Below are 228,817 nucleotides of genomic sequence, written 5' to 3' on the forward strand. Positions count from 1 at the left end.
GGAGAAGCTCTGTATAGTCAGTAAAAAGAAGACCTAGAGTTGACTGTGGCTCAGATCATGAGCTCCTTATTGCAAAATTCAGACGTAAATTGAAAAAATGCAAGGAAAACCACTAGGCCATTCATGTACGACTTAAATCAAGTTGCTTATGATTATACATTGGAGGTAATGAATAGATTCAAAGGATTAGATCTGGTAGACAGAGTGCTTGAAGAACTATGGACAAGGTTTATAACATTGTATAGGAGGTGGTGACCAAAATCCTCCCAAAGAAAAACAAATGAAAGAAGGCAAAGTGGTTGTCTCAGGAGGCTTTAGAGAACAGCAGAGAAAAGCCGTGAAAGGGAAGGGACAAAGGAAAAGATGTACCCAACTGAAAACAGAGTTCCAGAGAATAGCAAGGGAAAATAAGAAGGGCTTCTTAAAATGAGCAATGCAAGAAATAGAGGAAAACAACAGAAAGGGAATAGAGGAAAACAACAGAAAGGGAAAGACTAGCGATCTCTTTGAGAAAACTGGAGATACCAGGGCAACATTTCATGCAAGGATGGGCATGATAAAAGACAGAAACAGTAAGGACCTAACAGAAGCATAAGAGATTAAGAAGGGTGGAAGAATACACAGAACTATACAAAAAAAGGTTTTAATTACCTGGATAACCATGATGATGTGATCACTCACCTAGAGCTGGTCATCCCAGAGTGCGAAGTCAAGTGGGCCTTGGGAAGCAATACTATGAACAAAGCTAGTGGAGGTGAGCTATTTCAAATCCTAAAAGATGATGCTGTGAAAGTGCTGCACTCAATATGTCAGAAAATTCCCAAAACTCAGCAGTGGCCACAGGACTGGAAAAGGTCAGTTTTCATTCCAATCCCAAAGAAGGGGAATGCCAAAGAATGCTCAAACTATTGTACAATTGTGTTCTTTTTACATGTGAGAAAGGTAATGCTCAAAATCCTCCTAGCTAGGTTTCAGCAGCACGTGAACTGAGAACTTAGAGATGTACAAACTGGGTTTAGTAAAGGCAGAGGAACCAGAGATCAAATTGCCAGCATTCACTGGATCGTGGAGAAAGCAAGGGAGTTCCAAACAACATCTACCTCCACTTCATTTACAATGCTAAAGCCTTTGACTGTGTGGATCAAAACAAACTGGAAAATTCCTAAAGATATGATTGTAACACCACCTTACTTTTCTCCTGAGAAACATATGCAGGTCAAGAAGCTATAGTTAGAACTGGACATAGAACAACTGACTGGTTCAAAACTGAGAAAAGAATATGACAAGGCTGTATACTCTCACCCTTCTTATTTAACTTACATTCAGAGTGCATCATGTGAAATGCCAGGCTGGATAAATCACAAGCTGGAATCAAGATTGCTGGGAAAAATATCAACAACTTCAGATATGCAGATGATACCACTCTAACGACAGAAAGTGTAGAACTAAAGAGCCTCTTGATGAAAGTGAAAGAGGAGAGTGAGAAAGCTGGCTTGAAACTTAACATTAAAACAACTAAGATCATGGCATCCAGTCCCATCACTTCATGGCAAATAGATAGGGAATCAATGGAAATGGTGACAGATTTTACTTTCTTAGGCTCCAAAATGATTGTGGATGGTGACTTCAGCCACTAAACTAAAAGACACTTGCTCCTTGGAAGAAAAGCTATGACATACCCTAGACAGCATATTAAAAAGCAGAAGCATCACTTTGCTGACAAATGCCTGTCTAGTCAAAGCTATGGTTATTCCAGTAGTCATGTAAGGATGTGAGAGTTGGACCATAAAGTAGGCTGAGTGCCAAAGAATTGATGCTTTTGAACTGTGGTGCTGGAGAAGACTCTTGAGAGTCCCTTGGACAGCAAGGAGATCAACCTAGTCAATCCCAAAGGAAATCAACCCTGAATGTTCATTGGAAGGACTGATGCTGAAGCTGAAGCTCCAATATTTTGGCCACCTGATGTGAAGAGCCAACTCACTGGAAAATATTCTGATGCTGGAAAGATTGAAAGCAGGAAGAAAAGGGGGTGACAGAGGATGAGATGATGGATGATATCATCGACTCAGTGGACTTGAGTTTGAGAAATCTCTGGGAGATGGTGAAGGACAGGAAAGCCTGGCGTGCTGCAGTCCACGGGGTTGCAGAGTGGGACCCGACTGAGTGAGTGGACAACAACAGTCCATGGGAAGAACTGCTGCTGAAGTTGAAGTTCTGATACTCTGGCCACCTGATGTGAAGAGCTGACTCACTAGGAAAGACCCTGAGGTCAGAAAAGGCTGAAGCTCAAAGGAGAATGGGGTGGCAGAGCATGAGAATGATTAAATAGCATCACCAGCTCAATGGACATGAGTCTGAGCAAACTCCAGGAGTAGTGGAGAGCAGAGGAGTCTTGTGTGCTACAGTCCCCGGTGTCACCAAGAGTCGGACTCAACTGAATGACTGAGCACGCATACACTGCCGAGACACTCCGGAGAGCTTTAGGTAACAAGTTCTACGATCATCATTACCTGTTGCGGTATGTTTCTCCATCAGAATATAAACTCCCTGGGGAAGCAACTGTCTTGGTCTCATTGATCACAGTGTTTCCATGTCATAGTACCAGCTTGAAATACAACTGTTGAATTAATGCACTGTTCAGTAAAACATCGAGAATCTACCGAAAATCTATTTAAAATACTAACACAAAATTCAGTATTTCTACTTAATAGTAAAGCAAACTTGCTACAAAGCAAGTTGCAAAGTAATTACATATAGCCCTCTTAAATATCAGTATTGACTAGTTTGAAAAATATTGAAATCAAAATTTCCATTCACATTGCCATCAACTACAAGAGTCCAGGAACAAAATTAAGAAGAGATGTGCACACATTATAAAAAGAAAACTAAAGACATGTGTTTTAAGGACACAGAATATTTGTATCAATGAGGAGATACATACATTCTGAAAGTGGAAGGCTGTATCTTGAAGAGAGGTCAGTGTGCTAAAAAGTTAATCCACTGATTTACATTCAAGTAAAGGAAAGGAGAGAGAATGCAAAGCCTTAGGAGCTGAAATGATAACAGCATAAGATTTGGTATATGAATAAATGAAAAAAAGAGAAAGCTCTGTGTCTGTTTTGGGTTGGAGAAAACGTTCGTTTAGATTTTTCATACAGTGTTACAGAAAAACTGGAATGAATTTTTTGGCCAACCCAAAATATGCTGAGAGCAGTGACAGTGAGAGGAGATACTTCTACACACCTACTATGTGCCAGACACTGCTCTACATGTTTTGTTTTTATCCTTAAAACAACACTGACAGGTAAGGTTATTAACATATTACCATTTTTACAGATGGAAAACCAGAAGCCCAGAAAATGGAATGGAGCGGGGGTCAGGGTTAGTCTGCAGACTTGCACATAAGCTCTGTTTTACACCTACGCTCAGCCCTCTCCGGTCAACATCCCGAGGTCTGCAGCCCCTTAGAGATCACAGGAGGCCTCCTGGGCAGTGGAGGTCATCAGGAGGCCTGCCTTCTTGTGCAGATGTCTGTGCAATCCTGCTCTCAGTCTTCTCACTCTTCTAAGACACGTGATACCTCCAATTCCTAAGCCCTTCAAGGTTTTTACAACTTACTGGCCTCCTCCTCTTCAGGCACCTTGGGTTTCAGTATTCTTCTCTTTGATTAATCTGTGAACGTTCATCTTACTATTTTTCTATCTTCTAAATTTTTTATAATGATCTCATCCATGGCTCTCTCTAGAACTAAGTTTGTCGATTTTGACTGTTGATTTCTTCAAATCAAAACTGAGTTTAAGAGGTAGCCCAAGAAAACTTACTTTCAATGCATCATGTTCAACCAGAAGTCCACATATTAATTTACCCTAAAGAAATTATCAATGAAGAACACCAAGATTTATGTCAAGGAATATTTATTGCTTCTTAATGTATAATGACAAAAAATGATAATGGTTAAAATAGCTAAAAATAAAGGGTTAATTAAAGAATTTAGGGTATGCCTGTGGTGACCAGGAAGCAGTGCCATTCAGATCTCCTTCAACAGAATCTTCCACGAGGGACTGTTGACCGGAGGCTTTCTGCTGCCACCCCTTTGGCTCCACACTGTGTTCATGTCGAGGTCATTCCTTCTCCCTGCTGCCCGCCCCACCACTGACAGATGGAGGCGTTAGTCGGGCCATTCTTCCCCAACATGAGAACTGTGTGAAGGGCACCCTCTTCCAGGGGCTGACCCTCACCAGCCTGCACAAGCCTTTCCAGGACCATGATTCTCCCCCTGGCCAACCCCTCCTCCTCGTCTCCTCTCGCCACCCCACCTGCCCATTCCTGCTCCCTCTCCCTTTGTCCTTCACAGAGATTTCTCCCTACATCTTCCTTGTGCAGTTAATCTTCTCCTGGCATCGTGGAGGACCTGAACCGACAGAACACCTACACCAAATATTAAGGCAGTTTTCAAATATTATATTTTTAAAAAAAAATGATAACAAAATAGGATATAATGCTATCAAAAATGCCAGTATTCTCAATGTATATGCAAACAATCCTAGTTTTGTTTTTTTAAAAGCCACATATAGTAAAAGGTGTGTGTGTATACACAAAATCCTTCACACATACACATCACAACCTTAAGAGTGGTTATTTCTGGGTGAATGGATTATGAGTTGCTGCTGCTTTATCTTTTTATTTTGCAATGTTTCAACAAAGAACATTGTTACATTTAGAATCAGAAGCACAGATAAAGTGCATGCACACACACACAAGACACTCGTAAGGACCCTCAGTCCCCCTGAGGCAGGACGCTGTCTGAAGGAGCCTGTCACTGGCCTCATCTTTGGAGGATGACACACTCCAGGCAGGCAAGCTGAGCAGCAAGAAATACGATTACAATGTCAGCACTCAACAGCTTCAGAAATGTGCTTGGCTGATTCCAGATGTTTTCAAAATCCAAACTGTGTTTAGGAATCTTGTTGGGGCATCAGAAGAGAACAAAACAGATGGAGTACCAATCCTACCAAGTCAGTATTTACCCAAACTACTTTATTTTTCATTTTATTACTTAACTGGTATGCAAGCACGGTCTCTTCTCCCCTTTGAAGAACAGGCGACTTTCCTCCCAAGTTTGCAAAAGTGAGTTCACGAGAACACCAAAGCTGGCAAAGGACCACACACACCGTCCTTCATCCTGGTCACCCTCAAACTCACCTGTGTCCCTCCTGCATGGAGGCAGCTCCATGTCTGCTGTTCTTGAGGAACCCTTGTGAACCAACACATCAGAACATCGTGACACTAGCACCGAAACAACAGTAAGAGCTAATACTCATCCAAGGACTGATTTGCGCAGGTAATGTTCTGAACCCTTTTCACGTACTGAATAGTTCATTTAATCTTTACAGGAATCCTACTGGGGAAATAATAACAGCACCCCCCTTTAACAGATGGGGACACAGAGGTGCAGAGAGGTAAAGCAATGCTGCAGGACCACAGAGCCAGGGCGCGGTGGAGCTGGAGTCTGAACGCAGGATATCACAAAGGAGAAATAAGATGGAGAATGCTAGCAGGCAGCTAGGGGCTGAATTTGACAGAAATGAAAGTTGGACAATGCTAGATAAGCGGCAGGGGAAATGCGCTTCCACTGGGGAGTAAATCTGGCAAAACAGACAAGAGGATATGACTTTAAAAGACAAGGGGCGAAGTCAATCAACAAAGGCCAGCAGATATGCATGGAAAGAACAGAGAAAGTGATGCAGATGACAGAGCTGGGGGACAGAGTCAACAAGGCCAAGAGGCCACTCTGTGGCAGAAAGGGCCACGAAGAAGGGGGGTGAGCAAGTGGAGATCAGGACTAAGGGGTGTGGAATTAACAGGGAAATCAATGGTGGAGAGTGGGGGCTGGAGGAAGGAATGGGAAGATGGGAGCACAGATATCTCCACTCTGGAGAGAGGTCAAGAGGAGGGAAGCACTGGCTGGGAGGGAAGTGCGTCATCTCCTTTCCACTGTTATTTTAACCCTTGTGTGCCGTCTTCGTCAGCTGTCCAGACAAACAGTGAGAAGGATGAATCCTGCCCCGCTTACATGTTACAGGATGAGAAGGGAACATGTCACTCGGCGCGTTGAGTCAGGGCAATGGTTGGTTTTCTTGTACGTCCTTCGTGCTTTCAGGGATTCTTGCCAAGAACAAGGTGTAATTTCAGGTGAGTAGGTGCCATATGAAAAGAGACGTCTCCTCTTGCTGAATTACCTTGGCTGTGAAGTAAGATCACACGTGTAAAGGACACATGTGCCAGGCCTGACATTTACTATGTGCTTGGTGAGCAGCAGTCATGAGGAGGGGCTGTCTCTCTCTACTCAGGAACAGTCAATGGCTCCTCATTGTCAACAGGACACAAGTCCAGACACCCTGCCTGGCACTGAAAGCCTGTCGTTGGCGAGGCCTCTGCTTACATTTTTAACTATTCACTGCATTTATATCTTGGCAGCCTTAGTCCTACCCAGAAATGTCAAACAGCCTATGTAAGAGGATTTAAGAAATAAATGACAAGGGGCCCCTTCATCATGGAGCTTAGTCACGCAGCCCAGGAGCTTATCAGCTAACACAGGTCCAGGTGGGCGAAGTGAGGGAACATCGCGAGCGGCATCCTGAGGCGGTGGACAAGTCTGGATGAGAGGTGACGCCATGCTGGCTCCCCCACTGGAGAGCAGCTTTCTGTTCAGACTGCAGCAGAACGAGAGAGAGACAGACTTCAAGATCACAGGGCAAGAGACAAGAGCGCGTGTCATATAATTCCAACTAGAAAGACAGAGCTTGAATATTGTGTTCTAGGGTAGATAACCCGGAGAAGGCAATGGCACCCCACTCCAGTACTCTTGGCTGGAAAATCCCATGGACGGAGGAGCCTGGAAGGCTGCAGTCCATGGGGTCGCTGAGGGTCAGACACGACTGAGCAACTTCACTTTCACTTTTCACTTTCAGGCATTGGAGAAGGAAATGGCAACCCACTACAGTGTTCTTGCCTGGAGAATCCCAGGGACAGGGGAGCCTGGTGGACTGCCATCTATGGGGTCGCACAGAGTCAGACACGACTGAAGCGACTTAGCAGCAGCAGCAGCAGCAGCAGCAGGGTAGATAACCACAAGTGGTCAGGCTTCAAGATAAGCAAACAGCAGTGAGAACAGGGCCCACATGGCAAAGTCCAAGGAATCCGACAGCAAATAGGAAAAGAACAGCTGCAGACATTGCTCTCCAGGACGACAGACTAAATGCCACTTGGATCTATATTCCAGACACACAAATCCCACGTTTACCAGTCATTCTTTGGCTCAGTGCAGAGAAGCTACTTTTGTTTGTGTTTCGTTTTAGCCCTTCTCCTGGGAGTTTCCTCCCTGTGTTCAGTCCTCATCCTGGCAATTCTGTTTCTGGTTCCAAACGCAGGCGCAGGACACAGGTTTGCCACGCCGTCAGGGCAGCAAGTTCTTTTTGCCCCGGTGATTGGTTCAGAATTAAGTCAGTGGCCCAACAAGAACCAGTCAGATACAAAAAGACCTCTGCTGGGGCAGCAGGGGAGAAAGCACTTTTTCTGCTGGAATTTCCATAAGGAAGATGACAAGTACCTGGAGTTGCCCAGGAAGCCAACACTATGCAAAGCAGAGCCAAGAAACAGCCAGAAACTGGGTCGTCACAACACTGGATCAGACAGCACCTGAAACCAACATATTCCCACAATGTCAACTAAGGCAGCCAATAAATTCCCATCTTTTCTAAGCCAGTCTGAAGTGGGTTCCATCCACACAACAATGGAGTCACAACTCATGCAGAAACGGAAGCTGAGACTGAAATAAAATTCTCTCTGCCAGGGAGGTGGGATGCACCCTGGACATGGAGACATGCTATCCCAGGAACCTGCCCAGCACACAGGAACCTTAACCAAAGGCTCTGCCTCACTGGAAAGAGTGCGGGTATGGACTCTCAAAGACACAGCAGCTCTTTCCCCAGCCCTACATGGAAAACAGACATCCTCCTTGGATTCAGAGAGACCTCAGGCAGGCAGCCAAGAGAGAAAGCCAGCTACAGGAGACCCTCCAGACGTTTTCTGCCCCATGATCTTCACCATGGCCAGCCCAGCCTCTCTTGCCCACGGTCCTCCAACTGAAATCATCATCGCTAGTAGAGTGGTCTTGTTGCTGTCCCCTGACCCCACCACACGTTCTCCTGACTCCACATGCCGGCGCCTCTTCCTCCACCTCCTCTCCCGCCTACTATGCCCAGAGTCCCCCACCTGGCTCATATCTTTCCAATTATCTCTGGCCACAACCACCCACATTTGAACTCAGTTTCTTTATCCATAGAGTAGAATAATCTTTTAGATATTTAGCTATTAAAATATAATAATGACAATTGTTGTAACAGCCAACAATGAAGCATTTTAAAATATATCAGGCACTGCCCTAAAAGTGCTTTACAGGCATTACCTTATCTAACCTTTAAGCAACTTTTGGGGATAAAAAGGCACTATTTTTACACACATTTAGGCAACAAAGGCACAGGGAAGTTAAGTAATTTGCCCAACGTCATACAACTAGAAGGAGGCAAAGTCGTATTTCAAACCCAAGCAGTTGGGTGCCAGAGCCTTCATTCTTAACTGCTACATTAACTGTTCTAAATGGTATTAGGATAATGTAAGAGCGTGGGATACAGAAATGTCAGACTTGTGCACAAACCACTTCCATTCCAAACTGAAAACTCCCTCAGAGAAGTTTAATCACAAGTGACAATGGCAAGATTTTTCTTTACTGTTATACTATTTTATTCTTGATACCTTGGTATGAGGCCTAAGAAAGACTCTCTCTTCTCTTAAACTCTAATATAGGTCTGGACCCAGGTGAAAGGAGTGACCCCACAAGAGACTAAGCCTGTGAGCATATGAGGGTCTCCTGTGGAGAAAGTGTGGGTTGGAAGTGGCCTGCCACAGGGACAGGGGCACTGGCAGCAGCAGTCCTGGGAGACATGTGTTGGCATAAGTCCTTTCTGGAGGTCATCAGTAGCCCTGTAGACTGCAGACTCCACGATTGGGTCGTCTCAGGCCAAACAAATAACAGGGAGGGAGTCAGCTCCATCTATCAGCAGACAACTGGATTAAAGATTTACTGAGCAAGGCCTGCCCAGCTGAGCAAGACCCAGTTTTCCCCACAGCCAGCCCCTCCCATCAGGAGGCTTGCACAAGCCTCTTATCCTCATCCACTAGGGGTCAGACAGAAGAAGTAAGAACTGTCATCTTGGCCTCCAGAAAGAAAACCATAATCACAGAAAGCTAACCAAAATGATCACATGGATCACAGCCTTGTGTAGCTCAATGAAGCTACGAGCCATGCCGTGCAGGGTCACCCAAGATGGATGGGTCCTGGTGGAGAGTTCTGACAGAATGTGGTCCACTGGAGAAGGGAATGGCAAACCACTTCAGTATGCTTGCCTTGAGAATCGCATGGAAAGTATGAAAAGACAAAAAGAGACGACACCAGAAGATGAGCCCTTTAGGTCAGTAGGTGTCCAATATGCTACTGGGGAAGAGCAGAGAAATAGTTCCAGAAAAAAATGAAGAGGTTGAGCCAAAGCAGAAATGATGCCTAGCTGTGGATGCGCCTGGTGGTGAAAGTAAAGACCAATGATGTAAAGAACAATATTGCATAGGAACCTGGAATATTAAGTTCATGAATCAAGGTAAATTGGACGTGGTCAAGCAGGAGATGGCAAGAGTGAGCATCAACATTTTAAAAATCAGTGAATTAAAGCGGACCAGAAGGGGCGAATTTAATTCAGATCACCATTATATCTCCTACTGTTGGCAAGAATCCCTTAGAAGAAATGGAGTAGCCCTCAGAGTCAGCAAAAGAGCCCAAAATGCAGAACTTGGGTGTAAGATCAAAACGGATAGAATGATCTTGGTTCATTTCCAAGGCAAACCATCCAACATCACAGTAATTCAAGTCTATGCCCCAACCACTAACGCTGAAGAAGCTGAAGTTGAAAGGTTCTATAAAAATCTACAAGGCCATCTAGAACTAACACCAAAAAAGATGTCACAGGGAACTGCAACGTAAAAGTAGGAAGGAAAGAGATGCCTAAAATACCAAGGAAGTTTGGCCTTGAAGTACAACATGAAGCAGGGCAAAGGCTAACAGAGTTTTTCCAAGAGAACACACTGGTCATAGCAAATGCTCTCTTTTAACAACGAAAGAGACAACTCTACCCATGGACATCACCAGATGGTCAATACCAAAATCAGACTGATTATGTTCTTTGCAGCCAAAGATGGAGAAGCTCTATATAGTCAGCAAAAATTAGACTGGGAGCTGACTGTGGCTCAGATCATGAACTCCTTATTGCAAAATACAGACTTAAATTGAAGAAAGTAAGGAAAACCACTGGACTATTCAGGTATGGCCTAAATCAAATCCCTTATGATTACACAGTGGAAGTGACAAATAGATTGAAGGGATTAGATCTGGTAGACACAGTGCCCAAAGAACTATGGATGGAGGTTCATGACATTGTACAGGAGGCAGTGACCAAAATCATCCCAAAGAAAAAGAACTGCAAGAAAGAAAGTGGTTATCTCACGAGGACTTACAAATAGCTGAGAAAAGAAGAGAAGCAAAAGGAAAAGGAAAAAGGACAAGATATTCCCAATGGAATGCAGAGTTCCAGAGACTAGCAAGGAGAGATAAGAAAGCCTTCCTAAGTGATCAATGCAAAGAAATAGAGGAAAATAATAGAATGGGAAAGACTAGAGGTCTCTTCAAGAAAATTAGAGATACCAAGGGAATATTTCATGCAAAGATGGGCACAAGAAAGGACAGAAATGGTACGGACCTAACAGAAGCAAAAGAGATTAAGAAGAGGTGGCAAGAATACACAGAAGAACTATACAAAAAAGGTCTTAATGACCTGAATAAGTACAATGGTGTGGTCACTCACCTAGAGCCAGACATCCTGGAGTGTGAAGTCAAGTGGATCTTAGGAAGCATTGGTACAAACAAAGCTAGTGGAGGTGAAGGAATTCCAGTTGAGCTACTTCAAATCCTAAAAGATGATGCTGTTAAAGTGCTGCATGCAATATGCCAGCAAATTTGGAAAACTCAGCAGTGGCCACAGGACTGGAAGGTCAGTTTTCATTCTAATCCCAAAGAAGGGCAATGCCAAAGAATTTCAAACTACCACACAATTGTACTCATTTCACATGCTAGCAAAGTAATGCTCAGAATGCTCCAATCTAAGCTTCAAAAGTACGTGAACTGAGAACTTCCAGATGTCCAAAGTAGGAAAGGCAGAGGAACCAGAGATTAAATCGCCAGCATCTGTTGGATCATAGAAAAAACAAGGGAATTCCAGGAAAACATGTACTTCTGCTTCATTGACTACGCTAAAGCCTTTGGCCATGTGGATGACAAAAAACTGTGGAAAATTCTTAAAGAGATGGGAGAACCTGACCTCCTTACCTGCCTCCTGAAAAACCTATATGCAGGTCAAGAAGCAATAGTAAAAACTGGATATGAACAACAGACTGGTTCAAAATTGGCAAGGGAATATGTCAAGGCTGCACATTGTCACCCTGTGTATTTAACTTATATAAGGAGTACATCATGCAAAACGCCCGGCTGGATGAAGCTCCAGCTGGAATCAAGACCGCCTAGAGAAATCAACAGTCTCAGATATGCAGATGACACCACACTAATGGCAGAAAATGAAGACGAACCAAACATTCTCTTGATGAGGGTGAAAGAAGATAGTGGAAAAGCTGGCTTGAAACTGAACAGTCAAAAACCTAAGATCTTGGCATCCAATCCCATTACTTCATGGCAAATAGATAAGGGAAAAGGAAAAGCAGTAACAGATTTTATTTTCTTAGGCTCCAAAACCACTGCTGATGGTGACTGTAGCTATGAAATTAAAACGCTTGCTCCTTGGAAGAAAAGCTATGACAAACCTAAACAGAGTATTAAAAATGAGATATTACTTTGTTTCAAAAGTCAGTATAGTCAAAGCTATGGTTTTCCCAGTAATCATGTATGGATGTGAGAATTGGACCATAAAGAAAGCTGAGCGCCAAATAATTGATATTTTCAAAATGTGGTGCTGAGGAATCCCTTGGACCGCAAGGAAATCAAACCAGTCAGTCCTAAAGGAAATCAACCAATCAATGAATATTCATTGGTAGGACTGATGCTGAAGCTCCAATACCTCAATCCATCTCCTGATGTGAAGAGCCGACTCAGTGGAAAAGACCCTGATGCTGCAAAAGATTGAAGGCAAAAGGAGAAGAGGGAGGCAGAGGATGAGATGGTTAGATAATATCACCAACTTAATGGACATGAATTTTAGCAAACTCCGGGAGATAGTGAGGGACAGGGAAGCCTGGTGTGCTGCAGTCCGTGGGGTCACGAAGAGCTGGACACGACTTAGTGACTGAACCACAACGAAGGACATTTGAAAATATAGTCCCTCGAGTAAATATTTAAATGCCGGTATTTTGTTGTCAAGACTGACTGTCCAGTTTAACCCGCTCCCTCTGGTTAACCTCTAAATCACCAGAAGGTTTCACTCTGGTTGCCACGGGGCCGCAGCGGCAGCCGGAGGACCGTCAGAGTCGGTTACAGGACGAGCAGTTCAGCCACCCCCAGCCTCACCCCACCTTCCACGAGAGGCGGACACCAGCCTTGCTGCCAGAATCACCAGAGCCTCTCAGGAGACTTCTTCAGGGTCTGACCTTGCAGGAAGATGAGAAATAGGCCAAGTGCCCCTCCCAGACCTTCGACCCCTGCTCTCCAGGAAGTCCCACTTCTCCTTCCTCCTCGGGGCCGGAGGGGGGAGACTGGCACCTGGCTGGGCAGCTCCTTTGGTCCGCTGTTTAATTTCCTCCACTCCTGCCCAGAGTACACAGGTCTCACCCTGTGCCTCACCTTGTGACTGATCTGGGGGTCTTTGTGATCTTAGGGGGCTGGTGATGAGTAAAGGACAGCAAGCTTCACAGCTTCACCCTCCATCACAAGTACAGCCACCAAAAAAGGCTTCCTATTGCACAGCTCCACTCCCCACACCCAAGTGCTCTATAACACGCAAAGCCCCACCCGCCCGGGAGGGAGTGTACTGCCTGGTTCCAGCCACTCCTGATTTCCTCCCGCCTTGTTTTGATGACATTTATCCTGGGGTGTTTGTCCTCTGCAGAGATAACAGGGCAGGAAGCATGCTGATCCTGATTTATCCTCCTCTGCATAGACCCTGGAGCTGAAAGCCCGGCTTCAAAGCTTTGATCTGTCACCTGCTTGCTGTGTGACCCTGAGCAAGCCACTCAACCGTCTGAACACAATGTCTTCTCTGTGGAGGGGGTCCGTATCATGAAAAGTAAAGAAGTTAGTAGACGTGAAGCACCTGAGGACCATTCCTGGCATATGCTAGGTACTGGGCATAGTTGCTCAATGAACAAGACAAGGCTCTGGAGGTCAGGGCTGCTACGGTATGTGCAGAGCATTCAAATGATTCAACTAAACTGCTACTCGTCTCCCAGCACCTCCCCTGCAGGCTGTCCCTGCATGCTTTAGAGGGGTGACATTAGCGGTGCTTAGCAGGAAGAAGGGCCCAGTGATCTCAGAAGAGACTTGGATCCTGGGATGTTGGCAGAACTGCTTTTCAGAAATTTGGCCTTGCAGTTTTTAGTTGTTCAATCTTGGTTTTTCTGGCCCAGAGAACAGAGTTCCGTGCCCTCAGACTTCTGCTGAGAGAAGTCCCTGACCTTGACAAGGAAGGCTACTTCTCACCATGGGGTTTTCTCCATATACTAATATCTGCTTCCACTCACCAGAGGCAGGTTATCTGCATGAATCTTGCAGACCTGGCAACTGCAAAGGGACAGCAGGGCTACCTGAACAGAATTCCTTGTCTGTTCGAAGGAATCACAGTTCTGATTGTGCTCAACACCGCTAACCATTAGAGAAATGCAAATCTAAACACCAATGAGGTATTACCTTGTACAGGTCAAAATGGCCATCATCAAAAAGTCTATAAACTATAAATGCTAGAGAGGGTGTGAAGAAAATGGAGCCCTTCTACATTGTTGATGGGAATGTAAACTGGTACAATCATTACAGAGAACAGTACGGAGGTTCTCTAAAAAACTAAAAATAGAGCTAGCATATGACCCTGCAATCCTACTCCTGGGCATATACGCCCAGAGAAAACCATAATTCAAGAGACACATGCACCCCTCTGTTCACTGCAGGACTATTTACAATAAAGAAATGAATAAAGACGATGTGGAATATTAGCCACAAAGAGAACAAAATAAGGTAATTTGCAGCAATATGGATGGATCTATAGGCTATCATATAAAGCTAAGAAAAGACTCTGATGCTGGGAAAGATTGAGGGCAGGAGGAGAAGGGGACGACAGGGGATGAGTTGGCTGGATGGTATCACTGACTCGATGGACGTCTGAGTGAACTCTGGGAGTTGGTGATGGACAGGGAGGCCTGGCATGCTGCAGTTCGTAGGGTCGCAAAGAGTCGGACACGACTGAGCGACTAAGTAAGTCAGAGACAAATATCGTATAATACCACTTCTATGTAGAATTTTTTAAATGATACCAGTTTATAAAACAGAACTTGTTTACAAAATAGAAACTGACTCATAGATGTCGAAATCAAACTTATGGCTTCCAAAGGAGAAACATGGGGGGAGCAATAGGAGATTGGTATTAACATGTAACACATCACTATATATAAAAAGACAGTAAGGACCTACTGTGTAGCATGGGGAACTCTACTCAACACTCTGTAATGGCCTATATGGCAAAAGAATCTTAAAAAGAGTGTATATATGCATATGTCTAATTGATTCACTTTGCTATACACCTGAAACTAACACAACATTGTAAGTCAACTATAATACAAATTATTTAAAAAGGCTGCCACAGTGTTTTCTGTTCAGTGAGGTGGAGACCCCAGGATGGCCTGCCCAGGCCTGCATTACCAGAACCTAGGAAACATATAGGCAGCTGAGCCTTCAAAGGCTACAATGGTGAATTTTTTCCAGACACTGCCTTGGTTGGGCCCATCTCCCAGTTAATTCTGCTCTTCATGGTGGAAGCTTTGAGGGTACAGTGCTGGTCTTCACCCTGTCCTAAAAGGCAGCCCAGAGCATCTGCCCTCACATCCTCGTGAGGTTCCTTGAAGCCATTTGTGGCTGTCCAGCAGCTTCACCACTGCCTCCTAACTGGCTGCCCTTGCCCAGGTTTGCTCAGCTCCCCATTCTCGATTTTGGCTCCTGTGCAGAGCCCTCATCCAGCTGTTTGCACTTGGAAATCCTGAATCTGAATCTCTCTCCAGACATTCTGCTCTGAGTATGCTGGGAAGCCACACTAGCTTTGTTTCTTGGAATGCAACTCTGTGCTCCAGGTCATGGGAACATAGCCAGGCTGCCCTAAGTACAACTGCCAAAACTTCTCTTTATGCTTCCGTCTATGGAGGAAGGGGTGCAGAGGGGAAAACGTTCCAAAAAACTCTTGTCTGTCTTCTGACAATTTACTAAATGGTAAGTCTTTCTTGCTAAAGAGAAAACAGCCAAGGGTTTTTAATGCCAAGTTTCCATGCTTGAGGAGCTGTCTAAGAAATACTGTTTCTAAGTGAAATGAAGCTGGATGAATCTCATGAAGTCTAATCAAGCACATATGATAAAGCCTGAACAGGAATCAGAACAGTTAAGAACTAGTGAGAAAGTATCTCTGCTGTTCTTTGATGCTTATTCCTTTATGGATCTTTTAAAAATGCAGCACTTAGTAACACTTACCTAGAATAGTTGCTTTCCTTAGAAAAAAAGACATTAATTGAAAACTTTACAATTCTGATTTGAATCTCATATATTAAAGTGTATCTCTAAGGATTTATTCCAGTGATTATAGCCCTCTGCATTAGAAATACTTAGAAAATACACTAAAAACACAAATATTGAAACACCATGCTCCTAAATGCTAGACCCAGGGACTTGTTCTGTCAGCGTATGTGATGTTTGAGAACCACCAGTCTAGTAGAGCCTTTTCCATTTTAAAGTGCATATGAATCATCTGGTGATGTAGTCAAAAAACACAGATTCTGACTCAGTCAGCCTGGGGTGTGGTCTAAGATTCAGTGATCCTAACAAGGTCACGACTGAGCGACTGAACTGAACTGCACTGAACAAGGTCCCTGTCTGAGGCTGATGCTGCTGGTCCCCACGTCACTTTCTGACTAGAAGGCGTGGACCACGGAGCCACGTGCAGCCATTCACCTGATGGCTCGTTGTTGCTGTTTAGTTGCTAAGTTGTGTCCGACTCTCTGCGACCTCATGGACTGTAGCCCACCAGGATCCTCTGTCCATGAGATTTCCCAAGCAAGAATACTGGAGTGGGTTGCTATTCCTCCCCAGGGGATCAACCCACGGATCAAACCCGTATCTCTTGCAAGTCTCCTGCACTGCAGGCAGATTCTTTACCGCTGAGCCAACCAAGAAAGCCCCACCTGATGGCAGCTGGGCCGAAAATGGAGGCTAAGTACCTGAGAGAAAATAGTTTGACTCCTCAGGACGGACTTCTGACACTAAGTCATGAAATGATTAATGATGGATTTTGCATACATCATCTCAGCAAGTCTGCACATACACTACACAAAATCAATATTATTTTATATATATATATATATATATTTTTTTTTTTTTGGATGAGAAACCCAAAACTCAGAAAGTCATACAGCTGGTCAGTGGTGCATGTATCGTTTCTCTACTACTGTTTTAAGTTACCACAAACTTAGAAGCTTACAACACAAGTTTATTATCTTTTGGCTCTAGAGGTAGGAAGCCCCAAATCAAAGCATTGGCAGGGCTGTAGTCCTTCCAGGGGTGTGAGGACAGAATCTATTTTCTTTCCTTTGCAGCTTCTGGAGGCCACCTGCATTCCTTGGTTCATGGTCCCTTCCTCTATCCTCAAATCCAACAACTCTCTGACCTTTTCCCTTCCTCTTCAAGTAGTGCTGGGAAATCTCTGCTTTTAAGGACTTCTGAAATTAGATTGAGCTCCTCTGAATGAAACAGGACACTCTCCCACCCCAAAGTCTCTACCTTAATCAAACCTCAGAGTCCTTTTCACTATCCCAGTTTCCAGGGATTAGAGTACAGATATCTTTGGGGCCCATTTATTTTGCCTACCATGGGGTTGGGGGCAGGGGCAGTTCAGTAAAGCAGGAGCCCGGAGTCAAATTCAGATCTGATTCCAAGGTCCACGCTTCTTCCCGCACACAACAGCAGCTAAATTGAATGTCCTCGCAGTTGTTGTATTTTCCAGAGGCCAAATCGAGAAAGCAGCATAAGTTTAGTGCAGCTATAGGCACCCAGAATTCCATTATCATTTTAAATTGATCTAAATGGTGCCGGAGTGGACTCTGGTTATTGCAATTGATTCTGCATTCTCCTTAGACTCAGCAAAACACAGTCCTGCTGTGCAAGAGCAGCGCCTTGGAATTTGCATGGACATCTAAGTATGGTTCCTGGTTGCTATTTAATCTAACCAAAACATAAAATGGAAACCAAGGAACATATTTAAGATTTGACAATAAATTACTTATACTTTTAAGTAACGATTTGGAAGCAGGATTAGTAAATGAGCCTGGATTGTTCAATGGCCTTGCAGGGAGCCCATGACTACTGAGGGGGGTGTCCAGCACATCACTCAGGCTCCCCGTCACTGCAGCAGCAAGGTGCTTCTGCAGAGACTCAGCCCTTAACCCAAGGCAAACCTCCACGCACTCTTCTTTTTAGAGCAGCAGGTACATCCACAGAACTGGGGTTTTAGGCGTAAGACACCTTATCACTGGGACAAGGTGAACAGAGAAACAGTTAGTATGGGTTCTCCGAAACCCATCTATTAGGGGTTGAATTGTGTCCCCCCAGAAAGAATTGTTGAGGGTTAATAATTCCCAGCACCTCAGACTATGGCCTTATCTGGAAATGGGGTCACAGCAGATAGAGCTTGTTGAGATAACTGGTGTCCTCAGAAGAGGGAAGAGGCAGGTGGAGAAGGTGCCCATGTGACAAGGGTTGGAGACTGCAGTGCTGCGTCTCTAAGCCAAGAAGGTGGAAGAGTCGGTGAATGCCAGACGGCGGGGGAGGCAGGAGGCATCCTCCCTCGCAGGCTACAGAAGGGAGCAGCCCTCCTGACCCCTCGGTTTTGGACTTCTAGCCCCCAGAGTTATGAAGGAATACCGTTCTGTTATTTTCAGTTGCCCAGTTTGTGGCAGTTTGTTTCAGCAGCCCTAGGAAACTTGATACACCATCCTTTAGGGTGTTGGGACAAATCATATTTCTCACTTTATAGAATGGACACATTTCTGAAAAGGTAAATGAAAGTAGATCAAATAATAATTAAAACATGACTTAAGCACTGGCGATGTAGTCCCAGAGAATGATTTTGACTACAAGAGGTTACTTAAACCATACCACAGAAGTCTTGCCAGAACACTCTTCACTACAATGCTGAATTTTAGCACAATGAGCATTTCCTAGTCCAGTTTCAGAAAATCCTAAAATGATGTAATAGGAACTTCCCTGGTGATCCAGTGGGGACACGGGTTCAGTCCCTGGCTGGGAAACTTAAGATCCCCCGTGCTGCCAGGCAAGTAAGCTGGGGTGCAACTAGAGACTACACGCCGCAGCAAGAGAAGCCAGCGCGTCTCAACTACTAACCTGCACGCTCTAGAGCCGTGGTCCACAGCGAAGACGCCCGCATGCAACAGCGAAGACCTGGTGCGCCACCCCCACCAAACAGCCACACGAGGAGTTTAAAAGGACGCTATAGAGCAAGGACACAGCTCAGCCGTGACAGGAACAGCCCAACGAGAACCGACTCACTTGTAAAGCGCCTACTAGGCACCAGGAACTGTGCTAGGTGCTTTTCAGACATATTTGTCCAGACTATTACTTGTCCCTTTCGTAAAGCAAACCAACCTTTTCCTTAGGGCTATAACCTCTACAGAGGGCAGAAGCAGGGGCATGACTAATAGAATTGGAACTCTCGGCCATGGTCCCACACTGACCCTCGTCATCACCGAAACTGCTCCTCCCTCAGTATCTCCGTCTCTCACCTCCTTCAGTATCTCCGTCTCTCATCACCTCTGCCTGTCAGTCCTTCCAAGTCGCTTATCAACCCCTCCTGCAACCACTGTTCCAGTACCATTAGGACCTACAGTCCACCGAACCTTCCACTGACCTTATCCTTTGCCTGCCCCTCCCTTTATTTCCTCTTCAGTCATCTTAGAATTTACTGTCCATCATCTGGGCCTAATTTCTGAATCCTCTTCTGGCAGCATCGTCCACTGAAACCCAGCTCTGCAGCTACAGCTGAACAACACAGTGCTACCACAAAGTCACACACCGCTGTTTACTATGAATACATGTTACTTTTATAATAAGGAAAAAAATATTTTTTTAAAGCAACTGACCATGTAATTTCCTTGAAAGATTTTTGCGCTTATCAGAGTTTCAAACTGCTATCTCTAAATAATTTCAGAAGCAAAATTGTCAGTCCTTTGAGTTTTCCTTCTCCTAATGTTCATCCTTTAGGTTACACAATGGAAGGCTATATGGAGAGGACACTGGACGGTTTCAACTCCACACAGGAAGGGTTTGGAAGTTGTTACTATCATCCTTATGGGAAAAAACTGGACAAACTGAAAAAACAATGGCTTTTCTTGGACTCAGAGAACTGAGTTTGCAAGGCTGTCTCCCCAAAATGTAGAGAAAATGTAAATTTGGACTCAGCCAAGATATGCCTTCTTAGATCATAAGTGCCAGAGCCATAAACTGGAAGAATCACATCTGGGGACCACAGTCTTAGGGGAAGCCCTTACTTTGTTGAGTATTACTTACGGCTCTGGCAGGTGGAGGGGAAGGGTCATGCTTGTGAAATGTGACCAGAGATTTCTCTATCACGGAGGACTACTCCCCAGGGAAAAGAAGTTACTAGGCCCTTGACCTATAACCATGGGAGAAGGACATGTCTCTCAACCTAGCCCCTTCCAGCTTTCATGTCTGACCTCAGAGGGACGAGAGGGCCATCCAAGAGGAAACACGTGATGGTCACAGGCCAGAGACTCAAGCCCACTAAGAGACTTGAGATTTAATCCTAAGACCAGAAACACTCCCCTCCCACACACTTTGCTACCTACCACACTAACAGGGCTCCAGTGAAACAAAAACAGTCACTTAAAGAGCTACCAGACACAGGGCCTCTCTGAGACAAAGTACTCAGGGAAGCCCAAAGTCAGGAGGGGAAACAAAATAAGACCCTCCCCTGGAACAGTGTGAAATCTCTGGCACCAAGAGCCAACATTAAACGCAGCCTAACTCCTGGCCAGATTAGCATACGTACTCACACTAGAAGACCATTTATCTCAGTTCCTATCACTCAATACAGTATGTATGTCCAGCTTTCAACAAAAAATTAAAAGGCATGCTAAAGGCAAGCAAAACAGACAGATCAAGATCTATGATCAAGCAGGAAATCAGAGCTCTCAGGCAAGCATCAGAATGAGACTCACAGATATTGTATTTTTATCTACCTACCTACCTATTTATTCATGGCTGTGCCATGTAGGATACAGGATCTTAGTTCCCTGACCTGAGATGGAAGCTGGGTCCCTGCCTTGAGAGTGTAGTCTTAACCATTGGCCTGCCAGGGAAGTCTCTCGTATATAATATAGATGTTAGAATTCTCAGGGCATTTAAAACAGCTACCATTAGTATGTCAAGGGCTCTAATGAAAGAGACAACATGCATCAACAGATGAATAAGCAGAGAGACTGAAATTCTAAGAAAGAATCAAAAGTGAATGCCAGAAGTAAAAAATACTAATAAAAATAAACAGAAAACTGAAAACTACGCATATCATATTTAATCATCAGAAGAGCAAAGCCAAGGAGAAAACTCCAAAGTCAGAGGAGAAGGGGAAAACCATTTTACCTATAGAAGATCATAGGTAACAACAACAGGGGACTGTGTTTCAAAAACTGTGGAAGCAAGAAGAAATACTAGCCTAGAATCCCACTTTCGGCAAAAGTGTCCTCCACAAGTGAAGAATAAAGACTTTCTTAAGCAAGTAAAAACTGAGACAATTCATCCCCGATAGGCCTGCCCTGCAAAGAAATGTTAAGAGGGTCAGAGATAAGTTGCGATGGTTAGGAAAATTTGATGTCAGAAATTTAGATCCACATAAATAAAGGATGATTACTGAAGAAGAAATAAATGCAGTTTGTGTTTTTTTTAATTCTTAATTGATCTGAAAAGTAAATGTTTAAAGTAACAATGTACCGAGTGATTACAGCACACAGATGACTGAAGGGTGACAGCAACGTCCTGAGGGTGGGATGGGAGAGCTGGGCACGCTGCTACAAGGCACCTACACTACACGCGAACAGTGTTATCCGAAGGTGGACTTGGCTCAGTAAAGGGCTCCCCTGGTGGCTCAGAGGGTAAAGCGTCTGCCAGCAATGCAGGAGACCTGGGTTCAATCCCTGGGTCTGGAAGATCCCCTGGAGAAGGCAGTGGCAACCCACTCCAGTACTCTTGCCTGGAAAATCCCATGGACAGAGAAGCCTGGTGGGCTACAACCCAGGGGATTGCAAAGAGTCGCACATGACTGCGTGACTTCACTACTTTCTTTCACTTTAGCTCAGTAAAAACACAAATTGTAAACCTAGGCCATTAACATTTTATTTTCACTACTATTTTTTAATTAAAAAAAAAATTTTTTTTTCTTTTAAATTTTTGCCATGAGGCATGAGGGATCTCAGTTACCCACCAAGGGATGGAACTCGTGCCTCCTGCACTGAAGTGTGGAGTCTTAACCACTGGACCACCAAGGAAGTGCCACCATAAACATTTTTTTAAAAGAAATACAATTGAAATTGGAAGAGGTGCTAGGAACCCAAGGCTGCAGGCCTCACCTTTCTGGGTGCATTTCCTCACCTGTGAAATGGTAAGGTTAGAATAGATGCCCAGAATAGATCTCCTCTCTCTGATTCCCTTCCTGCTCTGAAATTCTTTAACTAAAAACATTAAAATAAAACAAACATCAAACAAAAAAATAAAACACCTCCCTTCTTCCTTTACATATATCTATAAGGAACCCTTTGAAAGTTATAAAAATAATCAATTCCCTAAGGAATTTTCTGCAGTAAGTTGGGATTTCTATACCTCCATGCTATTAGCTACCAAAGCAGGCTTATCTAGTAAGTTTAATAAAATACTGGATCTGCTCACATGGTTCAGCACATCTCAACGCACTGTGAGTGAAGAATGCACCAGGCTGAAGGAAAGGTCATTTCACAGTATTGATTTTGCTGCCAGAGAGAGCACAAGATATGTGCACTGGAATCCAAAAACAAAACCGAGCTGCCTCCCTTGGCCAACAGAACTCATGATTAGTGTGTGATTACCTCCAGAACTGTCAACAGAATTTCCTTTGCTGGCTGGTTGGCTGTCGATACACTTCTAAGCTCAGTTTACATGTTTATGAGCTACAACTTCCCTGACAATCAACAAGTTTTGATCTTCTAGGTTACTGTTTAAGTTGTGTTCAACTCTTTGCAAGCCCATGGACTATACTGTCCACGGAATTCTCCAGGCCAGAATACTTGAGTGGGTAGCCTTTCCCTCCTCCAAGGGATCTTTCCAACACAGGATTGAACCTAGGTCTCCCGTACTGCGGGCGGATTCTTTGCCAGCTGAGCCACTAGAGAAGAAGAATACTGAAGTGGGTAGCCTCTTCCTTCTCCAGTAGATCTTCCCAACCCAGGAAGGATTGAACCAGGGTCTCCTGCATTGCAGGTGGATTCATTACCAGCTGAGCTACTAGGGAAGTCACTTAAGCTGCAACGTTCATTAAAAAAGAAAGGGGGGGGGGGGGGAGAAGCACCTTTGGGGCTAGCCCAAATAGCTCTGTGTAGACCCCTGCCTCTTCAGAAATGAGATACTGATCTTGCTTCAGGGCAGAGCTATGGGGAAAAGAAGAAGCTCACTTGCAGGTCTATCCACAGTTTATCTCCAGACCTTTCTGCTTCATGTGCTTAGGTGCTCAGTCCAACTCTTTGCCACCCTTTGGACTATAGCCCACCAGGTTCCTTTGTCCGTGGGATTCTGCAGGCAAGAACACTGGAGAATGTGTGCCTGCTTTAACTCCTTGCAATAAAAACCCCCAACCAGCAGACTTCCGGTCATAAGGTTAATTTCCAGATTTACAGTGGCAGACAGATAGCAGTACTTTAAGCCTCACTAGACTCCTACCTATTCTAACAGTTACTTGCATTCTATTTTTGCCCTACTGGGAAATTAAAGTGGCATGAAAATCAATGTTTCACTTTGAAGGGAAAAAGGGCTGGATGACCAGACATCAATCCATTCCTTCTTGGATTAGTTCTTCAAAGCACACTTGGCTAAATAAACTCCAACAGGCCCAGATGAGCTGGATGCAGGCATTAACTGGAACAAGGAGAAAATCTTGCTTGTTAAAGATCTTTGGCTAATTGGAAACTCTCTACTTGTTTCAGTAAGAAAGGATTCTAGAGAAAATATAGTCAATGACTCTCAGTTCTGAATTTTATCTAAGTGCTTCAGACCAAAAGAAGTCCCCTAGGCCAGGAGTTCAACTGCCCAGAAGTAAAATCACGGAAATTCAGACCAGCAGCAAAGCCCTTTCCCAGAGTATCTGCCTCAACGGCTTGAAAGCTCAGCTTCAGACAGCTGCACAGGGCTGTCACGGCACATCAGGTTCTTTATACTAACCTGGATGTGTCAGGGACAGAATGCATTTTCTTCTTAAGAGGAAAAAGTTAACTTTGAACTGCTGTTTCAGGTGTCACGCTTCTATGGAGATACCAAGATCAGAGCTTCACATATTAGCAATAATTATTGTTTCTTTCCCCATTTCGTCAGCTGATAAAGTACTGCTTTTCATCCTAAGCCATACTAAAAGAAAATGCTCTAAAGTGTGGCATGTTCTGCCTTTTAAGCGCAGACCAAATACGATAATGAAGTATTTAAAAAAGCATATGATTGCATATTTGCCAACTGTTTACAAATCCAAAAACAAAAAAGAAAAGGCAGTGCTTACCTTTATTTCTTCATTTTTAGGTGGCATATGAATTAAGGTTACATAAGTGTTCACAAAGATCTACATATTTCTTAAAAACACAAGGGGGCAGGGGAGAAAGAGAGAAGGAAAGAACAAGAGATGACACTTAGCTGATGTGTGCCATAACAAAAAGGGAGCGTAATTACGACACTTGGCAAGGTTGATGAAACGTACACCAGGTTCAATATACCTTTTCCATAGCTTAGTCACTGACTCATCCAGGTTAAGATAAAACTGCAGAAGTTGCTGTAAATGAAAAGATAGGCTAGTAGAGGTTAAGAATTTTAAGGTTAAAAAAAAACAAAAACACAAAAACCAAAAGCAGCACTGGAAATTTCTAGTGCTGGAAGGTCTTTGAAGCACTATGGAGAGGCCTGGTGCGCACCAGCTTATCCACAGCAGCAGCGGCGACAGACACAGCCTGACGCTGCAAGTCCTGATGGACACTGCCGCGAAGACACGGCACTGCGGTGAGGACGCGGTGGAGGCAGTCTCACTGCTGAAAATGTTCCCCTGGATCCAATTACCAGGAAACGGTTAGAACCCTGCAGACAGATGGAGAGTCTACAGAACAGCTGTCTCAGATTCTTCAAAAGAGCCAATAACACGAAAAAAAGGACTCTTGTACACTTAAAAACGACAGTTGCAAATGGCCTGTATAAACGTTCGGATCATAAATCAAGCACGATATTAAAGATACCTTGGGGGCATTTGTGAAAACTGAAATACGAACTATTTGATATTACTGGATTAATTTCCTTAGGTATACAGTGGAGTATTAGAGGATGTGTACAGAAACACCAGTCTTAGAGGTAACTGAGGGTGAAGTATCTGTAACTTACAAATGATTTAGCAAAAGCATATATACTATCCATTTGTGTAGGTGTATATGTATGGAGAGAGTAAATGTGTCAAAATGGAACAATCTGATGAATCCCGATGAAGGGTATACTAATGTTTGCTATACTATGCATTCCAAGCTTCTATAGGTTAACTTTTTTTCCCCTAAAGTTGAGGAAGAAAATACTGTTTTTTTGTGACATGCGTCTCTTGTCTTCCCTTCATCAGCTCTCTAACAACTTTCAAATTTCTATTCACTTGAGATTTATAAGATATGAAGAAACAGAATAGAAAACTATTACCCTAACAAGGTGAGCCTTGTTTTAATTCACTGAGTTAGGAATTACTTGTGAGGCTACAGAACTCTAACATTTCCAAAATCTCACTGATGACTTATTTTATATGTCAAATAGCTCTAAGTCTGGAATCAGAGAGAAGCCCAATTCCAGTACAGAGCCATTTACTTTTAAATAACCTTATGACACAATGCTATTTGAGAACAATTTTTTAAGGGATATAAAATAATAAAGTGCCAACATCATTCTCTTTTGTGAAAGCCCTCCTTCTCCTGCACGCCCACTGCTCCTGAACCCACATTTCCATTAGAGCCATGATTTTCACATATTACATTGGCACATGAGTATTCTCACTGGATGTAAAACTCCATGAGGGAAGTAGCCTGTTCTAAACCCAGAATTTAGCAAAGAAGTATGGTATAAAACAGGAACTCAACAAACATTAGTTGAGTAAAGGAATAGGGAAAATAAAGATCTAAGGTGAAGATCTTTCAAGGGAATCTGAAATATGAATATTTTAACATCTAATGATATGACTTCTCCAACGTGACTGGTAGGAGAAAGCAGCAGCAGGAACCAATTATAACAAAAACTCTAAAACGTTTACTGTTGGCCACATGGACCTTTGTCAGAGGGCTGGGAGAAGTCTCTGGAGTAAAAAATAAATAGAAAAGGAGTACGTTTATGGAATAGAAATGATCATTACCTTATATTAGAAACAGCAGTTCAACCTGAGGCCTGGCTGAGTTGTCTGCCCAAAACTTAATACATTTGATATGAAGCTACATTAATGAAAAGAGTTCTGTAAATCAATAATTACATTTTATCTCTTAACTGAGAAGTTAAAGATTCAAGGATTTTTCTTTTTTTCTGAGCCTATTTTAAACATCGAGTTTAAAAAAATGAACCAAACCAAACTCTTTCCCCGAGATATTTTTTTCTTTTTTTGCAAGGCGGCTATTTCTGTAACATTTGCCATAACACTGTAATGAAATCTGTCAGGAACTGGAAAGATGAGTATCTTACTGTAAGTGAAACATGGGAGTATGTATGTACATTTTTGAAAACATTAATGGGACTAGTGCTTCAAATGAAAATAATTAAATCAACAAAAGAAATTATTCTTCTTAGGCCAGTCCTGGGGACTGAGTAGTAATGATAAAGAAATATCATAGGAGGGAGGAGGCAAGATGGCAGAATAGAAGGACATGAGCTCACCCTATCTTACAGAAACACCAAAAGTACAACTAACTGCTGAACAACCACATTAAAAAAAAAAAAAGTTGGAATCCACCAAAAAAGATAACCCTACATCCAAAGACAAAGAAAGTTCTGAGCTCCACATCAGGCTTCCAAGCCTAGGAGTCTGGAAACGGGAGAAGGATACCCCAGAGAGTCTGACTTCGAAGGCCAGTAGGATTTGATCGCAGGAAGTCCAGAGGACTGGGGTTGTGTATGTCCTCAGACATTTAAAAGAGTGAAATAATGCCTTCTGCAGCAATATAGATGAACCTGGAGACTATCATACTAGTGAAGTAAGTCAGACAGAAAGACAAATATCATATGATATTGCTTACATGCCAAATCTTTAAAAAATGATACAGATGAACTTACTTACAAAACAGAAACCTAGATGCCCATCAGCAGATGAATGGATAAGAAAGCTGTGGTACATGATACCCAATGGAATATTATTCAGCCATTAAAAAGAATTCATTTGAATCAGTTCTGATGAGATGGATGAAACTGGAGCCGATTATACAGAGTGAAGTAAGCCAGAAAGAAAAACACCAATACAGTATACTAACACATATATATGGAATTTAGAAAGATGGTAACGATAACCCTGTATGCGAGACAGTAAAAGAGACACATATGTATAGAACAGTCTTTTGGACTCTGTGGGAGAGGGAGAGGGTGGGATGATTTGGGAGAATGGCATTGAAACATGTATAATATCAGATAAGAAACGAATCGCCAGTCTAGGTTCGATGCAGGATACAGGATGCTTGGGGCTGGTGCACTGGGATGACCCAGAGAGATGGTATGGAGAGGGAGGTGGGAGGGGGGTTCAGGATTGGGAACACATGTACACCCGTGGCGGATTCATGTTGATGTATGGCAAAACCAATACAGTATTGTAAAGTAAAATAAAGTAAAATTAAAAAAAGAAAAAGAAACAGACTCAGACTTATAGTTACCAGGGAGGAAGGGTCGGTTGGCGGGAAGGGCAGACTCGGAGTTTAGGACTAACATGTACACATTGCTATATATTGGAAACAGACAACCAAAAAGGACCTCCTGTATTAGCACAGGGAACTCTGCTCAACACTCTGTAGTAACCTAAATGGGAAAAGAATTTGAAAAATGTTGCACATGTGTAACTGAATCACTTCACTGTACACTGGAAACTAACAAAACACTGCTAATCAACTTCACTCCGATATAAAATAAAAATTAAAAAAGAAAAGAAACATCATATTAAAGAAGTTCTGGTCCTTACGTGAAAAGAGAAACTGAAAGGGGTAACTAGGATTTGCTACCTGAAGGACTGCCACCTACTAAGAAGAGTCAACACCAGACTATGAAAGAAAACCTCTCTTCAAAATTCACTGGGCCATTCTTATGAACTCATTTTTTGTGAGGCAGGGAAAATAATCAGGCAAATCAAAGGTGAGGTATCTTTGGAAAATTTAATTTGGACCATATTTTTCTTTCTTTAGCTGAAAACATCAAATATTTCCATACATTTTGGGCTCCACGACTTACAAAGGGGCAGTGGGTTTCCTGCAGTTACATACTGTACCCAACTTTCTATAGAAAGATCAGACATTTTCCAACCTTGCTTTTGAATATTTTCTTTAAAATGCTTTAAAGGTTCTTTATAGTCAATGGCAAGTAGAACAAAGTAAGGCTTTTTTTTTTCTCCTTTTCCCCGTTTTTGGTACTGTGTGTAGGAGCAATAAGGAAGGAAGACTCGTCACGTCGGTGTTGGTGCCCTAGGGGACTGCTGCTAGGCCCCCCACGGGCACCCCTGCACCGAGGAGCCCAAGATGGGTAAGTGCTGAACAGCCTGTCACAGCCACGTCACGGCAGAGCGGGGTCTGTGGGCTGTTAGTTCCTCTCAGTGTTCACAGGGCTCCTGGCCTCCAGGAGTAACAAAGGAACCAGGACCAAACCACGACCAGATGTCTCCCACCCGGCACTGCAGTGCCACAGGTTCACGTCTGTGGGCCTTACAATGTGCATTTAAAGTCTAAATGTAATTAGTGAAAATAACACAGGGAAAAAAAAATCCTTACTAATTCCCATATCAAATTACTAGAATGAAAATAAAACCATCTGTCTGATAAAACATATCTTCTATGTCAGTTGAAAGCAACTCCCCTGGCAAGACCATCTCAGTAATGTATATCTGTTACTATTTGTACATTTCTGCCTGGTACACACGTTTCTTTAATTGCATCACCTGAACAGCATTGTCACTTTTCAAACTTGTAGTCTCATTAGCTTAAAAAAGGGATAAGGCAGCCAAATTTAACTAATTTTGTTTGCTGTAAAACATCTCAGACATTAAACCTTCTTCTTCTCAAGTGTTAAGAGCACATGATTAAAAGGTAACAAACAGTTTCTTCTCTTAACAGGAAACTAAGCAGCTATTGTTGTCAAATCTATCTCTAGTAAACACAGGGCCCCTCATAAATATAAAATTAAATTCTTTTGAGGAATAGGTTTGTAATTTTAGTTATGTAGGAATTACATTTATTCACTGAATTTTTGTAGTAAAAAAAGGCGTGGTCTTTGCATCTCCTTGCTTCTTACACAAGGGCTCTCGCCATCGTCCCAGCAGGCTTGCACACAAGGCGGCGCGCTGGCCTCCCAGCCACGGCTCACACCCTCAGAAGCCCTGCAGAAACTCCTGCAGCTGGGTGACGACCTCGGTGTCCACCGTCTCCATGAGGGACTGGAAGCCCTGCTCTCCCAGCAGCTCCTGCTGGGCCTTGAGCTTCTCGTAGACGAACTGCTGCAGGGACACGGTGTGCACGGGGTCCTTCAGGGCCAGCTGTGGGACAGAGAGGAGCCACACTGTGTCACAGAGGCAAAACAAGGCCCTTTTCCCCGTGAGCAACACAATTCTTTGTAATTCCTTTCACAGCATCTAAAGTGCCTCTGCCACCCTTCTTCCAATGGACTCGAACGCAGCTTCCCCGCAGAAAGGGCTGACAAAGAAAATTTCATTCAGTGAGTCTAACCTCAGTGCCCTGGGCCTCTGAGCACAGTCGTCTGATTAGCCCAATTTCTCAACAGCTCATCCATGTAAAGAATCAAAACCTGGTGGAAAGTATGCTAAAAGAAACAGAATGTGCCAAAGAGCATTTAAACAGTTTTAACATGATTGTCCAGGGTGCCTCACAGGAAGAGCAGGGACTTTACTGTGGCAGCTTAGTGAGGCCCTCAGGACTGACAAAGGAGACACTGCCTTGTCCTGGATTGCTATGTTACTTATACACGTGTATATTCTTCTGGTTAAAAAGAGAAAGAAAAATAATTAGTAAAACTAGATTTTAACAACCCAAATATGTGTTCCTCCTCTCCTGCTGAAGTATTTGAAAAACAAAAGAAATACAATTAAATTAAAAAGAACCCATCCATCCACTTCCTAATGATAACAGTCAAGACAGAAAACATTCTGGCCTCTTTGGCCTGTGGCATGCACCTATGTACATATAAATACACAATCAATATTGCTGTTTGCACTTAAAATTATCACACAAAAAACTGTACTCTAATACATTTAAGGATTCTAAATATATTTGTCTTTTTTTTGTTATAGGCGTGTTGAAGTAATCAGTCTAATTTAAATGTAAATTTTTTTTGCAATTTTAACTATAATTTTGCTGAATGATCTTTCATGAATAATGTTCCATGTTACTATGTATACAGCCTTTCCTCGACATTTCAGATTATTTCTTGAGGATATCTGTCACAATTTTAGAAGAGTTACTAAAGTACATACATAATTTTATGACTTTTGATACATACTATCAAGGTGTTTTTCCTATGGTTTGTACCAACTTAAAAGGTATATGAGTTTTCAGCTTGTGACACTGTTAGCGTTGGTACTGTCAGTATTTACATTACTTAAAATTCAAGAACTGAAAATAACACATCTTTGCTTTAAGCTACATATTGCTCTCATTATCAATAATGCTGAACATGTACAAGGCTTTAAGTAAAGTTTCTGTGTGAGAAATTCTCCTTCCTTACCGGGGCTCAATTCTCTTCTATGCAGATGAAGTAGCTGAGTCAGATCTGCTGTTTGAGCACTGTAAGTAGACTTTAAAATAATGACCACACATAGAAAACGTAACTGAGAGGCAGAGATACAGGAGCCACGAACGTGAAACTGAATTCCTTATATGACTATTCCAGAATTAGAGAGTAAATTCATGGCAGGGGTAACTTCAATACTCATTCTTCTGGAAAATGGGTAGGAGAAAGAACAGCAAGAACTGACAAGCCTGAAGATATCACTCTACAGAATGTACAGAAATTGAACATTTAAAAATACATGCTCTCCTAAGCAACATGTAATAATGTTCAATATTACTTTAATGACTAGGAAATAGACCTCTTACTAAAGAGGGTGTGAACTTTGTTGAAATATCATGAGTTATCTCTAGCTAAAGCCATCTGCTACAATATGAGTGAAAAGAAACTGAGCTTCAAGCTGATGTTCAACAAGTCACTCCAATTACTGAAGCAAATCTTAAGTGTCTGGTTTAAATGCGGTTTCAATTTGCTATATGACACTGGAAGCAGTTAGCTTATCACATCTCCACTTTCATTTTCAACAGACTAATAACGAAAGAAAAGAAAACTCAGCCGTGGCCACAGGACTGGAAAAGGTCAGTTTTCATTCCAGTACCGAAGAATGCAATGCCGAAGAATGTTCAAACTGCCGCACAACTGCAGTTACTTCATCTGTTAACAAAAGTAATGCTCAAAATTCTTCAAGCTAGCCTTCATCAGTATGCGTACTGAGAACGTCCCGGTGTTCAAGTTGGATTCAGAAAAGGCAGAGGAACCAGAGAGTGAATTGCCAACATCCATTAGATGATAGAAAAAGCAAGAGAATTCCAGAAAAATATGTACTTCTGCTTCATTGACTACACTAAAGCCTTTGACCGTGTGGATGACAACAAACTGTGGAAAATTCTGAAAGAGATGGGAATACCAGACCACCTTACCTGCTTCCTGAGAAACTTGTATGCAGGTCAAGAACCAACAGTTAGAACCGCACACGGAACAATGGACTGGTTCAAAACTGGGAAAGGGGAATGTCAAAGGGACCACACAGCAAGGCAAAAACACTTTGACGACAGCTGCTCTACTTCAGACAAGCGCTGCCAAGTAAGCTGGCCCACTCACACTGTGCGGCTCGACCCTCTCCCATGTGCGAGGCAGCCCTCGGGGATCTTGAGCTCTCTCCTTTCTCACCTCGGGAGCTATCAGTGGAGGCTCTGTGGGGAACACGGCCTTCTTCCCCTACCTGGCAGTAACAAAGTGGCACATCTACTTCTCCTGCCAGATCAGGATCAGAAAAACACAGTTAAAACAGAAGGTTTAAATGAGACTCTGAGTCTCATAATACTAAAAGTGGCCATCACTCGTAACACCAACCAAAAGGAGGGGTCGTGGCCAAGAGGGAAGCGGGTTTAATTATAAAAGGGTTCCAAATCTTGATTCATTAATTTCAACATTCTGGCTGTGAAGTTGTAGTTTTACAAGATGTCATCACTGGAGGACATGAACAGTAACAGTTTATAAACTAGAGAGACCATTAATCTGGCAACCTCAATGACCAAGAATACACTGGGAGGCAAGGAGTTAACTTCTAAAGATGAATGATCAAAATAGTTTGGCACCTGTATGCCCAAATTTAAACAAATTATTCATAGAAGAATCTTACAAAATCAAATTATTTATTCTTCTTTCCCAAACATATTCTAACAGGTGTGATTACCTTTGCTGAGATGCACAAATGTGAGGAGATAAAAACCCGCTACAAGGAAAACAAAGGCTTCAATATTGAGGTTCAACTGACAAGATGGAAATACTGGGAACTATGAGAAGAAACAGAAAACTATTAAAAATCTGAACCAGACAAGCTGCAATACGTGGTATTCTGGACTGAATACTGCAACTAAGAGCATGAGCAGAAATCTGGTGAAATTTGAATAGAGTCTGGAGTTTAGTTAGTAGTGATGTACCAAAGTGGGTCTCTCAGCTTTGATAAATGTACAGTTTTTCAACTTGGGGAAAAACTGGGTGAAGGGTGCATGAGAATACTCTGTACTATCTTTGTTACTTTTCTGCAAACCTAAAACTATTCCAAACTAAAAAGATTATCATTATGCCAGTACCATACCATTTTAATTACTGTGGCCTTGTAATATATTTTGAAATCAGGGCACGTGATGCCTCCGGGTTTGTTCTTTTTCAAGACTGTCTTGGCTGGCTATTCAAGATCTTTTATGGTTCTATATGAATTTTAGAATTGTGTTTTTCATTTCTATAAAAACTGCCATTGACATTTTGATAGCAATTGTACTGAATCTGTAAATTGCTTCGGGTAGTATGGACCTCTTAACAACATTAAGCCTTCCAATCCATAAACATGGATTTCTATTTGTGTCTTTAAATTCTTTTGTGAATATTTTATAGCTTTTGGCATATAAGTCTTTCATTTCTTTAGTTAAGTTTATGCCTAAGTATTTTATACTTTTTGAGGCTACTGTAAATTTTTAATTTCTTGATTTTTTTTCTTAATTTCTAAATTATTTTCTAAATTTCTTAGTTTTCTTAATTTCCTTTTTATTAGCATATAGAAAATACACTGAATTTCTGCACATTGATTTTGTATCCTGCAACTTTACTAAATTCATTTATTAGGTCTAGTTTTATTTTTAACAGGGTCTTCGGGGGTTTCTCCATATAAGATCATGTCATCTGTAAGTATGAACAGTTTTACTTCTATCATTTCAATCTGTATGCCTTTCTTTTTCTTGCTTAATTGCTCCAGCTAGGATTTCCAGTACTATGGTGAATAGACAGAGCAACAGAAATGAATAGAGAGATCAGAAATAAATCTACATATATATAGCTACCTACTCATCTTCAATTAGGGTGCCAAGAATGCATAGTGGGGAAAGGATAGTCTCTTCAACAAAGTGTGTTGGGAAACTGTATATCTATATCTAAAACCTTTACCTTATACCACACACAAAAGTCGACTCAAAATTAAAGACTGAAACATAAGACCTCAAACTCCAAAATGCCTATAATATAGGGGGAAATCTGTACGCCCCTGGTGTTGGCAATGATTTCATGGGTATGATACCAAGAAACATGGGCAACAAAATCAAAAACATGGGAAACTATGTCCAACAAAACTTTAATTAAAAGTTATTTAAAAATACAGATTTAGACTAAAAAATACCCTCCTCTGTGGATATATGGTTTGGGGACAAACTGCTGTAGAAGCCTGAATTAGTTGACAAAAATGTTCATTATATACACAGAATGTCTAATCAGTATGACTGGCAGGTTCATTTCCAAAATGACAAAAACTGACCACCTTAGTCTTCGAGTCACATCCAAAGCTGATTCTTCTCAAGCTAATGGCATCAGCAGATGCCACTAGACCACAGACTTCCAATTGCTTGGTTTTGTTCTTTCTGTTGCTTCCATATGCCTAACCCCCATTCTTGCCCTTCAAGAGAGCACATGATAATTTAAGAAATATTTCCATTAAAATGGTTATAAGATTAGGAAACTTATAACATTTTTCAGTTATTAGCAGAAGATAACTAGCCAGAATTTCCTGACTCCAAGGTAATGCCAAAAAATGAAGTATTAATAACCTGACTCACTTCAAAAGTACATTCACTGGACTTTAATAAGCAAGTAGTTCAATTCCCTGGTATTGAAATTATTACTCTAAAACAGAATGGTTCTGGTTGAACTGTATAAAGGTCTTTCTGTTGGTTAAAACAAAAAAAAAGGTCCTTCTGTTGGTAATGATAGCTTTCTGATATAGCAACTGACCCGTAAGGTGCTTCGTCTCTAAAGTTGGTACAAGATTTTTAGCTTCTGTGGTGCTACTTACCAAGATGTATGTATATTTCATAAGATTTTTATTCCTTAAAACTAAAAAACATTCCATTGCATTAATCTTTAGTTTCACCCAGCATGAATTCGGTAAAGCTGAATCTTTTATTTTCTTAGGTTATATGGCATATTGGATCATTGTTCACTTTTCTCCATACACCTTATGATAACGTTTCAGAAATTATTCACAGTTACATTTTTTCATATACTATTTTGCTAAAGAGAAAAAGTTTCCTACCTTAGAGAAAAATACAGAGGATCTTTTTAAAGAATAATATACTTTTTATAAAATCTCACAGATTATGTATAAACACACTGGCTATGCAATAGGACAAAAATCTTAAAAGAAAAATTTGCCTACAACAAGGTATTTAACCATGTGGCCTTTAAAAATTCTTTAGTTTGATCCTTTGTTTAAAATCATCTTCTCTTTGGACCTTTGATTGTTTCACTAAAAGGTAACTCAATTTCTAAAATATATCTGCTGCTGCTAAGTCACTTCAGTCGTGTCTGACTCTGTATGACCCCATAGACAGCAGCCCACCAGACTCCCCCCGTCCCTGGGATTCTCCAGGCAAGAACATTGGAGTGGGTTGCCATTTCCTTCTCCAGTGCATGTAAGTAAAAAGTGAAAGTGAAGTCACTCAGTCGTGTCTGACTCTTAGTGACCCCATGGACTGCAGCCCACCAGGCTCCTCTGTCCATGGGATTTTCCAGACAAGAGAGCTGGAGTGGGGTGCCACTGCCTTCTCCAAAATATATATAAATAATTTAAAATTTCTAAAATCTCTTAGGATATAAATTCTCCTCATTTTGTGGCTTAACAAAGAGTTTGAGGCCTGTAGATAAGGCCTGCAGATACCAACTAGAACCTACTTCATAAATGATGCTTGGCAATGCAAATTTAGTCACTAATTACACCCAGTGTAAAGCTCAAATTCCAAGGGCATCACCTGAGAGTTTTACTTTATTCTATTTTTAAATTTATTTTTATTTTAATCATTTTATGGTTGCTCCTTGAGGAATTTAGTTTACAATTTCTATCTGCTGAGCTTGTAAGTAAAGGAACTCTCTTATATTGCTATGTCTAGAAAGAATGGGATGGAGACTTGTTTTATTCTATTATACCTTTCCTTATAAGGTACATCAAATCTTTTGCAAAGTAAGTTTGAAAGAAATGTACAATTTAAACAATGACCCAACTATTTATTTCAAGCCCAGCTCTGAGGAACAGAACCTCTGCTTATTTCTTTACATCTGTCTTGTATGGAATGTTCTCCATCAGAGCAATTAAATAGAATCAAAATATTCTATTTATATTACTAAACTCCAACCACAAACAAGGCGTGTGCTAGGCACAGGCTAGGCCCTTCACTCAAAATGAAGAATCCTAGGAAGCAAGAGAATCTTCAGCAGTATAACCAAAAATCCTGAAAGAACGGTGGTTCAATGTGCTATGCAGCACTGGGAACAGTCTGAGAAACTTTTAAAATGCTGATGTCTAACTCTTTTAGAAATTCTGATTTAACTGGTTTCAGGCACCAGGATTTTTTTAAAAGCTCTCCAGGTGATTATGATGTACATCTAAAAGTGAAAAGCCCTGTTAAAGAAAAATTTTGAGGATTAAGATTTTAGAAAGTGAAAGTGTTAGTCACTCAGTCACATCTGACTCTTTGCAACCCCATGGACCACGTCCTCTATCCATGTAATTCTCCAGACAAGGATAGTGGATGGAGTGGGCTGCCATTCCCTTTTCCAGGGGCTCTTCCTGACCCAGGGATTGAACCCAGGTCTCCCGCGTTGCAGCTTAGCAGTAAAGAATTTGATTGCAATGCAATAGCTGTAGGAGATCCTGGATTGGTAAGATCCCCTGCAGGAGGGCAGGAAACCCATTCCAGTATTCTTTCTGGAAAATCCCATGGACAAAGGGGCCTGGAGGGCTACAGTCCATAGGGTCGCAAAGAGTCGGACACAACTGAAGTGACTTAGCAAGCAAGCAAGTTCCCATACTGCAGGTAGATTCTGAACCATCTAAGCCACCTAAGATCTCAAGTAAACCTAAAAAAAAACCAAAACTTTGTATTTTTAGATTCATTCAAATAAAAAGAATATAGGTAACAGACTGAATAAAACATATGAAACAATTCCCACTTACTACCATCTATTTCTAGAACTCTTCAGGGTTTCTTTTATTCTTTAGTTTCAGTGAAACATTTTTAAGTTCCTTTTGCTTACTGTATGCATAAGGAGCCAGTCAGTGTCTTTAATTTGTTTCAAAAAGTAGGATTATCATCCATCAAATTGTAAACCATTAATAATTTATAAAAATGACTGAATATGAAGGCAATGAAAACTGTCCAACCTGACCACTGGCTGGTATAGCAAAATGTTAGAGAATTTGCAGTATCTTATGACTTATTTCTGGGACGGGAAATACTGTTCTATGGCTGTTTAACCTAAATTTGCTGGAGTACTTGAGATGGTATCATGCACGATTTAAATTACATTGTGTGTTTATTTTAGTAAGCAGACTTGGCACAAAACAAAGGAATACACAGCATGCCTCCAGGACTGAGTTATCTGTGGAAGTCAAATGGAAAACTCAAAAAACAACAGCATTGTGATTAACAAAGATGGGGCACTACGACTAGGTTTTAGAAAACAGCACAATTCAAGCATTTCAAAATACCTGTCCCACTATTACCTTTTAATGGTGGAGTTTATTTAAATCTAGCCTACCAACATTTATTTCGTTTCCATAAAAAGACTAACCAGAAGCAGAATATCTACAATACCCAATGGATTTAAGACCATAAATGAGCTTGTACCAGTCTCTGAAAATTACTCTTGTTTTATATTCAAGGAATAAATTCATAGTGAAATGGAACAAGTAAAGTTTCAGGAGGAATTCATCCACATCAAAGGCCAGATCTTTCCTGAACAAAGGTCACCCAAATCGCCAGAAAATGGTTCATGTTAACTGCTGACTTAACATGTTTAAAGAAATTTGCTACCACTAGCATCTAATTCAGTGAAAGGTTATTGAGAATCCATTCTGTACCATTCTACACGGGCTTGCCTTGTAGCTCAGTCGGTAAAGAATCTGCCTGCAGTGCAGGAGACCTGGGTTCGGTCTCTGGGTTGGGAAGATCCCCTGGAGAAGAAAATGGCAACCCACTCCAGAATCCTTGCCTGGAAAATCTCATGGACAGAGGAACCTGGTGGATTGCAGTCCATGGGGTCGCCAAGAGTCGGGCACAACTGAGCAACTAATACACACACCATTCTACATACGTGTGTGTGTGTGTGTGTGTGTGTGCTAAGTCACTTCAGTCATGTCTGACTTTGCAACCCTATGGACTGCAGCCCATAGCCAGGCTTCCCTGTCTGTAGTCAGGCTCTTCTGTCCATGGGATTCTCCAGACAAGAGTGGGTTGCTGTGCCCTCCTGGGTATCTTCCTGACCCAGGGATTGAACCCCTGTCTCTTAAGTCTCCTGCACTGGCAGGCGGATTCTTCACCACTAGCACCACCTGGGAAGCCCTCAACATATATACCTGTATGTAAAATGTGCTGTGGGGCAGGGTAACATGAAAATTCGTGGTGTAGCAAAATTTTTATATTAAATGGTACAAAGCTGCTGCACCATTTGTTCTTTGGAGTGAGACAGCTACTGTGTGTATGTGTGATAAAAAAGAAGATAAAGAGAGAAGGTGGGGAGAGGTAAAGAGGGTGCCAGGAGAGACAACAAAGAGAAGATATATGTCTCGGTTACCCAGGTCACAAGAAAGCTAGCTGGTGATGTGGTGTATCGAATAGCATCAGTATTCAGTGGGCGGAAGCAGTTAATCTGCAGCTACACGAGTGGAGTAGGAAAATGCTCGCTATCAAGCTCTCCTGCCAAGTATAATACTGGAAGCCTCTTCCCCACTGTATGGCTAAATACAACCTCGAACCTTTTCTTGCCAAAAGTGTTCTGCTCTACTTTTTCTTTTATTAAGAAAAAATTTTTAAAGTCACCAGATGATAGAATTTCTTTTTAAATACATATACATCTGGTCTACAATGAAAAAATGAGAAAAGGATATTTCATTAGAAACACTGGCTTTATAACCAAACTTAGTGAGAACATATAGGTATTCTGTAAAATAACCAAGAAGTAACTCTTAAAAAAAAAATTGAGGTTTAAAACAAATTTTAAAAAAAGACAAAGTAAAAAATTCCCTTTTATTTAGAGAAATTCTGACAGGGTGCATTACCTTTTTTTTTGAGTAGAACACAATTTTGTTTATAAAAGACAAAATCATCTATGACATCTACTTACAGTTTTTCAATTAAAAGAAAATCTATGTGGATTTTTGGTGCAGTGGGCCACATAAGTGGCAGTCTGTCAGAGAAGATAAAAGGACTAATGGACACACTTCATGGTTAATAATCCTGGAGTTTGTGGAAACATACAAAGGTAAAAAAAAAACGTACAAAAGGAGAGGCTACAGTTTAACAGTCACATTACATAATGGCATTTTCTTAAAGAAAAAAATGAACATCTATAAAATTCAAATGTAAAGCACGCTAAGGAATTATGAGTCAAAGATCTACACAGATAACTAGTTCAAAGGAAAGAGAAAAAGTTATTAATAATAAAGCCTTCTTCCCCAAAAATGTGGGTATAACAATGAAAATGTGGAGACTGTATTTGTGGAATTTAGGGTTTATAACCCCAATTTACAAAAGTCAGTTGGTATCTGAAGTTGCATGGCCTCCAGTCATTATGCAGTTACAGTATGTGAGTCAGCAAATTCACAGTAGGATATGGTTGTACAACAATCTTCTACAATACAAATCTGACCAGGTCACTCTTTTGATGACAACTTTTTAATGCCTCCCTGTTCCTACCAAATAAAACCCAAATCCCCAGATTTCCACGGCTACTGTAACAACCACAACTTACTATCTCTGCTCGTACAGGCGAGAAGGCCAGAAGAGTCTCCCCGGGCTAAAATCCAGGTGTGTCAGCAGGCCCGCTTTCCTTTCTGAAGGTTTTAGGTAAGAATCTGCTTGCCTTTTATTCTAGCAGCCTTCTCACTCCATCTTTAAAGCAACAGCAGATGGAGTCTTTTTGACCCTGCATCATTCTGACCCTTTCCGCCTGCCTCCCTCTTCGCTTCTACGGACTCTTGTGATTACACTTGACCCACCTGAATAATCTCCTTTGTGATCAGCCAATTAGCAACCTTAATTCCACTTTGCTGTGCAATAAAACATGGTCATGAAGGACACAACATATTCATAGCTCCAGGGGCTAGGGCACAGATGTCCCTGGAGATGAAAGGGACTATTCTGCCTACCACACTTAGCACAGAGTATACCAGGCCCTCTACAACCCAGCTTATTTTCTGATACACAGTCGGCACCTAAAAAATGTCTGAGTGACATTCCTCCTGCGGCCCACTGTTCAGTGAAATAAGACGAAGAACTACTTCTCCTGAGTACCGCAAAACGTTTAGCAGCAACATCGGCTCCTACCCACTAAACACCCATGGCACTTCTCTGGACTTGTGACAACAGAAATGTCTTTCAGACATGTTGTAAGTCCTGGGGTTGGTGGGGGGGGTGGGCGGGGGGGGTGCGGCAGGGAGGGGTTGCACTCAGTTGGGAACAACTATTAAACAAGGATCCATTGTTTGAATTCACACGATGACATAAAGCCATTTTGACTAGGGTTAAAAAAGTCATCCGTTTCTTCATTTCTTCCAGCTCAGTAAGAAAGCGGGTGGGAAAGAAGTTAGCTCCAGTTTAAGTTAAAAGACAGTTAAAAATAACACTTGGCTATTTTCTATAACAAAAGCTTTCTTCTTTTATATCTGTTTTAAAGTAATTTATTTCAAAGGGACAGTTCCAAAAAAAAATCAGACGAGCTATTAATATGATCTTCATACACTGTCACATGTTAGATATTAAAAAAAGCATAAAATTATGAAAGCTGTTTCAAATCATTTCACTTTGCTGTGGTTTATGTAAAAATGAATTCGAGTAGCTAGGATACAATGAAATCCTATGAAATAATTAATTTGCTAATTCTTTAGTTAACAAATCCTCTTTCATCAGAAAGGATATTTTATTTGTATCCCTTTATACAGAATTAAATCATTTTAATTATTTTCAATTAATACAAATGGACATGTTCTTTCTCATATTTTCTTCATTTGATTCTGAATCACAATAGCACACCTTAGCTATTGATAAAACTATGTCTTTATTCACATCACACAGGGTGAGACAACAAAGAAGCAATTACTTTCAATGCACTGCTCAAAAGAATTAGCTGGAATATAATGTGAATATATGTATGTATTAGAAAGATTTAAGAAATAGTCTAAAAGGAAAATAAATCTGCAATTCTTAGCATCAAAACAGCAGAAATCTTATGCCTCTGACTTTCAAACAGTCCTTTTTTTGGTGTTTTCCAGTAACCATACCTCTTTCTCACTTTAGACGGAGACAATTAACAGTTCTTTAGTAAGTGTTCAGTTTATCTTAAAAATTATATTATGATGAATTTTCAAGTAAAATATCCTCAGAAATCATTGATGATTATTAAAATACACTGTTGCTGCTAAGTTGCTTCAGTCGTGTTCGACTCTGTGTGACCTCATAGACTGCAGCCCACCAGGCTCCCCCGTCCCTGGGATTCTCCAGGCAAGAACACTGGAGTGGGTTGCCATTTCCTTCTCCAACGCATGAAAGTGAAAAGTGAAAGTGAAGTGGCTCAGTCGTGCCCGACTCTTAGAGACCCCATGGACTGCAGCCTACCAGGCTCCTCTGTCCATGGGATTTTCCAGGCAAGAGTACTGGGGTGGGTTGCCACTGCCTTCTCCAAAATACAGTTAGGTTACAGTAAGTAAAACAGGCAGGGATGTAGACTTCATGCAAGTCTAGCCATGTAGTACCTAATAAAGGCAGCATTTCAAAATAGTAAAGAAGGGGTAGGCTATGGATTAATCTTGTGACAGAAGCCATATATGTATGTGTGTGTGTATAAATACATATATAAAGTTGATGCTCAATTCACTCTTATAAAAAAATTTCCAGTTAAAGATTTAAATGGAGTAAGCCCATTAAAAACATGAGAAATTATTTCTTGAGAGTGGGGGCAGCTATTCCAATCCTGCCATAAAACAAAACACAACAAAAGAAGAGTTAAAAAAAAAAGGTTAAAATTAACAAATCGCTAACAATTAAAGAGGTGAAAACAACACGTGGTGATGGTCTCTCAAACAGCAGTGCAGATCTGGATCAACAGGTGCTCAGAAGACAAAGCTTCATCTTTCAGAAAGCAAGTCAAAGGGAGTGAAAAGGAAAAATAAAGCCTCACTAACAGCTGTAAGGGGGAATCTGAGAATTGAAGCAGAGACCACTACTTGCAAAACTGTACCAGGACTTACAAACAGGAAAACTATCCTAACTCATGGCGTGCAAGACAAGCACTCTAAGCTCAAACTCTTTTAACACAGCTCATTGAGATCCATGTGCTCCAAGTCAAGGAAACTGACGTCTGGTCAAACGGTAACTGCATGAACTTGTCACAGGCAAGACCAATGACTGTCCCAGCAAAACGACTGGCTTGCAGATTCTGACCAGTCTTTGACAAAACCATTCTATGGCTAAACTTTAGCTCTTGAAGCCCTATTAAACTCTTCCTTGGTTCGCTCACTGTGACACACCCCGTGTTCCCCATCATGTTGCATTCTCCCTCACTTTAACAACCTAATAAGCCTAACTCTGGTTCCCAGTTTTAGACAGACAGACAGACAGACAGATAGATGAATAAATGGAAACAAAGGTGAGAATTAAGGGCTGATTTCTTTAATCTATAGTTTGTTCAGTTTTCTGATGGTGGCTTAATGAACTACTCCAAACCATGTGTCATAAAACAGCTCTTCTACTGTTAATGGAGTCAGTGGATCTGGAATTCCTAAGAGCGGACTGAGGGTGGAGAGTCTCTGGGGGTTCGTTTGAGAAGACTTGAAGGCCAGAAGTGACTCAAGTCATCTTGGCAGCTGGGACCATCTGAAGAGTCCCTCGCTTATGTGCCTAGCAATTAATGCTGGTTGTTATCTGTGACTTCAGTTGGGGAAAATAAGACCTATGTTCTCCTTGTGGATGCTAGGGTTCCCTTACAGCATGGCAGCTCTGGTCCAGGCATAAGTGTTCCTGGAGAATAAAGTAGAATCTATACCTAATGATCTAGATTGAGCAGTCATAAAGCATCGGCAAGCCTGACCAGTTTCAACAAAAGGAAATACAGATGTATCCTTTTAAGGAGGAAGAATGTCACAGTCACATTTTAAGAATATCATGTGGAATGGGAAATATTATTATGACCATTCCTGGGAAACAATCTGTCATTCTTATTTAAAACCAAAGGGAAAAATAACCAAATATACTTTCTAATAAAAAAAAATATAAACAAGTCATTCATTCGTAGGCCTCACTCATAATTAGAGAAAATACATTAAACAAAAAAGCATTGCTTTCTAATTATCATAATGCCCAGGGTACAGGATAATTCATATACTACCACTGGGCATACAAATTTAAATTGTTAGTTGTTTTCCTTGAAGTGATGTGCTTGCTTTCAAGAAAATGCATGCCAAATACTCAAGTGTGAATAATCATCTTTATCTTTCAAATGCTCTTCTACATCCACATTCAAGTGGCATTCGTGAACAAGGTTTAATTCAGCTCAAAACTCAATCAGAAAGTAGTTTTCCTCAAGACCAACCACTGTCAGAGGACATTACCATTTTGACAGAAAATATTTAAAAGATGTACACTCAAGAGTGGAGATTTAGGAAACTTAATAATTTGTACTGTGTCATCAAAAACACTCTAAAATGAAACTGGCTTTAAAAAACAAAAACTCAGAGTATGGTAGTGGAGAATATAACGACTACTAGTATAGTTGTATAGTTAGCTGCCACTGACCTTATCAATGCTGAAGTGCCAGCAGTTATACCATACGGTATAACAGCGTACCCCATATGGTTTTAGCACCACCAGTACAAATGTTCACACAATGAAAAGGGAAGGAATATCTTGGTATTATTATAAATGTTGCCTTGGAAAAGGGTATTCCACATCAGACAAAGATTTCATGACTTTTAAATTAGTATAGGTTACTTTCATAATTAAAAAAAAAAGTCTTCAAAATAGGAACTTCCTGATGTAGAACAATTCTTTGAAAAGGTTTCCTAAATTCCCCTTTCTTCAAAAGATAGGCTCCTTATAAAAACACAACTAGCATTACTGATAATTTATTGAGAAAAAGAAAGAAGCAGTAGAGGAATAAAGTAGGAAAAACCATCAAGAAGACAGTCTAAAGTTCCCTGGAATGTTACTTAAGTGCTCCTAAACTAGGCCATATTCTTCATCTAGAATATGAAGACTTTATTTGCATGGGGGTGTGTGTGCTCAGTTATGTCCGACTCTGTGTAACCCCAAGGACTACAGTCTGCCAGGCTCCTGTGTTCATGAGGTTATCCAGGCAAGAATATCGGAGTGGGTTGCTATTTCCTCCTCCAGGGGATCTTCCCAACCTAGGGATCAAACCCATGTCTCTTGTATCTTCTTTATATACACTGCTACTGCTAAGTCACTTCAGTCATGTCTGACTCTGTGCGACCCCATAGACAGAAGCCCACCAGGCTCTCCTGTCCCTGGGATTCTCCAGGCAAGAACACTGGAGTGGGTTGCCATTTCCTTCTCCAATGCATGAAAGTGAAAAGTGAAAGTGAAGTCGCTCAGCCGTGTCCGACTCTTAGCGACCCCATGGATTGCAGCCTACCAGGCTCCTCCACCCATGGGATTTTCCAGGCAGTACTGGAGTGGGGTGCCATTGCCTTCTCTGAGTCAATACCAAATCGCCAAGTTTCCCAGTGAAGAGTGGCAAATTACTGAACTTTTCCTAAGGTTTTTAGCAACAATTCAATTTGTTGTTGTTCAGTCACTCAGTCATATCAGACTCTTTGCAAGTAAATAATGAATAATGAGGCTGCCTCATTAAAATTAAAAAACTCAATACAAATGAGTTTTTTAATACTCAAGAACAATACTGATGTCAGCAGGCAATTAATCTGAAATCTTAACTAAAAACAAAAACTTAGAAGCATCATTTCATTTACTTCCAAGGGCATTTTCAATAGAATTGTCTTTTGCAGTGTCTTTTGATTACTATTATGTAGCCTACTGTGAAAGATCTTAACCTCTGGATCTCAGACTACTTTTTGATTAACATTTTAGCTTCATCAAGGGAAAAACTGCTATCTCAGGAGGATGTCTGGTTATCAATTTGTGATTTTATTACATCTCAGTTGGATTATTTCAAGTCATTATTTCCTATCCTCTTGGAATTTTTAATGTCACATGCAACTCTACAGTCTGTGAGAGTTGAATTAACCACTGCAATAGCGTATTTCAAGATTTGGGATAAATTTAACATTGACTTTGAGCTCTCACTGGTTAAAAAAGTTTTGTTCAATCCAACTTTGAAATACTTAGTATTTTTATATAGTTGGCCTTAGGTAAAGTTATGTGTCCTAGGACAGTTTTGGTTACATCTTAGCATCACCTAAAAATCAAGATAAGGATATATTAACAGCAGTATACCAGTCAAACATAAAAAACAAATGCAAAAGAAAAATAGTTCATTTTGAAGATGCTACTTTATTGCCATTGTGTGGAGGTATAGAGAGATAGTTGTCTAACTACTGAAATCAGATTGATTATATCTTTGCTGGAAAAGCTCTATACAGTCAGCAAAAACAAGAGCAGGAGCTGACTGTGACTCTAATAATGAACTCTTTATTGCAAAATTTAGACTTAAATTGAAGGAAATAGGGAAAAACACTATTTTAGGCCACTATTTAGGCCATACAGGTATGACCTAAATCAAATCCCTTATGATTATACAGTAGAAGTGACAAATAGATTTCAGGGATTAGATCTGATAGACATGATGCCTGAAGATATATGGACAGAGGTTCGTAACACTGTACAGAAGGCAGTGATCAAAACCATTCCCAAGAAAAAGAAATGCAAAAGAGCAAAATGGTTATCTGAGGAGGTCTTATAAATAGCTGAGAAAAAGAGAAGGGAAAGGCAAAAGAGAAAAAGAAAGATATACCCATCTGAATGCAGAGTTTCAAAGAATAGCAAGGAGAGATAAGAAAGCCTTCCTAAGTAAACAATGCAAAGAAATACAGGAAAACAATAAAATGGGAACGACTAGAGATCTCTTCAAGAAAATCAGAGGTACCAAGGGAACATTTCGTGCAAAGATGGGCTCAATAACGGACAGAAATGGTATGGACCTAATAGAAGTAGAAGATATTAAGATGAGATGGTAAGAATACACAGAAGAACTATACAAAAGAGATCTTGTTGAATAAAGAAAAATCAGAAGACAGGATATCTTCCATTGTCATCAAAATAAAATTTCAAAAAGACTTCACAAGAATTCTATGGACAGAGGAGCCTGGCAGGCTACAGTCTATGGGGTCACAGAGAGTTGGACACGACTGAGTGACCAACACTTACAAATTAAGTAGAGATTCAATAAAACAATTTTTATTTTCAGTAGTAAAAATGGCAGTCAAGTGGTTAAGACTCCATGCTCCCAATACAGGAGGCATGGGTTTGATCCCTAGTCAGGTAATTAAGATTCTACATGCAGCATGGCACAGCCAAAAAAAAAAAAAAAAAAAAAGATTATTTTAGTAATGTGAGAATAAGAGCAATGCTTTTTTTCTTTTATTACTTTAGAAATGCTGCACTGCCACTGGGTCGCTTATACTGTTTCCAATGACAAGTTTGCCATCATCCTTATCTCTTTCCTTCTCTATACAATGTGTCTTTAAAAACTACAGAAAAACAAGGAAATCTAGGTTAAAAGCTGGGTACATACATATATACGTTCAGTCGCTAAGCTGCGTCCAATTCCACGATCCCATGGATCGCAGCCCACCAGGCTCCTCTGTCCATGGGATTTCCCAAGCAAGAATACTCGGGTTGCCACTTCCCTTTTCAGAGGATCTTCCTGATCCAGGGATTGAACCCCACATTTCTTGCATTGGCAGGTGAATTCTTTACCACTAAGCCACCAGGAAAGCCCAAAAGCTGGGAAAGTGATTGCAAAAACAAGAATGAATTATGAGGTTTCAGATAAAGGGACAAAGCAGATTTGCCAGGAGAAAAGGAATAGTTAGTAAGGAAGAAGAAAAGGTTGTGATGAGAGAGAAATGTCAGAGTTCAGGATTTTGGATGGGATCAGTTTCAAGTGAAGATAAAGTTGAGATGTAGCACGAGAAGTAAAGGGGAAAATGAAACTGGGCATGTTGAGAAAAGGCAGAAAGCTCCAAGTTCATAACCAGCGTGCCATTTCATGCAAGCTGAATAGTAAAGAGCATTTTCAGCAATTGTATGCTACCTCAATTACTAAATGTGATAGGGTAAGGATTCACAAAAGCAGTTTAAAAACCACGAATAACAAGATAATGAACTAATCTCATATTATTTCTAAAATAAAAATGTCTTTTTACCATGCATTTCAAGATGCTCTGCTTGTGTTTCATTGCTCAGTCGTGTCTAACTCTTTACAACCCCATGGACTGTAGCCTGCCAGGCTCCTCTGTCCATGGAATTTTCCAGGCAAGAATACCGGAGTACATTGCCATGCCCTCCTCCAGGGGATCTTCCCAACCCAGGAATCAAACCAGGGTCTCCTGCATTGCAGGCAGATTCTTTACCATCTGAGCCACCAGGGAAGCCCAAGAATACTGGAGTGGGTAGCCTATCCCTTCTCCAGGGGATCTTCCCAACCCAGGAATCGAACCAGGGTCTCCTGCATTGCAGGTGGATTCTTTACCAGCTGAGCTAGCCAGGAAGCCCACAATTCAGGGCACTGACATTTAATTAAGAAGAAGATAGTACCAAAATAGTTACAATCAAATATAATTCTGTCTTTATACTAGTTCTGTTGAGTTTTTCTAGAGGCAAATGGGACAGCCAAAAGGAAGATCCTAATGGTTCTCAGTGATCAAAATAATTCAGGGAGAGTTTACAACATCCCACAACAAACCATCACCACAGAGCACCTAACTGAGGTTATATTTGGACTAAAGTTTACAAAATAACATTGTGGAACTGAAAAGGGTAACCTTCCCTCCAACAGTATATCCCATACATGTAAGTAAAAGTCTGACGAAAACTGCTATATTTCATAGGTAGGCAAACAAGTTTTCAGGGAGAGCTGATGAGAGGAAGAAAGTTGAAGGGAGAGGAAGAAGAGGGTGGGAGGCAGAGGCAAAGGTGGAGGAAGAGGCAGTCTGTTCTCAGAAGGAGAAATATCAGCTACCTGTAGGCTGTGATTTTCAAACAAATTCCATTCCCAGAACACAGCACCTCTGTCCCTCCCGGAACCAGCAGTAGTAGCAAAGTAGACAATACTCACTCAAAGGCAGTACGCAAGGTGTGCTCAGATTTACTATATTCACCATAAGACCTAGGATTTGGTCATGAACTTATCAAGTAAGATGCAACAAGACCTAACATGCCATCAATTTGCTTAGCTGGGCTACAGCAAAAGCAGAAGACATATGAATGATGCTTGGACAGAGCTTTATTTGTGCTACCACGAGTAAGTGAGATGTTAGCACAGTTTTAATAATGTTCAACTTATTTATACCTCTATCAATTAAAGTATCTATTAAGTATACATAAAACTAGATTATTTTTATAGAAACATTATAAAAATATTTCTAGGGCTTAAACTGAGAAATATTTAACAGGAAAGAATGATCAAAACACTCTACTTACTGTATCAAATGTTACATTAACAATGCTTTCTTAGGTACCATAAGGTTGCCAGAAAGCATTAATATGCTCAAAACTTCAATTTGAGAAGTTTCAACTTATAAGTGGCTTGTATGTCGCATTTCACAAAAAAGAAATTACAAACAACTTAAAACATTAGTGTGTTAGCTAAATTCTTTATAGAAGAGAGATCATGAAACCACTGTCCTACTACGGAAGCAGACAGGACAGAGAGGAAACTTAGAAATGAAATGCCGCTTGAGCCACGTTCAATCTTCTCAGAATGAGTTCCCCCAAAACAGAAAGTACAGAGGGAGCTGGATTAAAAAAGCACATAATCAAAAGGCTGGAATGCTTAATAGCTTTTCTGAACGGAAATTTCATCCTTATTTAAGATGAAATATAGAGAATCTTCATAAACTTATGGAAAATCATTTGTCACATTTGATATAATACTAATTATCCATCTTTCTGAATTACAATCACCATTGCTTTGCTCTATCAAAGCAGCTACTGAAATGAAGACACCACATTTTAGGGACCACTTTAAGGCAACAGTGACAGCAAATCAAACATTCAATTACGTAACCTTGGAATCAAGCAGCTACACGTTTTCTTCTGAGTAAATAAAAAACTCCATTTTAAAATGAAGGTAATCTTTGATGCTAGACTGGTTTTTCTTTTGAACAGTAATTCATGATCATCTACCAGCAAATACTACCCTTTGAAATTACAACCAAGATACATCTAGTTAGTTCTCAAAAAATTTCTAATGTTAAAAACATCACAGTACAAGAAAGATGATATAATTATGGGAAAAAATACATATTTTATTTTTGTAACCTTGAAGATACACTGAAACTACTTTTGTTACTGAAAAGTTATTGAAAAATTAGCCCTGTATTCATACTTATATTTATTCAAGGCTAAGATACAAAATCCCCACAATGATCATAAATGCTGATATTAACAGCATAAGACTAAGCTTTAAATCTAAGGCACGAGAAATCTTAACAGAAATGACAATGTAAATCTACATCCAATAGCTACTGTGAAGACTAATTTCAAATAAAATCACTTTAAAAAATAAAAGTTGTTCTATAAATCAATACTACCTAAAATAAAACAATAATGATAAAATAATGAGCTCTCAAATAAAATTTAGGATATAACAAAACTGAATCAAAAACCTTTAAGGATTATTTCTAAAACTATGTTCTTATACTACCCTTTGAGATAGTATTTCACATACATTCAAAATAGTTAGAATTGAAATGACTACCCTATGATGTTATGAAGCACTCTATATGTAATAAAAAACAGATCTGAGCAGATCAATACACAAAAAGTAGATCCAACCAGACTAAGCATGTTATTAAAGTATACAAAAAGCTGATGACTAAAAGGAACCAGATGGAGAACGGTGTGGAGATTCCTTAAAAAATTGCAAATAGAACTACCTTATGACCCAGCAATCCCACTGCTGGGCATACACACCGAGGAAACCAGAATTGAAAGAGACACATGTACCCCAATGTTCATTGCAGCACTGTTTATAATAGCCAGGACATGGAAACAACCTAGATGTCCATCAGCAGATGAATGGATAAGAAAGCTGTGGTACATATACACAATGGAGTATTACTCAGCCGTTAAAAAGAATTCATTTGAATCAGTTCTGATGAGATGGATGAAACTGGAGCCGATTATACAGAGTGAAGTAAGCCAGAAAGAAAAACACCAATACAGTATACTAACACATATATATGGAATTTAGGAAGATGGCAATGACGACCCTGTATGCAAGACAGGGAAAGAGACACAGATGTGTATAACGGACTTTTGGACTCAGAGGGAGAGGGAGAGGGTGGGATGATTTGGGAGAATGACATTCTAACATGTATACTATCATGTGAATTGAATCGCCAGTCTATGTCTGACGCAGGATGCAGCATGCTTGGGGCTGGTGCATGGGAATGACCCAGAAAGTTGTTATGGGGAGGGAGGTGGGAGGGGGGTTCATGTTTGGGAATGCATGTAAGAATTAAAGATTTTAAAATTTAAAAAATAAAAAACTAAAATTAAAAAAATAAATAAATAAAAAAATAAATAAATAAAAGGAACCAGGATACCTATCATTCGTTTACAAGTACAGAGTCTTTTTAAGAAAAATGCTATCATATTTTTCTACAACATCAATGATATAGTCAAGTTTAAAAAAGCCAGAGGAAAGATAAAGTATTATGTTATACCAAAAGGCTGTCATCATTCTAAACGCAGAAAATACATTATTCATGTATTTAGGATACCACTTAGCAGTCTCATTTCACAGGAGAATTATTTCCAGAGGTACACTCACAACTGAAAACTTCACTGGGGTTCTATACATTGGGGAAGGAAAGGAACAGTATTAAGAGCTAAAAAAAAAAAAAAAACCCACACAAATAATTTTTTAGCTCACTGCCCTTGGAATTTGCTAATCCAATTTTCCCCTCATTTCTCAGAAGAGAAAATAGTTCTCAAGAGATGGTGTGACTTGCTCAAGGTCATAATTTAACATCACAAACAGGACCAGCATTCAGATTTTACAAATTCTTGAATATTGTCCTTTCTTCTACACTAGTGCTAAGGAGATGACACCTAGCATAAAAACAAAATAAAATGGATTAAACTCAAACACAGTTTCAAAGAAAGCTGTCAGAACAGTACAGTATCAGCTATACACTGAGGATGAAACCCTTGAGGATTAATGTGGGATAATTCAGGAGGTGAATATCACAAGTAGACTAAAATAATGATACCCAATATTAACTATTAGGTGCTCAGCATTATCTCATGATCATTTTATATATTAATTTATCTATTCTACCTTTGAGGTAGATAGTGGTGGTGTTCTCAATTGCAAATGAGGACAGAAGGCACAATGAAGTTAATATCTGGTAAGGTCATGAGACTAGAGCAGATTCCAAGAGAAAAAGGAGAAAAAATTTATTTATGTACCTATTTTATATTCATGTGTCAAAGTATTTACAAATTTATGATTATAAATAACTCTTTTCTTATCAGATTCTTATAGTAAGAGTTATGGTTTTCAAAACAATCTAGCCATTAATTTAAAGGCATTCTTATAAAGATTTATATTTCAAAAAACAATTCATTACAAGATCCATGAACTAACAGGGAAAAAGGAAATGTTAATAAATCTCAAAGCAGAAGAATGAGCATTACAATTTAAGTAAGGTTCGAAGGTCACATGGTTCTTATAAGTAAAGGAGTAAGTCCTCTGCTAAGACAAGAAACAGTTATTTCAGATCAAGAGTTAAACTCAACTTCCTGCACTAGGAATACAATTTATCTGTTTTAGAAGTACACCCAAACCTTCAAAATCAGTTATTTTATATTGATTCTGCAACAAGGGATGGATAGATGGATGGACGACAGATGGATTGATAGATGAAGAATGGACCACCAAGTATCTTCAAATCTCCAGAATATAATGATGATATATGATTTTCCCAGATTTTAGAAGCTACTTTTGTAACTTACCATCTTTTTCCTCTTATCCTGTTCTGTGGGTGGTTCTTCATCTTCTGTTACTTTTGGTTCTTCAAGATGAGACATTAACATACAGCTGCAATTTTTTTAAAAAAGTTTTAAATAAATAAAAAAAGGTCTATAACATACCTTTTGCATTGAGCATTTTGCTTGAATATTTAGGTAATAAATCATAAGACATTTATTTATAGGAAACTTTTGAACCATAAACCACTTGACAAAAGCAAGGTGTACCTTTTATAATCTTTCTAAAAATGATACTTAGAAACACTTAAAATTAAAATACTTTTTCTTTTACCATTAATCTTCATATGTCTAGATTATTGTATAATCTAGAAACATCATAATGTCATAATAGTATGAAACATCATAATAGTAACAATAATTTAAACAGCAACATCTTTAAAACACTATTAATTATGTAACAATCTACTTTGTGCTCCAAATGACATTACTATGCTATGAAGAACTTGTCCCTGATAGCACTGCAAGGCAGTTACAGACCATTTTATTTTGATTATCTGCATCACTGCTCTTTACATTAGCAGAGATAAAATAGCTTCCTATTCAGTCAACACTGGTTCCAGGGAGACAAAATGAATACTCTCTAGTGAATCAAGTTAAAAGAATGAACTTTACTGTTCCTAATTTAGAACAGACTTCAGTAATTTATCAGAGTCATTAAGTTCTTAACCAATAAAAAACTGTGGCAAAGAAAGCTTGCTTTCTGTTATGTTTTGTAGCAAGTATACGTGAAGGGCATTTCTCGACTTAGCTATATAAATATCCTTCGATTCAGGGTTAGGGACAAGTGCTGAAACTAGAAACTTGATCAGACTCACTCTTGTAGGGCACGTGAATGTCCTTTTCTTCTTATCCTCGGTCATTAAAAAATTCATTTTTGAAACAACTGTCTCTGACCCAGTCAGTCCACCTGATAGAATCAAATACTAAGAACCTGAAACTGGAAATTGGAAACCCTGAAAACTAGCAAGAGCCCAATCTCTAACTCACTTCATGGCTTTAGTCTTTTGGAGCTGCAATGCTTTTGTCCACCATGATGTAGAGCTGACTCTTCAACAACACGAGTTTGAACTGCAGGAGTCCAATTATACATGGATTTTTTTTCCTATAATAAATACTATCGGGGACTTCCCTGGCAGTCCAGTGATTAGGAATCTGCCTGCAAATGCAGGGGACATAGGTTCGATCCCTGATCCGGAAAGATCCCACATGCCGCAGAGCAACTAAGGCCATACCCCACAACTGAACCCGTGCTCTAGAGACCGCAAGCTGCAACTACTGAGCCCGCATGCTGCAACTACTGAAGCCCAGGCATGCAAGAGCCCACGCTCCTCAGCAAGAGAAGCCCCCGCAATGAGCAGCCCACACACAGCAATGAAGAGTGGCCCCTTTCACTACTAGAGGAAGCCTGCATGCACCATAAAGACCTAGCACAGCCAAAAGCAATTAATTAAAAAAATACTACAGCATTACACAATCCATGGTTGGTTGAATCTGAGGACATGGAACCAGACGACTGTCGGTGACGGCTAACTAAGATTTCCTTGGGTTTTCACATTCACGGAGGGTGGATGCCCCTAACCCCTGCATTGTTCAATGGTCAACTACTTGGCCAAATAACTCGAGCACAAAGTTGGAAAATTATGACATTATCTCAACTCAAAAGGTATTTAATAAAGTGAAAAGTCTAGGAAAAGTTTCGATTCTAGTTTGTATTAGAACTGAATAATAAGATGGAGCTCCTTCACATTAGCTCTCTGAAGTCTGCAGCAGACTTGAATTTTAATCGTGATGAATCTGGATCTCCATGGAAGTAAGTTTTATACTGTATCAAAATTTTTTCACTACATTTCAAAAATCTGCTAACTTACTTGTACAGTGAAAAGCTCTCTGTTCTCCCTTCCCTGCTGCTAAGTGCTGCTAAGTCGCTTCAGTCATGTCCGACTCTGTGAGATCCCATAGATGGCAACCCACCAGGCTACGCCATCCCTGGGATTCTCCAGGCAAGAACACTGGAGTGGGTTGCCATTTCCTTCTCCAATGCATGAAAGTAAAAAGTGAAAGTGAAGCCACTCAGTTGTGTCCGACTCTTCGCGACCCCATGGACTGCAGCCTACCAGGCTCCTCTGTCCATGGGATTTTCCAGGCAAGAGTACTGGAGTGGGTTGCCATTGCCTTCTCTGTCTCCCCTTCCTAAAGATTTATTAATAACAAAGTATACTCTGGATATAAATATATACATTTTTGTCAGAGGGCAGGATATTTGTACTTTGCAATTCTGAAAATTGCATTCATTTGGGTCTCTGAAAGGTGGAAAGTGAAAAAAAAAAATTGAAAAGACCAAAGCTGAAATTTTCTCCTGCAGGAAAATCTTCAAGTAAAAGTCAAATGATTAAAGATAGGGAATCATGTTTTACACAAAAAGCAAGGTGAAAGTTAATAGAATTTTACTAAGCTAAACGATGTGGGCTGTGAGTGCAATAAAAGTAATTGTAATAAAATTACAATAACAACAGCTTAAAATAGGGACAATTAACATATAAGCATAGGCAGGCACCCCTCACTTTCTACACTCATTCACTAAATACATCCAGGCACTCTAGCTGGCTAACTCAGAATCTTTCCCAACAAGAAACCAACCAGTCAAACACAACCAACAGTATTAGCATGCAATATGAAATTATTATTTCTGGCTTAAAGGTACAACTTTTATTTAATCTATAGAAACCCACTTTTTAGGGAGAAAGAAAACTAGAACTGATGCTATTCCATTGGTCTCTGCAGTGGACACTTAGGTGCCTGTATAACTGTCCTCCTTCCCAACAGAGCCCTGAACTTGTCAGTTATCCTCCTGTTTCATGTCCACCGTATGCTTCAGAAAAAGCTGATCTGAGCCCCAACGCTAATGGCTCAGTAAGCAATCAAGGAAATCCTATTCCCCTGGTCAATGACTGCTTTCAACATGAGTATGTTTAAGAAATTCTAGCCAATTAGACATGGAGGGAAATCTGATGAAATGACTTCTAGAACAGTGTCCTATGATGTTAAAATGACATGAGGAAAAAGGTGACTACTCGTCTGGCACCGGCAGTGTCATGAACTGTAATGTCTAGAACTACTTTTTGACAACGAGGGTAAGTAGCCTGCATATGAAGCTAAAGTGTTGAGGGGATGGGGTAGGAAGAACTGGGTCTTTAAGGTACTGTGCGGTCACGAATAGCTAATCCAAGAGCCTCCCACTCACATCCATGTGTGCTAAGCCACTTCAGCCGTGTCAGACTCTTTGATCCTATGGACCGTAGCCTTCCAGACTCCTCTGTCCATGGGATTCTCCAGTCATGAATACTGGAGTGGCTTGCCATGCCCTCCTACAGGGGATCTTCCCAACCTAGGGATCAAACCTGCGTCTCTTAGGTCTCCTGCATTGGGAGGTGGGTTCTTTACCACTAGCGCCACCTGAGAAACTCTCTCTTACCTGCAATTGTTTTGAAAGATAAAGACTTTTTATTTATTTTTTAAAATATAAATTTATTTATTTTAATTGGAGGCTAATTACTTTACAATATTGTATTGGTTTTGCCATACATCAACATGAATCTGCCATGGGTGTACACCTGTTCCCCATCCTGAACCCCCCTCCCACCTCCCTCCCCGTACCATCCCTCTGGGTCAGAAAGATACTGATTTTCTTATTGTTAAAGTCAGCTGACTCAGGGGTTTCTCTTACTTGCCGCTGAAAATCCTTTTACAGTCCCTTATATCAGCATCACAAAAGGATCTTATCAAAAACTCACTTCTGGATTCAGGGCAAGAAACGGTCTCCCTCTCCTGATACACCTACTTCCTTTCTACACGGTAACAGGAAAATGCTTGTCTTTGTCCTGGTAGGTAGTAAAGTCAAGGCTGTTTTACACCTGGATGGCATGTTCTCCATTCAAGGTTTCTTGTTTAAATTCCTTCAGTCCCATATTAATAGTTTTCAGTCACAAAGAACATGTGCTTTTCTTACTCATTGCCTCAAATCCTCTTATGACCACTAAACTGAATATACCCAACTAACTAACAGTTGTATGTTCGTAGTATAGACGAAGTGCCATGAAGGAACAGAAAGTGAAAGTGTCAGTCGCTCCTGTTAGCCCTGTCTGATTCTTTGTGACCCCATGAACTGCAGCCCCCCAGGCTCCTCTGTCCATGGGATTTCCCAGGCAAGAATACTGGTGTGCGTAGCCATGCCCTTCTCCAGAGAATCTTCCCAACCCAGGGATCGAACCCAGGTTTCCTACACTGCAGGCAGATTCTTTACCATCTGAGCCACCAAGAAGCAGAGAAGGAAGCAATGACTTTTTACTGAGATTATGGAAAGGAATCTAGAAGTAGGTATTTGCTACACAGGGCAATGCTGAGGGCATGAACTGCCAAGGAGAAGAAATGTTACAAGTCAAAGGAAATGGCACATTTGGGAAAGGGGAAAGAATTTAGAGAGGAAGAGAAAAGGCCAATTAATGTAAACTGAAGATCAGCAAAGAACAGTGTCCCATCAACTTCATGCTATACAAAACTGGGCTTCTAATTTTAAGAAGTGGAGCAGAATGGATCAGAAGGATTAACTGGAGAGAGGCGTCAAGGAGGTCACTGAGACCAATACAAGTTAGGATAATACAGAGGGGATAAGTCAGAGTCAAGGAACCAAGGCTGCTTCCGATATTCTCTATTCCATTATGAAAAGCTGTCTGGTGAGTCAATATATCAAGAGGGGGGAAAATGCTTATAAAAGCCTACATTTTATTTCTGTTTCTAAAAAAATTACATCCTTGATGGCAATATTTTTTGTACTCTCTAACTATAAAACCACAACTTATGAGTCTCCTTTCTTCCTTATTCCCAAATTTGGCAAAAGGTTGTCAACCTCATTTCTCAATGTGCCTAAAACCAATTATTATTTAAGGAAAAAAAGGGAATCCAGTCTAAACAAAGACAAGTAGAAGGCAAATTATAAGCATCATTTATATATTTTCCTGGTTTAATAAAGTAAGAGCTCTATTAACTAAAAAGAAACTCATGCAAAAAGATAAAATGAAAAGATAAACTCAACACAAAAAATTAATGCAAAATGAATCAAAGACTTGAACTTAAGACCTGAAACAATAAAACTCCAACAAGAAAAACACAGTGGTTAGCTCTTTCACACTGGTCTTGGTGATGATTTTTTGTATCTGCTCTGAAAACAAAGGCAACAAAAACAAACATGCGGGACTACATCAAACCAAAAACTTCTGTACAGCAGAGGAAACCACCAACAGAAGGAAAAGGCAACTTAGTGAAAGAAAATATTTACAAATCTTGCATCTGATAAGGGGTTAAGGTCCAAAATACATCAACTGATTCAACTCAATACCAAAAAATCAAACAATCTGATTAAAAAGCAGTCAGAGGATCTGCATAGACATTTTTCCAAATTAGACATACAGATGGCCAACAGACAGAGGAAAGATCTCAACATCATCGATCACCAGAGAGATGGAAACCCAAACCACCATATCATATCACACCTGTTAGAATGGCCATCCTCAAGCCAGGAAAACAGGCTAAATACATTACTGAGGAGAAGTCAATCAGTCTGGAATCTCATGAAGCCTTCCTTATCATTATATGAAATATTCCCTTTATTAATATCAGTATTAAGAGGAAAGGTGTGATGATTCTACTATGAAAGGATATGATGATTAAAAGTTTTACTCAAATTAACAGATAAATGTGAGATTATCAGCATTCCTGATAACATGATTTTAACTAAGCCCCTGAAGGATACAGTTGACCTTTGAACAGCACAGATTTGAATTGTGTAGATTTTTTTCTGTAAGCTCATATAAGAGTGCTACACATATTACAGTACTACACGATCTGGGCTTGGTTGAATCCACAGATACAGAAATTCAGACATAGAGGATCAACTGTAAAGTTATATTTGGAGTTTCAACTGTGAAGAGGGTTGGAGCCCCAAACCCCCATCTGCCCTGTGCAAGGATCAACTGAAATTTCTTTTGGAACTAGTCAAGTACCATGTGACCCTCTACTATCTTAGAGGTGCCAGTGATGCTTCAACCAGTCAAATACAAATATAGGATGCTAATCCACTCCCCTTTTTCTCCATAACTCGCCTGAAGGGCAAGGGAACACTGTTAGTGGAAAAAACAACATATTCAAAATCTTCTGAAAGACAAGATCAGGCGTATTCAAGGTGGTATGCCTAGCGGGATGGGGTGGGAGAGGGGTTCAAGGACAGGACACACGTATACCTGTGGTTGATTCATGCTGATGTATGTAGAAACCAACACAATACTGTAAAGCAATTATCCTTCAATTAAAAATAAATTAATTTAAAAACCTTAAAAAGGGAATTTATATGACAAACTACACTTGCAATATTTTTTTAAAACCTAATGTCAAAACATAAAACGACTGACTACTAGACCAAAGAACCCCAATTCAAAATTTCACTATAAAAAAAATTTAGCTTATCTCAAGATGAAACAATATTACAAGCAAAATAACAAAAGTTTTCTTTACTATAAAGACAAAATTTGAAAGCTGCCATACGATGCTTATATGGTTATGATAAACAAAAACAATGTAGGGCATAATTAATTACCGAAGTTCAAGTGCAATTAATTAAATGATACACCTACTCTTTGTAAGTTCCCGTTTCAGGATCTTCGGTCATGACGTCATGTAGGCCCTCCACTGAGATGTTTATAATACCACAGAATTTATCCTGGATAACACTAGAATACAAGAAGAGCAAAACATGTTGAAATGGATTATTTCAACAGACAATTGCTTTTTTTCCTCCCTAACTATTCTCTTGAACATGAAGATAAATTTTAGTGTGAAAGTATAAATGAAACTTTCAAAATATATTTCTTAAAGCAGAAATTGTACTTTGCATATCACATTAAAATTTTCTTTCACTAGATTACCACTATGCTTAAATACTTATGTGGGTAGATTAGATGGGAAAGAAATACTTTAACATTCTTTATTATAGTCTTATGTTAATGTTATAATTAAAAAGATAAAGGTATAAAATGTTGAAGCCATAGACTATGAAAAAATATCTGTAAAACAAACATCTGATGAAGAGCCTGGCTCTGAAAACTCAAACAAATAATTAAATTTAAAAAACAGGGCAAAAATTTGAATAGATACTTCCCCAAGTAAGACATACCATTGGCATATGAGCACTTGAAAAAATGCTCAATATCATTCATTGGTCATCAAAGAAATAAAAATTAAAACTGTAATGAGATTTTAATAAAAAGTAAAACAATGAAGACTGATAATACCAAGTGCTGGCAAGAGTGAGTAATAATAGGACCTCTCATACAGTGCCAGTAAGAATAAACATCCACTTTGGAAAAAAACATTCGCAATTTTTATAAAGTTAAACATTCCATACATGTAAGCAATCTCATTCCTAGGTATTTACCCAAGACCGAAACAAGTATTCTCAGAACTGCATGTGAATACTTATAGTAGCTTTATTCATAACCCCAAACTACAAATGATCCAAATGTCCACCAACTAACAAATGGATAAACTGTGGGTCACTTATCCAACAGAACAATCAGCCATAAAAGGAAACAAACAGAGATACGTGCAACAAGTTGGAAAAAATCTCAAAAAACATTATGCTAAGAAAAACAGATTTGAAAGGCTATGTACCGCATGACTTCATTTATGTATGTGGCTTTCTGGAAAGGCAAAATTACTTCATCAGTGGTTGCCAGGCAAAGGGACCACAGGGAACTTTTGGGGTGATGGTTACATCCTGTGCCTTGAGTGTGGCACTGTTACATACTGTGTTCAGTTCAGTTCAGTTCAGTCGCTCAGTTGTGTCTGACTCTTTGCGACCCCATGAATCGCAGCACGCCAGGCCTCCCTGTTCATCACCATCTCCTGGAGTTCACTCAGACTCACGTCCATCGAGTCCGTGATGCCATCCAGCCATCTCATCCTCGGTCATCCCCTTCTCCTCCTGCCCCCAATCCCTCCCAGCATCACAGTCTTTTCCAATGAGTCAACTCTTCGCATGAGGTGTCAAAACTGTATGCTTGTAAGAGGTCTTAGTCTATGTGAACTATACCTTAATAAGCTTGACTTTAAAAAAGAAGTATATAACCATCCACTGGTACACAAAATTATGCTATTTGAATTTTAAAATAATTAAAAAATTTAAATTATTTAACTCTTTTCTCCAGAGAATTCATAGTATCATTCCTGCATGGGACATATTATGTTTCTCATACTGCATTAATAAGCATAATTAAGTTTTAAATATTCAGTAAAGTAGTTCCCAAAGTCAACACAGTTTGGGTAATGTTCCTGCCTTTGTAAAGTCAAAATCGTATGTCTGTACTCTCAAGTGTGATCAGATTTTAGAGAACTCACATCCATCGAATCAGTGATGCCATCCAGCCATCTCATCCTCTCTCGTCCCCTTCTCCTCCTGCCCCCAATCCCTCCCAGCATCACAGTCTTTTCCAATGAGTCAACTCTTTGCATGAGGTGGCCAAAGTACTGGAGTTTCAGCTTTAGCATCATTCCTTCCAAAGAAATCCCAGGGCTGATCTCCTTCAGAATGGACTGGTTGGATCTCCTTGCAGTCTAAGGGACTCAAGAGTCTTCTCCAATACCACAGTTCAAAAGCATCAGTTCTTTGGTGCTCATCTTTCTTCATCGTCCAACTCTCGCATCCATACATGACCACTAGAAAAACCACAGCCTTGACTAGACGGACCTTTGTTGGCAAAGTAATGTCTCTGCTTTTGAATATACTATCTAGGTTGGTCATAAATTTTCTTCCAAGGAGGAAGCGTCTTTAAATTTCATGGCTGCAGTCACCATCTCGAGTGATTTTGGAGCCCCCAAAAATAAAGTCTGACACTGTTTCGACTGTTTCCCCATCTATTTCCCATGAAGTGATGGGACCGGATGCCATGATCTTCGTTTTCTGAATGTTGAGCTTTAAGCCAACTTTTTCACTCTCTTCTTTCACTTTCATCAAGGAGCTTTTGAGTTCCTCTTCACTTTCTGCCATAAAGGTGGTGTCATCTGCATATCTGAGGTTATTGATATTTCTCCCGGCAGTCTTGATTCCAGCTTGTGTTTTTCCAGTCCAGCATTTCTCATGAGGTACTCTGCATAGAAATTAAATAAGCAGGGTGACAATATACAGCCTTGACATACTCCTTTTCCTATTTGGAACCAATCTGTTGTTCCATGTCCAGTTCTAACTGCTGCTTCCTGACCTACATACAGATTTCTCAAGAGGCAGGTCAGGTGGTCTGGTATTCCCATCTCTTTCAGAATTTTCCATTGGGATACTGCTCAGGCATAAAAAAGAATGAAATACCATTTCCAGCAACATGGACGGACTGAGAGATTATCATATTAAGTGAAGTAAGCTAAACAGAGAAAGACAAATATTGTATGATATCACTTAATATGTGAAATCTAAAAAAATGATACAAAGTAACTTATTTATGAAACAAATAGACTCAAAGACATAGAAAACAAATTTATGGATACCAAAGAGGGAAGGTGGGGGAGGATAAATTAGGAATTTGGGATTAAGAGATATATATTAGTATATATGAAATAGACTATCAAGAAGGACCTACTGTATAGCATAGGAAACTATATTCAGTATCTTGTCAAAATCTACAATGGAGAAGAATCTGAAATAGAATACACACACACACACACACACACACACGCACACACACATGCACACACACGGGCTTACCAGGTGGCTCAGTGGAAAAGAATCTGTCTGTCAATGCAGGAGACTGGGGTTCTATTTCTGGGTCGGGAAGATCCCTTGGAGAAGGAAACAACAACCCATTCCAGTATTACTGCCTGGAAGATCACATGGACAGAGGAGCCTGGTGGGCTGCAGTCCATGGGGGTCACAAAAGGAGTTGGACATGACTTGGCCACTAAAACAACAATAAATCATACTGATCACTGCTGGAGCTACCAGCATGGGCACACATTTCTGAGGAGAGGGTAGGAAGACATATCTTTGCCATAATTAGAAAATAACACAATTCTACATAATCAGGCCTCAATTCAGATATGCACATATATGGTATGAGCTGAGAGCAGATTATGATAATCAAACTGCAACACGGACAAGATAAACTTTGGACTGCATGGTTACTGCCAAAGCAGTAACTTCAGCCCTTTCTCATAAATGAAGAGACTATTTAGCTGACACTGCTGGAACCAGAATAAAGCTTGAAAAGTTCTGACAGAAATCTAACAGGTTTAGGAACCTGAGGTTTACAGAAAGCCAAAAAATAGAATTAGTGAATGATTGACAAAAAGAAGTGCCAAAATCTGACAGAAGGTGGGATAAGGATATTCCCAGAAGCAGACTGGACACAGGCCAGAGGACACAGGTCCACCCTCTACCCTGCCTGCACACTCCAGTCAGAAGAAAGCCTTGTCCTGGCCCATGGCTTACTCAGGCTTACAGAAGTCAGTCAAGTGACCATCGGATTCAACCCCTTTCCTCCCTCCCCTGCCTGCAGATGAATTTCTAGATCTACCAAGACAAGTTTGGACAGACGTCTGTCTTGTAGGGGCGAAGAACTGAAGTGAGGCAACCTCAGTCAGTCTGTCGTTTATTTTCACTAAAGTGTGACCCATGCTGCACAGAAAAGGACACAAGAGGCAGAGATCTAGCTGGCAGAAGTGAAAAGTGCAAGTGAAGTCGCTCAGTCGTGTCTGACTCTCTGCGACCCCATGTACCGTAGCCTACCAGGTTTCTCCGTCCATGGGTTTTTCCAGGCAAAAGTACCAAGGTGGGTTGCCAATTCCTCCTCCAAGGAATCTTCCCGAACAAGGGATTGAACCCAGGTCTCCCACATAGCAGGCAGATGCTTTACACTCTGAGCCACCAGGGGAGGGGAGGGTTAATTCCAGTAGATAGAGGGACACCATACTCACTCTGGAGTGTCTATTAGGTACCAGAGGGAGTGAAGCTTGGATTTCAAGAGGGAAAATGACTATGGCCCAGAGTAGAAAGGTATGTAATTTGGCTTTGAATGAAAAGGGTCAATTCTAGAAGAGAAGTACTGAAGAAAAAGATTCTATGCAATATTTGTATGTGTGAGTGTGCTCAGTCACGTTCAATTCTTTGTGACCCCATGGACTGCAGCCTGCCAGGCTCCTTTGTCCATGGGATTTCCAGGCAAGAATACTGAAGTGGCTTGTCATGCCCTCCTCCAGGGGATCTTCCCAACCCAGGGATCAAGTCCTCGTCTTTTGCATTGGCAGGCAGATTCTTTATCACTAGCACCACCTGGGAAGCCCATATTTGGGGATCATGGCTCAGATGGTAAAGCATCTGTCTACAATGTGGGAGACCTGGGTTCAAGCCCTGGGTTGGGAAGATCCCCTGGAGAAGGAAATGGCAATCCACTCCAGGACTATTGCCTGGAAAATCCCATGGACAGAGGAGCCTGGTAGGCTACAGCCCATGGGGTCGCAAAGAGTTGGACACGACTGAGCGACTTCACTTCACTTCAAAAGGAGAAGTTATGTATCTTCAGAGCATTCAAATTCAAAAAAATCACTCAGAAAGATGCAACATTCATTAAGCAGTTTGGGAAAAGAACCCCAGAAGAATGGGGTAACAAAAAAGCTAGAAGAGGCTTGTACTTTCCTGGCATACAGAACAGATATTTAAAGAAAAGAAGTACTATGAAGTTATAACGTCTTTTTCTCCTTTTTGAAGTACTACAAAAATGTTCCCTCCAAATATGTAAAATGTAACACTTTAAAACGAAGTATTTAAAGTAAAAATTTTATACAGTATTCTATATGAAGTTTTGAATATTAGGCATTTGCTTTCCATTTTATTCACACAATTATCTCTCTATGCTGTATTTTATAAATTAAGAATCTTGTTTTCTGTAATATACAATCCTTCTGAATTACATGCTTTAAAATGTAATTGGACATCTAAAACGGAAACAATCAAATGAGAGCTATAAACCAGGAATCAAACAGCAACGGGTCTGGCACAAGAGAGAGAAGGAGAAAAGTCATTATACTTAGATAATCTTATATACATTATTTCTTTAAACACAAGAAGCCGAGAATTAGGTATTATACTTTTTTGTTTATGAAAAAAGCTCAGTTTTTCCTTTTATATGTGCTACACACTGGACTTATGAGTAACACATTATTGGAATTCTCAGTGTATCATCTCCTAATAGCAGTCTGCTCACATCAATCCATTCGCATCTAGTGTCAGGTATAACGTGGCAAAGTAAAAAGTAGCCAGGGGAGACCATGTACTTTTAGAAATTTTCTGAAACCAGTGTGTACCACGAGTGGCAGTTCACATGCTAGAACACAGCCGTCTAGTGCCCCTGACGGAATTAGCCAAACTCCATGCTAGTCTATACAACTGTGCTTGGATATCCACGGATGCTCAAGTCCCTTATACTCTAAAGTGATATAGTACATGAGGTCTTCTGTATTCATGGATATGGAAACTGAGGTTTTCTACAGCACAGTAGAAAAACAACATTCAGGAGTTTACAAACAAAAAAACCCTGATAGCTGAGTATTAAAGCCAAAACTTTATCTTAGTGTAGTCCCATGAGCAGACTTCAGTAGACTGGCTTACTGAGTATTAAAAGCAGGTGGATTTATACCAGCATATCAATTAACTTGGGCTTCCTAAGTGGAGAGTGAAAAGTGAAAATGTTAAGTCACTCAGTCATGTCCGACGCTGCGACCCCATGGACTGTAGCCCACCAGGCTTCTCTGTCCATGGAATTCTCCAGGCAAGAATACTGGAATCAGTAGCCACTCCCTTCTCCAGGGGACCTTCCCAACCCAGGGACTGAACCCAGGCCTCTCATACTGAAGACAGATTCTTTACCATCTGAGCCACCAGGGAAGCATCCGCCTGCCAATGCAGGAGACACAAGAGACGTGAGTCTGATCCCTGGGCCAGGAAGATGTTGGAGTCCCTTAGGGTAACATTATGCATCATGGGAATACAGAATAAATAATCATGGGAATTTATGATCCCCAAAGCTCAAAAACTGCCCTCCTTTGTTTTATAAACAATATTATTTTTACTTATTTCTTTTTTAAATTATAAGTATGGGTAACTAAGCTGTAGATAATATATTACAACTGATTCATCTACACCAGATATGAGGCAGAAAACAGAACAGAAAGTCGCTGTATTGAAACCTAGGTCTGAAACATTCATCTTAGATAATGCAAGGAATGTTTAACCTCAAGGATGAAAAAAGACAATAAAATTAAAACTGAAGGGCAAGAAGTATTAGGAATCTTCTCTTTTACTTATCACTTTTTTCTTATTGTACATATTTGGTTGATACATTAATTTATTTGCACAGATGAGAGTTAACCTACACTACAGAAAGAAAGCAGGCCTTTTTAAACATCTGCTTGTTTTGTATATATGTGTGTATATACATAATATATATATGTATATACATAAACATTAAATAAATAGGTGAGAGCATGAAAAATTTTACTCAGTAGGTAAAAATCACCTGATCATTGAAAACAATTTCACTTTTAGTAAACTTTTTTAGTCAAATGCACAGGAGTGAAACTACAGCTCTTAATCTTAGTATTTCCTAGAGGTATGACATTTTAAGGTTACTTTCCAGGTATATAAAAGTACCTGCAGAATATGTGAATTGCAGAAACTTCATGGAAAGTGATTTTTTCCTTACTTTTGAAACCTATGCACAATACTAAAGAAAAAAAAAAAATCCTTCTTTCTTGTGTTTTTCACCTAACTTAAAAAAATCATGGTGGCTTAAAACTATTTCTGTCCTTTTGTATCATTACACACTCAACAACAGGTGTTCAGAAAAGAAAACACCCCTAGAAAGATAATGCAAAATTCTTAATCCCAAAGGCACAAATCAAAAAAAATTCTAATATTCATCTGGTTACCCAAACAATAAGTAATAGATTAAATGTGAACAGGACTCTAGTTTCATTTGTCCAACTTTTATTAGTAATTTTCTAGTGAGCACTGATTCATCATCGTAGACCATGTGTCTTAAATAACTTCTCAGTGTGAGGAATTTACATACTTAACATCACATCTTCATCCATTTGGGCCCTGGAGAAAAACAGGTATTCAGGAACACAACATTTACAAGAACACAAAATTTTAAATAACCTGTTCTGAACAGTTTTATAACCTAAAGTTGATGATTTAAGTTCTTCATAGTAGCAAGCTCTAGAAAGAAACCAGAATTTTAGTCACTTTAAAATTTTTTCTGCTCTAACTAGATCACAACTTGTACACTGTACCTAATCATATTTGAACTCACATTAAATCCTAAGTTAGAGGGTGGATGAACTTAGGGTAATTTAAGAAAATAAATACATTTTTAAGCCACAACCAAATAAAATATTCTCTAAAGTATACTTTTCTGCTTATATTAACAAGTCTAAGTAAAGAACAGTTTATTGAAATAAAAAAAAGGAAAAAGCCCTGGTATGTCGGTCTTATTCCAGAATTCCTATCACACCATTTACACTAAAATCAGGTCCCCTCTCCTCTATTTTCAAGGACCTAGGCTGAAAATATTTCTGTCACTTAAATGGAAACAAACATCTTTCTACACAGTTAATTCTCTTCATGGTCACATGAAAAGTGACCATTGACAAATGTTAGCAAGGAAATAGAATTAAAAAATTCATGGGGAAATTCACTAAGTTATTTAAAAATAAAAGTTTATACCCAACAATTATCCTTACAAAGTCTTTCATATGCTCAGTTGTGTCTGACTCTATGTGACCCCGTGGACTGTAGCCCTCCAGGCTCCTCTGTCCATGGAATTTTCCAGGCAAGAATATTTCCTACTCCAGGGGATCTTCCCAACCCAGTGATCAAACCCACGTCTCTTGCATCTCCCACAATGGTAGGCAGATTTTTTTTTTACCCCTAGTGCCACCTGGGAAGCTCATATTATAAACCAATCTTCCAATTAACTCTTTTTTTAATGAGTGCAGAGAGGTGGTGGGAAAAAGCAAGCCATTCTCTTTAAGACAATAAGAAATAGCTACAATGATCTGTGTGCAGTGGGATGGGAAGAAACTGCCATTTTACATGATTTTCAACAGGAAGACTATGCTTTAAGAAATACTGTTCAATGAAGATACACTAAAGTTCCATAAAAAGGAGATGATCAATGAGTGGTATAGAACTGTTTGGAAAAGACATTAGGGTGAAAAAATCCTAACCAAGACTTGTTTTCAATGCTTACAGGAATCACTTGATAAACTGGTTCTTGTGTTTTCCTTTTTTTTTTAAATTTTTTCAAAGTAACATAAAAGAATTGAATAGATTTGATAATTATGGGGTTGGACACATGACCTCACCATTATGTCTTTAAAAACTATACTTGAGATGGTGTAATACTGAAAAAAGTGGGCCCATTATCCTGTTAATAGTGCTCCCTAACTGTGATATCATTAACACTCTAGATAATAATGAAACAACTGATTCATATCCCTCCCCACCCACCTAAGGCCTCATCAGTAAGTCCAGTAACAGAAAAGAAAAGTACAAGTTTTAATGAGAAATGAAACAGGCCTTCTAAGGAGAAAAAAAAATTATTATTATTCAGGGGGTGATGCATATAAACAAAGTCTAACTGGTAAAGAGAACCACCTTCTCTTTGGTTTCACCTACCCCTTTCTCTTTACTCTTAGTCCAGAGCAGCACAACACATTACAAGCCCACGCATATCTTTTTCAGTCTGGCCTAGTAACAGAAGACAAGCAAAGTGGGAAGAACAAGAAGGGCAACAGGATGGGGGGGAAGTACGTGCGCAGTCAACTTGGTGGGTAGGAAGTCCTAACATCAAAGCCGATTTTCAGAGCCTTGGAAAAGGTTTTCAGGCTTTCCCCCTTCCCCCCCTCCCCTGCCATTTTCACAACCCCTAAAAACAAACATGACAAACTTTGCTGTTTTCGTTGTGCTGTGGGTAAGATAATGGAGTAAAAATGTCCTAATTACATATGGGTCCCCTCCACCTTAAAGCTTAAACACTTGGCTATCTCTATAATCCTAAAGTTTAAGAATAGTCCACGTATATGTTCTATTTGAATGTTCTATTTCTTGACCTAAGTGGTGACTCAAACAGGTCTATTTCGTTCTGTACGTGGTTTATAAATGAACAGAAGTTTTCTAGAACATTGCCTATAATCTTAAGGCAAATGTTTCCCAAAAACCTAACCTACGATTTCTCCCTCCTCTGCTACTCCTCAGCCAATCACCAAGGCACCTAGAATCCATCTATCTAGAATCCATCCATCCTCTCTGCCAATACCCTGGTCCAGGCCTCCAGCATCTCTCCCCTGGATCAATGATTTAGATTAATCCTGGATCTAGTCTTGTTACTTCCAGAAACAGTGCACTTTCAGTTTGTATTTGCCAAATGCTAAATGTTTAAAAGAAGCACTGAATGTGTCACCAAACAATAGCATTTGCTACTCTTACCATTGCTTAAGATCCTTCCATGGCCCCCTGCTGCCCCAGGGAAAAACATGAAATTACAATATCCTTCATCATCTGAGTTTTCTCTCTAGCTGCAGATCTCAATACCATTCACAACTCCAGATGGAGTGAATTTTAGTTCCTGAAAGCAGTATTCTATTTTTTCAACCTTCTGATACAATGTTATCTCTACCTGCTACTCAGCTCTCTTCTCCAGGCTAATGTCTACTTATTCTTTGCATGCCAGTTTCAATGTCCCTCTTCTTATAGAGCCTTCTCTCGTCTCCATATATGTTATACAAAACAGTACCTCCAAGTGCAGTACTTACCATACTGTACAATAACCCTATGTGTCCTCCTCAACATTTCAAGCTCTACCAAAAATAGGAACCATGTCCATGCTGTTCACAATTATAACCCTAGCACCCAGGCAGCAGGACAGCAGAAAATTAAAAGCATGCACTCTGGAATTTGGGACAGTTTCTTACCTCACTCTGCCTAGGTTTCCCTATCTATAAAACACAGATATTATTACCTTATAGGCTTTTTAAGGATTCAGTGTTATATGTAAAATATTTAACATAGTGCTTGGTACACAGAAATGTTAGCTATTATTATTACTTGATATAGTGCCTATCAAAGATAATATTTACGGAATGAATACAGTATTCACAAATTATTAAAAACCTGTATTTATTAATACTAAGCTCACAAAAATCATTATATACCCAAATAAAGTCTGTAATTCTATAAGGATGTTTCAGTTTTATTCATGTCCATGACACTGAGGTTTTCTTACAGCCCATTATTTAATTGAATTATAAGGCAGAATGTTCAAAGAGAATGACCTGTGCCTCACTTTCAGGAACAATTTGTTTATGAAGTTGAATCTGCTCCAAACCAGGGCTTTCTACAGAATTTGGGGAAGTGTTACAAATTGAAGCTGTTACATTATACCTTGCTGACTGATAAAAGCTATAGTATTCAAGTCTATTTTCCCCTGAGTTTTCTGGTGCCTTTAGTTTTTGTTTAAATTGAACAACTTTGTAGATCAAAAAAACAATTAAAACACAGGCTAAAATAAAAAAAGCTAGCAAAATGTCAAAAGCCTCATTCAGCTTTTCAACTTCTTGTGTACAAATCGGAGATGTTTTCCCTGATACTGAAGCAGCATCAATCGGTAGAGCACTGTTTTTTTCCAAGTTCAAGTTAACAGGAGAAGTACGCTGTATTTGCACAGGTAACATCGCAGTGGTCTGTAATAGGTTACCAAAAGTATTCTCTTGAAAAAATCTACTGGCAGGTGACGTACGAATTCGTTCCCCGAAAGTAACGCTCTCAGTGTTTTCCGAACGTTTCCCATTTGTGGTTATTTTATGCCAGGCCATCATTAACGTAGTGGTCTTGTGGTAAATATGAAGAGATGTTATAGCCCAAGTTCTGGATACGTTTGCAGAAGATGTAACACAATTTGTAAAGTCAGTCCATTTAACATAATGCAATGCTCTGCCGCGCATGGATGGGGGATTCTGACAAAAGATGTTTAGAGTAATGGCTGAAGATGCTAACCAGTCACGAAGACCCAATAGTCTGCAGCTACATTCCCAAGGATTAGAATCTGCCTGAAGATGAATCAGTGAAGACAATGGCTTAAGGACCCTTGGATGTAAGTCTGTAAGATTATTAAATGACAGGTTAAGAATCTTCAAAGATGCTCCCATGTTTTCAAATGTATTCTTTTCAATGCTGATTATTCTGTTTCTATCTAACCTAAGGTAAATTAAATTTTTTAACAAGCTAAATGTGTCAGAATTTAAATTTTCTAAATCATTATGACTTAAAATCAAATGCTTAAGGTTACTAATTCCACTAAATCCATCCTTAGTAACATTTTTAATTCTTGAATTTTTCAGGAGGAGATACTCCAAATTGACAAGCCCTTTAAATGCAAAGGGCTGTATTGTTTCAATATGGTTATGAGACAAAGAAAGTCTTTTAAGACTCTTAAGTACTTCAAAAGTATTTGATGGTACTTTTGTTAAATTATTACCTTCTAGATACAAACAATCCAGGTTTCCAAGGTGCTGAAAGCCTGAGTCTGATATTCTCAAAATTTTATTGTTTGACAAATCAAGTATCCGAAGAGCAATCATACCAACAAAGGTACCACTCCCGAGGACAGTGAGGCGATTTCTTTGCAGATTTAAGTACTGAACTGAAACCAGATCACGAAACACTCCTCTTGGAACAAAAGATACTTGATTAGACTGTAAATATAAATTACGAAGATTGGAAAGTCCCTCAAATATTCCAGGATCCAAGCGTTTTATAAAATTATTATTCAGATACAGAAAATACAGATGCCTCAAATGAACAAAAGCTTTTGGATATACATACACAATGCTAGAATTATCTAAATGCAACGCTACAAGAGAATGAAGTCCCGTTAATTCACTTTCATTTATATGAGATATATTATTTCCAGTCAGATACAGAAAAATTGTACTTTCAGGGAAATTCTTAGGAATACTTGAAAGGCCTAAGTTACGGCAGTTAATTTGTCTCCCAGTGCAGAGCTGGCAAACAGACGAACATCCAAGAATCTCTTTATGGAATAATAATACAAGATAACAGGTAACAAGTAGAAACAGTCGTAGACAAGGCAGAGAAAAACGTACTCCACACATAGCCCTGTTCTTGGTTTCTCTGTTCATATCAAAATTGGCTACAAAAAGAAAAGGTAAAACTTTAAATTATCAAAAAGTTCTTTAACTGAAAGCTTTATAGTACTAGAAATTCTATACCTTATTTTATTAGGATTAGCCATAATACTATATATCATAAATCATACTACAGTGATAGCATAAAATAGTAAGTTTGAAATATGTTCTAGAATTATTAGCACCTCTAGGCCATTAACTCACTGTTTAACAAAATGATAATCAAATTAAATGAACTGCAAAATAAAATGTTTGCTAAGTTAACCTAAAATATTAAAACTGACTATAACAAAACTGACAAATGATGATGCGGAGATAAAGATCTTGGATATAAACATGCCCTTCATCAACTTTAAGTCTACTATCAATTTAACAACATAATTTTCGAAAATACAAATTCAGTACAGAACAATTAAACTCTCTTTAAACTATAGATTTTTACAAATTGAATTATTTCTTGTTTCAACTAAAAGTTCATATTTAAGTAAATAATCTTACCAAGAACAGGAAATTCATATTATTAACACTCGGCTGATTCAAGCAACGGTTTTCTTTATAAATCTGAAGAACGACATTTCTAGGCTGCATTTCTTTTGTGGCGCTGTTGACCTCCACCCCTCCACCTTTTTTTTTTTTTAAAGTCACAATTTGCTCAGGAAACACCACTCTTCACATTAGTTCCTCCACACTCAGTGTGTAAAACACAGGTTGTCATGGATACAGGAAACTGAGAGACAGGAAGTCATGTTATCTGTGTTTCAAGAGTTTGCTAAAAGGAAATCTCAGGAACTTATTTTTTCAGAAGGCAGTTAATCTGAGTTTTCCCAATGCACAAACCTAAATATTTCATCTTTAAAATAAGCATTTTTAAAATATGTATTATTTAAATACTTAGAATGAACAAACTCTGGATACAACAACTACAAATAGCTATCAAATGGAAAAAACAAGTTGAAATAAGATATAAATAGAGTAATGTAACTTCTGTGAATTTTTTAAATGCATAGAATATTTATATTTCTATTATTCTGAGTATACAGTAGAGACTTTAATTTTGTTTTATTCCTTAAAAAAAATGGTAGCAAAACAATTTAGAATGATGAACATAAAGGCTGTTCCTCTGTGCTCTCCTTTCTTGATTTAAAAAAAACTGGCACATAAAATGTACTGAATACCACCAATAAGTACCTTAATACATTAAGGTATATGCCTTGAGCTGGAAAATGATAATTTGTATACCAAATCACTGACAAAGGTAATCTTTGATGAAAGAGACCCTTTAATGACTTTTCATTATATATACATCTAAATTAGTCTGAATTATTTATAAAACACATCTGTGTATAATGTAATTCTTTAAGGATTTAAAGCACTGACTATATACCATATATATTATGTACTGTTCAGTTATTAATTTTCCAAAAATCTGACTGCTTAGGCTTTCTATTTTAATTCTGACTTATTAATATTTCTAATACCCTGACGGTGTGATTAAAATACCAGTAGTAATATGTATAATTGTATACTATAACCCCCTTTGATACTAAAGCAGCTTTTCATATCAAGACAATTACTTCAGATAATAATATGAATTATTTCCATATTAATATTTTGTATAACCCAGTATTTTTTTTACAATAAAAAATCAGAAGTGCACTCTAGAGACAATCTTTATCAAAATGATTTACAAATCTCACGACTATCTTTTGCGGCCTCTATTGTTATTACTATTTTATAGTTAAAGAAATTAGAAAACAGCAACCAAAAAACTAAATGACAGGGAAATGGCATGAATTAGACGTAAAGAAGAAACAAGAGCTAGGTTTTTCAAGTTTATTTTTTTCATATTTTGAATAACATAGAGGATTTTTTTCAATTGTGTCATGTAACTTAAAGAATTATGATGGGGTTTAGGACATGCTACCACAAGATACAGCACCCTGGCATACTGACTAAGTTAAGCTGAAGGAGACTGAGCATACAGCATAAGCAGGAAGTTCTCTTTCTGATCTCTATCACCCCCAGCCACAGCCCCATACTCCTTGCCCTTGTCCCCTGAAACAAGTCATTAAACCCTCCAGTGAGAAATGCCCTTCCTATACTGGGAGGAAGGGAGCACCCTTATCTTCAAAGATAAGAAGACTCAGAAGAACCTAAACAAATAGGACTTGCAAGTTTTCCCCTGGTTTATTATACATACTTATCTCATACCCTTTACCATACATATCTTCCCACGACTCTGCACCAAACTCGGTGTAAAAATACACAGGTTTAATGGTTTCTTTGGGTCTTCATTCCCTCATGAAGACTCTCATGACATGTAAAAGTGAAAAGTGTTAGTTGCTCAGTTGTGTCCAATTCTTTGCAACCCCATGGACTGTAGCCCACCAGGTTCCTTTGTCCATGAGGATTCTCCAGGCATGAATACTGGATGGGTTGCCATTCCCTTCTCCAGGGGATCTTCCTGACTCAGGGATCAAACCCAGGTGTCCTGCTTCTTCTGCATTGCAGGCAGATTTCTTTCCAGTCTGAGACACCAAGGAAGACCAACTCTCTCCCAGAATGTTCCTCATTTGGATTTGTCTGATATTTCCTCATGGTTAGAACCAGGTTAATCTTCCCTGGTTGAAATATTACATAGGTGATATGTTCTTGAAATATAACATCTAGCAGTACATGGTGTCTACCTGCTTCTCGTTCATGATGTTAATTCTGAAGGTTGCTAAGAGTCAGACATGACTTAGCAACTGAACAGCCACCACCCACTGCTGGTCCAGTGGTTAAGACTGCACTTCCAGTGCAGGAGGTATGGGATTAATCCCTGGTAAGGGAACTAAGATCCTGCATGCCACATGGTGTGCCCACCAAAAACTGAAAAACCATTCAGTCAATCAGTTTTCTTTTTTTTAAATGTCATTTAAAAGCCATAAGCATTCAGGAACTTCCCTAAGCAGTTAGGACAGGAGATAGAAGACATAAGTAGCTGTTTTTCTAAGATGCCAGGCTGAACTGAACAATAATGTATAAACTGAATGCACAGCATGTTGCCCTAACACATGAAAGAAACTTCGAAACTACTGCCGAATGTCTGTTGTATCAGTATCACAGGCTTGATATTTGATAGGAAGTAGGGGCACTTTAGTTCTGCTATACGTTTCAAGGGTACAATGAATTTGTATTGGAAATGAAAACCAAAATGGACTATTTCCATTTAAATTCTAAGGTGGAAGGACAGAAAAACGTCAAAATACCTCCAAATGTGCCAAACTTCTGGGTGGGGAGAGACATTAGATTTTCAAAGGACTGGTCAGAAGAACAAGTTGACATTCAGCTTTGAAAAGTTTTATAAATGACAATAATTTTTTTTAAATCACCAAGCCCAGATATTAATAATCTACCTCTTTTTTCCACAAAACTACTCAGTGAACATGCATTAATGGCACCAACTGTTCATCTTCCTGAACCATCTTGTCTACACCGCCCAGCTTCTGTTACTGAAAGATTCACTGCACAATCTAATCAAAAAATAAAAACATGAAAAGCTGCATCACAGAGGGTTTGTTCCTCATAGACTGAAATGATCTGAACCAATCTGATGTAACCTAATATTTTCCTTTTTCTGTTACTGTATCTTTTCTCTATAGACAAGCATGCCCCTAATACCTCAAACTCTTAAGATCTAGCCTCTTCATACACAGGTCAGATGTCAAATACAAAGCTTCTGCTGCCACAAAGCACACAAAATTTACCTTTCAAACTCTGCTGGCATGTGATGTTGGCACTCACCTTGTGCTTGTCAAACACCCTGGTATCAGCTATGATCCCTTCAAGTTTACCACTCTTCTACATACTCCCCTAACTAGACCTGTCATCTTCCCTCACAGCTCAGTTGGTAAAGAATCTGCATGAAAGGCAGGAGACCCAGGTTTGATCCCTGGGTCAGGAAGATCCCCTGCAGAAGGAAATGGCAACCCATTCCAGTATTCTCGCCTGGAGAATCCCGTGAACAGAGGAGTCTGGCAGGCTAGAGTCCACAGGGTCACAAGAGCCTGACACGACATAGCGACTAAACCACCACCTAATTAGAACTATCAATTTCTCAATGGTAATGTCTATGCCTAAAAGTCCTCTGTATTCACATAATACTTAGTTAATACAGTTTTTTATATATAGATTGTCAATATATATTTTAATTCAATAACATAATTCAAGCCAAATTCACCAACTGCATATTTTTTTAAAAGCTGATATAACTATGATTACAATAACATGCCTCTGCTGTTTCCCAAACACATATAATCACTGCAATTATCTACATAAAACTCACTATTTGACCACTCCCAAGACCTAACCAAACAAACACACTAAGACAGGGGGAAAATGCCGTAAGCAGTAAGTAACATATTTCTGTGATTCTCTTAAGATCCTACAGCATTGCACTACATTTTAATCACAGGAAAATTTAGACAAGTTATTTCAAATTAAAACAAACTAGGCTGATTACATAGGACTGGAAAAGTTCAGTTTTCATTCCAGTCCCAAAGAAAGGCAATGCCAAAGAATGCTCAAACTACTGCACAACTGCACTCATCTCACATGCGAGTAAAGTAATGCTCAAAATTCTCCAAGCCAGGCTTCAGCAATACGTGAACCGTGAACTCCCTGATGTTCAAGCTGGTTTTAGAAAAGGCAGAGGAACCAGAGATCAAATTGCCAACATCCGCTGGATCATGGAAAAAGCAACAGAGTTCCAGAAAAACATCTATTTCTGCTTTATTGACTATGCCAAAGCCTTTGATTGTGTGGATCACAGTAAACTGTGGAAAATTCTGAAAGAGATGGGAATACCAGACCACCTGACCTGCCTCTTGAGAAACCTGTACGCAGGTCAGGAAGCAACAGGTAGAACTGGACATGGAACAACAACAGGCTGGTCCCAAATAGGAAAAGGATACGTCAAGGCTGTATATTGTCACCCTGCTTATTTAACTTCTATGCAGAGTACATCATGAGAAATGCTAGGCTGGAAGAAGCAGAAGCTGGAATCAAGATTGCAGGGAGAAATAGCCATAGCCTCAGATTATGCAGATGACACCACCCTTATGGCAGAAAGTGAAGAGGAACTAAAAAGCCTCTTGATGAAAGTGAAAGTGGAGAGTCAAAAAGTTGGCTTAAAGCCCAACATTCAGAAAACGAAGATCATGGCATCTGGTCCCATCACTTCATGGGAAATAGATGGGGAAACAGTGGGAACAGTGTCAGACTTTATTTTTTTGGGCTCCAAAATCACTGCAGATGGTGACTGCAGCCGTGAAATTAAAAGACGTTAAAAGACGTTTACTCCTTGGAAGAAAAGTTATGACCAACCTAGATAGCATATTGAAAAGCAGAGACATTCCTTTGCCAACAACGGTCCATCTAGTCAAGGCTATGGTTTTCCCAGTGGTCATGTATGGATGTGAGAGTTGGACTGGGAAGAAGGCTGAGTGCCAAAGAATTGATGCTTTTGAACTGTGGTGTTGGAGAAGACCCTTGAGAGTCCCTTGGACTGCAAGGAGATCCAATCAGTCTATTCTGAAGGAGATCAGCCCTGGGATTTCTTTGGAAGTACTGATGCTGAAGCTGAAACTCCAGTACTTTCGCCACCTCAGAAGAGCTGACTCATGGGAAAAGACTCTGATGCTGGGAGGGATTGGGGGCAGGAGGAGAAAGGGACGACAGAGGATGAGATGGCTAGATGGCATCACTGACTCGATGGACATGAATCTGAGTGAACTCCGGGAGTTGGTGATGGACAGGAAGGCCTGTCGTGCTGCGATTCACGGGGTCGCAGAGAGTCGGACACGACTGAGCAACTGAACTGAACTGAGGCCGATTACAACAATGATAAAGGTAAAAAGAAATATGTCTATTAAGGCGTAAAATTCCCAAAGACACTAGCGATTACTGTAATTTCCTGCTCTCCATTTCTTCCCCTGTAGTTCTTTAGGCAATCAAAAACTGCAAAAGAACTACATTGACATTAAAATCGCTCTGATAAGTATAAAGTAAAAGCAAACGAAGAGTTTTAAAAGTAGGCATTCTGTTCAAAACTAGGACCAAAATCTGTTGGTCCTAATCTATGTGAATATCAACCACACGAGATTTCCTTTTCTGTCTGGGCACAGCAAACTTGTCAGCTTTCTCTTCCTCTCTGCCCATGGAAATAGAGCAGAGGAAAAGGCTCCATTTCTTGGACCTTAAGTGTCTGGGATCCAGAATTCACAAAGCCGGCTTTTTGTAGTGTAGTATTACCAAATTTCCTTTGATTTCTCTATATTATCAACGTGCAACATTCCTTATAAATAATACTCTTATTAGACGAAAACGTCAAACAAAACCACCATTGGAGAAAAACAACTCAGTCAGTGTCTATGCACTGACTGACTTTAAATTCAGCTGGAATAACAGAAAGATCGGCAACATATCAGAAATTCAACTCCCACAGAACAATAGATTACTTACTACTCTTATAACAGCTATATCCCAGGAGAGTAATTTTGTCAGGACATATGGACAGAATATTTCAGTGCCTCTATGAAAATGGCAATACTATGCAGCAGCACCGATCTGATGATGAAAGAATGATGCTAACTGAAGTACAAGCTGCCTTTGGTAGAACACATCAGTTTTTCTAAACATAAAACGTATGCTGTTTTTTTTATACAGAATGAAATGTAATCTAGTAATAACTATAGCAGCTACTGTAGCAATAATAACAGCAAGTAATGTCTCTTGAGTTCTTTATATCTAACATATAGAAGCAAGTAACATTATACAGAAAACCTAATAATAACCAGTGAGTTTTGAATTATCTCACTTAACCTTTACCAGAGGATGTCTACAAAAGAGATACTATTAACCTCATTTTAAAAATGAAGAAACAAATGTAAAGAATTTAAATAGCTTGCCCAGAATCACAATTAAAAGGTAAAACTGGGGATTAAGATTCTCAAAACACTAAGGTATATGTTTAATGATGATTTTCAGGAACCCCCAAACTAGCACATAGTAATCAATCAATTGTCAAAAGATGTCGTGTCAAGCAAGCTTCCCAAAGGTGAATAATGGTATACCAGAACTATTTCAAAAAGATTCCTACCACAATTAGATACCACCTTATAGCAACCAGTATGGCTATAATCAAAAATAAAGAATAATATGTGCTGCTAAGGGTATGCAGAAACTAGAATCCTTATACAATGCTGATGGGAATATAAAATGATATAGCTAACTTGAAAACAGCCTGATAGTTCCTTAAAAAGTTAAGCAGAATCGCCATACAACCCAGGAATACCCAAGAGAAATGATAAGCATCTACACAAAAACTTGTATACAAATAATAGCATTATTCACAATAGCCAAAAGGTAGAAACAGCTCTCATGTCCATCATTTGATGACTGGAGAAACAAAATGCGGTATATTCATACAGAAGACTATGATTTAGCAACGAAAAGAAAATAGTGATACCTGTCACAACGTGTAAACTTTGAAAATATGCTAATTTAAAGAAGTCAGTCACAAAAGACCACATATTGTCTGATTCCATTTGTAGGAAATGTCCATAACAGGCAAACCTCTACAGAGACAGAAAGTAGATTAGTGGCTGGCTGGGGAAAGGAATGAGTGATAAGGACTGCTGAAGAGTACCTGGCTCCTGAAACTTTTGCAACTTGTTTTAAGTCGCTGGATATATTCCAGTGTCTCCTAGTTTATAGTCTATGGGAATTTGACTAGAATTTGTATCTTACTACTGTGCGAAATTGTATAAATTTAATTATGTTGAATTGGTTCATGGTGATTTTCAGGTCTACTATATCCCTGCACTTCTCTGCATACTCATTCTATTAATTTTTGAGAGTCTGATATTGAAACTCCAACTAAAAATTTTAATTTATCAAAAAAATTATTATATAATGGAACGATCTATAACTTTGTTCTGTATTTTCCAAGTCTCCTGTAAATGTGCTATCATACTTTCATAATTTAAAAAATAAAGAGAAAAATATTAAAGAAAAAGAGTACATAGTTCCTTTGGAAATGACAAAATGCTCTAAAATTAACTGTGGTGATGGATGCACAACTCCATGGATATACTAAAAACTACTGAATTGTACATTTTAAATGGGTGAACTGAATTATATCCTAATAAGCTGTTACCACACACACATATACAAGGTGCTTCTAAGACATTTTTCTTGTGAAAGATGTAAAAAAAAAAAAAGAGAGAGAACTAATTTTTACTGTAGAAAACCCACTAAACTATTACGTTAAGAATTTACTGATAAAAGAAAATACTCTAAAATGCTAAATAAGAATGCATGACCTAGAAGTTAAAATGCATCCTATTTTAAAGGAAGAAAATAAAATTTTGTCACATTAAATACACACTTAGGAATGGTCAGTTTAAACCAAACACAATTCTGGTAAAACAACACAACCACAATTTCAAAAATTTTAAACTGCCTTTTATTTAACTATATTTAAACACTACTTTGTCAACAAAGGTCCGTCTAGTCAAGGCTATGGTTTTTCCAGTAGTTATGTATGGATGTGAGAGTTGGACTATAGAGAAAGCTGCACGCCAAAGAATTGATACTTTTGAGCTGTGGTACTGGAGAAGACTCTTGAGAGTCCCTCAGACTATAAGGAGATCCAACCAGTCCATCCTAAAGGAGATCAGTCCTGGGTGTTCATTGTAATGACTGATGTTGAAGCTGAAACTGCAATACTTTGGCTACCTGATGCGAAGAGGTGACTTATTGGAAAAGACCCTGATGCTGGGAAAGATTGAAGGTGGGAGGAGAAGGGGACGACAGAGGATGAGATGGTTAGATGGCATCATTGACTCAATGGACATAAGTTTGGGTAAACTCCGGGAGTTGGTGATGGACAGGGAGGCCTGGCGTGCTGTGGTTCATGGGGTCGCAAAGAGTCGGACACAACTGAGCGACTGAACTGAATTGAAACTATACCAAAGTATTACTCTTTGGAACCTGTCATCTTGATTCTACTATCTTATTTTAAAAGTTGTAAACTAGTTTACTAGATAATTATATTATATTATAAAATTTGTACAGAATAATAAATTTCCAAATACTGGTATTTTATTTATACGATTCTTGAGATAAAAGAGAACTATACAGAGATACTAAGTGACCAATCCAAGCATGTCTAGCAAATCTGATACCCAGAGGACTTTATTATAAGGCAATTTCTCCTGGAAAGCAAGCCATCATACCTAAAAACCCTGCTGCTTTGTCAATCTGTTTTTGAATTATTTAACTAGCTTAAGAAAAACATTCCCCATGGGTGACTTTCTTAAATCATTAAAAAAAAAAAAATTAAATTCTTAAAACATTTGATCTCAGAGATACACATCTGAAATTCTTAGAACTACATCATAAAAATATGTCTCTGAAGTTAGAGAATGAATTGCTATTTCAGAGAATAGAGCCAAAGGAAAGTTTGATTACTCTCATTTTCATCTATGAAAAAAGCTTTTATTTAATCTATGTCTTTGGACAAAAAGTTAGGAAAACTTTAAAAGAGCTATATGTAAATAATGTTATTTTCATATAAAAATTAGCAGAAGAAAATTTACTGCCTTTGTGCATAAATAATACAGACTTTAAGAAATGGAAAAATTCAAACTTGGAATCACTCCAGTTATAAAACAAAAAGGACACAAGACAGTTGTACCACACAACTACCAAAACAAAGACTACTATATTCAGAAGGTGACCAAGAAGATATACTAAAAATGCCTAAAAGATATACTAAAAGGCAAAGGCAAAGACAAAATTATATATTTTTAAGTTAGTAACAATGCAGAAAAAATACTACAAAAGGTCATTAAGCGGAAGGTGATATACCTTTGACATATGTGGTTAACATATTTTTATTGAATTAACAGTTTTATAAATACTCAATATACTGAAAATGTCCTGAATTTAAGATTACAGGTACACAAAAAGACTTACTCTTTTAGAACTTAGACTGCAGGAAATGGATGAATGGTTGAGAGAATGGAAGAAAGGGATAAAACAAAAACAGCTAATTTCATTTATCTAGACTGTGTGACCTTAATGCGTAAACTCATTTAATCTTTATAACACTCTCATCAGGAAGACACTATTAGTATCCTCATTTCAAAACAAGGTAACTTAGGCACAGGAAGTTATTTGGCCACGGTCATTAGTGACCAGCGGCGCTAGAATTTGAGTGTGGTCCTAAAGCCTAGTCTTTGCCAAATATCTGAATCAGAGGTAGTGGATCATGGTAAAACATAGCTTAAATAGCTTCCCAAATAGCCATTCTTCAGATCAGTGGTTCTACCAGCATCTAGTGGGTAGAGGCCACAGATGCAGCTAAATAGCCTAAAATGCACAGTACAGCCCCAGTATCAAATAATCATCTGGGTCCAAACAGTTGAAAGTACTGTGGTTGAGAAACCCTGCTTTAGAATAGTGTTATTTCTTGCATGTGGAAATCTGTTATAATAAAGAAGAAAATAACATTTCCCAATGTAACCTGATTCAAAATATCATCATCAACACATTATTCTCTAGATCTGCTTTTTTCAGGCAAAGAAAATGTTACACTGCAAAGCCTAAAAGAAACACAGGAAGAAGAAACTACTATTATATGGGAGATTAACCAGAAAATATCACTGGGGACATGAAAGGGGGAAAATTTTCCTCAAACTCCATCAACTATGCAGTTTTAAATACTGGGTTGGCCAAAAAATTTTTCCATACAGAAAAACTCAAAGGAACTTTTAGGCCAACCCAACAGAAGAAAGGTTATAACGGGAAATGATAAAACTGCTGACAGTTTGTCAACATTCCCTTCCACTAAAGCACTTGAACCTAAATTTTCCAAAGCTATGTCATGGGCCAATGATAATGTGGCAAATTTTTAGAGCCATTAAGTTGTTTTGTTTGTTTTTCAAATGGACACATTTCCTGTATCTATCAATGCTTCTTTAGTCACTAATCCATCAAGGACTATAAAGTTAAATCTTTATTCTTTAAAATTCTATTACCACATTATTTTAAGACTTTCTAGGTACCCTTAAAATGATATGAATTCACAACCACTCAATACTTTTCAATACCTTATTTTAAAAACAGAAATAAGATCTGATTTTCCTATTTAGAAAGCTATTTCCTCACAATTTTTAATTTCTTTTTTATATTTTTAAAATTTATTTTTTCTATTGAAGTATAGTTAATTTACAATGTTGTGTTAGTTTCTGGTGTATAACAAAGTGATTATATACTGTTTTTCAGATTCTTTTCCATTATAGATTACCGTGCTGTGTTCAGCCACTAAGTAGTATCTGACTCTTTGCAACCCCATGGACTATAGCCTGCCAGGCTCCTCTATCCATGGGATTTTCCAGGCAAGAATACTGGAGTGGGTTGCCATTTCCTTCTCCCTCTTGACCCAGGGACTGAACCTGTGTCCCCTGCATTAGCAGGCAGGTTCTTTACCACTGAGCCATCGGGAAGCCCAATGTATTTTTAAATTAAAAAAATTAATGTTTAAGAGAAATTCAAGCCTTAATAAAATCTTGCCCTTTAATTTATGTAAACTGACATAGGCCCCAGTCTAAGTTTTCTTTAACCTTTACAGAAGCCTTTTTTATTTTCTTCAGAGAAGTCAACTATTTTCACAACTTACATATCAAAAATATTTTTTGGAAATTTTTTTAAAAAATTAAATATTGAAGTCAACCATAATATTAAAAAGGGTAAAACAAATATGCTTGAGATATAATTAGATATCCTTCTCATCTTTTAACCTGTGTCATTTCAAGTTTTCTCTTAATCTCAGTACTTTATGTTAGAGAACACTCTAACATGCTCTATCAAGCTTAGTTTTTTTTTTCCATTCATTAATTTATTGAGTAAACGTTTACTGAGTGTTGATTACTGCCAAAGAATAGGTTCTTTAACATCTCCACTTTAAAGGCCTGGTAAATCTCTAGTCACTGTTTTTCTACTAAAAAGAAGGGAAAGACCAGTAAGTTAAAATGTTGGTAGCTTCAATTTGGCTTCCAAAAATAAGTAAGATGCCACTCAGTTTCACAGAGAGGAAATAATGTTGCCCTTGTGTACATCCACCTAGGAGCTAAAAGAGCAAGCTCTGGCATCAATTGCCCAATCTCAAAATCTTCCTTTTGACATGCCACTTACCAGACCCTAAGCAAGTTATTTAACATATTTAAGTTATTTATTTGCTCTATAAAAACAAAATAATTATGTCTCTAACTCAGGACTGTTTAAAAATTAAATGAGACATAAATGTAAAGTACTTAGCGAAACATAAGGCAAATGGTAATTTAAGCATATAAGGTGGGGGTCCCTAGAGAAACAGAATGAGGCATGGCTTTGTCGACAAAACAGAAGGCATTTTTGGCCTATGCCATTTTGTAATCTAAGCCTGGCTACAATGCTTAACACTGAGAAGAATTTAATGATAATGATTTTAAGGGAACAAAAGAACAAACTGCTTTCAAGCAAGAGAAGTAGCAAACTTAACAATAGCAAAACATAATAGCAAACATAACAAATCAGCTGTAAAAACTCACAGGTCTGTTTCAACAGTAAAGAACAGTATGAAGCACTTTCCTGAGCAGTTTTGCAGAATTTAAACTTCCCAGGCATTCAATCTCCTGATCAACTGGAAACTGAGAGATGATGATGTTCATCTTTTCTGACCCTCGTGACTTCAATCAACCAAAGCTTGGACTCTGTGAGACTATCCATGCCCCTTTATAATTATGCATGTACCAGTAGCTTAAAGCTTCCCAAAAGTTGCTGTTCATGGAGACACTGCACTGGGGAAGATCCCTGGTATTCTCCTTACTTGTTGCAAGTGCTAAATCTTTTTCTCCCAGTCTTTGACTTGGCTGTATCTTTTGGCTAGACACTCACCAAGAGGTAAACCCAGTTTTCAGGTAACAGTAAGGGCTCAAAAATTATTATCTATTTTTATAATAACATACAATAGCATATGATATTATTATGATGTGAAGACTAAATAATCACCTGTGTTCTTAATCCAAACTACTATACCAGAAATAATAATAAATTTTTAAAAATAATTTCTAAACCTAACTGCATTTATTTCACTAATTTATCACTAGGATATAGGTGCTGTAAAAATTCTCCAAGACAAAAAAATCTAATATATTATTCTTCTCATAAAACATGATGTCTTAAGGCCTGCTTTTATACTTCTAAAATTAAAAATGCCCCAAAAAGAAATATAATGCCAAACAAAAACATTTGGATAAAGGCCAAAAAAAAAAACAAAAAAAAAACCTCCTCTTTAAATGCCCAAATCAAAGCATTTTGTATTTCCTTTATGGAAATGAAAATTTTAATAAAGTTTGTAAAATATAATATAATGACTTCATCTATGTAAGGAGAAAAAAATAACTTGTAAGTTTCTTTAGAGATAATCCAAAATTAACAATTATGTAACAAACTACTGAATTACTAGGAGGATAATATACTTTATGAAGTGTTACTGACATTGAAATATTATTTATTTAATATATTTATATAAAACAAGGACCTAAAATTAAATCTAATAAAATCTGGTTATTTTTAAAATGGGAATTCAGACAAAAATGAAATAAATTGGTAAAATGAACACCAACAAATTAAACTGCAATGCCCACAATTCCCACTTTTTTAGATCCAGATCAATACTTGGTTGGTTATCAACTAAAAAAATTGGCATACATATGCATGAAACAGCACTGCCCAGCAATACACAGCAATACCAATAGCCAAAACAGTGCTAATACTTTGATGCTTTAACAAAACAAATTTCAAGTAAACATTTCCTCACCTGTTATCAGATGGCAGAAGAGAAAGCAAAGCCAAAGCTGAAAGTTTTCTTCTTTCAGGCTGGGTAATATTGTCCATGCGATCAACCCACATTTCAATCATATTTCCCAAAAGCTGGTCCATCTGAAAAAAAGACCAGGAGGCATCTCAAAATATTTGAAATGCTCTTTACTTATAAGTACTGTTAAAGGCAAAAACCTCATAAAAAAGGTTAAAGTACAATTCCAACAAACCACAGAATTGGAATACAAGAATGTGGGGCAAGCTGTGAGCTGGGGAAAAAAATGAGCAAAATCAGAAATGGAATCTAATTAATCTTGAGAGCCAATTAATTGAGTGCCAAATAGACTTATTCAACTCATCTAGGCTAAGGGTCCACTTGTTTGGACAAATGCTAGTCTAGACGCTGCCATGAAAGTATTTTGCGGATATGATTACATTTGCAATGAGCTGACATTAAGCAGATTACCGTAGATAATGTGAGTACAGTGTCATTCAATCAGATGAAAGCCTTAAGAAAAAACTAATGTTTCCTATAAATAGAAGAAATCCTGTCTCAGGAATGTAACACAGAAATCCTGCCCAAGTTTTTATTTTCAGCCTGCCCTACAAAATTAGAAATTGCTAGTCCCTGAAATCAATCATATGAGCCAATTCCTTCAATATCCATGTGCACAACTGTATGTGTGTATATCTCTCAATCTCTCTACATACACACAGAACTGGCTCTGTTTCTCTGAAGAACCCTAGCTAATGCATAGGTAAAATCTATATAATAAAACACGACCGAGTATACGCATCATGTAGACTGGAAGTGGGTCTCAGGTTTGCTTATAAACATTTGTACACTTCTCACACCTTTTAAAAAGTGCATTTAACAGCAAAATCTGTACTTCAGAGATTTTAGTAACATAAGATCAACCTTGAGTACCCATACTTTCCTACTTCTGTGCTTCTACATTTTTCCAAGAAATGCTTCAATACATTTTTTCCAACACAGTTTAAAAGATAATAAACAGTCAAGTGAACACTTATTGGTTCAAGACAACCATTTATACTTGAGCTCCCCAAATGGTGTGCTGTGTCCTAAGATGCCACAGTGAACTCACAAAGCATTTAAAATTATTCAGAGAAACACAGTGACATCTGTCGATTACTGCAAGAACTACTAGTTCAATATAGTTCCCAGTTTTAACATTACATTCCCTTTGATGACTTCCTATCTTTGCACAGTACTACCAAAAAGTCAGGGTCGAACAGAAGATGAAAGTGGAGGTGTCCAACCTGAAACTAAGGTTAAGAATCTTGGTGGTGCCCAGTGGCCATTCATATTCCACTAATCAGTAACTGCGGCTATTTAAGAATGAAATAAAGATGTTATTCTTCAGATTTTTGTGTATAATTTTCAATAGATACAAAGTTATAAGGACATGAATACAAATTAAGTTGTTTGGATTGCGTAATCAAAAGAACAGTTAGATATTTACTCTAGAGGCATTGTGAAAATGTTACTAACACATTAAGGGCACCATGAAGCAATACAGTCTAGTAACTGCTGATTTATACCATGTGTCTTCAATGTTCACAATTTGGAAACGAATGGCTCAGATGCTTTACAGATTTACTGCAATTAATATCAAGTAAGCAAGATTTTAAAAACAAAGCATAACCATACAAAAGAAAGTATCAAGTTACTAAAATCTAATATATACAGCTAAAGCTAGAGTAACATGTGGTTGAAATGAAGATGTAATCAGCAGAGACAGGCATCTCTACGGTCTAATATTATTTATAACTTACATTTATTTGCTCTATTATAAAAGTAACAACAGCACATAATAAAAATAGAAATAAGACAACTGTAACAAATGTTGATGACTAGTTATAGTGAATCATGAGGCAAACAAATTCTGCAGTATTTCAGAGAACTATTAATTTTTAAAATTAAAGTACTTCTTAAGCAGCATAATAAAAAGATGATGAGATTTCTCTACCTTGAGAACAAACGCCAGAATCTACCCTGGCAGGTCATGCTAAAGATACCACAATTAAATAAATACCCATTGTAGAAAGAAAAACTTTTATTTCTGACTGGTTCTATCGCTTTTATAACTTTAAAGAATATGACTTATGCTTTCTGTAAGAATTAAGTAGTTTTATATAATTATATTCCCTGTAGGAACAGAATAAAATGTTTATGTAAATAGCGATCTTTTTTAAATGTTGTCTTCTTAATCTAACCTTCATAGCAGCTGCTATTCAAGCAATAAAATGTCACTTTTACATAAGATTTCATGAAAAATCATTCATCTTGTAGAAATAAAAAAGTAACTTCAATCTCTCCAGTATCAGAAAGATATGTGCTATTTCAAGTCAAACAGTTAAAACAGATTAAGGGGAAAATAATCTAACTGGCAGGTCTTGAAGAAAGTCATCTCCTTAAGATGAAAAATTTGTAGAATTGAAGTATGTTATCAGAATATTTCACTCCTCCCCCCAAATTTACAAAGTCTAAATTATAGGGCATTGCCAGAAAGAGTAAGATGATAATGTTTCTAGAAAACAAAGAAATACTCAAGGTATAGTTCAGTCTTAGTTTTGTAGAAAGAAAAACAGATATTATTCCAATTATTCAGCTACAAACAACTTACTGAATCTTTAAAAATAAGTTATTTACCCTAGAATCATACTGACATTGTGAAAACAATTTTAGTTCAGCATTGAACATTTGCTCACTCCCTCTGAAATTCCACTAAAATGAGAGTAAATAAATACAAAAAACAAACAAATAACCTCACAGGGTCTATAAAAGAGAAGAAACTACAGTTGATAAAGATGGCAACAACTTCTTAGAAGATGGCAAGTGGATGAAAGAGTGCTTAGTAAGTGACTTAGCAGAACAAAAAAGCCTGGAAAAAAACTGCTTGCCAGGGGAAAAACAGTCTAATGCAAATAGACTTGTTTCTCAGAATCTTGCAATTATCAAGCCACAAAGAAGACAGAGGCATAGAGCTCGAAGACAGGAAAACTAGCTGAGAATCTGTATAAGGAACAATTAGAAACTTCCAGATCACCATCCCCACTCCTATGGGAGTACAAAGATTCAGTATCTGCAAAAACAAACTCTGAGAAGTTCCAACTCAAGGCATCAAGAACAGGGGGAAGACAAGGTGAGAAACAAATTAAAATTAGATGATCTAAATGAAAATCAAGATGTTGAGTGGTGACAAACCATAATCCCCAAAGCCCTTCCCCCCATCCTGAATTCCACAACAAGTGTTTACAAGAAGAAAGATGCTATCCCTTGGAAGAAAAAGGAAGTCTAAAGAGAAAAAGGGCCTACAAATACTGTCATTTTCTAGCAAATTTCCCTACAGCAAAAGCACCATTCTTCAATACTCTAGGCTCTAAACTGAATTAGGTTTTCGTCTAAAAAGTATTCTTCATTCAAGACAGAAAATGACTCTGAAAGACTTTGATTAGCAAATGCTTAGAGGTGGACTAAGCAGGTGCACTGTTCTAACAGTGACTTTTACAATGAACCCAACTTCTTACCTAAAAATAAAAAATCATTCAAAATTAACTTGGTTTTCTCTACTATCTGACAACTGTTTTCAAATGTTTAGAAGAGACAAACCCTTCTGCAACATCTTTGCTTGTTCAAAGCTATCTGGATTTACTGGAACTCATTTTCCTCCGTTCAGTTCAATTCAGTCACTCAGTCATGTCCGACTCTTTGTGACCCCATGAATTGCAGCATGCCAGGCCTCCCTGTCCATCACAAACTCCCAGAGTTCACCCAAACTCATGTCCATCGAGTTGGTGATGCCATCCAGCCATCTCATCCTCTGTTTTCCCCTTCTCCTCTTGGCCCCAATCCCTCCCAGCATCAGAGTCTTTGCCAATGAGTCAACTCTTCACATAAGGTGGCTAAAGTACTGGAATTTCAGCTTTAGCATCAGTCCTAGTCCTATTTAATTCAATGTCCTTTAAAACTGTGCTCACAGTCAACAGTAATATTTCAACTACAGTAATATCTCATTCTCTAACATGATGGCTTGACAATTTTTGGCCAATTCTTTGTGAAAACACTTTTTCTTCACATTGAGAAGTGAAAAAAATAAATGTCCCATGAAAAGCCAGTGTTCTTACTACAGTGAGAGAAATAAGTCTGACCCTATATCTCTCTCCAATCCTTCATACTGTCAACAGGCTGAAGCAGCACCAGCACCTGCCACAGGTCATTATTTCTATTTTGCCAGGAACAAGGCAAGGATGCCAAAATTTACCAGTTCTATTCAACACAGTATTGGAAGTTCTAGCCAGAACAGACAGACAAGCAAAAGAAATAAACAGCATCAAAACTGGAAAGGAAGAAGCAAAATTACTATGGTCTGTGGATGATATGTTCTTATATATAGAAAGTCCCAAAGATGCCACCAAAAAAAATGTGAGAATATATAAATTAAGCAAAGTAGAAAAATACAAAGTCAACAAACAAAAGTCAGTTGCATTTCTATACATGAGCAATGACCAATCTAACAAAGAAAGTATGAAAACAATTCCATTTATATTACCATCAAAAAGAATAAAACACTTAGGAGTTAACTTAACCAAGGAGGTGAAAGACATATAACAAAAAATACTAAACATTTCCTATTAAGAAATTAACAAATAAAAACATATCCCACATTCATAGATTGTAAGACAATATTAAGAAATGTCAATACATCTACTGAATCATAGAAAAAGCAAAAGAATTCCAGAAAAACATCTGCTTCATTGACTAAGCTATAGCCTTTGACTGTGTAGATCACAACAAACTGTGGAAAACTCTGAAAGAGATGGGAATACCAGACCACCTTACATGCCTCCTGAGAAACCCATATGCAAGTTAAGAAGCAACAGGTAGGCCAGACATGGAACAATAGACTGGTTCAAAATTGGGAAAGGAGTGCACTGAGGCTATATATTGTCACCCTGCTTATTTAACTTATATGCAGAGTACATCATGAGAAATGTTGGGCTGGATGAAGCTCAAGCTGGAATCAAGATTGCAAGGAGAAATATCAATAACCTCAGATATGCAAACGACACCACACCTATGGCAGAAAGCAAAGAAGAATTAAAAAGCCTCTTGATGAAGGTGAAAGAGGAGAGTGAAAAAGCTGGCTTAAAACTCGACACTCAAAAAACAAAGATCATGGCATCCCGTCCCATCATTTCATGGCAAATAGATGGGGAAACAATGGAAACAGTGACAGACTTTATTTTCTTGGGCTCCAAAATTATTGTGGATGGTGACTGCAGCCATGAAATAAAAAGATGCTTGCTCCTTAGAAAAAAGCTACAACAAACCTAAATAGCATATTAAAAAGCAGAGACATTACTTTGTCAACGAAAGTCTGTCTAGTCGAAGCTATGGTTTTCCCAATAGTCATGTATGGATGTGAGAGTTGGATCATAAAGAAAGCTGAGCACTGAAGAATTGATGCTTTTGAACTGTGGTGTTGGAGAAGACTCTTAAGAGTTCCCTGGACTGCAAGGACATCAAATTAGTCAATCCTAAAGGAAATCAGTCCTGAATATTCACTGAAAGGACGGATGTTGAAGTTGAAGCTCAAATACACTAGCCACCTGATGCAAAGAGCCAACTCACTGGAAAAGACCCTGATGCTGGGAAAGATTGAAAGTAGGAGGAGAAGGGGGCATCAGAGGACAAGATGGTTGGATGGCATCACTGACTCAAAGGACACGAGTTTGATCAAACTCCAGGAGACAGTGAAGGACAGGGAAGCCTGGCGTGCTGCAGTCCATCAGGTCATGAACAGTCAGATATGACTCAGCAACTAAACAACTACCCTCAAAGCAATCTACAGTTTCAATGCAATCTGTATCAAAATCTCAATGATATTTTTTCTTTGTAGAAATAGAAAAAGCCATCCTACAGTTCATCGAGAATCTCAAAGGATCCTGAATAGACAAAATCATCTCCGAAAAGATGAAAAAAGCCACAGGACTCACACTTTTGAATTTTAACATGCATTACAAAGGTTTAGTAATCAAAATTATGTGATAATCATACAAAAGTAGACATACAGATCGAGAGAACAGAATAGAGAGCCCAGAAATAAACTCTTGCATAAATGATTGAAGATCATTCAATGGGGAAAGGAATATCTTTTCAATAAATGGCACTGTAAAAAGTGAATAACCATATGTAAAATAATGAAGCTGGATCCTTATCTCATACCATATACAAAATTCAACTCAAAATGAGTCAGAGATAAACCACAGGACATACTGTATAGCACAGGGACGTATAGCCATTATCTTATAACATACACACCACACATACATACACCATGGAATATTACTCAGTCTTAAAAAGAAAGGGAATTCTGACATATTCTACAATACTATGAACATTCAGACCTCTGGAGAAGGAAATGGCAACCCACTCCAGTATTCCTGCCTGGAGAATCCCACGGACAGAGGAGCCTGGTGGGCTACAGTCCATGGGGTGGCAAAGAATCAGACACGACTAAGCACGCACACACCATGAATATTCGGAATATTAGGTTTAAGTGATATGTTAGTCACAAAAAGACAAATATTGTATGATTCCACTTATATGAGGTATTTAGAGTAGTCAAAAATCATGATACTTTTTATAAAGTACCATGGGACTTCCCTGGTGGCTCAGAGGTTAAAGCGTCTGTCTACAATGAGGGAGACCTAGGTTCGAGCCCTGGGTTGGGAAGATCCCCTAGAGACGGAAATGGCAACCCACTCCAGTACTCTGGCCTGGAGAATCCCATGGAGGGAGGAGCTTGGTAGGGTACAGTCCATGGGGTCGCATAGAGTTGGACACGACTGAGTGACTTCACTATGGTGTTTCCAGGGGCTACAGGGAGAGGGTAATGAGAAGTTATTATTTAAAGAGTACAGAGGTTCAAGTTATATAAATCTGAAAGAGTTATGGAGATGGATGGTGGTGAAGATTGTACATTATTATGTTTAATACCACTGACCTGCATACTTGAAAATAGGTAAGATGATAAATTTTATGCTATGTGTATCTTATCAAGGAAAAAAAACAACTTGGGAAAAAATTTACCAGTAACTTTTCACTTCCCACAGCACACTGGACATAATTCTAACATAGGACTTATAACAACATTACAAAATGGCCTGTTAAGTACTCTCTCCCTTTAAAAAGCAAGCTTGTCAAACCAAGTGTCTCCAGTATACAGTGGAGAAGTGCCTTTTTCAGGATGCACAGGAGGCAGCGGAATGTGGTCACTGAGATGAAGTGAGGTTACTGGGGTGTGCCTATCAAGTCCATCACTCACTAGCTTTGGAGACGTGACCAAGTCACCAGATCTCTCCAAGTCTCAACGTTCTCAGGCGTGAGATAGATATACAAATATTATTACCTCCTTGGATGGTTGTGAGGATTTTAAAAAATACAAAAAAAATTATAGTTATTGCTAAGATCACTCAACAGATTTTGCTGAACTCAACTGAATACACTCTTGAAACTTTTAACATTATTCCATCACAGCTAAATTTAATGAAGCCAATGAAAAATCTCTCCTGTCTAATCATCAAAATGAAGTCTAGGTTCTCTAATTAGGTTAGTCTACTTCTGTAAAACTAACATACATTCTACAATTTGCACTTCCTTACTCTGGATTTTCATTAAAAGTAGAAATGGTAATATCTGTTTTAGCCACAAACCTAAATTTTTCACAAATTGCCCCTCCATTCTAGAGATATCCGTCAAGTACATTCTACCTTCTACATTTTATAAACCTTAACAGATTAATCACTTAAGACATAAAAATCATATTTTACTATAATGTGTGAAGTCTCAAGTAACCAACTCATTGAAGAACCTATTCCAAACTTACTCAGGTGATTGGTTTCAATTTAGTATGCTTTTAATAAACTTCTGCTGAAAAGGTCATTTCCTACCGTAATGATGATAGAAATACTGCATGATATTAAAAACAAGCTCATTAAAGAAATGAAAGAAAGGTAGTACGTGACTGTATGTAAAGCATTCCTGTTTCATTTTATGTATGAGGCAACAAAAACTACCACCATAAACAAATCAAAATTCTATCCTATAGATAAGTAGAATAACATAGTCTATTTTGAGAGAGAACAAAATTTAAGTTTCAAATTGCCACTCACGGGTTCATCTTTCTTCTTTTTCCCAAATTATCATATGGAATAGATTATTAAAGATTTAAAGTAACAAAAATACTTACTTCAAGGTTTTTTTCATTGACTCATTATTTTACCAAAATTTTTCCAAACTTTATTTGGATAAAGATTTCTTTAAGTACATAGATTCTTACCTCTTGATTAAATTTATGTGCCATCTCATTAAGAAGTGAAGAAAAAAAACTAGTGTTTTGTAGCAGGACTCGACCCATAACTCCGAGATATGTTGACATTACTACAGGATACCTCTGTGCAATTAAAATACAGCACATTTAAAACTGTGTTATGGTACAAGTATAAACAATAATAAACAATCATTGACAAAGTAACAATCAACAGGGCTATGAACTGAACTGATGAAATAATATTCTCCTTTATACTGCTTCTTTAGAATGAACTGCCAATATTGTCGAGTTCTAACTAACTTACTAAATATGTATGTCACACAAGGTAATATATATGTATTATGTACATATTTATATGGATTATATATGTATATATATAATAAAGAGAGGAACAAAGAAAGAATATTTATCAATGCCATACTTACACATTTATATTACTTTAAAAGCTCCTAACATACATATTTAGAGTCTATCATAGAGCCTAACTTAGAAGAAAACCAGCGTTTTCATGTATTACATAGTTCTATGTAACGAAACCAGCACTATTTTCCCATTCCTATGCTTAACATGTTTGTGTGTGAGCACACACGCATATGACTGAAAGACATGAGACAGCAAAGGAAATTCACACTTTCCGATGCAGAGACAGAAACAGCAAAGCTGTATCACTGCCCTGAAATTGAGGTAATGTACTTCAAAATAAAGAGAAAGTCCTTTTTACATCTAATAATGAATAAGAAGTAATTTTCCAAAGAATAAGTAAAATAGAAGCCTAGAATCTAGCATTAACATTAGAAGCTTAAGAAAAATCTTACCTCCCCTTCTATAATACCTCTGAAAATACAGGGTAGAATTGGTTGAAACATTTGTGGGCCTAATACTGGATTCACCTTAAGGGCATTTTCCACAACCTAAAAACCAAATGACACAATGGTAATGCTTAGTAATACAGGTCAATGCTTTATGCAAAACACAGGTAAAGAAAATAATATATTAAATACACATACATACAAACATATGAAATATTCATTATCCTGACACTAAACACACTTCTATAAGATAGTCCACTAAAAATTACAATTCAATTTCAAGGATATAATATTTAGACACAGCTATATAGTTCACATAGAATTATAATTAATCACATTCTGATAAAACAAGCTTCATGATGTCAATGTACTTCTTATCTTTGCATTTTAAACAAACAACCCTTACAAAATGTTTAATGATGCTTGCTTAATGTTTGGTATTTGTTTAATATTTATGGCCTTATAGAGGCAAAAGGCATTTCAAAAGTATTCTAATAGTGAAAAGCGAAAATTAGTAACAACTATACTCACTATACAAAATGAAGCCTACATTTAAAAATTTTATTTACTTATTTTAATTGGAGGAAAATTACTTCCCAATATTGTGATGGTTTTCACCACACATCAGTATAAATCGGCCAGAGGTAAACATGTGTCCCCTCCATCCTGAATCCCCCTTGCACCTCCCTCCCCACCCTATCCCTCCAGCTTATCACAGAGCACCTGTTTTGGGTGCCCTGAAGCCTGCACTTTTAATTTATCAGTCAACTGGATGGAAAACAAATGCATATAAACTGTGTATTTATTAAATGAGAAATAATCTTACTGTATTTATGATATAATCATACAGATTATTAACCATGCACACTGATTGTGACATGTGAAAATTTGAAACATAAAGTTCTTTTATATGAGTGAGATGAAGGGGAGGGAAAGTCGCTCAGTCGTGTCCGACTCTTTGCAACCCCATGGACTATAGCCTACCAGGCTTCTCAGTCCATGGGATTTTCCAGGCAAGAGTACTGGAGTGGGTTGCCATTTCCTTCTCCAGGGGATCTTCCTGACCAAGGGATCGAACCCAGGTCTCCCGCATTGTAGGCAGACGCTTTACCCACTGAGCCACGAGGGAAGCCCCCCTGAGTGAGATGGGTTCCTTCTAAAACAAATACAGCATGAAATTCAAACTGGGCTGGGATTTTTGTTTTGGTGGGCAGGGGTTGGGGTACAGGGAGTGAGGAAGGCAGTGGTCAGAAAGCAGTAGTGAGGATCAAGAAGAAAGGCCCATACTTCTGGCCCTACTGCCTGAGGGGTAAGAATGAACACAGGCACCATTTGAGAGGGTTGCGGGCAAGTGCCGATCTCAAGGCAGAGGCAGGCTTCCCTGAAGAGCTTCCAGCAATGGTTCTCAGGACTGACTACTGGCATTCCCAGTGGGACAAGTGTTTACTGTGCAGGAATATTCCACCTATCAAAGGGTTTTAAGCATCTCTGATCTCTGCTCATTATGTTCCAATTACATGCTAGTATATTCAAAAGCAGAGACATTACTTTGCCGACTAAGGTCCGTCTAGTCAAGGCTATGGTTTTTCCTGTGGTCATGTATGGATGTGAGAGTTGGACTGGGAAGAAGGCTGAGAGCCGAAGAATTGATGCGTTTGAACTGTGGTGTTGGAGAAGACTCTGGAGAGTCCCTTGGACTGCAAGGAGATCCAACCAGTCCATTCTGAAGATCAACCCTGGGATTTCTTTGGAAGGAATGATGCTAAAGCTGAAACTCCAGTACTTTAGCCACCTCATGCGAAGAGCTGACTCATTGGAAAAGACTCTGATGCTGGGAGGGATTGGGGGCAGGAGGAGAAGGGGACGACAGAGGATGAGATGGCTGGATGGCATCACGGACTCGAAGGACGTGAGTCTGAGTGAATTCGGGGAGTTGGTGATGGACAGGGAGGCCTGGCATGCTGTGATTCATGGGGTCGTGAAGAGTCGGACATGACTGAGCGACTGAACTCCAATACAGTGACAACCAAATACACCTTGTGCATTTCAAAACATTCTCAAGCAAATAGTACAATGAATGACAAGATTCTTTCTTTGTCCATGAGACAAAAGGAATGTCCAAAACAAAGTTTAAAAATACAAAAACTTTTACTGTGGGCCAAACACTATGCTATCTACTAAGAGATACAGGAAAAAAAAAAAAAGATATCACAGTTTATGATGAAAAGCCACAGGAAATGATGAGATTCAGAACATAATTAAATCTGACCTCAGTAAGGTTTGTCAAAAAAAATCAGACTCAGAATAAAGAGGGGTGAAGGTGTAAATAAGCTACCCAGAGGTAGATGTCACTAGAAATTTTATCTATGAATGGAAAGTAAGGCCATCTGCTGACTGCTGGACCCACTTTACCTTTCTAAAACTCCACTAAAATTAGAGTAAGAAGATTTTAAAGGGAGGGGGAATAATTTTAAAAGAACAAAAGGAATGAGAGATGAATACTGGAAGGTACAAAAAAGAAATTCAAGAAGTAACTGACTTATCAGATGAGAGAAAGCTGAAACCTAAGGCTGCAATACAGAAAGCCAAGAGCAACTCAATGTGTATCAATTTTATCTTCTCCCTACAAATTCTTCAAGAGATGGAAATACCAGATCACCTTACCTGCCTCCTAATAAACCTGTATGCAGGTCAAGAAGCAACAGTTACAAATGGACATGGAACAACGGACTGGTTCTAAACTGGGAAAGGAGTACATCGAGGCTGTATATTGTCACCCTGCTTATTTAACTTATATGCAGAGTACATAATGTGAAATGCCTGGCTGGATGAAGCTCAAGCTGGAATCAAGATTGCCAGGAGAAATATCAATAACCTCAGATATGCAGATGACACCACCTTTATTGCAGAAAGTGAAGAGGAACTAAGGAGCCTCTTGAGGAGAGTGAAAAAGCTGGCTTAAAACTCTACATTCAAAAAACGTAGATCATGCCATCCCGTCCCATCACTTCATGGCAAATAGATGAGGAAACAACAGAAACAGTGACAGACTTTATTTTCTTGGGCTCCAAAATCTCTGTAGATGGTGAGTGCAGTCATGAAATTTAAAAAAAAAAACAAAACAAAACAAAACCGCTTGCTCCTAGGAAGAAAAGCTACAACAAACCTAGAGAGCATATTAAAAAGCAGAGACATTACTTTGCCGACAAAGGTCCATCTAGTCAAAGCCATGGTTTTTCCAGTAGTCATGTATGGATGTGAGAAAAGGAAAAGGGAAGTGAAGTCGCTCAGTTGTGTCCGACTCCTTGAGACCGCGTGGACTGTAGCCTACCAGGCTCCTCCATCCATGAGATTCTCCAGGCAATAATACTGGAGTGAGTTGCCATTTCCTCCTCTAGGGGAATCTTCCCGACCCAGAGATCGAACCTGTGTCTCCCATATTGCAGTCAGATGCTTTACCCTCTGAGCCATCAGGGGAGCCCATTGAGGATGTGAGAGTTGGACCATAAAGAAAGCTGAGCACCAAAGAATTGATGCTTTTGAACTGCAGTACTAGAAAAGATTCTTGAGAGTCCCTTGGACAGCAAAAGGATTAAACCAGTCCATCCTAAAGGAAATCAGTTCTGAATATTCATTGGATGCTAAAGCTGAAGCATCAATACTTTGGCCACCTGATGCGAAGAACTGATTCACTAGAAAAGACCCTGATGCTGGGAAAGATTGAAGGCAGGAGGGAAAGGGGACAACAGAGGATGAGATGGTTGGATGGCATCACTGACTCAATGGACATGAGTTTAAGCAAGCTCCAGGAGTTGGTAATGGACAGGGTAAACTGGAGTGCTTCAGTCCATGGGGTTGCAAAGAGCCGAACACTACTGAGTGACTGAGCTGAACTGAACTGAACTACCTCTTCTCATCAAAAACCACAGGAATTAGCAGAGCCATAAATCTCTGGAAAGGAGGGTAAAGGAAAAGCTAAAAATAAGACTGGTTGGAAGTCTACTTAAGAAAAAAATTGCCAGATATTCCCAAGTCTGCATATTTGGGCAACTGACCAATGGGGACTCCCCACCCCAGGAGAAGACAACTTATTTTCTTTAAAGGGTCTAAAAGAGAGACGTTTTAGACTAAATGGGCCCAGCAGTGCCTGGTACTATTAATTGAAATAACCTTACATCAAGGCACATCCTTGTAAAATTTCAGAACACCAAGAACGATAAAAAGAAGCTACAAGCTGGGGAGGGGAAACAGGCAGAGAGTCAGCCTGACTCTGAAAGAGACTTCTTCAAGAAAACTGAAGTACAGTAATAAAACCCCTATGGGTCAATCTGTCTGAATATGTGGAACAGAGAAGTTGTAGACAATTTAGTGCCCTTAAAAAAATTACACCGAAAAATTTATTAGCTCCAAACATTATAGAAGTTTGTGCAGAAAAGGAAAAGTAACCACATGCTAAACATTAAGACTTTTAATATATAAATTCATTGAAATGAACCATTCAATACAATCCAGCTCTCTGCCATTAGGCATTTTCTTTATACACAGAGGTAAAGTTACTGTTGTGTAAAGGATTCACTTATTTCAGAACTAAAATGGAGGAGTCTTTGCAATCAAAAAGGTTAGGAACCACAGAAACTATGAGATCCTTTCTGAAGAATTATACAGGAAAATGCCATTATCAGACTTGGAGGCAAGCACTGTGGATTAGAATTAAGAGAAAATTCAGAAAGTATAACTGATCAGATATAGAAAAGAATTTGAACAGCTGATCAAAGGTGAAGAAGACTGGGAATACTCATTTTCACATATGGTCAATGGGTACAATTGTGATGCCATTAATAATAGTGAAGCTTTGTTTTAGACACAGTGAACCTGAGATAATTTTTCCTGCAGGAAAATCCATATGGGAATGGTCTTAATATTATTTTCACACTCATGACACTCCATAGGGTCCACTTTCCAGGGAAGTTATTGCAGCTGTGACTGAAAAATCATAGAGTTCAAATTATGACTATTAACAAAGTGAAAAAAGAAGGTTCTTGCATAATGATCAAAATCCTATCTTTCGCTTCTAAACAAGATTTTTGAAAAACGCATCTAGTGGTTTCAGTGGTAATAAACAACTCTGCATATTTTAAGCAAAATGCATGTATACCTAGATGGCCAAACATCTCCAAGAGGAAATAATACTAAAGAGAACTACAATAATAAATAACAGGTAGTTTTATTAAAAGATAATTTATAGATATTAAGATAATTAAAACGTAACTTACTCCTCTTGGAGGGTAGGGGGCAGAATCATTATGTCCTCAGAGATTTTAACATGTTCAACGTGTTTTAATGCACTTATTTTAGTTTCCATGTTCAAACTGTACCCTTACTAGTCAGTGGGAGCTCCTTCAAGTTGACTCTTGCATTCTTTAGACAGAATCCCATCTTCTCTTCCTTCTGGCACAAGGAGACCTTTCCGGTTTATCTTGTGTCTGTCCCACCTGAGCTCTGGAGTCAACCAGCAGCAGGATATAGTATTCATAGACTGCAGTATTTAATCTACATTCTGAGGTGCTTATTGTCACTGAACTGACACTGGTTCTAGGTCTTGGCTTACATGAATTAGGAAATCTATATTTCTCTTCCTGAGAAGCATATACCAATAATTCATCAAATTCAATTTAAGATTATAGCACTTTACGTTGTTCGGCCGCTAAGTCGTGTCTGACTCTTTGCGACCCCAAGGACTGCAGCATGCTAGACTTCCCTGTCCTTCACTATCATCCTGAATTTGCTTGAAGTCATGTCCATTGAGTTGGTGACGTCATCCAACCATCTCATCTTCTGTCACCTGCTTCTCCAACTGCCCTCAATCTTTCCTAGCATCATTGGCTTTTCCAAGTTGGCTCTGCATCAGATGGCCAAAACATTGGCACTTCAGCTTCAGTGTCAGTCCTGTCAGTGAATATTCAGGGTTGATTTCCTTTAGGATTGACTGGTTTGATCTCCTTGCTATCAAGGAACTCTCAAGAGTCTTCTCCAGGATCACAGTTTAAGCATCAATTCTTCGGCACTCAGCCTTCTTTATGGTCCAACTCTCACATCCATACATGCCTAGTGGAAAAACTACAGCTTTGACTATATGAACCTCTATTGGCAAAGTGACGTCTCTGCTTTTTAATACACTGTCTTGGGTTGGGAAGATCCCCTGGAAGAGGGCATGGCAACCCACTCCAGTATTCTTGCCTGGAGACTCCTCATGGACAGAGGAGCCTGGAAGGCTACAGTCCATGGGGTCTCAAAGAATCGGACATGACTGAGTGAGTAAGCACAGCACAGCACAGGTTTGGCATAGCTTTTCTTCCAAGGAGTAAGTGTCTTTTAATTTCATGGCTGCGGTCACCGTCCACAGCATTTTATGTAACTTCTTTGATTTTATCGTTCCATCATTCTTCCCTTGTATTGAAAAATATCACATTCGAATAACCCTATCTGCTTCTTACTCCTATGTACAAAATATCCACATATGGGTTTCAAAATAACAATACCAATATTACTGATAACGATAACAATACTGAAAGCAATTACAATTTCCTCATGTTTCTTTCTGTTTTAAGGTTATATCTCACCAGGAACATACATATAAAATACTGTGTATTAAAGTTACTTGAAATATTCTCAGATGACTTATGCCACTAACACAGTAATAGTTAGATTCAAATGTTTCCTTTTTTAAAAATCTTTAGAACTGCTTTTACTTTTAAGTCATGTAAAACGTCTCTATGACTCCAACCCCTAAAGTACAAAATGTACTTTCTGAAAGACTTGGCTTGCATTCTCAGTTTGCATTCTCTGCCCCTCTTTCCCCTACTTAACCACTTTCATTAATTTGGTTTATTTTTCCATTGCTATCTATGTGCACTCTTCAAATATAGGAAAACTCTGGACTCTGTTCTTTGCTTATAGTTTCAAATCACTCTGAAACTGTATATAGATGTTGTCTTCATTTCTTTCTAAGGTTGCACAGTATTCCTCTGTGGCTGAATAAGCTGTAGTACCTCCTATTCTATCATCCAATCCTCTATTACTATTTTTATCAGCATTTTGCTATTACATACATAACTTCTGAATTTTAGTTTCAATCCACCTCCTTTCTGATTATACAGTTTAGAAACAGACTATTTTTATAGTTACTGTGAAAAATGTAGGCTTTTAGTTTGTGCCTTACACTCAAATCATTTTTTGGATTTAGGCTTACGCAGCATACAAAGTGATTAAGAGCACAGATTCTGAAGTCAGAAAGCCTATGTTATGTCACGATTCTAATACTTACTAGCTGTGTGACCCTGGACAAGGTATTTATTTCTTTGTGATGTAATTTCTCATCTGTTAAAATGGCGGAGAGAACCGTACTATCATCATAGGTTTACATGTTAGAAATGTGTAGTAAACAGTAAATGCTAGTATTAGCTATAGTTATTACAGAATAAATTATATCTTAAAGATATGTGTGCCATCTTAAATAAGGCTTATCACAGTGAATAAAACCAATGCGGCTTACTACTGCTTGATAAGACCATGATAAAAAAGAGAATTTCTAAACTCAAATTGGTGTATACAATAGAGATAAATTTCAAATTTAAAAAAATGTTAATTTAAATTTGTGTATTTTTAGAATATAATTGCATTCATCTAGATAATTTGTTCCAACTCACAGAATACAATAAAGCCTATTTTTGCTCCTAAAGCAGGCATACTTATCTCTCTATCCAGTTTTCATAACATTATAATTTTCTGCTTCAGAGAACAAAGAAGCTACTTCCAGATACTGTCAGAAGTAGTATTAACAGTGACATTTAGTCAAAAATACATTAAAAAGGTTATATAGCATACTCTACTAAGAAACAGTATCTGAGAGACATTAAAAAATGAAAAAATGAGTTAATATTAAACTATTATAATTTTATTGGAACTCTGAGAATAGGAAAATGCCAAAAATTTTGAGCATTATCTCAGCTTTCAAGTGCAAGCATAATAGCACCATTATTCTAAAATATTATTTTGCATAAAAAAATGCAAATAATTCATGATAATGAGTATATGTCTAGTATTTAACATCCATTTAATAAATAATTAAATTCAGTTTCTGGGATTTCAAATCAATATGAGGTTTAGCTACAGCAATGCTACATAAAAATCGTCTTAAACACAGGTTATTAGACTGCCAATTTTTAATTCAAGAATTTACATACTATTAATGACCCCCTGCTGGCATACTAAGCTGGTTTAAGGTGTAATATATGTTAAATGTTACAAGCATTTCAGTGTTTATTTGGATGGTAACTGATCTGTGCTGAATCATTCAATCAAAATCCATTAGGCACAACTGGGGAATAAATAATGACATCATCTTCTTTCAGTTCAAGGAAAAAGAAGCAAATAGATTCCTTTCCAGTAAAACTATAAAGGTAGTATTGTACATTATGTAAACTTGAAATTTTCCATAATAAAAAGTTTTATAAGATTGTGTTATTCTGTAAAGGAATAATTTAAAACAACTATATTTTAAAGGCCAGCTGAGATACATGGCTTTGGAAAAAGAGTAAAGCTCTATCACTGTGTAAATTACCTACTTAAGTCATAAAAAATTTCACTAATGTATTATTTTAAACAAACATTTATTTATCAGTAAAAGTAATGTTCAAAGGAGGAGTTCCTAGGTGGACTGTGTTCCCCAAAGGGAGATTATATAATTAGATAAAAATAGCCAACACTTATACTGGCTGATTATATGATAGGCAATATTTTAAGTGGCCTATACATATAAGGTTATGCAATCCTTACCTCAACCCTAGGAAGTACGTAAAGTTTTTATCCTTCTTTGACAGATCAAAAGTGAGGATCAGAGATTAACTTGCTCACCTCACCCAGCTGTGAGGTAGCAGAGACAATATTCTAATTGTAGCAGTTTTGTTTAAGCCATCTGCTAAGTTACCCTACATCAAGAATATAACTTAAATAGAAAATATTCTCCTTAGGAAATATCCTAAAAACTTGCCTCATTTTTCAAATAAATTTCACAATCTCATTCTGTATGAAGAACAAGCTGTCTTTCAACAATTACTTTACTAATAATATTGCAGAAAAGCAGGAGGAAAAATCTCTCCATTTAAATTTTTTCTGGTAGGTGTTTAAATATAAGAAAAATTCTAAGTTTTTCATCACTTAGAATTTATAGATTATAATTTAACACAAGAATTTCAGATAATGGTAATTACATATTATTAAAATCATATAGTATAACACCTTTTATAATAAATATGAGAATTTAAGTCCAGAATGTACTCAAGGATGTGTAAGTAGCAGAGCTGGGTATACAAAACCAAGACACAGGTCAAGGAGAAAATAACATTCCACATGCAGTTATTATTTACTAAACTTAGGCTCATGGAAAAGCTTACAGTCAAGAAGAGAAAGATAAAACACACACTGAAAAATCTACAAAGGCAACACCAAAATGACAAGGCAACTTTCTCTCAAATTTCTATCACTCCCACATTGCCAATCAGTTATATCTCAAACAGAATTAAGTTCCAAGTATCAATTCCTTCTATCTCTACTTTCAGAGAAGAAATTATCACTGAGGCAAAAGATGAAGCTGAGATTCTATAAGACAGATGGAAGTTCCTCAACATAATCAGTTTGGTTAAGAGCGTAAATGCAATAAAAATTCACAAAAACATTTTAGCAAACAACAGGACAAATGTTACTTGGCTTGTAAGCTTTAGGGCTAGAATACTTTGAAATCAGTAGAAGTGAGGTTGACAGACACATGGTGGGAAACAGGCCTCAAGTATCTGGGGTCAAGACAAGTCACACACAGATTATTACTCCTTCAGGGACCCACAAGCTTCTCAGGAACAAAGGCCTATACTCCCATCCTTTTATCCCCTACTCTAAAAAAGAAACCAAAGAACCCATGAAATTCAAACCAAAGAGTTCTGCTGTATTTTCATTCTATATTTACCCACTTCCTAGCTTACAATACTATGATTTCGGATTTAAGTTTCCATTGTGATATCAAACATAAAACATCAAATCAGAGAGCGTGCTGAAGAATGTAATGGGTTAGATAAATAATCTTTCTGGGAAAAATCAGAATTAACCAAAGAACATTTTATTTAAAGCCTTTCTGCAAGAAATCCCTCAGAAGTCTACGATGACACTTTAACTGAATCATTCTTAAATATCAACAAGATAGAGTTCATTTAACAATGAATACTGAGGGGCCTCCCTGGTGGCTTGGTGGGGGGAGGGGGGTCAGTCTGCCAATTCAGGGGAGGCGGGAAGATCTTTGCAGGTATAATTATAATTAGGATAAGCCCCATCCCTGGTGGTCAGAGGGTAAAGATCTGCCTGCAATGGGGGACACCCAGGTTCGATCCCTGCATTAGGAAGATCCCCTGGAGAAAGAACTGGCAACCCACTCCAGTATTCTTGCCTGGGAAATCCTATGGACAGAGCAGTCCATGGGGTTGCAAGAGTTAGACATGACTGAGCAAGTAACACACACTTAACCCATTATGACTGGTGTGCTTATGAGAAGAGAAGACAGAGATATAAGGAGAAGGTCACGTGACAACCGAGGCAAAGACTGGAGTGACGCGTGTTTAAGCAAATGAAGTCAGAAACTGCTGCTAACTACCAGAAGCTACGAAAAAGGCACGGAACAGATTTCCCTTTAAAGTCCAAAGAGACAGGGTGGCCCTGCTGACACCTTGATTTCCAACTTCTAGTTTCTAGAACTCTGTGACAGAGATAATCACTATAAATACCATAGATTAGTTCCTGTTGTTATAAACCACTCAGATTGAGGTACTTTGTTATGCTAGCCCGAGGAAACAAATATCATTCTTAATAATATCATCATTTTCTCATCGCTTTACAATTTAACACTTCAGTAATTTGGCATATGAACCTCTCCAATTTACAGATACTAAAGGTTTTAAATAACACCATTATTCCCACCCTCAACAGATAATTCTCACAATAGTCCCTCTGTTCTTGTTCACTTCTCTGCAGTATTTAACACTGTATTAATCTAATTCACCCTGCCAGGATTGCCAGATTTAGAAAATAAAATACTATGTTTTATTGGCAACCCTAAACCTACCAAACAGTTAAGACTCAGCTCCCATCTCAACTCCCTCTCTCTGAAAAATGTTTTCTGCAAAATGCTGGGTTGGAAGATCACTTCTATACTCCCAGAGGAACATAAAGCAAACACATAGCAATGTCTAATAGCAGAAAGTGTTCATGACAATCACCTGGGGAACTTTTTAAAAAGAAATCCTAACATCTTATGTCGTACTCAAATTTACAAAAAGTTCACCAGGTGATCTGAGATATCTCTAATCTAAAACTATGTAACACAATAAATATGGGCTAACTGTTCACCTGCTTCCAAGCCCCCAAAGAATGACTACTCAAGAGCAGAAACTGTGGTTTTCCCATCACGCGTGCCTAGAAGAATGCACTGAAGATCAACACCAGGGGGTGGCAGACAATGCTGCTGGGCCAGATCCAAACACCTGCATGATTCTGTTGTATACATGTAGTCTATGCCTGCTTTCAATCGACAACAGATACAAACACTTGAGACAAAGACGCTATGGCCCACCAAACCTAAAACAAGTACTATACAAAAAGTCTGCTGACATCTGACTCACACGGTCAGGTGAAGCTGAAATTGAATGGCTCTATGAAGACCTACAAGACCTTCTAGAACTAACACCCAAAAAGAGTCCTTTCCATTATAGGGGCTGCTACTGCTGCTAAGTCACTTCATTCGTGTCCAATTCTGTGCGACCCCACAGACAGAAGCCCATCAGGCTCCCCTATCCCTGGGATTCTCCAGGCAAGAACCCTGAAGTGGGTTGCCATTTCCTTCTCCAAGGCATGAAAATGAAAAGTGAAAAGTGAAAGTGAAGCCGCTCAGTTGTGCCCAACTCTTAGTGACCCCATTGACTGCAGCCTACCAGGCTCCTCCATCCATTGGATTTTCCAGGCAAGAGTACTGGAATGGGGTGCCATTGCCTTCTCCATCATTATAGGGGACTGGAATGCAAAAGTAGGAAGTCAAGAAATACCTGGAGTAACAGGCAAATTTGGCCTCTGAGTACAGAATGAAGCAGGGCAAAGGCTAATAGAGTTTTGCCAAGAGAACGCACTGGGCATAACAAACACCCTCTTCCAACAACACAAAAGAAGACTCTACACATGGACATCACCAGATGGTCAACACTGAAATCAGACTCATTATATTTTTTGCAGCTGAAGACAGAGAAGCTCTACACAGTCAGCAAAAACAAGACCAGGAACTGACTGGCTCAGATCATGAACTCCTTATTGCCAAATTCAGACTGAAATTGAAGTAGGGAAAACCACTAGACCATTCAGGTATGACCTAAATCAAATCCTTTATGATTATATGATGGAAGTGACAAATAGATTGAAGGGATTAGATCTAATAGACAGGGTGCCTGAAGAACTATGGACAGAGATTCGTGACATTCTACAGGAGGCAGTGATCAAGACCATCCCCAAGAAAAAGACAAAATGGTTGTCTGAGGAGGCCTTACAAATAGCTGTGAAAAGAACAGAAGTGAAAGGCAAAGGAGAAAAGGAAATATATACCCATTTGAACGCAGAGTTTCAAAGAATTGCAAAGAGAGATAAGAACGCCTTCCTCAGTGATCAGTGAAAAGAAATAGAGGAAAACAACAGAATGGGAAAGACTAGAGATCTCTTCAAGAAAATTAGAGATACCAAGGGAACTTTTCATGCAAAGATGGGCACAATAAAGGACAGAAATGGTAGGACAGAAGCAGAAGGTATTAAGAAGAGATAGTAAGAATATACAGATGAACTATACAAAAAAGATCTTCATGATCCAGATAATCACGATGGTGTGATCACTCAGCCAGACCTTCTGGAATGTGAAGTCAAGCGGCCCTTAGGAAGCAGCATCACTAAGAACAAAGCTAGTGGAAGTGATAGAATTCCAGTTGAGCTATTTCAAATCCTAAAAGATGATGCTGTGAAAGTGCTGCACTTAATATGTCAGCAAATTTGGAAAACTCAGCAGTGCCACAGGACTGGAAAAGGTCAGTTTTCATTCTAATCCCAATGAAAGACAATGCCAAAGAATATTCAAACTAAGGCACTCATCTCACATGCTAGCAAATTAATGCTCAAAATTCTCCAAGCCAGGCTTTAACAGTACATAAACTGTGAACTTCTAGATGTTCAAGCTGGATTTAGAAAAAGCAGAGGAACCAGAGATCAAATTGCCAACATTCGCAGGATCATCGAAAAAGCAAGAGAGTTCCAGGAAAAAAACATCTATCTCTGCTTTATTGACTACGACAAACCTTTGACTGTGTGGATCACAACAAACTGTGGAAAATTCTGAAAGAGATGGGAATACCAGACCACCTGACCTGCCTCTTGAGGAACCTATATGCAGGTCAAGAAGCAACAGTTAGAACTGGACATGGAACAACAGACTGGTTCCAAATCGGGAAAGGAGTACATCAAGGCTATATATTGTCACCCTGCTTATTTAAGTTATATACAGAGTACATCATGAAAAACACTGGGCTGGATGAAGCACAAATTGGAGTCAAGATTGCTGTGAGAAATATCAATAACCTCAGATATGCAGATGACACCACCCTTATGGCAGAAAGTGAAGAGGAACTGAAAAGCCTCTTGATGAAAGTGAAAGAGGAGAGCGAAAAAGTTGGCTTAAAGCTCAACATTCAGAAAACTAAGATCATGGCATCTGGTCCCATCACTTCATGGGAAATAGATGAGGAAACAGTGGAAACAGTGGCAGACTTTATTTTTGGGGGCTCCAAAATCATTGCAGATGGTGACTGCAAATATGAAATTAAAAGACGCTTGCTCCTTGGAAGTAAAGTTATGACCAACCTAGACAGCATATTAAAAAGCAGGGAATTACTTTGCCAATAAAGGTTCGTCTAGTCAAGGCTATGGTTTTTCCAGTAGTCATATATGGATGTGAGAGTTGAGAGAAAGCTGAGCACCGAAGGACTGATGGTTTTGAACTGTTGGAGAAGACTCTTGAGAGTCCCTTGGACTGCAAGGAGATCCAACCAGTCTACCCTAAAGGAGATAGGTCCTGGGTGTTCACTGGAAGGACTAATGTTGAAGCTGAAACTCCAATACTCTGGCCACCTGATGAAAAGAACTGACTCATTGGGCAAGACCCTGATGCTGGGGAAGACTGAAGACTGGAGGAGAAGGGGACAGCAGAGGATGAGATGGCTGGATGGGATCACCGACTCAATGGACCCGAGTTTGAGTAAGCTCAGGGAGTTAGTGATGGACAGGGAGGCCTAGTGTGCTGTAGTCCATGGGGTCACAAAGAGTCAGACATAACTGAGTGACTGAACTGAACTGACCCACATGGTGAAAATGAATAATCAGCAGTGATAGTAAATGCAGCCATTTGAAAATCAAATTAACATGCATATTAACACAGATATCTGTAGCTTTATACAAGCATATAAGTGTGTAATAAATGTCTGAAGAACAGCACATTAAACAGTGTGATGCTTGAATATGTTCCAATGGTTGGTTAACATGAAAGAAGACTTTACTATCTATACAAACTAATACCCACTTAGTTTCCTGAAATATACTATGGATTGCTGTTTTGATTACTGTGGTTATTTCTAACGATGTCATTTCTAACAATGAACCTTTAGGGGAAAACACATTTTCATTTCACTGGGAGGAAATCAAATAGCTTTTAGGATCTAAAGCCAGGACTTTCACACACAAAAAATGCTACTTGGCTATGTTATAATAACTCCTCTTCAGCTCTCGTATCTGACTTAAAACATAGCTAAGAAATTAGAAACAAAAAATAGACGCTTTTAACAAGTACACCTTCTCAGAAAGTACCATACAAAGTAAGTGTGTGTGAACCACATATATACATGCAAAGATATATTAACATATATTTAAAATATTTATATCTAAGTATATACATTTTATACAATTTATATCTTTAATATGTAGATGTATATATAACTTGAGCCTGTTCTTAATTATACAACTATATACAATATATTAGAGATATAGTGATTCCATAAAGATAGAATGCATAAAAATTAACTCATAGCCTACCAGGTTTGTTTTTTTTTTTAATGGGGATATAACTAACATATAACACTATATTGGCTTCAGGTATACAACGTAATGATGCAACACTGGTTCTTTGTTATACACAATTCATACAAACTTGGTACTCTAAATTCAACACATAATCTAAATTAAAAGTACCAAATTATAGTGGGATACTGTGTCCCAAAAGCAGGTGAACTAACTGGACAGGTGAGAAGTATCAGACATCACCGCCCTCTGGGTAATTTGTAAGTTTTTAAAGCCTTATCACACAAAGTGAAGTCTCAGGATAGGGGCGGGGGAGACTTTGGGGACTCATCAGCAGACACTTTGTCAGAAATGTGAAATCTGCATTTTAACAACATCTTCAGGTGACTTATATGCACAATCAGATTTCCAATCTCTAGTCCAGAAGTATTAACACCAATTTAATACTGCTAAAAGAAAATACTCTGTCTAGAATTACTCTTCCCCTTCTTGTCAATCATCCAAACCCAAATGAAGGTCCAATCTCACAAAATACAGATGGAAAACTTAAAACAATATTCATTAGAAAGATGACAGTACCTTCAGCACTTGAACTTGACCATCTGTAGTAATTTCCTTTAGTAGTTCACAAAAGGACTGACACAGACCTACTGCATAGGTCTGAAATGCAATGAAAAGTCAAATTATACATATGAATATATCTGCGATATCAAAAAAGGCAAAATATTGAATTGGGGACTCATAATCTATTTGAGTATTAGATACTAAAGCTCTAAGTATATAAAATTTCAATTAAAACTCTGTAGGAAAGGTTTAAGAGATAAAAATACAGTTTACTCCTATTCTAATTTTTGTAGCAATGTAAGGATATATTTATATGTAGAGCATATTTTCTGTGTTAAATAATGTAATTCATGGAACTGCATCACATCTGCAGTGGGCAGTGCTTATGACGATCCCCCCAACCAAAGTAATATCAATCTTTTAAACTTTGAAAAAGCTTCAAAATAAGATCTCTGATTTCAAAGAGGACACAATCAAATAATAACTATATAAATTCTAACAATGCAAAAGCTACAACATACCTGTAAAAATTCAGTTGATGATAAAAAGATATAACCATTGATGATCTTAAAGCAGGTTCTGACACTTTCTGAACTTAGTTCTGCCAAAATAATAATAATAAAGAACAAAGTAATTAATTTTCAATATCAGTTTAAATGAAGCAATTAATTTAAAGCTAAGCTACATGCCCTTCTTTATAAACCTTTTCTGAATGCTATTCTGACTGCTAGTATATCAATATCTATCTAAAAACTGGCATTAACCTGTAACTTAATGCTTTCCATATACTTCCCATTACTTAAAAACAACTTAGAAAACACTAAGCTCCCTTTTCTTTCCTTTCAGAAAATAACCTCATAATCCAACCTTTCATTTCAAATTAAATTTCTAGTACCAGCATGACAAACTGCATGTAACTGAATCATTTTACCATCATATTTTGACATCTGCTTAAATGGGTTCATTCAATCAGCATTTACTGAGTGTCTACTGTGCTGACATTGAACATGTAACCCTACTTAAAAGAGTGCCTGTTATACTTTGAAAATCATAATTCCCAATTCCTGGGCTTTGTTATTCAAATCCACTCCCCCATGAAAAACCTACACATAGAAAATGTTCTTAAAAGTATTATTACCAGAATAGTATAGGAAAATAATATTGTTTTTAGGTATTCCTTTCAAAGTGCAAAGCAAAAAACCATTTTGTTAAAATTGAGTATGATCAAATGTTTATGCAGTGCTATTTTACATGTCTTATCACAAACAATAATGATAAAACAGAATATAGATTATTTGTATTAATTATACAAATCAAAACATGATCCCAACATATCATCTATATCTAAAACTTTTCATTTTGTATTGCTACTATTTTAGAAATCATATGCACTTTCAATAGGACAGACTAAAAAATGTTTCCTGGCAAAAGTGTAGGCTCTGGGTTCTTACGTAACGCATATCCTAGCAAAGTGAGAAGATATTCTGTTTAGATGAGAATGACCCATAAAAGATGCTTGCTCCTTGGAAGAAAACCTATGACCAACCTAGAGAACAAATTAAAAAGCAGAGATGTATCTTTGCCAACAAAGATCCATCTAGTCAAAGCTATGGTTTTTCCAGTACTCATGTATAGATGTTAAGAGTTGGACTATAAAGAAAGCTGAGCGCAGAAGAATTGATGCTTTTGAACTGTGGTGTTGGAGAAGACTCTTAAGAGTCCCTTGGACTGCAAGGAGATCCAACCAGTCAATCTTAAAGGAAATCAGTCCTGAATATACACTGGAAGGACTGATGCTAAAGCTGAAACTACAATACTTGGTTACCTGACACAAAGAACTGACTCATTGGGAAAGATCCTGATGCTGGGAAAGACTGAAGGCAGGAGAAGGGGACAACAGAGGATGAGATGGTTGGATGGCATCACTGACTCCTTGGACATGAGTTTAAGCAAGCTCGGTGAGTTGGTGATAGACAGGGAAGCCTAGTGTGCTACCGTCTATGGGGTCGCAAAGAGTCGAACATGACTGAGTGACTGAACTGAACCCACCTATATTTTCACCAGTAGATGAAAACATACCCCAAATTCAAAATGTTTCAAAGGAATTACTTTGTATATTTTAGGATTTAATATATTAGTTAAAATGAGAATGTAGAGGGGACAGAGACTAACCCACTCATTATCATGCTAAGCAAAGGCAGAAATAACAAAGGTTGTCACCTAAATATGCGGAAGTGTTAGTGTCTCAGTCGTGGGCTCTTTGCAAGCCCACGGACTATAGCCTGCCAGGCTCCTCAGGCCACGGGCAAGAACACTGGAGCAGTTTGCCAATGCCGTTTCCAGGGATCTATGGGCCCAGGAATCGAACCCGGGTCTTCTGCATTGCAGCCAGATTCTTTACTATCTGAGCCACCAGGGAAGGCGTTTCACAACAGAAGACAAAATGTCAGGATAAAAGAATAGACAATTATATTGGATAAAGTCATCCTTATGAAAACGTCACACTGTCCTTTTCTCCTTAAGGAGCAAGTCCAGTCAAGTCTGAACTTGGGCACATTGTTTAACAGACAAACAATGAACAGAAAACTACTTGGCAACCACCGTGATAAATATCGCAGCAGGGTCTACACTTAAATAAGAAATCACAATGGTTACATTCCAGGTATGTCACCAAGTATAATTTCTAAATCACTGCCATCTAAAATTTTACCAAGGTCTATGAAGAAGAAAACAATATTTAAAAAAGATTTGATTTTGAAAACCACAGTTCCCATCTCTTCTCACAGATATCTTAAAAGCTATTTCTAGATAAATATATACAAGCAAATAGCAATTAGGTCACTTTATACTGTTTTCCATGCCTCCATCAAGCCAAGTACAGCTTATACTAAGGAATGCTATCTTAAACAAATACTACATAGTAATAGTAAAAAAAAAAATAGCCCTAAAATTAATAAATTTATCTTAAAGTATACTGAACACTGTTCATTGTTATCTATGAGTTCCTAGTAAAACTCTGATTAAAAAAAAGTTATTGTTAAAGCGTCTGCCTGCAATGTGGGAGACCTGGGTTTGATCCCTGGGTCAGGAAGATCCCCGGAGAAGGAAATGGCAACCCACTCCAGTATTCTTGCCTGGAGAATCCCATGGACGGAGGAGCTTAGTGGGCTACAGTCCACGGGTTGCAAAGAGTCAGACACAACTGAGCGACTTCACTTTCACTTTCTTTCTGGTCCAAATAGCAAGAGGAGTTGACCATGCAATAGACCTGCATTTATTTTCAGACTGTGAATAATTTAATTCAAATGTTCTCAACCATGGGCAATTCTGCCCTCTAGGGGACATATGGCCATGTCTGGAAACTTTGGCTGTTAAAACTAGGATCCAGTGGGTTGTAAGGATGCTATTAAATGTCTTACAATGCACTAGATTCCTCAAAAGAAAGGAGTTTAAAGACACTTCGTTGGGTAAGTATTAAAGATTGGGAACTCTGAACGGAATAAACATAAACAATTTTTACATTTTGTAAATAAACAATGTTTCTAAATGGCAGTAGTTTGCAGACTGAAAAAAGAATCAAAAGGCCAGTAAATAGCACTATATACAACTCTTAAATAGTCTATACGAGTTAAATGTGAATCTGCATGGTAAAAATTACACACAAAGTAACTCTACAGACAGTAATCTTTTATAAATTTAAGATATCACATACTTGTGAATGGTAGCCAATATGTAGCAGACATGCATTGGCTTTCTATGGTTAAGCATCATCAGAATACATGTTCACGTTCAGAAAGGAATCAAACTACCTATCATCCATGGTAGCTAACAGAGACTAAAGAGCCTAACCCTAGCACAGTGTCTAGTTCTCTGATGCTACATGTCAAACGTGTTGCTTCAAAACATTAAGCTTCCAGGGACTTCCCTGGTGGCCCAGTGGTTAAGAATCTGCCTTGCAATGCAGAGGCAGAGAGTTCAATCCCTGGTCAGGGAACTAAGACCCCACATGCCTCAGAGCAACCTACGCGCCACAACAAAAGATCCCACAAGACGTGATGAAAATCACACAGTGCAGACCCTGCATGCCACATCTAAGACCCAACAACTAACCCTGACCTGAATGAATAAAGAGCTTTTAAAAAAGAAAATTAAGCTTCCTTATTTCAAGCCCATACATAAAAAATACCTCAACAAACAACAAATGCTTTTCTAATATTTAATAATCTTTATTTGGGTGGTTCCTTAGCTAAATCAGAAGTATGCATAGAGCTCATTTATGAACAACTGACAGCATGAAATGACTTTTTCAATTAAGTAAATTTAGTGTTTGCTCTTTAATACACAGAAATAGTTCTAAAAAGTATACTGTAGGAAAAAAATTCAGAAACTATTAAAATACTACCCAACTTATTTCTTAAAATCAAAGGTTTATTAAAAATGGAAGGTATAATTCACAGCTGCCTGTAGAACAGTAGTAATTTTATGCTTTAAAACTTACCTAGAAGTGGTGACATATTCTGAAATATACGAAGCAACTCTGGTGTAATACATGGGCTGTTTTCCAAAGTCACTAACCTAGGAAGGGAGAGGGGGGGAAAGAAAGATGATTAAATCACCTTTCGCAGCCTTTAAAGCTATTAACAATACAACTTAAGTATTTAAAAAACTGTCCCATTTGAAGGAAGAAAGCAAAATAGACAATACAGAAAATTTTTTTTTTTTAAAAGGGACTACTCAGTCTTTTGTGGTGAAACACCAAACCTCTCCTCCATACAAAATACAGAAATTAATTCCAGGATTTATATGAGAAAAGTAAGGTTTTACAAGAGGTCAGAAGATTTTTATGGCATTAGATTAGAAAAAGTCTAGAAAAAGACTGATAAATATAACTACACTAAAGTTAACAACTATTATGTACCAAAAGCTGTCTCAAAATAAGTTAAAACATAAAAGTTACATACTGGGAGATTATTTTCAATATATATGCTTGACAAGGGAATGATATTTTCTTTAAAAAGTCCAGAGAAAAGTGGACAGAACACATGAACAAATATTTAACACAGGATACAATGGCTGACAATAAACCCAACCATAAAATATATAAAGATATCTAACTAGTAATTAAGAAAATATAAATTATAACCGAAACAAGGTATAATTTTACCCCATCAATCAGCAAAGTATTAAGCGTGACATACCATGTACTGTCAAAGCTATAAAGCAGTAACCTGCATAATGCTGACAGCAATGCAAGCTGATATAATCACTTCGGGAAACAGCTATTATCCAGTAACACTGAATATGCATATGTGTATATAGCTATGACCTGAAACTATTTCTAGGCAGAAAGGTATACTAGGGCATATGGTCTTATACATTTGCTCCAGGAGCCATGCACAAGAATGTTCAGAGTTGCATTATTTGAACATCAAACAAAGTGGCAAATGAGAGGGTGAATCGTTACAGTCACACCACTAGGCTCATCACTATGGATCAATCTCAAAACAGGAAGCAAAAGAACCAAGTTAGAACATACATGATACAATTCATAAAAAGTTAGAATATACTGTTTAGAGATACACACATGTATGTGATTTTTAAAATATAAAAACACAAGAAAGAAAATCAAGAAATGAAAACAAAAAAATTGGTACAGTGGGTTATCCCAGCATGGAACAAACTAGCCAAACATGGGCTTCACAGATATTCTCACTGTTCTATTTCTTACCCAGAGTATGGAAAATGAGTTTTCGTTTTATGTAAGTTAGAAATAATTATAAACAACATGCCCGCAAAATATTTCACAAATGTTAAATGTCAAAATCAGGTAATCTAGGCAGGGGATTACACAGGGAAAACCAGGTACCCCCAAATGAAGTACTTCTCAACAGCACAAGGAATGATACCTTTGGACACCTTACCTTGATCAATAGTAACAGGATTTTAAAGAGAAAAGACAAATACCATATGATATCATTTACACATGGAATCTAAAGTATGGTACAAATAAACCTATCTACAAACAGAAATAGACCCAGACACAGAGAACAGGCTTGTGGTTCCCAAGGGGGAGGGAGAGAGGAGGGAAATGGACTGGGAATTTAGGGTTAGTAGATGCAAGCTATTACAGATGGAACGGATAAACAAGGTCCTACTGTATAGCACAGGGCACTATACTCAACATCCTGGGATAAACCATAATGGAAAAGAATATAAAAAAGACTGTATGTATGTGTATAACTGAGTCACTCTAGTGTATGGAAGATATTAACACAACACTGTAAATCAACTATATGTTAATAAAAAACCAGTTTAAAAAAAATAACAGGATTTCATTTTTAAAGAATAAAATTTCAAGTAAGGTTAAAAAAAATCTATTCATCTTTAAAATAACCATGAAACCAAAAGAAAAACTCCACTCCAGTCCTGAGGTTTCACTGAGAAAAACATTGGAGGGCATATTCTAAATGCTAGAAGATGTTTAAAAACACTCTTTGACTCAACAGATCCAAAAAAGAGTCTATCTGAAGCTTGCTCTTTCCCTTCCACTATCATTACTTTAGTGAAAACGCCACTCAAGTCACTGCCACTCTCACTTCCTAAGGTAGTTTCCATAGTACAAACTGCGCTTTTCCAAAGAGGGAAAAGATGTGAAGAATTGAAACTACTTAAAAATAAAAGTACATGATTTATCATTTCATATTAAAAAATAAAGACTTGGACAGAAGAGCAAGTGAGAAAAAGTCAAAACACTATAAATTCTTTACCATCAAGGAAAAGTTAACTACTTTGATGAATAATTAGACAAAGATGTATGTACCTATATCTTTGCAGAGAGAAATTAAAACTTAATGTTAACTTTCCAAAAAATGTTCAAAAGAGAGGGCACAAAGTAAAAAAGATATATCAATTCAACAAATAAACATACAACTATAAAAATTCTTTTGAAGTAAAGCATCCCTGGTTAGGTTAAAATAAAAAATTTTAACATTTGCTCTGTATAGGAACATAACTAAATTTCAAATAAAAAAGCTAAACTGTAAAAGATGAACATAGATTGTTGGGTCAAATCTAAACAAAACAGGGCTTCCCTGGTGGCTCAGTGGTAAAGACTCTGCCTGCCAATGCAGGAGACACGGGTTTGATCCCTGATCCAGGAAGACCCCCCCCATGCCAAGGAACAACTAAGCCCTTGCTCCACAACTACTGAGCCTGTGCTCCGGAGCCTAGGAGCTGCAACTACTGAAGCCTGTGTGCCCAGAGTCTGTGCTCCGCAGCAAGAGAAGCCTGCCTACTCCAACTACAGAGCAGCCCCACTCACCTTAACTAGAAAAAAGCCCATGCAGCAACAAAGATTCAGCAAGCCAAAAATAAAATAAAGATTTTAATCTAAATGAAACAAACCATACAATATTAATATAAGATTAAATTTAAATGCAAAAGAATTTAAACACCGTACACATGTATTACATCACGTTGCTTCATAAAAAATTTTAAATATATTTTATTTCTTAAATCTTATAACACCATATAAAAGTATCAAAATTTTGTGCAGTGACTATCTTGTTTAACTTACAGTTCAAAAATGCTAGAAATGGAAAGGGGCACTGACATGAAGAAAACTGAATGGGATATTTTAATAGATCCGTGTCAGGATAAAAAACCAAAATAATGTGAACAAACAATCTACAAGTTAAAAAGAATAGTTATCATAGATATTCACGAAAGTCTGCATCTTCGATACTATTATTACTATTTATGTGAATATATTACTATAATAAGTCATTAAAATTCAAATTAAATTTAAAAAACTTGTACAAGTGGTATGTTGTATTTACAATGCAATAAATCCAGGCCTAAATCATTTACTTTAATATCAGCAAAAAAAATAACAATGTTGGGTCAAAGAACTCATGAGGGGGAAAAAAAATCACATAATCAATCTGAAGAATTTCATTTTGCATATAACAAATAACAACTTATACCTCCGTATCAGTTCAAATTTCTATTCCCCAAGGTAACTTTTATACTTTTGTCCCCACAAATCTTTCTCATCTTATTAAATGCTCCCATTCCAGCCCGTAACACTCAGTTGATAACTATCCTTCAGATTTTGTTGAGAAAATAGAAGTTATGAGATGGAATATCCTCCCATCTTATTCTACTACAATACAGAAATCTCTGTCTGTCTCCAGTTAAAACAGATGAAATATCCCTGCTATCTAAAGGAGAAAAAAGAAAAAAAAAAAACCAACAACCCTCCATTCATGCTGAATCCCATCCCTTCTTGCCTCCCTCAATTATCTCACTCTCTCAAGCCTCATCATACATCCAGATCGCCATTCCTACACTGGCCAACCGTTGCCCAACTTCAACATCCTCTTCATAGCAGAAGCTCTCCAACAACTTGTCAACGCTCGTAGGCTGCACTTAACTCCCAGTTAGTCTTCAGTCTACTCTCTTCCTCCTCCTGTTCTCACAACTCCACTGAAACCCCTCCCATCATCTCCCTTCAGTCCTTACTATGGACTACTCTTACTCTGACAATCGGCAACATTTGACATAACTAACCATTCCCTCCTTTAAGAAATATTCTCTCTTGGCTTGGTTTTCCTCCTCTGGTAGCTTCTCACACGACCTCAAAATTTCTTCTTCAGGATTCCGCCCAGAACACTATATTCTCTATCTGCCCTTTTCTTCCGAGGCAACCTCACCAATTCTCAGACTTTATAAATCATATACATCATGTGCTAACCACTTTACAAATAGCATCTCATGCTCACACAACCAAGTGAGGTAGAAATTATTTTTCCTCATTTCACAGATAAGAAAAGATGTAATCATCAGAACATGATTGCAAACCTAATGCTGTGGTATATACATGGGACTGCCTACCTGTGTTCCAAATAGAGAGGTTTGGAATACTGATTCCAAACAGGAGTTCTAGCCCCCTAAGAAAATCACATTAAGAAACGTGTACTTTGATTCTTTAAAGTATCTTAGCATTAGTAAATATGATAAACGTTTAAAATGCATCCTAATGATTTAATTTTGTTTATATACAATGAAAGGCTAGGAAAACATTACCAGTAGTAGAGCAATGCATTCCTTAATATATAATCCTTAAAAAATGTGCACACCTTTCACTAACACATTAATATACTAGATCTGTAACTACACTGATAAACATATGAGTCTACCTCTTTACTGTAATATTTTTCATTTTCTGATAAATTATATGGACTTCCCTGGTGTGTGTGTGTATATATATATATATATATATGTTTACAGAAAAGAATCTATTTGCCAGAGATTACTGTTTTAATTTGTAATATAGAGTAGGAGTTGGCAAACTATAGCTCATGGGCCAAATCCAGTCCACACCCTATTTTTATAAATGATGTCTTATTGGAGCACAGCTGAAACCATTTGCATACATACTGCCTATGACTGCTCTGACACTGCAACCACAGAGCTGAATCTCTGGGACCGAAATTCCAAAGCCTAGGAAGCCTACCATCTGCTCCTTTACAGGAAAAGTTCGCCAACCTCTGATCTAGAGTAACCCACGCTGTACAAATAAAAATAAACAAATATAAAAGGCCCCAACACATGCTAGTTCACAATCAAACCATCCAGAAGTCATTTTAATTCAAACAATATAACCTAGAAAACATAAGAAACACAAATTGCAAATTAGTATCTACCTAGTTATGTTTTTCAATTGTTCATCTAGTATTCTGATTTGTTGTTGCTGTTGTTTACAGACCATTCATTCAGCATTTGCACCAAAAACAATTTCTAAGAATCAAACAACTGTTCACTCCTAAACAGCCAAGGAAAACTGAAGGAAGGAAGAGAAGGAGACGGGGAGCAGTGACGGAGGGAGACACCGCAAATGTTTGCTCCATGTTTACTTTCTTTGACTTGCTTCTTTAAATTCCAATACTAGGAGTTTTAAAAGCTTTCCTGTATTGTTAACTGCACCTTAGTAGATTTGCCCCAAAGAAAACTGCTGCCATCAGTAAGATGAAGCAAAAAGATTTCTAGTGAATGCTCAGTCTGTTTCAGTTCAGTTCAGTTCAGTCGCTCAGTCGTGTCCAACTCTTTGCGACCCCATGAATCGCAGCACGCCAGGCCTCCCTGTCCATCACCAACTCCTGGAATTCACTCAAATTCACGTCCTTTGAGTCGGTGACACCATCCAGCCATCTCATCCTCTGTTGTCCCCTTCTCCTCCTGCCTCCAATCCCTCCTAGCATCAGAGTCTTTTCCAATGAGTCCACTCTTTGCATGAGGTGGCCAAAGTACTGGAGTTTCAGCTTTAGCATCAGTCCTTCCAAAGAAATCCCAGGGCTGATCTCCTTCAGAATGGACTGGTTAGATCTCCTTGCAGTCCAAGGGACTCTCAAGAGTCTTCTCCAACACCACAGTTCAAAAGCATCAATTCTTCAGTGCTCAGCTTTCTTCACAGTCCAACTCTCACATCCATACATGACTACTGGAAAAACCATAGCCTTGACTAGATGGACCTTTGTTGGGAAAGTAATATCTCTGCTTTTGAATATACTATCTAGGTTAGTCATAACTTTCCTTCCAAGGAGTAAGCATCTTTTAATTTCATGGCTGCAGTCACCATCTGCAGTGATTTTGGAGCCCAGAAAAATAAAGTCTGACACTGTTTCCACTGTTTCCCCATCTATTTCCCATGAAGTAATGGGACCGGATGCCATGATCTTCATTTTCTGAATGTTGAGCTTTAAGCCAACTTTTTCACTCTCCTCTTTCACTTTCATCAAGTTAACCTCAATTTATTCATTACATAATTTGTAGCTCTGACATGCCACAGAAACAGAGTTCAATTGGTTTTCACTGCTTAACGCTATATACTACTATACTCAGTAAAATAGTAAGTCAAGACTAAGTAGCATTAATATTTGGGGCTGAGGTATTTTACCCCAGTATTTACTGAGTAAAGCAGTAAGAAGTTGAAAATAATTCAATAACCCCCAAAACATCCCATTTAACAGTGTGGAGGTTTTTATGTCAATTTTTAGTTTTGGTCAAGATTCCTCATTTCACATTCCAAATTCCAGAAGATGAAATGCAGCTGAGTCCTTACTGAAACATCCTCTCTAACTTTTACTATCACGAGCCTACAATGAGCGACAGATGCCAAGAAAAGCGGGAGTTACTGTGTCACCCAGTTCAGGGAAACTGACTTTATGTTTTTGTTTTTAAATGCTGAGCTTTTAAACCCTGTTACATGACCTCTGCTTTAATGGTATGAGTAAGGAAGGCCAGGAAAAAAAAATAAATAAGATTCACAGTATCAAGTTTTTCCTCTTACCATAATTCTAAACCATCTTCCAGAAGATAAACATGTGGAGGCTGGGAAACATCTGTACTCAGTTGAATAACTGGGAGCAGGAAAGGGTACAGGTTCTTGCTGTCTGCTCCTAATCCCTATGGGAAGTATAAATAAAACTTAACAAAGATAATCTAAGGTCCCGCCTCCCACCAAAAAAATCACCTATCATATTAAAAAGCCCTAAAACCAATTTATAAAAAATCAATCAATCAGATTTTAAAAGGATGATTCTAATTATAAGCATTATTAAAACAAAATTAGTTCTGTTTACAATTGGAAATCGGTAGTAAAAAAACATTCAATTGCCTAATGGTAGTAAAACCATATACATCAAGGTTACAAATATATGTTCATTTTAAGAGATTTTTCATACACATATTTATTTTCCCTTCCATGATGACTGAAGACGTGTAAACACTGATGCGTTAAATTCTACAAATTATCCCAACTAAATAACTAAGTTAAAAAGAACCTAATTTAAATGTTCAACAGCTAAGATAACTCTACATTATAATATCTTCATATTCTAGAATACTCAGGAGCCATGAAAAAGGATTAGGCATGGAATGAAAACAATTTCAAAAATAATGAAAAATTGGCATTAAAAAGAAGGGTGTGTAACAATTTCACAAGCCAAACAAGTTTTTTAATAGCTATCTATCTGACATGAACATATACACATAAAAAAGTTTCTTGGGAGCAAACAGAAAAACCTGTTGACACTAGTTAAATACGGATGTTGGAAAAGGATGTTGGGAGGGGTAAAAGGAGTTTTTTTTTTTAATGTGTGCATTTTTTAAAGATGAATTTATGCCAATTTTTTAATAAGTTAAGAAAACAAAGATGGAGGAAGAAGAGGGGGATTGTAACTTAAAATTCTAGTTTGACTAATTACTGTCTTATGGAGGTTGACTCAGTGCATCACACTAAATCTAAGCACTTTGAAAGGAACGTAAGAGGATAGAGAATCAATTTCTAACTCATAATCTCTACAATCCAATAAGCAAAGAATGGAAACCAAACAAACTATCAAAGATCTCCTCACTTAGAAAATAATTCAGTTGTCAATACAATATATAATTACAAAGCAACAAAATGTATATGAATGCCTCTTTCAATGACACACACATATATATAAAGTCAAAATTTTATCAGCAGGATATAGATACTTCAGTGGAAATACACTAGGTTTATTCTTAAATACATTAAGTTGGGCCTTTCTACTATGCAAGGGTTGATAGACTTTATTAAAGATTTTTCCAAAGAAGAGATTTATAAAAATGTCACATTTAATAAAGCAGTAAACTTGGCCTTAAAATTCAGTTAAATTTCACTCTCCACAGCTCAAATCTTAACAGAACAAAAAAAGAAAAAAAATTAAGGAAAATTAATCAAGTTCATTTTTTAATATCAATAGATTTAATATTTCCTAGGAATGTTAGAATCTACTTACTTAGTGCAATTTTTAATGAGCACAAAATGTTAGCATTAGCAAAACTAAAGTAAGTAACTGTTAAACATAAAAGACTCTCTCAGTTAAAGCTTCAAGAAATTTAGCTTTGTAATCTAGTGGGTTGAAGAATGTGTCAGAATGTGTCAGATATGCAGCTTTAAGTAAATTTGAACACTTTCGATCCACAACTCTAACTATAAAACAATGTCTACAATTCTGTGAAATAATTACAATTATAGTTACAGTTAAGCAGGGAGAAAAGAACAACACTCTCTAAAAAGTGGTATTTCTCAGGGTACTGTCTTTGGCTCTCTTCTCGTGTGCTTTGTACTTGCTGCTGCTGCTGCTAAGTCGCTTCAGTCATGTCTAACTCTGTGTGACCCCATAGACGGCAGCCCACCAGGCTCCGCCGTCCCTGGGATTTTCCAGGCAAGAATATGGAGTGGGTTGCCATTGTACCTGCTGATAATGTCCAAATCTATTATCTCCAACCCAAACTTTTGAACTCCAGACACTCCTTATGACACAGGAAATCATGAACCAGAAGGCATCTTAAACTCTCAAGTAAATCACTGAACCAACCTACTATCTTCCTAAAATATAGCTCCTGTTCCTGCATTTCCTAACTCAAAAGACATGAACCACTGTCTACAGAGCAAAAAATTATACCACAACTACCTTTTGTGCTTCTTCCTCCTCACCCCAAATCTAAGCAATCCTTAATTCTATCTCAAATTTTCCCCCTTCTTTCCATGGCTTTACTTCACATCATCGTCCCTTTCACAGTTAATAGAAGAGCTTCCCAACTATTTGACCTTAGTTTTACTCCATTCCAAACCAGTGTCCCCACTGGTGCACTGATTACCTTTCTAAAATACAAATGATAACACATCTTCCTCTGAACTTCAAGATACCTTCTTTATGCTTTCCTAACCAGGCCCCAGGATTCCCTCGTGGCTCAGTGGTGAAGAACCTTCCTACCGATGCAGGAGACTTGGGTTTGATCCCTGGGTCAGGAAGATCCTCCGGAGAAGAAAGTGGCAATCCATTCCAATATTCTTGCCTGGGAAATCCCAAGAAGAGAGGAGCCTGGCAGGCTACAGTCCATGGGGTTGTAAGAATCAGACATGACTTAGTAACCAAGCAACAAGAACTGGCCCTTACACCCAACTGTGATACTCAGTGCTACAGCTATACAAAATGACTCTGGATTAGAAATCACTATGTTAGCATCTGGTGAATGCTGATGGATTTAACACATGCATTTACTACTGTGCTCTCCCAAGATTCACTAAAAGGATATACGAGTATGTGTTTTTAAAGACCTAGAACTCTAAGTACAAAGACAGCTTAAGAAGAGATAAAAGCAACTTATTTTTGGAAGCAGGAAAGAAAGACTGATTTAGCAGACTCAGAAAACCAAAGCTCAAAGCCAGCAGTGAAAAAGGGCAAGAAACCACCTGATTTACACTACAGAAACTCCAAAAGACTTGGGAACTAATAGCACAAGGTATTTTGGAAAGGGAAGCTAAAGGGAAATATTAAAAGTAATGGGACCTGTAGAAGGTATTTTAAAAGACATTTGATGACAAGATCTCATCTTGTGCATAGTCAAACAACTGGCCCTCTTTAATCAGTACAGATTTGGCCATTTATTCTCATAAGGTATAAAACAAAGCATCTGAAGACAAGGAGACAATCAGGTAATCAAGACTAGGGATACTATATAAAACAGATATAATATAAAGGGCAAAAGACTGATGGATCTTTCACTAAGGAAAGATCTCAGAATCACAGAACCAAAACATTTGTCCCATACAAAAAGAAAAGCTTCCAGCTAGACTATTCTAAAGAAAAAACCCACAATCACCAAGTTTCCCATATATATTCAATCCTTTTGATTAACTTTTTAGTGCCCACTCGAAAGTATAAAATTTATACAGACAAAATAGTGATACAGCTCTTGAAGTTGGGAAACGGTTCCCTAAGGATTCATTATACTGTTCTTCCTTCTTTTGTGCATGCTTCAAAATTTCACAAGGAAAAAAAAAAGCAGGCAACCAATCACATCAACAGACATGATTGAAGGAAACAGAGACCACATATAGAGATAAAAGCTCAGAAAAGTGTCAATATCCTTATTAGAATAAAACACTGTATTCATGAAAACAAAAATGAAATAATTTTTCAACAATACAAATGATTGTATTTGTATACAAATGGCTGTATACAAATATAAAATGATTATTCAACAATACAAAAGAGAACTCCTCGAGTGGGGAGGGACAAAATAGGGTTATGGGATTAAGAGTCACAAACATGTATAAAATAATCAACAAGGATACATGACACAGCATGGAGAAATATAGCCATTATTTTGTAATAACTTCAAATGGAGTATAATCTATAAAAATATTGAATTGATTATGTTGTAACCTGAAATTAATACTATAAATCAACTATACTTCAATTAAAAATAAATAAATAACATTTTAATTTTAAAAAAGTACTCATAGACATTAACAATCTTACAACAGGAAAGAAAAACTCAATAGAAAGACTGAAAGATAAAGCTCAAAAAATTCCCCAGAAAGTAGAGCAAAAGGACAAAGAGAAGGAAAAGCAGAAGCGAACAGTAAGAAAAATCTAGGGCTGGGTCATTCATCTATCATCTGAGTAACAAGAAGTTCAGAAAGAGACAAAAGAAAAACACGAAGGTGTGTAAATAACAGAATGTGATGGAGTTATCTAGAACCCAAGAACATGTTTCCAGTTTGCAATATACATCAAGTGTCCAGAACAGTGAATGAAAATATACCCACATCATCATGAAATTGAAACATAGAGATCATATAAGCTGCCAAAGGGAAAGAAGAGATGACACATTCAAGAAACAAGAATTAAAATGGCTAAGGATTCCTCAGAGCAACTCCAGAAGCTAGAAGACGCACGAAAAATGCCTCTCAAGGGGTAAATTTAGAATTTTACACCCAGCCAAACTACTAGTCATCATGAAAACTTTAAGGCATTTTCACACATGCAAAATCTTGACAAAATTTACCCCCCAAGTACCTTTTGCAGAATGCCACAGACATTCGTGGGCTCCAGCAGAAAGAGGAAGTCATAACAAGGAAGAAGACAGGTACAGAAAACAGGCACCCTACAGAAAGGACAGGCAAGAAGAACCCTTCTGATGACACTGAAAGGGGGCCCAGTTATCACAGCCACGGACAAGCATAGAGTAAAAACCAACGCATACTAACGTGCGCATCAATTTTCCAGATCCCAAGATGATGAAAGTAATAAGTACCTGATGCATGTGAACATACTGAGGGAATGTTTAGGTAACAGGTGGACAGAATGGGTTCAGTTACATAGAAAGCTAAATGTAGCAGGCAGAATTCTAAGATAACCACCTATGATTCTTACCTTCATAACTTCAGTGTATACAGACCATTCCCCAGTTATTCAATCAAGTGCTAATTTAGGTATTACTTTCCAGATATGACTAAGGTCTCAAATTGAATGATCTTAAAATAAGAAAATTATATAGATTAGCCTGACCTAACCACATGAACCCTTTAAAAGCGATTTCTTTAGCTAGTTGCATGAAAGAAACTTAGAGATTCAGAACCTGAGGGGATTTGACAACCAAGAATTTCCCCACTGCTGACAATACTGGTGGAAGGGGTCATGATCGAGGAATGTGGCTGGACTCTAGGGACCTGGAGGGCCTCCAAGGCTCCCCTGGTAGCTCAGCTGGTAAAGAATCTGCCTGCAATCCAAGAGACCCTGGTTTGATTCCTGGGTCAGGAAGATCCCCTGGAGAAGGGAATGGCTACTCACTCCAGTATTCTGGCCTGGAGAATTCCAAGGTAGGCTGGCAGCCTACGGTCCATGGGGTCACAAAGAGACACGACTGAGCAACTTTCACTTTCACTTTCAGCTGGCAGCCAGCAAGTAATCTGGGATTTTAGTGCTAGCGACCAAGAAACTAAATTCTGCCAACAAGCTGACTGAATATAAAGAAAAATTTTCCTTGAAGCCTCCAGGGGAGAACTTAGTCTGGCAGCATGTCAATTTCAGGCTATCAGACTGATTAAAGAGTACAAAATGGTGTGCTCGACCTCTGACCTACAGAACTATGAGGTATTTAGAATGCCATTTTATTCCTTTACATCTGTAGTCATTTGCTACATAGTAACGGGAAACTTATAATAAACTAAGCAAAGAAAATTATTAATATAGGAGTGGAGATTAGGCAGATGGTTATACAGGATAGAAAATTAGCTGTATATAATGATATATGATTTCAACATTCTTTATAAATGAACTCCGTGTATGTAATCATACAAACACTAAATAGTGGCCTAATTTAAATTATAATCTAACTATATTGGGAAGCTTGAAGGATAGAAGTCATACACAGGAAAATGAAAATTAAATCCTCATCTTCTATACAGGGAGGTCAAGAGATAATGATACACTATTTGGGTATCACCTCTGAAGGAAGACTTCTCTGATGACCCATGCGAGGTCTTCAAGTCTGAGACAACCCACCAAGTGCCCCACAGCACCCTGTTCTTACTGCTAAAAGAGCACTTAGCTGTTCAGTCTTGCCCTAGACAACCACATTCACAGAAAGCTTGTCCTGTTCATCTCTGTTTCCCAGCGCCTAGTACCCTGTACTGCATATTGCAGGTGTTCAAAACCATGTTTATCAAATAGATGAATGCCTGCTTCCACTGGAGCCAAACTACCGCAGGAGAGAACGTTTATTTCCATTCATTATTATACTCCTCAGTCAGAAAGACTACCAGTCTAGGTTCCTAGAATTTTAAAAAGGAAAACAAAAAAATGCTTATACTAATATCTGTCTACTAAATTTAATAAATAAATACAAATGATAGTTGAAAGATGCAACGATTTCCATGAAAGGGAAACTTACCAATAACCCTAATAATTATATAACTTTCTCAAATGACTGAAAAACTTATTTTAAGGTAGTCTCATTTTTAATGTTAAACATTGTATGTTTTCTCCAAGGGTACATGATTACTTAGCTGAAAACTTGCAACACTGGCCTATACATATCCAGGGTGTCACAATTAAAGGAAAAGGTGCTATAGACTCCAAACATTTCCCGCAAGTTACCATAGCTTCCTAAGATTTCCTGAGGTAACATTGTTTGAAGAGCATACCTCCTTCACAAAAATCTCAAGTTGAGTCTAAAAATACATTTGGCAGAGATATAAGGCAAAAGACATGAAGATCACTCTCTGTTCTGATGCCTACATGAACAATTTCAGACTAACTGCTAACCTTCTATTAGCCTTTGTATCCCCTTCTAATAAAGGGATATAATTTTTCAGGAAAATCACAAGAATTAAAGGATAGACAAAAGTGCTTAAAAAAATTTTTTTTGTATCACTATCCATGTATCTAAAACTGTCTCAGATAGAAATTTATAACTATAAAACTCAACCATAAATATTTGGTGAAAGAATAAGTTTATGTTTCAAGGTGACTGAAAAAGGTTTTTTAAAAAGATAATAATAATAATAATATTAGTTTAACTTACTGGAACATTTTAGAGTACTAATTCTTAATTTTGAAAGAGATCTCCCCATTGGAAAAAGTCTATCAACTTTTGCAGCAAGGGCAATAAAAGTCACTTGCGCATCCCTACAGACAGATATTCTCATTAAGTGCTTCCCTCTCCATTCTCTTACCATCAGACCATAATCCACCCTAACAGTTCAAATGAGAACTGCAGCTCCATCTCTCTCTGAAATTTTAGGGTTCTCCCAACTTAGCAGCGGCAGCAGCAGCAGCAACCTGCTGCACATCCCCATACCTCAAAGTCAAGACATTAAATATCAAATTAACTCCTTCCCTCAAAGGCAACTCACCTGTTTTTCTGTCTTCCCAACATATGAAAGGAAAATTTTTACTTTAAATGAAAATGGAGAGTAAGTTTATACAGAAGAGCCCTGAATACCAAGGAAACTACATGCAAAAAACGACTATAAAAATCACAAGTCTACCTTCTCTGGGGACAACCACCTCTAATGAAAGAAATTGTCTTTTAAACGTAGAGAATATTTTTTTAAATGTCAGAAAGTGCTCTTAGTAAATATAAAAAGTGTTTTTAAACTGTGTAGATCACACATGAACAAGAAAAATGTAAGGTCTTTTACTGCCACTAACATCAATCATATGAAAACAGCAAAAAAAAAATTAAAGAAGGAGGAAAAAAAAAAACTAAACTAGAAACTGTGGAGAAGGAACTTACCTGAACAAGATGAATAAGTGTCGTAAGAATAGCACATCTCAACATATTGTGCTCTTCACTCTGCTTCCAAAGAAGAGGCAAATACTGTACCAAACATCCTACATACGGTCGTATCTATCACAAGAGAAGCAGAGGAAGCACCAGAACTGTGTTAGTAAAGAAAGCGACTTATTTCAGAAACACCGACAGACCTATTAGGTCACAGGTAGCAAATGGTTTACTGGATGTAACGTATTAAGTATATATCCTTTTAAAGATAAATTCGATAGTATATAGAGACACAGAGCTCCAGGGTAAATATTTTTAAATAATTATAAACAAGCAGCAAATTTATTGGCTGAAATAAAATTTAGGAATATAAAACAACATACTGACGCCAGTTATTTCTGTAAGAAATAACTTAATTAAAAATGCTGTTATATCCTGGTTCTTTTTAATGAAACAACTTATATAATTGGGAATTATAAAAAGAGTTTTTAAAAGAGTCAGCATTTCCTCATTCATTCAACCATTACCAAATGGCATCTTTCAAATATCAGGCCTTGAAGACCAGCCACCAAAAAGCAGAGGATATAAAGGTAAGCATATGAACCCTTAATCCTTTTCAAAGGATAAAACTGTTAACCCCAATATGGATTAACTTCACCAGTTTTAAAAAATATCCCCTACATCACACACACCAAGGCTTGATAGGGAGATTTTTGGAAAATAAAACAGAATCTGATTCCACACAGAACCTGGAAAGTGCACTCCAGGTTTAGGCCTACAGTCACCCAGTATTTGGAACTGATCTGATGAGCATACACAGACAAAACAAAACACCAGAGTTTCACAGTTGCAGTACTATCAATCCCAAGGATTAAAAATTAAAAATTTCTCCCATACATATGGCTGATTCACCTTGTTATACAGCAGAAACCAACACAATATTGTAAAGCATTATACTCCAATAATTAAAACAAAAAAATTGCTCCCAGAAACAGGAAGAATTTCTCTATTCTGCTTATAAAACATCATACACTAAAAGTAGAGCAAAAAAAAAAAAAAAAAATCCCTAAGATTTGTTCCCCAGGTTTAGGAGAGGAGATGCAGAAAGATAAGAAGTTAAATATTTGCCTGAATATTTCAGTGAGATAAAACTGAATAAATATTAAGAGACTCTTCATGTATCCAATTCTGAATATTATTTTAACAGATATTTATTGAGCACTTAATTTTGCTAAGTGCTCTATCTCAAAGATCCCTCCAATTAACTTATAAAGGCAGACCTGTTAATACATAAAAACAGGTTTCAGAGTAACTAATACATTCATATTCAACTAAAAACAGCATGTTTTACTGATAAGGAAAGTTTTGGTTTTGAACAAATTAAACAGAATATCTTCCAAGGCATGGAAGAAAGGAAATATGTGCTACGAATTATAGACCGGGTGAATAACAGAACCAAGCACCCAATTACATTTGAAAGTCATGAAATATTTATACCCAAGTCTCAGTTGTTCATTAGAGTATGCTCTCAATTAAAATTAATGTTTCAAAGACACTATTTTAAAAATCACTCATAGATTCAGTGTTGTAAAGGATTTTAAAAAGGGGCTGGCGATTAGAAAACAAAGTGAAGACATGAGAGCCAGACACATTTCCTTAGGTTAGGAGGAGCAAGCCAAAAAATAAACTATCGGGGCAACTGAGAAAACCTGAATATGGACTTGATATCAGAATACAGGGCTCCATCAGTGTTAAGTTCTCTGAATCTAACGATGATTATGATTAAGAAGGAGAGGTCTAATATACTAAGGTAGAGTGTTGTGATGAAATGAAGTGAAGAATATACGGGTAGTGATTTACTACAACATGTCTGCACATTTAAAATTTTTCAGTGAAAACATGTAAAAGAAAAAAAAATACACATTTCTTAAAGTGATTATGCGTTTCCGGTAGACCAATGATCAGTTATTGAAATAACATTTTAAAAACACATGGAATTAAGAATGTTTTATAGATATCAGGCTACATATCCCACAACAGAAAGTGAACCATCAGCGTAACACAACTGAGATGAGAGTACTCATCTTTTGGCATCTCTACTCCAAAACAATAGAATGGGGTGGGGCTCTGCTATGAGCATTATAGTCTTATGCGTTCATTCTGCACAGGAAGATACCCACTTTCATTCATAACACATTAGAAAAACAAGTGAAACTCCAATATGTGGCAGACTAACAAACGTTGCAACAAAGGCTCCATTCACAAGGGAACTTAAAAAGTAAGTCTCCATTAACATCCCATTTTAGCTAACACTTTCAACAGAGTATCTACCATCTCACACTGGCTCTTTCATTTTTAATTCTGTTCTTTTCCTTCAGAAATGCTTAAGTCCAAAGACTGCTTACCTGACATCTTACTTGATGATTAACACATTTTTTTTCCTGACTGTGTATTCATAGAATCCCTTAACCGGAATAATTTACTTACAGGCTTTCAATTACTTTTTTTAGAAAAAGGAAATATAATCTTCAAAACATTTCAAGCTATCGTATAAAGATGGTGACTTCCCTAAAACTTCAAAAACTGTTATGTGTCAGAAAGTACCACTGTAAGATGGCTCAAAATGTCTGCAATCTAGTAGACGAAAATCATATACCTGAAGGATATTTATGTGATGGTGTTCAAATATTAACACAGGAAAATGTTTTTTCCTGAAAACATTTTTCATAACCTTTCCTATTCATGTTCTAAAAACAAAAAGTACTAATGGATAATTATATCTTATTTACTAATGATATAGATATATGAGCTGCTTAGGCTATTTGTGCTGTGAAAGATAACCATGGATAGAATCAAAAGTATTTTTAAATTTACTAAGCAAGAGTAATGTTAAACTTATGTGGGAAAAGGTTTAGCAGTTTGGGGAGATGGGGTAAGAAAATTCATTTCTACAAAAAGAAAAAAAAACCTTCTTTAAGAAATTCCCATTAGCCAGATGATATCTAAATAAGATTATTTAAAAAACTGCAAATCTTGCTTCTACAATATAATCAATTTTTAAATAATTTGTGGCAACTGTATAGTAATCTGCATATTGAACATTTAATATTAAATATCTGTGATAATTTTACACTCAGGAATCCTTGAGAGTAATCTTTATCTTTACCATTTTATACATGAGGACTCAAGGTTCAAGACCATGTCCAAGCCCAAGAGCAGAGACAGGGACTTGAAATAAGTTTAAAACACAGTCTCAATGACCAAATAAATCCTCTCAATGTTACTGATAAACCAATATAAAAATGACGTAATGTAATTAATGTAATAAGAAACACAAGTGTTAAAAAATTTTAAGATATTACTACTTTTAGACAGCAGCACTCAAATCTGCTCAAAATGATTAATGGTCACTCAAAACTGCAACTGGTGTTACATCAATATAACGTTGAGTTCAGTTAGTCAGTTAGTATTAGTTGCTCAGTCATGTCCAACTCTTTGTGACCCTACGGACTATAGCCTGCCATACTCCTCTGCTCATGGGATTCTCCAGGAAAGAATACTGGAATGGGTTGCCATTCCCTTCTCCAGGGGAGCTTGCCGACCCAGAGACTGAACCTGAGTCTCCTGCTAAACTACCAGTGAGAAGGTTAACGATGAGTTTGAATATTATCAAGGCCACTAAAATGTCTGAACTTTGGCAAATTTCTTGAAGCCTCAAATTGTTCTGTTCAAGATAATGAATTCTAATTCCCATCCAAAGGTTTTTTTTAAGGATTAAATGAGAAATATATGCAAATCACCTGGCACAGGAGTTGGAAACTTATCATTACTCAATAATTGATAGCAATTCTTGTCAATTGCTTTAGAATTAATAAGCAGGTTCAAGGTGTCAGAATTCACTAATAGATTCAGAAGCAGACTCCAGGACTATGGACTTAAAGTTATCTTTTCCTAATTAATACCTCACAGATTTACTCAGCACTTTTCAAATAAAAATAATGCAGTGTAAACTTGGATATAAGAAATTACGGGATAATTACAGTGTGGTTCCTGGATTATCAATTTTTCACAGACATTAAGAGTGATAAGGGAAGCTGAATACAATTAAATAATAATTTACTGTTAAAAACTTTACATATTATTTTTACATTAAACCAGTGATGGATATAACATGGCCTAGACTGCAAAACACTGTCAGTTTTTAAGGTAAAAACAATAGACTTCTGAGAATATTTGTATTTGCTGACTGACACTTGTGAGTATGCACTCAAACATCTTAAATTGTAAAAATATTATTCAATATAAACTGAATTTTATAAAAGATATATAATTTTGCCTTCTAACAAACAACACTACATTGTTGATCCAGTTTTTTATGTTTTCATTTTCTTAGGTCATTTTTTAAAAACACCAAGTATAAAAGTCAATTTTGATACAGAACTGAAATCACAACCATTACAGAACCAACAGAACCATTTTAATGAATGTACACTTAAACAATGTGTACAAAGATGTTAATGAATTCTACATATCTTCTACACATTTCTCTAACATTTATTTTCATGTTTACAACAAAATTACCTGCACGTTGACCCTTTCAATCACACAAGAAAGGACATGTAAAACATGCATCTTCGTGTCGCATTCTGTAACTTGCTGAAGTAACTGAAAGAGTAGTGTGAACATGGATTCCAAGTACTGCAGGTAAAAGAAAAGATAAAAGTTTGGTACAGAAATGCAAAAAACCTTCACATAAAGACGGAATAAGTAGTAAAATTTAGTCATAATATCAAAGAAATAAAAGGCAAATAGACAATACCTTAGCATTACCTATACATCTTCACATTGGTTAAGTTGTCAATATTTAGGGCAGTGATTTTATTCTTTATTGCTATTAAACGTGCCCGTTTTCGAATTTAATTCATCCACAAATATTTTCAGAGAAAAAGTGTGTCTGAAGTTTCTGTGTTTAAAGTTTAAAGCTAATTCAACTTTTAAAAGCGCTTTGTCACTTCTTTTCCACATATGCCTGTTGTTTTGCAACGTCTACTCATTATAGCAAGAGGAACGCCATTACTGCACTCACATACCAGCTTTCTGATATAAATTTTTATAGACAAATACTTGTAATTATAGTACAGCAGAATGTTTCTGATTAGGAAACAGAAAACAAAAAACTTATGTCTGGCTTTTAACTTCTATATCACGAAAATTATAGTAGAAATTAACAAATCACAGGATGTCAGAGACAGAAACGTTTGCTCTTTCAGATATCTGATTCACTTTTAAACAGATTGGTAAAACGTCTTTCATCCAAAAGCATTTAGTGATTCTTCTATTAAAAAAAATTTCTGCTCTCCAAGTGCACCCATTTATGACCTCATAAGAAATAAAGGCAGATATTTTACCATAAAGTTTTCTTGTCTAGCCTTCTCAAGAAAACCAAACACTCAGGCCCCAATCATACTGACATATTTAACAAGTGTTTACTGAGTGACAACTATGTGGAAACAAAATAGGTGCTGAGGATTGAGTGAAGGAAAAAAAAAGTGTAAGACTAGGTATTGTGCTTTTCAGGTAATTTGCACTCTCTTGTAGGACAGACATATATACACAGACAACAGAGGGGGATGACCTAAGGATGAAAAGTAACAGACAGATATGAAATGAGTAGACGCCTTACACTAGTGAGAACAGAAAGTGCAGCGGTCACCTCTAAAATGGAGAACAAGACAATGAAACAAAACAAACAGAATCACTGAAATTAAACTCACCAATACAAGCAATCTCTTCCCGAATAATCTAAATATACTTTTGAAAGCAGCTTTACTAAATAAGATACATACAATCTCAGCTATAAAATAACTCAATATTCAAAAGACATAAGCAGAAATTTTTATAAAACGTGAAATAAATATTCTTACCGGCAGAAACTGATCTGTTCTAAACTCAAAATCATCAACAGGTGAAGAGCAGTTAAGGAATACTGAGAATACATGAAATTGAGAATATATGAAATTTATCAGGATAAAATATATGTAAAAACCAAATATAACAAACCAATCAAAAATTACATTTTAAACTATGTCATAAATTATGTTTTAAAAATAATTAATTTTAAAGTGTTGCTAAAATGCCTTGCAGTGAAGAATTCTTAGAATATTTAAAGGATATTTAATTTCAAAGTTGTAGCTGTTTCAATACGGACCTAAAAAGAAAGTATATTGTGAAATTTGAATCATATTGGAATTAGTAAACATCGTTAATAATAATGAGAAAAAAATGTATCACATATCACTTTCTCTATTCTTTTTGTTAATATTAAAGTTACAAGCTACATTAACATCTAGAAATAAAAAGACATTCTCCTTTGCAAGCAAGGGCTAAAAAGAAAAATTGTATCATTTCCCACCCTTCTCAGTTAACCATGACGTGCTTAATCCAGTCCGTACTCCAGGAAGAAAAACAATTTGCCATAAATCTGTAGAGACTGTGAGACTGAGAGAAAAGACTGTGAAGATCTTGCCAGAGGGAAAGGGCAAGTTGAGAACCAGAGAAGCAGGAAAACAGGGCGGGCCTAGGGAAGCTGGAGGATGTTAAGTGAAGATGGAGCAGGGAGAAGAGAAAGAAAGGGGAGGAGGAAAAAGAACACAAACTGCCACTTGTAACCTAAGTTACAGGAAGTTCCTGAAACAACCGAAAGATAAAGTCTGAGATTTTCTAAATCTCAAAGTCCGCAAGAGCTTTGTACAAGCTCTTGACCTTGCCAAATCACATTTTTGTGTGCGTGTATCAGCTGTTACCTGGGAAAATCGTATCACGACAGCATATTCTACATTTCCTTTCAGGTTTTACCTGTGACCTGGCCAGCTAACTGGCACAGGCTACCACATTCCATTCCACACCAAGTAATGCAAACTCAAGCTGTTATTAAACTCTATATGCTACTCTGCAAAATAATGTGTCTAAAATTTTAATCTCCTGACCAAGAGCCTTTACTTTTTTAGAAGCTACTACACTTGCCACACCTGTAATAGCGACTGGTTTTTCCTTTGCAGTCATTTTCTACAAAGAAACAGTTTCGGTCATTTTACAGGAACTTCTGAGGACTTGAGGTCCTTTCTAGTCACGTTCATCAAATTAGTTAAGTACTCTAGATTCTAAGAACCTAGTGTGCAGGTACTTTCTCATCTGCTTTTTCTTTTTTTTCATTGTTTCTAAAGGTAACATGAACACTTCTAGATTTTTAAATGATTTAACAAATGTGCTGATTATCCAACATACATAAAGCTCTATGCCAAGTGTTCTACTATGAAATGACCTAATAAAGATCACATACTCATGCAATTAAAAATGTTCAATAAGGAACTATTTCTCCCAGGCATTGTGTTGGGTGTTGCAGAAAAAGAGTTGAGGAAGACACACTTCTCTTCCTGGATCACAACCCTGTCACGATGAAGGGGCTTGCCTAACTCAATGCAGCTGTGAGCCATACCATGCAGGGTCACCCAAGACGGACAAGCCACAGTAAAGAGTTCTGACAAAACATGGTTTGCTGGAGAAAGGAACGGCAAACCACTCCAGTATTCTTACCACAAGAACCCCATGAACAGTATGAAAAGGCAAAAGGATACGACACTACAAAATGAGTCCCCCAGGTCAGAAGGTGTCCAGTATGCTACTGGGGAAAAGTGGAGGGCGATTACGAAGAGCTCCAGAAAAAATGAAGCAGCAGGGCCAAAGCAGAAACAATGTTCAGTTGTGGATGTGTCTGATGACAGTGTAAAAAACAATACTGCATACGAACCTGGAACATCAGGTCCATGAATCAAGGTAAATTCGGAGGTAAGCAGGAGATGGCAAGAGTGAACACTGACATCTTAGTCCATCAATCGGTGAAATAAATTAGTGAACTAAGATGGATGGGAATGGATGAACTTAATTCAGATGACCCTCATATCCATTACTGTGGGCAAGAATCCCTTGGAAGAAATGGAGTAGTCCTCACAGTCAACAGAAGAGTCTGAAATGAAGTACTTGGGTGCAGTCTCAAAATGGACAGAATGATCTCAGTTCATCTCCAAGGCAAGCCATTCAACGTCACAGTAACCCAAGCCTATGCCCCTACCGCTGATGCCGAAGAAGGTGAAGTTAACCAGTTCTACAAAGACATATGAGACCTTCTAGAACTAACACCAAAAAAAGAAAATATGTCCTTTTCATCATAGGAGTTCAAAATGCAAAAGCAGGAAGTCAAGAGATACCTGGACTACCACGCAAGTTTGGCCGAGGAGTACAAAATGAAGCAGGGCAAAGGCTAAAAGAATTCCACCAAGAGAATGAACTGGTCATAGCAAACACCTTTTCCCAACAACACAAGAGACAACTCTACACATGGACATCACCGAATGGTCAATACTGAAATCAGACTGATTTACATTCTTTGCAGCCGAAGACAGAGAAGCTCTACACAGTCAGCAAAAACAAGATGGGGAGCTGACTGTGGCTCAAATCATTAGCTCCTTATTGAAAATTCAGGCTTCATTCAGCTGAAGAAAGTAGGATAAACCACTCAGCAATTCAGGTATGACCTGTATCAAATCCCTTAAGATTATTCAGTGGAGATTACAGATAGATTCAAGGGATTAGATCTGGTAGGCAGAGTGCCTGCAAAACTACAGAAGGAGGTTCGTAACAATGTACAGGAGACAGTGAGCAAAACCATCCCCAAGAAAAAGAGACCCAAGAAGGCAAAATAGTTGTCTGAGGAGCTGAGGAAAGAAGATAAGCGAAAAGCAAGGGAGAAAGGGAAAGATACACCCAACTGAATGCAGAGTTCCAGAGAATAGCAAGGAGAGACAAGAAGGCCCTCCTAAATGAACAGTGCAAAAAAGTAGAGAAAAACAAGAGAATGGGGAAGACTAGAGATCTCTTCAAAAAACTGGAGACATCAAGGGAACATTTTATGCAAGGGTGGGCATGATAAAGGACAGAAATGATAAGGACCTAACAGAAACAGTAGAGATTATGGTGGCAAGAATACACAGAACTATACAAAAAAGGTCTTAGTGAGCCAGACAGCTACGATGGTGTGGTCACTCAACTAGAGCCAGGCATTCTGGAGGGTGAAGTCAAATGAGCCTTAGGAAGCATTACTGCAAACAAAGCTAGTAGAGATGGTGGAATTCCAGCTGAGGTATTTCAAATGCTAAAAGATGTTGATGTTAAAGTACTGCACTCAATAAGTCCGCAAATTTGTAAAACTCAGCAGAGGCCATAGGACTGGAAATGGTCAGTTTTCATTCCAATCTCAAAGAAGGGCAGTGCCAAAGAATGCTTCCATAGAATTGTGCTCATTTTACATGCTAGAAAGGTTATGCTCAAAATCCTTCAAACTAGTCTTCAGCAGTATGTGAACCAAGAACTTCCAGATGTACAAGCTGGGTTTAGAAAAGGCACAGGAACCAGAGATCAAGCTGCCAACATTCACTGGATTATAGAGGATGCAAGGGAATTCCAGAAAAACATCTACTCCTGCTTCACTGACTACCCTAAAGCCTTTGATTGTGCAGATCACAACAAACTGTGGAACTTCTTAAAGAGATGGGAGTATCAGACCACCTTACCTGTCTCCTGAGAAACCTGTATGCAAGTCAAGAAGCAACAGTTAGAACCAAATATGGAACAACAGACTGGTTCAAAATTGGGAAAGGAGTATTAAGAAGCAGAGATATCACTCTGCTGACCAAAACACATATGCTGACCAAAACAAAGCTATCGTTTTTCAGTAGTTATGTACAGATGTGAGAGTTGGACTATAATGAGAGAGAGTTGGACTCTTTAGCTGAGTGCGAAAGAATTGATGCTTCTGAATTGTGGTGCTGCAGAAGATTTGAAAGTCCCCTGGACTGCAACGCTGTATATTGCCACTCTGTTAACTTATATGCAGACTACATCAGGAGAAATGCTGGGCTAGATGAATCACAGGCTGGAATTAAGAATGCCAGGAGAAATAACAACAAATTCAGATATGCAGATGATACCATTCTAATGGCAGAAAGCAAAAAGGAACCAAAGAGCCTCTTGATGAGGGTAAAAGAGGAGAGTGAAAAAGCTGGCTTAAAACTCAACATTTCAAAAAATGAGGTTTATGGCATCTGGTCCCATCACTTCATGGAAAATAGAAGGGGTAAAAGTGGAAGCAGTGACAGATTTTATTTTCTTGGACTCCAAAATCACTGCTGATGGTGACTGCAGCCATGAAATTGAAAGATCCTTGCTCCCTGGAAGGAAACCTATGACAGGCCTAGACAACATACTAGGAAGCAGAGACGTCACTCTGCCAACAAAAGCCCATGTAGTCAAAGCTACAGTTTTTCAGTAGTCATGTACAGATGTGAGAGTTGGACCATAAAAAAGGCTGAGCACCAATGAATTGATGCTTCTGAATTGTGATGCTGCAGAGCATTTGACGGAGAAGGAGATGGCACCCCACTCCAGTACTCTTGCCTGGAAAATCCCATGGACAGAGGAGCCTGGTAGGCTGCAGTCCATGGGGTCGCAAAGAGTTGGACACAACTGAGCGACTTCCCTTTCACTTTTCACTTTCATGCACTGGAGAAGGAAACAGCAACCCACTCTGGGGTCACACAGAGTCGGACACGACTGAAGTGATTTAGCAGCAGCTGGACTGCAAGGAGATCAATCCAGTCAATCTGAAAGGAAACCAACCCTAAATATTCATTGGAAGGACTGATGCTAAAGCTCCAATATTTTGGCCACCTGATGCGAAAGGCTAACTCACTGGAAAAAACCCTGATGCTAGGAAAGACTGAAGGCAAAACGAAAAGAGGGCGGCAGAGGATGACATGGTTAGATAGCATCACTGACTCAATGGACATGAATTTGAGCAAACTCTGGGAGATAGTGGAAGACAGAGAAGCCTGCTGTGCTGCAGAACATGGGGTTGCAAAGAGTCAGACACGACTAAGCAACTGAACAAGAACAAGATACACTTAGTCTTTGTTATCAAAAAAGCTTACAATCCAGCAGGGGGAAAAAACACCCAGATATTAAATAATCATTAATAATAATGGCTAATATGAAGAGCTTAAAAACAGGATAATTCCCTTGAGAATACGAATTATTTCTAGGATCTTCAAATTGTTGGTATTTCGTACATGGTGAGGCATACAACTGGCACTGTGGCAGAAATTTAATTCACAAACAACAGGACATGAAACATGCCCCCCACCCAAAGGAAATCAAACTGCCAGCAGCAACTTATCCTTAAATCTTCATTCATCTTCCTCCACAAAAGGATCAGAGATGCACGTTACCCACAACAATGACATTTACACACGTAAGTATTGGAACGAGACACCTGAATGAAAACTAAATGTGTTTTCCCTCCTAACAAAGGGAAGGCAGTGCAGTATTCCATACAGACAAAAAGATAAAACGAGTCATGATGACTTGCCTGCACTTTAACTACAAGAATAGGAAGTCAGATCATAAGGGGAAGAAAAGAGCACCAGCTTTAAAAAAAATAAAAGAAAGAGAGCACTTAAAATGACAAACATAAAGAAAAACAAAATTAGCTATTCCTGAGCTATAGAAGAAACAGGAAGCACGTATTGCATAGGGACAATGAATTCTGCAGCAATTCACAGGTTATGGGAGGAGAAAGTCAGAACCTGAATTTCTAGATTGAAGAGTAGGGGAATCGGATAAAAGATGGGCAGAAGAGAGTCTAAGACAATTTCTAACACACAACTCAATAAATAATAAATAAATGCAAGAAAATGAAACAAAACGAACAAAATTTTCCCTTAACCAGACTCTAAACATGACTTTTCACACAAAAGACACAGACCTCTTAAGGAAAGAACCAGATTCAGACTATGAACTCAGCCTGAGTCTACCCTACACATTCATCTGAGACATCAAAAAACTTCTAAAACCATAACAAAGTAATTCCATACAGGGGCAAACAAGAGCCACCAAGCCATCAGAATCATTGGAAGGATTCCAGAGAAGCATGACAGCAACAGAGAAATGAACAAGAAGGAACCACAAGTTAACACTACTTCCAAAGAAGACTGATTGCTACATAAAGGCAAGAGTAACTAGACACTGCCATGACCAGCATGAGAATGAGCCTTCTTGTTAACTGTCACGGTGGTTGAGCTGAGGTCCAGGCTTGGAGGAACCTAGTGCTTGACCCCTACCACCCTGCCCACAGCAGTGGAGGGAATTTCACACACTAAAGCAGTAAGCAAGGTGCTGGGACCGAAAGAAATGGCAGTGTCTCAGGGACTTAAACCATCAGGAAAATGTAAGACAGACATGAGAGAATAATTTTGAAATAGATTCTATTTCTCTGCTGAAGAGAAACAGAGTAATAACTTTATAATCTTTTATCCTTATCTCAACTGTTTCATTAAATATTTTCTATCTTTCTAACTCGATGCTAGGCATAAAAGATACATTAATATGAATAATATTATCCTACTCACTGGCTCTTTTACTACTTGGAACTACTACGGTACTCTTTTTATTCTATTCTGCAATAAAGTCAAGATCACTGAATTACAATATTTTAATGTACTTATTCTGAAACAAGCAATGTAAATAAGTTTCTAAAAGGGCTGAAAAAAAACAAAAACCTTCCATTTACTCATTTCCTTTTAAGAAAAAAATTCTAAAGCTCATTTTCATGCAATATGGATACCAGACGTATCAATACAAAGCCAAAACGGACTATAAGAATCTTACTAGATTAAGGCTGCCTTTCCTCCTGGCTTTAGAGTGTCCTAGGAATTTATGGCTCAAACACAGATTTTTTTTATGTTTTCTTTGGAAATTATATTTGCTGAATATAAGTGAATTCAGAATTCATTTTGTGAAAACACAGACTAACGCAGTTTACAACAGTGCTCTGAGACATGAAGGAGGGACAAGTGGGAAAAACTCTGTAATAGTGTTTTTGAGACATGAAGGATGGACACGTGGGAAAACAAAATCAAAACTGTAAGATAGAAAGTCTGATAGAATTGGGAGACCCATAAAAGACACAAAAGTGAAAAGATAGGAGAGTTTTAATGTACCTTGTTTAAAACTACCTCTGCCCAGATCCCAGCTGCAACTCCCCATGTATTCAGGATCTGCTGAGGTCATGTGCATGCCAAAGTGCCTTCTTAAACTCCATCTAGAAAATTCACTATTGCTACGCTGGCAGTCAATCTGCCCATGTGGATGGCCTTTTCTTTGCTTGACAGACAATAACCCCAAAACACCCATCCCCAAACTATAAATCTCCTGGTTGTACCACAACATACATTATATACTGCCTCTTATAAGAGTCAAAGTGAAAAGTGAAAGTGAAGTCGTAGAGTCACCTCAGACTCTTTGCGACCCCATGGACTATACCTTCCAGGCTCCTCCATCCATGGGATTTTCCAGGCAAGAATACTGGAGTGGGTTGCCATTTCCTTCTCCAGATCTTCCCTATCCAGGGATTGAACCTGGGTCTCCTGCATTGTAGGCAGACACTTTACCATGTAAGCCACCAGGGAAGTCCTTATCAGAGTACACTAACACTAATTTTCAAGCAACTACTGCTTGCTTTATTGAACACTGAATAAATAACCTAAGTAAAAATGAGTTTTTTAAATTACTTATAATTTCCAAAATTGAAAGACATTAATGGGTCAGAAAGCTTACAACTAAAGCAGCCCTGTATGTAAATCGAATATTCTGGTTAGAGAATCATCTAGAGTCCTATAAAACAAAACTTCCTCTCATCAAAAATTTAGCCATTCTATTTATACTGTGGTAATGAGATGGCTGGATGGCATCACTGACTCGATGGACATGAGTCTGAGTGAACTCTGGGAGTTGGTGATGGACAGGGAAGCCTGGTGTGCTGCGATTCACGGGGTCGTAAAGAGTCGGGACACGACTGAGCGACTGAACTGAACTGAATAACATTCTAAAATCTGAAACTTGCCATAAATAAGCAGTGCATCTACTAAGTAACATGTTCTAGAGGAATGGAAGAAAACATGCAGAAGATACTTTTTAAATGGATTTTGCAATAAACACTGGAGCACTGTTATCCTTATTAAAAAAGTAATAAAAATGGAACCTTACTTGGTATCATGTTGATAAATAAATCCCAGATGGAATAAAGAAGCAAGTATAAAGAAAACCAATTTTTGAAACAAGAAACAAAAACAACAAAACAGAAAAAAGAAATCAATAAACCTGATTACACTAAAATTAAAAAACTCTGCTCAACAAAAAGACAACAGAATGAGCACAGAAAGACACAGGTGGGAGAAAAGAAAGATACAGAGATTTCACTGCATTTGTAATGTTTTATTTCTTACATACTTAAAATATTACAATGGAAATATGGAAAACCAGGTAGCTCTAATCTTAGTGAAATTTTCTCTTTACTTGATATAATTCTTAACTTTTAAAAAGTAAAAAAATTAAAAGCATCCACTTTTTAAAGATGAGTCAGAAATACACTGAGAAGTACAAATTTTCAAAGTAGCATTAGCATTATATTAAACCTAATCAAAATTTCCAACATTACAAAAAAAATTTTCAAATACTGCAGTATCATCAATGATTACTGACTATCCCTTGACCAAGTTTTAATTACAAAATACTGATGAAAAGTTGTAATACTATTTCAAATAAACCAAACAATTTTCACTCAACTTGCATTATAATCCCCTGGATCAAACATCATTGTGCGACTCACAGGGATAGAGACTTACTCTACACAGTAGTTTCCCATATTATAAAATTTTAAAGAATCCGGAGTTTGAGGTTTTTCAGCATAAGCTCCCTGTGCTCCTTGCTTGCGTGGCCCTCCAATAAACCTTCCTTGCTCATAAAAAAAAAAATTTTTTTAATAGTCCTATTTCCTCTTCTATTTGCTATGAAGTGATAGGACCAGATGCCATGATCTTAGTTTTCTGAATGTTGAGTTTTAAGCCAGCTTTTTCACTCTCCTCTTTTCACTTTTATCAAGAGGTTCTTTTTCACTTTCTGCCATAAGGGTGTCATCTGCATATCTGAGATTATTGATATTTCTCCCAGCAATCTTGATTCCAGCTTGTGCTTCATCCAGCCCGGCATTTCACATGACATAATCTGCATATAAGTTAAATAAGCAGGGTGATAATATATAGCCTTGACGTACTCCTTTCCCAATTTTGAATCAGTCTGCTGTTCCATGTCCGCTTCTAACTGTTGCTTCTTGACCTGCGTACAGATTCTCAGGAGGCAGGTCAGTTGGTCTGGTATCCCATTTCTTTAAGAACTTTCCACAGTTTGTTGGAATCCACAGAGTCAAAGGTTTTGGCATAGTCAATAAAGCAGAAGTAGATGTTTTTCTGGAACTCTCTTGCTTTCTCAATGATCCAATGAACGTTGGCAATTTAATCTCTGGTTCCTCTGCCTTTCCTAAAACCAGCTTGAACATCTGGAAGTTCAGGTTTCAAGTACCGTGAAGCCTGGTTTGGAGAATTTTGAGCATTATTTTACCAGCGTGAGATGAGTGCAATTGTGCAATAGTTTGAACATTCTTTGGCATTGCCTTTCTTTGGGATTAGAATGAAAACTGACCTTTTCCAGTCCTGTGCACTGCTGAGTTTTCCCAATTTGCTGGCATATTGAGTGCAGCACTATCACAGCATCATCTTTTAGGATTTGAAATAGCTCAACTGGAATTCTGTCACCTCCACTTGCTTTGTTCATAGTGATGCTTCCTAAGGTCCACTTGACTTCCCATTCCAGGATGTCTGGCTTGCTCCTTGGAAGAAAAGCTATGACCAACCTAGACAGCATATTAAAAAGCAGAGATATTACTTTGCCAACAAAGGTCCGTCTAGTCAAAGTTATGGTATTTCCAATAGTCATGTATGGATGTGAGAGTTGGACTATAAAGAAAGCTGAATGTGAAAGAATTGATGCTTTTGAACTGTGGTGTTGGAGAAGACCCTTGAGAGTCCCTTGGACTGCAAGGAGATCAAACCAGTCAATCCTAAAGGAAATCAGATTCACTGGAAGGACTGATGCTGAAGCTGAATTCTTCAGCCACCTGATGCAAAGAACTGACTCACTGGAAAAGACCGTGATGCTGGAAAAGATTGAAGGCAGGAGGAGAAGGGGACAACAGAGGATGAGATGGTTGGATGGCATCACCAACTCGATGGACATGAGTTTGAGTAAGCTCTGGCAGTTAGTGATGGACAGGGAGGCCTGGCGTGCTGCAGTCCATGGGGTCGCAAAGATACGGACACAAGTGAGCAACTGAACTGACTGACTGAACTGATACCAACTGGAGAAGCTGGTTTTCCCAGCTGCTGTACTATTCCTATTCTGCCATAGCCAGCCTCGTAATAACATGTCTATAATACTAGGAAGCCACACAGACAACTACAATTATATGCATCCCATCTACGTAACAGCAGCAATCAAGCAAGAGAACATGGACTCTGACAGCCAAAGAAGATTCAGATTCATGAGAATCTATGTGCTTTGTGTGTTTATTTGTAGATGTGTACATGCACCCACAAAGTATATGGGCGTGCCTGGTGGGTCAGATGGTAAAAAATCCGCCTGCAATGCAGGAGACCTGGGCTTGATCCCACCATAGGGAAGATCCCCTGGAGAAGGGAATGGCTACCCACTGCAGTATTCTTGCCTGGAGAATTCCATGGACAGAGGAGCCTGGCGGGACACAGTCCATGGGGCTGCAAAGCGACTGAGCAACTAGCACTTTCACTTTTTTCATATGTGTATATACCTACAAATGCAGCTGTATGTATGTTTGTACATATATGTCTGAACACTTGTACATTGTTGCATATGTCTATATGTATATGATATCTTCCTACATTTCGTTAGCCAGCATTTCTCACAAGTTGAAATCAGAACAGTATATCTTACATACTATTGATCTTAAAAGTACTTAAAAGAAAAAGGAGGGGGGTAAACTATGCAATGTTAACTTAGTGCCTTACAAAACACTATTTTCTTAAGAAGTTGTAACAAACAAATGAGACATAGCCACCAAAAGACATACAGCAAAGGGGCAAAACCCGCATCTGCAACAGCATTTCCTCAAAGCGCATTCCTTGGATATTAATGTATTTGTCATCTTGGATAGTCACAACACAATCAATGTACATTTTTAATATTTTGATTGATGCTATAGGAAAGAGGATTCTTTGAATATGTAGTTCAGTGTTTTCCAAACTTGTCATGAAACCCTTTTGCCCAATAATGTTTGTTAAAGGGATAGAATTAATGTTCTATTTTTAAAGTGTTGACCAAAATGACACTTCTCTTCATTTTTTTCCCAAAAGATTCATTAAAGAAAGAAGAAAAAAAAAATTCAAGAAATTTCTCTTTTCCAAAGATAATTTACCTGAAATTTATATCTTTTGTAACACTTTCACATAAAGCATTTAATGTCTTCTCTCTGACACCACTGACAATAGCAAATAATATTTCCAAGAAGGAAAACAAAACTTAAATCTTATAAATGCTTTATTCTAAATAAATAGACTTTATTCTATTTACAAAAGTAAATTAATTCCAGCAAACAGTATTCTTAGAAAGAGCTTAGATATTATCAATAAACTTCTAAGAATTTAAATATGATAAAATAAAACTAGATTCCCTTGTTGAAGCAGGGGTTCCTTAAACTATTTAATAATTATAGAATGATATTTAGAGTAAATTCTCAATTATTTATACAAAGTAAGTAACATTTAAGCAGAAAATCCAAAGATCAGTTCTATTTGCTTTTAGAATGCTTCATGCTTCTGCAATTATGATGTTTTCTTACTTTTGTAATTTCCCTAATTATGTTTTCTTTTGTTGAACATTAAAAATAGTTTATATTATCATGTACACATGTGAAAATGAGAAAAATGACCCAAACCTTTGCTGGAAGACAGGGTAATCAGGTAGGTTTAAAATAATGTTTTAAGGTAGAATACTGAGAAATGATTAAATAAGATCTTATTATAATTTGGGGGGAAAAATCATTTAATTTTACCTACAAATAATTTTAAACTTTGAAAAAGACAACCAGATTCACTTTTTAAAGACTATGCTGGAGTCAAATCTAAGTACAAGACAAAGTACAGTAAGTCATGAATATATTCTCACTCAGGCATAAAGCACTGAGGGAAAACCTCTTTTAAAAAAAAAAAGCTCTCTGAGTAATCAACATAAAATAAAGCAACAAACCTACTGAAGTGGAACAAAGCAATGAAGAAGTCATTATCAAGTTTTCAGTAACACAAAATCAAGAATATTATGTGAAATGCTACACATGAAGAAAAAATTCTAAAATAAACAATTTCAAAGTCTAAAACAAAACTAAAAAAAAAAAAACTTCTCAAAACTGAAAGACAAAAAAAGAATCAATAGTAAGGATAAAACAGATTACGGTGTTAGCTCAAACGTGAAAATTACAAATTCTATCTTGAATAAGAAAAAGGATATTTAAGCTATAAAGGGATTTTTTTTTTTAAAGAAAACTGCCTTCTTTTATTTGTACTAAAAAATTATAAATAATTACAGATTAGTAGACTTTGGTTAATTTTTTTTCATTGACTAGTGATGAGAAGGACAAACGGCGTTAAAAAGACTTTCTTCCTTCAAATCAAACTTCTCACCAAGGCATAACTACAGCATTGAAAGACTGCCAACATTCTAAAGAAAGATATAAACCATTTCTGAATTTGAACTTTGACATATGTTAAACTTATAAAGAACTCTTTTAAGACATTTAAGCAACATACCACTAAGTCTTGATCCTGAAGCAAGTTACATATTGCTTCATATAACATGGGTCTTAAGTCAGACTTGAATTTCACAGAAATCCACTGACCGATGAGCCAAATCACCCTGCGCCGCAATGGCTTATACCTAGATGGGAAAACCATGCAATTAAAACGTTATATATTTTAAGAAGCCTATTTCACTAAGCGTATTTCATCATTTAAATCTAAAATGTAATAAGAAAGCAATATACATTTTATACAAAAATCTAAAAGCTACTTTTAAATGCACCACAGTACAAATACTAACAACAAAGTTCTGATCTAAAAAACTGAAAATTCTTAGCAGACATATTATAAATCTGATTAGTCTGTATTAAGTAATTACAACATAGATATGTACATAAAAGCCAAGTTCACTTCTATTCTTCAGGTAACCAAAAATAGTTCATCTTAATAGGTGTAAGCAGCTGATGTTCCAAACCCTGAGGCAGGAGAGGCTATTAAGAAGTAATAATAATAATAATAGTAAAGGAACTTCTGTACACAATTTTCTAATCCCAATTCTGTTCATCTCACAAAGATTATTTTGAAAACACTGTGAGAAATTTCTAGACTTAAGACATTTACAGTAACATGTACATACACTTGTCTCTCTATGGCCATCTTTGCTAAAGAAAACGAAGGTTCTTTAGGCAAAGGGAAAAACCACCTGTGTCCAAGAACTGTAGACACAAGCTCTCGGTATTATATTTATTTAATGGCAAGATGATATTTCTGGGTGACAATGTAGTAAACTAAGGAATACAACACACCTTTTAGAAAATTACAATATTTTAAGATTATTAAACACATATAAAGAATTACTCATTAAAGTTCAAATAAAAAGTACATTTCCTGCTCTCAAAATGTTTAACATATCTAAAAGAATTAAAGGCCACAAAACTTTAGACTAGGATCGCAAAAACATAAGAGAGAAGAGCAGGCAGGGGGAGATGGGATTTGAACAGCATTTCCTGGTGGCTCAGACAGTAAAGAATCCACCTGCAATGCAGGAGACCTGGATTCAAGTCCTAGGTTAGGAAGATCCGCTGGAGAAGGGAACAGCTACACGCTCCAATATTCCTGCCTGGAGAATCCCATGGACAGAAGAGCCTGGCAGTCTACAGTCCATGGGGTCACAAAGAGTCGGCACGACTGAGCGACTTGCACTCACTTCACTAAGATAAATAGTATTGTAGGCAGAAAACTGAAAAAACGCCTTTTCAAGGGATAGGGATGATTTGAACAGTCACAGAGGTAGAAGTAAACAAGACTTGTATAGAGAACATGAAGGAATCACAGAATCTTCCATTTTGGACTGAGATCTCTGGGATTACCACATTCAATATTCGAGACAAAGAGAATGAAGCTCAGAAAGGTTCAGATTCTAAGATGACAGTCACTTCTAGGCAAAGTTAATAGTAAGGGTCAGTTTGCTCCTCAAAGTGTGAATCCCAGACCCACAGGATCATTAGCTGGAAGGATGACAGAATCACACAATCTGACCGAGACCTAAACCTTAGAACCTGCATTTTAAGCAGTTCACCAGGTGATTCATATGCATATTAAAGTTTGAGAAATACGGGTCTAGACCAGTTTTGTCCAAAAGAAACATAATGTAAGCAAAATACGCAATTTTAAATTTATTCGTACCCACCCTAAAGTAAAAGATACATATGAAAATTTAACATTTTCACTTATTGCAATATATTCAAAATATTATCACTTCAATATGTCATCAATATATATTTTACACTGCTTTAGTTTTAAATTCAAATTTTAGTTAATTAAAGTCATTTCCTCATTTGCACTAAGTACGTTTCAAGTACTCAGTAACCATATATACTAGCTATTGTACTAGATAGCACGGCTCTAGACTAAATAGCCTCTAGGATTTAAGGACAATCAAACTGCAAATCTGTCTCAATACTGAAGGCATTCTCTCCATCAAAGGCTCACTAGCAACCAGAGGGCAGAGTTGAAAAACATTTTAATCACCACTGCCCCAACAGGCCACAGCAAATCCTAGTGCTGAAAACATTTCGTGACTGAATAACTGACTGAAAACTGAAAGGATAGCTACTTAATAGTGAAAATTACCTTTAAAGCATCTCTAGCTAACAATTCTATTGCTCTAAATATTTATAAAATGATCCATACATGAATCTATTCATGTATTAAGGTAGCCATGTTAACTGTTCTATGACTGTATACTAAGCATTCTGATAAGTACCACATTTACAGAAATAAATCCCTAGAACTTCCCAATTCAAAACAAGAAAAAAAGGCTCTTGAAAATTTTTAAGTGTCTAATTTTAAATGAAGAAAAATTTATAGAAATTATGAAATGCTTTTTCCCCTTCCATCTTACTCATTCATTACCTAAAATTAAAATCGGGCAAAAGTCCTACTTACTAAGTTGTCAGATTGATCTTTACTACTGAAGTAGACACCTTAAAAAGAGCCTCAAGTGTCTCCAAATGCTTTCTGCCATGGTGCCACTGCAATTTCTTTTCCCCACAGACTTGCAGTGCTCTGTGATCCTCAAGACAGCCACCTTTCATCGATATTACTTGTTTATGCTCCTTTTGACATCAGCCCTAGCCTCTGCTAAGTCTCAACTGGCTTCCTTTTGTACATAATCTTCGTCTAGAATTCAGAGATCTCTATCTTCCATTATCTCTGCATAAAATTTCATCCTGCAAACTATCTTATCAAATACTTCAGACATGTCACAATTCACATTAGAAGTAAAATAACATAATAACAAATGATTTTGCTTATTTTTCAGTTATAAGATTCAAGTCTTATTCCTTTCTACATTAGACACTATTAGCTAAGTCATGCTATGATTTTTTTTTTAATTTTAAGCAATTTTAACACCTTCTAGTCGTCATTAGAAAATCAGTAAGGTAAGATAAGTGTATAACAAACACAAGGTTTTATACTTGCCTATTGTGAATGACTTGCAATTCTGGAAGAAGTTGGTTTTTAAACCACTGATCAAAATCAACACTGTCAAACAATTCATAAGCCGCTAATCCAACAGCATTATACACTAAGAAGAAGATTTTAAAAAAAGAATTAATTTCAAATACTGGGCCAAGTGCTAAATGTCTTAATGTAAGAAAATAAATCTTAAAGACTACTTTCAAATATGTAATAAGTTAATAAAGGGAAATCTACAATGTGTTAACCCAGGAAATTATTTAAACAAACATTTTAGAAACATTTAAATTACATCACTCTATGTTGTTCTTAAATATTCAGTGTTTTCAAAGAGAAAGATACATTCATTTAAAATCATTCATGTCAAACTATAAAAATAACATCCGCTTCCAAATGGATGCAAGGATTTATGCTAAGGTCCCTGATAACCCTCTTTCCAGCCTCTTTCTCACCACAACCCCTTAAACACTATGTTCCAATTAAATCAAATACTCCCAATTCAAAACTTAACTGTGCTTATCCCTCTTGCCTTCAAGCTTCTGTCCATACCGCTCCTTTTATTTGGAACCACCCTTCGCCACTTATTAACCCTCACTTATCCTGTGTCCTCACAGAATACTTCTTTACAAGACGCTCCCTGGGTACACCAAAACTATTATTAATACCTTGTAGTTTTCCACAGCACTACCTGATTACCATCTATTTTAGCATTAATCAACTGATATTATGTTATAATCAACTGTACCTGATTACCATCTATTCTAGCGTTAATCAACTGGTACTGTTATAATGAACTGTTTGCTCACTCTCTATCACCAGATAATTCCTAAATTTTAGGGATTGTAATCCAACTCTCCGAGCATAACACCTGCCACAAAACAGACACACCGTACTGAAGAAATAAATGTTTCTAAATCTTTTCCATTTAACATACCAGCATCTTTGATTAATAGTGCATTCATATCTTCCACATTAGTGGGACCTGAAAAAACAAGTATCAGCAAGGGTAAATTAAAACTAGTTTTTAAAAAACACTTAAACTCAATTTGCTAGTTTCTCAATTCAGCTAACTACAATGTATTTTGTGGATATTAAATATATAAGAGAAAATTTCAGTTTTTTATCATCATCATTAGAGAAGACAGTTACAACATGTAGAGCCATACTACAGCTTTAGAAACCATTATAACATATTTGGAAAATGTTATATCAAGCAACATTCTAGAAAATATATGTAAAATTGCTAACTACTGTATTATATCATGATTATAAGAGAAAATTTTTAAAAAGAATAAAAAGATGAATCCCACAATAGGAAGAAAAAAAAAAAAGAACAAGAATAGGCAATTCATATAGAAAGTTTTATTTTTCTAAATATAAAAAATAAGCCAGGTTATGACAATACATTAAAGATTTGACAACAAAATGAAAAATGTAAATGAGAACCATTATGTAACGTGGAAACTAGAATAAAGAGCTGGCAGTCCCTGCACGACTATCCAGAAGGAGAAGACCACAGTTAAGACACAAAGAACACAGTTTAGTTTACTCAGTAAGCGTATTTCTTTAGGACAGAAAGATTCCTAGCAAGTTTATCAAAGCACTTTTCTGCTGTCAAATATGATTTCTTAAGCATACAGCCCTATATAAGCAAATCACTCCAGAACTGGAAAGAAAATAACTAAACTCTGAAATCACTGTAAACCTTACCATCATAGAGCAGCTTACCAGAGGGTAACCTAATTAGCTTAACCAGTTTCCTGAAGTGGTTTAATAAAAATACATGGATGGGAGAAAATGGAAATAATGTTCTAAACACAACAACAAAAAAGGTAACTTCAGCAGTATATTACCAAATTTAAGAATCTATAATGTTGCATTAAGAAATCAGTAAATAACTGTACATCAGAAATCAATCTATATGAAACTACAATGAATGCTCACATTATCTTTTAAATGAACACAAAAAACTTGATGGATAGCTCATTCACTCCCTTGGTTTATAATTTAAGCAGGAACACTCCATTAGATTTTTGAGAAAACAAAAGCCTAAAAAGTGAGCTACCCTCTGATGGTACGAACAAGGTCAAGAATTTCCTTCTCTACAGGAGATCCTCCTACCTTTATTTCCTTACAGTACCACCTACTCAACACTTGATCCCTTACAATTCAACTCCTGCCCAAATCAATCAAATAATCTGTGTAAGATTCCCTTGCCCAGCAGTGTGAGTTAATTGCAGTGAGTTAATTGCCAAAAGTCAATCAATCAACAGTTACTCTGTGTACCAGACATTGGGAACAGGGTGAGCAAAAAAGGTGTATTCAAGGCCTCCTCCTTGAAATTTACACTATATCAGAATAGTCAAAAATGACATATCACTTTTAATAGTTAAGTAATTACTTATGTACAAAGATCAAGTGCCACCCATTTCACTTCATAGTTCTCTCTTAAGTCCATTACATTCTTTCCACTCCCACCGTCATGAAGCTAACATTTATTATTTTAACTTTTTCACCCAGTACTTCTCACAACATGCTCCAAATAGATTCTTTCCCCCAAGCAATATACATGACTGCCCACTATTTTAGTATGCTTTCTAGAGCAAAATCTAACTGTCACAATCAAGGCCTGTCTCATTTGTGAATTGCCATTCTTATTTTCTATTTTGAAGGCTACTGTCTCAGAAAAGCACACATTCAGTCTTTCTCAAATTCATGTCTGGTATATGATCCAGGAAACACATCATAGCAGGAACTCAAAATATTTTTTTGAACACTGATTACTAGATAAATCAAAATATCACAAAATATACCTCACCTTGAAGTGTTTGCATCATTTCTAAAAGTACAGGAGTTAGAGTCTGATTATATTCATGGAATATATCTATAAATAATACTTCAGTGCATGGCTGTTGGGAAAAAAATAAGTTTCTAATGAAAACAATGGTATATTGCAATGACTAATTCTACGCAAAGAACACTCATTCTTAAAACTCTGAATATGTTTCCAATTCTTGACGTTTTTCTGAAAAAAGTTTATTAGTGTTTTTCATAAACCCAATTGGAAATAAAATAAAATTATAATAATTTCATTCATAACATGGAAAAGTTACTTCACTACTTCAATCATTTGGCATTATACATGCAAAAATGTAAAACTACAGAGAGGAAAATTTTCCATTTACATTTTACTTAATTCTTTAAATTTAAAAAGCAATCTGGAACCACATTTACTTATAGATTCAGAACTATAAATGACTGTCTTTAAGAATAATTAGTTAAAAATTATTTACTTTTCCTGGCAGTGACATAAGTAACAACAGCAATTAATGACTTCAATTCACCACAGAGTTGTATTTTCTTTAACAGACACAAAGTGCAAAAGCAATCACATTGTTATCATGTCTAGAATAGATAGCTAATGGCAAGTTGCTGTAAACACAGGGAACTCAGCCTGGTGCTCTGTGACAACACTGGTGGGATGGAGCAGGAGGTGGGAGGGAGGTTCAAGAAGGAGGAGACGTGTATACCTACGGCTGATTCATGTTAATGTATGGCAGAAAACCAATATAACATTGTAAAGCAACTATCCTCCAGTTTTTTTTTTCTCTTTTTTTTTTTAAATTTTTATTTTTACTTTATTTTACTTTACAATACTGTATTGGTTTTGCCATACATTGACATGAATCCACCACGGGTGTATATGCGTTCCCAAACATGAACCCCCCCTCCCACCTCCCTCCCCATAACATCTCTCTGGGTCATCACCGTGCACCAGCCCCAAGCATGCTATATCCTGCGTCGGACATATCCTCCAGTTAAAAATAAATTTTAAAAACAGAAATCACAATGTTAATTACATAAAGACTCATTTTCATTCTTAAAAGTACTAAATCACTAGTTGTTTCATAAAATAGAATATAATTAAATTTTGAAGGTATTGTGATTTATGTTTAAAATCAATTACAAATGTACATACTTCAATGTGTACAGATGAAATGATACACCATCTCAGATATTTGCTTCAAAATAATCCAAGTAGGTGAAGGAGTACTCATATAAAACAAGACTAGCCACGAGTTGATAACTGATAAAACAGGTGTTGTATATAGAATTCATGATACCATTCTGTTTCTCAATATATTTAACAGTTTCCATAAGAGAAAGTTTTAAAAACTTAAGAGTAGTAAAAAAATTTTTTATAAAACTTTTAAGTTCTATAGAAGTTTATGAAACAGATAATGCAAATTATATAAACAAAAGTCTTCAAAAAAGAACAGTTCAAAGTCCACATTTGATAAACCTTCCTCAATATTAGCCATATCAATAAAGTATATTTTAAAAGAATTCTATAACTGAAAGCAATGGGCTGGTCTCTGAGAATCATACTAGGTAGTAAGAGAAATAATATACCAGAAGAAGCTTTATAATTACTGAAATATTTAGGAGGAAAAAAGTGTTTCTAGCCAAAAAAGGTAACTTTCAAAAACATTTCCTATTTCTGCAATGACAATTATTTCCAATTTGTAAAATGAAGAAAAATTCAGTTTGCAAACCTCCAACTTAACAAATAAATTTCAGATTCAAGTTCATAATTTAATTAGATGCTTTCTTCTCAAATATGGACTCTTGCAATAATAAATACGTTTCCCACCTGACTTAAAGCTTGAAATCTTCAATACAGTATCATTCTCTACTAAAAGTTACACAAGCCAAAAAAAAAAAAAAACTTACAGAAGCATTACCCTTTTCCCTATCAATTTTTCTTCCAATCAATACTCACCCTCAAACTGTACTTCCAAGAATCTCCCCCTGTTTCTTCCGCTGCTGCAATTAAAAATATGACAAATGATGCTCTCCACAAATGCAATAATGATGTTTCTAAAATCTCAGTTTGGAAAATCAAGATTTTCAGTAAGATCAATATAATACAGCTGCAAATTATTATAAAATAACACAGAGCAAACAGTTGGGAACACAAGGCCTTACACAGATCTCTTTACCATAAGTTACAGATGACATCTGTGTACATCAAAGTGCTCATAACCACAAGCATTCTCACTTTCGTTAAAAAGTCTGTACGAAAAAAAAAAAAAAGTCTGTACGAAGACTTCCTTGGCAGTCCAGTGGTGAAAATCCCAGGCTTTCAAGGCAGGGGGCATGGGTTCGATCCCTGGTCAGGGAACCAAGATCCCACATGCCACATCCAAAAACCAAACATACACACACACTCTCTCTCTCTCTCTCTCTCTCTCTCTCTCTCTCTCTCTCTCTCTCTCTTTCTGGAGAAAAGCTCCAAGTATTTGTCACTCTCTGAGTCTGTGACATTACCTGATACACTGTCATTACAATCCCGAGAATCATTTCATACAATAGTGATGTTTTACAAGTTTAAACGATTAGGCACATTATCCATAAATTTTCTATATTTAAAGTAAAATATTTCCAGAACTCTTAAAACTCTGGGGATTCAGTGTTTCATATTATAATATGGTATTACTATACTAAAAAAGCAATACGAAGCGTAAGAGTTTAGCTATGAGAAAAAACAAAAACAAAAAATATGCATTATACAGTGTAGTGTTATATTTTCTAAATGGATTAAAATATTTCTAAACAAAAAAGAAGGTAAGTCTTAGAAAAAGGTTTATGATATTTTAAAAATATTGGAAATATATGTATAAAAGTACACAAAGGCATCCAGTCAAAGGGATGGGTAGAGGCTAAAACCTAGCCCATGTCTGACCACAGCAGAAGTATTAAGTTGGTGCAAAGATAATTGCGCTTTTCCACTGTTGAACTTTGCCTAATACTGAAATGCAATCTTAAATAACTGTGGTTATGCTATCCATCACCTTAATGTATCACCTTTTTAATTCTGTTTTGTTGCTAATGACTTATTACTTGCTGTTTAAATTTATTTTACACTAGGGAAATGATGCTAGACAAAAAGCAAATCCGAGCGATTTTCTTATTTGAGTTCAAAATGGGTCATAAAGCAGTGGAGACAACTCACAACATCAACAATACATTTGGCCCAGGAACTGCTAATGAACATACAGTGTATTGGTGGTTCAAGAAATTTTGCAAAGAAACAAGAGTCTTGAAGATGAGGAGCCAGCCATCAGAAGTTGACGACAACCCACTGAGAGGACCATCGAAGCCACATTTACCTGACGGCTCTCTCTCCATCTGACTACCACTACTCAAGCATCTCAACAACTTTTTGCAAGGAAAATGCTTCCACAATCAGCAGGAGGCAGAATATGCTTTCCTTAGGAATTTTTCAAATCCCAAAGCATGAATTTTTATGTTACAGGAATAAGCAAACATTTCTCATAAGCAAAAAATGTGTTGATTGTAATGGTTCCTATTTTGATTAATAAAGGTGTGTTTGAGCCTACTTATGATGATTTAACATTCATGGTTGGAAACTGCAATTATGCTTGCACCAACCTAATAAATGACACACACTTTATTCACACCCAAGTAGTTTATCAAGCACACAACTCCTTGATTTTCTGTAGCAAAGGCCCTGATAGTCTACCTACCACTAAAGTATGACTAGATTAAACAGACCCCCTACAGGGCTTCCATGATGGCTCAGTGGTAAAGAATCCACCGGCCAAAGCAGGAGATAAGCATTCAAAAAAGCTGATGACGCATTCAAACCCTGGACCAGGAAGATCCAGGATGCTGCAGAGCAACTAAGGGCGTGATCCACAACTGCTGAGCCTGTGCTCTGGAGCCCGGGAGCTACAACTACTGAGCCCTCACACTACAGCGACTGAAGTCCGTATGCCCTAGAGCCCATGCTCCACAAGAGAAGCCTCCCCAGTAAGAAGCCCAGGCTCCGCAAGAGAAGCCTCCCCAGTAAGAAGTCCAGGCTCCGCAAGAGAAGCCTCCCCATTAAGAAGCCCAGGCTCCACAAGAGAAGCCTCCCCAGTAAGAAGCCCATGCTCCGCAACTAGAGAAAAGCCCACCAAAAGTAAAATAAATTTAAAAATAAAATTATATTTTAAATACATGTCCTATAGAAATATTTTAATCATCTAAAAATTAATTTTAAATTAAAATATCTTAAATAGGTAATCCATTCAGCAATTCAGAAAAATTTTCATCTCCAAACTACTTTCTGAAGTAAAAATTTCTACAAATAAAAATTAATAAAGAATGAACCACAGAGGAGAAAGTGATCTGATAACAGAGAAAGACAATTAATTTCATATTTTTGTTTTAAACTATATAACTCTAAAAAATTTTATCTTTCTGGAAAAAATTCCGTTTAGTTGAACAAGACATTCATTTTCTGCTTCTCAATTTGTACTAATGGCTAGTAAAGACAGAATAAACTAACTTTTGAAAGTTATATTCTCAGAACAAAAGCACTACATTAAAATACAATGTTATTGTACCTATCATCAAATACATGATATCTATTGATGAAAGGGAGGAAAAATTCATGCAAAAACTGAAAACCTGACACTTACTAAAGCCTTCCGGGTCTTCTTCCCACATTGTCAGTTCTTCTTCAGTTAACAGAAAATAGTGAGAGACTAATCTTCTACATATCTCTGTCAAAGTAGGATATGTGAAGAATGCCATCTTAATCTTATGAGCTTCCAGAGTTGCAGGGTTGCTATCTAGAAAAATTAAATTTCCAAGTTAATTATACAGACAAGTATTCTACCCATGCTGGATAGTGAAACAAATAAACTTAAGAATACCTTCTAAATAGCAGTATATTTTCATTTGTACTATGGACACATCTCAAAGATGCTCTTGCTTTTATTGATACCACACACACATCAGTCTTGCTTCTACCTTAGCACTATGGCTAGTCCATTTCCATCCTATATCATCACATCATATTCTGCAGTGGCTTACCTATATGTCTCTCTTTCTCTTCTACACGACATTCTCATTCATCATGATAAACATACACATGAATGAATTCCAAACAGAACTGACCCCTGAACTTTGTGAGTCCATTTACACTCAGATATTTTTCAACAGTAAATACTAAACTACAGTGTACACGGTTGGATGAATCCCCAGATGCACAGGAACAGTGAATCCATATTCACTTATAGTGGCCAGCTATAAGTTATACTCATTAACCCCTGTGCTGTTCAAGGGTCAACTGCAATATAACAGTTTAACCTATTCTAGAAGCAATAGAATCTGCCTAGAATCACTTTATATATGATCAAAAGAAAACTTTTAATTGTACAAATAAATACAGTCTACAAATGAGCTACAGAGGTTACTGAAGTACTTAATTCTTAAAAGACCTAGGCTTCAATTGATGTTCCACTGTGTTACAAAAGACAGTAGTTTACTAAATGCACTGTATGTCTTTTAAAAGCTGGTATTTATATACCAAAAGCTCTAATCCTTATCTCTATTTCATGTCCCAGCAATAGTTTATTTCTCAGACTTAAATGAACTTCAAAAAACTTACATAAAAATAGCAATTACTTCACACTAAGATTAAAACAAGGAAATGAAAAAAATAAAACTACCAGTAGAGCATTACCTTCAAAATTTTTAGATGGCTTATAAGCATAATTTTTGACAATCATCTTAATAAGATTCATGCACTGGACAATGAATCGTTCAAATGTAACACCTTCACCAACTTCTGTAAACACATAGCTTACAGAAAATTCCAGTGATCTCTGAATTAGAGGAGTAAATGAAAAGGGATGCTGATCCAAGAAGTCCAAAAGCTATAAGAAAAAAATTTTTATATATTTTCTTCAAATTCACATAGGAATATAATCATTCATAGGTACATGTAATAACTGGTAATAAACACTTAGCAAGTTTGGAACCTTGTGGGAAGTCCAGTTTCACAGGTAATATACTCCCTGGGGTATACCATACAATGTGAAATAAATCAGATTGTATCTCATCACCTGAACTTTCTCTTACTTCTACTACAAGATTCAAAATAAACTTACTTCATACTTAATTCTATATCAACCAGCAAATGTGATAACCAAAAGTACAAGAAAGGCCTTTAAAAAATAATAAAGGCAAATAATCAAAAATGTATCCTGCATCAATTGCATGTCAATGTATCAAATAGTTGATGAGAGAGATTTCCTCTATATAGAAGAATTCCAGCTAATAAATGTAAAAGGAATAATATTAATAGAAGTAGAATGCCATCATTTTGTAACCCCTATTCAAACAAAAAATCTAAGCCATGATCATCGATGGCTGCTAGAATCAAGGGAAAGGCTGTTGAAGAACTGAATAATGGATAACTCAATAAACAACTTTGAGCAATCAGACATTGTGCATCTCCTGGTGCGATGCAATAGGAAATACACAGCATCACCTGTAAAATATTCCTGTCATTGTCACCCTACTCCATTCCCTCCCATCATTAAAACAAGAAGAAAGGCCTGAATGTGATCAAGTTTCTTCTCTAACTAGAAATTTCTAAGAAATATGGGAGGAGAAGGGGTTTAGAAACAAAGGAATATGTTAACACATTCTATTTGGAGGCACATATAAAATGTTCCAATTTTAAAAGCTTTAATAAAGTCATGAGATTATAAACATGAACTTCATAAATTATTACTTTTTTAATTGGCCATGCCATGTGGCATATGGGATCTTACTTCTCCAACCAAGGATTGAACCCCCATCTTCTACATTGGAAGGGATTCTTAACCACTGAACCACCAGGAAAGTTCCCACACAAATTTCTTGTAGTTGAATAAGGATTCAATAGTGTCGATTCTTTTTTTTTAAAACATGCGAACTTTTTATTGTCGAAATGGGAACTTTTTATGGGAGAATGAGGCCTGATGTGACCACATCGTTGAGGTAACAGATCATTTCCTGTAGAGTTTTCCATGTTGTGGATTTGACTGTCTATATCTATTATTTTTTTTATAAAATAATTTTATCTGAAATATATACATATTGCCTCAGACAGTGCACCCATACAATTCTATTCAAAAGATATGTGATATTAATGATGATAAACTATCATTATGAATATACTGATTTTTTGGTATTATCTACTGTAACATCTTACCTACTTTATGCTGTGCTGCACTATCTTTTTTACCTCTGCTTTTTCCAGTGGGTTTGAGAATAATGAGACTTTGAGGAATCAAATTCTCTTTTATTAGGATGGATTTTTTTATATCCAGGTGACTTATACACTTTGACATATGGTATATATAAATTTAACCATTATATGTATTCTAAAGGCTTTAAGATACAAAGGGCTTTTTTAGCTTTCCTGTACACAGTAAGAAAATAAGTTACTTTAACACTAAATCAAAAATGTATGCTTAAAAAACATCACTTTCTTTACTAAATTCAAGTATCTATATTTCACTTGAGAAAACATAATTAAGATTAAAAAAAAAAACTTACCACTTTAGTAAAAAGAATGATGGTCTTCTCCAGTCTATCTCTACATACATTATCTGTACCTATACTTCTACCTATTAAAAATACAATTCACATATTAGCACAACTTAATAATATTCTATAAATTTACAACCAAGACAATGATAAAACTTTTTACAAAAATACTGTCAGATATGTTTTCACACATTTCGCATTATGAAGTCATGAGTGTGCACTCCTACTCCAAACAACAAATAAGTAAACCATAACATTTAAGTTTTTAGAAAGCAAGACTTTACGCTTGACACAGAAATGCTCAGTGCCATATTTCACAAAATTAATCCTAAAACACTAACTGAGCCCATTTCATAGTAAAAAGGTAGCAATTTTATCTGCAACACCATGTTGTCATAGTTAAAATACTTTTCAAGTAACATAAATAAAAACAAAGAATTCAAAGATTAACATACTTATTTTTCTTAAATCTTCTAACAATTTTCTTCTGATCATTTTCTTGGTGTAATGAATTTTTGTACATTCAGAATAATGTCCATCAGCTCATTAACTATCCTGCCTGCTCCCTAATCATACACCTCATAATCTGTCTCATCAGTTACGTCATTCTCCTCTCCTGGATGGACTTCTATCCTTCCCTTTTATTCTCCCATGGGGAAAACCAGAGAAAAATTACTACTTTTAAGGAAAGAGAAATCATATGAGCTTTCTTATAGTACCTAGCAACAGACTCAATAATGGTTCTACTAAACTGAAAATGACTGACAAAATAATCAGCAACTCCCCTAAAAGTGAGTACACTAAGGAATATTCTCAGGGTACTAAGTCTCCAAATATACTCACACATAAAAAACACACACATACATGTTATACATATGTGTGTGCAAGAATATACATATATGTGTGTATCCTGTGTGGCATGTGTGTGCATTCTGAGAAAAGGTGCTTATAATCATAGGGAAGAGAAAAGGATAGCAGATCACCAGCATAATACAACACAAATGTAAACAGTGAATTCTTCCATATGGGGTAGTAGATTAGAAAGGGTTCTACAGGTCGGTCAGTAATGGTTAGCAGACCAGAGATTTGCACAGTGAAAGTACCATTTAAGGATATTTATAGCAAACAGATATACTAAATGTACTAAAAAAAAACAGAATCAACAAAATGTCTAAACAGCATGTGGTACAGGGCCTATACTCAATGATTATCTGCTAAACATACTACTGTTGTGGGCATCTGCATGGAACAGAGTAGTAGCAGTAGAAACAGGAAAGAAGGAATTGACACAAAATATAGTTTTAGAAAAAGGCTTCTTCAATACTTAGGACAAAACGGGTATATGAAGACAAAACTGAGCTTCCAATTTAATTTTAGATAATTAATTATCAAGATATAAGATTCCAGCCCCTCGAGGTTTGCATGTGCCAAACAGAAGCTACTAATACAAAAGGATTCTACAGTAAAAACTACTATCATGGAAGTACTTACTGCATTCCAAAAATTGTTTTAAACGTTCAAATATTCCATGTAAAAAACCCTAGAAAAGAAAAACATTTTTGAAGGGTTTCAATTTATTCTGTTATAAGAATTTACCATACACTTTCTCAGGGAAACTAAAATATACTTATCATATCATATTAAAAAGTTAAAATTAGATAAAGTAAAAATCATTCCATTACTATAATAATGCCTTCAATCTTCCACAAGTAAATAACAGTATTTCATCTCCTCAGTGTCTCACTTCAATAACCTAAATCATTTTGCAATAAATAAAAAATTATTTATTAAGTATTCTATTTCACTAAATATCCTCTATTCCTCTTACTGTTTATTTCTTTTCCATAGGACTTATAATCCCGACATAATCAGTCTCCTCCACCTAAAATGTCAGATCCTTAAGATTTAAGAACTTTGCCTGTTTGCTTTGCTCTATCCCAGAAGCCAGGAATGGTATTTAGCAATAATAAGTATTCCTAATATGAATAAATGGTATCAACTATTTGTGGCAGAGGTTTTCAATCTCAAGTATTCAATTACATTAGCCTTCAGAGATCAGAGAAGGCAAGAATCACCATTTACCATATGGGTCCAAAACACCTTTTACTATATTTTTTTAAGACATGTTATGAAAACTTTGCAGAAATAAATATAAAGGGATACTGAAAAAAACTTTATTAAAATGTTTAAGAATTTCAATATCACAGACTTTTTCATGTCAATAAATTTTGGTGCATAAACATCATAAAAGATGTCACATGTCCTTTTAGCAAATGAGATGGTCCAGGTTTTTGTCACAAAATACTATACACTTTCCTGATGAATGACCGACTAGAAGAGAATGCTGTTATTTCTTCTTTGAAATAGAGAGATATACTGCTCATCATCAATCTTTGAGTTTGAGACAATTCACCTAGGATGTCATCACCTGAAGTCACAGAGGCTAAAACGCCACTTAGGCAGTTTCACTATCACCATTGGGGTCTAGGGGGCTGCTACCAGTATCTTAAACAGTATCCATCTTTGGATTCATGTAAAAATCATGAAACATTTTCCTCTGTCAATTTTCATCTCTCTGCCATTTTGAGCAGAAAATGAAAAACTGAATTATCAGCTGTGTTAAATGAAAACTAATAGCAAAGAGATAGTGTTTGTGGTCTTCTTTTATACCTTCCTGAAAGATGATGCAACACAGTAGATAACAGTAGGAAAACCTCAGGACAACAACCAATTTCACTACTGCTTCATCCTCTGGCTATCTCATCATTCTCTCATTTTCATACTACTTCAATCTTTTTAAACACAGTTGAGAATAAATTATAACTAATGATAATTAACAATAAAGTAATTTCTAGGATGATGAAATAGCAGAATTTTCAATATAGGAAAAATAAAATCACCAAGATCCCATACGCATGTTAAATTTATACAGAAGCTCAATGCAATGGTCCCATACAGTAGCTACAAGACAGAAGGAATTTTATTCTCTTTTAAACAAAATTAGTGCATCAGTCAGAGTTCTCTAAAGAGAGCAGAAACTTATGAAAGACATCAATTTTAGTAAGTTCATCAAGAGGATCAGGAATTTATAGAATTGGACAACTGACTAATCGAAAGAAACCAAGTAACTTGACTAATGTTATATAATAATAAGAACCTCTTAAAATAATCATCAAATGGCAATTTACAGAACAGTTTAATTAGTTACTGAACTCATTTCAAAAATCATTCTCTCTCATAATCCTCACAACATCCAATGGGATATGTACTATTATTTCATCATCATATTACAAAAAAAGAAACTCAGTACCAAGGAAGACACTCTGAGGCCATGTTATCATGAAAAGACCAAGCCAAGATTCAAAGCCAAATTTGTCTGCCTCCAGAAACCCAAATCTCACCACTAGTATACAGTGCTTCTTAAGCATCATTTACACCCCATGTTATTTTTAAGATCTTTTGAAATGTTGTCCATAATTTGTTAAAATTCTATTCTTATTTACAACTAATCAATAATACCACAATATAGCAAGTTTAACTGAACAGGAGCTGACATACAGCTTCTGAGGCAAAAGACTCAAGGAAAAGCCTAAGGCTCACAAAATATGGAGAGTATCCATTGACAACTATTATTCTAACTTATAGAAATGTGATTCATATCAGCTCATTTACACTGAAAAGAAACTGATAAACATATTCAATATCTTAATTTTATGATACTCAGAATATTATATATAATTACTGAGCCTTCTGATATATTTCTACCATATCACACAGTCATTCACTTACTTAACTACTAAGCATTTTTATATAGCAGATATTATCCCAAGCTCTGGAGTGATGAGTGAATAAAATTCTCTGCATTTATGGAATTTACATTTCTCGTGAGGGCACTGAGGGAGCTGTCAAACTGGTTTCTAGAAAATGTTTTTTGATAGCATGGCAATAAACATAAAATATTGGGTTGGCCAAAAGATGTTATGGAAAAATAGGAACGAACTTTCTGGCCAACCAAAATATTTAAATGTATCAGTATTGAAAACTGGGGTTGGTTTTCATATATCTTCAGGTAATGTGGTATTATACATCAGTATCATAAATATGGATATACTTTAACCCAACATTTCCATTTCTAGGAATTTATCCTAGAGATCACTAGAAAAGTACACAATGACATATGCACCCTAATGTTCATTTTAATATCATTGCTCAACAATTAAAAACTGGAAACAAACTACATGTCATCAAGAGATACTGGATGCTTGGGGCTGGTGCACTGGGACAACCCAGAGGGATGGTACGGGGAGGGAGGAGGGCAGGGTTCAGGATGGGGAACATGTGTACACCTGTGGCAGATTCATGTTGATGTATGGCAAAACCAATACAATATTGTAAAGTAATTAACCTCCAATTAAAATAAATAAATTTATATTTAAAAAAGAGAGATCACTGGGCAAGTAAATTATAGAAAATCTAAGATTAATTTTATTTTTTTTAATTGCATACCAATAGTAATTGTATTTAGCATAAAATCATTAAAAACATGATATATAACAATATTACTGACATGCGAAAAATATCCACAATGCACTGAGTTTAAGAAAAAGCAAGGAAGGAAACAGCATGTAGGTCTCGTTGATATAAAACTGAGGAAGACAGAAAGTATATCTAAAATAGTATGTTTATGGTATTATAAAGGAAACTTAGAACTGTTATCATAGTAAGTTCTTAAATGACTTATTATTTTATACTTCCTCTTCTGAGTTTTTTAACTTTAAAAAAAATGTAATATTTTTATAGAAAAAAACTGCATTCACATTATAATGATGTATATTAGCAGTTTTTAATTCTTTTAACAATAGAACCACTATTTCAAGCAAAATCTTACAGAAACACAAAGTTCAAAAAAATAAAAGTGTGACTCTGATGAAATGTAGATGTAGTAGGACAAACCTAAAGAACCAATTAAATATACCTTTTCCAAGCTTTCTGTGCCACCCCAAAGGCAATTCACAGAGTAACATTCTAGCTGACCTAAACTCACTGTGAAAGCTAATATAGATCTGAACAAGTATGATACAATTCCACTTTGTTCAGGAATAAAATATATGCAGCTATACATTTTTGCATATAGAGAAAGAAGATGCCGTGATACAAAAATGAGTACACTTCAAAACTTGTTGGGCTTATCAATGGAGCTTTCGTCTCATATATATATATATTTATAATTGATTACAAAGAAAAAATATAAATGTTATGATTCAAGAGAAAAATACCTCATTTTAAGTATATAAAAACAAAGGAAAATACGAAGAATATAAATCAATTACACTGACCCTAGTAATGTTATCACAGCATTCAAATTCCTAACAGTTCACTTGATTTCAAATTCAAATAAACACTCTCAATGTACCACGGCATCTTGAGAACCATCCTAGTTCTAGCTCCTCCCTTTCACATAATAGTTGCTTTGACGTATTTTCTGTATGTCTGAAAACAGATCACAAGTCTGAAAGTATAGTATAACATATACAGAATGGTTAAAAAAAAAAGAAGAAATTAGGTGGTCACTTAATAAAAAAACTTTTAAATGAATGCCAAGTAAAAAGAATAAGCTTTATAACATGCAGGAAATACCAAGCACTTTTCCAAAGTTACAAAAAAATAAATGACTTCTTTTACTTACCATCACCTCCATATTCTTATGAGGTTCCACAACTCCATTAACAGTTAATTTACGCAGCACTGAAAAGTAAAATCAAGCTTTACTCAAACCTTATTTTTTCGTATTTTTCCCTATTATAATCATAACCATAAAAGACTCAGAATCACAAAGCCTCATCAAGCTTGGATAAAGAAATGTAACTCCTGGTCATTGGCTGGTTCCCAAGTGGGAAAGATGGAACTAAAGCCAAGTTATTGTCTCTGAAGCAATGTTCTTCTCACTTTTAAGTACTCATGTTTCTAAAGCCACACTGCAAATTTTAGTTCAATTTACGTAATTGTTAGTACTTCTCACTTGCAATAATACCTATAGGTTGAAGTTGAGAAAGTTACTTCTATTCCATAAAGTATGACTCAATGGTGATGAAAAAGCTTCATTCAGTTTTAAGGTACATTAATGAAAATACAGTATCTCCAAAAGGGATATAAAGATTAAACTCTATTCCAAATCTGAAATAGACTACAGTGCTCAATTACAAGCATCACATTTTATGAGTAAACTGATATACATAGGAAGATAAGCAGGATAATAGATTTGAAGTCAGATCTAGACTTAGAAATCCTAGCTCCAGTGTCTAAAACTGTATTATTTTGGGCAACTTCTCTTATCGTACATTCCTCAATTATAAAATGTGGTTACACAGATAATAAACAAGATGTGATATATATGGAATACTATTCAGACATAATAATAACATTTAGCCATTTGCGACAATATGGATAGACCTGGAGGGTATTATGCTTAGTGAAATAAGTCAGACAGAAAAAGAGAAATACTGTATATTATCACTTATACATACAATATGAAAAAGAAAACAAATTAGGGAATACAACAAAAAAGAAACTGAGAAATACAGAACAAACTAGTGATTCCAGTGGGGAAAGAAAAGGGGGTGGGGACAACGGGGCTAGGGGGTTAAGAGGAACAAAGTCTTCTATAAAATAAGCTACAATATATTACACACAACAGGAAATACAGCCCACATTGCATGACACCCTCAAATGGAATATAAACTATAAAAATTCTGAATCACTAGGTTGAATACCTGAAACAAATATAATATTGTAAATCAACTATAAAAAAATGTAAGGTGGTTATAAATCCTAATTCATAGGGTTAGGATTCAACAGTACAATACATGCAAAACACCTAGCAGAATTTAGTAACAACCAGCATGATAGCAGCATCAGACTATCACTTTACACTATCAAATTTAAAGTCACTTCACTTTAAGAAAACAACTTTATAAACCACATTGCTTCCTACATAACTCAAGAGTTAGTGTTCATGAGGTGAAGTGTAAAGGCAGCGTAACCCACACACCTACTGTCAATTAATCTTCAAAGGAAACAAGAATATACACTGAATCTTTAACAAGTGGTGCTGGGAAAGCTGGACAGCTGCACGTAAATCAATGAAGCTAGAATACTCTCTTACACCATAAACAAAAATAAACTCAAAATAGCTTAGAGACTTAAACATACAACACCATAAAACTCGGAGAAGAGAACACAGGCAAAATATTCTTTGACATAAACCATACCAATGTTTTCTTAGGTCAGTCTCCCAAGGCAATAGAAGTAAAAGCAAAAATCAATTAATGGGACCTAATTAAACTTACAAGATTTTGCACAGCAAAGGAAACCATAAACAAGATGAAAAGGCAACCTACAGACAAGGAGAAAATGTTTGCAAATGGTGCAACTAACTAGGGCTTAATTTCCAAAATATACAAACAACTCTTATAACTCATATATCATATAACTCAATAACAACAAAAAAAACAACAACCACCACCCAATCAAAGAATGGGCAGAAGACCTAAATAGACAGATGGCCAACAGGCACATGAAAAGATGCTCAACATCACTAATTATTAGAGAAATGAAAATCATAACTACAATAAGGTACCACAGCAGTCAGAATGGCCATGATTAAAAAGTCTACACATAATAAGTGCTAAAGAAGGTGTGGAGAAGAGGGAACCCTCAGACACTGTTGGTGGGGATATAAACTGGTACAGTCGCTATGGAGAACAATATGGAGGTTCCTTAAAAAACAAGGAGTTGCCATATGACCCAGCAACCCCATTCCTGGGCAGATAGCTAGAGGAAACTCTAATTCAGAAAGATACATGTGCCACAATGTTCACAGCAGCACTATTCACAATAGCCAAGACATGGAATCAACCTTCAGGATAGATCATAGTTAGGGCTACAGCCATTTATGTCCACCAATAAGAAAACAGATCAAGATATGTGTGTGTGTGTATGTGCACATACATACATACACACACACAGCATATATACATATATACACATACATATACAATGGAATACTACTCAGCCATAAAAAAGAATGAAATAATGCCATTTGCAGCAACATGCATGGACCTAGAGTTTATCAAACTAAGTGAAGCAAGTTAGAAAGAAAAAGACAAATACCACGTGATATAACTTTGCATGCGGAATCTAAAATATGACACAAATGAACTTGTTTACAAAACAGAAACAGACTCACAGATACAGAAAACAAACTTATAGTTACCGAGGGAAAAGGACTTGGAGGAAGGATAAATTAGAGGAGTTTGAGATTAGCAGAAAAAAACTACTATATATAAAACAGATAAACAATAAGGTTCTACTGTATAAAACAGGGACTATATTCAATATAATAAACCGTAACAGAAAACATATAAAAATAATACACATGTATAACTAAGTCACTTTGCTGTACATCAGAAACTAATACATTATAAATCTATACTCTAATAAAAAACAATAATGAAAGCAGTATATTAAAATTAAATTTATAGTGCAAATATCTAAATACCCTTGGTTTCATACTATCAATTACATACAACTCAAGTTACTGTATCATAACAGGAGAGAACAGGGTTTAAGTTGAATCCCTTATTCTGGACAAGATCTTTTCCATCACAGGACCTCGGTCTACACTATCTGGGATAGTCTTTTCTTTCTCCTTTTATCACCCAGTCAACTTCCATTTGCGCTTTATGATTTTGGTTCAAACATCACTTTCTCAGGGAAGTCTTTTCTGACGTTATCAATCATCATAACATTGTAAAGCCCCATCACAGATGTCATTTTACATGTATCTGCAGAATCATTTTATTATGTCTGTCTCCTCGGTGCCAAGCACCTACCTATAAATATGGTGAATGAAATAATGAACACACACATGTCCAAAAGACACTAAACACGCACAGGTATAAAGGCAAAGATGACATGTGACAAAAGCTCTGGTCCTAAGTACATTTAAGTCATGAAAGAACAGACATTTATACCTGGACAGAGGAGTATTTTAGAGTAAAATGCTATGAGATTTCTCCAGGTCAGGATGCCTTAGAGATGCAAATGAGTATCTAAGACCCTGAAATGCTGAGGTGCTGAAAAGCTTTAAGTGTGCTAACACAGATTAGTATGGCAACATTTGTGTCAGGAGCTAGGCTTTGAAATCAGACAAGAAAATTCTACAATCAAAAGGATTCATGAAAAATTCCTTAATCATTAAACACACTACTTATATACCACTTTGTGTATCTTTGGAGTTCTCTTGTGGCTGGCTCAGCTGGTAAAGAATCCGTCTGCAATGCGGGAGACCTGGGTTTGATCCCTGGGTTGGAAAGATCCCCTGGAGAAGCGAAAGGCTACCCACTCCAGTATTCTGGCCTGGAGAATTCCATGGACTGCATGGGGTCACAAAGAGTCGCACATAACTGAGCGACTTTCACTTTCACTTGTGCGTCTAATCTTATATATCAATTTCTCTAATTCTGAGTTAACATTTCTAAGGCCTTTTAATTGTTTCCTCCAAGACTTTGACAAAATCATCTCATTCACTTGTAAAACCACCTGTACAATGGATTGGATTTTACATGTGAACGGTCCTTTAAAATGATTCATGTTTGTCCACATCAAAATGTGTTGACAGTTTGGGGTTTGTGCATCCACTGTCTGCCTAATACAAGTGAGGCACTAAAGTAATGCCACTGTAAGGTACTAGCATGAGTATGATAAAAGAGCTTACAAATAAAACAGAGAATGCAAAATGAGCTGTGGTAAGAAAAATAAAGGCTGCTTGAGTTTAAACTAAGAAACACAAAAGAGCCTCAAGCAACCAGAACAGAAGGAAGACAAAGAATGAAACGATGGTGAATGTTAGAAAGAAAACGAACCTTAGAACACATGCATCAAGATAAGCTCAGCTCAGGGAAGTGAAAGAGATTTATGCAAGGGGGATGCCCATAAGCAAAGCATCAGAAAACACAGGCCAACAAAGCACCCCAACAAGCAGTTTCTAAAATCTAAGTACAAACAAGAAAGATGAGTTCTCAGGGAAGAAAGCCAGGAGACAGAGCTCAACTAAGCCTTAAGGACAGAAGTTTAGGAAAGTTGGCATGAATAGCAGTAGCCCAGAATGAGAAATGAAGCAAAGAAGAAGTGGGAGTGTTTGAAAGGTATGTATTCAGAACCATGGCCAGTAATGTGAATGTAACTTAAAACTAACCATTTGAACTGTGTGTACTCTCATGGATTAGACAAAGTAGAAGAGCTACTCTCACAAAAGAAAAACACAAGAGCCCTTGTCTCTGAGGGAAATATTAACCCTTTATTCTTCTATCAGTGCAACTGGAAACAAAAAATCCATAGAGAGGAAGGGTTTGGCCACTATTCTGAGGTAAGCTGTTTCAAAAATAAACATGTCAAGCTTAATAGTACCTTTCAAGGATAGTAGAGTTCGTTCAAGTGAACTTAGAACTGCAGCTTCATTGCCAGAAGAAACTTGTTGAAGGAATGTGTCTGTGTGGTGATTCCACAGAGAGCAGGCAAAACTATAAATTCCAGAAGCTAACTGCAAAGATATCAACAAATTTGTTCACAATATTATTACAGATTCCACTAATCATTAGACCTACATAGTAATACATTTTCAACAAAATTCAAAAGTCAAGAATCACTTATAGCAACACGTCTAACTTTTTTTGTCACAATGCACTTGTCTAATATTTAGTCACAATGCCCAGCAGGAAGCAGTTTACATTTGCTGCCATTATAAACACACATACATAAATACGCCACCCCCCGCAAATACTATTAGTTTCTTGAAGTATTACTTAGCCTAATGCCTGCACTGCAGTTTGACATTTCTAATCTTTACTCTTTTATTTTCTTCCACTATTAATAACGGTTGTAACGCTTGGCTTTGAAGACACTTGACTTATGGACTCTCACTGAGTTTCCAGATAAATCAACATACTAAGAAATACAAAGGAGTTAAATTTCTGTGTTCTGCCAATTCTACCCACCTGGTTTGGAGTATTTAAAGTCAAGAACATATTAATATGGACCAGTATTCGAAATCCTGACTCAAAATGAGAACCACACTCTAGTGGTATTTTCAAGTTTCTTCCAGAAAGTCTAAGAGCAATCCACCACAGCCTACATGGCCATTTGTTTTAAATAAAAATTTAGTGAAAGTGCATTTGACTAGTGATCATTAGCATACTTCAGAATGATTTTTTCTTATTTGAGATATGTCATTTCAACTAATGAAACTATTTATAATAAGATCAGGCATCAGAAACCAGTCAGAAATGCAATCCTGTAAATATGACATTTCTATGACAAAGTCAAATTCCACTTCTATTATTTTAATGCAGTAATTTTAAAGGCCTAGGCTTCCAGATACAGAAAAACACCTTCACCATACCCCTTGTAACTTTGCACCTATCTACACAGGCAAAGCCTTAAACCTCAGCTAATGAGTACGGGCAGACCATCCTGTAACCCTCCTGGAACACAAGAGGATGAAAGGCTTATAAGCGACTACTAGAACACCCTCTCCTGCTCACCCCTCCATTTCCTCTGTTAGACAGTTTCTCATGGCTTCCTGGGTTCTGATAAGGTATAAGATATACTATCCCACCCCTAGACTCTCCCCCAGAACAGAACTGCAGATATAAAACCACTAAGTTACAGTCTAGAATTGGCTTCTCAGCAAAGCGGCATCCCACAGCTTGAACTGGAGTCATCCAACCCCTATTGCTTTGGTCACTGTTTTTAGTGTGAAGGCACACAGCATTTGTGACAGAAATCAAGAAAGAAACAGTAGTATGAAAAAACTTGAATATTTCTCCTTTATTTCAGGTTCCAGTTCTGGAACTAAGCACCTACTTTAAGCATTAGTCAGCTGTTACAGTCCCAATTCCTAATTCTTTTTAGCTAGTCTACAAAAGGGCTCTGCACAAACAGGGATGATTAGAATGAAGAAGCAATATAGCACTATGCTCTCAGCCCAAGGGTGAAAGGAGGTGGAAAGACAAAGAAGGAAGAAACCACAAGAATTTGGGAAGGAATACTATTAACTATCTTGTAAACACAAGTCTTTCACAGGCTTCTATCTGTTCCAGAAAATACAAATTGATAAATGCTCACGAAAGGCTTATGTGGAAAAGAGAAAATAATAGAGGACAAGTAGAAGGGATTAAAATATTTCTACATTTTCTCCAAGAAAATATAAAGGGGTAGGAAATATTTAGTTAGACAATAAAAAAATAAGCTATTTAATAAAATATTTTAGGTGTTGGTTCATGAAAATCCCAAATACTTGCATTTTTCTTTTTCTAAACCAGAAGGAACAGTGCCACCCACTGACTGCTTAGTAGCTTCTTAAATCTGTGAGAAACTTGATTCCTTGAGTATCAAAAACAAACCAATATGGCAAATTTTATTTTAGTATTTTAGATATTCTTAAACTTTTTAGCTTCAGGACCAATTTTCCCCTAAAAAAAATAAGCACCAAAAAATGTTTAAATCAAATTCTTGTAATTCATCACTAACAGTGGGGCAATAAAAATTATCCACAAACTGGAGCTCTCAAAACTTGCTTAACCTAACCCTACTCAACAAGATAATTAACAACATGTCAATGATGTGCACGCGCGCGCGCGCGCGCGCGCACACACACACACACACACACACACACAGAATGAATACTATTCGAACTTTAAAGACACTTAAGAAACATGACCAAATGTGAGGTATCAACCATATTCATTGTTCTGGCTCAAACACACCACTTGTAATAATGTATTTAAGAAAATGTAGAAAATTGGCTACAAATATTTAATTACATTATATCATCTCAACAGGACAAAATGGCCGGATGGCATCACTGACTCAATGGACCTCAATTTGAGCAAGCTTTGGGAGATGGTGAGGGACAGGGAAGCCTGGTGTGCTGCAGTCCATGGGGTCACAGAGTTGGACACAACTGAGCAACTGAACAACATTAAATCATATTAAATTACTATTTTTATGCATGTTATATGATAAAAGTTAAATGATTACGTATGCTAAGGTAATCAGATTAGGCCCAAGATGAAGTCACTCATGCTAAGCCCCAAGGCAGCAAACCAAACCTTAGAACTAGGTTCTGGGCTCGGCTCTCCCAGAAATGGCAGGTTGCCTGCCTACTCAACACAAGTTACTTGACCCAGCTCTAAGATTTCTCAAAACCTCTAAACCTAGTAACAGCCATAAGGCTGTCCTTAGTTACTGATGCCTAGACAATGCTCTCAGGTATACAGAGTATGAACTCAATGTGAGGGAGGAGGAGGTGAGAACTCTCTCCTCTCTATTTGTGATGCTACCTTTGCTCACAGCTGCAGTTCAGGCATCCAATGGAGTGACTACTGCTGCTGCTGCTGCTGCTAAGTCACTTCAGTCGTGTCCGACTCTGTGTGACCCCATTGACGGCAGCCCACCAGGCTCCCCCGTCCCTGGGATTCTCCAGGCAAGAACACTGGAGTGGGTTGCCATTTCCTTCTCCAATGCATGAAAGTGGAAAGTGAAAGGGAAGTCACTCAGTCATGTTCGACTCTTCGTGACCCCATGGACTGCAGCCCACCAGGCTCCTCCGTCCATGGGATTTTCCAGGCAAGAGTACTGGAGTGGGGTGCCATCGCCTTCTCCAATAGAGTGACTAGCAGAGTAGCAACTCACATATTTGTCAGACGGATAAAGAGACGGGTAAAAAACAAAGTATAACTCAGCAATGCTTTAAGAGTCCCCTTTCCTAGGACCCGGACAAGAGTCCTTGTGAATCAAACAGAAAGGATAAACTATACTTTATTCAAAATCTCCTGTTCTGTTTAGTGCATAGCTCTTTTTTTTTGGATCAAGCTAGTCATCTTGAGCTTTTCCTTGATTAAAGCTTCCATGAAAAGTTTCCTCTTTCCCTCATATTTATATAAGCCTAAACACAGACACACAAATACACACACAGATACACACACACACACACACACTCTCTCTCTCTCTCTCTCTCTCTCTCTCTCTCTCTCTCTCAAATCCCCACATAGGTTCATAGCAGAAATGACTCTATGGATCATAGGAGTCATTCTTTAAACAATGTGTTTAAAAGGCAATCTAAAATTAGGCAAAGCAAGAGACAAGACTTAGAAACAGCATTTAGAATCACCCAAAACTGAAAACGATGAATTTAACCTACTTAATGATTTGCTTATAAACACACATTAATGTTTTAAATAAATTTCACTATTCTGTAAATTTCCCGAAGGTTTGAGCTACACAGTATAAGTGGCACCTTGGCATTCTCAAATTTAACACTCAAAACTTTTAACTATTTGGGAACTTTCCCTCAGAACCAAACATGAAATTATAAATTTATAAGGAATGAGGATGAAAATTTCTTTTACGAGGCTGAGTTAGCTATCTTATGCCAATCAGCCCATCCCAAAGTAGCTATGTGGATCTCTTTGGTTAGTTTATTCATAAAACAGTAACTCATCAGGAAGACTATTCAGTAGTATTGTAATCTGACTTCATCTCACTGCAGTTTTCTCTTATCCTCATCATGCAAATATATACGCTATTAGTGGGAACATTACTCATCATAAATCCTTCAGTTTTTTAATTTTTGCTGAATTTTAGCTTTGACTATAACAACAATGTAATACAGTATGGAAGATTTTATAAAGTTACTAAATGGCCTTTGAAGATTTGTGTCTTATGATTTTTCCCATGTCAGGAGATGACTAGTTGTGTCTTTCATCTTCAGTATCGTACATACCTCAGTAGGCAATCTGTTGACTCACTCTCGAGGGGAAGTAAGAATTTAAGATTAATTCCTAATATTCAAACTTTAAAAATTCAAAATAAAAACTGGTTACGGAATATGTCCTTTTTCGAGATTCATACTCTAAATAGTATTGGGTAAAATGACATATCAAGATTTGCTCCAAGAGGAAAAGTAAATGTGGCAACACCTTAAGAACTGGTAAATACGAGTGAAAAATATATGGAGGTTGTTGAACTGTTTTCACAACTAGAGTTTATTTGAAATGTCCTTAAGTAAAAACTATTTCACTGGTTATATGCCAAAACTGTACAGCAAAGTATCTGATGAAGTCAGTAGGTTAAGAACTTAACTGCCAAGAAAATAGTGAAAAAGAAAAAATAAAACTAAATGTACGAAGGTCATGGCTTCTAGGAAAAAAGCAATTATTTAAATTACACTAGAACTAAAATGTCCATCTCAAACTTTAATGGTGCTTATAAAGATTTACTTGGAATAATAAAACTTATAAATTCAGAGAATCACAAAACTTTAAAAGACAATTTTAAAGAATCATAAAGTATAAATACCTTGCTCAAAATTCCAAAACTGCTCAGTACAAAGAAACATTCTTGACTAGGAGCCAGGTCTTCTCATAATTGTTAACCCATACTGCTAAACACAAGTGAAATATACTTGCTTTCAAAAAATTTTTTCTTCTTTTTTTTAGATTTGGATTACTCCACTTACCATAGCATGTACTTTTGTGGGTTACACACCACATCTATAAGGTATTATTTGGTTAATACATTTACAATTATATTAGAATTACTATCTATAACCTAAATTTCCTGGCTTTCATAGACTAAATTTAGATTTTAACTGTACTTAATGTCAACTTTTTTATATTCAGGTTTGTATGAAAAGCATGTAATTTTCTAGAAAATGAATCCCCTTGTGTCAAATCAAGCTCAATTTCATTACTGTAACAGCTACTACTGTTGATTTTATTATCTATCACCCCTGAAAAGAACTTAATTTATTTTAAGATGGACAGAAAACACGCTGGGAAAAAAACTGCTGGGACAGGTGAAGCAGTAGGGATTAAATGCACCATGAACAACCTTGTCATATCAAGTAGCTCAACTATGACCTTACACTTCTTTATGTGGGAAACTAATTTAGTACATAAAGACCATCTTAGCATTAAAGTAACCACATTATTAAAAAGACTTTCCCACACTTCAGATTACCAAAATAATTGGGCTGTTTAATTAACCAGCAAACTTGCTCTTTATAATAATATCTTCCTACATATGCTACCTTTAATAAACTACACTTCTTATTCCCCAGCCCCATCAGACAAGATTTCCATCCTAGTCCCTATGGTGTTCCATGTTTCCAGGTTCAGCTACTCCATTCAAAAATAAAAGGTGCTGAGCTCAATTATTTTTTCCAGGCATCTTGAGTTTTGTATATACTCCCAACTCCTGCTTTTTGAAGTCCTATATCATACCATTTTGAAATCTAGAATGTATCTAACAACAAATCTCTTCCTCTCCTGTTATTCATTCAAGAGGTATTGGGTACCATCCACTCATGTACATTCTTCAGGGCTAGACAGTAGGACTATAATAACAACTGTAGCAATAAGAGCTACAGTACTCCCTCATAAAATTCAGTGTGGTGGATCTCAGAAAGGGTGAATCAACAATTAAAATGTAATTGTAATATAATGTACAATGCAATAAATACTATGCTGGATGTAAGTACAAGACGCTAGGTAGACCTATATTTCATTCTATATGGAGAGGAAAGAGCCTCACACTACAATAAAACCAAGCAAGAAAATTGAAGTGGACAGGAAGCTAACCCAAACAAGCTATACAAAATAAGGCTAATTTAGAAATACTCTGTAGAGACAGAGTAGGCTAAATACACATTATATCTGAAAACCAAGGCAATACATTAGGAGAGTACAACTTGAGAAAGCCAAACCAAGAAGTAAGACTTTATAGAAAGGGACCCTTCAATAAAGAGTAATTGTAACCCAGAATCTTACACACATTAAAACGTCTATATAAAAGTGAAGGGGACTAAGATGGGAATAAAAGTGAGAAAAGTCAACAAGAAATTCACAGAAAGACTTGAAAAGATAAAATGTCCATTTCTTTAGTCCTTGTTAGATATCAAATAAAAGTGACAAGGATTTAAAAGGCAACCTTTAACAAGAAGAATTTCTCTTACACTCAGTATCCTCAGATAAACAGAAAATTGGCTATTTACACCTACTGGGTTAAAAGTAAAGAAGACATAACATGGTTCTGGTTTAAACTTTGGTGTCTTAAGAATAACCTGGGGAGCCTATTAAAAATTCAAATTCCTAAGCCATATCCTCAAAGTGAGGATTCCAAAGGTAAGCAAGAACACTGTTAAAAATACTTGGAGGGAATTCCTATTGGTCCAGTGATTAGGACTCCATGCTCTCACTGCCAAGGGCCCACGTTCAATCCCGGGGTAAGAAACTAAGATCCCACAAGCCACAGTGTAGCCAAAAACAAAGCCTGGAGACTCCCATTGTTATCTGGTACAGTTTAAAATGTTATGCTGAAAAATATGAAAATTTTTCTGGCTGTTCCAGTAGTTCAAAACAATGAAATACAAAAACACCAAAGCAACTGAATGAAGGAAAAGAAACAGTTTTTTCAATGAATAGCACTAAAACACCGACAGACATCACCAGTTGTGTCAGACTGCTTCCTATATCCACCAATTACCCAGGCATGTCAATTTTAACTTCCTAAATCTCACCTCTATATGCTACTAAATGTTCTCTTTATCACTTCTTCATGTGAGAGCTTTATCATTGCATCTGAACACAACTTCAGTAGCCTCAAACCAGTCTTTCTGCCTTCAGACTGTTCTCCACCAATTAATTCCCCTAATTGGCAACTAACTGACCTTACTGGTCATATCACAATCCAGCTTAAAATCTTTCAGATGCTACCTATTAATATGACCCTTTCGAGGTCGATTAGAAAGAACTAATAATCCATCAGTAAGATATCTAGAGGTAAAATTACATTTTAATACAAGTAACACAGTTTTCATTATGATTTCAATACAAATAGCACAGCTTTCATTATCAAATTTAATTCCATTAAATCACTTACATCATAAAACAGTTTTCTATCAGCAGACAGCCGTTTGGACGCCAGAGTCTTGGTAACATGATAGAAGGTGAGTAATGCTCTGTGCTGTCGGAGATCATCTTGGACTTTCACAGACTCTATAAGAGTGGGAATCAGCTCAGGCCACTGTCGAGGACAATCCAATCGAGCAACTTTTGCAATCAGCACTGCAATCTGAGTTGCGATCTAGAGGGAAAAAATTAACTTTCAGAAATAAACATGAAACTAAAGCAATAGGTAAGGAATATGTTCACAGCTCAAAATTACCTTTTTAGTTACTCACACATTTAACAAAAATAAGTAAGATTTCACTGAACAAACGTTTAAGACAGTAGCTCTCAACGTGTGGTCTATGGAACCCTGGGGGGCCTAGGATCTTTTCTGTGAGGGCTATCCTTTCCCAATAATGTACCACTGTGGAGCTAGATTTTCATCATATAACTTCTAAAATAACATCACAACTTAGTAAATACTAGATATATTTGAAATTCTAGACATTTTTTAAGTAGACAGTAAAAAGATATGCAAAAATGCAGAACAATGTTACTCTCTTCATTAAATACTTATTGTTTGGGGAAATAGCTACCGTTCACTTTTTAAAATTCAATCTATATTAACAAACAATATATTTTAGGTTTATCAATTTTAATTTCTAATACAATAAACATCAACATATGTAACTCTTCCATGTTGTACTTCAGCAGTATAAGGAAGTTCTAAGGATGTAAACTTTGAGAACCACTGATCTAAGAGTGGAAATAAATATCAGTATTAGGTATTCACATAATGATATTTGTTCAGATCAGAGTTTCACAAATACTGGTTGACAGAACACCTAAGCAATGGTTTATCCCTCAATCACCCAAGCCCCTCCCTGACAACCCCCTCCTTCCCCACAGAGAATAACTCTGTTCCTCTCCAACTTCCATTAAATCTCCTTAGCTGAGAAACTGCAAAAAAAAAAAAAAAAAGAAAACTCAGATCATATAAGTAGGTTTAGATAAAACTATATTGGATACACCTCCTAATACAGTGTGATTTAATAGTCAAATTAAAAGAATCAAATGTAAGAAACAGTAACTTGGAAAATATAATTTTTGTATCATAAACAAACTTATTTTATTCTTAAAAGAAAAATCTCACTAAAAGGGAAAGAAAAAATAAAACTGTATAATCCACTATCTATCCCCCACAGAGTAGTAAGAAGTGAAAATGTGATGAAGGAAACAGACAAAAATCAGAAGTCTGGGACTCCCTGGGGGTCTAGTGGTGGGGAATCTGCCTGCTAGAGCAGGGGAAATGGGTTTGATTCCTGGCCCAGGAAGATCCCACATGCCATGGAGCAACTAAGTCCACGCACCACAAATACTGAGCCCACTCCAGAGTTCTTGCCTGGAGAATCCCAGGGACGGGGGAGCCTGGTGGGCTGCTGTCTATGGGGTAGCAGAGTCGGACACGACTGAAGCGACTTAGCAGCAGCAGCAGCAGCAGTGCTCTACAGCCCACGAGCCACAACTACTGAGTCCTGCATGCCTAAAGCCCAGGCTCTGCAACAAGAGAAGCCACTTCACTGAGAAGCCTGCGCACTGCAAAGAAGACCTAGCACAGCCAAAAATAAAATAAATAAATAAATAAATAAATCTTAAAAAAAATAATCAGAAGCTGTCCGGGGGGGGGGGGGGTATAATTTCAATAATTAATATATAGAAAGATACTTTCAATATTGGCTCAAAAACCAAGAAGTTAAAAAATATACACAGGTGTATCTTCAAATGATTCTGAGTTTTAAATCAGTAAGAGCCAAATCTAATCAAAATTCTTCACAGCTAGAATTGGATCTCAAAATTTAAAAACCACCAGAGAAGTGTATATAAACATCACAAATGAGCATTATTTAATAAAATTTTATTTTTAAAGCAAAGAACCAAGGTTAGTTTGGAAAAGAAGCAAAAAAAAAAAACAAGAGAAAGGAAAGAACAGTTGGCACTCATTTTCTCACTAACCTGGTTTATCGGTTCATTGAAGTTGGTGATTAGCCCTGCACGCAAGGTAGACTTTTCCTCCTCTGAGAGAGCACTGTAAAAAGACATGTTTATTATGCAAGAGAACGCTGCAAAATAATGAATGCAGGTAAGCATGACTGAGAATTTTAATAATAAAAAGTCTTTCAAACAATGTGTCCCTGAATGTTCGGGTAATTAAACAGAATTATTTCCATTACTTGTATACTGACACATCAGGTAATTCAAACTCCCTTCACAGCTGAATAAACAGGAAGCACAAAATAGTGCAAAAACTATTAGAAAATAGAGACAAATCTAGACTAAAGAACGTGATGTTCTGCTGTTTGCTTCTACTGATATAAAAGCAGCTGCTGACCAAAACATTTAATGTCTGGCTTTAAAAAAAAAATCTATGAGTAAATGCTAGTCTTACACTGACTTCTTTACAAAATTCTATGTGGAAGAGAGGATCAGAAATAAGAGAATGTTTGGTATGGAAAACTTGTCTAATCAAGTAGTTTAAAATCTTTCGGGACTTCCCTGGTAGTCCAGTGGATAAGGCTCTGTGCTCCCAAAGCAGGGGGCCTGGGTTCGATCCTTGGTGGAACTAAGATGCCAGAGTCTGCAACTGAGTCCATGTGCTCTAGAGCCTACAGTCCGCAACTAGAGAAGCCATGTCTTAAAAGGCTGAACATAACACTAACAATTTTGACTGCAAATGAGGAAGGCAACTAGACAGCAAAAGGACAGAGAAGGCAAAGATCCACTGTATAAGACTGTACATATTTTGAACTGTATGAATGTTTTAATTTAAGATTAAATTTTAAACCCTTCATGTTAAGGTTTTCTATTCTGGCCATGATAAAAGTAGCTTGTATTGAATGAATCACTCCCCAAAAATCAGCTATAAAAGTTGCATACAATTTTTTTTTTAATGTTTTAAGGCATCTGTTGAGTTGAAATGTGCCCCACAACCCACCAAAGGTATGTTCAAGTTCTAACCCCAAATACCTGTGAATGTGACCTTATTTGGAAGTAAGGGCTTTGCAGATGCAATCACACTAAAATTAGGTCATACTGGATTAGAGTAGGCCCTAACCCAATGATTGGTGCCATTTACAGGAAGAGAAAATTCTGAACACAGACACAGAAGAGACATCTGAAAATAAGGCTATGTGACAATGAAGACCAAGGCTAGAGTTATATTTGAAGATGAATGCACCTCTCTTGGTAACTGCTGAAAAACTGGCACAAAATCAGTAATAATGTAAAGGATTTGAATAACATAATTAACAAATGTGACCTAACTGATACATATAATAAAACATTACAATCCACAACAGCAAACATACATGCTTTACAAATGCATATAGAACATTTACCAACATACCATATGTTGGGATCATAAAGTAAGACAGCATAGTCCAAAGAATGAAATCATTACAGAAAACAAAAAAAGTCCCACATGTTTGGAAATTAGGTGATATAACCCATGAGTCTCAAAAGAAATCAAAATTTTAAAATATTTTTGACTAAATGGTAATGAAAATAATACATATTGAGGCTTACGAAACTGAACTAAAGTCACGATTATTAAAAAAAAAAAAGCCTTAATGTTTTAAATGCATATAGAAGAAAAACAGAAAATTACCTAAGCTTCTATTTAAAAAAGCTAGAAAAAGGACAGTAAAATTAAATTCAAAAAAGTAATTAAAAGTACACTAAGCCTGATAAAGTACAATACCTAAAGCAATGACAGACAAATAGGCCAACAGGACAAAGTAGAGAAATCCAAAAACAGACCCCTCCGTGTAAACTGCCTGATAGGTTATAAGGGAATCACTGAAATGCGACAGGGAAAAAAGACATGGTGCTGCCCTACTGCACATCTTTACCTTACACAGAAACGACAGACAGATCAGACACCAAAACCTGAAAAGTGAAACACAGCTTTTAGCAGAAAACATACTTTCATGACTTTGTATTGAGTAAAAACTTTGTAAACAGATCCCAAAAGAATGAATTACAAAAAGAAAGTAGCTAAACTGAACTTAAATCAAAACTAAGTTTCATCAAAAGATACCAGTAAGAAAGTGAACAAGCAAGTCATGAAACAGAAGATATTTTCACTACGCACATTCAACAAAGGACTTCTACCCAAATATATATATTATATATAACCTCTCAGCCACCAGGGAAGCCCTAAATATAAATATGTATATAGATGTGCAAATGGCAGGTCCTTTACAAAAGAGGAGCTCCAAATGACTAGTAAGTACCAGTCCAGTCAGTTTTACAAAAGAGGAGCTCCAAATGACTAGTAAGTACCAGTCCAGCCAGTTTAGTTGCTCAGTCGAGTTTGACTCTTTCTGACCCCATGGACTGCAGTATGCCAGGTTTCCCTGTCAATCGCCAACTCCAGGAGCTTGCTCAAACTCACGTCCATCGAGTCGGTGATGCCATCCAACCATCTCATCCTCTGTTGTCCCCTTCTCCTCCTGCCTTCAATCTTCCCAGCATCAGGGTCTTTTCCAATCAGTTAGTTCTTCACATCAGGTGGCCAAAGTATTCGAGCTTCAGCTTCAATATCAGTCCTTCCAATGAATTTTCAGGACTGACTTCCTTTAAGATTGACTGGTTTGATCTCCTTGGCAGTTCAAGTGACTCTTAAGAGTCTTCTCCAACACCATAGTTCGAAAGCATCAATTCTTTGGCACTCAGCTTTCCTTATAGTCCAACTCTCACACCCATACATGACTACTGGAAAAACTGTAGTTTTGACTAGACGGACCTTTTTAATATGCTGTCTAAGTTTGCCATAGCTTTCCTTCCAAGGAGCAAGCATCTTTTAATTTCATGGCTGCACTCACCATCTGCAGTGATTTTGGAACCCAAGAAAATAGTCTGTCACTGTTTCCATTGTTTCCCCATCTATTTGCCATGAAGTGATGGGACTGGATGCCATGAACTTAGTTTTTTGAATGTTGAGTTTTAAGCCAACTTTTTCACTCTCTTTCACCTTCATCAAAAGACTCTTTAGTTCTCTTCACTTTCTGCCATAAGAGTGGTATCATCTGCATATCTGAGGTTATTGATATTTCTCCTGGCAATCTTGATTCCAGCTTGTGCTTCATCCAATCCAGCATTTCGTATGATGTACTCTGCATATAAGTTAAATAAGCAGAGTGACAGTATACAGCCTTGACATACTCCTTTCCCAATTTAGAACCAGTCCATTGTTTCATGTCCAGTTCTAACTGTTGTTTCTCAACCTGCATATAGGTTTCTCAGGAAGCAGGTAAGGTAGTCTGGTATTCCCAACTCTTTAAGGATTTTCCAGTTTGTTGTGATCCACAGAGTCAAATTTGGCATAGTCAAGAGAGCAAAAGTAGATGTTTTCCTGGAACTCTCTTGAGACTAGTAAGTATGAAAAAAGTACTCACCATCTATCAGGAAAATGCAAACATTTCCCAGCACACCAGCATGACTAAAATGAAACAAACCAGACCAAGTATGGTGAGAACGTGGAGCAAATGTCAACACTCATGCTACATGAGTAGTGGAAGGGCAAACTGGTAAAAACAGCTTACAAAACTAACTGATAGTATCTAGAAAGTTGAAAGCAAGAGAGTCCAAGATAAATATTTACTTCTGCTTCATTGAATATGCTAAAGCCTTTGACTGTGTGGATCATAACAAATTGTGGAAAATTCTTAAAGAGATGGGAATACCAGATGAGTGTACATGTCTTCTGAGAAATCTGTATGCAGTTCAACATGGAACAATGGACTGGTTCAAAACTGGGAAAAGGAGTACATCAAGGCTATATATTGTCACCCTGCTTATTTAACTTAAATTCAGAGTACATCATGCAAAATGCCAGGCTGGATAAATCACAAGTTGGAATCAAGATCGCTTGGAGAAAAATCAATAATCTCAGATATGCAGATGATACCACTGCAAATTAAAAGACATCTGCTCCTTGGAAGAAAAGCTATCACAAACCTAGACAGCATATTAAAAAGAACAGACATGACTTTGCCAACAAAGGTCTGTATAGTCAAAGCTATGTTTTTCCCAGCAGATGTGTATGGATGTGCAAGCTGCACCACAAAGAAGGCTGAGCACCAAAGAATTGATGCTTTTGAATTATGGTGCTGGAAAAGACTCTTGAGAGTCCCTTGGACTTCAAGGAGACCAAACCAGTCAATCCTAAAGGAAATCAACCCTGAATATTCACTGGAAGGACTGATGCTGATGCTCCAATACTTTGGTCACCTGATGCAAAAGGCCAACTCGTTGAAAAAGACCCTGATGTTGAGAAAGACTGAAGGCAGGAGAAGAGGGCGACAGAGGACGAGATGTTTGGGGGCATCACTGGCTCAATGGACATAAATGTGAGCAAATTCCAGGAAATAATGGAGGACAGAGAAGCCTGGTGTGCGGCAGTCCATGGGGTCACAAATGGTCAGACATGTCTTAGTGACTGAACAACAACAACCCAAACTGAACATACAGCTGATCACTGTAAATAACAGTAAAATTCAAACTTATATGCAACAAGACATGTAAAAGATTTTTCAAAGAAGCATTATCTTTGACAGTCAAAAACTACACACAACCTTCATACCCATCAACAGCAGAATGGACAGATAATGGTAATATATTCCTACAATGGGATGCTGTACTTCTACATAAAAGAGCAAATTACTGCCACACACAACTACATGGACAAAGCTCATAATTATAACACTGGATACAAGCCAGACACAAGAGAGCATACTATGACTTCCATTTGTATCAAGTTAAGAAACAGGTAAAAACTAATCCAGGGTGAGAAACGGCAGATCTCTGAGGAGGGTGTATACATGACTGTGAAGGGGCAGAAGGGAAGTCTCTGAGGTGCTAGTTCTACCCAGTTCTAAGTGGGAGTTACACAGGTGTGCTACATTACAAACATTCAAAGTGTACCCTTCGTGTGTGCACTTTTTAAGCATATTTTTATTACATTTCAATAAAAGTGTTTTTAAGCTTAACAGTGACTTCTGTAAGATCAGTAAATAAATGAGAAAACAAAGAGTAAAATAAACATGGGGGGATGTGGAACAGGTGAAGGGAGTTAAAAAAAAAGTAGAAACTTTCAGTTATAATGTAAAACAAGTCATGGGGATATGATGTACAGCTTGGCAACTACAGTTAATAATACTGCACTGCGTATATGCAAGTTGCTAAAAGAGTAAATCTTAAAATTCATCACAAGAAAAAAAAAAACCTCTCTCTGCGTGGTGACTTCCTGATGGCTCAGCAGGTAAAGACTCTGCCTGCAATGCAGGAGACACAGGAGACACAGCCTCCATTCCTGGGTCGGGAAGATCCCTTGGAAAAGGAAATGGCAATCCATGCCAGTACTTTTGCCTGGAAAATCCCATGGACAGAGGAGGCTTATGAGCGATAGTCCAAAGAGTCTGACACAACTGACCCAAGAGCACAGCAGCACATGAATGGAGACAGAAGTAAACTACTTACAGTGGTGATCATTCCACAATACAGACACATTCTGAATCATGTAATATATTGGAAACTCATATTATGTTATATGTCAATTGAACCTCAATTTAAAATAATACGTATCTAGGCAAAAGGAGTCAAAGTCCAATGCAAGTCTATGCTTTTCCATTAAAAATTATCCCCCTAATCTTTTTATAATGCTGCTGAACTTTCCAATTTTAATAGCTTCCTTCTGTCAATCAAATCCCTGAAAACAATGCTTTTCCTTAAAGTGTTTTGATTCAAGCTTGAAATTCAAGTTTACTTCTATGCCAAGAAGGCAGGTTCAACAGTTTTCATGGTTCTCATAATTTAAATTCAGAGTATAATGTAACGATTAGTTACCAAAGCAGAGAAGAGACCATGGAAAAAAATACATACACCTGGTAAAAAAAACAAGCCCTTAACCTGAGAAATCTCATGACTTTAGCAATTTTCCCATAATACTTAGCATACACCTTCAACTTCGTGCATGTTTTCATTAGATGAATCCAGAATGTATTCCAACCAGAAACTGGATAGTATCTAATTAATTAGGACCCAGTTAAAGTTGCATTTTATGTAGTAATGATAAAGCTTAATCATTCTGTGAAAATACTAGTAAGAATAGAAACTATAAGACGGCACTTTGATGAGAACTTTTTTTTTTAAGAGTCTTAAGTTCAAATATGAGCTCAATAACAAATCTTTCGTCCTTTGTTTACATTTTTAACATCTTTACTGCCTAAGTACATTCATCTCCTTTCCAGTTTGGATCTCAATATTATCACTAACAGCTTGGGATTTAACTACCTAATCAAAATGTAAACTAAATTCCAGTTTCTAATTCTTTACATGAAAGTACAATCTGAAATATTTAATCATAATTTACTCTCCCATTCAAGAGAGAGTCATTTATTCTTCATATAACTTGTAAAACAAAATTAATTTTAGGAGACACATAAAAATAGAAACATGTCTTGCTGCGTTGTTTCTTACAACTCAACAAAATATACTTTCTCATCACTAAACATCCCATTTCTCTCAAAATTAAGAATTAATTTTAAAATAAGAAAAAGATTTGATTATTATTATAACATCCTAACTGTAGCCTTTAAAAATCTAGTTACTTCCAGTATGATCCAGGAGCATATTTTACAGCCCACTTTGAGGCCCTCTATATTTTTAACAAGGGCCTATGAACATAAAAACTACAGAGCCGCAGTACCATCTACTGGAGAATAAAGACTATGTTACTTCTTTGGCAAAGTTTTCTACTTTTTTAACTGGAGAATAACTGCTTTACAATCTTGTAGTGGTCTCTGCTGTAAATCAATGAGAATCAGTCATAATTATATATGTATACATCCCCCTCCTCTTCAGGCTGCCCCAGTAGCTCAGCAGAGAAGAATCCACCTGCAATGCAGGAGACGCAGGTTCAATCCCTGGGTCAGGGAAGATCCCCTGGAGAAGAAAACAGCAACCCACTCCAATATTCCTGCCTGGAGAACCCCATGGAAAGAGGAGTCTTGCGGGCTACAGCCCATGGGGTCACAAAGAGTCAGACACAACTTAGTGACTAAACAACAACAAACTCCCTCTTGAGCCTCTTTCCCCCAAACCAAAGTTTACTATTTTCTATCAAATTCCTGTCCTGTCTATACTGCCTTTCCATCAATCATACAACATGCAATTAACTATTACAATAAATTCTTTCACTTAACCACCTACCAAGTAGTTACAACTGAAACTGATATCACAAATATCGATTTCTCCCACAGAGGCAATTATGCATAAAGCCAGACAATTAACATCAGCTGGCTCAGAGATGACCTGGAAGTTCCTTCTCAACGACGTTTTCCAGAATGCTAGCCTTGTACTTTCTTTAAAAAGAAGGTGAGGGGGGCATTTTTTCAAACATGCTTCAGCGTTCATTGTGTGCCCATAAAATTAAAGATCCTTGGAAACAGAAGGCCAACGAGAAGTCCACATATCCTATGCCCAAAGGGGGGAAACTCTCAGAGAAAAGCAGTAAGACAACTAGTGATCTGTAATTAACCATGTAAAACGTATTTCTTCTTCAGTCGTTAACACACCTTTTTTTCATTTAAATAGCGAACAAATCACAAATGTGCATAGCTCAGGGAGCATATAAATCTCTGTACTGTTCCCGTTTCAGTGTATGTGCTACTGAAGAAAGCACAAATGAATCCTCTTATATACAGAGTGAAGGCTAACGGATGACAGTCTTAGACCTCCTTGAATGTGAAAAGGACGAGCTCGAGAGGGGAAAAGAGATGGAACTTACTGAGGTGCTACACGTCTCCAGTAGCGATCAATTCCATTTTTAAAATACAACACAGCAAGCCACCTTACATTTATATCCAGAGTGTGGTTTGTGAAAATATTCTGTAAATAAAAAACAAAGCATCAGAATGAACATGTAATAAGTTAAATGTATAGTTAATATATCACGATAAAGTACAGATAGATTTTTCAGACACAGAAATACAAATATCATATAATATAGCTTCTGTGTGCGAGCTCAGTCATGTCCAACTCTCTGCGACTCCATGGACTATAGCCCACCAAGCTCCTCTGTCCGTGGAATTTTCCAGGCAAGAATGCTGGAGTGGGCTGCAGCGTTTCCTTCCCCATGATACAGCTTATATGTAGAATCTAACAAAAGGGTATAAATAAACTTATTTACAAAAGTGGAGTCACAGATGTAGAAAACAAACGTATGGTTACCAGGGGAAGGATAAATTGGGAGGTTGGGACTGACATATACACGCGACTATACAGGAAACAGACAGTGAGAACCTGCCGTACAGCACAGCCAACTGGACCCGATATTCTGTAATGGCCTATACAAGAAAAGACTCTTAAAAAAAAAGAGTGGATCTATGTACATGAGCAACATTCCCTCTGCTGTACTGAAATCATCACACACTGTGAATCAACGATGCTACTGTTGTTTGTTGTTTAGTCACTAAGTCATCGCCATTTCCTACTCCAGGGGATCTTCCAAACCCAGGGATAGAACCCTTGTCTCTTACATCTCCTGCACTGGCAGATGGATTCTTTACCACTGCGCCACCATCAACTATACTTCAATAAAATTTAAAAAAAAAATTTAAGTATGGATAGATTTGTAATTAAATATTTCACTTAAATTTCATCATCACACATATATTGTTATTTTCTCAGTATCTATAGCTCCACAATTCATGTGAGAAAGTATATCTGCTTAGGACTATGTTAATTATGTAAGCTGAGTAATGGCTACGTACAGAGTCATTTCATTATTCTACTTTTAGGTATATTTTAAAGTTTTCCTAATAAAAAATTAAACTTGAAACAACAAACCTAATTATACAGTAAAATCTACCCACATGAAACTAAAATAAACACCTTTAGGACTTCCCTGGTGCTACAGTGGGTAAGAATCTACCTGCCAATGCAGGAGACCTGGGTTTGATCCCTTGTCCAGGAAGATCCCATATCCACATACCACAGAGGAGCTAAGCCCATGCACCAAAACCACTGAAGCCCACATACCCTACAGCCCTCGAGCCTGCGTGCTGCAGCTGCTGAAATCCCATGTACACAGAGCAACAAGAAAAGCCACCACGATGAGAGGGCCCGCAGCTGGAGAGTAGCCTCCACTCTCCACAGCTAGAGAAAGCCTTCGGGCGGCAACAAAGACCCAGCACAACCAAAAAATAATTTTTTTAATTATATAAGTAAAATAAACATAGCTAAATCTAGAAAGAAAAAGTAGACCCAACAGAATGAACTAAATAATTGCAAAGTATCGTCCTTATCAAAGCAATTATGCTTACAAACAAGTTAGATAACAAAATATTTTCAAGTATTAGAAAAGCAGAAGCTGTGAATAATTTCAAATCAAAGTTAACCATTACTCAAAAAATTTACTCACCATGTTAATCCAAATACAGGCAATTCCTGCCTTGTACCATCATGAGACAGTGTAAAAATGACTGTGCAAGCTAAACCATGCAACATGACCTTGAAATCAAAATTACAACTGTTATGTGACCTTTAAAATTTATTAAAACTGTTACCAAAAATTTGTAATAATTATAAAGGTATATGAAATAAGAAGAGTAAAACTAATATTTAGAGTATAATTTGAAATATCACAAACAATGAGAATTAAAGTGTATTTTATTGCTTTCTAGGAAAATCCCTGGCGGTCCAGTGCTTAGGACTCCATGCTTCCACTGCAGGGAGCATAGGTTTGACCCCTGGTTGGGGAATTAAGACCCTGCATGCATAATAATAAAATTTTTAGTGTTGCTAGAATAGTGGGTAGATGGGACAAAAAGGAATTGTAGGGATATGTTAACTAAAACTGTACAACAATTCAGACCTAAAACAACTCAAATCCCTAGAACTGACCTCTTAAACACAACTTTGTGTGGGAAAACCTCAAAGTCAAAAATAATGATGTGGAAGTATGTCTTTCACTGTATTAAAAAAAATTAATATGTTAAGTATTAAAATCAGGTGCATACCAAAAAAAGTTACAGAGACAGTTGGGTAATGTCTATTTATTCCTTAAGACCTGTGACAACTGAGGCAGAGTCCCTCTTTGGGTGTCCTTGCAAAAGAAAGCATAGGTTCTCTCACCACATTAATTGTAAGACTAATTAATTAATTGCATTAGCTCTTACCCTTAACATGCCTACCTTCCACACTAGACTGAGTTGTGTCTTATGAGTGGAGTCTAGCACAGAGCCTGACAAAGCAGAAACTTCATAAATAGCTATTGAGCAAATGAGTGAATGAAAGTAATGTGGGAATATTGCGGAAGCTGGTAGATCTCAACTTAACTCAGCTATACCAAGGAACCAAGAAAAGTCAAGCTGCAGGTGTCAATACAAGTAAATATATACTAAATAAATATACTGAATAACCAGGTTGGAATACACACCTGAGATCAGGTACACAAATTTAGGAATCTCCAGACTACTCTGGATGGCTAAGGCTCAAACAGAACCAATGTACCAAAACAGTGAGAATAGGGAAAAAGAAAGAAATAACTTACATTCAGCAGTTTTAAAATCTATTATTATCTATACTCCATCTAAAAGAAACTTTACTATCCCTCTAAGAAGAAAAGTAAACCTAATAAAAATAAAAACAAACAGGTCTATGCACTTAATATTTATAATTCATACATTACACAGAAAGTATCAAGCAAGTCTATTGGTTCTCCCAAAGTCAAGCAGTAATTAAAGTAAGAAATTCCAGAGGTCTTTTATATTTTGGTCTGAAAAAACACAAGGCTAATTACAAAGCATGCTCGTTTAAGTAAGCACATGAAGAGTAAAAATACAGGATTCTCTAAAGATTTGCATACTATGCCCCAGATTTATAAACACAATGCTGGGATGATCTATGAGAAGAAGACACTTTCTTCAGCCTCTTTAGAAATTACTCTGGTTTTCATCTCTGTGTTACTGTGCCAAAGAGACAATTTTCTAATGTTATATTAAGAATATCCAGTATGACTTCAGATACTTAATTTCCCTTCCAGGCATGACTAGTGTATCTTCTCAAATGTAACAACTCAAAACTTTTCAATCATGAAGTCAAAATATGTATGTAATGCCACAGTTTTCTATTTTACAAGATAAAGTAAACTGTTCTGCTCTGAATTTTTGACCCAGTCACAAATAGTGAATCAGTTTTTGATTCAATTTGTAGCCTCCTTGCCATGGTCAGAAACTAAATCTGAAACACCAATCAGAGTTCTCAAATTTTCAGAAGAAAAAGAATAAGAGAGGCCTTCAATACAAAAAGACATCTTTTCATTCTGGTAATGAGAAAACAATTTTGATTAATTATCCAAAAGCTTTAAACTCCCAGAAAGATTTAAAGCACTATTAATTATTATACTATTTCCCATAATATCCAGGGGAAAAAAATCAGATGTTAAGAAAATAATTGTTAGATGGGGGAAAAGAAAATGTTTTAAAGTGAGCATGGCAGACCTGACTCATGCAGCTGTGGGGAGACCTCTGATGAAGAATTCTGACAATGTAAATTAACTGGGGCAAGGATAAGGATGAAGACAAAACATCAAAGTGTACCACATATAGTCTTCATTCAAGTCAGCATTAACACATTAAAATAGATTATCAGCACAGTGCTGCCTGCTGAGCAGATTCTACTGGTAAGTCCCCTATATACAGACCAGTTCTGTTCTGAGAGACTGTTCTTAAGTTCAATTTGCTCCTGAGTTCAACAAAGTTAGCCAAGGTACCCAACTAACAGAATTAGCTATATAGTACTATAAGAGGTTTATAATACTTCTCACACGAATAATATGCACATAATTTTTTTAAGTCTTACAGTCCAGTCCCTTGAAAAGCACAGTAGTAAGTATAACAGGTGACATACAGACAGGGGCTGGCACACAAGTTCGCAAGTTGTCGGTTCATATGTAGGAGACTTACTGTACCCTGAGGGGTTATTTATCAACCATCAACAAACATTTCGTAAACATCCTCAAGAGCCACACCCTGAATTAACATGTGGCAGGAGGGATGGCAGCCAAATCTCTGGATCAGTTTCACTAGATTAAATTTAATTTAATTTAGAACAATTAAAATAATAGTACCTCATTCTATCAAAAAGAATAGTAAACTCTTTTAGAACCACTTACCAGCAACACTGAATAGAAACCCGGCTGCGTCTCCCACTGTTTCAGCTGCTCTTCGGCGGGTTTTAACACAGCAGTGTCCTGACTGGTGGCCTGCGTTAAGACCTGAAGAACAACAGTACTGGCGCTATTGAGATCCATGGAAACCTGGAAACGACACGTTAACATACCTGAATGTACATTATACAAAAAAAATTAACAGTAACAAAAATGGAGAAAAGGCCTCAATGTTCTGAATTGCTCCCATACTTCAATCATTTACCTACTCTTTCAAGTTTCTGCTTGATTTCTCTTTCATGTACCACCCATACTCTTATTTAAAACCCCATAAGTCAAATTGCCTTTGCTTAAACCAATTTATCTGTAAAAGAAAATGCCATTTTATTATCCCATAAATACAAGGCAGTAAGTTGGAAGGGGGAGGGGCAATGACAAACAAATATCAAAGCTACTAAATTCTGGTTAAATAACACTGCCTGCTCAAGACTCTAATTATTTTGTTTCTTTTTCAAGATAAGCATTATAAAATCTATAAAAGTATTAACCATTTTATCCTTAAGAAGACCAGAAGGAAGAGAACTGCAAAAAGAACGCTTTGACTGATTGCTAAGTACCTCATGCTATCATCTCAGGTGCCTCCAGTAATATGTATCTAAAATTTTTTTTAATATACAAGACAAACACATATCCAAGAAATATTGTGTTGGGGGAGGGGAGGGGGGGCAAGAGAACCTAAACCAACAAAATATAAACCTTAAGTTAAAAAAAGGTTGGATCACCTAATCCTTCAATAAAATTTTTTATAGAAGTTTAGTTAATGAATGTACAATGTTGTGTTAGTTTTAAGTATACACCAGAGTGATTTTGTTATTATAATGTCTGAAACCATCCTAAAAACACATAAGGAATTTACTGAATTCTCTAGGATTCTGTTTCTAATCATCCCAATACTGTTTGTTGGGAAAGCATATGTAGTTGTTCACAATACACATATACAACGTATGCAGAACTACAGCTGAAAACCAGGCCTTCCTTGGTGGCCCAGTGGCCAAGACGTCCTGACAGACTCCGTGCTTCCACTTCAGGAAACTCGGGCGTGACCCGAGTGTGACCTGGTTGGGTAACTAAGACCCCACATGCTGCAGAGCATGGCCAAAAACCCTTTTTAAAAACTTTTTTTTAAAAAAACCTGAAAACTAAACGTTGATAGAAAATAGTTCTTGGTACAGAGGTGACTGGGAATTAGCTTTGTGATAGCAATTGCCTAAAACTGAAGAATGTTCCAGATAGTAAAAGTCTAAGTCACTAACCCAGAGTCAAAGGCAAATTGCTTCCTTTAAGAGTTGTAATTAAATTCCAATGACTCGAGAAAAGGGAAGCTCCCAAAAATTTGATTCTACAAGAAATCTGACCCAAAGTATTATAACTTTTAAGGAAATTAATCATTTTGAAGCCTTTGTGAATTAAGAAAGGGCAGGGTATCAGACAAATATTACCAATTAGCAATGGAGTTGGACTAAGGTTATAAATTAGTAGTCTCTTCTTGTCTCTATCTTAGAACTGACTAGGGTGGTTCCTTGTAAACATATATTACCTCCCTCACTAATCAGGAGTGTTTTGGTTTTTTTTAACTTTCTTGGTGATTCAGTTATTTTATATATATATATATATATATATATATATATATATATATATATATATATCGTATATATACTTTCTCAGATTCGTTTCCATCATGGGAGCTTCTTGAATAAGTCTCTGTGTTTCATTATCACTTGAAAATAAGCAAATGGATTTTCACTCAATTTACAGGGTTTCTTGGTAATGTATGATTTCAAAAATAGGCTATGAAAGGGAGACTCACTTTATGGAGGCCCAAGAAGATACTTTAAAGAGATAGGCAGGGCCTCCCTGGTAGTCCAGTGGGTAAGAATCCCCCTGCCGATGCAGGGGACATGGGTTCGATCCCTAGTCCGGGCAGACTCCACGTGCTGTGGAGCAACTGCTGAGCCTGTGCTCTGGAGCCCACGCACCACAACTACGGAGTCCTCATGCCATGACTGAGAACATACGCTGCCCACGCGCTGCAGCTAATGAAGCTCAGGCACCGAGAGCCCGTTCTTCACAAGAGAAGCCTCCGCAGTGAGAAGCCTGCGGAGCCACACCTAGAGAAAGCCCGCGCAAAGCAATGAAGATCCTGGGCAGCCAAAAATACTTATTTAATTAGTTAAAATGTTAAAATAAAAATAAAATAAAGACAACGGCAATACACCTTTCTACTTAATTGAAATACAATGCAAGTCACAAAGCAAGCCGTATGTAATTTTTACCTTTTCCAGTAGACACATTAAGAAACAGAAACACATGAAATTAGTTTTATTATATAATATTTAACTCAATATATCCAGAATGTTATCATTTCAATATTTTGAAAATACTAATAATGAGATATTTTACATCTTTTATACTAAATCTTCAAAATCCTGTGTATATTTTATACTTAAGGTACATCTCATTTCAAAGTAACCCAGTTTCAAGTACTCAACAGCCACATGTGGCTAGTGGCTACCATAATAGCACAGCTCTAGAAAAACCCACTCAAAGTGGCACCAATCAAGGACTGGCAACACCAGCATCATCTCACAGAAACACAAACTCTCAGTCTTCTCTCCAAACCTAGCAAATGAAAACAGGGGCTGGCGGCAGGAGGCACTGGGGCAAAGAGCTGTGCTTTAAGAAGTCCTCTAGGTAAGTCCTAATAATTGTCAAAGTTCAAGAAGCACAACTTTTAGAACATCTAAAGCTGAGGTACATCTGAAAGCTCAGCTCTACTGCTAATGCAGCGGATGACAAAACATACAAGAGCTTCCATTATAATTCCTGAAAGAGAAGACCAGCACTGACCTGCAGCTCTCACAGGGAACTATCTACAGGATGAAGAGCAGGAATTCACTGATTCTCCCCCAAGCAAAATGTAATAATAATAAAGGTTTTTTTTTTGTTTTTTTTTTAAAAAGCCAGTATCTGAGCATATATTACATGCCAAGCACTGCAGTAAGTGCTTTACTTATTTATTCCTATTAATTATTCTATGTGGTAGATACTATTATCACCATATGTTAGGTAGGAAACTAAAGGATCAGAGACCTTAGCTTGCCAAGGCCACGTCTACCAAGTGGCAGTCCCTGGACCTGAATACCAAAGCCACTGCTCTTAATCAATATCTAATACTGACTTTCATGAGTGACGGAACAGACTAAGCCATCTGAGGTCCATGGGCCCAACAAGACACACAATATTTAGTGGGTAGATACTTGATGAATTAACAAAAGTGATCAATTCTGAACAATAAAGGACTTCACACTGAACCACACTGAAGCTAATTAACTGATTTATTCAACGAAATTACTGAAAGCCTTTTGTGTACCAGGCATTGTTCCAGGTGCTGAGAATACAGCCGTGAACAACACTGTGTCCCTGACTTCAGGCAGTTAACATTCTAGTGGAAGAAGATAGTTTTAAGAGGTGATAGGGGAAAAAAAAAAAAAAAAGAGGTGATAGGAGGTAGATAATAAAATAAGAAAATAAAAATAAATAAATAAAAGAAAATAAGATAATGTTAAAGATGGACTCTGACTGTGTTACTTTAGACTGAGTATTCTGAGAAGTCTTCTCTAGTGACATTTACAAGAGACATGAGAATGACAAGAGAGACCCAGCCAGGCAAACATCTGAAAGCAGAGATCTGGACACGGGAAACAACTGCAACAAGGTTTTAGTATTATAAACAAACCTAAGAAAGCCAGTATAGTTGACATTTAATGAGAAGAGGGGAAAGCAGTACTAGATAAGGTGGAGAAATAGGCAGGAACAGATCATGTGAAGACTTTGTAGGGGAAAAACTGAAGTGTCTGGGCTTTAGTACACGTGCCAAAAAAAAAGCCCCTAGAAGACAGGAAGAACATGTGACTATAATAATAGAGAAAGGCTCCACCAGAACTCATCCCTACTCCAACCCTAAAAAGAAAGAAAAATACCATGTCTCTGCTTTGGGCTACTACTAGAAAAATAAAATCATTGATCACTGCCAACCCCCAGAGCAATTTATACCTAGAACAAAGCTTATGCAGAGCACTCACACACACACACACACACACACATATACACACCTTCACACTTTACACTTCTCTGGACCTTCATGACAAAGCAATCCTTAAGTCTATGTACTCTAATCTTTATGCCCCACTTACCCTCACCATTTGGGCTTCCCTGGTGGATCAGTGGTAAAAGGAATCCACCTGCCAATACAGGAGACATGAGTTCTATCCCTGGGTTGGGAAGATCCCCTGGAGAAGGAAACAGCTACCCACTACCGTATTCTTGCCTGGGAAATCCTGTGGACAGAGGAGCCTGGTGGGCTACAGTCCATAGAGTTGCAAAAGAGTTGGACGCGCCTCAGCAGCTCTACAACAACCACCCTCATGATTCATCTGGTCCAATGTAAATGACAGAATCCCTACCTCCCCACCAGCACCCTGCTCCATCCGGGTCCTCCACAGAAGTATATGCCCTGTCCTCTCCTCCTCTCACTTTTGATCCTTGTTTCCAAGAGGCCCATTTCAGTCTGAGAGGGAGAGCTCAGCTTACATATATTTGGAGAACCAATGCTGTGCCAAGTACTGAAATAGCTGTTAAGAATTGAAAAGGGTCTTTTCCCAAAAATATGAAGAATGATGAGGTGGGAGGAAGAGAGAATTATAGAAACAAACTATGAAAAATACGTTTCTAGAATACCAGTTGGAATCCAGAGTACATTTCTCCCACAAAAACAATATTATGAGTGGTTTATCTAATGCGTAAAAAGGTTTTTTGGTCTGAGAAACAAATCATCATTTGTAACTTCTACTGGAAATATTTCCAAGTACTAATTAACTTACAAGGGAAGCTTTAGGCAGCAATCAGTTCCTGAATTGCAGATTAAGTATATCCTCAAAAATTAACAATTCAGCAATGACAGACCCATCATAATGGATTATTTAAAATGCCACATTACTAAAGCATATTAAATTTTTTAAAGATCCTATACCAAACCAATAAAAAGCAAATGTGGCATATGTATTAGTATCATTGTTTCATAGAGGAAGAATTTACAGCTATCAAGAGAGTTGCCCAGGATCACTGCAGAAAACTAGTACACGGCAGAGCGAGGCCTGATATCAAAGTTCTGGAAACTCAGCTCTTCCTACTGAATCATAAAACGGCCTCACCACACCCCCCTGCTCCCGAACACCTAGAAACACACCACGCACTCCCATAACAGGTTCCTGGAGAAAAGGACTCCTGAATCCATCAGAAATCTGAAAGTGTTAGGGGAAGCACACTGATTGAAACTGCCCCCCCGGCCAGGTACCATAGTAACTATTTGCCTGAGTTGTTTTAGGACAGGAGGGCCTGGTGAGAAACAGGGAACTAACAAGCCTCCACCAACCAGAAGAGTTCGGGAAAGGTCAAAAGGAGACATCACCTGTCCGACCACCTCCCAGAATCTTTCTCTCTGGCATCCATCTTGGCTGAACAAGGCGTGCACCACCAGGAAGGACTCTGAGTCAGAATGATTTGCTAAGGACAACCCGGAAACTAATCCCATCACCACAAAACCTGCAAGCCATGTGGCAGAGCAGTTCTCCTGGGTTCCCTTACCCTACTGCTCTCCACCCGGGTGCCCTTTCCCAATAAAATCTCTTGATTTGTCAGCACATGTCTCCTCGGACAATTCATTTCCAAGTGTTAGACAAGAGCCCAGTTTTGAGCTCTGGAAGGGGTCCCCCTTCCTGCAACAAAAGGACTACATTTTCTGTGTTAAGTATTTATGCGGTACTCAGTTGTGGAGTTGGAGAAGGCAATGGCACCCGACTCCAGTACTCCTGCCTGGAAAACCCCATGAACAGAGGAGCCTGGTGGGCTGCAGTTCATGGGGTTATGAAGAGTCGGACAGGACTGAGCGACTTCACTTTCACTTTTCACTTGCATGCCTTGGAGAAGGAAATGGCAACCCACTCCAGTGTTCTTGCCTGGAGAATCCCAGGGACGGGGGAGCCTGGTGGGCTGCCGTCTATGGGGTCACAGAGTCGGGCACGACTAAAGCGACTTAGCAGCAGCAGCAGCAGTTGTGGAGTTCTCTTGAAAGGACAACAATGGCAACAAAGAATGGAGAGAGAAATATACTGAGTCATTCAACTGTAACAGTGATGAGGTAAACTTCATTTAGAATAAAAGGCAGATGACTACTGACGACTAGCAGTCAGTTTGAAGGACAGCACACCTGGAAACTAACCTCCAACATCTTTCTTTTGGAACTAGCATGCAGAAATACAATAGCGCTGCTACTGTTATCTGCACATGGCAGTTGAGGCAGACATTAAAACTAGTCTCCAAAAAAACTGGAGACCTGAGACTGACAAAGAAAGAGAAGGAAGAAGAAAAGGAGAAGGGGTAAGGAATGAGAAAAGACGGAGGGCGGGGCAGAGGGCAGAGGGCAGGAGGAGAGGCAGAGACAGACACAGACTAACTGATAAGACCAGCCAGCGGGACACTTCCCAAAGGACCCAACAGGATCTTCAGGGCAAGACAGGATCATCAAAAGGGGGGCCTGAAGGCCAGAGAAGCTAGTCTCTCACAGCGCAGGTGCTGTTACAGGTCTGTGTGTGGTGAGAGAAACCCCACACCTATGTTAAAACCAGGTATCCTTTGCCCTTCAGTGTTCCTATTAATTACCAAGGCCCTGGGGACAACGAAGCAAACAGAAAGACTAAATTTGCCTAGGTTTTCTAATTAATCATGCATACACTGAGGTTGTTTTGATTTTCATTATTTTGAATAGTTTGAAAATCATAAGCAAGAGGAAACACTCCTTATGAGCATTTTATAAGCTCTTAACTATACTACCGAAGAGAATTATTCAAAGTCTAAATGCATACTCCTTTTTTCCCCTAAGAACAATACGAAGAAAGGAGAAGGTGAAAATTAAAAGGGCAAGTCGCCCTTCTCACTATTTCACAAGTCATTCAGTTCAATTTATTCATTACTGGAACTCTAATACTCTTCGATGCTATTAAAGTCTAAATAATCTAGCGATATATGACCAAGGGCCTAAAACACTCAGACCTTCTAAGTGGGCTTTCTAAGCTTGAGTCTGTAAGGTATTTTCCCAATTCTGGAAAAATCCAAGGTCCAAAGATAATACAGATGTGCCTACAGTTGAAAACAAACTAATTTTCATTAAAAGAAATAAATACAGAAAACCCAATACCTCTGCCTGTCACCAAAAAACAGAATTCTCAGGCCTGCATCATCTTTAATTCCAGTCAAGACCATTTTTTAGCCTACTACATTACCTGTGTTTATCCTTAGTTTTAGGACATTCCATGCAAATAATAAACCCACCCCATTATTAAAAGTTAAAGCCATGAGTAAGTAAACTGAGAAAAAGAAGGCGTAAGATTGTAAGAGAAGTTTTCAGGATGGGGAACACGTGTATACCTGTGGTGGATTCATGTTGATGTATGGCAAAACCAATAAAATACTGTAAAGTAATTAACCTCCAATTAAAATAAATAAATTTATATTTTTTAAAAAATAGAGAGAAGTTGAAGGAAAAAGAATTTCAAAATCAAAAATGTTCCCTCAGTGATATAATTTATTCAGGCATGGATCAATATGGATGCTAAAACCATTAAGTGAAAGAAGAGCTGTTGGGGAACAGGATATTCCCAGTGTGTCTAAGTATCATCCCATAGATTACTTGCTAAATGCAATGAAGAAATAAACCTTTAAAATGAAGGGATCTGTCAGTCACCAGATCAACCAAGAAAGCAAATTTACTACAGTATCACCAACAGCTGCACAACTTGAGCTAAGTGCCTTCTAAGGTGATGCAAAAGGAAGTATATAACCTCATCTCTGAAATACCAAAAATGATCGGCAACAATCTAATCAGCACTCTAGCTTCCATGTCCAGTTTAAAAGAAAGAAAGGAGGACTTCCCTGGTGGTCCAAGTGGTTAAGAATCCGCCTGCCAAAGCAGGGGACATGGATTCGATCCCTTGTCCAGGAAGGTCCCACAAGCTTCAGGGCAGCCAAGCCTGTGCACCGCGATCACTGAGCCCTCGTGCTTCAACTCCTGAAGCCTGCGCACTTAAGCTGGTGCTCCATAAGGGAAGCCAGCATCGCACTGAGAAGCCTGTGCGCAGCAATGAAGTGTAGCCCTCACCTGCTGCAACTAGAGAGAGCCCATGTGTAGCTATGAAGACCCAGCACAGCCAAAAATAAATAAGTAAATAATTAAAAAAAGAAAGAAAGAAAAGAACACTTCAGGAACGATGGCATGAACAGCTCCATCGATCCTCTCCTCAGTTAAACAACCGTAACTGATAAAAGTTACAAAAAGGAACCATTTTCAGTCTCTAGAAAGTATGTCTATGGACACACAGCAAACGGAGCATTTACACAAGAAATACTGCTAAATTTTGGTAAAAATAGCAAGAATCTGTGGCATTTGAGCCACAAGCTCACTGCTGCTCCACAAAATGCAGAGGCTACACTCCTGGCAGAATGAGCCAAGACAGGAGGCTGCAGTTTCTCCCCACAAAGGGCAAGCGGCCAGCATTTCTCATCTGTCCCAGCTCTGTTTCAGACAAGCACAGCCAAAAGGTCTGGTACTCTTCTTCCAGCCTGGCAGCACTCATGGGGCAGAAGCTCTACCCCAGGACTGTCAGGCCAAGCACAGTGGGCCTGAATCATGCCTACCCCAGGATGCTCAACCAGAAACAATAAAGGCTGGAGATTCCAGTACTCCACTTTTTAAAAATGAATGGAACATCTAGAAAGAAGATCAACAAGGAAATATGCTTTGAACATGATACACAAACCAGACCTAACAAACATTCCACTCAACAACAGCAGAATGCGAGCAACCACTCATCTCAAGCGTACAGCAAACATTCTCCAGGAGAGACCATAATGCTAGACCAAAAAATTAGTCTCAACACACTTAAAAGAATTGAAATCATACAAATAAATTATCAGATTGGAATCAGTAACAGAAATATGGAAATAACATTCACACTTCCAGATTTCAAAGCTTACAATGGAGCTACAGTAATCAAGACAGTGTTGGTACTGGCAAGAGGCCGGATACACACATTAAAGAAACAGATTTTAAAGTCCAGATAGACTCTTACATCTAAAGGCAAGTGATTTTCAACAAGGGCACCAAGACAATTCGATAGAAAAAGAACAGTCTTTTCAACAAATAGTGAGGGAACCACTGAATATCAACATACAAAGAATAGCTGGACCTCTTCCTTATACCATAAACAAAAATTAACTCCAGATGAATCACAGAGCTAAGCATGAAGAGTTAACTCTATAAAACTCTTAGAAGGCCTAGCAGTAAATCTTCATGACTTTGGACCAGGTAAAGCATTCTCAAATACAATACCAAAGCACATGCAATTAAACTAACAATTATATTCATCAAACTTTAAAACTTTACCAAGCAATATCATCAAGAAAGTAAAGACAATTCACAGAATGGGAGAAAATATTTGCAAATTGACTAAACTAAAGCATTTGACTGTGTGGATCACAACAAACTGAGGAAAATTCTTAAAAGGATGCGAATACCAGACCACCTTACCTGCCTTCTGAGAAACCTGTATGCAGGTCCAGAAGCAACAATTAGAACCAAACAAAGAACAATGCACTGGCTCAAAATTGGGAAAGGAGTGTATCAAGGCTGTATATTATCACCCTGCTTATTTAGCTTACATGCAGAGTGCATCATGCAAAATGCCAGACTGGATGAATCACAAGCTGGAATTAAGACTGCAGAAGTATCTACAACCTCAGATATGAAGATGATACCACCCTAATGGCAGAAAGCAAAGAGGAACTAACAGCCTCTTGATAAAGGTGAGAGAAGAGAGTGAAAAAGCTGGCTTAAAACTCAACATTCAAAAAACTAAGTTCATGGCATCCAGTTCCATCAATTCATGGCAAATGAGTTCAGTTCAGATGCTCAGTCGTGTCCGACTCTTTGCGACCCCACGGACTGCAGCACGCCAGGCTTCCCTGTCCATTACCAACTCACAGAGCTTGCTCAAACTCATGTCCATCGTGTCGGTGATGCCATCCAACCATCTCATCCTCTGTCGTCCCCTTTTCCTCCTGCCTTCAATCTTTCCCAGCATCAGGGTTTTTTCAAATGAGTCAGTTCTTCATATCAGGTGACCAAAGTATTGGAGCTTCAGCTTTAGCATCAGTCCTTCCAATGAATATTCAGGACTGATTTCCTTTAGGATTGACTGGTTGGATCTCCTTGCTGTCCAAGGGACTCTCAAGAGTCTTCTCCAACACCACAGTTCAAAAGCATCAACTCTTCGGCGCTCAGCTTTAAGGCCCAAGTTCCAGTCTTTGGCTACTTGATGCGAAGAGCTGATTCACTGCAAAAGACCCTGATGCTGGGAAAGATTGAAGGCAGGAGGAGAAGGGGTAGACAGAGGATGAGACGGTTAGATGGCATCACCGACTTAATGCACATGAATTTGTGCAGACTCCAGGAGATGGTGAAGGACAGGGGAGCCTGGTGCGCTGCAGTGGGGGTCTCAAAGAGTCAGACACAATGTAGCAACTGAACAACAACAATATCTGGTATGTGACTTAGATGCAAGATATATAAAGAATTTTTACAATTCAAAAAAGATATCTAATTAAAAGGCAAAAGATGAGGGGGAGGTTTCTCAACCTTATAAACACTATCTACAGAAAACCCATAGACAACACCATACTTAATGGTGAGAAACAAAGCTTTCCCACTAACATCAGGCACAAAGGAAGGCTATTCCCTCTTACCACTCCTTTTCAACATGGAACTGGAAGTCCTTCATAATACAATAAAGGTAAGAAAAGAAAAGGTATATAGATCAGAAAGGAACACCAAATCTGGTCTGTCTGAAGATGATGTGATCATCTATGTAGAAATCTGAAAGAATCAACCAAAACCTCCTGGAACTAACAGGCAATTTATAGCAATGTTGTGGGATACAAGATGAATACACAAAAGTCAAATGTTTTCCTGTATACCAACAATGAACAAGTGGAAGTGAAAATTTAAAACACAGTATTGTTTACATCAGCAACCCCCAAAACTAAGTACTTAGACATAAATTGAACAAATATATACATGATCTCTACAAGGAAAACAACAAAATACCAAAAAACAAAATCAAAGAACAACTAAATAAATAGATATTCCATGTTCATGGACAGGAAGACTCAACACTGTCAACATGTTACTTCTTCTCAACCTGAATTCTGGATTTTGGTTGGAACCAAAACTCCAAAAAATGGTCTTACAGATACAAACAATCTGATTCTAATCTTTACACAGAGAAACAAAGTCCCTGGAAAAGCCAATACAATACTGAAGAACAAACTGGGAGGACTAACACTATCAACTTCAAGACTTACTATAAAGCTATAGGAATCAAGAGAGTGATTCTGGTGAAAGAGCAGACAAACAGACCAATGAAACAGATCGGAAAGCCCAGAAACAGACACCCATAAATTCGATCTTAGACAAAGGGGCAAAGGCAATACAATGGAGGAAGACAGTCTCGTCAATAAATGGTACAGGAACAACCGAACCTCCACACGCAAAACAAAATGAATCTAAACACAGGGTTACGTCTTTCACAAAAACTAACTCAAAATGGATTACAGACCTGAATTTAAATATAAAACTCCACGAAAATAACTTAGGAGAAAACCTAGATGACCTTGGGTGTGGTGATTTGTTTACCAAAGACACAATCCATAAAAGAAATCATTGATAAGCAGGACTTTACTGAAATTAGAAACTTCTGTTCTGCAAAAGATAGTATCATGAATGAGAAGACAAACCACAGACAGGGATAAAATATGTACAAAAGACATATCTGATAATGAATTGTTATCCAAAATGTAAAAAGAACTCTCAAGACTACCTGGCATTCCATGGGGTCACAAAGAGTCAAACACAACAGAGTGACTGAACTGAACAGGACTAGCTGGCAGTCCAGTGGATAAGGCTCCGTGCTTCCACTGCAAAGGACTCAGGTTCAATCCCTGGTCAGGGAACCAAGATCCTGCTTGCTGTGCAGCATGGCCAAAAAAAAAAAAAGAAAAGGCAAAATGCATGCTGCAGTCCATGGGGTCACAAAGAGTCGGACATGACTGAGTGACTGAACCGAACTGAAGACTCAACAACAAAACAATCAAACAGTCTGATTAAAAAATGGGCCAAAGACCTTAACAAACACCTTACCAAAGAAGATATAGATGTGAAAATAATCATGTAAGAAGGTGCTCCACATCACATGCTATCAGGGAAATACAAATTAAAATGTCAGTGAGATACACTACACACCTATTAGAATGGCCAAATGGTAGGTAGCAAGAATGTGGAGCAATAGGAACTCCCAGACATTGCTGGTGGAAGTGCAAAATTGTATAACCACTTTAGATGACTGTTTGGTGGTTTCTTAAACATACTCTTACTATACAATCCAGCCATTGCATTACATGGTATTACCCAAAGCAGCTGAAAATTTTATATCTACTCAAAACCCTACACATACAGGTTTATAGCAGCTTTATTCCTAACTGCCAAAACTTGGAAGTAATCAAGATATTCTTCAGTAGGTGAATGGATAAATAAACTGTGGTGCATCAAGACAATGGAATATTCTTCAATGCTACAAAGACAGGATCTACCAAGCCACAAATAAAAAGGACTGAGAAACATGTGGAGTGACTTCCATTTGAGGTGATGAAATGTTCTAAAATTGTTTGTAGTGATGACCGCACAACTCTGTGAACATACTAAAAATCACTGAATTGTATACTTGCAGTGAGTGAATTATATGGTCTGTGCATTATATCCTAACTAAGCTGTTATTTTCTTTTAAGTGCTCTAACTATGTAAACGCCAGTTAGCACGAGACCAAGAAAAGTAACTGAAGAAATGAGAAACATGTGGCTGAAGTGTTAATAAGTAATGTTAATAAGAGCAAGAGAGAGTTATAGTTTAAGAAATTAAAGCAAGATTAAAGGACATAAGACTTCTGCAATAATCTGGAAGGTTCCAGAGATGCTGCTGCTGCTGCTGCTAAGTCGCTTCAGTCATGTCCGACTCTGTGCGACCTCAGAGACGGCAGCCCACCAGGCTCCCCCATCCCTGGGATTCTCCAGGCAAGAACACTGGAGTGGGTTGCCACTTCCTTCTCCCCAGAGATGCTAGTCCCATTCAAATCCACAAGTGAAGTCACTCAGTCGTGTCTGACTCCTAAAGACCCCCATGGACTGCAGCCTACCAGGCTCTTCCATCCATGGGATTTGCCAGGCGAGAGTACTGGAGTGGGGTGCCATTGCCTTCTCCCCAGAGATGCTAGTCCCATTCAAATCCACACTGCACCATTTGAATTCATTTCAGTTTCTCAACAGGAAAACTCTTCTCCATACGTGCATTATAGGTTGTTTAGCATCCTTACACAGTATATGTAAAGACAGTTTTGACTCAAAATGCTTCCGTATATCTCCAAATATCTTTACGTTAAAGAACCATCAGAGCTACCGAAAAATTCTCCACAAGATGTCATGCAGACAGTCAAAGACTGATCTACTTTGGGATAAAAAATACACAATAAAACATATATAACAAGAAAGAGAGATATTCCCTTGCTTTCTCTTCTCTACTCCTGAAATATTCTATCTATTCAAGAGTTTCAAAGGACCTACAAACTACTTAGTGGTAGAAATCCAAGTTTAAATCCTAAACCAATCAGAATTTTTAAAATGATCTTTTTTTAGTCTGTTGTGTAATTAGAGGAATATATATAATGTCAAATAAAAAAATACTACATAAAATATATGCAGCAAAGCTATACAAATAAAAAATGTCTAAGAATAAAGACAAGCGAGAAACAGAATTATAAACAGTACTGTTCTGAAGTAGTCCCAGAAGTTAGAGGGATTTTAACAGTCTACACATTCCACTTTTATGATGAAAAACGATTTTTTTTTAAGGCCAAGAATTTTCACTTTATATCTATTCTAAATTTGCATGGGAATATTTGCTTGATTTCTCTTCTGTAATTCTAAAACATTCCAACTCAAGAGCTTCAAATCATGATGTATTTCTCTTGACAAGCACATACCAAGAGATCATGGCAATACATTAAAAATGCACATTTAAGTAGATAATGTGGTCAATAAGCGCACTCTCATGAAAACATTCAGGAGAAAGCTTACAAACTTGGTTTTCAGTAGCAAGAGTTGATAAGCAATAGTTCTGCCATATTTACCTAGATCTGTGATAGCAACGTTTACCAAAACACAATCCTTCTCATGAAGGGGACTTTGAGCCTTACAATCCAGTTTTAACTATAAATATTCATCTCTAAAAATTCTTATGAAGTGATGTCAAGAGTTTAAAATATTTAACAGACTGAGAAAAATGAAACTAACAAAAAAAATTTTTATTACTTTCCTTTTACATAATGCTTCATATACATATATACGGTACACTTTCATCACATAAAAGGAAAATAAATTTGTGTTTGTTAGCAATAGTGTGTTTATCTTTAATTCCACTTTGAAGTCTTTTCCTGTTCCATGAAAGCTTCCACATCAACATACTCCTTTACCAGACAATGTCCTACTAGGATGTAAAAATAAACTGATTAATCTGCAGTGCCATCTGATGGTGAGAAGTAAGTAGCACATCCCAAAGACTATGTTCAAGCATCCTTTTCCCTCAACGACCTGGGAAGAGAAGGACACTGAGATTCTCTTTCGTGACCACCGGCCAGGACAACCATCTGCAAGGTGGCAGGAAAACTTCCTTACAGCACTGTCTCTACTTCTTTACTTGAACGCTGCATCATGAAAAATACTCTCATCTCTACCAAAAGAAAATGTGAGATGAAGCTATGTTTTTGAGATTCATACAAAATAAAATGATGGAACTTAAGAAAATGTAATATTCATAAGCAATGTTTTAGCAAAAAGAAGACTGAGAAATTGTGGAATAGGAAAGGCAGAGTGATAAGAGGAGCGGGATGAAAACACCTAAAGAGAAAAACATTGCAGCAGTCCACATTTGACAGGACAAATATTCAGAAAGAGGAAGAATGGCGAAATACGAGCCATTGAGAGTGACATAATAACTTGAAAGCTCCAGTTTTCGTCCTGGAAGAATAGGCACTAGGCAAATAACTTGAATGAAGAGTAGCCTTTTTGGTGAAATGTATAAACAATGCAGTATTTACCATAAATTACTGGAACATCCCCTACAGAGAGACGAGAGGAAGATGTCATTTTTTCAAGGACAGTTAAATGCCTGCAAGTTAAATCATGATCTACAGTTCAAGTCTATGAAAAGAAGAACAGAAGGCAGAAAACATATTCTGGAGAATTATAGATAGGAAATATTACAAAATTGCTAAACTGCCTGGGGTCAAAAGCAAACTAGTCAAAGATGTGTCAAAGAAAAGGAAGAAATGAATTTCTGTGAAAACTAGGGGAAGAGTTCCAACATAACGAAAATAGAAAAGTAATCATACTAAAAAGCTTAGAGAAATGGATATTTTTATTACTGTAAGAAACCAAAATCTTAAAGCAGTTTGCCCAAAAATTAATAGTTAAATTTGAATCTGACCAAGCTTCTAGACAGCACGACCAACACAGTTAGAGGGAAGTAGGTAGAGGTGAGACGAAATAAGATTGATCATGAGCTGATAACCGTGAAACCTGGGTGATGAGTAGATAAGGGTTCATCAGACAATTCCTACTTTTATGCACGTTTTTTAAAATGGCAGCTAATGGACCACGATACAGAGAATATGAAAGCTACTACTCACTCCTGACAACACCTCCCCTGGAATCTTTAACTGAAAGTGCTCCTTCTTACCTACAGAACATACTTCTATTACTACATCTATTTCCTTGTTAATTTGAGTCCCACCTACAAAACTAGGAGCTGCATAAAGGCAAGAACTGTGTCTTATTCATCTATACCTGCCTGCACCTGATATAATGTGTCAAAGATATAGTAAATGCTCCGTAAATGTTTGAGGAACTTAAGGCAATAATGTGATTGCAATTTCTAAGAGTGGAAGGCAGGCTTTCAGAAAAGGTAAGAAAGAGGTGAAAGACACGTTTCTGGAAGTATAGGAATTACAGCGCAGTAGAGAGAGAAATGTCTATAAAAGGCACTGCAAAGGCGAACAGTCTGCGGAAGGGCTAAAGCACAGATGAAGGAATAAAGGAACAAGCAGCTCACTAAGTGCCGTCAGCTACTGAAACGGGCACACTGAGCCAGTAAACGCTAACAATGCTCTTCACTGGGACTAACTAACATCCTTGGTTCTAATCCTGTGCTCTTTTTCAGGTTTCTCATACTTGCTGGCTTACCATTAGACTTTTCCACATTCATTCATTCAAATATTTATTGAATACCTGCAAATGCGAGACATTATTCTAGGCACTTAGGACACAACAATGCACTAAAAAGGCAAAAAAAAAAAAAACCTCTGTTCTCATGAAGAGTATATTCTAGTGGGTAGAGACACAGAAATAAATGTGTAACCTATATAGTATGTAAAAAGGCAGTATACAGTGCCAGGATGCAGCTGTGAGAGAAGGCCTATCCAATAAACCCACATATTGTGCTGTACTGGGAGTTTTTAGTAAAATGGCATTGAAAAACGTCAGGAAGTCTTTTGCCTGTTTGGTATACATGGGAGTCCCCATGACTGAACACATCCTCGTAAGAAAAGTTAAGGACCTTTTCCTCAACAACAGGGACACCCACCAAGGCAACGCTGAGCAGCGAGTGCCGCCACCACCTTCTGTGACATCTCTCTAGGCGAAAGGAAAAGACACATATTTGTATAAAGACTACTAAAGAACAGCAATTATGCTTCCTAGTTTTAAAGTTCCTTGTCTGATGCCAAAGAAATGAGAAGGAGAAACTGTAATATGATTCTGGACAAGATACTGTTCTTTGGGAGTAATGAAGTGAAGGGAAGTCGCTCAGTCATGTCTGACTCTTTGCAACCCCATGGACTGGAGCCTACCAGGCTCCATCCATGAGATCTTCCAGGCAAGAATACTGGAGTGGGTAGCACAGCCCAAATTTAATAGACCACAACTGACCAAATTTTAGTCAAAACTTTTTGCTAACTGTTAAAGGATCATCAGTCCTCTACAAACATATGTATCTTTGACTAGTAGTTTCCAATTACTGATCCAGGATATCGTATGATTCGTCTTAGAAGAATCTCATAATCTTGCTGTGACAGTTTTGCCTGAAGGGTCATTTGTATTTATAAAAATTCATTCATTAAAACATGTATAGGCTGTATGCCCAATAGCATCTTCAGAATTAACAACTGTTTCATATTTCATCACTAAGATAATATTTTGCATCATTAAAATAATTTCCTATCACCTTGGAGCCATCCATGCCACTTCTCTCAACAGTAAATATATCTAATTTAAGCATTCTGTTTTACTGGCCAAGAAACTGCATTCAAAAGGTAAAAGAGATAAATTGTGAATCCAGTACGGTCACAGGCAAATTGGTGACATTTCTGGGAATTTAGAATTCAAGCCTCCCATCACAACCCCATACTCTCTACTGATCATCCAATTTTTTCTTTTAATTGGACTGTCAAATACCAAGTGAAATTAACTGTTTTTTAAAAATCTTTAGACTTGAGAACCAAAATACAATAAAGACTATAGTTTATCTTCCTGATAAATATTACAGCAAAACTGAACACCGAAATTAAGTCAATGAAAACACAAGCTAAAAAGCTTAATATTAGAAGAAATTGTAAATGACTAAGAAGATAAAGGATTACGATATAGAATATATATGGAACGTCTGTAAATCAATGAGAAATAAAAAACAGGCTGAAGGATATACAGAGACAATTCACAGATGGGAAAAGTCAAATGGTCAATAAGTATCAGGACAGACAGATAGCCTCACTGGCTATGAGGAATTTTTTAAAAATTGAGATATTACTTTATAATCATCAGACTGGCAAAAATTACAAAGTCTGAAAAGATTCAGTCTTGCAAGAACGTATGTAAACAGAAACCTTTAAGCACTGCTGCTTGGAGTATACATGAGTAAAGATACTTCAGAGAGCAATCTTGCCATTAGCAGTGAAATGTGTCTGTGTGTGGGGTGTGGGTGTATGTGTGTTATGTATCCTATGATCAGGTAATATCCTATGCCCAGCAGTTCCACACTTGATACTCTAACTGAAGAAACTCCTGCATAAGGATACAAGAAAGAGAAAAGGATAAGGGTGTCTGTCTTGGCATTGTCTACAGTAAGAGCTAGAGACAATACACTACCCCTCTTTAATGGAATGGATTTACATAAAATATATCTTATCTTCTCCCTGTAGAATGTGTTCCCTCTGGCTGGAAAATTCTTGCCTCTAGCTATCAGCATGTCTTGCTGTTTAGCTTCGATCCAGTTTCTGCTCAAACTAATCAAATAAGTCTTCCTTGGCTGCCTAATCTAAAATATAAAATAGCTTTCCCTTCAATTAAGAAACTCTCTAATCTGAATATCCTTCCATCTTCTAATCTTCCATTTTAATATTTTTAACTGTCTGATAGTCTAATATATATGATTTTATTGTCCAGAATCCCAATTATAATCTAAGATCTAGAGACCAGGGACTTCGACTTGTTCAAAGGTACCTCACCAGAATCTAGAAGTAGTATCGGGCACAAAAGAGAATGATGAATAAATAGTTGTCAAATAAATGAATCCAATGACTAAATCCCAATCTCTGTGTACAGCTGTGTAAAGTCTTTGACGTTTCAAACTCACTCAGTCTAACCTCCAGAATATGTAATATTCACATTTTTTTCAACTTTCTGATTATTCAAATTCCATTCATGGTATTCAGCAATAAAGCAGGAACTACTCTGAGAAATAAATAAGAGAGCCCTTGCATTCAAGTCTAGAGAGAAAAAAAAAAAGACAATTACAAAAGACATTATAAAAGCTATACTAAGCTGTTATTGAAGAACACTCAGAAGACCTAACTCACCCTAGGAACGCTGGGGAAGGCTTCCCAGAGAGCACGGCCACATTTGCGCTGAGCAGAAGTTATCCAGATGAGCACACACGGGTATTAGTAAGACAGGGGATGGGTACGCTTGAGGCAGAAGACACACAACATACAAACATCTCAAATTTAAAAAAACATCCAAAGACTTCTGAAGAACTGTAAACAACTCAGCATGACAAAAGAACGTGAGGCAGGAAAATAGCTGAAGGTGAAAGCAAAAGGCAAGCAAGACCCAAAGCATTAATGTCTCTATTTCCTAAGCCTGGTAGTTTGGATTTTTATCTGAACGCCTGCATAAAAGAAGTGCAGAATAACAGCGCAATCAACCCACAGAAAAAGAAAGGGTATGGAGGGGTGGTGCACTGTCAGGAGCAAGGAAACTTTTTAGAAGGTTTACAGAGAAGGCTGGATAATACTGATAATCTGAACCAAGGTGGCAGCCACGGAGAAAAAGAAGATGAAAGAGATAAAACAAGATCCGGTTAATTAGTATATAGGAAAGTGAGGGAAGGTCAGCACACCAACATAATAACAGGGAAGAGTTAAGATTCTGGGTGTCTCCAACTGAGTGATGAGTTGTACACAAGAATCACAAGAGGAAGGGAAGCAACTTCAGAAAGGGTGAGATACATAGTTTTTTTGACATGAGTTTAAGGTGTCTTACAATAACCACAGTGTGTCAGTGCTTAAGAGTGATGTATGCTAAACAGAGATTTGGGAATCATCAAAATAAGGACAGAAGTTGAAGTCATAACAGATGAAATCCTTCAAATAGAGTAGGCAGAGAGGCAGAAGACAGTACCCCAGAGTGAAATGAATGTTTAAAGTGGCCAGAGAGGAGAGAAAATATACGAAGGAAAGACTGACCAAGAGCTAGAAAGGACGTAAGGAGACTACAGTGGCACAGAAACGTAAGAGAATTTCAACGGGACAGTCAGTCAAAGTGTCAAAAGATTTACAAGATTCCATTAGATTTCAGACTAAAGAGATCAATAGTGACCATCACCCCATCAAACTCAGTGACGGCAACAGACGGCAGCCTTCAACACATTGAAAAATAAGTAAATAAGTAACAGGAAGGTGGAGAAAATGAATATAGACAGCTCAAGAAACTTAAAAAAAATTATTACAGATAAAACTGAAGAGGAATCTAGAGTGAAAAGCGTATATTTAACATGAGTGCAGTACGTTTAAATCCTAGTAAGTTAGAACCAGTTGAGAGTAAAATGGATAACCAACTGTTATGGACTGTATTCCCCAAAATTCATATGTTGGAGCCCTAACCCTCAGTATCCCTAATATTGAAGATTTTTGAAGATGTGATTAAGTTAAGTGAGGCTATCAGCGTGGCCTCTCATCCAGTGTGATTGGTATTTTAAAGAGAAAAAGAGACACTAGAGGTTCTAGTGCTCAAAGGTTCAGCCATGTAAAGAGGCAAAAACGTGGTCATATGTAATGCAAGGAGAGAGGCCTCAGAAGAAATCAATTCTGCACTAACCTCGGTCTTGGGTTTCCGGCCTCCAGAACTGTGAGAAAATAAATTTCTGTTGTTTAAGCCACCCAGTCTCTGTTTTTTGTTATGTCAGCCCTAGCAAACTAATACATCAAGTAAACACTGTCCCTGAGGGAAAAAAAAAAAAATCCAGAGCACAATTAGAAATGAACAGATAAAGGCGGACGAGTACGTGGGTGAAGAAGGCAAAAGCAATGATTTCCCAGCAATTCCTCTGTGAAACAGAGACCAAGATTATCCAGGAAAGAGTAAGAAGGAAGGAGGTGGTGGGCTAGTAACCACCATGGGAGACAAGAGTAATCACTAAAGACATCCAGGATTAGTAGGCTGCCTTTCCATTAGTCAATAAATGTTTGTTGTTGAATGAATACCTAGCTGTCATTCATGAATGCTTTAGTTCAGTTTTGATAAGGTGAACTCTAGCAGTAACTAGCAAAAGAAATGCATTATAGTGAATCAGAACCTGAGTTAAAAATTTAGATAATACGTGACCTTATGCACGTCACTTAGCACTGCTGGGCCTTTAGCTGCTTCAACCAGAGAAATCAGACTTGATATCCAGCATAAGATCACCTCAGATTAGAAATAAAAAGTGCTATAATTTTTATGCAGGTTTGTGCACGACCTTGGTCTTCAACTTTTACCAACCAATGTAGTGTGCCTCAGGCTATAATATACATTCACATCATCTGGAAAGCTTGTTAAAATGCAGATTCTGATTCAGTAGGTCTGGGTTAAGCTGGAGAGGGTGCACGTCTAATAAACTTTCAGGTCATGCCATACACCAGATTTTGAGCAGCAAGGGTAGAACACTGTCGCAGCTCAAGTCCTACAAAGCTTTTAACTGTCGACTTATCTGTAATCAGCCTGATATTTAGAAAACCAAGCAAAAACACTCCAGATTCACACCTGCCCAAAATGTGTCTTGCTGTTTCCTAAAACACTCTGAAATTAAGTGACAGTCCCCATTTGATGCAGATAGGAAAAGAAAGGAACTGTCATCAATAACACTAAACTAGGAAAAGCCCAAGATTAAATACAAACACACACACAAACATATATACAACACAAAGGCTAAAATCTATCCAATCAAACATATTTTCTTTCTCAAACTATGAACATTTCTGGAAAAATACACGTACTTATCTCTAGAAAGATTTTCAGTACACTTTAACTGCCAAGTGTCTACAAGGATTCTTTTGCATTCAAGTTTGGTCCTGAATAATCTTCACCTATTTATTTAGAACCTCCAATTATCATCATCACAACTAAACTCATTTGTGTTCAGTAGTTCCTTCTGCTTTAGGAAGTGTAACTAGGGCAGAGACGGTCCAGCTGCCCTAAGGCTGTAATATATTGCCACAAATCACTGCTATAATTAAACTGTTCCTTCTATTCCCTGTCTTAGGAGTTACAGGGGGAAAATTCCACAATCCTATTACACCAATAGGGAGAGATGTTCAGTCTAATTTCACACAAAGCTTCTTTAGTGACAAAAGATGCAAGGGAATGTCAAGAAAAGGATGTCGTAGTAACACCGCCTTTAACCTGAAGCCTCAGTAATGAATAGAGAAGTCTGAAATAACGTGAAAATGAAGGAATGAACTCCTAGTCCGCGGAAAAAAAATAAATAAAAAGCATTACGGTTGAAAGCTGCTCTTCCTTATTCCCTTCTGAAGAATAGACAAACTGCAAGGGCACTACCGCACTACAACTGAGCTCGTACAAACCGGGTGGGGAGGGGAGATGTCAATTGCAATCTTGGCTCCAGGAGGCAATACAGCAATCCTACCTATGTAGTCAAGTTAATCTGAAAAGATAATACTGCCCTCTTTCACCACCACGTTCACAAAAGGATAAAGAAACATGATAGATGCGATGGGCCTCAATATAGTATTGCTGAATCACAAATACCCTCCAAAGCTGCAGAAGAAGCTGGGCTCAAGCACTGGCGGCCATACCTTAGCAAGTAGGTCCTCTATGAAAATATATAACTTCCTTCACTTTTTCTCTAAAGGCAAGCAAGGATCTAATAGTCAATTAAAGCTTTCACAGCACTGCTATTAGCAGCAATGTCGTGGATGCAATATGCAAAAACATACAAGGATTTTATACTAAAGACGACCACGATCTCTGCAAATTAGCACCACCTATCCCCCAAGGGCAAATGCACCACCCTAACCCGCAACCGCAGCCACAATGAGCATCCTACGTCCTCATTTTGACACCTAGTCCGTGCTTCCCCAGACCCTGATTCCTCCAGTCCGTGCTTCCCGGGACCCTGATTCCTCCGCGATCATGCTTCCCGCTGCCAGGCTTACTGGGGCAACCTCGAGCTCCCAGAGGTCCTTAAAGTAACAGAGAGCCAAGCCTGCAGGCCGCCCTCTTCTCGCTACTGCTATGCCTGGCCTCCCAACAGCCACACGTTCTTCCCTCGCCTCTCAGGTCTCCGCTGCCCAGCCCACTCCTCCCTTCCACAGGCGCGCGCTCTGAAGCTCTCAAGCCGGGGCCTCACTGTTTGGTTCGGTCCGGAACAGTCGGTCTCTCCCGCTTCCACGCCCCAACACGAAGCGGCGTCGGCTGCTTCTGCGCCCCACGCTTCCAGTCCACACGCCGCCGCCTACTGATGCCGAAAACGGCTTCTAGGAACGCGCCATGTTCAGCGTCGCGGCTTAAACGACACGGGCGCATGAATACTGCGTCACGGACACCGGCGCGCGTGGACTAGGCAAAGGGAGAAGATGATAGGAGAACGGAGAAAGGAGAGGGAGGAGCTTTCTCTTCGAAACCAAAGGCGCCGGGCAGCTAAGGCAGCTCTGTGCGCTTGCGCAGTATGGGAGCTGGGACCCCGGTCGCTGCGCGATCTGTAACCATGGAAACCATAGGTTCGCTCTGCCCTGCTCCCAGGAAAATCAGTTGTCTCCTGGGTTGATTGAAGCTTAAATCAAAATAATTTCCCCTTTCTTATTATGGATATCAGCTGCCAAACTGCACTGTTTTACAGATCTGTCTAAAGAGAAAAGATTTAAAATAATCCTACTCTCAGCGGTTAACCCTCCCACGTATATTTATTTTTTAAGGTCATACACTTGCTTGGTGGGCGCTTAAGTCCAGAACGATGAGGAGTGGGGGAGGAGATTAAAATGAGATAAATCCAGTTATCTTTGCCTCTGCTATTAACTAGCTTAGTGACCTAAGTATTCTTACATTTAGAAAAAAATTGTTGTAAGGAAATAGTCACGTGTTCATAAGGATTAATAATAATAATTTTTTAAAAGATGGATAACAATCATTTAGAATGTGCCAGATACAGTTCTAAGATCTTCAGCTAAATCATATATTTAAATCCTTAAAACACCCGTATGAGATGCTTTTTACTGTGCCGACTTTACAAATGAAGAAGCCAAAGCAAGGAGGGGTCAAGTAACCTGTGAAAGTTCACACAGCTAGTAAGTAGCAGTGTTACGATTTGAATCAGACAAACATAAGCCTTGCATTACAAGGATGTTCATCACCCAAGAGCTGTTTTTCAAAGTAAAAATATTAAAAAGTACCTAAATGACCACCAAGAAAGGAATGATTAAATCATGGCAGATGCATGTATAATACAAATTGTCGACACAATGCGAACATTAAAAATTATGTTGAAAAATAATCTGAAAAAGAATGGGTATATAGAGGTACAGGCTTCCCTGTGGCTCAGTGGTAAAGCATCCGCCTGCCAATGCAGGTGGTGCAGGTTCAATCCCTGGGGCGGGAAGATGCCCTGGAGAAGGAAATGGCTACCTCTCCAGTATTCTTGCCTGTGTTGAATTAAAAAATAGTCACAGTCCGAAGTTGAGAGTCATGTTTTATTTGGCCGAAATTTTTAGAACTTAAGGGTGGGAGGGAGTATCTCAAGTAGCCCTGAGAGAACTGCTTGGAGGAGGTGGGGTGGGAGAGTGGTAGAAGTTTGCAATGAAGTGCAGGCAGTCTGAACATCAAAAGTATTTTTGTGAATTAAAGAAAACCAGATATCCCACGTTGAAGAATTTAGCATTTGTCTATGTTTGGGAAGATGCAAGAGTCTGGGTTCACTGAAACCATTGCTTTCATATGCATCGTAGCTATCCTGAGGCCAGTATTCTGTGTATTTTCATATCCTGAGTACCTCAGTGCTCGATGTAGGGCCTGGCTGCAGCCTAATGGCTGCCAGATGGTGCAGATCTTCTCCTGTAGTGCCCTGGAGGGCTGGAATCGCTGATGACTGTGAAGTCTTTGTTCACTGATGTGGCAGGAAACACTCCATTTCTCGCATGGGAAATCCCATGAACCTGGTGGGCTACAGTCCACGGAGCTGCAAGAGTCGAACACGACTTAGCAGCTGCTGCTGCTGCTAAGTGGCTTCAGTCGTGTCCGACTCTGTGCAACCCCTTAGACGGCAGCCCACCAGGCTCCCCCGTCCCTGGGATTCTCCAGGCAAGAACACTGGAGTGGGCTGCCATTTCCTTCTCCAATGCATGAAAGTGAAATGTGAAAGTGAAGTCGCTCAGCCATGTCCGACTCTTAGCGACCCCATGGACTGCAGCCTACCAGGCTGCCCCGCCTATGGGATTTTCCAGGCAAGAGTACTGGAGTGGGGTGGCATTGCTTTCTCCTAACTTAGCAGCTAAACAACAGCAACATGTATATATATAACTATATATATATACTTTGCTGTACACCAGAAACTAACAAAGCACTGTAAATTAACTATACTCCAATGCAAAATTAAACTTAAAATTTTTTAAATTTTGTTAACATGTTCACAATGCAATAGAGAAAGAATGGGTCACAAACAATATGCTTGGCATGTCTTTTTTGGAAATTAGTATATGCCAAAATGTTAACAAGGTTTTCCATTAGTTAGATGGCATTGTTGGCACATTTTATGCTTTAGTTTATTTTGCATGATTGTATCTTCTGATTTTACTGGAAGGTAATAGTTCTCAACTGTTAAATTTGCATAGAATCACATGGGGATCTTGTTAGAAAAAAAAACAAAAAACAGATCCTGATTCAGTTGGTCTGAGATGGGGCCTGAGAATCTTCATTTCTAATGAGTTTCCAGTTAATGCTGCTCATCCATAGATCACACATTGCATAACAAGGCTATAAGGAATATGCAACAAAGTAGAGAAAAGATTCCAGTTCCAGTTCCAGTTCAGTCGCTCAGTCTTGTCTGACTCTTACCTAATTTTAATTAAGATGAAAAGAATCAGTTTAGGAGGCTCTTTTCTCTTTGGAATAATGGGTTCTTCAGATATTGAAGGAACGTGGTAACAGAAAAATGCACATAGATACATATTCCCTACAATTTCAGGGCACCAAATTAATATGTACTTGGAGGTCCTAGTTTCAGCTACTATGAATGTAAAATCTAGTAGGAAAAAAATGTGTACAGTTGGATAAATAATTTCATATAATTTCATTTTGTTGCTATATTCTCATATTCTCACAGTATTCTCACAGTCTTTGGAGGAAAAAGACAAATATTAATTTAAATTAAATAATCACTGGACCGTTCATAATATATTTAAAATATAAATATATATTCAGTGCTTTTCCCCAAAAACAGTTGAAAACTAAAAGAGAAAACAGAAAGTTGATGAAACAAATGCTAAATTAAAGACAGATCAGAGCTTTCCTCACCCGTCAGTCTCAAGAAGGTTCCAAGATACAGTTAAAGATAATAATAATGCAACTCCAATTGGTCTCAGTAATTATATTATGATTACTAAGCTCTAGATTTTTCCTGTGTGCCAGTTACTGTTCTAAGTGTTCTTTTAAATGTTTGGCATTAAACTGAAGACATCACATATGATTTAATTATCCTCATCACCACCCTAGATGGAAAATATTCTTTGCTTTATTTTACAGATTAGAAGATGACGCAGGACTTCCCAGGTGGTGCCAGTTATAAGGAACCCACCTGTCAATGAAGGAGATATAAGAGACATGGGTTTGATCCCTGCATCGGGAAGATCCCCTAGAGGAAGACATGGCAAACGACTCCAATATTCTTGCCTGAAAATCTGATGGACAGAGTAGCCTGGTAGGTTACAGTCTATGGGATTGCAAAGACTTGTTTTCCTAACATGGTAAACTTCAAATGAGTTAATTTATAAGCAGCTAAAAAAAAAAAAAAAAACTATGTTATAGAGTTGCCTAAGACCCAATTTTACCCTGGTCCACTGAAGCAACTTGGCAGGTTCATATGAATTAAGTAATTCCAAATTCTTAAGTCAAGGAGCACAGACTCAAATTTAGATAACTGCTTTGTGTAGACAGAATAAAAGAGCCAAACCCCAGTCCCTGAAATCTGTGAATATATTGCTTTTCATTGGAAGGACTGATGCTGAAGCTGAAGCTCCAATACTTTGGCCACCTGATGCAAAGAGCTGACTCAGTAAAGACCCTGATGCTGGGAACGATTGAAGGCGGGAGGTGGAAGGGACGACAGAAGATGAGATGGTTGGATGGCATCACCAACTCAATGGGCATGAGTTTGAGTAAACTCTGGGAGTTGGTGACGGACAGGGAGGCCTGGCATGCTGCAGTCCATGGGGTCACAAAGAGTCGGACACGACTGAGCAACTGAACTGATACTACTTTTCATGGAAAAAGGACTTTGCGAATATGGTTAAATTAAAAATCTTGAGATGGGAATGTTATCTGCTGGACCCAATGTATTCACAGCGGTCTTCATAAAAGGGAGACGGGAGTATGAGAGAGAGAGAAATGTGACTCCGGGAGCAGAGGTCACAGCGACATGGGCCATAAGTCAAGGAATGCAGGCAGCATATAGAAGCTGGGAAAGACAAGCAAATGGATTCTCCCCTACAGCTTCTGTAACAAACTCAGTCCTACAGATGACTTTAGACAGCTGACCTTCAGAACTCTCAGACAATAAATCTGTTTTTGTGGCACCAGTGGTAAAGAACCTGCCTGCAAATGCAGGAGATGTAAGAGTCACAGGTTCAACCCGTGGGTTGGGAAGATCCCCTGAAGGAGGGTACAGCACATCACTCCAGTACTCTTGCCTGGATAATCTCATGGACAGAGGAACCTGGTGGGCTATGGTCCATAGGGTCACAAAGAGTCAGACACGACTGAAGCAACTTAGCACAACACTATTTGTGATCATTTTTTATAGTAGCAATAGAAAACTAATATGTATGACCCAGCAATCCCACTGCTGAGCATACACACCGAGGAAAACAGAACTGAAAGGGACACGTGTACCCCAATGTTCATTGCAGCACTGTTTATAATAGCCAGGACATGGAAGCAACCTAGATGTCCATCAGCAGATGAATGGATAAGAAAGCTGTGGTATATATACACAATGGAGTATTGCTCAGCCATTAAAAAGAATACATTTGAATTAGTTCCAATGAGGTGGATGAAACTGGAGCCGATTATACAGAGTGAAGTAAGCCAGAAAGAAAAACACAAATACAGTATACTAACGCATATATATGGAATTTAAAAAGATGGTAACGATAACCCTCTTTGTGAGACAGCAAAAGAGACACAGATGTATAGAACAGTCTTTTGACTCTGTGAGAGAGGGAGAGGGTGGGATAATTTGGGGGAATGTCATGGAAACATGTATAATATCATATAAGAAATGAATCGCCAGTCCAGGTTCAATACAGGATGCTTGGGGCTGGTGCACTGGGATGACCCGGAGGGATGGTACGGGGAGGGAGGTGGGAGGGGGGTTCAGGATGGGGAACACGTGTATGCCTGTGGTGGATTCATGTTGATGTGTGGCAGAACCAATACAATATTATAAAGTAAAATAATAATAATAATAATAAAGAAATAGGCAAAAATAAAGAAAACTAATATGTACTCCCAAGTCATAGGATTTCCAATTTTCTACACACCATTTAATATTGCAACTGGGGTAAAACTGGGTCTTGGGCAGCTCTATAATATAGTTTATTTTAGCTGCTTACACATTAACTCACTTGAAGTTTACCGGGTTAGGAGAGTAAGACTTCAAGAAACTAATCGGTCTGCCCTTGGTGATATAATTTTGCAGCAGATTCAGTTTTGTTTATAATTTTTAAAAAACTTGAAACAATATGTCTTTCATATTGTAAGGACTGATTACATAAATTATGGTATGTTCATACAATGGAATACTCTCTACCTATCAAAAATGGTGACATAGATTTTTGCCAATTAACATTAATGACTTCCCTGGTGGTCCAGTGCTTAATATTCTGTGCTTCCAATGCATAGGGTACAGATTCAATCCATGGTTGGCAGGCGGGGAGGAACTAAGATCCCTGAATGTCATGGAGTACAGCCAAAATTTTAAAAAATAGTTTATCATGTTTAATTAGATAAGGACAGTAGCTTAGATGCAGATTTCACTTTCTAAAACCTTTTTGTATAATCTAAATTTTTTTGCAATGTTTGAGTATTACTTTAATAATCAAAGAAAAATAACAAATATTTCTCCTTTGGAAAAAAGAATATAAGGATATCATGGACCTATGTACTTTTTAAGGTGAAATGACATTTTTTCATATTCTACTGATAAGAATGAAAATTGTTTTAGAAAATAATCTATTAGTATATCTTCAGAGACTAAAATGTTCATATATTTTGGCTAAACAACTCCATTTTTGGCTATCTCTACTAGGGAAATAATTCAAAGTTTAGAAAATATTTTTCACAGATGCAGTAAAATGTGTATGGATCTATTTTAACAATAATGGTATAGGAAAGATTTAGTGAACTCTTACACATTCACAAAATGAAATCATCCACAGCAGCTTTCAATATTATCAAGATTGTATAATAACTGGGAAGTGTACTTTTTATGTTAACTATCTTTGATGGAAAAAAAACTGTAAACTATATGACCTCAACTATGTAAAAATATGTATTGGTAAAACAATTAGGAGAAAAGTCTGTGTAAAAATGTTCACAGAAGTTAATCCCAGAATAGTTAGTTTAGAGTAACTTTTTCTTCTTTTTTCACCTTCTGTATTTTTCAGGATTTTTGCAAATTAAGTTTTTGGTTTTGTTATTTTTACAATGTAGTTGTCCTATCTTTGGGGCCCAGGAAACAGAAGGGGAAAATAAATCAGTTTTACTTACTTCATCTCTGTCATTAATTGTTACTTTGTATACTATTCTTCAATTCATGGTAACAAAGATTTAATTTTATAATGCCATACTTTAGAATTCACTTAAATCTCATCTTGTTTAGTGGCCAAATCCTATGGACCATAACCCGCCAGGCTCCTCTGTCACTGAGATTCTCCAGGCCAAGAATTCTGGAGTTGGTTGCCATTTCCTTCTCCTGGATCAGGGGATCTTCCTGACCCAGGGATTGAACCTACATTTCTTGCGTTGGCAGGTGGATTCTTTACCACTGAGCCACCAGGGAATCCTGAATCTTATATTAGTCTGTCATTAAAGAGGGAAATTAATTTAGCTTGTATCTATACTGACTCAGTATCCTTTGGTTTCCTGCCATTCCACCACAGTTGTTCTGAGAACCTTCCTGGATACCAAAATCTGCAAATGACTAAGTCCCTTAGAGAAGATGGCTTAGTACACTGGGTCCTTAGTATCCACGGACGTTTAATCAGTGAATGGCAACATTCATTACAGAGAACAAGGGAGGCAACAAAAGGCAGGCTGGTGTGGCAAGGGTACAGACTTCCACCTTACCTTTGCCGCCAACTTCGTGAAAGACCTTGCACAAGTACCTTTAACCTCTGTGAGACTCAGCTTTTTCGTATGTAAATAGGATAAGTATGCTTGCCCTAACAACTTTCCAAGCTTTCACTGAAAATCTAATTGAGTGAAAAGTACTTTGAAACCCATAAAGTGCAATATGAAAACATAATATATAAATACAAATATAAAAATATAAAATAGGCTCTGTTACAACCCAGGAATAGAATTCTTGGTGAAATAATTTTTCTGTTGTATTTGGAAAGCTTCAAAGTGCTTTATTTTGCAACAGAATATATATATTTTTTATAGTAAGGATAGGAAAACATTTATCCCATAGATGCTTTTGGAAGGTATCAATTATTATATATTAGGTTTTCACTAAGAATTATTAGATATTTGCTAACAATGCTTAGACAGACCAAAATCATCTTTCTTCATTAGTTATGTTAATTTAAACAGCATTTTAGTACTATTGAAAAAATGGTAACATTTGTAATAGAAGAATACTAAGAATCTCATAGGATTCACAGGAAGATTCCCTGGAGAAGGAAATGGCAACCCGCTCTAGTACTCTTGCCTGGAAAATTCCATGGACGGAGGAGTCTGGTAGGTTACAGTCCATGGGGTTGCAAAGAGTCAGACACTACATGAGCGACTTCACTTTCTTTTCTCTTTGTCATTGTATTCAAGGTACATTACTTCTTTCAGCCAAATTTCATCTTATTTTTCTGTTACAATTTAAACAGCACAGTAGAAATTAAGTCTACTTATAAGTTAAATCCTACTTTGTAAGGCAGCACTACATTTTAGAGTTTAGGTTTGAATATTGTCACAATTTTTTTTTGTTTTAATACAATTTAACAGCTTGATAGTAAGTAGAGTTAAATTTAATTGTGTTCTATCTTGGGCAGGTGAATTGCATTCCTTTTTCTCAAAGAAATACAGTATTTCAGTTAATAAACCTATTAAAAGTGTGAAACTCAAACATTCTTAATGTCTTTATGACTTTTAACTACATTAAAAGTCTGTAAGGAAATATAATTTATACAAGAAAATGCTCACAATGTTTTATTTTTATCATTATATTTCCTGGCACCTTAAAAATTTTATCATTTCAAGCATGCTGTGAATTTAATAACCATCTTCTATGAAAGCAAACACTATTGTAATTCTTTTTCAAGTTAAGATACATTTTGTTAACCTAAAAAACACTATAAGAATGGCAATGATTCAATTGTGCACTCCCAAACTGAAAAGTAATTATTTTTAATTAACAAAGGATATACAAGGCAGAGAAGCATAAAATTATTTTTTATAATTGCAAAGCCATTCATAGCTGTAAAGATAACTTCATGCTGATTTCTTTAATGCGGCTCATGTCTCAGCATCATCCACTACCTAGTATTCATGGATCCACACTGCTCCCAATATTGTCTCACTTTGAATGCTGCTGGTGCTGCTGCTAAGTCGCTTCAGTTGTGTCCGACTCTGTGCGACCCCATAGAGGGCAGCACACCAGACTCCGCCGTCCCTGGGATTCTCCATGCAAGAACATTAGAGTGGGTTGCCATTTCCTTCTCCAGTGCATGAAAGTGAAAAGTGAAAGTGAAGTCGCTCAGTCGAGTCCGACTCTTAGCGACCCCATGGACTGCAGCCTACCAGGCCCCTCCATCCATGGGATTTTCCAGGCAAGAGGACTGGAGTGGGTTGCCATTGCCTTCTCCACTTTGAATGCTATCTTGGTAATAATAGAAAAAAATTGGAGAACAATTTCCCTGTACTGATGAGGGTAGCCCTTCCCATCCTTTTTCACTTCTATAGAAATTCCTCAACCAGTTATGTTATCTGAGTTCAGAAAGCAGTGAATGCCTTCCATCACTGTGTATCAGAATCTCCTAGAGGGTCTTTCAAAGATGCATTTGCCAAGGCCAAATCCTATTCTGATCCATAATGTTTAGGCATGGGCTTGGGAATGTGAATTTTCATTATATGTGGTATTAGTATGCTGCTAAGTCACTTCAGCTGTGTCCAACTCTGTGCGACCCCATAGATGGCAGCCCACCAGGCTCCTCTGTCCCTGGGATTCTCCAGGCAAGGATACTGGAGTGGGTTGCCATTTCCTTCTCCAGTGCATGCATGCATGCCAAGTCGCTTCAGTCGTGTCCAACTCTGAGACCCTATGGACAGCAGCCCACCAGGCTCCTCTGTCCATGGGATTCTCCAGGCAAGAACACTGGAGTGGGTTGCCATTTCCTTCTCCAATTAGTATGCTAGCATTGCCATATTAAAACACCACAGACTGGGTGGCTTAAATAACAGAAATTTATTTTCTGTCAGGTCTGGAGGCTAGAAGCCCAAGACTGAGGTGTCAGCAGGGTTGGCTCCTCCTGAGGCCGTCTTCCTAACTTGCAGATGCCTGCCTTCTGGCTGTGTCCTCGTATGGCTCTTCCGCTGTGTGCGCACAGCCCTGCTGTGTCTATGTGTATCCAAAGTTCCTCCTTTCATAAGGATACCATTCAGACTGGATTAGGTCACACTCTAAAGGTTTCATTTGAACACATTATTGACTGGGGGGATTTTTGCAGAAACTGACCTCTGTGGCCAGCAGTTTGTTATATAAGTGAATATTGAAACACGCCAGTCAAAAACGTTTGTGTTACAAAAGACATAATACGACTCTGGTCAATCAGTTGTTAACTTAGTCACCTCCTTTAAGGTCCTACGTCCAAATACAGTCAGATTCTGAGGTACTAGAAGTTAGGGCATGAATTTGGGGACAACACAGGTCAGCTCATAACATATGCCCCAGTGTTCCAGAAACAGGTGACTCAAGGTTCATACCTAAGCAAACACCAATTTAGGCTGTAGGTCACCTAAGTGTGCACACTCACCTCAGTCATTTAGCTTTATGAGACTTACTATGTGACCTCTTTCAGGAGGGTCTTGCTACTTCATTCCTAAAGAAACGTGTCATTTGCTTTCTATTCTCACTGTCCATCGTGCTACATAAGCTAGCGTCTCCCGCCCATCCTGTCAATCCCTGTCTCCTTTACTCTTTTCGTCACACTCATCATCACTGACATCCCTCACTAGAATGTAAGCTCCACTTCATTTTGCTCACCACTGTACTCTCCCTCAGGAGAAGGCAATGGCACCCCACTCCAGTACTCTTGCCTGGAAAATCCCATGGATGGAGGAGCCTGGTGGGCTGCAGTTCATGGGGTCGCTAAGAGTCGGACACAACTGAGCGTCTTCACTTTCACTTTTCACTTTCATGCATTGGAGAAGGAAATGGCACCCCACTCCAGTGTTCTTGCCTGGAGAACCCCAGGGACGGGGGAGCCTTGTGGGCTGCTGTCTATGGGGTCGCACAGAGTTGGACACGACTGAAGCGACTTAGCAGCAGCAGCAGCAGCAGTACTCTCCCTTCCCACCCCATGGGTAGTACAGTGACCCAGGAAGATGAGAGTGTGCTGCAGGTGATCTTGTGCTCTTTCTGTCACGTAAAAAGCAAGGTCTTCTGCTGAGAAGGAGCTAAGGAGGTGGTAAGGCAGGAGGCCTGAGAAGAATTAAGATTTGGCATTGGCACCCCACTCCAGTACTCTTGCCTGGAAAATCCCATGGACAGAGAAGCCTGGAAGGCTGCAGTCCATGAGGTTGCGAAGAGGCAGACACAACTGAGCGATTTCACTTTCACTTTTCACTTTCATGCACTGGAGAAGGCAATGGCAACCCACTCCAGTGTTCTTGCCTGGAGAATCCCAGGGACAAAGGAGCCTGGTGGGCTGCCATCTAAGGGGTCGCACAGAGTCGGACACAACTGAAGTGACTTAGCAGCAGCAGCAGCAGCAGCAGCACGGAGAATGGGAGAGGAAGATTAGAGCGAATTCAGGAAGAGCTGGCTAGGCTGGCCTCAGAGTTCAGCATATATGGGGAGCCCATCTATGTTTCCGATACATTCTATTGTATGATCTCCAGCAGTTCTCACAGCTGCAGAGGAGCAGAAAGGGCAAAATGGTTATTTTGATTTCTCAATGATTACCATTGCTCCTTGGCGTAACATTCAAGGCCCTTCACCATAAGTTCCTATTTACATTACCTGTTTACTTCTCAGTTATACCAAGTTTCTTTTTCTTCCTCAAATACTCTTATATCCAGTCTTTTTTTTAGTGCTTTCCCTTTGAATTTTCAAACTTTCCCTGGCTAACTTTTGGTTGGCCTTTAATGATTCAGCTCAAATATTCTATTTTGAAAATGCTCCCCAGTCACCGCAAGTATTAGCTATAGTGCGAAGATCATTCCTCTTTTAGAGCACACTGTCTTCAGAATACAGAACGAGTTTCAAGATGCAGTTGTCATTTACTGTGTGATGTTGAGCAAGATATTTAACATTTTTGTATTATGAACACATCCTCATCTGTATTATGAACACAATGATAAGCCCCTATTTTAGAGAACTTTGAAATGGTGAAAAGATATATCGGCAAATGGTGCTATTACTGTAATTATTTGAATGTCTTCCTCTCTTGAAAGTTCTTTAAAAGCAGGAATTGTCATTCATGTTAATTTTCTAAATTCCTAACATTTGACACAGTGCCCGGCACACTGTGGATGTTCCAGAATTGTGGAATAAATCAATGATCAATGGAATTAAGAGAGTTGAAATTGCTAACAGGGTATACACATTTTTTCCTAAATTAGAATTACAGCAAAGAAAGAGCAAGGC

At 37.7% G+C, this 228,817-nt stretch overlaps 2 protein-coding genes and 1 non-coding gene across 5 annotated transcripts; all 3 read right to left on the bottom strand.

Moving 5' to 3' along the window:
• Positions 1–28,012: 28,012 nt before the first annotated feature.
• IPO11 (importin 11) lies at positions 28,013–217,088 on the bottom strand. Of its 3 annotated transcripts, XM_069556319.1 has the most exons (30): positions 216,878–217,088; positions 193,651–193,794; positions 189,262–189,362; positions 181,428–181,500; positions 179,407–179,610; positions 171,874–172,006; positions 167,093–167,151; positions 162,898–162,946; positions 161,416–161,486; positions 159,551–159,743; positions 158,502–158,654; positions 155,795–155,838; positions 153,830–153,920; positions 151,946–151,993; positions 151,015–151,120; positions 148,042–148,168; positions 135,377–135,410; positions 135,127–135,167; positions 133,784–133,900; positions 129,215–129,328; positions 121,446–121,561; positions 114,594–114,670; positions 110,617–110,696; positions 110,111–110,191; positions 94,343–94,438; positions 93,537–93,650; positions 85,169–85,290; positions 58,644–58,739; positions 51,925–52,009; positions 28,013–29,396 (listed from the first exon to the last, which is right to left on the bottom strand). In XM_069556319.1, exons 2-30 carry the CDS (start codon positions 193,786–193,788, stop codon positions 29,232–29,234), a joined length of 2,928 nt encoding a protein of 975 aa, XP_069412420.1. In that variant the 5' UTR covers positions 193,789–193,794; positions 216,878–217,088; the 3' UTR covers positions 28,013–29,231. The 3 variants fall into 3 exon arrangements, with proteins under 3 accessions (XP_069412420.1, XP_069412421.1, XP_069412422.1); XM_069556320.1 differs by lacking the exons at positions 28,013–29,396; positions 51,925–52,009; positions 58,644–58,739 and adding an exon at positions 66,021–66,151 and having other exon boundaries at positions 216,878–217,059; XM_069556321.1 differs by lacking the exons at positions 28,013–29,396; positions 51,925–52,009; positions 58,644–58,739 and adding an exon at positions 69,216–71,264 and having other exon boundaries at positions 216,878–217,059.
• LRRC70 (leucine rich repeat containing 70) lies at positions 69,216–71,253 on the bottom strand. The gene has a single exon (XM_069556323.1). It carries the CDS (start codon positions 71,251–71,253, stop codon positions 69,358–69,360), a length of 1,896 nt encoding a protein of 631 aa, XP_069412424.1. The 3' UTR covers positions 69,216–69,357.
• On the bottom strand, positions 142,708–142,779 carry TRNAC-ACA (transfer RNA cysteine (anticodon ACA)). The gene has a single exon. It is a non-coding gene; the product is annotated as a tRNA-Cys (tRNA).
• Positions 217,089–228,817: the final 11,729 nt, after the last annotated feature.

The sequence above is a fragment of the Ovis canadensis genome, chromosome 16 (assembly GCF_042477335.2).
Source record: "Ovis canadensis isolate MfBH-ARS-UI-01 breed Bighorn chromosome 16, ARS-UI_OviCan_v2, whole genome shotgun sequence".
Classification (NCBI taxonomy): Eukaryota; Metazoa; Chordata; class Mammalia; order Artiodactyla; family Bovidae; genus Ovis; species Ovis canadensis.

Bases quoted from the DNA above. Each gene is read 5' to 3' on its own strand.
- IPO11 (XM_069556319.1), bottom strand. From the start codon at position 193,788: ATGGATCTCAATAGCGCCAGTACTGTTGTTCTTCAGGTCTTAACGCAG. The intron at 161,487-162,897 runs GTAAGTACTTCC...TATTTTTAATAG, and splicing joins AAAACAATTTTTGGAATGCA to GTAGAAGTATAGGTACAGAT. The intron at 148,169-151,014 runs GCAAGTATAAAA...TTTCCCATCTAG, and splicing joins TTGCAAGTCATTCACAATAG to GTATAAGCCATTGCGGCGCA.
- LRRC70 (XM_069556323.1), bottom strand. From the start codon at position 71,253: ATGAACAGAGAAACCAAGAACAGGGCTATGTGTGGAGTACGTTTTTCT.